Below are 272130 nucleotides of genomic sequence, written 5' to 3'. Positions count from 1 at the left end.
CTAAACCCTAAACCCTAAACCCTAAACCCTAAACCCTAAACCCTAAACCCTAAACCCTAAACCCTAAACCCTAAACCCTAAACCCTAAACCCTAAACCCTAAACCCTAAACCCTAAACCCTAAACCCTAAACCCTAAACCCTAAACCCTAAACCCTAAACCCTAAACCCTAAACCCTAAACCCTAAACCCTAAACCCTAAACCCTAAACCCTAAACCCTAAACCCTAAACCCTAAACCCTAAACCCTAAACCCTAAACCCTAAACCCTAAACCCTAAACCCTAAACCCTAAACCCTAAACCCTAAACCCTAAACCCTAAACCCTAAACCCTAAACCCTAAACCCTAAACCCTAAACCCTAAACCCTAAACCCTAAACCCTAAACCCTAAACCCTAAACCCTAAACCCTAAACCCTAAACCCTAAACCCTAAACCCTAAACCCTAAACCCTAAACCCTAAACCCTAAACCCTAAACCCTAAACCCTAAACCCTAAACCCTAAACCCTAAACCCTAAACCCTAAACCCTAAACCCTAAACCCTAAACCCTAAACCCTAAACCCTAAACCCTAAACCCTAAACCCTAAACCCTAAACCCTAAACCCTAAACCCTAAACCCTAAACCCTAAACCCTAAACCCTAAACCCTAAACCCTAAACCCTAAACCCTAAACCCTAAACCCTAAACCCTAAACCCTAAACCCTAAACCCTAAACCCTAAACCCTAAACCCTAAACCCTAAACCCTAAACCCTAAACCCTAAACCCTAAACCCTAAACCCTAAACCCTAAACCCTAAACCCTAAACCCTAAACCCTAAACCCTAAACCCTAAACCCTAAACCCTAAACCCTAAACCCTAAACCCTAAACCCTAAACCCTAAACCCTAAACCCTAAACCCTAAACCCTAAACCCTAAACCCTAAACCCTAAACCCTAAACCCTAAACCCTAAACCCTAAACCCTAAACCCTAAACCCTAAACCCTAAACCCTAAACCCTAAACCCTAAACCCTAAACCCTAAACCCTAAACCCTAAACCCTAAACCCTAAACCCTAAACCCTAAACCCTAAACCCTAAACCCTAAACCCTAAACCCTAAACCCTAAACCCTAAACCCTAAACCCTAAACCCTAAACCCTAAACCCTAAACCCTAAACCCTAAACCCTAAACCCTAAACCCTAAACCCTAAACCCTAAACCCTAAACCCTAAACCCTAAACCCTAAACCCTAAACCCTAAACCCTAAACCCTAAACCCTAAACCCTAAACCCTAAACCCTAAACCCTAAACCCTAAACCCTAAACCCTAAACCCTAAACCCTAAACCCTAAACCCTAAACCCTAAACCCTAAACCCTAAACCCTAAACCCTAAACCCTAAACCCTAAACCCTAAACCCTAAACCCTAAACCCTAAACCCTAAACCCTAAACCCTAAACCCTAAACCCTAAACCCTAAACCCTAAACCCTAAACCCTAAACCCTAAACCCTAAACCCTAAACCCTAAACCCTAAACCCTAAACCCTAAACCCTAAACCCTAAACCCTAAACCCTAAACCCTAAACCCTAAACCCTAAACCCTAAACCCTAAACCCTAAACCCTAAACCCTAAACCCTAAACCCTAAACCCTAAACCCTAAACCCTAAACCCTAAACCCTAAACCCTAAACCCTAAACCCTAAACCCTAAACCCTAAACCCTAAACCCTAAACCCTAAACCCTAAACCCTAAACCCTAAACCCTAAACCCTAAACCCTAAACCCTAAACCCTAAACCCTAAACCCTAAACCCTAAACCCTAAACCCTAAACCCTAAACCCTAAACCCTAAACCCTAAACCCTAAACCCTAAACCCTAAACCCTAAACCCTAAACCCTAAACCCTAAACCCTAAACCCTAAACCCTAAACCCTAAACCCTAAACCCTAAACCCTAAACCCTAAACCCTAAACCCTAAACCCTAAACCCTAAACCCTAAACCCTAAACCCTAAACCCTAAACCCTAAACCCTAAACCCTAAACCCTAAACCCTAAACCCTAAACCCTAAACCCTAAACCCTAAACCCTAAACCCTAAACCCTAAACCCTAAACCCTAAACCCTAAACCCTAAACCCTAAACCCTAAACCCTAAACCCTAAACCCTAAACCCTAAACCCTAAACCCTAAACCCTAAACCCTAAACCCTAAACCCTAAACCCTAAACCCTAAACCCTAAACCCTAAACCCTAAACCCTAAACCCTAAACCCTAAACCCTAAACCCTAAACCCTAAACCCTAAACCCTAAACCCTAAACCCTAAACCCTAAACCCTAAACCCTAAACCCTAAACCCTAAACCCTAAACCCTAAACCCTAAACCCTAAACCCTAAACCCTAAACCCTAAACCCTAAACCCTAAACCCTAAACCCTAAACCCTAAACCCTAAACCCTAAACCCTAAACCCTAAACCCTAAACCCTAAACCCTAAACCCTAAACCCTAAACCCTAAACCCTAAACCCTAAACCCTAAACCCTAAACCCTAAACCCTAAACCCTAAACCCTAAACCCTAAACCCTAAACCCTAAACCCTAAACCCTAAACCCTAAACCCTAAACCCTAAACCCTAAACCCTAAACCCTAAACCCTAAACCCTAAACCCTAAACCCTAAACCCTAAACCCTAAACCCTAAACCCTAAACCCTAAAACCCTAAACCCTAAACCCTAAACCCTAAACCCTAAACCCTAAACCCTAAACCCTAAACCCTAAACCCTAAACCCTAAACCCTAAACCCTAAACCCTAAACCCTAAACCCTAAACCCTAAACCCTAAACCCTAAACCCTAAACCCTAAACCCTAAACCCTAAACCCTAAACCCTAAACCCTAAACCCTAAACCCTAAACCCTAAACCCTAAACCCTAAACCCTAAACCCTAAACCCTAAACCCTAAACCCTAAACCCTAAACCCTAAACCCTAAACCCTAAACCCTAAACCCTAAACCCTAAACCCTAAACCCTAAACCCTAAACCCTAAACCCTAAACCCTAAACCCTAAACCCTAAACCCTAAACCCTAAACCCTAAACCCTAAACCCTAAACCCTAAACCCTAAACCCTAAACCCTAAACCCTAAACCCTAAACCCTAAACCCTAAACCCTAAACCCTAAACCCTAAACCCTAAACCCTAAACCCTAAACCCTAAACCCTAAACCCTAAACCCTAAACCCTAAACCCTAAACCCTAAACCCTAAACCCTAAACCCTAAACCCTAAACCCTAAACCCTAAACCCTAAACCCTAAACCCTAAACCCTAAACCCTAAACCCTAAACCCTAAACCCTAAACCCTAAACCCTAAACCCTAAACCCTAAACCCTAAACCCTAAACCCTAAACCCTAAACCCTAAACCCTAAACCCTAAACCCTAAACCCTAAACCCTAAACCCTAAACCCTAAACCCTAAACCCTAAACCCTAAACCCTAAACCCTAAACCCTAAACCCTAAACCCTAAACCCTAAAACCCTAAACCCTAAACCCTAAACCCTAAACCCTAAACCCTAAACCCTAAACCCTAAACCCTAAACCCTAAACCCTAAACCCTAAACCCTAAACCCTAAACCCTAAACCCTAAACCCTAAACCCTAAACCCTAAACCCTAAACCCTAAACCCTAAACCCTAAAACCCTAAACCCTAAACCCTAAACCCTAAAAACCCTAAACCCTAAACCCTAAACCCTAAACCCTAAACCCTAAACCCTAAACCCTAAACCCTAAACCCTAAACCCTAAACCCTAAACCCTAAACCCTAAACCCTAAACCCTAAACCCTAAACCCTAAACCCTAAACCCTAAACCCTAAACCCTAAACCCTAAACCCTAAACCCTAAACCCTAAACCCTAAACCCTAAAACCCTAAACCCTAAACCCTAAACCCTAAACCCTAAACCCTAAACCCTAAAACCCTAAACCCTAAACCCTAAACCCTAAACCCTAAACCCTAAACCCTAAACCCTAAACCCTAAACCCTAAACCCTAAACCCTAAACCCTAAACCCTAAACCCTAAAACCCTAAACAAACCCTAAACCCTATTAATTTTCAGGGTTTCATTGGGGTTTCATCGGGGTTTCATTTTGGGGTTTAGTCGGGGTTTCATTTTGGGGTTTAATCGGGGTTTCAATTTGGGGTTTCATTGGGGTTTAATCGGGGTTCAATTTGGGGTTTAATTGGGATTTCAATTTGGGGTTTAATCGGGTTTTCAATTTGGGGTTTCATTTGGGTTTAATGGGGGTTTCAATTCGGGGTTTCATTATGAAATAGGATTAGATAGAATTTAAAAAACAAGTACACATTAAAAATTAAAAAGAAACGAAAGTTTAAATTGTTTAAAATAATATATTAGTTAAATTAGAAATATTAAATTAAAACTATATAAAAAAATTTTAAAGTATTCCAGAATAAAAAATCAAATGAAATTGATGAAATTTGAAATGAATTATCAAAAAATTTGTAAGTTATTTTTACAAAATACAGTTTTTCATTGTAAAAATATTAATATATCTAAATAAAAAATTTTAAATTACTATAAATAGAATTTATTAACTTTAAACTAAAAAAAAAAAGAAAAAAAAAAAAAAAAAAAGATATAAAACCTAAAAGAAAAACGTATAAAACCTAAAAAAACGTAAAAATGAAAAAAAAAAAAAAAAAAAAAAAAAAAAAAAAAAAACGAATAAAACCTAAAAAAACGTATAAATGAAAGAAAAAAAAAAAACACAAAAAAAAAACGTAAAAAAACGTATAAAGTAAAAAACGTTAAAAAAACGTATAAGGTAAAAAAAACGTTAAAAAAACGTCTAAGGTAAAAAACGTTAAAAAAACGTACTAAGTAAAAAAACGTTAAAAAAACGTACTAAGTAAAAAAAACGTTAAAAAACGCATAAAATAAAAAACGTTAAAAAAACGTACTAAGTAAAAAAAAACGTTAAAAAAACGTACTAAGTAAAAAAAACGTTAAAAAAAACGTATAAATGAAAAAACGTAAAAAAACATATTTTACAAGAAAAAACGTTTAAACAAAAAAAACGTAAAAACAAAAAAAAAACGTGAAAAACCAAAAAAAACGTTTAAACCAAAAAAAACGTATAAACCAAAAAAACCAAAAAAAACGTAATAAACAAAAAAAAAAACGTATAAAACCAAAGAAAACGTATAAAACCTGAAAAGACGTAAAAAACCAAAAAAAAAAGTAACAAACAAAAGAAAACGTACAAAACCAAAATAAAAAAATCAAATGAAATGAAATTTGAAATGAATTTTTAAAAAATTTGTAAGATATTTTTACAAAATCCAATTTTTCATTTTAAAAATATTAATGTATTATTATATCTAAATAAAAATTTGTTTAGGAATTACAATAAATAGAATTTATTAATTTCTAAGTGAAATATTAAAAAGATAGTAAGATATTTCTTAAAATACGTTGTTTTAATTTTAATAATATCAATATTCGTAAAACTTTGTTTTTCTTGGTTCTAATATTTATTTATTTTGATTACGGTTTTAATTTCCATTGTTGTAAAAAACCAAAAAAAAAATCCGAACTGAACAAAACAAAATATATTTAAAAATAAAACAGCATATAATCCCTAGAGTACCTACCCTACTATTTTCAACTCATAATACTTTTCGGATACACACCCGGAAACATGGTGTCCATGTTCCAACTCCTTCAGAAAAACTCGTCCTGCAATCCGAAACCAATTTCTAACGGCATCTCGGAGTCTTAGCGCCCACGGCCGAGTCAAAGCACAACGGCAGTGGCGCCAAAAGCTATTCTACTCCCACCGGGGCACTTCCAAAGAATTTTATGTACCCAAAAAATAAATATTATGCATTGAAGAGTAACCCCGACCAAAAGAAATAGTCTAAAAAAGTGAAAGTAGAAAAATCAAATTTTAAAATTTGGGAAAATTACAGTTTACCTCCCCCCCAAAGTTGACAGCATTTTTCAATTCGAACATCAAAGTTTCAATTTTTGCAATTCACCCTCCCAAAGTCCCAAATTTTTGCAATTTGACCAATTGTATCCAAAACTTCCCATATTGTCCCTAATTTTAAAAAAAAAAAAAATTCAGGGTGGCCGTGGCCACCCCTTTGCCCATTTGGCCATTTTTGCACCCCCCAAATTTTTTTTTTCATAAAAAAAAAAAAAAAAAAAAAAAACAAAAAAATCAGGGGCAATATCAGAATTTTTGGATAATATTGGTCGAATTGAAAAAAATTGAAACTTTGTGGGGGTGAATTGCAAAAATTGAAACTTTGATGTTCGAATTGAAAAATGCTGTCAACTTTGGGGGGGGGGGTAAACTGTAATTTTCCCAAATTTTAAAATTTGATTTTTCTACTTTCACTTTTTTAGACTATTTCTTTTGGTCGGGGTTACTCTTCAATGCATAATATTTATTTTTTGGGTACATAAAATTCTTTGGAAGTGCCCCGGTGGGAGTAGAACAGCTTTTGGCGCCACTGCCCTTGTGCTTTGACTCCGCCGTGGGCGCTAAGACTCCAAGATAAACAGGCATTAGTAAGAAAGATTTCTTCAATTTTAATTTTTTAATTCAATTACTTTTTTCGTACTTCGTTCTACTTTTCTTTTCTTCTCTTTTATTTTCTACTCTCTTTTTTTTACTTTACATAATTTTCGACATTTCTCCATTCCTTTTGATTCATTTTCTCACTGTTGGTTCCACTTCATTTGCTCTTTTTTACATCTCCCTTAAATTTCAGTTAATTTCCCTTTCATATTATCTAACTCTATATTATTCTTCGAACTTTTAACATAATTTTTTTTTTCTTTTGTTTAAATTTTAACCGTGTAATTAGAGGCTTTTAATAACATATTATCCTTCTATTATCTCTCATTTCACCCTCTTTTTTTTCTTCATATTATTAGTTTTTTTCAACTTTTCTTCATTTTCATCAATTTTTAGTTCTTTTATATTTTTCATCACTTAATTCTTAATTTATGCTAAAATAATTTTCATGCAAAAGAAACCCAAAAAAATAGAACAAAAAAAAAGAAAAACCAACAACAACAACACAACAAAAAAGGCAAAAATTACAAAACCTAGTCCCGAATCCTCAAACCTACCCATACTCTTCAACTCATACTAGTTTTTGTGATCATATCTATCCGACAAATTTCCTTAACTCATAGGAAGAACCATATTCACCATTCTTAATTGGAGGCTTTCGAACATCCAGACCAAAATTTTAAGAGGGGCAGAGAAAAACATTTCTAAATAGTTAAAATTACTTTTGGAGGGTCCATTTTAGAAAATTGCAGCATACATAAAATATATATAGGGAATGACTATAATTTTTTGGTGGTTCCGCCCATGTGCAAAAACGACCAACCCACTACAACACTGACTAGACCCGTTAAGGACCCCCTAAAAACTTAAATTAAAACAGTGATTTCCCTAATTATTTGACTAATCTGCTCTCTGATTTCCCTATCGCAGACGATCTCAAATTAAAACAGTGCATGCATTTGTTGGGGAGAGCTGTGCAATCAAGTCTTTCTCAGAGTGCATGGAGAAACAGTTATTGTTAAGCAGAGGAGAAGCACTACTAAAGGGCGTTGGAACAGGAATGTTTCTGACTGTGAGCTTCTGTTCTTGGGCTTTCATCGTATGGGTTGGAGCCATTGTAGTTACTGCCAAGAGGGCAAGTGGAGGGGATATTATAGCTGTAGTAATGAGCATTCTGTTCGGAGCTATGTAATGATCGAAGTAACATTCACTTAAAAAGAAAAATAGAACTAAAAGCACACCAAATTCTATCACTTCGTGCATTTAAAAAAAAAAAACTTGCTTCTTTTTAATGCAGATCACTCACCCATGCTACTCCAGACATGCAAGTCTTCAATCAGGCAAAGGCTGCGGGAAACCAAGTGTTCCATGTGATTCACACAAAGCCAAGTATAAGCTCTAGTTCACGAGGGAAGACGCTTGAAGGGGTTGATGGCAACATTGACATACGTGATGTATACTTTGCCTACCCATCTCGGCCAGAGAAATTGATCCTTCAAGGTTTTTCATTGTCAATCCCAGCAGGAAAGACAGTGGCTTTAGTGGGTAGCAGTGGATGTGGAAAGAGTACAGTCATCTCTCTAGTTGCAAGATTCTATGACCCCTCAAAAGGTTTGTGCAGCTCCTTCTTACTCCTAAATTAGTCCCGAGTTGCTCAACATTTTGTTTTTTCCTTCTTTTACTTTAAGCTCTTAAGAACCCAAGCATTCAATGCGAAAAATGGACACACGTATATGTATGTTTCAATAGCTTGCCACATCAAGCTCTCCTATGTCCTTCTGTTTGAACGGAAATCCCTTATATTGTACTGCAATAGGTCAATCCATGCTGAAAGGTTGTAATGATTCTACTTGTAAGAACTATCCGAGCAAGAATGACTTCGGCTACTCGAACGTCTGTCCGACCAAATGGGTTCATATAGCCTTTTACATAGAACAGCCCTATTTGTAGTGTAATATGATAACTCTATTGCACGGAATCTAAATTTTTTTTTGTTTTAAGTTCATATTTGCAGATGCAAGTGTATAATTAATGATGAAGTATGCATATTTATGTTCAGGAGAGATTTTCGTTGACAAACACAACATCAAGGATCTCGATTTGAAGTTCCTCCGGAAAAACATAGGTGCGGTTTCCCAAGAACCATCACTTTTTTCTGGCACCATCTTGGATAACATCAAAGTCGGAAATATAAATGCGGATGACCAAATAATCCAAAATTCAGCAAGAATGGCAAATGCACACTCCTTTATATCGCAGCTTCCAAATCAGTACCTGACAGAGGTTTGTTGACAAACCCCTCTCCATTCACCTTACCACTTTTTCAAGCATTATTAGTTCAACAAAACTACTTATCGCATCGCAATTATTGGCCAATCAAAAACCGAAATGATCATGCAGATATCGGAAATAAAATTATACTCAAAATCTAATATTAAAAATAAAAAAAATAAAAAAAAATAAAAAAAAAAGGTTGTAAACAAGAATATGAGAAGGGGGACTGACAGAAAACTAATCCATATGTTTGACATTCTAGTGAGTCTCCGACTAAGCATTCAAAGTACAAGCCTCGCAATCCTAATTCATAATATCAACCCTTTCCTGTTTTGCACACTATACATATCTATGTTTTATGTGACAATTCTTTGGAAATCACTTATTCACCATTCCATTCATTTTATATAAATATGACGAATTTAAAAGAGGATGACTCCTTAAACATTATTCTAATCCACCTAAAAAAATTTCTATCCACCATTCCGTTTTAATTGCAACAAACAAAGTACTTTTAAACAACATGTCGGATGTTTGCACAGTACCATAAATAGTAACCAAAAATGAATAATTAATGTGCGTCGCATCATATATTTTAATACTAACATTTTGCTCCATACATCTTAATTGTTGTGTACAGTCCATAGCTCTTACAACAAATGTCATCAGTATATATTATAGTGCCAAATGCTTGTTAATAGTTGTTAAAATTTAACCATATAACATTTACGTGGAAATAATTAAGTGAAGGGAAATGATCTAACAAAAAAAAAAGGCAGAAGATATAGGAGCCTTGCATTGAATAATATAGTTCAAGTACCTTGCTTCTAATGAGATGTACCTAGTAGGTCAGGATTATTCAGTTATGGGAACAAAAATAAATAAATAAACCAAGCAAATAAACCAAGCCTTAGCTTTCAAGACTGCAAGTCAATTACTTTAGTTCTCATGGGACGTCTAATAGGTCAGCTTTGGTAAGCTATGAAAACAGAATAGAGCAAATACAGGGCAACGGCGTCATTATAACTTAATATCCCAAGTGCTTGATCCCATTCACTCAATGAGAGTATTAATTCTACACTAATTTGGAGTGCAGGTAGGACAAAGGGGAGTCCAGTTATCAGGAGGGCAAAAACAGAGAATCGCAATAGCAAGAGCCATTCTAAAAAACCCTCCAATTCTTTTGCTTGACGAGGCCACAAGTGCACTTGATTTAGAGTCAGAGAAGTGGTTCAAGACGCCCTTGAGATGGCCATGCAGGGGAGAACAGTCATCTTGATCGCGCACAGACTGTCTACCATTATTAATGCAGATATCATTGCGGTTGTAGAAAATGGTCAAGTTACAGAGACAGGAACACACCAGAGCTTGCTAGATACCAACAAAGTCTACAATAACCTATATAACATGCAGAACCTGAACCCAGTTTACGACTTGAGGTTATTCGCCCCCAATTCCCCCTTTCTTGACGTGTTATTGAAATAATTGGAACAAAAACTCAACCTGCTTATATCGTGGATTGAATGACAGAGCCACAAATTCCACTGAAGAACCTGCAAATATCAAGCAACAGGTTCCATCTCAAGAAATTGAACAAAAGGAGGAATATATAGAGTCCAACAAATATACTGGAGACTTTACCAAGCAAGAAGACCAGAGGGGAAGAAGAAATACAAGTATATTCCTCAGAATCTGGTTTGGCCTGAAAAACAGAGACCTTGTAAAGATTGCTATTGGCTCCTTTGTTGCAGCTTTCTCTGGCATCTCAAAGCCTATTTTCGGATTTTTCATCATTACAATAGGAGTAGCGTACTACAACAAAGATGCAAAGAGGGAAGTTGGATGGTATTCAATCATCTTTTCTCTAATTGGATTGCTTTCATTATTCAGTCACACCATGCAACATTACTTTTTTGGCATGGTTGGGGAGAAGGCTATGGGAAACCTCAAACAAGCTTTGTATTCAGGTATAACAGTACGCCCATTAAAATTTCTGCATCATCACGTTACATTTTTCTCTCTGGTAAATTACTCTATACACTTTAAGCAGATTATTTTATCATAAGTACGAGCTCCGAAACCCAGTACAAAAGTGTAAATTGACATCTACAGCATTACAATTTTGCAGGCATATTGCACAATGAAATAGCTTGGTTTGAGAAACCTGAGAACAATGTTGGTTCACTTACTTCACAAATCATATATGATACCTCCATGGTTAAAACCATAATTGCTGATCGTATGTCTGTTATTGTACAATGCATCTCCTCCATATTGATTGCAACATTCGTTAGCATGGTTGTAAACTGGAGAATGGGCTTGGTAGCTTGGGCTGTGATGCCCTGCCACTTCATCGGTGGCCTGATTCAAGCCAAGTCAGCTAAAGGATTTTCAGGTGATTCAGCTGCTGCACATTATGAACTTATCAGCCTAACTTCTGAATTTGCAACCAACATAAGAACCATAGCATCCTTTTGTCATGAAGAGCACATAATTAGGAAAGCCAGAATATTTCTGGAAATCCCAAAGAGGAAGAGCAGGAGAGAGAGTATTAAGTATGGAATATGCACCCTTTGTTTATGGAACATTGCACATGCTGTCGCTTTGTGGTACACAACAATTTTGGTTGATAAAAAGCAAGCCACCTTTGAAAATGGCATAAGAGCATACCAGATTTTCTCTCTCACAGTACCTTCAATCACTGAGTTATGGACATTGATCCCCACCATCATCTCTGCCATCAGGATACTAACTCCTGCATTCTATACCCTCGACCGGAAAACTGAAATTGAACCAGATACACCGGAAAATTCACGTCTTGAGAGGATCAAGGGAATAATTGAATTTCAAAACGTCAAATTTAACTACCCATTAAGACCAGCAGTGACTGTTCTCAACAACTTCAGTTTACAAATTGAAGCTGGATCAAAGGTAGCTCTCGTTGGGCCAAGTGGAGCAGGAAAATCCTCTGTTTTGGCCCTTTTGCTAAGATTTTATGATCCAAGTGAAGGAAAGATTCTTATTGATTGGAAAGACATAAGGGAGTACAATCTGAGAAGGCTGAGGACACAAATAGGATTGGTGCAACAAGAGCCACTTCTTTTTAGCTCCTCAATTAGAGACAATATCTGCTATGGAAATGATGCAGCTTCTGAAACTGAAATTGTGGAGGTATTAGTGGAAGCAAACATACATGAATTTATAAGTAATTTCCCTTATGGATATGATACAACTGTTGGAAAGAAAGGCTGCCAACTTTCAGGTGGACAAAAGCAAAGAATAGCCATTGCAAGAACTCTACTAAAGAGGCCTGTAATTTTGCTCCTAGATGAAGCAACAAGTGCCCTTGATGCTAAGTCTGAAAGAACTGTAGTGAGCGCGTTGGAGTCACTTAATCTGAACAACAATGGTGGCTTGTTGTCAAGAACCACACAAATTACAGTTGCACACAGGCTTTCCACAGTGATAAACTCAGACACCATAGTTGTCATGGATAAAGGTGAAATTGTTGAGATGGGCTCTCACTCAACCCTAATAACATCCTCAGACGGAGTTTATTCAAGATTATTCCGGCTACAAAGTTTGGTAGAAAATTAATGGATTCCCCGTTCCAAAAAGTTGGCTATAATTTACATGCCGAAGAAAATTACACTAAGCCATAAAACTATAATTTTATTTTGGTGTTTAAGTAATAGCTTTGTAATATTGGTTGTCATGAAAATAGAAAAGGAACAGGATGAGGTTAATAACATGATGCAATAGATAAATAGTACCTAAGATAACCACACAAATTGGGGTTTCAATGGGTTTCATTTGGGGTTTCAACAAATAGAAAAGGAACAGGATGAGGTTAATAACATGATGCAATAGATAAATAGTACCTAAGATAACCACACAAATTGGGGTTTCAATGGGTTTCATTTGGGGTTTCAACGAAGTTTCATTTGTGATTTCGATGGGGTATTCAGGTTTCAACAGTGATGTTTGGGGTTTCAACGTTGATATTTGAGTCACGGAAATGCAAAAATTGCAAAACTTCATTTATGCTAACGGTTGCATGCGTTCTTCTCGAGGGGAGGTAAACAAGAAAAAATTCTAAGGTCTTATTTTCGGGTTTCAACGGTGATGTTTGGGGTTTCAACGTTGATATTTGAGTCACGGAAATGCAAAAATTGCAAAACTTCATTTATGCTAACGGTTGCATGCGTTCTTCTCGAGGGGAGGTAAACAAGAAAAAATTCGTAAGGTCTTATTTTCGGCCGGACCAACCTGAATGAGATAAATATTGTACTTTCTGAGATAGGCAAAAAAAAAGACATTCAAATTTTCCACACAAATTGGGGTTTCAATGGGTTTCATTTGGGGTTTCAACAGGGTTTCATTGGGGGTTTCAATGGCTTTCATTTGGGGTTTCAACGAAGTTTCATTTGTGATTTCGATGGGGTATTCAGGTTTCAACGGTGATGTTTGGGGTTTCAATGTTGATATTTGAGTCACGGAAATGCAAAAATTGCAAAACTTCATTTATGCTTACGGTTGCATGCGTTCTTCTCGAGGGGAGGTAAACAAGAAAAAATTCGAAGGTCTTATTTTCGGCCGGACCAACCTGAATGAGATAAATATCATACTTTCTGAGATAGGCAAAAAAAAAAAGACATTCGAATTTTCCACACAAATTGGGGTTTCAATGGGTTTCATTTGGGGTTTCAACAGGATTTCATTTGGGGTTTCAATGGCTTTCCTTTGGGGTTTCAACGAAGTTTCATTTGTGATTTCAATGGGGTATTCAGGTTTCAACGGTGATGTTTGGGGTTTCAATGTTGATATTTGGGTCACGGAAATGCAAAAATTGCAAAACTTCATTTATGCTTACGATTGCATGCATTCTTCTCGAGGGGAGGTAAACAAGAAAAAATTCGAAGGTCTTATTTTCGGCCGAACCAACCTAAATGAGATAAATATCATACTTTCTGAAATAGGCAAAAAAAAAAGGCATTCGAATTTTCAGCCTTTCTGTGTCACGTAAAGACGAAAGTTCATTTGGGGTTTCAACAGGGTTTCATTTTGGGTTTCAATGGGTTTCATTTGTGATTTCAACGACGTTTCATTTGTGCTTTCAATGGGGTATTCAGGTTTCGACGGTGATATTTGGGGTTTCAACGTTAATATTTGGGTCAGAAAAAAATGCAAAAAATGCAAAACTTCATTTATGCTTATAGTAGCATGTGTTTTTCTCGAATGGAGCTAAACAAAAAAAAAAAATCGAAAGCTAGATTTTCGGCCGGACCAATCTGAGTGAGATAAATATTCAGACTTTCTGACATAGTCAAAATAAAGAAGACATTCGAATTTTCATCGTTTCTAGATCACGAAAATACGAATGTTCATTTGGGGTTTCGATGGGTTTCATTTGGGGTTTCAACGAGGTTTCATTTGTGATTTCAACAGGGTATTCATGTTTCAACGGTGATATTTGGGGTTTCAACGTTGATATTTGGGTCATAAAAATGCAAAACTTCATTTATGCTTACGATAGCATGAGATAAATATCTGACTTTCTAAGCTACGCAAAAGAAAGAAATTTGAATTTTTAGTCGTTTTGAGTCACTAAAATGCGAAAATTTATTCATGCTAATGGTAGCATGCTTTCTTTTCGGAGGGAGGAAATCAAAACAAAAATAAAAATAAAAATAAAAAAAGATCAAAATGTTTGATTTTTAGTCGAAACAACCTGAATGAGATAAATATCGGATTTTCTAAGTTAGACAAAACTAGAAATTTGAGTTTTCAGTCGTTCTAGGTCACAAAAATGCGAAAGTTCATTCATGCTTACGATAGCATGCGTTCTTTTCGAAGGGAGGAAAACAAGAAAAAAATATGAATGTTTGATTTTCAGCCGAAACAACATGAATGAAATAAATATTGGACTTTCTGTGATGGCCAAAACAAGACATTCGAATTTTTAGTCGTTCTGGATCACGAAAATGCATAAGTACATTCATGCTTATGGTAGCATGTGTTCTTTTCGTAAGGAGGGAAACAAGAAAAAATCAAAATGTTTTATTTTCAGACAAATTAACATGAATGAGATAAATATCGGACTTTCTAATATGGACAAAATAAGCAATTTGAATTTTTAGTCGTTCTGGGTCACGAAAATGCGAAAGTTCATTCATACTTATGGTAGCATACGTTCTTTTCGAAGTGAGGAAAACAAGAAAAAATTCTAATGTTTGATTTTCGGCCGAAACAACATGAATGAGATAAATATCAGACTTTTGGAGCTAGACAAAAAAAAAAAAAAAAAAAAAAAAATTCGAATTTTCAGCCGTTCCGGGTCACGAAAATACAAAAGTTCATTCATGCTTACAGTAGCATGCATTCTTTTCGTTGGGAGCAAAACAAGAAAAAATCATAATGTTTGATTTTCAACCGAAACAACATGAATGAGATAAATATAAGACTTTCTGAGATGGACAAAACTAGAAATTCGAATTTTTAGTCGTTCTTGGTCACGAAAATGAGAAAGATCATTCATGCTTACGATAGCATGCGGTCTTTTCGTAGGGAGGAAAACAAGAAAAAATCTGAATGTTTGATTTTCAGCCGAAACAACCTGAATGAGATAAATATCAAACTTTCTAAACTAGACAATACAAGAAATTCGAGTTTTCAGTCATTTTGGGTCACGAAAATACTAAAGTTCATTCATGCTTACTGTAGAATGCATTCTTTTTGTAGGGAGGAAAACAAGAAAATATCTAAATGTTTCATTTAGGGTTTCATTCGTGGTTTCATTTTGGGTTTCATTTAGGGTTTCATTCAGGGTTTCATTTGGGGTTTCATTCGGGGTTTGATTTGGGGTTTCTTTTGAGGTTTCATATTTGGGGTTTCATTCGCGGTTTCTAAGACCGGTTTCTAAAACTAGTTTCCCAAAGTAGTTTTGGAATTCGGTTTTGAGCAGTTTTAGGGTGACCACATCCCTAAAACCCTAGACATTTTTGGCCAAAACAACCTTAATGAGATAAGTATCGGACTTTCTAAGTTAGACAAAAAAAGAAATTCAAATTTTCAGTCGATATGGGTCACGAAAATGTGAAAGTTCATTCATGCATACATTTGCAAAGGTTCTTTTCAAGAGGAAAACAAGAAAAAATCCAACTATTTGATTTTCAGCTGAAACAACCTTGATAAGATAAATATCAAAGATTCTGAGCTAGGCCAAAAAAGAAATTCGAATTGTCGGTCGTTTTAGTTCACGAATATGCTAAAGTTCATTCAAGATTACGGTAGCATGCATACTTTTTGGAGGGTGGAAAATAAGAAAAAATCCAAATGTCTGAATTTTGTCTGAAACAACCTTAATGAGAAAAATCAAAAAAAAAAGTATGAATGTTTGATTTTTGGCCAAAACAACCTAAATAAGATAAATATCAGACTTTCTGTGCTAAACAAAAAAAGAAATTCGAATTTTCAATCGTTCTAAGTGACGAAAATGCGAAAGTTCATTCACACTTACGGTAGCATGCATTCTTTTCGTAAGGAGGAAAACAAGAAAATAGCATAATGTTTTATTTTCAGCCAAAACAACATAAATGAGATAAATATCGCACTTTCTAAGATGGACAAAATAAAAAATAAAAAATAAATAAATAAATAAAAAATCGAATTTTTAATCATTCTAGGTCATGAAAACGCGAAAGTTCATTCATACTTACGAAGCTAGTCAAAAAAAGAATGAATGAACTTTTGCATTTGTGTGACCAAGAACGACAGAAAATTTGAATTGTTTTTATTGTCTAGCTCGGACAGTCTGATATTTATTTCATTCAGATTGTTTCGGCCGAATACCAAACATTCGAGCTCGTGTTTTTTCTTGTTTTCCTCCCTCCGAAAAGAATGCATGTTGTCGTAATCATGAATGAAATTTCACATTTTCTTGATCGAGAACAACTAAAAATTTAAATTTCTTTTTTCGTTTAACTCAGAAACTCAAATATGTATGTCATTCAGTTTGTTTCGGTCAAAAATCAGATATTCGGGCCCGTATTTTTTCTTGTTTTCCTACCTTCAAAAAGAACGCATGGTTCGGAAACATGAATGAATTTTTATATTTTCATGACTCAGAACGACTGAAAATTCGAATATATTTTTTTGTGTCGCTTAGAAAGTCTAATATTTATTTCATTGAGATTGTTTCGGCCAAATGTAGGACATTCGTGTTTTTTTTTTTTTTTTTTTTTTTTTTTTTCAAAAAAAATGCATACTACCGTAAACATAAATGAACTATCACATTTTTGTGAATCAAAACGGTTGAAAATTCGACACGTGCAACCTTGTGTGTGTCCCTCTCTCTCCTCCCTACGTAAAAGACACTTGGAATACGCGTGGGACGGAATCCAGCGAGTGAAGAAAATTGAAAATTATAAAGCAACAGAAAGTGAGGTAGAGGGGGAGACGAAGAAGAGTGGTTTACTGCTTATGAGAGTGTTCTGTATTGGCGCTAAATCCGTGGCGGAGGTCGTTGCCCGTCACTCCCATAATCTTGGTTGAAATTGTTCCAACAGGTAGCAATTACATTTGAAGAGAAATTAATAATTAGCATAAAAATCATTAAAAGACGAAGGAAAAAAGGTAGAGGCAAGTTAAGGGACAACTGAGACGGAGATGAAGGGCGCGGCTTCTTCTTATGGATATGCGGCGAAAAGGCGATGGAGAGGGCTTGCGATTGGGGTGCTGGGTCTCGTTATCCTCTCCATGCTGGTTCCTCTTGTCTTTTTGCTCGGCCTTCACAATGGCTTTCGCTCTGCGGGTAACTCCTCTTTCTAGTTTCTACTGTCTCTGTGCTCTGCCTTGCTCAATCTGACCTCTAATTTTTTGGTTTTGTTTAGATCTGTTTCTTGTATGTGTTTTTTCTTTGTGGTTTCAGTTCAATTCTCTCTCTCTCTCTCTCTCTCTCTCTCCCCCCTCCTCTCTCTTCCCTTCTAATTAGGGCACATGAGTCTCTCCATCTCTTCCTCCAATTGGTGTCGGCAGATTCTCTTCTACTTCCCGTACGTTTGTTGGTCTTTTTCTATTGATATGTCGCTGGTCGATCGACATTAGCTGTGGCTCTTTGAATCTACTACATTTCCTGATTTAATTTCCTCCGCCTCTTTTTCACCAATTTGATGGCAGCTTCCGGGATTTTGGGGATTTAGACTAACTTAACTAGCAAAACATTACAGTCACAAGTCTCCCTCCTTCTCTATTTATGGAATAATCTATATTTTCGTTTATTCCTACTGTGGGAATTGCTACTTATTAATCCCTGTCCTTGTGGTTGTTGTATATTTTCATTAACTCGGCATAGCATGGCGTCGTAACACCCAAACTTTCATCTGCCAAGGAATGGTTTCTTTGTAATGGTCAACACCGACTGGTTTTATATAGAAAGAGTGCAAAGATTCTTAACTTTCTTATTTCAACCTTATGGTATAACATTTTGCATTTACATATCTTAGGGCTTCGTAGAGGACTCCGTTAATTGTTTGATGTCATAATAATGGACAATCCCACATAATAACAGAAGGCTTCTTCTGATAATTATGCAAGCCACAGAGTGTAAAGGCCAAAGTCTTTGCTATAAAACAAGCAGCTGAGCATTGACTGGCATTTCCAATGAGCTGGGATCATAGGTTGCAACAATTGAGATGCCTTTATCACATGAACCTTCACTATAGGTTAGGTCTGAGTTTAGACTCACTGGTGCTATAGTTCCCTTGGAAACCAAGAACGGCCACACCTATGACAATATCACAATCTTAAGATTCTTTCCTAATTACTTTGTTTTGTCTTTTGTTTTTTGGCTCTTATCCAAAAACGTTGTTTTGAGGTTTCATTTATGGTTATATATGAGGAGATAAAGATGACAAAGTTGAGGAATTATTTTGATCTGCTGCAATTGTCATTTATAGAAGTGAATGTAGTTTTTTCTTTAGGCATGTTTTCATGATTGTACTCTTTCTTTACTCCTCTTTCATCACATGAACACATATTTCCCATTTATATTAACTTTTTAACACCATTAATTTAGCATCTTCTGCAGGTTATGTTTCCGAACAACAAGGTTCAGCTTCAGTAAGTATTTTAATATTTTTGCGAATTTTGTACATCTTTTTGTGCTTCAATTTTTTGTTGACATTGACTCTCTCTCTCTCTCTCTCTCTCTCTCTCTCTCTCTCTTAATTGCAAATCAGGATGGTTTAAGAGGATATGACCAGTACAAAATCAGAAATGCTTGGAATGCATCTGAGGTAATACATTTTATACTTGCCATTAGGCTATGCTACCAGTTTTGTGCAGAATTTGATGATGTACAAGTTAAATGCTAAAAACTTGCTTGTGAAAATTTCAATTTCAAACTTTTGTCCTCCAACGCCCCAAAATTAAAGAAACTTCTACATGTACATACATATATATTGTTTTCTTATATGAAGATTAAAGGCTAGTCCTATAATGACCCATGCTTTGATTTTTTACAGGGGGATCAATCAAGCAATGTAGAAAGGCTTATTGGAAAATTTGGACCAACTCTTCCAAAGGTTCATGCATAATGCTCTGATGGTCAATACTTAACTTTTTTTTTTTTGATAAGTATTTTGTTTTGTAGTGATTTTTTAATACTTAACTTTTTAACTGTTAAATCATTGAAAGTGGTATTATTGTGTCTTTCATGGTTGTAAATGGTGTTGATAATGCTTACACAATTGTCAAATAAAAACCTTGTAATTGAATCATTTGATAGCAAATGGCTTTCCTTTTACTCATTCTATGATACACTAATCTAAAAGATTTGAGGTTGTCTAATTTTATTATTCCTTATAAAAAAACAGAATGTACCTATTTTATCGCAAAGATGAGTATTGTTTGTAATGTCATTTAGCTATGGAACAATAGCATTGGTCCTGAAAGTTCTAATTAATTTTGGGATATACTTTGGTCTGTGATGAACGCATAATTGACTTGCAAAAGTAAATGAAAATAGAGAATTCAAATGACATACAAAAGCATTTTTATCTATATGAACCACACTCATTCAACATATGGTAGGATGCAACTGATGAGGCTTGAGAGGGAAATTTTCTTCTTTTGTGTGTGTAAATGAGTCTCTTGACTTTCATATTTGGTTAGTATTTAAAGCCCATGGACATATGCACATCAATTATGTCTTTTGTTTTTCTTTTTCCTGATATATATTTTAGTTAAGCTGTAAACTTATTTTTAATGAGCGTCTTACAATTCATTTACTGGAAAGAAAAAGAAGCACATGCATTTTGATCCCCAGAATGTTGACATATAAGCTTATTGACCTGTAAGTGCTGCAATGTGGGCTAATAAAATCATGCTTGACATTCTTTTTGTCATCTTGTGTTACATGTGTCAGGATGTTCTTAGAAACTTGTCCAACAAAGCGAATAAAACCATCGCTAGAGGTTCGATACGCGATACTCAACCAAAAAAAGGTTTTGGTGGCCTCCACATCTTTAAAGTTTGCTCATATATTCTTTACCACCTTGTTAAAAGATGTCCATTTGTTTTTTTGTTTTACTTTTTATTATAAATTATTTGCAGGTCTTCCAGTGCCTCCACATGGTATTATGCCATCACCTCCCAATGCAAATGTAAGTACACATCACTCTTTTGCTGCAGACTACTCGTTAACATGCTAATCAATTTCTGGTGCTTGTAGAGCTTAATTGATCGGTTTGAAATTCTGTGACAGAATCCTAAAGTTGGTGCTGCAGTTGAAGGCCCCTTATATACAAAAGATGTTGATGAAATTGGAAAATTATGTGAGTTTAAATTTGGTAGTTATTGCCTTTGGCGCCAAGAACATGTAGAAGAAATGAAAGATTCTACAGTGAAGAAATTGAAGGACCAACTATTTGTGGCTAGAGCATACTATCCTAGTATTGCAAAACTTCCTAGACAGGACAAGTTGTCTCGTGAGCTGAAGCAAAATATTCAAGAACTGGAGCGTGTTCTTAGTGAAAGCACTACAGATGCTGATCTTCCACCACAGTAAGTGATGGCAAATCATTACCCTGTTTTCCATGAATAAGAGCCACCAATGAAGTCATGGTTAAGAACATTAATAATCGCCATCAAGAACATTGATAGATGTCATATCCATCTAAACAAACTTGTAAGATACATTAATCATTTTTCTTTCTTCAGGCACATTATGTATGCTTGTTTGTTAAGCTGTTCTTTTCTTTTCTTTTCTTTTTGGATTTATGGTAGTTTCGGACTATTTAGAAAACCTTTTTGATTGGCATTTATCGTGTTCTTCTTCTAGCATGTAAGGGGGACTTTATTTGTATATATCATGTGCACTAGGGTTGCACTCTCCTCCGCTCTTTTAATGAAATGAATTATTTATCAAAAAAAAAAAATTTACTAGACCTGCTTCTGCCAGTGCTTTTTGCTCATGTGCTATTCTTAACCCTAGTCGTGTTCTTTTGAGCTTCATTTATTCTTTTCCTTTTTTCCTTTTTTCTTTCAGGTTCTCTTTGAACCTTTTATTACATACTGTTTGTCACTTGAAATGGTAAAACCATCTTAGTCAGCTCTAAGCTATTCGAATCCCTTTCAAACCTATTGCTGACAGTTTCATGTAGCTCTTGAGTGTATTGTGGTAGTAATATTACTAAATCTGCTTCTTGTAAAGCTCGAGTTTTGCTCAAGTTGCTATGACATTAACAAATAAAATACTCTGACAGTTATATATAGAAATTAAAAATACTTGTCTGATAATCTGTATACAGAAAGTTTTATTCATTAAAAAAAACAAAAAAATATATATATATATATATATATATATATATATATATATATATATATATAGGCAGAAACTTCTGTTTAAAACCTTGTTTCTTCTAGCACTATGGATGAGGTAGTTGGACCTTTTAGATAAGCGTCCCTACAACTTTGAGATGAGCATGGTGTAAAACGTCTGGTCAATACAGTAACTTGTTTGGTGTGTTAGCAGACGGTGGTCAAGTTACCCCTATTCTCATCATTTGTTTCTGCAGGTGCTATGGATTTATATTATAATAAATTTTCATGTGGCTTGTTCAACACACTAAGAACAAAATTGTTTCATTAGGATTGCTAAGAAGTTACAGAGGATGGAAGCTGCAATAGCCAAAGCCAAATCATTTTCTGTGGAGTGTAACAACGTTGACAAAAAATTGAGACAAATATACGATATGGCCGAGGACGAAGCGAACTTCCACATGAAACAGAGTGCCTTCCTCTACCATCTCGCAGTCCAGACTATGCCAAAGAGTCTTCACTGCCTGTCAATGAGACTGACAGTGGAATATTTCAGATCTCCTCCCAACAATATGGAGCTCTCTGTGGCTGAAAAATATATAGATCCTATACTGCACCACTTTGTTATTTTCTCTAATAATGTGCTTGCATCATCAGTAGCAATCAACTCAACTGTTATGCATGCAAAAGTATGTTTCAAACATTCTGTTAGTCATGCTTGACTTTTAAGTTACCAATGCTTCTACTGGAAACACTGATTGATTATCCTGTTATGTTTCAGGAAAGCATGAATCAGGTTTTTCATGTGCTTACAGATGAACAGAATTACTTTGCAATGAAACTATGGTTTCTGAGAAATACTTTCAGGGAAGCCACAGTTCAAGTGTTAAACATTGAACGTCTTAAGCTGGACAACCATCATAAGGCAACTCTGTTGCATCTTTCCCTGCCTGAGGAGTTTCGTGTTTCCTTTCGCAATGTTGATAGTCCGCCTACAGCCTCTATTAGAACAGAATACATTTCTATTTTTTCTCACTCACACTATCTTCTCCCTGACATATTCCAGAATTTGAAGAAAGTTGTGGTTCTCGATGATGATGTTGTCGTGCAGCAAGACTTGTCAGAACTATGGAATGTCGACATGAGAGGGAAAGTTAATGGCGCTGTGCAGTTTTGCTCATTAAGGTTTGGTCAACTGAAGAAATATTTGGGTGAGAGCAGTAATGATAAAAATTCTTGTGCTTGGATGTCTGGATTGAATGTAATTGACCTGGTCAGGTGGAGGGAGCTAGATCTTACTGAAACTTACCAAAGGTTGACTCAGCAGGTGAGTAATGTTGAGTTTTACCAAACATATGTTGCCGGTTTGGATATGCTGGGAATTATCGGTGGTTTGACAATGCTATAAGATGACTGAGAAAAATATAAATTAGATTTTTTTAAAAAAAAACACTGTACCTCACTTTTGTTTAATTGCTGTTAATCACTTGACTTCACACCTCTCTATCAAAGGTTGGACTTGATTGTACTGCAATAAATTTGGCAAAAGCATCTGTTCATTCAGTATTATTTCTGCATGCTCTATTTCTCAGTTATGTTGAGCCTTTCAGTTGTTATGGTTGTATCTAATAGTTATTGCAGTGACTAAAGCTTAATATATCACGAGCCATGTAAATTTTCTGACTCTTTTTCCTTTGTTCCAAACATGAACTGCAGCTGACCATGCATGAGGGATCAAATGAAGCCATTGCGTTGCGTGCAAGCTTGCTCAGCTTTGAGGACCTAGTTTTTTCTATTGATGGTGCTTGGGCTCTGTCTGGACTAGGACATGACTATAGCATTGACATCCAAGCCATTTCGAAAGCTGCAGTTTTGCACTATAATGGTAACATGAAACCTTGGCTTGAGCTCGGAATTCCAAAATATAGACATTACTGGAAGAAATTTTTGAACCAAGAAGATCAGTTCTTGAGTGAATGCAATGTAAATTCATAGTGAGCTGATGTTTCAAATTGAATGCTTCAAACTCCGGGAACTATAAGGGGATCAAGAAGTGAGGATTTCCATTTTCTGGGTGCTGAGAATTTGTCATTCGGCTAGGTTTTCCAGAGTATTGGGTTGCAAGGAAGAGATAGCCAGGATGAGTTTCATGATAAAATAGTTCATTTTTTGGTAAATAGGAGTATTTATCCACTTTCTGGCAAAGCAGGGAGATGTAGTTCACTCTCGACTGCTGCAGTTGATATTCATGGTCATTGGAGGTATGAAATACCGATAGATGGATTGTGCAGGGAATGATATGGAGAGCTTTATTCTGTGCTTCTTAGCTTGTTGACGCAAACCAGTGGATGGAGAAAGCCATAACGAATGGTGTGTACGCAATAAGGATGTGATTGGTGTTTCTTCCAGGTGGATTTAGACTGTCATTCATGATGTAAATGATTGTTGGCTAGGAAAGCAAGTAGTGTTAGGTCTTTCAGTGCTAAATCTTTCTTTAGAGGCCTTACTTCATCTTATTTGATCATATTTTTTATTAGGTCATGAGAATATGAATGGACTGGAATTTTCTTTGCACTGTCTCGACTAATTATAATCTTTTTCTCAAAAGTACTTTTTGAAATGGCATTTACGAAGTTAATAGCTTTTCTTTTTAATCCTACACTCGGTGGCGTAAGTGAGAAAGCCTTGAGAGATGCTATTGGTTCTCCTCATTGATCTTTCTCCGTCCAAATTCCACCATTGATCTTGTGGGATCCATACTTCGCAACTTTGGGGCCGAAATTTTTAAGCATACTTTGGCTGACGTACGTCTGGGGAGAAATTCCCCAGACATGTTATTGGTCCTTCCCATTAGTCTTTCCCATCCAACTCTTGCAATTCCAATGGTGGATTTGTGAGTTGGACGGTAGAAGAACCAATAGAAAGGAAAATACTCATTTCTCGAAAACCTCAATCTGAATTTAGTTTAAGTTGGCCTCTGATCGATGTCCCTTTAGTCCAAAATACTTTTATAACTCAAGATACACGATTCATGCATACGTATTATGTATATGCCCGAAAGAGCACTCATAACAGTGACTTATGCATTTTTTATTCTTATCCAAAGCTACCCCACATTGGCTTATCTATCTTATCGCTAAATTAACAGTGAGCTACAATAACAATCTTAACTTATCTCCAAAATTACATAATCAATCTAAATTTTGATTGACATTGTAGCTTCTCTAAAATTAAATTATTGATTGTTTATTTAGCTAACTCTCTATATCTCTCTCTCTCTCTCTCTCTCTCTCTCTGTGAGGTTGCCTCACACTACACATGCTCTTGCGGCTCATCTCACATTTGGCTCGTTGTCCTCAACAACTCTACAGGTAACAAGAATGATTCGCGCGTGCAAGAGAGAGAGAGAGAGCACAACAAGTCGAGGGTCTTATGGGATGGATGGGGTTCAACAGTGAACTTCATGGACGAGTGGCAACCTTAAGATGAGCGGCAAGATGTAAAGAAAGAGACATATCAGGAGGAGAGAGAAGGAGCACGAAGGTCCAAGGTAGAGAAAGACTAGGAGGTGGCAGCAAGCATGACAAGGCGAGGACAAGCTCAGGTTTCTTAGCTTTGCACAATAGATCAAGCAGTGGCAGCGAGTACTAATTTCTAATTAGTACGGTGCCGCTTAAGAAAAAGAGCGAAAAAAAAAATAATAATTAAAAAATCATATATTAAATGGTATAGAAAAAGAATAAATAATGTAATGTGGACTGCATTTGAAAAGTCTTTAGTTAAAATAAAATTAATAAAAAAATAACAAAAAAAAAAGGGACTTGACTAAAATTTAGATAGAATGTTAGAGAATCATATCTTAAGGCTTTAAGAACATCTTCTCTTTTTTTTGGTAAGCTGGCTTTAAGAACATCTTTAATTGACCAGCGAAAGGTTTGGCTTAAGAGCCAAGGGTTTTACTAGGTGGTTAGGTGAGGGGGAGAACATGGGTATGAGTGTCATAGCATGATGTTAGGAGGACAAGATTAATCTCTGCTTTTCATCTTCTTGCTACTGTGTCCTTGATGGCAATGGATCTCCAATACCACTTTCGCTAAAAAAAAAATAAAAAAAGCCTTCAGTTGGTTTCCCTTAATTCCCACTTAAGTAATGAAATTTTAGGTTCGAATTTCGACATAAATCCACTTATTGTAATTCTTATGCACTGTGAGAAGGGGATTGGAAGGGAATGACAGAGAGTGAGTAAGATTCCCTCTGACTGGGAGTTTAACACTATAAGGTAAGATTTTGGAATCTGAATTTTTTATTAATCCATGTGAAGACAAAAAAAATAAAAGAAGTAGGAATAATAATAACAAAAAGACTACGAGAGAGGGCATGCCCGAGCAAGGGAGCACCTCTTACATATTCATACCTAAAATACTCCTTCTAAAGACAGGTAAGAGGAAAGGGGATGGGATGGAGTAAGAGAAAGGATCGCAATTGTAAGGATCCCAACTAGTTCTGCTTACAAGTTAATCAACAGCCCAAAACTACTAGTTTAGCCTCTTCTCCTCTTGACTCAAGAACTTGGAAGCAATTGTGGAAGCTTAATCGTAATGCTAGACTCAAACTCTTTCTTTAGAAAATTGCTTGGGATATAGTCTCCTCTAGAGCTAGGTTGAATCGTGTCTTTCCTATCTCTCCCTCTAACTCCCTTTGTCCTCTCTACCTTTCTGAGGCAGACTCTCTTCCTCATCTCTTTTTTAACTGCATTTTTGCTAGGATAGTTTGGAGATCCTCCTTCTGGCCTCTTGACTCTTTAACTTGGTCTTCTCTAAGCCTCTCAAGCTGGGTCAAAGGTATTATAAACCCTCACTCTGCCTTTAGTATTCCTCTAGCCAATACTCATTTGTTTCAAGTTTTTGTTGCAGTGCTCTGTGACCTTCTTTGGTTTTCCAAGAACAAAGCTATTCATGATGGGGTTGTTTCGGATGTCTTAACTCTAGCCAATACTATCAAGAAAACATCTCTAGAACATGCTGCTGCTTGGAAGTCTCTGTCTCTAAATACTGAAGTTTGGTCTCCTCCTGCATCAAGTTCTTTCGAGATCAATTTTGACACTGCCATTAGAGACAACTTCTCAACTCAAGCTACAATGTGCAGAGACTCCAATGGCCACATTATCAAAGCCATATCTCAAAGTAGTCCTCCATGTGATCCTAACTTTGGTGAAGCTCTTGCTGCTCTCCTTGCAGCCTCCCTAACAGTCTCTCTAAAGCTCAAGAACTTTTCTATTGAGGGAGACTCCTTATTAGTTATCTCAACTTTGCAACATCCCTCTTTCTCCCTGGATTGGCAAATTGAGAATGTAATTTCTAATTTTTTTTTTCTTCTACTTCCAACTTCCAACTTCTCCCACTTGGGAGGCTAAGAAAGTAAATAGAAGTGCAAATTTCTGTGCCCATCATGTGGCATATTGGGCTATGGTAAGAATTTTCTCGGACTACATTCCTACTTTCTCTTGGTTTATGCAAAGTTTGTTAAAAAAAATGAAAAAAAAAAATTATTTCATTTCTCATTTTTATGGATTAGGAATTCTCAAATTATGAAATTTAAGTCATAATTAAGTATTGAACCGCTTGGAAAATGCCACCAATTAAAAATGTTGCACTTTATCAAGGCAGCCAGATATAATTTTCTTTTCAAAATGCTTCTTCACTTTTGCAAAGACGTTTTTTATTCAAAAACAAAAATAATAATAATAATAATCTTTTGCTAAAAACTTTTTTACAACATAAAGAACAAAAACCTGATGAAAATATACTCAATTCTCAATTCTAACATGCCACATTTTTTATAAGTAACATTTTTTAAGGGTTTCAATGCCTAGAAACGGCGTAAATTTCGTTATTTAAGAATCTATACAATTTTCTAAAAATTATAAGGGATCTTCATCCTTCACTACGTCTAAAATTTCGCTTGATTATCAAAGATTTATGCTAAAAAGAAGACCACTTTCTTGTGTCTTATTAAAATTGATACGACTCTTAAAATTATTATTGAATTTATGATAGATTACTATTAAATTTTGATCTTATAATACATTTAAAAACCACATCAATTTTAGAGGCCACGTGGAGGACATGGGGTTTGTTTTAGCATTACTCCAAAGACGAAGATTAACTTGAAACAGGAAATTCTCGCAAAATCCCTAGTACTGTAATGAAGGTGATATGAGCTGCCCGTATAATTGAGTAAGACGCAACAATTATAGATGATAATCATTAAATCACTGAGGGAGATTAGCTAGTTAACTGCATCATATTGGACGGAACAAATAAAGTGCGGATCGACGAGAACAGAGTATGTAGTGGGAATGGATACTCAATAGTAATGGGTAGATGTAGGAGCAGGAAAAGGGGGCCTCCAGGCCGAAGCAGTGAGCAAGCAAAGGTCTTTCCAACCAAGCTTGAGGGCGCCATTGTCCTCGATCAGGGTGTAACCGTCAGAAGGGAACATGCCGAGGAGCAGGGTAGCCTGGGTTGCGGCATTTCCAGCCAAAGAGATGCCCTTGAACCCACACTGCTGGAGCTTCTCCCTCCAGTTGTGGAACTTCACCTCCCCACTCCTCGAGGGCCCCCCTACCGCCAGCACGTTCCGGATCTCTCTCGATAGCAGCTGCTGCTCTACCACATGCCTCTCCTCGCTTTCCTCCCCGTAGCTTGCCCCTAGCGAATCGAACAGTGCCGAGTAGTAGTGTATTGCCTCCACGAACCTTCCCAAGAAGGAACCTGCGTGGCTCAGGTCCTGCTCTACCACCGTCACCACTTTTGGTGCCAACCTGATACATAATGAAATTTCCCATCCACCGGAGTAGGTTAATTAGCAGCTAGCCTCAGCAAAAAATAAAACTGCCAAATATATTCAATCAATCATAAAACAAAGTCTTCTTTAAATTCGAAATAGGAAAAACTGAAATCAGAAGAAAACCATATACTTCATTACTAGGGGGGAATCAGAAGAAAACCATATACTTCATTACTGATTTCAAGAATAACTCTCCCAGACAGAGATATGTTCGCTCTTTAAATATTCTTGCAAAATAACATCATAATTAACTAACCTTAATCAATTCGTTTTTATAATTCAAAACTAAAATATATGCATAGTCGCTAAAAAAGAATGTAACAGCAATACAAACAAGAAGGAATTATAACAACAGTGACAATGATACTACTAAAAGTCTAAAAAAATCCGGGAATCATGTGTTTAATTAAAAAGTAAATAGAACACGTAAGTTTATGTTGACTGTGATACCTCTGCAAAAGCCACAGTGTATTGGTGTCGGAACCGGTGACATCATAAAGGGAATGTTGCAACCAGTGGACGGCTAGGGCCTCCCTCTTGCTGACATTGAGGTTCTCCGGGTCCAAATTCCCGACTTTGTCGGCCACAGGAATGAACTCAAAGGGAAGCCCCAATTTGTCGGCGAAATCAGACAAGCGCTTGCCCGTCGCCTCTAGAGCGTCCATGGAGGTTCCTAGGCCGGTGAGGCGCACATAAGGAGGTCCCCCAGGTCTAGAAGCCAGGATGTGAAAGAGACCAGGCCACTGGAGACCTTGCATGATGTCCAGATCTATGATGTGAACCCTCTCCTCCCTCTCAAACGCTTCCTGTATGGCCTGATTGGCCGTGAAATGCGAGAACTTCACTAGGGGGCTGATGCCGTTGAACACCTGGAAAGCCGAAGCCATCTTGTGGCTATAGCTATGGCTATGGGGCAACGCCGCGTATATTCCCAGGCACGAGCTCACCAGCCTTGCGGACATTGCCTCGGAGAAGTATGCTGCCACCCGCTGCGCGGCCGTTCCAAAGGGCGTCGACAGTTCGGAAATCTCGTGTAGCATCTTGTTTGCTTCCTCAAAATTATCGGCCGAGACAGCTTCGGCGCATTGAAGGAGCAAGGTCAGAAGGTGTAAGCCTTCTTCGTCTCTCTTCTGCTGCCGCATCTCTTCCTTCTTCTCCCTCGTAAGGATTGCGACACTGTTACTAGTACTAGTACTAGTAGTAGTCGCTGATGTCGCTGACGTCACTGCTGGCGCTGCAGTCTCTGCAGGGGAAGAGTTTTCCTGTTCTTGTTGTCGTTGCTCCTGCACCTGATGCAGTTGATTCAATGAGAGAAGGGAAGAAGCGCTTGACGGCTGCTGCTGCTGCTGCTGATGATGATGATCTTCGAGGATTGGGTTAGGGGAAGCGCTAGGCAGTGGTGTAATTCCCCAGTGCAAGTACAATTGATTCATGGGTTCGGTAGAGGAGAAATTAGGAAGGCCAGAGTCCAATAGATTGAGCTTAATCCGCTCTGAAGATCCTTGCAACTGGCCTTGATGATGATGCTGCTGCTGCTGCACCACCGCCCTTCTCCTCTCCGGATAGTTCGGGATAGGGTCGGCTGACGTCAGGGAGCGGAGCCTGTACTCGAGGAGGGCGGCAAGGTTGGGATTGCAAGGGTAGATGATCTCCTTCACGTTCTGGATGAGCTGTGGAACGGACACGTTGTTGGAGCTGTGGATTAGATCCTTTATGATGCCGTCGATCCACGCCGTGGCTGAGCTGTCTTCCATCGAAGGACTAACAGCAACAGCACCACCCGGATTGGGAACGGTTCTGCTGCTATTAGTATTGTTGTTTCGATATCTTTCGGAAGGAAACAAGGGCAGGCCCGAGAACCCACAAACAGCAGGGGTCTGGCTTTGGGGTTGAGCAGGACCTTGGTGATGATTATGATGATGATGATGAAGCGAGAGGGCTTCGTCGCTATGATCATGACTTAAGTTTGCTGGAGTAACACAAGATAAAAACCCACAAGAGCCCCCGCCTGACGTCATGTTGGTCAACGTCGTGGAAGAAGGTAGCGAAGTGGAGTAGTTGGTCTGTTTTGGATTTGGTTTGGGGAAGTTATCTCCGGAAGCAACATAATTATTACCAGCTGCCACCGCTGGAAAAGAGCTGCGACTCATCGACGAGGCATTGGGGGTTGTGCCAATACTTCGGCGGGAAAACCTTATATAATCATTCATGCTGGTGTTTGTGGTGAAGGTCTGAACTTCCATATCAATCTCAGAGGCCATCCTCTTTCTCAGCATTTTTCCGTTGGACAGGGGTTGCTGAGGTTGTTTCTCGCAGGTGCCGGTGATATTAATATTGTTGTTGTTGGATGCACTCGTCAAGGGGCTTCCACCGCTGGTAATGATATTACTACTCTCTGTATTTTCGTTGCTATGATTGCCACTGACACCAGCATCAAGCATAGCACAAGCAGCCATGGAGACTTACGGGCGGCTGAAGGAAGAAATAGGGGTTCTGGTGTTTTCCCGGCGAAAGACAGAGGCTTTGGTGTATGCTATTCCTCATAAGGAGGGATACAAGATTCGCTAACAATAATATGAAAGAAAGCATTAGTGTTGCCTGATATGAGAAGAAGGGCATCCAAGCAGATAACGGTGTGAGGATTGAGACAGCCGCTTCGGGATTCTGCTCTCTCTCTCTCTCTCTCTCTCTCAACTTTCAACCCAACACGACCTCCTATGTCGTTTCTTTCTTTTTAATTAATAATAATACAGGAACGCCGAAGCCTTGCCTTTTGGATGCTTCTGTTTTCTCATAACCGAGAAGAAAAAGGTAGGGGGTGGGTGGGGAGGGCGAGGCTGGTGTGGCGGTGGTGGTGATGGCAGTTAGCTATGCGTCCTTGTGCGGAGGAATTTATTGTCCCTGGCAAAGGCATATAAGATAGGAAATAATCAAATGGTGCACGTTGATTGATGTTGTTGTTGGGTTGCAAGTGATGCAACTGTATAATACGATAGAGAAAGAAGCAAACCAGTAAAGCAAGTTCTGTGGGAGATTTAGAAAAAAAAAAATGGGCACGTAGGTCTCTGCGTCGTCGTAGAGTGTTTGACGTCTTTGCAGTGACTTGGAATGACTAGTAAGAAATCTCGGCTCCAGCGTTAATGAATGGCCGATCCCAATCTTATCGTCAAAAAATAAAAATAAACTGTTATGTTCAATCAAATCACCACTGGCACTAAAGTCTAAACACGCATACGCCAATAGACTTGTAATTTAGGCCACAGGATTAGCAGCAGTGCTGCCCCTATTAGATTATTATGTCATGAGAATTTCACTATCCATTATTTCGTTACTCCATTTAAGCCTTACTTGATTGCACCACCTAGCAAATATAAAATAAAAACAAGGATTGCACCCCAAACAAAAAATTTAAAATAGCTTGGAAATTAGGGGAGACCATTAGACCAATATACTTTCTGCTCGAAGAAACTACGCGTATTTTAAGTACATTTGTTATGTGTTGACTCTGAAGGTCACTTTCTATTTAAATTCCCACATGGGTAAACGTTTTTAATTGCATTTGCAAGCAAAGCGAACGTCTCAAGCTAATTCCGAGACGTGGCGCCTTAAAATATTACTTTTCCTTTTGCTTCGTTAAACACAGTTCTTGATATAAAATTAGTCTTTTTGTCCTTAATAAAAAAAAATGAACTGAGTGAAGAGAAGGTATTGTTTAAAAGAAATATTACTATTTAATTATTGACAATTTTAACTTAAGAGTAAAGTGCTAATTATATAAACGTCTATACTCACAAACAAACAAAATCAGACTAATTAATAACTCTACTTATTAGCCTTAACATTTAATCAATTGTGTTGTCATTGAATTGGATTTTTGTGGAACTTGTCTACTAGATTTTTAGAAATAAAATTTCTCAATTTTTTTCTTCATACAACTTCGATCTAAAATGAACTAAAACAATTTATGTAAGCTTTAAATGGCGACAACAATTTACTTGGATCTAAATAACTTTGAGTAATGCTAAAAAAAGAGCAGTAATGATGGAGATTGTTTACTCACGTCGGTTTATTTTATAATATAATTTTTTAAATATTACTATTCATAAATTTTGTTTAATAATATTTTATATTATAATAAATCAACGTGCAGGGATGGAGCCAGCCTTGAGAATGGACAATGGCCATGGCTGAAAAAAAATTAATGGGCAGGGGCACATTAGCAAAAAATAAAAATAAAAATAAAAATAAGCATAAAAAATTGTTTTTACCTTTAAAAAAAAAAAAAAAAAATTGTCATTTGGGGGTGGCTCTTGCCCTTGCCAATCCCCCCTTCCTCCGTCCCTGTTTACTCATGTCAGCGTCCCCATTATCACTACTCCTAAAATAACAAAGACTCGTCTCTTGATATAAAAATGCAATTATAATTTTTAACTCGTGCTATAGTTTTGGCTAGACTAAATTGGAGCATTGTGTTAGAATTTTCCAAACCCACGTCATACGCTCACTATATATATATATATATATATATATATATATATCCTGTAAAGCTAAGCCCTTGTGATCCCAAATCAACTTTTGATGAGGTCGAAGTAACAAAAGTTTGGAAGGTATCAAGATTGCAAAACATGGCGGGTTGAGGCTAGAAAGAAGACAGAAGAGAAGTGGGTAGTAGTGTAGTGATCGAGGAAGGGGGGGTGGAGGAGTAGGAGCTGTCAAACCGCAGTTCCCCAAAATTGAAACTTAGTGTTTGACATTTTGCTTTGAGATGCATCATTACCTGTCTACTTTTTCATCTTTGAATTTTACTATATTTTTATTAGTACTTTATTTTGTTTTGCTTTCAGTATTTGGACTTTGTTTGACTAGGGCGCCCCTTAGGTAATTAAAGACATTGCAAATAAAAGCGAGATGGACATTGGACGGACGTCTGAAACTGGCAGCAAACAGCCTACCAAAAAAACATAAAATAAATAAATAAAACTGGCAGCAGACGAGACACAGTAGAAAAAAGTGCACACTTTACGAGGAAAAGTGAGTCGAAATTTTATTTAATTTTCCCAATACAGTGAAGTTGGCGCGTAGAAAGTTGGAAGTCTTTTCGTTCTTTCATGGCTCTCTCTCTCTCTGTATCTGTGAAAGTCTCAGAAGTCTGTCTACACTACAACACGTGAGGGAGAGACGCATCGAGTGCTTCTCCCAAAATAGGTTATAGGTCCGATCTCAACCATATAAGTCCTTTTCAGTTTTCTGATTTCTGATTGATTGTATTTACCTTTTTTCTATTTTACCACAGAGAGTGAGAGTGAGAGGACTCTGCACAGTGCACACGTCAGCTGAGACTTCCTCCCTTCGGATCCCCGTGGTCCCCTTAAACGCTCATGAGCTCATCTATTTTCTGGGTGCACTGCAAATCCCCATCTCCACTTTGTTCCTCTCTCTCTCTCTCTCTCTCTCTCTCTCTGTATTCTCCCTTTATCATTTATTTCAGCAAAAGATGATCCGTGCCGACATTCTCTATTTTTAAAAAAAAAAAAAAAAAAATTACAAACTGAAACCAAAAGGACAAAATAATAAATGAAGAAATTTATATAATTCAGTTTTTTTGCAGTATGATTTTAAATAGTATTGTGAGCCAGTGATGTGAGGTATGAGCCCTCGCGACTCGCGTAGCAGTGAGTTTTGCGACAGGACAGCACATCTATTCTCAACGTACATGATGCGTTTATTGGTAGTATTGAGGTTTATCCGTTTATATTTGAAGTTGTTTGCTTTTTATTGGTAGTATGGTGGTTATTAGCTACGGCGATTGCATGAGGTTTTGATATTTGCAGGGAAAAACACCTGCGTGGCAATCTAATGGACGGGTTTGTAGTGAGGTTTGTAGAATTTAAAATAAAAAAGGAGGTTTGTAGAACGGAGAAAGAAAAATGTCATGAATAACAAATATTTTTATTAAAACATTAGCAACAGCTTTTATTTTTTATTTTTTAATTTAAACAACAAAATTATTTTGTATTTTTTTTATTCAAATATATTTCACAATAATTTCTTACCTTTATCTATATTATTAAAATGTTATTTCTTTTAAGTTCTATTTTTTAAGAAAATTTTAATACAATCTCTAATAAAAAGCAAAAAAAAATAAAAAATGAGATAAAAAAAAATATTTATATTAAAATAATGTATAAGAAAAGCTTTATTTGATTCTTTATACATTGGTAGCACACTAACAGGGCCCACTAGCAGGGCGGACCTACATGTATGCTTGCCCCCAACAATTTTAAATCATCTATTATCCTTAATTAATATTTTTCTTTTCCTCCCCCCAAATTATTTTCTCACTCCTCAAATGAGGGGCTGAAGTCTACTCTTAATTCTTAAACCAAAGTCTTTATTAGTTTATGATAAATGTTGCTTATCGGTTGTCACAGAAGTGAAAATATTGTTTCCAAGAGGTAGCTCAATCGGTTGAGACTACATTTAATGAAGTGAAGGTCACTAGTTCGAATCTACATCCTCCTCTTGTGTAGACATGTCAAAAAAAAAAAAAAGTGAAAATATTGAAAAGTCAAATATATAATAATAAAATTACATTTCTTTTCAGATTCCTTTTGTGCTTGTGAAAATAAATGTAGTAACAAAGACTTTTTTTTCTACCATAGTATAGTAGTAAAATGACTTGTAAATATAAAATGGCTAATTAAGAGAGAGAAAAAAATACTTATCTTTCACGCTCCACAGGTTTTACAGTAAAAAAATTTAAGGTTAAATACTCCAAAACCCCCTGGAGTTTCACAACTTTATTTTTTTCCCCCTGGGGTTTCATTTTTATCACAGGAGGTCCCTGTGGTTTTGATAAGTGACCAAATTAATCCATCAGTTAGTTGACCGTTAGTTGACCGTTAAACTGACACGTGGACCAATCAGACGTCGACACGTGACACATATATTAATTTTTTTTTAATTAAAAAAATGTTTTTTTTAAAAAAAAAATTAAAAAATATATATTAAAAAAAAAAAAAAAAATCGTACGAAACTGGAGGTGGCCGAGAGCCACCCCCATCCGGCCAGATGGGGGTGGCCTGGCCACCCCCATGGCCAAAGGGGGTGGCTCGGCCACCCCCAAATTGCCAAGGGGGTGGCCGAGCCACCCCCAGTTTCGTCCGATTTTTCTTTTTTTTTTTAATTTTTTTTTTAAAAAAATTAAAATTAAAAAAAATTAATATATGTGCCACGTGTCGACGTCTGATTAGTCCACGTGTCAGTCCGTACAGTCAACTATCGGTCAACTAACGGATGGACTAATTTGGTCACTTATCAAAACCACAGGGACCTCCTGTGATAAAAATGAAACCCCAAGGGAGAAAAAATAAAGTTGTGAAACCCCATGAACTAATTTAGTATTTAACCCAAAAATTTATGTCCCTCTTTCTCTCGCTTTGTTATTCCGTATGTCCCTGAACTAGCACAACTGCACAAGGTTTGGGCTTGAGTCCCCCAAATATTTAAAACACCCATTAAACAATATATTTTTTATGAGGTAGGTCCCCAAAAATTAATTTTCTCCCCCTAATTTTTTTTTCTTTTATTTTTTTTTTATTTTTTTTAGAGTTTACTTTGTTTAATGTTTACTTTGTAAAAGAAGAGAGGACTTATCACTACATAATCTAATAATTATTTTAATGGCAAGTGATCTTCCATTTATGTCATGCAAAAATGTGAATGAAAAATAAGAAATTTCGATTATGATTCTGGTTTTTTTTTTTCCCACAAATGATAGCACTAATGATAACGAGAAGTGCTAATGAGTCGAACAAATGAATTCAGAAAATTTTCCAAACTGACATGGCAAGGGTTTTTAAATTTTTTTTAAAAAAAAATGCAATTCCCTTTCTTCTTTTTTTTTTTTTTTTTTTTAGGGTTTACTTTGTTTAATGTTTACTTTGTAAAAGAAGAGAGGACTTATCACTACATAATCTAATAATTATTTTAATGACAAGTGATCTTCTATTTATGTCATGCAAAAATGTGAATGAAAAATAGGAAATTTCGATTATGATTCTGGTTTTTTTTTCCTCCACAAATGATAGTACTAATGATAACGAGAAGTGCTAGTGAGCCAAAAAAATGAATTTAGAAATTTTTTCAAACTGATATGGCAAGAGTTTTTAAATTAAATATATATATATATATACAATTCCCTTTCATTTTTTTATTTTTTTTTTAGGGTTTACTTTGTTTAATGTTTACTTTGTAAAAGAAGAGAGGACTTATCACTACATAATCTAATAATTATTTTAATGGCAAGTGATCTTCTATTTATGTCATGCAAAAATGTGAATGAAAAATAAGAAATTTCGATTATGATTCTGGTTTTTTTTTTCCCCACAAATGATAGTACTAATGATAACGATAAGTGCTAGTGAGCCGAACAAATGAATCCAGAAAATTTTTTAAACTGACATGGCAAGGGCTTTTAAATTTTTTTTTTTAAAAAAAAAAAAAAAATTGCAATTCCCTTTCCCTTATCTACCACTTCAGTTTAAAATTTTTCTTGGTTTCATTTATTTAGCTCCCTAACACTTCCCATAACGAGAATGATAACAATAAAAATGTCATCTTATTGTTTTTCTTTTTGTTTCTTGTGGGGGATTAAACAAAGGAGAAAATTGAATGATTTGGATTTGATCCCTAAAAACTTCTATGTTTTTAAAAAATTAGATGATTTTTCACGAAAATGCACATATAGATATGAATGTCTTGAAATTACTGGTATAAATAAATCTTCCAATAATTTCTGTTGATCTCTATATTTAATTTTCAAGATTCTCCTATAATACGTAGAGATGGTGTTGGTTGTAATTTTGGAAAATGGTGGTTTTTTTATGCTAAATTATCTTATTTGTGTTTTGTCGTTGGTGAAATTCCTGAGGAATCTGAAAAATCACTATCCTCGAGATTAGTGAGTATAAGCTTTATCAATACATAAATAATTTTCGTATTATACGCTAGAAGCCTAGACTTTTCACAACTAATCATCCAGATGAGAAATAGAAAGAGCATAGACAGGTGGGAAAAGGGAGAAAAGAGACAGGCATGGCCAACTGAGCATGTAGAGCAGTTGAAATTGGGGGCAGGGTCACATGGAACAGAAATTCACATTAAGTTAAAAAATATTGATGCAGAAGCGATCATTTGTATTTGATAGGAAAAAGACGGAAGAGGTGGTACCAACGTTGGAGCTTGTCTGCAACACAACAACGGTGTCAATATATATTAACAGAGAAAAGTGGAAGCGGCTCACAGCATAGGCCAAAATCCTACTGCGAAACGTCTCAGCATTCGCTAAAAAGACTTAGAAACATGCATGCATATCATGCCAATCCCATTATGCAAATTCCACTCCACTCTATGATCTTCCCGCCCCTCGTATATACATACTAACACACCTTTGATTGATTGATTTGAAATACACACAATAATTATAAAATCCATTTTCCATCAGATTTGATTGCGTTTTGTTTCTATAACTGTATACTTCTGATCATTTATGCAATTATTCAGCAATTGATTGTCCTATAGATATAACTAAAACATTATGAAAATTATTATCTCCCATGTATTAAATGTTCTTGTTAAAAAAAAAAAAAAAAAAATCCCGGAAAATCACATGTGTTCTCCTAAACAAATGATATTTTTGTTTAAGTAACAAGTAATTGGTTATAAGGTGGGAGTGAATAAACTCTATCGAACACATGCCCTAAGTTAAGTGACTACTTCACTTTTACACAATGTTCGCATTGGGTCTAAATTCGTGGGAGTGAATCAATTCTATTGAACACATGCTTCGAGTTAAGTGTCTATTTCACTTTTACACAATGTTCGCATTGGGTCTAAATTTGTGCATGCTCGTCATACTAGCATAGTTTCAAATTACTATTGAATCAAAATTCAATAGTAATTTTAAATATCACATCAATTTTAAAATAATAAAAAAATGATCTATAACCTTTTTAATCAAATAGCCTTTTTGCGGATTCAATCAAAATCAAGAAAAGTGGTTCAATAAATAAAATAAAAAAGCTAAAAAAATCATTCGATACATTAGAAAGATTTTGCCCATGTTAGAACAGTTGACCACATATAAAGGAGAAAATCGGAAGTGCATGCAATGAGATGGGAGGTTAGTAAAAAAGAGTTTGTTGGAGCGTGTTGGCGACAATAGATTTGTTGCTCCTTAAGTCCATATAACTCGATGGTCTCAGAAAGCAAAGATAGTGTAAAAGAGAACGAAACAAAAGTCTTATTTTTACATGGAGTTCTGCTATCAGGCTATCAAGAGTCAGACAAGTATCTGCCAAAGTCTGATGTGACTTTATTAAAAAAAAAAAAAAAAAATTTGTAGAAAAATCTCTCTTCCTAGTCCTGCTAGATTTTGTTTTGTTTTTTTTTTTTTTTTGGTTAATTTTTTCTAAGTTAATATTTAATTTCTAATGCCTCAAAATTTATTTTTTTTATTTAAAACTAAAACCTATGGGTGAAAGGTTAACTCTTTAGGGACGGTATCACTTAAAAATGATTTTATCATCCTAAATTTAGTGATAATACCTCAAATTTAAATTTTCTTTTAATGTCTCTCTTATCCAATTTAAAAAAAAAAAAAAAAAATGTCATGTCTGACGCTTGAGGCAGCCGAAAATCTCAACTCTTTTACATGATGTCAACCATCTTTTATAGCAAATTTGCCTTAACCATCGCCAACATGGCACATCCTCATTGAAGACTCTCCTATTGCTATGTTCTTTTACAGTAATTATATTTATCACCCAATTATTCCCCATTTATCCCTAAAGCTGATATAGCATAATCTTCCCAACCAAAAAATTAATCTCCATACATCAAATGTTATGGTGGACCACGCCACATCTGCTTTAAAGAAATAAGGGAATAATAAAATGATTTATAGCATTACTCTTTCCTTAGATCTCACTACTTCTTTACGCATATGACTAATTTTAGAAGTCTCTTTTGTATCACTTTTATGTTCCTCCAAAAAATGATGTGACTTTTAAAATCACAATTTTATCAAAATTTAACAATAATCAATTACTATCTCAATGGCGATTCTATAATTTTAAAAGTCATATCATTCTTAGAGCGACACGAGAATGACTTCTAATATTACTCATGATATACAGTATGCAAACACCTCATGCTAAGATCACAGAGTCAATTATTGACGTGCCACAAAAGAGGATCTAGTATACGACCATGCAGTTGTTCTCAGGTCAATTGGTAAATAGATGAGGTATCGGTCCACATCCCCAACAACCCATATTTATAATTAAATGGTTTTCGTATCAAGTTCATATTTTTTTCTAAAGTCTATTTTTAAGAAACAATGATTGAATAAATAGAGTCAAAACTACGGGATTAAAAATTGATATTTTTCTATCTCAATTTGGGGTCTTTACGAAAAGAATGGGAAATTTCAAATACATAAGGCTGGCAAAATAGGTACTTGATATGACCCCGATTACGACTTGCGAGAATCCGTTACACGATTAACTTATACACGAACACGACCCGTTTAACTAAACGGATTAGCAGGTCTGACAAGATTATAACACGAAAAATAGTTAGGTAACCCGACACGACCCATTTAACCCGTTTAAAATAACCGGGTCATATTGGGTAGACACGACCCGTGCCCTTAAAAGGTAAATTGACCCAACCCGACACGTTAAAAAAACCCTAAACCCTAAATTTTGTTTTAAAAAATGTAATAATAATATATTAATACCAATGCAATTGTTAATAAGAACATTTACAAAATTAGCAATTTTTTAAAATTAATTTTCAAATTATTATTATTTTATTTCAATAAGTATTTTGTGCACCATCCAAATTATTTTCAACAACTTATTCGCATCAACGACCAGTTTAATTTGAAAGAATTGGACCCAATAATGACAAATGTCAACCACATAGAAGGTAGCTCTTAAGCTAGCTTTGATACCACTTTAGAGGAGATTAACTCTTTGGAAATTTGGACTCAATTGAGTTATATTAACCAATTACTATTATAATTTGTTTCCACATAAAACTTAATTAATTTTCACTCACATGCTTATACTCTACAATTTGGATCATTAATTTTGTTAGCTATCAAGAAATACTCATGAGATCTCTTATATCTCACCACTCTTTATCTGCATAGTTACAATGGCAATAAGAGGAAAGACAAAAATGATTACAAACCATGAAAGACACAAAAATAATTCACGACTTTTAGGGCTTAGGATTTTTTTTACCATTTTTTTTTTTAAAATAAAAAATTGGGTACTCGCTAGACTCGAACAGTAACTAGGTTTGGTGGGTTCCCGAATAGTAATCGGGTCTGGCGGGCACCTATCAGACTCAACCCGCCAAACACGAAATTAATCAGGTCTTAATCGGGTAGACCCGAACCCGATAAAGCCAAACCCAATATCTGTTTTTTTCGTGTTGTGTTTGTATCGGGTTCGTGAGTCGTATCAAAATTGCTAGCCCTAAATACATTATACTAAATTATTACAATAATTTTATATTCATTACTTAAGTTAACAGAAAATCTCATGTCCTTCAATGGTCCAATTTAGTTATTGCATTTTTTTTTATGAGATTTTAGATTTTTTTTTTTTTAAATTGAAGTATCCTACACCTATTTTTAATATATCATTTTTGAATTTTGCTCCTTCTTTAGTATGGTTATTTTGTACACTCAACAAAAGTTAAGCTATTTTGTACACTCAACAAAATTTCAATGAGGAAGGCCCAATAGTGTTAAGGTTGTTAACGAAAGGGCCTTGTCCAAGTTATCTGTGAGTCCTAATTTGTCAACGAAATGGCAAGATTGGGAGAAACCTTGTGGACAATTAGGGATGGCTCTGGAAGGCCCAATAGTATTGAGGTTGTTACTGAAAGGGCATTATCCACGTTATCCGTGTGTCCCGAGTGGTGCAACAGCAGTCCCACTTCCACTCTTCCGCCAGATCCCTGTGCAGTAAAATATAAAAACTTCTTATTATCGCAGAAACCCTTTTATTGTTCCATAGCTGCCCGGCTTCGTATACAGCTTCCTCATCCCTCAGGCTCCCACCAGATCTCCCAATAATTATCTCAATATCAGGTAATTTCTTTTTGATTGTTTTCTATGCTATTATAATGATGGGAAGAATGCGATTCCCGTGTTTGTAATTTAACTGCTTTTTCTCCCTTTTTTCTTTTAGTAAAATGAGATCGATCTAATCCAACATCCAAAATTGCACTTCCTTGGGACGGACGTCATGGTTACGCTGGTTAAATGTGTTCTCGCTGTTCCCTTTTCCCTTTCTAAGGACAATAATTTTGTAAAAATTTTCGAAACCTTAGTTGAGCTTTTATTTGGACATTCCTGTTGAACCGAATTCAGTATTACAGTAGACTGGTTACGTATATCGATGTTTTCCTGTTCCACTGCTGATTGCATGCGAAATTGTAAGGGCAAATGCATGTCGCTCCTTAGCTCTTCTAGACTTGTTCCATATAAAACATAACGCTTTTATTATTGTTGGTGATGGTGTAGTCAATTCTCTCCCCTTTAATGCTGCGTGTCGTACCATGGCAGACCTATATGATGTAGTACTTGGAGAAGGGAGGACACTATCGAATTTCAGACCACGAAGCTAGAAGAAGATGGCATTGACAAGGAGTATGATGCGAAGGGCGGCAGTGGCATGGCAGAAGGGAGCAGGAAACAGAATACCAACAACAACAAGGGCTGTTAATACTGCAGTGAATGACAACCGCCCAATTCTAATATCTCCATCTCTCGTTTCACTAGACCTCCCTGAGATTTGGCCTACTAATTCCACCACCCACGATTTTCCATTGACTTGTAAATGCTGTAAGTAGTTTTTCAACCCATCAATTTGGTTGCTGTAACCTTTTTTGTTTGGCGACATTCCTTTTCTTTGTGATCTGGTGGGTTCACAATTTCATGCTCTTTCACAATAAGATTGGTATTCAATCTACAGAACGGTTATCTCAATGGCTTAGTATTCTAGAGGGATGTGCTTAGCATTGTAGTTTAATTTATGGTTTTGAAAAGATTGAATTTGAAGGCCAAAAATGCAATTCTTGAAGAAAGTGGAAGTGGCAGGATTGCAGAGGCAGCTGCAAATAAAATAGTTTTTAAATATTGTTTTGGTTGTTTATTTGATGGCTAAAGGGTAGGGAAAATATATGAAGTTTTAGGGTTTAAATAGGGCAAAGAAAAGGATTTTCTTTTTGGAGTTGCAAAAAAGATATTTCATGTCTTGTACTTTGACATAACCTTTTAAGATCATTTGAGTTCATTGATTATATTCACAGAGTTGTTTGCTTGTATTACCTATTTGTAGAACCTTGTGGAGGTTCAACTTTAAAGTTGATTGAGTCTTCTGGTTCTAATACATTTTTCCCCTGCCATTATATCTTATCCGCTAAATGACTTTGCCAAGCCAAAAAAATCATTTGTCTGATTACCCATTCTATTAATATGGGATATTATTGTTTCTAATATTGCATCCTTGATAACATATTCACGTACAATCCAATTTTTGTCATGATCCCGAGAATACATTAGCTACATTTCTGCTATGCTCCAAAAAAAAAAAAAAAGAAGAAAAAAACTACTTAAAAGTTACAATTTGAGCTCTCTAGTTGCTTTTATATTTTAGTCTCCCCTAGTACATAACCAATTTCAGACTTGGCACATACATTCTTTCGTAGTCCATACATGGAATATAGGATTTCACTTTCACAGTTCGGAATATTACATTTATAGACTACTTCTACTAACCTTGGTTTGATTCCTAAATTTGATCATAACGGTTTCCGCCTTTTCTCATCGTTATTCTGGGGTTTTTTGTTATCCTTCTTTTTTTATTTACAAACTGTTGTTGATACATGCCATTGACCACAGCTGATGAGCAGACTGCTGCAATAATTGATGGAAAGTCCATTGCAGATGAAATTATGTTAAGAATATCTTGTGAGGTCAGGAGGATGAAGGAATCCATTGGAAAGGTTCCTGGATTGGCTGTCATTTTAGTGGGCCAAAGAAGGGACTCACAAACTTATGTCCGCAACAAGATGAAAGCTTGTGAAGAAGCTGGAATCAAGTCACTGATAACTGAACTGCCTGACAATTGCAAAGACGATGAAGTTCTGAATGCTTTGTCAAGATTTAACAAGGAGCCATCAGTTCACGGTATTCTTGTGCAACTTCCTCTTCCACAAGTAATTTCTTAAACTGTATCATAAGTCTTGCAATCTTTACAATTACCTGATCCGAAAGTAAACAATCTGAAGCTTTTTCAAATGTTTAGAAGCTTAGCTGTATTCCGCTACGCTAGTAGTGAGATCTATAGACCTAAAAATTGAGAGTAATGCGTTTTAGTAGACTACTATACGATTGCCATACAATTGCCATACAATTGGGATGGCATGATAGTAAAATCTTTTTTTTTTCTTTTTTTTTTTCACAAGTGCTAATCCAAGGGCTAATATTCATAGTTACATCATCAAGTTATATGTTTTAGAATACTTCAGCTAGAATTTTGCCTTTTCCTCCTCACATGTGTCTACCATAGAATCTGGCAGTGAATTTATATGTCGTAAAAAAAACCCAACTGCAGTGATTTTGGACTAGAGATACAGATGGTTGTAATCTAAGAGGGTCTCCTTTGCCCAAGAGAATGCAGTAAATGATCATGAAGATCCAATATTCCTGGAATATATGCTAAAACATTTGAATCAGATAAAGGGGCCTGATCAGGCTTAAAAGTAATATAATATAGCGTGGTGACTCATTTTGATTGCTCTTAACTGTACTTTATTTGCAATTAAGTAGTTGAGGTTTTTATGCATGATTTCAGAACTTGCTGGTGTTGTGTGGATAACTTACAAGGATATATCTTGGGACAGCATTTAAATGTGGGGAGAATTTTGGATTTGCTGAGCTTAGAAAAAGATGTGGATGGCTTCCATCCACTTAATATGGGAAATCTCGCCATGAGAGGACGGGAGCCTTTATTCATTCCCTGCACTCCAAAGGGTTGCATTGAGTTATTGATTAGATCTGGTCTGGAAATCATGGGGAAGAAAGCTGTGGTGATTGGAAGAAGTAATATAGTTGGATTGCCTACATCCTTGCTATTGCAGGTGATACCTACTCTTTCAAAATTTACTGCAAACAGTGCCTCTCTTCCTAGATTAAGTAGGCATTGGTGTTCAATTTGTTTTCACAGAGGCACCATGCGACTGTCAGCATCATACATGCATTTACCAGGAACCCAGAACAGATCACCTGTGAAGCTGACATTGTGGTTGCAGCAGCAGGAGTGCCTAATCTGGTCCGTGGCAATTGGCTAAAGCCTGGTGCAGTTGTTATAGATGTGGGGACAAATCCAATTGAGGTAGTATTAGACTTGCCCATCATTTTTGCATATTGTTGGTAGTCTCTGTTTATCATCACTGGACTAGTGGCATTCTCTGCAAGATGGATATTGAATTAGGATGTATTATTAATAATCTTTTTTTTTCTACTTTTTTTTTTTTTTTTTTTTCTTTCATTTTTTGGGATCTATTGCTTGCCATGTAGGCCTGTGACCTACTCCACTAAAGTAGAGCCCCCATCATTCGTAAAGGTGGCATTTGATTCCAGGTTTGTTGGTAATGGTACTAAGCAACTTTACAAACCAAGCTGAATAACACATTCCATTTTGAGCAGCAAAAAATGCCATTTTGATGGATTGAGAACAGTTAGCAGTGAATAGTTACATGGATACAAAAAAAAAATAAAGAATTGAATTTTAGATTTGAAGACATAATTGTGTATTGGGCAGGACCCTGGCTGTGAGCATGGTTACCGCTTAACAGGAGATGTTTGCTATGAAGAAGCAGTGAGGGTAGCATCAGCCATTACCCCTGTGCCTGGAGGAGTTGGGCCGATGACAATTGCCATGCTCCTGTCCAACACTCTTGACTCTGCCAAACGTGCGTACGACTTCACTTGACCTATAATGTACGCTATTCTAAAAATTTTCATTGTCTTATCATGGCTTTCTCAACATGTTTGTAGTCCTTGACGTGGATTCTTTATTGCGACTTAATGTTTTTCCATGGGTCTGAACATTGGTGTCAGTTGATACACCACTATCTTGTAGGCTCGGTAACCCTGAGATGTATGTGGACCTCGCCTATCTTAATCGAGAGACTTGGCGTTACAATGTTCAGGGATCCAAAAACACTGTTTTGTTACCGGTGCGACGTCTCTAGGGGTTTGTTCTAGCAATATAGGATCATTTTTCAACTTCAGCTAGTTTGGGACTTGGGAGTTCTAGAAAATGGAAGAATTTATTTTCCCATTGTGTAACCTAAATCTCTTGTGGAGTTAAATTGTGACTTGTGAGTTAATAATCCAGTTCATAGCGGAAGGGATTTGGTATAAAGAGAGTTCTCTGAGACTGTTGACAATCACTGTTAATCATGTTAGACTAATAATTCCTATAGTTTTTCCTTTTGTAATTTTTAACAAATAAAAAAAAGCTATTACGGTGATAGAAGAGAAGATTGAAGGATTAAGTTATTAGGCTATCTCCTTTCCCTTTCTCCCGTATGGAATAGAAAATAAAAAGGGTTAAACACGTTTTTAGTTCCCGTGGTTTAAGGGTTTTTTTTATTTTATTTTATTTTTTCATTCTTGTTTTAATTCGTATCATAGAACTTATGGCTAAAAATGGAAATGGAACTTCCGTCCAATATCCATTCATAAAATAAACAAAAGTTCACACCAACCCAATAAAAAACTGACACGTGGCCATGTGTAATATTAAAAATTTTAAAATATATATATATATATTAAAAAAACTAATAACTAAAAATAATCAAAAAATAAATAAATAAATAAACTTTAGAAAATGGGGGAGGGGAAAAATAGGGTGGCCGGCTACCTTATGCTTTTTGGGGGTGGTCGAAACTATTCCGAACCACCCCTAAGGCCTATGTAGGTAGTTCTCACCACCCCCTTCGGCCTGTTCGGGGGTGGCCGAAACCACATCGATTATCAACCTCATTTTCTTTTTGGGGGTAGTTCAACCACCCCATGACTAGACATGACCAAAATGGGGTGGCCGGCTACCCCGTCTTTTCCTTCTTTATTTATTATTTTTTTTTAAAAAAAAAAGTTTTTTAATTATTTTTTAATTTATAATGAGTTTTTTAATTTTTAATATTACATATGGCCATGTGTTGGTTTTTTTATTGGGATAACATAGACTTCTGATTTTGGACAAAAGTACCATTTTCATATTTAGTCATAAACAAGGTATAATCGATGATACAAAGTCTTTAAACTACATAGGGTAATGAGCGTGTAACCAAGAAAAAAAAAAAAAAAACTACTAGGCTATTTTTTTTTTTTTTTTGACATGTCCGCAAAAGAGGGGGAAAAATAATTCGACTAGTGACTTCCACTTCATTAGATGTAATCTCAACCAATTGAGCTACCTCTTGGGGACAACCATTAAGCTATTTAGGGGCCGTAGATTTGTTATTTCTCTGTTTCGTTGGCACTCAGCAGCATGCAAGAAAATGTCAAAGTTTAAAATATTATTTTCTTTGGGTATGAACAAGAGAACCGTTGGGTCGGGCCTAGAAAGAAGCACCTGCCTGGGCTTGGTTAACCCTTCGGGAGGGATTGAGGTTTCCAACCATCCTATATCGTCAAAAAAAGGCGCACAGTTTTACCAAACCAAAATGTAAACGAATAGAAAATGGAAGGCGTGGAAAACTGCATCGAGTAGCACCATGGCATACCCAATATTTTTGGAAAGTAATATAAAAGCGGTTGCACGTGACTTTCTGTATTTGTTTGTTAATCTTTCCCTCCTATTTTCGTAAAGAAAATGTTATAGGAAAGCTATTGTGAATGCTAAAACACTACAAGATAGCGTATAAGGGCCCAAAGAGAGCAGCGTTTAAGAGTTTTTCTTTCATCGAACAACACTGGACTTGCTCAGCCCGGGCAAATCCAAGAAATAGATCAGAGACTAATTTTCGGCCCAGGCCATCCTGACAAACCCGTTAAAGTACGGGCCTGGCAAGTTACCAGCCTACGATCTGATCTAACGGCAGATACCTTTACCATTTTCTTTTTGAGTTGAGCATAGACCTGTGAGCAATCAGAACCAAAACGAAAATAAAAGAAAAATATCCTCACAGGCAAAGAACAAATAATAATAATAATAATTGTAACGAAAACCTTCTTCTATAACTAAAATAAATTACAGTTATCTCAATTTATCTGTGACAGAAACCAACATCTTTTGTTCCATTAAAATTCTAATCGTTTTTCTTTTCTTTTTATTTTTTTAATTCCTAAAGGTTATTAGAACATCATTTCGTTATTATAATAAGAATAATTTTTCACTGCTTACCCGACAATATACAAACATTATACACGTTATAAGATTCTTCACCAGTCAATTGTTGCGAATCCTGATCATGGCAAGTAAGATGACATTCCTCAGGAGATGCAATGAGAAATATAAATATAAAAATAATACAGATGAATATAAAAAATCATTAAGAAGAATCAATCGAAGATTACGCTACATCCAAGGAGGGATCTCTCAGCCTTCCACTTCAGTTACAGGCTGCAACGGCTCCACTACTGGAGGTATGCAATCCACCTTGTAGCGAAGCACCTACATGGGATCAGATACCAGATAAAATGACATAAATGTCAGAAATGATAAAGACAATTTGTATTATTGCAATTTCAAGCCTTAATCACAGCAAACTTATAGCCATGTATGATATGAAGTATCAACTCAAAAAAATTTGTATAAGCAGTAAAACATGTCTGCATACCTTCTTAAAAAAGGTTGAATAAGAATTGTCCCAAATCAACTTATAGTTTCCGACCATACATGTGCAGAAGTTTCCCTGTTAGGAATATGCATGAAATTGGATAGAGTTTACCATCATTATATCTAAGGCCATGTTCAAACCAACATAAATCGCAACACGGTAAACTCACTTGGTCAGACTCATAGCGCTGGTAAGGTAATATGAGCTGCAGGACATCCACCAATGGCCGAATGTAAGTACAAGAAGAAAACAATTACAGTTACGAAGAAAAAAAATAGAAGAAGAGAAACAAACTACTGTAGGAGTTCCAGTATAGCAGGAACAAGAAAGGGAGGAAAATCAATTCAAAACAAGGTAAATTTAATTAACAAGCTATGATAGTTCAACTTACAACTTTTTCCCCAGAAGAGTTTATAAACTCCACACTAAATCCAATATCCTGAAAACAACATAAAGCTCAACAGTGATTGAGAATGAACTCTTAACTATAATGTCATACATTTCCAATGAAATACGCATATGATATTTGTTAAATTACCACTTGTCCTAAAAACTTAAACTGATAGAAAAAGGTAAATTTAATCACTTAATCAACATTTTAACACTCCCTTACGTATGAGTTCAAACTCCCTTTTAATAGGTGATGTTCAACACGTGAAATATTTAATTTAAATGAGGGATGATTTGACGGAGTCAAGGTTCGATCCCAAAACTTTTGGCTTTGATACCATGTTAAATTACTATTTATCCCAAAAGCTTAAATCATCTTAAAAATTAACAACCAGATACCGATATTTTACCCCATCAAATCTCATAATGCATAAACTACACTCAGCAATACAAAACTAAAAACAATTAAACAAAATGTAGACCTTAGGCAACGATACAAAAAGAAAAACCGCCTTTGTTTGTTCCCTCAGAACATCAATATCAGCTTAAATTCATCAAAAGACCCGTAATTTATGATGCCAAAAACCCAGGTCAAATACAAGCAGCAAAGCTTGTACACAGCAGAAAAGCTGACTAATTTCCATAGTTTATATAACATTAAGTCATCCGCCCAAGTGGATATAGATTACTTCAAACAATTACTTTCAACTTCATAGTTGTGATTTTGCACACTAGTAATTCATCATGAATAGTCTTGGTCGAGTAATGACTGCATCAGCAAAAATCCTGACCTGTAATACGTCACAACCTGGACTACCCTTCAAGTAACTGACTCTAAGATATTGGAATACAAGAAAATGCAATTAAATAGTAAAGCCAATCCTGTAGAGGCATAAACTCTACCAGGAACTTGTGTACACAGTAAACCCTTCCTTAAACCAGAACCCCTCCACATGCAAAGATGACTATATTAAAATTTTATAAAATGTTGAAAAACAAATAAATAGAAACTATACCAGCCAAAATAATAGTCAACTCATTCAGAAAACAAGACTCCAATTGTTAAAATTTTTGTTTTCCGTCTTTGGTTTTCTTTTCTCAAAACAAAATCATTAACAAATAACTCAAACACAAAACACTCTTTAACAAAAACAGTTTTCACCTTTACGTCACATCATAACACTTTTTCAAATAAAAAATTAAAAACACCCTCCAAAACATATTATAAACTTGTAATTCGTACAAGCTAAGCACTCCAAAAAAAAAAAGGGTTAAATACCAAATACCCCCTCTGGGGTTTGGTAACTTTATTTTTACCCCCTTGGGGTTTCATTTTTATCACAGGAACCCCCTAGAGTTTTGATAAAGGACCAAGTTAGTCCATCCGTTAGTTGACCGTTAGGACTGACACATGGACCAATCAGATATTGACACGTGGCACCTATTTTTTTTTAAAAAAAAATTTTTTTAAAAAAAAAAAAAAGTTATTTAAAAAAAAAATTGTGGGTGGCTCGGCCACCCCCAACTTTTTTTCTTTTCTCTTTTTTTTTTTTTAAAAAAAAAAATTTAAAAATTAAATACATGCCACGTGTCAACATCTGATTGATCCACGTGTCAGTCCTAACGGTCAACTAACGGATGGACTAACTTGGTCCTTTATCAAAATCTCAGGGAGGTCCTGTGATAAAAATGAAACTCCAGGGGGGTAAAAATAAAGTTACCAAACCCCAGGGGGGTATTTGGTATTTAACCCAAAAAAAAAAGAAAAAAAAAAAAAGTACAAGCTAAGCAAATCAGGATCTGTCCTATTTCATTAGGCCAACTCTATATTTTGGTGGGCCATGTATTCTTCAATAAAATATCCAAGGCAGTTTTTCCCATACAAGAAAGCTTCATAGATTCAGTCTGTAATCTCCAGAACCAATACAATTCTACATAGTAACTAGGTGTGGGCAAAAACCCGCCCAACCCGCAAACCCGACCCGCCCTGCCCGGGTTTTATGTGTTTTTTTGCGGGTTCGGGTAGAAATCTTCCAACCCATGCAGGCGGGGCAGGTGCGGGTTTTAGGTGTTTTTTTTTCCACGGGTACCCGCCCAGCCCCGATCCACCCCGCATAAGTATAAAAACGAAAAAACCCTAACCCTGATTCAGCCTCTCTCTCTATTCTTCTACCGCCGTCCCCTTTTCTCTCCCTCTCGCTCTCTCATCTCCCTTGCTCTCTCTCCGGTGTGTTCTCTCTCTCCGCCTCTCGTCTACTTCTCTCTTTAGTCTACACCGCCGCTCCACCTCCTCAGACCACTATTGTTGCGCCGCTCCCACCTCCACAAACCACAATCTTGTCGATCCAGGTTTTCTTTTCTCTCTCTAGACCTCTTTCATGAATCATTCTTTGGTTTTCTTTTCCATTGTTTATAGGTTTGATGTAGGGTTGTGTATGTTTATTTGTTTCTTGGGGTTCTGAGAGGATATGACGAAAAGGCGAAAATGGAGAAGAAAAGAGGAAAAGAAAGAAGAGAAGCTGGTGGAGGAAACAGATGAGAGGATCTGGAAAAGAACCGCACAACCTGTAATACTCGCAATACCCGAACCCGCGCAGATATTGTTACTTGTGCTCGAGTGGTGGGTTGAAATTTCCAAACCTGCAGGGTGCGGGGCAGGTTGGGGAAAAGGCCAATACCCGCCCCGCCCTGCCCCGACATGTGCCCACCCCTAATAGTAACTGTTGTGAGGTAACCAATAAAGATTTGATAATAACAAAGATTACATGATCCCTGGAGCATGCACCATTTGCCACCCCCACTGATTTCATCAATTTGAAACATAAAGAGCAAGTGACAAATGAAACAATACTAAGTTTGAAAAGCATATCACACTGTCAAAAAGAAAGAAAATGACCAGTCAAGTAAACAAAATTAATATTTAAAGTACCATGTTTATCTTGCCTTGCACCAATGAGAAATCCCAAGCGATGTATGAGTTTATTGAGTCCACAGTCAAAGAAACCTAGAAAGGTAACACAATTATAAAATGCCATAGATTGGGAAACAGCATTATGTAAAATTCCCTAGGCATGAAAAAGAAGGATAAGGAAAATTCTAAAACTTTCCAATTTACTGTCAAATACATAAATAACTCTTTACACAATAGCTTTCACCCACTAATATAGGTACAGAGTTTGGTGTTCTCAAGTTGCAACTAAAATACTTCAGCAAATTTCAAAGGCATAACATATATTAGAAAATATAGCTAATCTTGAAATCTAATGTATTTCAACTTTGTGTCTAGAACAGGGAATACTTCTACCCAGTTTGTTGTGCATAATTTAATTGGAAACATTTATCTTTTACTAGAAAATATGACATAAAACTTCTACTTTTTACATTTGTCAAACAGCTCCCTGTATCTTTGTGGTATGACATGGTAATAAACATCATTGTTATAAGGCAACACCTCTAATACTTCAATATGTGACAAGAACATTGCCTTCTTTGTCATTTTACGTTCTAAAGTAACTAAAAAACCTCAAAGATATCTAACAATTATCAATTACCATCAATCAAAATCATATTAGGGAATTGTTAATGCCAAAAATTGTTGCTTCCAAAGGACTTGTGTTTGAAACTATTATCAAAGATTTGTAGCTCCATGTTCCTTTTTTTTCCCAATAAATGATAACATCACCCCCCCCCCCCCCCCCCCCCAACCCAATGTGCGGAAGGCACCAAAGGGGGAACAACTGATGTATACTGGGTGTATAAATAAAGGAAACTTGAAACAACGGACGAAAACTGAAAAGAAAACAGAAAAAAGAGAAGCTGGAACTCAAATCCCAAAATCAAAACTCCAAAAGAGAAAAACAGCCACCAAAGGGCATAAGTTAACATAATGAAATAAATATTTCAATCTAGAATGATGTTGTGGAATAAGGATTTATCACTCCAGCCCTTCAGGTACTCGATAATAAACAATTTGAGGGGCTATAAATCGACTTTCTCAGGGTTGGAGTCTTGCAAATTATTTTTGACAATGTGAAGTGTAGAATAGCTTGTTGCATAAGCACTTCATTATGCAGCTCGTATCATTTTCACTAAGAAACATGCACAACTCAAATTAGCCTTCCAAATAAGATAAAAGTACATTAATTAACTAAAAAATTATGTATCGCCTTCAATTATGAAGAAATAGATCTTACTAACATTGGATGAAAACAAACCTCATAAGTTTTACCAGCTGGAACACTTATCTCTCTGTGTTCCTCACTATTCCTGTACAGAACAAAATAACAGGACTTTATATTGAAAGTCCCAACACCAGTATGACCTAAGAGTTTGGAAAACTTACCTGGTTTCTAATGCACCAGTAGTGTCTGCTGATATTAAGAATGGTGAATTTGCGAAGACCTCACTGATAAAAACAGACATGCTATTAATGAATATACAATTAAAACAATCAAACAAGCACTTGTTGCCTGGTACAAAAAAATATGGCTCATATTCATTTAACTTTGCATACATCATCGAATGCAGGAAAATTCACATTAAACATGATAGACAAGTAAGCTCCTGTACATACTAAGGTTGCTTGTGGAGAAAAAACAAGACTTTGTGCACTCTTATTACACACAAAAAATAAACGAATAGTACACATTGAAAAACTTACAATAGTACTGTTAATCTCCCTTGAGGAGATCGGTACCATTCTTTTTTTTCTTTTTTTTGATAAGTAGATAGGTACCATTCTTTGAAAACGTAACTGCCAACATTTAGCCCGAACCATCCCTTATTTAAGTCAAATTGCCTCCTTGACTAATACCCCTTTGACAATAAATCCTCAGATTATGTTTCCACACTGATCCATCCTAACAAAGCCTAAGGGCTTGTTTGGCAATGGACTAGCCAAAGTCCACTTTTTTTTTTCAACTCTACAACATTTTTACTACTTTTGATTACTATTCAAATAAAAAATTCACTACAAAACAAAACTTTTTCAATTTTTCATACAAAAAACTCAAAACTTTTATCTACTTTATATCACATCAATCACTTCCAAACAAAAAATTACCTATCAAGTCCATTCACAAACAAGCCCTAAATGTTTCTTCACTAGAGTTGCAAGCCACCTAGGACAGTAGCTGATCTAAAACACCTATAATATCCATAAACCTCCATTTCAACTTTCCTCTCCATGAAGCCCAAAATACCAGAGTGCTAACCCTCCAAAATTTGATGGAAAGGAGCTCTATACTTAAAACAACCCTAAAAAAGATATTTAATATAATCCAATCCCATAAGCCACCCAAAACCACTGCTGGTATAAAGCACATTTTCCTTCCGTAAATCAAAATTTGACTTTTCCCTTGGTAACCTAAAAAATTACTAAAGGTACATTCGGTACACGGGTTAGAGCCTGGAACAAAATAGCTATTTCATTCATTTGGTTACTTTATTATTCCTGGGAATAACTATTCCACAAGAATGACTATTCCTCAAAATGAGGAATTCTTTTTTTTTTTTTTGATAAGATGATTAGCCATCATAGAGTGGATAGATTATAAAGACACTCATGGGTGCTAAGTTCCATATTGATTCTTTAATAGGTGAAAATAGACTTTATAAATGATTTTGTATAAGCTTCAACTTGACTAGTCCATTTGGAGTGACACAGCAAATGTGACTAGCGATTTTCTTAGGTCGTTACAAATGGTATCAGAGCAATCTAGTAATGCCATATGGTCACTGCATGACGTAGCCCTGACAAGGACATAAAAAATTTAGAGGGGGGAGATTGTAATACTCCAGTCTTATATTGAAAAGATAAGTGGCCACATAGAGTGAATGGATTATTAAGATACTCATATGTGTTAAGTCCCACATTGATTCCTTCATAGGTGAGATTAGACTTTATAAGTAATTTAAGGGAGGCTTTAACTTGACTAGCCCTTTTGGAGTGATAGCGTAGATGTAACTAACGTTTTTCTTGGATCATTACACCACAAAAGGCAAAATGGGACCATCTTCCACATTGCTACATTCAGAGGACTGACAACCCTCTGCAACAAGAAAAAAAATGTCTACTATTCTTCTAAGCATAACCCAAGCTAACACAATACATCTGAAAATCTCACTCTATAAGGCACTGGCAATCTCACAATGGAGTAAAAGATGATCCACAAACTCCTCACTCCCTTACACATATAGCACCAATCAACCACAATAATATGTCATTTCCTTATGTTATTCATGGTGAGGGTCCTCCCTAGGGAGGCTGTCCCAATAAAAAATGCCGTTCTCATAGAGGCCTTATTCCGCCAAACACTATTCCAAGGGAAGGGATTGTTATCATGAGGGATAAGGACGTTATAAAAAAGATCTAACATCAAATGTCCCACTCATGGAAGGGGCTCGAAGAAGCTTGTCTTCACCTCCCCACTTAATCTAGTGGAGTACAACCTCTGCGCTTTGAATAAATATACATTATTAAAAATCAAAAAAAAAAAAAAATTAAAAAAAAAAAGTAAAGACATCCACCTCCCGATTATCGGCCGCTCTGATAACAAACAACTAATGTGAGCCAAAAGGCCAAACTAGCATAACACATCACAAAGCTTAAAATACAGATGTTTTGGTTTGTTACTGAGAGAAGAACATTAGAGAAGACCCATGGAACTGCAAGATCCTCAACCAATTAAAATTCACCCATTTCAATGGAGCTAAAGATCTAAACTGAGAAGACAAACATTGATAGGCTGAATATTTTATCGACATAAAAGCAGAATTGAAAGGAAAAGTAAACAATTTAGAGACAATGTTTTTGTCATTAGTAACTTAGAGACGTAGATTGTGATACATTATGTAGTAAGAAGAAAGAATACCCCATAAATTTGATGAACCTCTCAAACTCAGTGGTGTAGACATCAATAGCTTGTTCCAAGAAAGCAACCTGTTGCCTCTTTCTGCTCATCAAAAATATAAATACAGCAAAGATGTGTTGAGCAAAAAAAAAATCACTGCCCAATCAGGAAAAGATCCAATAAAATTTATCCCTCATAGGGGAAAGAAACAATTAAATATATATTCCTCATAGAAACTATCACCAATACATAACAACTGAGATACAAAGATTGTAATATACTCACAAATTTCCAGTGTCAAACCGCCCCCATAATACCAAAACAAAGAATCGAATAGAAATCACCATCGCTGTAAGGCTGTATAAAGGTGGTCCATAACGTTGTCGTTGCTCTTCCATGGGCCTATAATAAAATATTTTCAGTATCCTATTGTCATTCAACATAATCCTTTAAATAATTTTATATGATCACATCTATCTTCATCAGAATGGGAATAGACAGACGAAACTAAGGAGAAAAAATGGATGCTACATCCAAAATAGAAAGCATATACCCTTCATCGTCATTTATTTTCCGAATAAAATCTAGCAAGACCTGCACCAGAAAAAGTAACAAAAAGATATTTAACTATGATCATTGATACATGAACATAAATAAAGTTTTAAGAGTATACATATTATTCCAACGGCACCTCAATATAAATAATTTATCTACACTGCATAACTACTTGCCCTAAACTACCTCCAGTTGAAAAGGCTATAACAGCACATGGGATCAGATGAGTAATCATATAGGCTGGAACTAAGTATATAGCCATTTTCGCTAGTGAAACAGGACTGGAAGCACAAGCCCAACAAGGACTACGACGACTAGGTAAATACAACCAAAGAAGTCTTCAAGCAGGGGAAAACACACAAAGGCAAAAAAAAAAAACTACCTGTGGAACTCCAACCAAATACTTCACAAGGGTTTTGTAGACACCTGTGGCGGAACCAAGTTGAGCCAACTGTCTCCTCCTGGGAGGGTGATTAACAATTACATCATCTATCATTCATAGCCTGTGCAGAACTGCCAATTTGAAAATTAAGGAGCCTCACCTTTCCATTTGTTGTTTCCACAATAGAGCATATCGAGAGCGTATACTTCCACCAGAATTGGCCAAAGCATCAACCTCCGCTTGCTTATTCCTCTCTGAGCGCTCCCGTTGTTGTCTAATAAGTGTTCCTCGAAAATCTTGAGGCATGTAAGTCATAACTGCAAAAATATTAACAAATTCCTTATGCAATTTTTTGATAAAATATACCAGTAGTCACCAGATCCACTCAAGTAAAAACACATCAGTAGAATATGTGGTGGGATGCGGTGACCGTTTGGGCTGCTATGTGCATTGCATGTTGGAAGAGTATGGCATTGCAGTAGCATCAAGTTGATCCTCTATAAACTCCAGCACATTACTTATCAAAAAAATAAACTCCAGCACAACCATTTCCTAATTTAAAAGAACCATATGTAGCAATTTCAAGTTCATTAGATCTTTTCATTGACCGGCTAAGTAAGAAAACAGCTTCAAGAGGCAGACTCCATGGTGAAAAACCGCACCATCTGATGTTCCATTGATTCCTCGTCCTAGTCAGTTTTCCAACATTCTTTCTAGATATTGCATTAAATTACTGTCAATATTTTGCAAACTACCAGGCGTAACTGAACAATTTACTTGCTGCCTTAATGATTTTCAAAGCTTAAGCTTCATTATCTTTCACACCTAACTTATTAAATAATTATCTACAATCTTTTCCTTCAACTAGAGTTGGTAAATATTAATCTTAGAAATTAAGTAATAAATCCTAATTATAACAATAACAACCGCAGAAGCTAAATTTTGAGCTGACACGGTGGTTTTTTAAAGCCACAGAAATTAGACCACGGACATCGGTTTCACCAAACATGAAATGGAATCAGCAATACCCAAAGTATGGATCACATATGTCTATAAATAATTTGATAAGATGTACACCAAAAAGTGTTCCATGAAGGAAGAAAACCACTCAGATGCGTAAGTCAAAAGAACAACCTAAGATCCCCAAAAATAAACAAAACAAAAAGCAAATTGGCTGACCTACCCAACAAAACTGAAGTATTAAATAAATAGATATAGTTTTCTATGTAAAATTTATTAGAAAATGTTCAACTTATGTGTGTCTGATTGGGGGAACTAACCTGTATTAAACACACGGTCAGAATTTTTAGATTGGAAGAATTCCAAAATCTTCAAAGTGTTTTGAAGTTTATCTTTGAGGTGTCTGAGAACAGTAGCTAGTTCAGCATCATCAGGTGTTGACTGCTGCTGAAGCTACAGTACACAAATGCAAGATAAATATGTGCTCTGTGTTATAAGTAGAAGATGACCCAGTAGAAAAACTACATTATAAAGTCTAAATAAGGAATGAAATATGGCCTTAACTAACAAGATATAAGCTTTTCAAGCTCTCAGCCTAAACAACAATATATAGGAATCTTAAATCTTACCACCACTGGCCAATGAGAGGTTTCAAGTAAAAAAAGAATTTCTTCAATGTGTTCTCGATTCTTCCACATGTTCTCATCGATTTTATGTGGAGGCTGACGGTCTGCTTCATCCAACAATAATCTTTCATCTAGAATGACAATGACTTACCAAGTGAGGAGGCCAAGTATCATAATTCATTGTTAAAAAAATAAGAATAAAGACTATAAAGAAGTGTTGCAAACGCTAATAGTGATCCTATGCATTAGTAGTATTAGTTATTTGGTGGCACTCTTAAAGATGGCAATGTAAAACTGTATGAGTTGGATTTTGCAAGCCCACGTGATCATCAAGACGAAAGCAGCAACTGCAGCCATACTCTGTTTAGTTTTTCATTTTGAGATTCACCTCTGTACCGTATAAACATCGTTTCTACTCATACACACTAGTCACTAGATAATTGATGGGACAGATCTAAATCAGAAGAACCACAGTCACACAACATCGTTTCTACTCTCCAAGAAATTAAAATTCTCAAGGCACTGCCTTGTAACATAATGATCTATAATAATTTCTTGATACATAGTGAGCCTGAGCTTGTCAGACATATCTATAGGAAAATAGAATAAATAAATAAATAAAAAATCTTAAGAGGAATGAGCAGAGAGAGAGGGAGGAGAACGAAAAACCTTGAGTGAGAGGAAGATGGCTGAGTAAATCGTTAGCCATCGAGCGAATCTCGGAGGAAAGGCGAGAAACGTCATCGGATGGAGGTGCAAATGGGTATTTGTCGTAATAAGAAGCCAGATAACTCCTGGTAATCGGTACCAGACCGTCGGTAGAAGCCATTTCTTAATTATTAGCTCTTTTATTTTCACAATTTGAATTAAGGACTTTTTGCCCGATCGACCAGAGAGAGCGCCTATCGATTCCCTAGTCTCAGTGCTCTCACCACATTCTTTACATCGACAAGGAGTCAAGGAGCACCGAAACAACGGTTTTGGAAGAGGAAAGTAAGTCGACGCCACTGCTTGCGGTAGATTTGAGACGTGGGCCCTCTTCAATTTCTTTCCACCGGCAAGAGTAAAGGCCTTTTACGCTACCACATCAGTGCTGGCATGGGGCATCCTTGGAAGAATATCTTGATAGGTCAATGGTTTGATTCGTTGCAATAAATAACTAATTTAACCAAAAATAACATGTAACTTGATTTTGCCCGCGGGCGGAAAAGAAATTAAAAAAAAAAAAATTGCATTTCTTCTGTACCCAAATAGGAACATGACGGTTAATGATATATTCCACGCCCGGTGTGCATCACTCTAGGCATAAATTTTTTAAAAATAAAATAATAATAATAAATAAATAAATAAATTTACGCCTGGCGTGTGATGCATATCACTACCCGGGACACCGGTTTTTGTTTTGTCTGTATTTATAAAAACAAGCTTATAATTCCTACAGCACTTTTTTTTTATAACAAAAAAAAAAAAATCATATATATAATAGATTTTAATTAGTTCTTTGATATGTTACTATATATTATAAGCTTATGCTATTATATATAATATTCAACTTCGAGCGAATTAAAATATTTTTTTACAATTTTTTTTTCAGGACTAAATTTGTTATTTGTTCTAAAATCTTTAATATAGTTTAATTTGTATTTACCTTTTATTAAAAGGTAATCCAAACAAAGTGAAAAAAATGGACTTTCATAGCTCAAAACTCTATTCAAAGCATTTATATTTCTTTTATCAAATCTTATTGACTTAAACATCAGAATCATTTTTTGTCAATATTCATAATTTTTTAAAAATAAAATAAAAAATGTGGGGCTGCCAATTCACCCTCAATAGTTTTAGGGATAGTTAAATCATTCCTAGGCCTACTATAGGGGTGACTGAATCACCCCTTTTTGTTTTTTTTTTTTTTTGTTTTTACCATGAATAACCCCTTTTGTATTTCTAGTATCGAGAAAAATATTGACACCATAGATAATACGGTTATTTGTGTATTTAAAAATAATAAATAAAAAAATTGCAAACGAGCAATAGGGGTGTCAATGCAGTTACGGTTAACGATTATTGGCAAAAACCGCTAAACGTAATCACCTTAACAGTTATTAAATTTCACTAACCGCAGCCGTAACCGACTAGCAGTTAGGAGTTAGCTACTAACCGTCGGTTAGCAGTTAATAAAAAATGTAACAGCTCGCTATAACTGCTCTTTCAAAATTGGGCATTTTGGGCTTTTTTGAGCCTTTTTTTTGTGGCTTTTTTGGGCTCTCATTATAAACATATAACCAATTTTCAGTTTTGGTTTTTTTTTTAATTTTTCTTTATCACTATAGCATTTTTACCTCATTTGTTTTTTTTTTGCATTTTTAGGCCCCGTTTGGTTTGCGGAATAGACTCTTGAATTGGACTAGCTAATACTAGGTATAGCTAGTCCTTTGTTTGGTAACACTTTATTCTTTGGAATAGTCTATTCCTATGGGACTACTAATCCCATACACACAGGGTTAGCTAAGCCACTAAAAAATGAGTGGCTTAGCTAATCATTTTCTGTGGGATTAAATTAATTGTGTAAATTGCCACAAAAAACCCCACTTATGGAATTAAATTTCATTCTCTCTCTGATTCTTCTATATTTCTCTCTCTCTCTCTCTCTCTCTCTCTCTCTATATATATATATATATATATATATATATCTCCATTTATCTTTTCTCCGTCTCTATATTTCGTTCTCTTTTCTTTTCTATCTCTCTTTCTATTTTCTCTTTGATTCTTCTAATACAATTTTTCTGCAAGTGCAAACGATTTTTTTTTTTCTCTATGCCATCTCCCTTCTCTGTACCGTTTCTCTCTGATTTTCTTCTCTCTGTTTCTCTATTTTTTTTAAAAAAATTTATGTACCTTTTTTTTATTCTGTTTCTCCGTCTCTCTTTTTTCTCGTTTTTTTTTTCTTTGACTGAGAAACAGAATCTGCAAGATTTTTATAAAATACAAATATATAATTTGTTTTTTTTTTTTTTTATTTCTTTTGATTCTCTATACATTCTCCAACTATATATATATATATTTATATAAATAATTTTGTAGCATAATTGCAAAAAAAATAAAAATAAAAAATAAAAAAAGGCCACATACCGAACATAATTAAAAACAAAAAAGAAAAAGAAATTATAATAAAGTTGTTTATGTCTAAAAAAAAAAAAAAAAAATGAAAGTTCTTAATAATATAAATTGTATTTGTATTATAAGGGTATTTTAGGAAATTTGAGCACAATATGATTTCATTCACTAACATATTGCATTGTACTAAACGAATAAATATGATTAACTAATCTATTCCAGCGTTACAACCAAATAAAAGAATAAGTATAGCTAATCTATTCCACACTCTTCTATTCTCAGTAGTAGCTAATCATTTTCCAATGGATTAGACATTTCGTGAACCAAACGAGGCCTTGGTGTTTTCTTGGGCCAAATTGCTATAAAAAATAGCTCATATTGAAAAATCAAAAATATTTGACCCCAAATTTACATTTAAATTGTTAAAAGATATAATTAACAATTTAACATAATATTAATTATCACTTAAGCCCCCCCTCCCCTCCCCTCCAGAGCGCCGTCGCCGCCTCAGGGGAGGAGGGATGCCCGTTGTCTGCATCCCTCCTCCCCTCAACCGCTCCACTCCAGGTGCTAGTATTTTACTTGATGTCCATAGTTCCGGTGCCCCCTCTCTTCCCCCTCATCCCACCTTTTGCAAGGGTTCCGTCAATTCGGCTGGGTTTGTTTTCGTTTCTCCCTGATTGTGCTTCTTTGCTTTCGTTCTTTGATTTTGCTTTTTTGCTTCCCGGTTTTTGTTTTTAGGTTTGTTTCTGTCTTTGGTATTTTCTGTTTTGTTGTGCTTGTGTTATCTCTCGGTAGATACTGCTTTTGGGGGTTTTCATTCAAACTCTCCCCTTCCCTGTTTGTTTGTGTGTGCCGCCGATCTTCTCCGCGCCCACTTCGCCGCTCACCGCTCGCTATTGGGTCTTTTCACGCGTCCCTCCCGTGCCAAGCTTTTTGTGCCACCTTCCGCAGCGGTTTCTAGCCAACTCGCGATCAGCCTCCTCCAGCTGCCGTGACCCGCTTTATGTGTTTTTCGCGTTTATTTTCCTGTATTGTTTTTTTTTAAAAAAATTTCTTTTCCTGCATTTGTTTTACTGTTCCTTTTATTTCCCTGTATTATTTTTTTTTCTTTTTGCTTGTAATAAGGCTCTCTCCTCCTACTTTGTTGCGCCCGGTTGATGTCCGTTATTACTAGTCCAAACCCTTGGGTTGTGGATGTGAACTTTATCCTAGCCTTCGGGTTGAAGAGGATGAGTATCGGCTTGGGGTTTTGCTCTCAAGGCCAATGAATAAGTATCAGCTTTGGGGTTTTGCTCTTAAGGCCGAGGAATAAGCGCTACCTATGCATTAGATGGTATTTGTTTGATGCAGATCTGATTTTTAAACCTGATGATTAGTCATAGGTTAGTGGATGCTGTGTTATGGTTGATTTGGTCTGTTGTTGATGACTGTATCTTTAGCTTCGGCTATGATTTACTTCAGAATTTTTTGCTTTGTTTGTAAGAGCTTTAAGCTCGCGATTTTTATCAATGAATGAGTATGGTACGTTTCAAAAAAAAAAAAAAATCCTTAAATATAAATCATAACTTGTTAAAATTTAATATAATTATCTTGAATAAAGTATTTGAATTGTTATTGAATCATATGATTAAGTATTGATCTTATACATTTATATATATATATATATATATATATATATATATATATATATATATATATAATTTATAACACATATAGACTTATAAGTTTATAACATACATTGGAACTAAGTTTTTAGGTACTTAATTGTTATATTAGTATGAATTGGTATACTTATGATTTATGTCATATTATATATGTATAATTTGTTATTGGGTTAAATACTAAATTAGTCCCTAGGGTTTCACAACTTTATTTTTTTCCCCCTGGAATTTCATTTTTATCACAGGAGATCCATGTGGTTTTGATAATAGACCAAGTTAGTCCTCCGTCAGTTGACCGTTAGTTGACTTAACGGAATTCCATGTGGACCAATCACATATTGACACGTGGCACTTACTTAATTTTTTTTTAATTAAAAAAAGTATTTTCTTAAAAAAGAAAAAAGATTGGGGGTGGCTCTATTTGGGGGTGGCCCCCATGGCCAAAGGGGTGGCCGAGCCACCCCCTTGGAGCCCAAGGGGGTGGCCGAAACCACCCCCAGTACCCACTAGGGGTGGCCGAGCCACCCCCGATACCCATTGGGGGTGGTTTCGGCCACCCCCATGGCCAAATGGGGTGGCCCAAATCTTTTTTCTTTTTCTTTTTTTATTTAGAAAATACTTTTTTTTTAAAAAATTTTAAAAAAAAATTAAGTAGATGCCACGTGTCAACATGTGATTGGTCCAGGTGGAATTTCGTTAAGTCAACTAACGGTCAACTGACGAAGGACTAACTTAGTCTATTATCAAAACCACAGGGACCTCCTGTGATAAAAATGAAACCACATGGGGAGAAAAAATAAAGTTGGAAAACTCCACGGGGGTTTGGAGTATTTAACCCTTTGTTATTATATGATCATATAAATTATATTGATAATACATTAATACTTCAATTGTGGTTATAAGTAACACATTGTTTAATTTAATGTCAATTACTTAATTTGATATTATACTAATTTATACGAATCACATTATCTTTTTTTTTTTTTTTTTTTGAAACATACCATACTCATTCATTGATAAAAATCGCGAGCCTAAAGCTCTTACAAACAGAGCAAAAAGCTCTGAAGTAAATCATAGCCGAAGCTAAAGATACAGTCGTCATCAACAACAAACCAAATCAACCATAACATAGCATCCACTAACCTATGACTAATCATCCGGTTTAAAAATCAGATCTGCATCAAACAGATACCATATAATGCGTAGGTAGCGCTTATTCTTCGACCTTGAGAGCAAAACCCCAAGCCGATACTCATCCTCCTCAACCCGAAGGCCAGGATAAAGTTCACATCCATAAACCAAGGGTTTGGACCAGTAATAACAGACAGCAACTGAGCGCAACAAAGTAGGAGGAGAGAGTCTTGTTACAAGCAAAAAGAAAAAACCATACAAGGAAATAAAAAGAACAGTAAAACAAATGCAGGAAAAGAAATTACAGAAAAAAAAAATACAGGGAAATAAACGCGGAAAACACACAAAGCGGGTCACGACAGCCGGAGGAGGCCGATCGCGAGTTGGCTGGAAACCGCCGCGGAAGGTGACACAAAAAGCTTGGCGCGGGAGGGGCACGTGAAAAGACCCGACAGCGAGCGATGAGCGGCGAAGCGGGCGCGGAGAAGATCGACGGCACACACAAACAAACAGGGAGGGGGAGAGTTTGAGTGAAAACCCCCAAAAGCAATACATACAGAGAGAGAACACAAGCACAACAGAACAGAAAACACCAAAGACAGAAACAAGCCTAAAAACAAAAACCGGGAAGCAAGAATCACATTATCATTGTACATTAATAATATGATTCACTTTAATAAGTATTTGAATTGTTATTGAATCATATAATTAAGTATTTATCTTATACATTTATATTTAATATGCATAATTGCATATATGTATAATGTATAATTATAATTTATAACATACATAGACTTATAAGTTTATAACATACATTAGAACTAAGTCACTAGGTACTTAATTGTTATATTAGTATGAACTTACATACTTATACTTATGAGTTATGTAATATTATATATGTATATATATTTTTTTAACATATTCGCACAGTATAATTTGTTATTATATAATCAAATGATTTAATGATCAATTTATTATGTAATATAATTATATAAATTATAAAAAAATTAAAAAAATTATATAAATTATAGTGATAATATATTAATACTCAAATTGTGATTTAATTATCTCAAAAAGAATTTATGATTTAATGATTAATTAATTATATTATGTATATAAATATTATTATAATTATAATTATAAAAATATATTATATAAAAAGATAATTAATAATTAACGGGAAGCTTTCTAATCACCCGCATTAACGCCCTACTCGATACTTGTGCGGGTGTTCTTTTTAACTAGTAGATGATGTTATATAATTTTGTTTGTTTTTTTGTTTTTTTTGTTTTTTGATTATTTTCTGAGCCGGTGACGTTATAGCATTTGAATTTTAAAAAACAAAAAATCATACATGAAAGAGGCCGCGGGTGACGCACGGAGATCAGCTGGGTGACCAAAATCGTAAATTGCGACGAAAACCCTAGAGCGGTCACCACTCGCCACGCAACCAAAAATTGAAAAAAGTGAGAAAAGGGAGAGAGAAATCAGAGAAAGAAAAGAGGACCCGCAGGGCCGCAGTAGTAAAGAGGAAGCTAAATCTGGAAATGGAATAATAAAAAAGAAGCGGTGAATTCAGTTTGAGATAGGAAGGTACCTGCGTTGGCGTGCAAAGAACGGAATATGATGGGTTCGGATGAGGGGCGCCCGGAAAATGTACAGAGTACGGCGAGGTTTCTGGCAACGTGCTTGATCGGAGGGGTGGTTGTGGGGGTCTCGCTGTTGGGCCTATCGCAGCTGCCTTTGGGAATTCGGAGGAGAAAGAAGAATAAACCCATACGGGTCTACATGGATGGCTGTTTTGACATGATGCACTACGGCCACTGCAATGCCCTGCGTCAGGCTCGTGCCCTTGGCGACCAATTAGTTGTCGGTGTTGTCAGCGACGCCGAAATCACTGTCAACAAAGGTCCTCCTGTTACCCCTCTTAAAGAAAGGTCCCTGTTCCGATTCTCTATTCCAAGTGTGCGTAATTGATTTGTTTTCTGCCACTTTGGATGAATGTCAATGCCGTTAATGCCTCCAGCAGGCTGGATAATATTTGATTTTTTTCCTATCTAGTACTTATTTTTTTATTCATTTTCATGTGATCATAGAATGATTATGGTCAACGCTGTCAAGTGGGTTGACGAGGTTATCCCTGATGCGCCTTATGCCATAACTGAAGACTTCATGAAGAAACTCTTCGACGAGTACAACATAGACTTCATCATTCATGGTGACGATCCATGCGTTCTTCCTGATGGTACTGATGCTTATGCTCTGGCCAAGAAGGCTGGTCGCTATAAGCAAATAAAGCGCACTGAAGGAGTCTCCAGCACGGACATTGTTGGTTAGAATTCTGGCCCCATGTTTATTATGTCTTTGCTGGTTTTCTAATCTCTCTCTCTTTCTGTGTGTATACACACACGCACAGTTTTTTTAACTTATGAAAAAAAACCTAATAAATGTAGTAGGATTATAGCTTCTAATACAGTAACCATTAAATAGAATCTAATAGCTTAAAACCTAAGAAAAAAATATAACGGAATTTGATAAATTACCAGAAAGCTCAAATCAGAGCACTTGCTTATCTTTTATGGTTAGCTCGATGTTCACAGGCCTTGGACTCTTATTCTAACAGGATTTGGGCATCTAATTTAGAAACCATATAATTCCAAAACTTCTGACCTTGTAAAACCGGCCTAGAAGGAATATATATAGGCCTAACCACGACTAGACCATCTACTTATAAAATCAGTGCCATGAGCACAACTACTGCCCATATTGAAAAGTTTTGCAGTTACCAAATACCATTTATTCAATAGACTTAAATATGTCAAATTCTATATAGTTTGAGAAACAAATGACCTAATGAACGACCACTGGTGTGTTCTCCCAAAACGAAAGGGTACTTGGTTGGCATGGGCCTTTGGCATTTTAGTTTTAGGCTTTTGAAGGTGATTCTTCTCTAAGCATGCTATAGATGTCGCATTTGGCAGTCTCTTTGTTGGAGGTGGCGATGTTATAGTGGTCAGTAGTCAAGGTGGTGGCAGCAAGGTGGTGTTCATAATGTGTTGCTCTTTGTAGTGATCAGGGGGTGGTAAGGGTGTTGTTGGTAGTGTGATATACATCTTGATTCAATGCTCTGGTCTCACGCCTTATTTATTTCCTGATTTAAAGTCTCCTTTTATAGTTGTACTTTATATATCTAAATATTTGTGATTTTTTATTGCTTAGTTATTTTAACATTGATTTTTCTTCTTTTACAAATGTATGCTACTAAAAGGGTTCTTCATTATATATACCTTCTCCCATTCCAACATAAAATATATGGTTTTAAGAATTTGTTTAAGCTGATTGACTGAGTTGCCTCACCCCATGTTTGGGACTGTTGGATATATTGTACGTAACATTTCTCACAATTTTTTTTTGCAGGTCGTATGCTTCTCTGTGTAAGAGAGAGAGCCATTAGTGACAGCAACAACCATTCTTCTTTGCAAAGACAATTCAGCCACGGTCATGGCCAGAAATTTGAAGATGGTGGATCTGGAACTGGAACTCGTGTATCTCATTTTCTGCCAACATCTCGCAGAATTGTTCAATTCTCAAATGGGAAGGTATGTACTATGGGTGTGCCGTGTCTATCTGTGTGTGTCTTTGTGTTGAATCCTTTAATTTTAAGATTGAACTTGATGGATAAATCTCTCAATGCTGGTTGCATGATTTCATCTTGTTTACTTTGAAATAAATTAAGTTTGCATCTTGGTGCTTTCTTCCTGAAGTGTGTGATCTCTGGAGCTGCTGGAAAAGTTGGTTTTGAACAGGAATAATCTACTCTATGTGAAATAGCCCATTTTTTAAGTGTGCAATAGGTGTTTCTTTAATTCTTTGAGGTCCTTATTGGCTGTTAAAGGCTGGTGCTTCCCATGAAAGTAGTAAGCCTCTCACCACCAACAGCATTTAGCAACACCTAGAAGTTATTATAACTTAAGCTGCCCATGGGGTCCAACTACTCAGTTATGGATAAGCATCTTACTGGTTGGTAGGCTTAGGATCTGATGGTTTTGGATGCAATCCTTAGCATCTCAAGTTTAGTTGTCAAGGAAACAAAGGCCATTAATGAAGATGATCCTTATTCACCAAAAAAAAAAAAGATGGACCACAGATATTTAATGCGTTTAGGGTGCGTGTGTATGTTTCAGAGAGGTTGAGACATTTCTTTAGGCATGCCGAGTTATCCAGAATCTTGGTGAATTTGAAAATGGCAAGAATATGTAGGTTCGACTTCTGTAGATTGATATGGCCACAAAACTGACTTGTATGCAACCTTATTTCTAGCAGCAAAATTTTATGACTTTAATCACTAGGGAAGAAATATGACAAACCTCCTTTGGATCCAAATTTCTGATGTAGGACGATATTTACCATTATTTTCGGTAAAAACAAAAATAAAAAAAATATCAAAAATAATATTGGAGCAGCGCCGCTTGATCAGAATTTTACCCGCTTTCAGACAATGGAAGTACAAAAGGAAAGATTGTCACGATTTCTTCTGATTGTCAATTTTATATTAGGATTTTATTTTATCTTATTAGGATTTTATTTCCTTTTCTTAATAGGATTAGATTTGCTTTAATTATTTTTCTTTCCTTATTAGGATTAGGTTTACTATTGTTACTAGGATTATGTTTACTTTTCTACTAAGATTAGATTTACTTTCTCTATTAGAAGTAGGTTTACTTTTTCTCCAATGATTTCTCTTGTATAAATAGGCTAGCCTATTATGTAAAATTTAATCAATTGAATTATTATCAAATTAGAGAATTATTTCTCAAATACTCTGCGGAGTTTTATCTTTCTTTTAGCCTGTGGGCTTGTTTTTATCTTTTTGGGTAGAAGACGAAGATGCTTCTCCTTGCAGAATCAAAGATGCTGCTCTTTGATTAATTACCTTAGTCTTCCGCTATGTCAGTTGGTATCAGAGCAGGCTTTATCCTGATCATGGCCAATCAGCGCAACGGTGACAAACTTCTCCAACAATGCCGCTTGTAGGGGAGGGGCTCTTTCGAAAGCCAAATTCATGGGGTATACAAGCCGACATTATCCGGATTCAATGGCCAACTTATACTACAACAACAACTTCTATTACGACACCGTTCGTGAGAGAGATGTTGTTTCAAGGTCCGACTACCAGCGATCAGAGGCTCCTTGGAGAACCGAATTCCAGGAGTTCCGGCAGACAGCGCAGATGATGCAACAGGAGGTGCGCCAATTGTGCGAGTCATTTGAATGTAGGAAGATGCGTGCCCATTGGAATCACAAAGACACCCGGGAGCACCGAATGAATATCGATCTCCCTTCATTTGATGGTTATCTTCACATTGAAGATTACCTTGACTGGATAATGGAGGTAGAAAGATTCTTTGAGTACATGTGTATTTCGGAAGGAAAGAAGGTCAAGTTGGTGGCTTATAAGCTCAAAGGTGGAGCATCTGCTTGGTAGGAATGGTTGAAGCTCTCTCGATCCAGGGAAGGGAAAAGACCCGTGACATCTTGGCCCAAGATGAAGCGGTTACTCAATGCCCGGTTCCTACCACCAAATGACTATGGGATCCGAAGGGAACCCGTTCGGTATCCTTATGTTGACAGATTCCGTGAGGAAGACGTAAGCCACTTTCGTCATGTCCATAATCATCTTCATAACTCTCCAAATAGGTCCTTCGCCTATGAAGAGAATTTTGATTATGGTGAAGAAGTTGTAGAAAATGTTAAGTTGGTTGAAGAAGTGGAGTTGCCGTCAAAGAAAACATATGTGCAGCCACTATCATTGATTCCAACGACTACATCAATGGAGGAACAGCTACCGCCTCCTCCACCACAAGTGCAACTTCCTCTACGACAGTTACAACTTCTTCCACCACAAGTGCAGCCTCCTTCACCACAGATGCAACCTCCTCCACCACAGGTGCAACTCATCACGATCACCACAAAAATTGGCGATCTTTTGGGAGATAACGGTGAAGTTGAAGATGACGTCCATGAAGAAATTGTTGGGAAAATTTTTATGGAAAAGGACGAAAATGATAAAACGTGTGAAATTTATGTAGATTTCTCCAAATATATTTATGCGAAGGAGCTGCGCGTGCCATGTCCCAAAGAAAACTCGAGGACGAGTTTTTTTCAAGTGGGGGTGTCTGATGTAGGACGATATTTACCATTATTTTTGGTAAAAATGAAAATAAAGAAAATATCAAAAATAATATTGGAGTAGCGGCGCTTGATCAAAATTTTACCTGCTTTCAGACAATGGAAGTACAAAAGGAAAGATTGTCACAATTCCCGTTGATTGTCAATTTTATATTAGGATTTTATTTTATTTTATTAGGATTTTATTTCCTTTCCTTAATAGGGTTAGATTTGCTTTAATTATTTTCCTTTCCTTATTAGGATTATGTTTACTATTGTTACTAGGATTATGTTTACTTTTCTACTAAGATTAGATTTACTTTCTCTACTAGAAGTAGGTTTACTTTTTCTCCAAGGATTTCTCTTCTATAAATAGGCTAGCCTATTATGTAAAACTCAATCAATTGAATTATTATCAAATCAGAGAATTCTTTCTCAAATACTCTGCGGAGTTTTATCTTTCTTTTAGCCTGCGGGCTTGTTTTTATCTTTTTGGGTAGAAGACGAAGACGTTTCTCCTTGCAGAATCAAAGACGCTGCTTTTTGATTAGTTACCTTAGTCTTCCGCTATGTCAATTTCACTAAATCTGGATACCATTAAATTGTTCAATACAATATTCTTGAAAGTTTTGCTAGTAAATTAAAATGGCAGTGCGAAAGGTTGTTAGAAGTATTGCTCTATGGTCTTGAGCATTGGCATTAGCCTTTGGATATTTTATGTGACAATGTCAAAAAACTAAAACTGTGTATGCGCGCGCGCGGGGAGCAGAAGAGAAATAGAGAGGGGCTCAAATTGGGTAGACTGTTGTCTGTATTAGTTTAACAAATTAGATAAATTGTTACTTGGCTTTGGTGCTTTTTGTAATATCAGGTCTAAGGTTCGACCCCCCTTAAGTGCAAATAATTCATTGGGGCTACACATGTGGGCAAAAGCTTGAGCTTTATTTGACCTGTGTGGAGGGGGTGGTTTGCACGTTGTCCCGGGGATATAGTCGGGAGGAAGTTCTGAATACCCCAGTTGTTGGGAAAAAAAAAAAAAAGGTTTGGTTAATATTGTCTCTTGAATGTTAATAGCGAGTAGGGTGTGAAAAGGTTGTTAAAAGTATGGTGTGTGCATGTCTCTGTGTTTCCTTGTATGTGTTGCAGTGTGAGGTTTGCCTCTTAGTCAACCTTATAGCTCCTGCTGTTGATACATATGGATCAGATGATTTGGCACTCTTGTAGTCATTCAAGTTTTGACGTACATGTCTCCATGGTGACTGTACATTGGAGGAACTTATGGATAGAGTACTGGAGAGCTGAATTGCTGGATGAGTAAATGGGAGCAGTACCAACTTCTCATCATTGTATTCTCACTCTTTCCTCCCTGCCCCTTTTTCTCCCCTCAAAACCCGGAAAATTAGATAAATTGTTAGCTGGAAAGTTGGATTGGGCTTTGATGTGTTGAAGTGATTTTGAATAGATGTCTAGTGAGTTCATCCTTTACTCGTAGTATCAGATAGTTTAGTTTTTCATTAAGATAACTTGTTCGCTAATGGGGGCTTTATGCTGCAAATTTGCTCTAGGACAAATTGGCTATTTAAATCAATGGCTCCCTCCAGCTTTCTTATTGTTTACTGTTGTTTCTCAGTTCTGATAAGCAATCTTTTTTCTCATTCTTCTTGATTTTCCTAAGGATCTGACCTTCCTTCTTTGTAATATTTTTTAAGTTTCTTTTTCTTCTGAAGTGTTGTTTGTGATGGCTACATCAATATTTTTTGGCTAACTTTTAATGCCTGTTGTTTCAGGGGCCTGGACAGGATGCGCGAATAATTTATATAGATGGGGCATTTGATCTTTTTCATGCCGGACATGTTGAGGTGCCATTTTGACTTTCTATTTCAATAATAAAGTTAACAAAGTCATGGCTAGATGGTTAAATGACATGGATTGCAGGGGCATGTTTGTGCGTATATGCATGTGTGACAAAGTTTATGGTTTTGGAGGGATGGCTGACTTTTCTACCTAGCAAAATTTTTGGTTTGTTTTAAAGTGAGGCAGATTATGGTGCTCTTTAATCTCTGCAATTTAGATTGTAACTCGAGAGGTAATTTTGTGCCATATTTGTACTTTGTTTTCTATAAATTTATTACATATGAAAAAAGAACTGTGAATTTGTGTTGGATGACTTATTTGCTCCTTTTTCTTCATCTTGTTTTGGGGCAGGGCAGGGGAGGGTTGGTGATGCACTAGAGTAATTCTTATTGATAAAACTTATAAAAACAACTTACTGGCTTGGCCCCCTTTTTACGCTTAAATGAAAGGTAGGATCTCAACCATGAAAAGAAAATTCCAAATTAGCCTCCATTAAAAAGATTGCAAACTGGCTCGAGTGAAGGTCTGGTGAGGGTTGAGCGGAGTTTCAATTCCTCAACAAATTGTAGTTTCGCTTGGGCAAAGGTCAAGCAAACTCTCTGGGGTTTTTCACCCGTAGCATCTTAGCGTCTTGCTTTAGTGACCATCCAGTGTGACTTGAGTGAACTCGGTTTTTTCTCCCGTAGCAATTTCGCTTGAGCGAGAGTCAAGCAAAATCTTGGGAACTTGCTGAATCATAAGTACTCCCTCCTGAAGCACCCTTCGTAATGCCTTGACTTCAAATAACAAATGGAAGAGAAGAATTGTTTCTCATATTCCAAGTGGCACTACTACTTTTATCTAATTCTCGCAACAAAAGAATTTTGGTATCTTCTTGTTTTTCTTCTACTTTTTGAAACTACAAACTCACTTATATAAAATGAATTGAACATAAGAGCTTTAAACTGAATAGATTTCTTTATTTATCAAAAAATGTCATTACATAATTGAATAGAACATTGTTCATGATACTTACAAAAGTGCCATAGAGACAACGTATTACCTATTGCTGACTTCCTCAAAACTCAGACTTACCTCGAAAGTGGAGACCTTTAGTAGATCCTCAGGGACAGTAATCCAGATTCCAATAGGGTTCTTCCTCAGCTACTTCGATTGTACCTGTAAAACCCCACAGTTTTACAGGTGGAAACAATGAGTCCACAGCTCAGTAGGTAAATACTAACCAATCATTTACAATGTGTGACGTGAGTCCTTTCCAAAATTTGTCTCTATTATCCTTTCAAAACAAATCCTTTCTTTAAAACTGATGCAGAGTTTTCATAAAACTTGTAAAAAGTGATTTATCAATGTAAAAGCATTTTAACTCGAAGAGCTACACTGCCTTTGTTTTACCATAGGATGGAACCAAATCTTTTGTAACTTTATAGAACTCCTGAATATGAATAATTAAAACCTTTGCCTTTCTTATTTCCTCCTCTGGAGTGTCTTTGATCAGCTTTGATTCATTATCTTCCATTTTCAGTTCATCAACAATTCTGCACATTATTGCACTCAAGTCTTCTGTAACTTTATGATGTCTTTCATCTACTAGAGTTGTTGTCACCAAGGGACGCTCCCTCCTTGCTCCACGCCCTGCAAATGGACAGATGGGCTTTTCCTCGACGGTATCTTCATAATCCTCCTCCATTAAATGCTTATTTGGTTGACAGTAACGACCATGAGTGACAGGCATGGCGGCCAATTGGTTAGCCAGTACCTCAAATTGATCCACAAACTGAACATATCACTCCTCCATTCGCTGCAAATGTGCTGTCAGTTCCTCACCACGTGTTGCCTCATTGCGATCATACACATCACCAATGATTGGAATGTCTTCCTCCATGTGCTCCTTTGCGTGTCATGGTAGAAAAGTAGATGAGCTCTAATACCAACTGGTGTGGAGCGGCGTAGTGGGAAGTTGAATCTACAAGCACTAGAAGCCACAACTCTTCTATAAATCCTAAAAATCTCCAAGGATTAGTGGAAATGGGGAAACAAAAAAAACTCTCTTTAGAGTAGTTCTTATTGATATGACTGATAAAAACAACTTATTGGGTGGCCAAGCCGTCCTTATTATGCTTAAAAATAAGTTAGGGCCGCAACCCTGAAAAGAAAATTACAAAATTAGCCTCCATTAAAAAGATTGTAAACTCGCTTAAGTGAAGGTTGAGCAACATTCGAGCAAAGTTTCAATTTATCGACAAATCATAGTTTCGCTCGAGCAAGGATTGATCGAACTCTTGGATTTTTTAACTGTAGCCTTAGCATCTTGCTTGAGCAACCATTAAGCAACTCTCAGTTTTTTCGTACACAAATACTCAATCAGTAAAACCTGTGACTAGCAGTATCTTTCTGTGTTCCTTGTTGATACTCTTTATCCCTTATTACATTCTGTGTTTGATGATTAAAATTATTTTCTGACTACCAGTAGTTCCCTCAGATCGATTTGTCCTTCCTGCTTTTCCCCCATTTTCTGCTTTACTTGATGTCTAAGCAAAACATGTAAATAAATTTATGTTTCTAGATGTTTTACTATGTAATTTTTGTTTTTCAAAAGAAGTTCTAAATATTCCTGTGCTAATGTAGATGTCTACTGCCATTATGGATGGAGAAGAGAGTAAGACCTTATACACTTTGTTGCTGATCGTTTGTTTTTTACAGATCTTGAGGGTTGCTAGGGAGCTTGGAGATTTTCTTCTTGTTGGGATACATAATGATCAGACTGTCAGGTTGCAACCGTCCTTCTCCCCACTCCCCCCCCTCCCCCCCCTCCCCCCTTCCCCCCTTTTTCTTTTCCATATTGAAAATCAGTGTTGTGGTATGTGCATGACTTTATATTCATTCTCTTTTCATGTTGCCCAAGTATACAGGATGTAAAAAGGAGGTGATTAGCTAAAACTATTTTACTCCATAAAAGTTAACACCTATTAGAAATGAACTTGAGGAATAAGAATTTATGAGGTTCTTTGATTGAGAAACCATAATACTACTTCGCTTAATTTAACAACTTTGCATAGAGTTATGGATTAAAAAACACAAGTAAATCGTTTTGAAAGACAAGAGAATTGTAGTTGGATGTTGTTTTAGTAGAAGCAATAAATATCTTAGCTTGTTGGCGCTCATGTATACCTGAGTTCATATCATAGGTGCTTTAAATCTTTCAGATCCATGAAGTTCGCCTTTTGGTCATCTTTGTTGACTTCTTGTGTTTGTGTTGCTCTTCTTTTTGTTGGGTATTTAAATCCTTGTAGAGCATGTCTGTCATGGACAATACATGTCCTAGCTTGGACTCTTATAATAGCGTATGCATTTTACAAGTTATATTCATCATTCCATGCTTCAGACTGAAAAGTTTACAATTATGCTATAGCTTTTTCTGGTGTATTTTCTGAAACCTAAGTTCATGGAGAGTTGAACCATAACTGGGAGAGTATGTTTATGGAGATGGTTGTTTTGTTTATGTGTCTCTTTTGGTGGCAGGTATCTTTGTGAATTAGGTAAAAGTCTGAAGGACAAATATCACAATTGCCATATTCCTCCATGGATGCTTTTTTGAAAACTTAATTATCTATTTCTAAACATATATTTATTTCCTACAATTATGTGCATGCACATGTATAAATTTTAACCAATTAATATATCTGCCTTTGTCAAACAAATGACTCTGCAGTGTTACTAGGGGAGCACATCGCCCTATAATGAATCTTCATGAAAGAAGTTTAAGCGTTCTGGCTTGCCGCTACGTAGACGAGGTTATAATTGGGGCTCCATGGGAGGTGTCAAAAGACATGGTTAGTTTGTCTTTTTAACTTAATGTTGTGCACTTTAATTTCTTCATAATCTATTTTATGGCCTTCATTCTTTTGCTGTTACAAGTTTATTTATTTATTTTTTTTTAATTTTAAATCAAGGTTCTTCTTTGAAAAAAAAAAAAAAAAAAAGAGTTGCAGAGGAAAGGATATTAAGTAAAAATGACATGTTTTTCGCTGTTTGGTTGGAAAACTAATTTGAAACTGTTTTTGGCACGGACTAGAAAACATAATATATTTCTTTAATTTCTTATAGTTACAAACTAATGACTAGCATGAAGACCAAAGTCGAATTTTTTGCTAGGGGTGGGTATCAGTTAACTGACTGAAAATGGCTCTACCGAACCAATACCCACCCCTACCAAAAAGTTGTCCTGCTTGGAGAAGTGAACAAAGATTATCCATCCTCCCTATTTTTTCTTTTTATCCTTTTCTTGCATAAAATGATTTATGATCTATCTATCTACCTTTTAAGAAGAGAGATAAATCTGAAGATTTCTCATGCCTTGAGTATTCACCGGTAAACAAGAGAAATAAAAATAAAAATAAAAAGGAAAGGGAAGAAAAGGGGGGCATGAGCTTGGGGCAGAGGATTTTTTTTATTGGGTTCTATGAATACAATGACTTAGTAAAGTGAAATTAGGCTGTTTACCAAAAAAGAAAAAAAAGATTATGTATGAACTTCAAATGACACTTTATGAGATTGGATTACGTGTGTAAAAAAAAAAAAAGAGCTCTAGCTCAAATGACACTTTATCGTTTTATAAAAAATGGATCGTATGATGAGATCATCAGTTCAATAGTCACGGACTGGATATGTAACTTATTAATAAATGAACAGAAGTCTTTAAAATAGTCAGGTAATTTGTGATATTTGGATGATTGCGATCTAGAATCCATTTCTTAATTGTCTTATTTTTCCTTTTTTGTATTCTGGTCTGATTATAGTTGTTTTATTGAATTGGTCGCTGAGATTATGGACTTAGGCCAAAATGTGGTCTAGGCATGCTTAACGTTATTTGTAAGTTGGAACTTGGTGGAAATTTTGGGTGCAGATCACTACCTTCGACATCTCCCTTGTTGTCCATGGAACAGTAGCAGAGAATAATGATTTTCAGAAGGTAAATTCTAATAATTTCTAAAGGTGGTACCTCTCGATGAAAGTAGCAATTTCCATTATTTCCAGTTCATGTTGTATGCAATTATGTGACTAATCTAGTTAATTATGGAAGTATATACTCTTTTTGGTTACTGACATTGTTTTCTTCTTACAGGAAAAGTGCAACCCATATGCTGTTCCAATAAGTATGGGTATCTTTAAAATTTTGGAAAGTCCTCTGGACGTCACCACTACCACAATAATTCGAAGAATTGTATCAAACCATGAAGCGTACCAGGTTCCCTATTTCTGAACTATGCCACTATTTCAGTATTTCTGATTAAAATTTCACCCTACTATTCGCATCAAATTATGAGAGATTTGTGAGGTACATAAACTACAACAAAAAATGACCCTTAAAATTTTGGAGTGAGAAACATGCCTTTTTGGCTAGTGCTTAAAAATATGACAGTATGTACTAGGGCTACAGAGATTTTGGACTGCATTGGTGTCTTTGTGGTTAAAAAATTAAGGATTAATTTTGTTTTCAACCGCAGAAACGTAATGAGAAGAAGGCAGAAAGTGAGAAAAGGTACTATGAGGACAAGACGCATGTGTCTGGAGACTAATAGATGTTGGATCGTCTGGGGCACATACATGGTCAGGCGTTTGGCCCATATTTCTTCAGTTATTGTTACCAAGGATAATGGATTTTTCATAGTACTAACATCACAGATGAGCCAGCAGGGTTGGCGCTAGCATGTTTTGGTGATCCATTATTTTAAGATATCGTGTAATTGCTGAGTTAGTGTTGCAATGGATTTATATGTATGTGTATTGTTTTGTCCACTAAACTGAAAAGAGGATACAAGGGACTAGTATAAAATTGTGGAAAGAGGTGATGCTGCTTCGGGTGAACTCTTTGCCGTTGGTTGCTAGAGATGCAATCAATTTTCCACACCCATGCAGATCCTAATTTCCCACTTTTACAAAGAAAAGAAATCTCTCTCTCTCTCTCTCTCTCTCTCTCTCTCTCAACAGAAAAAGGAATTGCTATCTCAACAAATTGCTGTTATCTGTGGGAGCAAATTCTTCTTCATTTTTCTATCCCTTTAGCTGAAAAAGAATTATTATATGGATAAATTGCAAATGTATTTCTTTTAGTAGTGTGTGGCAGTTGTGCATTCCATCCCATGCCACCTTCTACCTGAACAAAGACGTGTGGATTGTATTCCTTGGAAATGGCCCGCTACTACCTGTTTGTGCCATAAATCCCCTTGTATAGGTAGCTGCCAACCCATGGTGGATTGGGGCTAGGGTTGTAAACGAACAAAGCTATCCGTGAGCTCACTTGGGATTGGCTCGATAAAGCTCGGCTTGTGCCTGACTCGATTATTAAATGAGCTGTTTGTGGACATGGAACTATACTTGATCATTAAATGATACATATTTGTATAAAACTTAACTTGCTCGTTTAAAGTTCAAGAACATACTCGTATATATATATATATATATATATATATATATATATAACTTATTAAATAGTTTATATATTATAAATAGTATTTATGCTTATATAGTATGTAGCATAAATACTATATATAATGTAGTCATATAGTGTATAACTATTTATAGTTAACTAGTGTATTGTGTGTATTTAACTAAGTTAACTAATTAGTTAATTGGTTTAGTTATATATAGGGAGAGCTAATTGGTTAATATATATAAAAAATTAAAAATTTAAAAAAATGTTAGATAATTTGTATATATAATAAACTGTTATTTTTTTTATTTTTAATCAAAGTCAATTTCATATATTAGTAATATTAACAGGTATATTAAACATTTTTTGGCTACTATTAAGTGTTAAGAGTAAACTCTTTTTCATTTTCCTTGTATTTGTTTGCTTACAAGTGTCTTACACCAATAAAATAAAATCAAGCATACATCTCTCACAATAATAGTTAGCTTGTCTGTCCCACATGAAAAACGCAAAAAAAAACTTTCTCACCTAAGTAATATATAAAAAGGATGTAAGCTTCTGTTACTGAGCCAAGGCTCTAGTTGTCTCACATGGATTGGCTCAAAAGGAGAGGCTTGAATTACAAAGTTGCCATCGATTTGTTGGTTGAGAAGTAAAACATTTTTACTAATATATTATTATTATTATTAAATTTAATTTAATTTGTCTCATTGGTATGAGTCATTTAAGCTATTATTATTTTTATTTTTAAAAGTTTGCATTAGCCGAGCCGGCTCGGCTCGGCTTGCCCGCTTGACTCGCCTATTAGATGAATTTGAGCTCGGCTCACACAAAGAATTTTTCTTGGTGAGCCAAGCCAAGCTTAAATTTTGGAGCTTGGCTTGAGCTCGAGCTCGTGGATTTTTTAAATGAGCCGAGCTTGGACAGCCCTGGCTCGCTTAAGCTCAGCTTGTTTACAGCCATAATTGGGGCCTTTAAACCTAAGAGTTGAGGGCTTGCCAATAATGACTTTACGCTATGGTTAACTCTGGTACTGGGCGTCTGACGTGGTCTATGACTCTTTGGTGTGAGTTGTAAGTTAGGATTACAAAGCTAGTCTTTCTTCCTCTTCACCTTCTTCATTTTCTCTTGTGAGCATCGTGTTGGGAGGAGGGGGTTCCCTCCTCTCATCTTTCTTCGTTTTGCCATCTCTCCCCTCTCTTCTTCCTCATTTATTATTATTATTATTATTATTTTTTTAAACTGCAACTTGAAAGTTAAATTTACAGTGTCTTTCTCCCTCCAACTACTCCTGCGCCACCCTTACAGATTCACTAGCTTGCACCACGTTCGATGGCCTCCCATGCTCTCGCGTATATAACCAACCACATGCCACAATATCTTTTGCCATTTTTTGACAGGTCGTTTGCCTCGGCATATTTGAGGTTCATTTTGTCAAACGGAGGAATTCTCAGGTGTCGTTTGTTATACTGAGTATCACAAGCTTTCCCCCTCCTTTCTCATTGGACCTTTATAGTTCATATTCTCATTTTGCCTATGGAGTGTTATAGATCTACTTATGATGTCTACCAAGCTTAGTACGCCGGGTGCCACTTACTGGATGCTACGGTGGTGCTTCTCTTCGATGCTTTTTATCAGTGTTTTGTAAGAAATTTTATTTAAAGTATGTCCATTATCTCACATATATTATTGTAATTATAAAATATATATAATTACGGTGTTAAGTGATTTATTCTAATTAAAGCTTATTCTATGAAATTAAATATTCTGAATTAAATTGTCGATTTAATTCTTGTGGAACAAGTATTTGATTTCATTAGTAATTTTATTTTGTGGAATCAATCAGCTGTATTGATTTTTTATTTCTTGATGAGAGAAATAATTAAGGTAACAGCTCTAATTGAGGGTCCCTGACCTACCTATAAACAAGGCATGTGTATTCCATCAATTGACACTCACTGGTAGGCATAGGTCAAAAGAACTTCTCAATCATTTTTAGTTTTTTAGTTTGGTTGTTGTAAAGTTGTTCTTCAACCTGCTTGAGCAAAACAATGGCCGAAGATACATATATATTAAATTATTTTCGCTGCTAATTTTATTGTTAATTAGCATTTAATATATATAGAATTCTTACATGTTTTTCTTTTTGCTATGGTTTTCAAGGTGACTTGCTTTTACAATATGTGCTGTTATTGGACTGTCCTTTTTAACCGCCATCAAAGGCAACCCTTTTCTTGGGCCGGGCCAATCTTTTGGTCCATTTTCAATAGTTTTTAGGTTTTTTTAGCACTGCTTTGTTGGTTATAGGGGAGTGTTTGTTGGACTAGTATTTCACCGATATTTTGTGTCTTTTTGTTTGATGCAATTTTTCCTCCTCTTTTTCCCCTTATATTTGCTTAGGAAAAAAAAAAAGAAAGAACAAATCTAGCATAGAGGAATGTTTGATTTAGAAGTGACCGGTGGATTCCTGGTGTGGTGGAATGTTCATGACCCAAACTGATGGGTGTCAATCCGATTTGGGATTTTAGCGGACTTGGATTTTGCTGACCTCTAGCAATAAGGGAAGTGTTACCAATTTTGAGGAATGTCGGCTTGTCGATGATGTTATGCTAGCAATCAATTGAGACAAAGGGGTGTCAACGATCTACTTGCACTATACATGTATTTTGTATTTGGGCAAAATACATTTTAGCTTTATGAACTATCACAACATTTTTATTTATGTCTCTGATATAATATTGTTCCTTATTGAGATGTTGAAATTACTTATTCAGCCCTTAATGCATCACATGCGTTGACCATAGTAATAACCAATTGAGCGAGAGGACCAAATTACCCATAAAAGGGTAACCAACGAACACACCCTAAAAGCTCCATCATATCGATCGGTGAAATGGCTAAGGCGTTTTTTCTTCTCAACCTTTAAAAGAATACACATAATAAAAGTTTAAAAACATAAATGATAGGTGATGATAGTTGAAGAGGATTTTAATTGTCTCGTCTCACGTGCTTTAATTAATTCGTAGCCTTTTGCATATATATCTTTTAATTTCTGGATCATGTGGTTTAATTTAATTTCCAAGAGATTTATAAATGCAGGCAGTAGATGGTTTTGAGATGATATGAGGTAGCTAGGTTTCGATCTGTACATGTAAATTTTAGGAACACAAAACGGGGGCAAATGGCTTACCGCAAATGCGGTCCAAGATAATTACGAAGGCCATGACAAGCTGAGTGTCAAAGCCAGGTTGAACCGCGAGGGTGAAGACATCATCCCCAAGCAATATCTTGTTGTTTACTCTCTTCCTAGCAATCTTTGCAACCATTTGTCCAGTAGTGCTGCTCTTTATTTTGCAATTTCGCCTTCTAAAACACCCTTCGATCCTGAAATCCGGTGTCTGATCAGATTGACCGTGTCCCATCACAACAATTGCCTCCACGTCGTCTTTGCTACTGTGTCTGTGGAAAAGCATTGATCCGCTTCTCATTGAGAATACCTTGGAATTTGGACTGCTTGTTCCGCATTTATCTTCTCCTCTGTATGCATTCCACTGATATTGCATGCTCAAGACCTGTTCATATATATATATATATATAGTCATTACATACACATATACATATATACTTTTCACAATATTAATTGGATGCACATACACACACACACACACACACACATATATATATATATATACTTTAACGTACAATTACAAACAGAGAGTAGTCGTAGCTAGTCGAGTACTTACAACTCGTAGCTAGTGGCCTGCTAGCTGGGAATTATTTAGTATCCATACCTGAGGTTTCAAAGTTAACAAAGCTTTCCCAGCACCGTCCATGAGGACCAGCCTTCCTCCTCCTCCTGTAATGCAACAGCTTTTCCTCGAATAGTTGTCAACCCGGAAAGCCAATCTTCCATGGTGGTCGAAAACAGTGAATCCGTCTGTTCCCTGGAAACTCATGCTAGATCGCTTCCACACGGTGAGCACGGCAGGACGTAGTAGTTGGGCATCTTCCTTCAACAACATATCATCAGGATGAATTCTGGACATGATTCTTCACTCTAGCTAATTTACACAAGGATGAGATCGATGGAGTGTAAAATAATCGACAATTAATTCCTTTAATTGATTCGGAAAGCTCAATACCGGAGCTTGGGGCCTTGTATAATATAGTGGAAATTTGGTTGCAACTTACAATATTCGACGTAGCAACGTGGAAAGAGAGACCTTTGTCTTGGAACTTTGTCTAGCTTAATGGCTAACACAACTACTTGCGTAGGTCCCCTAGCTTTATGCCACCATCAATGACACGGGCGCGCGGCCTACTTCTTTTTCTTTTTTTTTTTTTTCTTTTTGTTTTTGTACTATTGGCCACTCGATAAAATTATACACGCCAACATTAATTCAACCTACTTAATTAAACATGTCATAATTCTTAACTTTAACTAAACCTCAAATTTTATGTTAAATTCATATCCGATTCATGAGTCATGTAAAAAATTATTAATCCTAGCATCTACCCCATGATCAGTACGTACTACAGTAGCAAATTATAATTTATTTCTTTAATTTCCACCCACTAAATACGGGCGCGACTTCTCTTTAGAAAGTTGTTGCTGCCTTTAATTAATTAATACGTGATTATTAATTATGTTCATACGAAGCACAAATCTAAACAATTAAGTGCATGGTCGAGGAATTAAGGGGAATCATCATTGTGATTTGGGAACCCATTACTAAACATCATAATTAAGTAGCTTGTTTTGGATGGAGTTGGGCAATGCATGCAGGTAAAGTTATATGGACAAAATGACGCCCCTCGTACGCCGTGGGCCTAACTGTCGCGTGTGGTTTGCAAGTGATGATTACCATTTAGCATTTACCAATATATATAACATGAAATGGAATTCATGAGGAAGATACATTGGTTAGTGGTTACTGATTTCAATCAATTAGCTCTATCGTTCAAACTCCATGTGATCAAATTTGTCGTCATACTGAAATTTGCTTCTCTTTTTTCATTTGTCTATTTCAAGTGGAGATATTCTATCAACTTAATTGCTCTTGGCGAGTTGTATTCAAAGCAGGGCAGATCTATATATTCATAGTACATGGTTTTTGATTTTTGGTTGGAAACCAAGCTGATTTCTTGTTCTCTTGCTGCCTGTCATGATTCTGAAAATCCAAAAAAAAAAAAAAAAAAAAAACAAGAAATTAATGTCAAGTACAGGAAGGGAATAAGGATTAGAATGAATGACAGATAGATAAGTCAATGAAAGGATGATTTATGCCTTCATTAACAATTTGAATACTAATATTGGTGCCACTAAAATATTGGTTTAAGAAGTAGTTAATTAAGCAACTTGGTTTAGTGCCCCGAGGATTGAGTCACGAAAGCACTTACGTACTAATCACTTGTTGCATATGTGGGGTTATTATTGTCCTATAGGATAAACTAATTATGTAATATTATACAAGACAAATATGGATTCTTTGTAAGAAACTGGCATCCATTAACGCATTCGCCCGTACACCTTCCCCCCCCCCCACCCTCCCCGGGCAAAAATAAAAAATAAAAAATAAAAAAATATTGTAAAAGAAAAAGTGGGTGATTAATTAGCAAGTTCATTGCAAAATTAATTACCAATTAATAGTCACTCTAGTTCTAATTATGTTTCTTAGAAAATTGAAGAAAAAAAATTGTAGAAAACTAATGAGAATTATCAATTAATATTAGGATTATTTTGTTGTGGTAGAATAATGATGCTGGTCAGATGACAAAGACAAATTTATATCTAGCTAGAACCACATTCGTTATTGATTTGGACATTTTCGCTTCAATTCCCCAGATTCAGTTATGGAGAGTGATAGCCTCATGGGGTAGTGGAATTAAGGTGGTGTATGGTACAATTCTAAGTGCCCCATATGGATTAAGTATAATTTTAGTAATATACAAATAAGCGATCTTGATCAGTACCTTACTAATCGACTTAATTTTAAGGATGAGTTGTACTAAAATTTGTATAATTTAGCATTAAAGTCATCACCACATTGAGTATAGGGTCCAATATTGGAGTAGCGATTTTGTAGTCGAGTCACAAAACTAGGGAACGTCCTAGAAGCTGGATTACAATGTCTTGGTACTATATATGGGCGGGCATATATAGTATTTAGGGTTGAATTAATTAAATAACAAAGTATATATTATATGTAAGTGGCCTTATTAACATCAGCACTTGGAATATATAGCACATTTATTTAAGATTTGTATATGGGGTTGTATTCTTTAATGTTTAATCTATAGTTTGATAAATAGAAAGTGATAACACACGTTAGAGGCCAGGGCCGATTGTTACAGGATTAATTCATTTCTCTGGCCTTGTTTAACTAATCCTCTTCCTCTCATGCCTACACTTTTGGGGGGCACGAGGTTTTCTTTTAATTGGGTGGAGGGGAAGTGATAAGCAGTATCAAAAGCTTTTCGTTTTGTTTGTATAATATTATATCCCCAGATCATGAGTAGAACAGATGTCTTAATTACTACAACTTAAGCGAATTGCAATCTGACTAACTTCTCTATCCTATTATCTGTTATTAATAGACGACATTAATTAATAATATTGCTCGAGCTCAGAAAAATAATTCAATTGAAAAGAAAATTAAAGAAGCAGAAAACATTAATAATGAGGATCAGTCATGCGCGCGTCGATCCAAAAATGCTGCTTGCTTGCTGCCTTCACAACAAAAGAAAAATATATGTGTGATCGTTGGTCGTTGACTACGGAGGTACAGTTTGGGGCGACACTGTTTAATCAATCAAGCAATAGAAATTAGAATCGTGGGAGATCATATCCATATATATTTTCTCACCAAGTGAGTTAGCATAAGCGGAAGAATTGAAGACATAGTGTTGAATTTAAACAGAGACTGCTTGAAAGAATCTAGGTTGAATATGAACAGAATATCTAGAAGGATACACAAAGATATAAACATAAAAATAAATATAAAATGTTAAAGATACTTCAGTTGGAATTACAAATTCATAGATCAATATAATGAAAATAGGATATATGAAAATAAGTACTTACTATGATGCTATTAAATTAGCTTAAAAAAACTTTCATTGAATGAAACATTATGTAATATATGGATAGAACTCTGACATACATATTTGTGAAATATTACTGATGTTCAGTGAGAGAGAAGAGAAAGAGTATTCTAAAATTCAGAAGAATCGAATGTTTATTACAAACGAGAGGATGCTTATTTATATAAAAATAAAGATGTTGTAGGTGAACAGTAACAGCTGACATGAACAGTGATGAATGTTACCAAACAGTAATGGCTGACAAAACAGTGATGAACAGTGTTGAACAATAATGACCGACAAAACAGTGATGAACAATAATGACTGCCAAAACAGTGATGACTGCTGTGAACAGTGATGAACAGTAATTGATGTGTGTAGGCTTAGGCTTTCAATCTTCACCAAGATCGTAAGGGTCTTAGGCTTCTTGGCAAAGAGACTGTATTTGGTTTGCAGAAGAGGAGAACGAAGTTGGGCTTTGTTCTTTATAGTCTTCAACCCCTTCAGCTTTAAAGAGAAAGTTTCTAGATATATCTATATGACCAAAATAACTTTCGCTCTAATATCACGTTAAATGATTAGCATTTATGACAAAATTTTAAATTAATAAAAAAAAGTGAATCTAATTATTTAAATATAAATTTTAACAATTATAATGATTTCTTCTTTCTTCGTCAATCGTCCTATTTGTTTCTCGATATGTGCTTAATTATAAACTCTTGCAGGCTATGATCTGATTCTTTTCGCAATTTTACTTTATGTTACAGAAAATAGGTAATATTAAAAGTAAAACATATATGCTTGGTAGCTGGGAGAGATGTTAATTAATTGGGAATCTTTATATATATGGATATATAGTAACCAAACCCTGTAATCTTGTTTTCTAGAAAGCTGAAGTACCCTAAAATTTAACAATATTTCAACCCATTCTATTTAATTAACTCTGCATAAAAGAGCTTAATTAGAACAGCAATAACTTGCCTGATGCTGCACATCGATCATTGCATGTGAACATATATATATATATATATATATAAACAAAATACAATACCGTGGCAACTTTCTCGTGCTAACTTATAGAAGAGATGAGAATATTGTTATAAACAAATCATACGTTAGATACAGGGGCTTGGCCTTTTTCACCTTAATTCATTCTTTAATTTCAGCAAATAATTGTAGTCTACATACAAGTGTATATATCATTGATGTTATATATCCACGTAATTTTTTTTATTTTTTTTGTTGTGGAAATTGCGGAGGCAGGGAGGGAGGGATATTGATGAAGACGGAAATTAAGGAAAAGTTAATTTAGACAGCACAAGAGATACAGTCACACTTCTTGGGTACGAAAGCACAGACTCCATAAGGCTTGTTAGGAAGCTGGCAGTCGATGCCAAAGCAGCAAGGCATAGTAGTGCAGCTGGTAGTGGCGGCGGCAGCAGCGCAGCACTTGCATAACAAACAAAGCTGGAAGGGCGCTAACCTCCGTCGTGCATCGTGAGAATCAGCTTCAACCATCCGGTACTCGGTTAGACCCACGGGCTGTAGCTCATCAACTGGTGGCATCAGCTCCGCCTGGGATCCTGCACGGATCCATCATCCATGTAATTTTCAATTTACATGACAACGTACAAGGTAATTAGGTACTCACTTTTCAATTGAAAATCAGAATATATATATATATATATATATGCGGCAAACTTACCAATTAGGTTGACGATGAACTGAACAAAGATGAATAGCAACGGTAACAACTTCACGATGTTTGAGATTGTGAAACTGTCCATGGCTCATAGACGAACAAACATGCAAACACCACCAACATCCCCAGCAGAGAGAGAGAGAGAGAGAGAGAGAGAGAGAGAATTTAGCGTTTGAAAAGATTTGTGTGGTGGAAAGCAGTGGAGAAGAGGTTTGTTGGGAAAGTGGGGAAAACGAACGGATATTTTTGCCTCCCTGGATAAGGGGGAATCGACCACCAGGCATCAACGCAAGTTTTCCAGCTTTATCTGGGCACTTGTTTTTCAAATGCTGATGGACTCTGGTTTTAAAGTTAATTTTCAGGATAAGCCCACTCTAGCAGCGTCAATAAGTGTACCCGAGCCCATGCCAGCCGGACTCAGATCACAATATAATATCTGATTCTTCTCATTGAACATCCTAATTAATGTTATTATTATACATTAGAGTCAAACCTATAATTAATACTAAATACTAAACAAGATATCAATCAATTTAATATTATAAACTTATTGAAGACACAAACACCGGCAATTTTTGATGGCTAGCGGTTGTTGTTGATTTTCTGTCTTAGCCAAATATCGAAAAATGTTTTTAGCTAAAATTATTTTCTTAAAAATAATTTTATAATAAAAAAAATATATATTTTACATTGAAACAAACAGAGCCTTAGTTTGCCTGCATACTTTTCTAAGTTCTTTTTGATAAAATAAGAGTTGGCCTTGATATAGAGGGCTGACCTTATAAGGTTTCTAAAAAGGGAGTGTGTAGAGCAAGGTGCCACAATCATTTATGCAGCACATATATTTGATAGTCTAGAGGATTGGCCATCTCATATTGTATTTCTAGGTTTTTTTTTTTCCCCCTTTTTCTTCCGAAATATTCTTACTTCCTAAATTTTGGATGAGTTTTCAAATCTCCTCAAGATCAAAATAATGTTTTCAGGTTTATGTTGCTCATGGGCTCATGGCCCATGGGAAGTTGCAAATAGCAATGCCTATGGATAAAGTTCAAGAAATTAGCAGATTGTCACTAACGGTAATTTTTTAATTCCAAACTCCAAACTTCAAACTTCAAAGTAGCTTCTTACTCTTTTGTAGGTTTAGGAACATGCATTTGTTATCAAATATCGAATTATGAGAATAAAGAAACCATTAAAAAGGAATAAATAACAAAATTAGTATATAAATGATAAAGACAAAGAATAGGGAAGCCAACATCGAATGCATTTGAATGAAAAAGCGAAAAGTAGCTTAATTCTTTAAAGGGAAAATTATAGTTTACCTCCCCAAAGTTGACAGCGTTTTTCAATTCGAACACTAAAGTTTCAATTTTTGCAATCCAACCCTCCAAAGTTTTAATTTTTGCAATTTGACCAATTGTATCCAAAACTTCTCATATTGCCCATAACTTTTATTTTTTTATTTTTTATAAAAAAAATTTTTAAAAAAATTGAGGTGTCCATAGCCACCCCTTTTGGCCATCTGACCATTTTTGCACCCTCAAATTTATTTATTTATTTTTCATAAAAAATATAAAAATAAAAATAAAAATCATGGACAATATGAGAATTTTGGAATAATATTGGTCGAATTGAAAAAAAAAATTAAAACTTTGTGAGGGTGAATTGCAAAAATTGAAATTTTGATATTCGAATTGAAAAACGTTGTCAACTTTGGGGGGTAAACTGTAATTTTTCCTCTTTAAATAGATTGAAATTTAGGAAAATAGAGCAATCTCTCAAAAGCAATACCATAAAGGTTTAAACAAGAATTGGAGCATCATATTCAAAAAACTTGCGAATCTGTAATTAATGTTCGCAATGGTGAAATAGCTATTCACATGGCAATTCACATTTGGTAAGCAAATAGAACCAGAACATTGATACAAGCAAACAATAATCTTGAAGAAGATGATGCGGAAGTGACCGAGAGGCAGACTTTTGGCATCACCTCACGAATCTGTAATTAATGTTCGCATGGTAAAATAGCTTTTCACATTGCTAGAAGCACCAAGCCGGAGAAAAATCATCAACAAAGGCTTGGGATCACCAGATACCATGTACATGAGATACAACGAGGCAAACAAGAGAATTTTGTCATGTCAAGAGGGGGGAAACACACCAAACAAGCATACAGATGCGTGAGATTCCTCTCACCTAACCCTGCATGCCGCAGGGCCGCCAGGAGAACAATTTGGGTTGGGAGATCGACAACCAGCACTTGGAACAACGTTGTTGGCAAACCTGTGATGCATTCGGTAATTTGGCATTCCAGCCATCGCAAATTGACCACCACCAGTAGTTGATGATGATGAGACTTCCTTCACACCATCGCTACAACTTTGTAGAGGTTCCAAAGTTTCAACTACGTCACTCATTAAGGGCCTTGCTTTGGGATTCTGGCTCAAACAATAGTAAGCCAAGCTGCAGGCTTTCTGTGCTGCTCTTACCGAGTACTGATTCTCCAATCTAGAGTCGATTATTTGTAGCAACTTCCTCTTGTCATTCAGTTTTGGCCGGGCCCAATCTACCAAGTTCTGCTCCTTGCTTGGCCTCGTCTTATCAACAGACTTTCTTCCTGTCAAAAGCTCCAGAAGAACAACTCCGAAGCTGTACACATCACTCCTGGCAGTCAGGTGCCCTGCTCATTTCATAAACACCCCGTTCAGAAAAACAAATACACATAAATTGGTACTCCTGAAGTATAGGATACATGAAATCTAGACACATCCACAATGTATAAATCATGGCTTTCGTCATTCACTAAAAGCAATAAAATTAAAAATAACTGAAATGATTTGACACAATGGTTAGCAGAACAAAGATAAAAGGGCAACCAATACACCTGAGTTCCACATTTGAGCGTCACTTGTCTTGTTTACAATATAAATGCCGTTTGTGAAGGAGTTTGAAGCTATTATTGTTTTAAAGGTTTCAAATATGGCAGGTTTTAGGGTTTTGAGCAATGATCAACACAAAAGACGAAAGAAAAAAATAGATGAAAACAAAATGCTCAACAAGGGAAGCACCACTCATACATTTTCTTTTCTTTAAGGTTATCAAACAGATTTGTTGTGTCTTACTTCTATTCCTTGCTTATTGTTGGATATTATTATTAGAGGATTTGAGCAATGATCAACAAACATTGAAGTTTCCCAATCAAGTAAAATTCATGCTCAACTTCCAACCACTGTAAACACTGAAAACCTTGTATAAGACCAACACCTCTCATTCCATCAACATTTTTCTCGGGGTAGTGAACATAGTAGCTGAAGAACCAAAGATTTTCGATTGAATGCATCTGCCAGGTATCTTAATCTTTAAAAATCCAAGTTTCCAAATTAAACCTATTTTGAACAATGTCAGATCCGCTTGGAGACTTATATTAGCAATTGGGGACCTCTTACAAGTACAACCTTACTTGAACAGGATCTGTTCTATAAGCTCGTACCTTTGTATCCATGATCACTACGGAGATAGGGACCTCTTACAAGATAAAGATCCAAATTCATTTCCCAGTTGATTATATTTTTAATTATGAAATTCTTTTTCTATCTACCTATCGTCAAGTCAATGTAGTTGTTGATAAATCAAGCATTTTTTAGATATAAGGAAACTGTACCAGTCATCACATATTCAGGGGCAGCATAACCATAGGTACCCATTACTCGAGTTGATACATGGGTTTCATCACCTTGTGGTCCAGCTTTAGCAAGCCCAAAATCAGAAAGCTTTGCAGTATAATCCTGCAGACTCATTGGCAAATAGCGAGATGAATAGAAATAAATCATCCCCCTACCAAGAAGGGTGGCCATAAGAGGTTTAAAAAACACCAGCTAGGAGGAAGAAGGGAGGGGTAGGAAGAAACACCACTTACAGAGTCCAATAGTATATTAGAGGTTTTGAAGTCCCTGTAGATAACAGGCCTTTCAGCATTATGAAGAAAAGCAAGACCTTTGGCAGCTCCAAGAGCAATCATCATTCTTGTGGCCCACGATAATGGAACAGCCGCCTCTGAAGGCCTCAGCAAAAGTCATATTAACTTGAGTTAACAAAAACATTGCCAAAACTAAGTAAAATGTCATAGCTTTAAATGATGTCAGAAAAATATATAACAAATTTTGATTAGCAATGCCTTTCTCCCAATAAATCATCAAAAGCACAAAAATTAGATTGCTCACACTTTCATAAATTATTGTGTAATATGATTTCATTAAAGGGTGTCTCAAGTGTCTTGTGAACCAAACCAGGCAAAATTGACATAGCAAGTAACTAACTATTTGCACAAATATCATAAGATTTATCACCAAACATCAGCAGGTGTCACAAATATAAGTGCACAAAAAATGTATTTGACATATCTTCTGTGGTTTGATCCCTTAAAATTTTGCATATTTGATTCTACTGGTTTGGATTTGACGCTCTCTTAAACTATCTGCTTCACATGTTTCACAAAGATCAAGCAGAAACTGAGGATAACTCTCATGTGGTCATCAAACTCTGCATAAGTTCCCATAAGAAGTAGCATCCAAAAGTTGCTAAATCCTATTATGGGAAGGGAAGTTCAACTGGCAAATATCTAACACTCTTCACAAGGGACTTAGAATAACTAGATGCACTAGGAAACAAGTAAAACACATAGATGATGGTTCAGTTCAGCATCATCTTTGAAAATGTTGAGGGCTTGATTATGTGTTCTAGAGATGAGGTTAAGTGGTGGAGGTTGTACCAACCCCTTGAGCCGTGCAATTGCTCCCCACCATTTTGAGTACTTATGCTCATTGTCTAAACCCCATTGTAAACCACTTGAACCACTTAATTATGGTTAAAGGAGTTCTTGACTTTGCTACCAAATATGGAAATTTTGGTAGGAGTCCCCATAACAGAATTGGACTATTTTGACCGCATGCACAAATTTCCCCGGGTTCTTATGGGCTTAGAGAACTCAAAAATCAATCTTTCCCACTTATTGATTGAGAGCCATTAATATAGTTCAACCCATGAATTACATGGAGATCTGATTCTCACTCAAGTGAGATACCTTAACATCCTTTTTTTAAGGTCAAGCCCAAAACCCAACAAAGGCATTATTCTTTTGACTTGCTTGTTTTACTTTATTTAGTCATGCTTTATCTTGTATTGTACATTGTTGTGCCTATCTTCTTCTTATTTTTTATGGATAAGATAAAATTCATTAAAGCTAAAAAAGTTACAAGAGAAGGGGGTGGGGGACTCCTACAAACACCCCAATAAAAATAAAATACAAAGCTCAAAAAATTTAAAAAATTTTAAATTTTTTTTTAAAAAAATAAATAAAAAAATAAACTGGAAATGGGCCAAAGAATTGATCCGGTCAAATGCCCTCTCAACTGAAAGACAATAAACATTGTTGTGCCTATCTTGCTTGATTCAATTGAAACTGGAAAAGGCTATATTCCATCAACAAAGACCCGCTCTTAGGCCAGGAGAAAAGGGTGAGTAACACCTTATTATCTAACCTAACCCCGTTATTGCCACTTGGTTTTCAAGGGCTGGTTCTAGATGAAGAGCTCTTTCTAAAAGAAAAACAATAAGAGTAATAATAGTGAGAATACTATTACTTATAATTAATAATATTCTGCTCAGAAAAAAAAAATTAATATTCTTAAAAAAAAAAAGTTATTTTCTTATTTCATTAAAAAAAGTGACAACTCATCTTCTTCCTTCCAAAATAAATATTGCTCATCCCTTTGAAAATCGGGATGAGACCTTTCATGGACCACGAGGTATAGTGGTTCCATCCTAAACTACTATAAACATTTCACTAAAGCAAAAAGATAGGGTTGAGCGAATTCAAAGCCCATTCAACACTTCATGTTCCAGAGGTAGAACAGTAGTTTGGGATCTTAAACTCTTAGAGGACGAATATTGTGTGACATCACTAAGACTCCTACAGAAGGGGAACCAGATATGTACCAACTACCTTTCCCTCCCCTCAGAATTACCTCACTCTCCTGTCAAAAATTTCAGCTCTCAACCATCTTATGTAGCTTCTTACAATGCACCAACGGAAAGTAAGAATTATGGGCACAGAACAAGTTTTCTGGTGGTTGCAGGAACACTGCTTTGATCAAGTTATCAATCCTTTAACAGCTAAATCACAATGCCAATGAGATCGGTATAGAACTAAATAGAACTCCGCAAAATAGGAAAAAAAACAAAAAGCACTAAAACTGATAATAAGATAAAGATGTGCATACTTCGAAAGAGGTGATTCTCAAGGCTGCCGCGGAACATGAATTCGTAAACGAGTAACCTGTGGTCATCCTCGCAACAATATCCAATCAACTTAACCAGATTTGGATGCCTTAGCTGGCCGAGAAAGTTAACTTCAGTCTGTTATAATATCATACAGAGAAGACATGTAAGTACGTAAAGAAACGGAAATAGATAAAGAAAATAAATGTGCAGGAGAGAATAGAAGAATGGAAGGAAAGAGAGAGATTACAAGCCACTCTCGGTGCCCCTGAAGGCCCTCCTTGTTGAGAACCTTAACTGCAACGGGGAGGGATTTGAGGCCAACCCTGACATTCTCGTCGATGTAACCCTTGTAGACGGTGCCGAAACCGCCTTCGCCGAGAATATAATCGGAGCGGAAGCTCTTGGTGATAGTCTCGAGCTCGTATAATGTGAAGGCAATCACGTGGGTATAGAGGAGGGCATTCTTTCGGGAGTCCTCAAAGTTGCGAGGGGTTGAAGGATCGCTCAGATCTGACACCGACCGATTGTGCTTCTTGTCCTTGTCCTTGTCGGCGGGAGTGGGAGTGTTGCCATTTTTACTTAACATGTGGAGCTGTTGAACTGCTCAATTTAAAGACAAAAGCAAAAAAAAAAAAAAAAAAAGTTGTATCCATCACATTTGAGCTAAAACAGAACTTCCAGCTGAAATGCCCTTGAATTGAATAAATTATACAGTAATTTAGAGAATTAACAGTAGAAGAGCTATGAAAAATGAGCATGAGGAAGAAAGAGGGAAAAACAAAGCCCTAGATCTGAACTCAAGATGGGGTAGGAGAAATTGTGAGGAAAATCAGTAATTAAAAGAAAAAAAAAGCAAGGAAAGGGAAGATAGAAGAGACGAAGCAGAAAAGCAACCTTGAGCATGGGAGACGACAGCAGATTCCTCTCGAGTGCCGCAGTTGCCCATCCTGTTTGTGCTCTGTGATGCGATTGCAATGCAGCTGCAGCTGCTGACTTATTATCACTGATGCTACAACTAATGGCAGTGACAGTGGCAGTGGCGGTGGCGGTGGCGGTGAGGTTACAAAAGCGGACACGGTTGTTGGTTGTACAAGAAGAGTAGGCGCTCGAAGTGGGAGTGTTTGCGGTTCTGATGGACCAGACCAGAGTTTCATTCTTCAGTGCCTTTTCCTCCTCTTCCTTATTTTTCCCAGGCAAATGGCTATTTCTATAATAATCTCTCTCTCTCTGTGTACCGTGACTTTCTTTTTAGTTAGTAAAAAAAAAAAAAAAAAAAAATTAAGAAGCATTATATACTTCTATTTTCGTTAAGGAAATTTCGTAAAAAAAATACATAGTTATATTATATATGGGGAGAGGTGTATACTGGTAATAAAATAAAAATACCAAATAAATAGAAATATAAAAGAAATTGTTATTTTGTATTCTCTTGTGTTCTCTGCTAACATAAAAATTAAAAGGATTAAAAAATACAAAATAACATATCTCAATATAAAAATCGCAATAGCAAGTAGTCTGCGGTTCCTCTTCGCTGCAACAACCCGTGGGACCAGGCTGTTACGGAACCGCCTCCACATTTCTCCCGCTATTATTGTACCCTCTACACCATCAACTTCCGGCGTGGTTGAAACATATTGGCCAAGTCGGAGTCATTAACTAATGCTCCATTTTTTTGGGTAACGCATTAACTGTTGCTCCATTGAAGCCACCGCAACTAGATTCCAATAATTACCAGGCTACCGGCGATTGTGTAAAAAAATCATAACAACAAAAAAGGAAACAAAAAGGGGGGGGTGGGGGGTGTGTTTTTTTTTTTTTTTTTTTTTTCTAATTGGTGGGGGGTGTGTTGCTAATGATTGTATTGGTCAAGTTTGAAATCGCATGAGAATTTAGTGATTAAATTTGAATTTTTTATAATAATTAACCATTCAAACCCAATAATTACTAACAATTGTGACGAAAAAAAAATCGAATCTACAATTTTTACATAAAAATTACAAAAAAAAAAAAAAAAAAACTTTCATGGGAAGCTCAAAGAATTTCCAAAATAAATTGATGGATGACTCTCTTTTTTCTTTCTTATGTTTTTCCAAGCATAAATATAAAGTTAATTAGATAATAAAAAAGAGATATGTTATACAACATTCTCTAAACCATTTCTCAATCATCTTTTTTGTAAAATTATTATTGAATTTATGGACTCATACATAAGTTTCACAAATTCAATAATAGATTCACCAATTCATTATATATATATACTGTCATAATTCTTGCTTTTTAAGTGGTGTTTAGCAAACAACATCAAACACCACCACGCTGGCTAGGTGTAAAAAACCCAAATTAGTTTCTTATTTTCCTTGGAAGAAAATAATATGACAAAAAGGAAAATAATAGTAAAGGAGTCGGTGGGGAATTACATAATTTAATTGGTGTGGAGGTGACATTTGATGGTCTCTTCAAAAATTTGGAAGGAAGTTAAGTGTAGAGGCTTATTTATAATTTTTTTGCATATCACAGCGGGGAGATGTGACCAAATTCTTATACCACAATATAAGTAAAACTTATTACAAATAAGTCTAATCTTCGGAACTGATTATATATATATATATATATATATTCCTTAATTTACCTATTTGAATCGATGTGATGGATCAGTTTATAGGCCCAACCTAAAGGTAGCCCGAACGTAGGTCGACGTTGAGCACGAGGCCCAACAAAAGCCTTAATCGTTCTTGTTCCGACCCAAAAAAGACAAGGAAAAAACAAACAGGCCCAAGAACAAAGATGTCGTTCTTGTTCTTGTCCACTAGTACTCCTTGACTCCTTGATAAATACCCTTATCCACACAACACGCTCAGAAACCAGAAGTGAGTCTAGCAATGGCTACGGCAGCAGTGGCGGACTGTAGATGGAGCATGGCATCTCTGAGGTCGGCACTTCCTTCAGTGGCAGTGTTTCCCCATACTCCCCCTTCCTTTCGGATACCGCTTCCTGCATTCCAATCATCACCATCGTCATCATCTCTCAGCCTCTCCCGTCGTCCCAGGACCCAGCAGATTGGGGTTCCTTACACGGGTCTCTCTCCCCTAAATCCTCTCCTCTCCATTGGCTCCTCGGGTAAGTTATCTCCTTCCATTTCTCTACCTTCTCTTTTCCATATGGATTTTTGCATCTTTATTCTCTCTTAGCTTGTAAAAAGTTGGATTACCCTATTTGATCTCTACGCAAAACCTAGTTTTAGTTTTTCATGAATTCAATTTTGTTTTTCTATTTTTCCTTCCTGTTGAAATTCCCCATTGACGCGGTAAAATTTTATTTTTCCCTTTTGAGCTAATATCCATTTACATTTTCATACTTGAGCCCGGAAAAATGACAAGGTTCATCGGTTCCCCCAGACCCACAATTCACCCCTCATTCCACGTTAGTGGAGGTAACATTTGTTACGAATGCTTTTGCTCTTAACGACTTATATGCCTTCTCGCAGAGTACACAGGTTTTGAATATAATTTCACCATTATTGATAATGGGTGCCGGTTTTTTGCCATGAGACATGGCAGGCGAGTGCCCAAACTCAACAGGCCTCCCGACCAACGACGGGCGCTCCTGCGAGGCCTCACCACCCAGCTCCTTAAACATGGTCGGATCAAAACCACTAGGGCAAGGGCAAGTGCCATGAGGAAGTATGTTGACAAGATGATCACACTGGCTAAGGAAGGGTCTCTTCATAAGAGGAGACAGGCTCTGGGATTTATCTACGAAAAACAGATCGTGCATGCCTTATTTGCGGAGGTTCCAGACAGGTATGGGGATAGAAATGGCGGGTATACAAGAATCATTAGAACGCTCCCAAGGCGAGGGGATAATGCGCCCATGGCATATATCGAACTTGTTTAGGTATTAACTTTTCTGAAGCCAATCTATGCATAACTTCCTATTTTGCCTGCATCTCTGTAGGTTTGAGATAGGACCATTTAGACGAAGGTGTGGAATTTCAATTTTTGTAGTACAAAGAGATGGACTTAGCTTATAGATGCTTGTTCATGCCAAGTGGTTCAGCTTAGACTCTCAATGTATCTTTTGAATGTTCAATTTACTTCTTTAAATTGGGTGGATACTTCCCGGTGTAGATGGTAGGTACAATTAGAAAAAATTATATATATATATATATATATATATATATATATAAGAATCCCAACATTCTTGAACGGTTAAATCTAAATGTTTTGCTTTTTGGTGTATCGTTATTTGTTGAGTCGTAAGAGATCATGCTTTCTTTCATTATTATTCCTTTTCTTTTTTTTTGTATTGACTATTCCTTTCTTGACCTCCCCTTTGTCCATCTAACTTTTCCAATATGAACTATTTGGTATTTTTCTTTTTTCATAGGTAAGATTGGAACCTAACAAACATCCATCTCAATTTCCTTCTCACAGAATGCTCTCTAACTGTTGCTAAACACTTTTCAAGGATTCTGACAGGGTTTAATTGAGTTTGGGTGATGATTTGTGAGGAATTTGTAATGATGGAAACAGATTTTCTTGAAAGAGTACTCCATTTAGGGTAGGGGTTCACGTCTTTCAATCTCATTTATTTGAAAGTGAGCATACCTGTAAGGCCTTACATTCACTGGGCTCGTTCCCTCCTTGAGTGGGATTCGATGATCAAATTCAAGAGCTAGTGGAAAAGTCTTAGGCTCTTCAATCACTTGCTAATATTCATGAATGATTTGTTGAATTTCTCTAGTTGTTTGGGCCTCGTTGGAGTGGAGGCAGTTGCCGGGTTCCATCCCAGATTCGGTTTGGGGTTATATTTTGGTGGCTTTGCTCGCAAGCTCAGTCTGGTTCAGTTCAACCTATCTTATCTTTTCCTTGCCAATTTGATCATCTCCTGTAGCGTGCATGGCTTAAACATTCGGACCTCAGCCATATCATCCTTCAGACCTCTTAGAAATGTTCCAATCAAAGCTTTCTGCGGCCAACCTGTCACCTAATTGGCCAGCCTCTCAAACTCTCTGGTATTCCCTTAGAGTGCCATTTTGTTGGGTTCGAAATAAAGCTTCATCAGAATCCTCGTAGTCTGTCATTGCAAAACAAGCAAGAAGTTCTTTTTCAAAAACCTCCCTCGTAACTGGTAAACTTTCCTCCTGATACACTTTTTTCAGCCACTGCCACCACTAATTCACTCCACCTTCAAGGTGCAATGCAGCTAACATTGCCTTCTATTCTTCAGTTGCTTGTTGATATTCAAAAAATTTTGGGTGACTCGGTCAAGCCTCCCCATTGGGTCCTCTCCTGCATAACAAGGAAACTCCATTTTAATGGGCTTGCTTGAGTTCAAATGGTGGTTGTCATCTCGTATATGATCGTGCCATGAGGAAGAACCTTGGTCTCTAGATCCCCTTTTGGTATGACGATGGCTGCCCTCCTAGCTCTTGGACATGGTGTCAAGGATCTCATTCAAGGTACATTTGAAACTCTACATCCTTGATGCATTCCTCTGAGAGTTGGCTATCATATGTTATAAGGTTGGGTATCGGTTAAATTGGTGACAGCAGAGGTATTTTTGCCCACTAAATCAAAAAATTCAGTTAAGTCGTTTAATTAACTGACTTCGTACCGACAAGATTAAATTTAGACTATTCAGTTAAGTCGGTTAACTTAGTGAAGTCGGTTAAATGTCGGTCGGTTAAGTCAGTTAGTTGTGAGCTTTTTATATTGGGCCAAGACTATTTTTGTGGGCCAAAATGGATTTTTTTTGGGCTAAACAAGTGATGCAAAAAACAATTGTGGGCCAAGGTTAGTTATGTTGGTTTAGTTAACCGATGAAATAAAAGTTCTATTGTCTACCAAACCAAACTGAGGTCAAAATAAGTTTTTTATTCCAACTACCGACCACTGGAAGTCCATAGGTGGTCGGTAGCTGTTCGGTGGCAATTGGTAGGCGACAATCAGATATTCTGCCCACCCCTAATATGTAGCATGCATCCCTTCCTTAAGTTCCTGCATGTCAGCTTCTAGCTTTTCAATCCTGTCCTTATTCCTAACTTGGATTCAGAGCGAGGTAAGTTTTTTATTCCAACTACCGACCACTGGAAGTCCGTAGGTGGTCGGTAGCTGTTCGGTGGCGATTGGTAGGCGACAATCGGATATTCTGCCCACCCCTAATATGTAGCATGCATCCCTTCCTTAAGTTCCTGCATGTCAGCTTCTAGCTTTTCAATCCTGTCCTTATTCCTAACTTGGATTCAGAGCGAGGTTCATGGGGTTTGATTGAGTTTGAGTGATGATTTGTGAGGAATTTGTAATGATGGAAAGTGATTTTATTGAAAGAGTAATCCACTTAGGGTAGGAATTCACCAGCATACAAGGTGTTCGATCAAATGACACAAATGAGTTTTTCCTTATGCTAATGATTTTTTTTATTTTTTATTTTTTTTATAGAGAGACTACTGCAAGCAACAACTCTTAAGGATAATGACACCATGCTACTGATAAGAATCCCAAACTACGTAACCCACTAGACCTTTACCCCGCATCCTTTATCTTGAACTACACTTATCACTGCCCTAATCAGATGACACTGATACAAGTACTTTGGATTTCGCTTCCTGCTCCTTCTGTTCTCATCAGATTCATTGTTTGCGCATATCTCCATTATCTTCCTATCACTCTATATGTAATTCCTATTTTGACTACATTTATTCTTTGAATCGTTACCCCTGAAACTGATAGCATTCAGTGCTGTACGGTTTGCCTGGAAGGCTAGAACAAAAGTTAGGTACTCCTTTGAAAAGCTTGTCAGCATGAAGTGTTTTCACCATGCCTAGCAAATATCAAATGGAACTTGTCACACTTGATCGGTAATAGTTATTCTGTTTCACCCAAGTATTTGGCTTAAATCTGTATTTTAAGCATTGTTTATCGTAAAAATCATTGTCATAGACTCAATACCATGTCTAGTCACTCACATAGCTTCTCTAAGATCTACATGTTGGAAGGTTTATCATTGTTAATACGGTGTAATTGATTGATTGGCATTTTGATGGATGGCAGCTAAAAGAACACTGGGGCTTAACTTGGGACTTGGTTGATGATCTGGAAAGGGATGCGTTATATTGAGAGTCTGGTTGATAATGGAGGAGGGGCATATTGTATTGATGATCATGGAAGCGTTACCTTGTATGAACTCTAGAAAGAAGTTTTTGACATGGTGGATTAGTAATGACAGATAAGTTAAGGAGTAGGTTGAACAAATGCCAATTATGGCTATTAATGCAAGGAACTTCAAATGTAGGAGGAAGGATGAGGAAAGGGGATGGGTTAGGTATTGTTTTCTCAGTTGTACAAGATTTTTCTAGTTTGGAACGTTACACTTGATAATTATGTTGGGCGACCTCATTTTTCTGCATTCACTTTCTTGATACACGTCACTTGTTTGGAACCTGAGGTGCTTTGATGGTTTTCCTGATTCTATTTGCATTTACTGGAAGGTTTGAGAATATAGCATTGGCTGAAAAGGTCAGTTGAGAGGGAGAAAAGATGTAATGAAAGCTCAGTTGGCTTTATTGCGTGTATGATACATCTTTCTCATGAGCATGTGAAGGCCCTGTTAATATTTAGACGTGGAACATTCCAATTGATATATTATAGTCAGGCATTAGAAAAGATGTCTCCAGTAACTTGGCTTTTGAATGTTAGGGCTTCCCAAATTTCTTCAGTCTTTTTAGGGTGGTTGAATTTCAAAAGATTTCTAAGTTTTCAGCTGTGACAAAATGACTTAAATTCTTCCCCTAGTCCCACTCCGTGCAATATTAACCTTTCCTTTGTGACTGGAGTCGAAGAAAAGATATGTTCAAGATCTTTGTCTCAAGTTGCTTAAAACTTCTAAACGCACACGGAACATATGACGCAGAAACTTCAAGATGGATATTTTAGACGAAGTTTGCAATATTGACACACTAGACAACTTTTGCTAATTCAGCTTCAGCGGTGGGGGTGGGGTCCCAAATTCCAATTGGGTGTCGGGTGGCCAATTACTCCATTTCCGAGTCAAGGAGTCGGGTTTGTCATTAGAATGCTTACAAGTTACATGTGTTCATTGCCACGAACGTTTTAGACGTGTCATTGCATTTGCGGCGCCTATTCTAATATAAGCGGAGGAGGCATTCCTGTTCATACGGGGAATTGAGAATCTGAATCTGGGAAGTGGGCCTTCTTACTTGGACTTTATTGTATGTAGCATCATAAAAAGGGGTTTAAATAGGGAGGATCTTTAGTTGCTCCTTCCAGACAGGTCAAATCATAACCCCACCAAGGGCAGGGCAGCAGGAAGTCGGTAAATAGGAATTAATGGGGATTGGGGAGAGTCTCTCCCTAACATCATCATGCTCATGAAAATTCAAACCCGTGTTGTGTTCTCCTCACGTAGTAAAAGTCTTCATTTTAGCATTCCTCTATAGATTGTACACAGGAGATACTTGTTTGCCATCCTGTCATACATGCACACCGTCAGATGAAAAGACCCTTAAACCGGGCTGTTATTAGAGTTGGACTTAACTCTTTGTCCTGTATCAAACATTCAAGATTTAAATAGATGATTATGAAGTGAATGGGTATAGAATCATATTCTTGTATGATACGTGTGGTGTGGGAGGTGAGATAGGGAATGGGGAATTGGAATTTGGGCTCTTCCACTTTCACTATGCACTACTCATGGTGCGCGTCGCTAGTTACCACATGAAAATGACCTCCACTTTCCTTCTCCCTTTTCTTTTATATCTTTTCCAGAAAAGATTTTTAAAAAAAAATGATCAAATATAATTTTCGTTCCCATCTTACCTTGATCTATTGATAACATATCTCATCAACTCATGATGTGTGTTTGATTATGGTTGTAAATATTGATCTCTTCGCTATCCACAGTGGCAGTGAGGAGGAGGTCCCACCTACACGGCCGCCCAAAGAAACCATCTCAATGACCCATGAACGACAATGACGTGTACTAGATCCCCACCTCTTCCGGCTTCCGTATTGTAATTGGAACCCAATCATACTCTTTCAATTTTTTGTTTTCCTAATACTAAGCAGCCTGAATGTGATGTTTTTTCATCCAAACATATATAGTTGTTGTTAATATAATAAGAAAAAGAGGTTTAATAAAATAAATAAATAACTAGTGGTCATTGAGAGTTTGTCATTAACTAGTCCCTCCCAAAAAATATATTATCATTATAGGAAGTGCATTACAAAGTTATGATTCATATGCTGTGCGATTCTTTTTGTGTGTAAATTAATTTCGAGTTCAAGACCTATCATCAAAACCCACGTAGTTTATACATTGACAGATATACTTAGAAATTGAGTCCTTATCATCATCTTAATTGTAAGTGAAGTACACGTGGCGAACTGACAATAGGTTGATTTTGCTAAACTTAATCTGTTCATGGGAATGAAAACAAACTAATTAGTAGTAATGATGGCATATATTATTAATTGAAACCTTTATTTACGTTATCTAAAAGTCTCCCTGGATATAAATTATATGTAAATATAAAGCCAAAAAAATAATAATAATAAAAAAGTCAGAGGTCCAACACTTTGATATGACCCTTGGCCCTTGGGGGGAGATGGAGGGAGGCGCACAAGCACAAACCGCCCAAGCCAATCAGGATTGTTACGAGCCTATTATAATACACGAAGAAAACAATAAAAAGGAGTATATTATAAATATCTGGCATCCTTCTCCTTTTTGTCCACCGCGAAACGGTCCTCAGCCACACGATATTATTCTACTTATTTTATTAGGTGCAATTATTTTTATCGGCCTTGGAAGTAAAGATAGGGGTGGGTGATGTTGACTTTTTATCATTGTTTTTCAGTTTACTAATTCAATTTCTTTATCATACTTCATCATGACCATTACCCACCACCTATATATATATATATATATATATATATATTTTTTTTTTTTTTTCTCTCCAACCTTTAAAAAGAAATGTGACATCATGTGATGGTGGCGCATTAGCATATTTTAACTTTTATTGATGTCGTTTAACGTCCGTTCACGAAACCTATTCTGATTTGGGCCACCAACCAACCAAAAATTCCAAAGCGTGTATATATAAATAAATCCGGAGGACTCCATTGGCAAGTTGCCTCTCTCTCTCTCAAACACTCTCGCAGCGTCTCTACAGAATAAGAATACATCAGCAACATTTCGATTACGGTAATGACAAAGGTATTCCCCAACAACTTATCTCAGAGGCTCAATTCCACCCCGTGCTCCCCCGACGGGAATGGGGACGCGGCAATCCTAACGGTGTGGAAGAAGTCTCTGCTGTTGAACTGTAACGGATTCACGGTATTCGACGGCAAGGGGAATCTGGTGTTTAGAGTGGATAACTACTTGGCCGGCCACAAGGGTGAGATCGTTCTCATGGACGCTGGGGGCAAGCCTCTCCTCACCATCCGGCGCAAGGTATGTGATCTCCCTACTCCCTAGCCTCTCTCTATTGCTGTCCGAACAATATAAATTATATATAATCGATTGGATTAATTACAACTGATGGATGATATATTATATATGACCTTAATTCAGAGGCTGAGCCTAGGGGACAACTGGCTGGTGTACGACGGAGAGACGGCCGTGAATCCCAGATTTTTGGTGAGGAAGCAGGTGAATATTCTCAACACAAAGTGCTTGGCCAACGTCAGCTCAGGCAGTAACAGTAACAACGACAACGATGAGGAAAGTGGGATTACTTGTTCATCATCATCCACCTCCAGCAAGAACCTTTTATATCAGATCGAGGGTTCCTACACACAACGATGCTGCGCGGTGTTGGACAAAAAGCGGAGACGCGTGGCGGAGATCCAGAGGAAGGAGTCCGTGGGAGGAATGACCTTCGGCCTCGACGTATTCCGCCTCGTTGTACAGCCTGAAATCGACGCACCGCTCGCCATGGCACTGGTCATTCTTCTAGACCAGATGTTCGGATCTTCCAGACGCCTTTCCCATTAATTAGATTCCACCGCTCAAGCAATTGGATCGAACCGACCGAACGGATCATCCTTCGTTAGCTACACACCAGCCGCACTACCACGTACAGCTACCGCCACAGCTCATGGCACTATGGCAGGCCCATTTTTCGTCTTTTTTTTTTTTTTTCGTTTTTTTTTTTTTTTTTTTTTTCGGTATGGATATATATATATCTTCCCAACCCTTCTCTTTTTCTTTCTGGGTTTTCTGTTCCACTCCCCCACCTCCCCCCCTTTTTTCCTTTTTTGTAAGAAGATGGATGCTTGGTTTTTTCCTTTTATATAAAAAACCAGGCTCCAACTGAGGATGTATATAATTCTTCAAAAACAGGAGAACCAAAAATGACACAGTTTTTTTTTTCTTTTTTTCTTTTTTTTTTTTTTTCCTACACCCTATACTTTCTTAGAGCGACGACGCAGAAATAGATTTCGATCATATATATCATTGTTGAAAGAGTGTTTATGTCGGCTCCTAAAGTGAAAGGGAAAAAGGATACCCACTAACAGGGCAAGTCGCCATCAACCGACGCACTTATAGCTATTCCGGTTAAAGAGTAGGGAGAAAGGCTCAAACTAAATCCTGAGCTTTTCCTTAGCGGGATGAACCCGTAAAGGCAGATAAGGCTCCACAACACCACAACAGGATCCCAACACCTCTCTCCTCCTCTGCTCAGCCAAGGACCTAAAGCCAGCTAGAAAGCAGTAAGCTATTTAATTAAGTAGGCTCGAGATGGTTCTAAGGGCCTCTCTTAGTCTGAGTACATCTTATCCAAAGCCAAACCCCAAACCTAATCGGACTGTACCGTCCTTGCCTTACCTATCCTAACACAAGGTAGCTGTAGCTCTCATTCCCTAGCTGCTAAAAGTACGAAAAAAGCCACCATTCCTTAGCGCTTGTGCTAAGGAAGGGCAAGTACCTCCTCTTCCTCTATTTCCTTCCATCTTTCTAAAACTCATGTGTCAGAGGAAACAACAAGGTGCTAAATAAAATAGGAATGATAGAATTTATTTATTTTTTAATTATTTTTAAGTCTATAAATTTGTATGAAGTATATAAATTTAATGATTAATATATTAAATTTGTAAGATAAAATAAAAAATAATTAAATAAAAAAACATTGAAAAATTATTGTCCACACCTGACCTAAGAGGTATGATGGTGAATCCTACGTGCACCGAAGGAGAGACGTTTGAAAGGTTAAAACGATCATGTCCATTGCTTGGATTCCAATAGGCCTCTTCGGCCATATAATGGGCCTCCAGAAAAAGAAAAATAAATCTCCCTCAATTTATTTTTATTTTTTTTAAAAAAAAATACCCCGTGCCGGTCTGCATAAAACACTTTTTTTCCTTTTTCTCGATGTTTGTTGTGGACAGAAAAACGCTAATCAATGAAAATAAATTCTGAATTTTCCTTAATAAAGTGGAGGTCACTAGTTCGAATCTTCCTTCCCCTCTTGTGTGGACATGTAAAAAAATATATATATTCCGAATCCGTGTGGGCCTATCGTGTAGGATGAAACTGAGCTAATGGGTTAATCTTAGGCCTTGGGGTGCAGGCCGGGTGGCCCTGTCGGCCTAATTTCCCAGAGAGAAACTTTTTTCGTGCATGGCTTTTAATCATTAAGCTAACTATTAGAATTAGAGAATATCTAGTTAGTTATAATAAATGGGTATTTTTATTTTTTAACTTTTTGAAAGGATAAAAATATCATTTCACTATAATTAATTGAATATTCTCCAGTTCAAATGAAATGGAAAAGAATATCCTAATTCCTAACCACCAAGCCATCAGAAGTCTTCTGCTTGAAGACTTATCTCTTAACTAATATTACTTAGCTGCATTAATGCAGGCTATATATGAAGACAAGTATCGTTTCCTTAATTTTGTTTATGTTCATCCAAGACGTTGACTTCTCTTGCTTAAGTTTATTATATCGATGTAATTGAGCTAACACTTCATATTATTTATACATGATGCAATGATTATGCAAGTATAAGTATTTGATTTTTCCCACGCTTGCTGAGAGATGAGAAGTCTCTGTTATATATATATATATATATATATATATATATATTGGTGTAACTCCATTGCTTGAGTGTGAGTTGAATGGTTTGTTTACCCTGTTTGTGCCTCTGTTTTCCTTGAAGCTTTAAACATGTGGCTGCAGTATATATATATATAGATATAGTGTGACTCCATTGCTGGAGTGTGAGTTGAATGGTTTGTTTACCCTGTTTGTGCCTCTGTTTTCCTTGAAGCCTTAAACATGTGGCTGCAGTGATCATACTACTGTTGCGTCTCAGAGAACAGAAGTTCCCCAATTTTACTAATTCAATTTCTTTATGATACTTCATCATGACCATTACCCACCACCCATATATATATATATATATATTTTTTTCTCTCCAACCTTTAAAAAGAAATGTGACATCAAGTGATGGTGGCGCATTAGCATATTTTAACTTTTATTGATGTCGTTTAACGTCCGTTCACGAAACCTATTCTGATTTGGGCTACCAACCAACCAAAAATTCCAAAGCGTGTATATATAAATAAATCCGGAGGACTCCATTGGCAAGTTGCCTCTCTCTCTCTCAAACACTCTCGCAGCGTCTCTACAGACTAAGAATACATCAGCAGCATTTCGATTACGGTAATGACAAAGGTATTCCCCAACAACGTATCTGAGAGGCTCAATTCCACCCCGTGCTCCCCCGACGGGAATGGGGACGCGGCAATCCTAACGGTGTGGAAGAAGTCTCTGCTGTTGAACTGTAACGGATTCACGGTATTCGACGGCAAGGGGAATCTGGTGTTTAGAGTGGATAACTACTTGGCCGGCCATAAGGGTGAGATCGTTCTCATGGACGCTGGGGGCAAGCCTCTCCTCACCATCCGGCGCAAGGTATGTGATCTCCCTACTCCCTAGCCTCTCTCTATTGCTGTCCGAACAATATAAATTATATATAATCGATTGGATTAATTACAACTGATGGATGATATATTATATATGACCTTAATTCAGAGGTTGAGCCTAGGGGACAACTGGCTGGTGTACGATGGAGAGACGGCCGTGAATCCCAGATTTTTGGTGAGGAAGCAGGTGAATATTCTCAACACAAAGTGCTTGGCCAACGTCAGCTCAGGCAGTAACAGTAACAACGACAACGATGAGGAAAGTGGGATTACTTGCTCATCATCATCCACCTCCAGCAAGAACCTTTTATATCAGATCGAGGGTTCCTACACACAACGATGCTGCGCGGTGTTGGACAAAAAGCGGAGACGCGTGGCAGAGATCCAGAGGAAGGAGTCCGTGGGAGGAATGACCTTCGGCCTCGACGTATTCCGCCTCGTTGTACAGCCTGAAATCGACGCACCGCTCGCCATGGCACTGGTCATTCTTCTAGACCAGATGTTCGGATCTTCCAGACGCCTTTCCCATTAATTAGATTCCACCGTACCGCTCAAGCAATTGGATCGAACCGACCGAACGGATCATCCTTCGTTAGCTACACACCAACCGCACTACCACGTACAGCTACCGCCACAGCTCATGGCACTATGGCAGGACCATTTTTCGTCTTTTTTTTTTTTTTTTCCGGTATGGATATATATATCTTCCCAACCCTTCTCTTTTTCTTTCTGGGTTTTCTGTTCCACTCCCCCACCTCCCCCCCTTTTTTCCTTTTTTGTAAGAAGATGGATGCTTGGTTTTTTCCTTTTATATAAAAAACCAGGCTCCAACTGAGGAGGTATATAATTCTTCAAAAACAGGAGAACAAAATATGGCAGAGTGTTTTTTTTTTTTTTTTTCCCTACACCCTATACTTTCTTAGAGCGACGATGCCGAAATAGATTTCGATCATATATATCATTGTTGAAAGAGTGTTTATGTCGGCGTACCTCCTCTTCCTCTATTTCCTTCCATCTTTCTAAAACTCATGTGTCACAGAAGAAACAACAAGGTGCTAAATAAAATAGAAAGGATAGAATTTATTTTATTTTTAATTATTTTTTAAGTTTATAAATTTGTATGAAGTCTATAAATTGAATGATTAATATATTAAATTTGTAAGATAAAATAAAAAATAATTAAATAAAAAAACATTGAAAAATTATTGTCCACACCTGACCTAAGAGGTATGATGGTAAATCCTACGTGCACCGAAGGCGAGACGTTTGAAAGGTTAAGACGATCATTTCCATTGCTTGGGGTCCAATAGGCCTCTTCGGCCATATAATGGGCCTCCAGAAAAAAGAAAAATAAATCTCCCTCAATTTATTTATTTATTTATTTTTAAATTTATCCCATGCCGGTCTGCATAAAACACTTTTTCCTTTTTCTCGATGTTTGTTGTGGCCAGAAAAATGCTAATCAATGAAAATAAATTCCGAATCCGTGTGGGCCTGTGGTGTAGGATGAAACTGAGCTAATGGGTTAATCTTAGGCCTTGGGGTGCAGGCCGTGTGGGCCCGTTGGCCCAGTTTCTTAGAGAGAAACTTTTCTCGTGCATGGCTTTTAATCATTAAGCTAACTATTAGAATTAGAGAATATTCTGTTAGTTATAATAAAAGTGTATTTTTATTTTTTTACTTTTTGAATGGGATAAAAATATCATTTTACTATAATTAATTGAATATTCTCCAGTTCAAATGAAATTGAGAAAAATATCCTAATTCCTAACCATCAAGCCATCAGAAGTCTTCTGCTTGAAGACTTATCTCTTAGGTAATATTACTTAGCTGCATTAATGCAGGCTATATATGAAGACAAGTATCGTTTCCTTAATTTTGTTTATGTTCATCCAAGAAGCTGACTTCTCTTGTTTAAGTTTATTATATCGATGTAATTGAGCTAGCACTTCATATTATTTATACATGATGCAATACTTATACAAGTATAAGTATTTGATTTTTCCCACACTTGCTGAGAGATGAGAAGTCTCTGTTATATATATATATATATTGGCGTGACTCCATTGCTTGAGTGTGAGTTGAATGGTTTGTTTACCCTGTTTGTGCCTCTGTTTTCCTTGAAGCCTTAAACATGTGGCTGCAGTGATCATACCACTGGTGCTTCTCAGAGAAGAGAAGTTCCCCAATTCCTACTAGTATGTGGATCTTTTTATTTCCTTTAGTCAATGTATTTTGTCAAGCGATTTGCAAAAAGGGCAAATTGTTGCTTTTATTTTGTAGATATACAACGTTATTATTTTTATTTTTTTAAAGAAGTGAAAGGTGACAAAAGGAGAACAATGAAAAATATATTAAAAATAACATAAAATAAGACATATTGGTCAAATAATGGAATTTTGGTAAAGTCTTACTACCAAGAAGAAGAGAGCAATCATACCTCTAATAAAACATTTTTTTCATTAATCATAATTTGACAGAACATTTAAATAGACATTGTAAAATAAATCTTAACCCTAATTTGACTCACTTTGGGCTAAGCCCATTATCTAATTATAAAATAACTTTAACCCTATTTTGACCGACAATGGACCAAGCTCATTATTAAATTATAAAATACAAACTCTTAAAAATTATAATATAAAACCTAAATAAAACTAAAGATTAATTTATTATTTTCTCATCCCGCATCATGACATCAATTGAAGGTGACCCGCCCTAAAGAAATTCAAATTGCTTACAATTACATATATATACAACTTGTTAATTTATCTTTTATATATTTCAGGGTAATGCTTGTTTTTATTAGTATTATTTTCCCTTACCTTCACGATCTTTGCAATTATTGAGCCTTCTTCTCTTTCTTTTTTTTCGTTAAGAGGTCAACAAGATTTTTTAAAAATAATGATTAATCCTCTAGGCCTTACAGGTGACATATAGAAAGCAGATTATATATTGGTGACGGGGAGGACAAAGAAAAAGATGGCGGATAGAGATAGAGACAAAAAAGGGTTTATATATCACCTTACACCAAATGAATCGTGATGCCAAAACGTCATATTAGATGCATGCTTTCTTTCTTCTTCTTCTTTTTTTTTTTTTTAAATTTTTTTATTGATGTCAATTCCTGTATGAGTCTGTATCGAAAAATTTTATACTTTAAATAAAATAGGCTTTTTTTTTTTGGGGGGGGGGGGGGGGGGGTGTTAATTCACGATAACTATGACAACTATAATGAGTTAAAATTTGGATCTAATGAAGATTTTAATTTCCGAATAATTCTTAATTATCATATAGGATTTTTTGTTTTGTTTTTATTTTTTCAAGTTTAATAACCTAACAGTACTATACTAGATATAAAGTTACACAGTGCACGATGCACCATTTGACCATGTCGGGGAAAAAAAAAAAAAGAAAAGAGAGAGAGAGGAAGAAATAGAGGAAAATTATGTAAAAATGGAGAGAGAGGGAGAGCGCCATGATGACGGTTGGTTTCACCTAACACCAAGCTGGTTTCACCTAACACCAAGCTTGACCTTCAGGCCGTGTTTGGTCTGAAGAAGATGGTTCGAGAGTTGAATATTTGGAATATGCCTCATTGGACTCTTTCATTAACTATTATTGTTCTTCTCAATGGTACCAATTGCAATATTGCAGTGGCACCCTGAATTGAGAAACAGACATACATGCACTCTGCCAATCAGAGCGTTTGGATCGTATGTTTTAACTTGTAACTTAAAGTCTTAAACCATGGTCCATGAGCAGTTTTCATGTGTCAACACAATTTTACATCATTGTTTTTTATTTTTGTGAATCTATGAAGCAAAATAATACCACTTGATCTTAAAGTTAAAATCAGGTGATAGGGGACAAGGTATGTGATCTCCCTACTCCCTAGCCTCTCTCTATTGCTGTCCGAACAATATAAATTATATATAATCGATTGGATTAATTACAACTGATGGATGATATATTATATATGACCTTAATTCAGAGGTTGAGCCTAGGGGACAACTGGCTGGTGTACGATGGAGAGACGGCCGTGAATCCCAGATTTTTGGTGAGGAAGCAGGTGAATATTCTCAACACAAAGTGCTTGGCCAACGTCAGCTCAGGCAGTAACAGTAACAACGACAACGATGAGGAAAGTGGGATTACTTGCTCATCATCATCCACCTCCAGCAAGAACCTTTTATATCAGATCGAGGGTTCCTACACACAACGATGCTGCGCGGTGTTGGACAAAAAGCGGAGACGCGTGGCAGAGATCCAGAGGAAGGAGTCCGTGGGAGGAATGACCTTCGGCCTCGACGTATTCCGCCTCGTTGTACAGCCTGAAATCGACGCACCGCTCGCCATGGCACTGGTCATTCTTCTAGACCAGATGTTCGGATCTTCCAGACGCCTTTCCCATTAATTAGATTCCACCGTACCGCTCAAGCAATTGGATCGAACCGACCGAACGGATCATCCTTCGTTAGCTACACACCAACCGCACTACCACGTACAGCTACCGCCACAGCTCATGGCACTATGGCAGGACCATTTTTCGTCTTTTTTTTTTTTTTTTCCGGTATGGATATATATATCTTCCCAACCCTTCTCTTTTTCTTTCTGGGTTTTCTGTTCCACTCCCCCACCTCCCCCCCTTTTTTCCTTTTTTGTAAGAAGATGGATGCTTGGTTTTTTCCTTTTATATAAAAAACCAGGCTCCAACTGAGGAGGTATATAATTCTTCAAAAACAGGAGAACAAAATATGGCAGAGTGTTTTTTTTTTTTTTTTTCCCTACACCCTATACTTTCTTAGAGCGACGATGCCGAAATAGATTTCGATCATATATATCATTGTTGAAAGAGTGTTTATGTCGGCGTACCTCCTCTTCCTCTATTTCCTTCCATCTTTCTAAAACTCATGTGTCACAGAAGAAACAACAAGGTGCTAAATAAAATAGAAAGGATAGAATTTATTTTATTTTTAATTATTTTTTAAGTTTATAAATTTGTATGAAGTCTATAAATTGAATGATTAATATATTAAATTTGTAAGATAAAATAAAAAATAATTAAATAAAAAAACATTGAAAAATTATTGTCCACACCTGACCTAAGAGGTATGATGGTAAATCCTACGTGCACCGAAGGCGAGACGTTTGAAAGGTTAAGACGATCATTTCCATTGCTTGGGGTCCAATAGGCCTCTTCGGCCATATAATGGGCCTCCAGAAAAAAGAAAAATAAATCTCCCTCAATTTATTTATTTATTTATTTTTAAATTTATCCCATGCCGGTCTGCATAAAACACTTTTTCCTTTTTCTCGATGTTTGTTGTGGCCAGAAAAATGCTAATCAATGAAAATAAATTCCGAATCCGTGTGGGCCTGTGGTGTAGGATGAAACTGAGCTAATGGGTTAATCTTAGGCCTTGGGGTGCAGGCCGTGTGGGCCCGTTGGCCCAGTTTCTTAGAGAGAAACTTTTCTCGTGCATGGCTTTTAATCATTAAGCTAACTATTAGAATTAGAGAATATTCTGTTAGTTATAATAAAAGTGTATTTTTATTTTTTTACTTTTTGAATGGGATAAAAATATCATTTTACTATAATTAATTGAATATTCTCCAGTTCAAATGAAATTGAGAAAAATATCCTAATTCCTAACCATCAAGCCATCAGAAGTCTTCTGCTTGAAGACTTATCTCTTAGGTAATATTACTTAGCTGCATTAATGCAGGCTATATATGAAGACAAGTATCGTTTCCTTAATTTTGTTTATGTTCATCCAAGAAGCTGACTTCTCTTGTTTAAGTTTATTATATCGATGTAATTGAGCTAGCACTTCATATTATTTATACATGATGCAATACTTATACAAGTATAAGTATTTGATTTTTCCCACACTTGCTGAGAGATGAGAAGTCTCTGTTATATATATATATATATTGGCGTGACTCCATTGCTTGAGTGTGAGTTGAATGGTTTGTTTACCCTGTTTGTGCCTCTGTTTTCCTTGAAGCCTTAAACATGTGGCTGCAGTGATCATACCACTGGTGCTTCTCAGAGAAGAGAAGTTCCCCAATTCCTACTAGTATGTGGATCTTTTTATTTCCTTTAGTCAATGTATTTTGTCAAGCGATTTGCAAAAAGGGCAAATTGTTGCTTTTATTTTGTAGATATACAACGTTATTATTTTTATTTTTTTAAAGAAGTGAAAGGTGACAAAAGGAGAACAATGAAAAATATATTAAAAATAACATAAAATAAGACATATTGGTCAAATAATGGAATTTTGGTAAAGTCTTACTACCAAGAAGAAGAGAGCAATCATACCTCTAATAAAACATTTTTTTCATTAATCATAATTTGACAGAACATTTAAATAGACATTGTAAAATAAATCTTAACCCTAATTTGACTCACTTTGGGCTAAGCCCATTATCTAATTATAAAATAACTTTAACCCTATTTTGACCGACAATGGACCAAGCTCATTATTAAATTATAAAATACAAACTCTTAAAAATTATAATATAAAACCTAAATAAAACTAAAGATTAATTTATTATTTTCTCATCCCGCATCATGACATCAATTGAAGGTGACCCGCCCTAAAGAAATTCAAATTGCTTACAATTACATATATATACAACTTGTTAATTTATCTTTTATATATTTCAGGGTAATGCTTGTTTTTATTAGTATTATTTTCCCTTACCTTCACGATCTTTGCAATTATTGAGCCTTCTTCTCTTTCTTTTTTTTCGTTAAGAGGTCAACAAGATTTTTTAAAAATAATGATTAATCCTCTAGGCCTTACAGGTGACATATAGAAAGCAGATTATATATTGGTGACGGGGAGGACAAAGAAAAAGATGGCGGATAGAGATAGAGACAAAAAAGGGTTTATATATCACCTTACACCAAATGAATCGTGATGCCAAAACGTCATATTAGATGCATGCTTTCTTTCTTCTTCTTCTTTTTTTTTTTTAAAAATTTTTTTATTGATGTCAATTCCTGTATGAGTCTGTATCGAAAAATTTTATACTTTAAATAAAATAGGCTTTTTTTTTTTGGGGGGGGGGGGGGGGGGTGTTAATTCACGATAACTATGACAACTATAATGAGTTAAAATTTGGATCTAATGAAGATTTTAATTTCCGAATAATTCTTAATTATCATATAGGATTTTTTGTTTTGTTTTTATTTTTTCAAGTTTAATAACCTAACAGTACTATACTAGATATAAAGTTACACAGTGCACGATGCACCATTTGACCATGTCGGGGAAAAAAAAAAAAAGAAAAGAGAGAGAGAGGAAGAAATAGAGGAAAATTATGTAAAAATGGAGAGAGAGGGAGAGCGCCATGATGACGGTTGGTTTCACCTAACACCAAGCTGGTTTCACCTAACACCAAGCTTGACCTTCAGGCCGTGTTTGGTCTGAAGAAGATGGTTCGAGAGTTGAATATTTGGAATATGCCTCATTGGACTCTTTCATTAACTATTATTGTTCTTCTCAATGGTACCAATTGCAATATTGCAGTGGCACCCTGAATTGAGAAACAGACATACATGCACTCTGCCAATCAGAGCGTTTGGATCGTATGTTTTAACTTGTAACTTAAAGTCTTAAACCATGGTCCATGAGCAGTTTTCATGTGTCAACACAATTTTACATCATTGTTTTTTATTTTTGTGAATCTATGAAGCAAAATAATACCACTTGATCTTAAAGTTAAAATCAGGTGATAGGAGAAGGTCAACCTCGTGTCACAAATTTTTTTCTTTTCTTTAAAATTGATTCTCTCCCTCTCCCTGTCCCTCTCTCTCTTTCATTATTTTCTCAATATTTAAGTTTTGATCTAACTAATCCATACTTAATATTTATTTTATTTTATTTTGTTTTGTTTTGTACCACATGACTTGTTTTTCGTAATGTAATGATTTTATTTTTACCTTATCATGGAGACACCTCGTCAGATGTGTTGCTAAGTGCTGTCAACTGAAATGGTTTTATTTTTACAGAATATTATCACCCACAACCACTAATTTGAAATAAAAGAAAATTCAACTTTTTATTTATTTATTTATTTTTTATTTATCACGGATTGTGAATTTGGTATAAATATAACAATAAAGTTAACAGATTAACAGTAATTAGTTTTTTTTTTTTAAAAAAAAAATCCAATAAATAATGCCTTGTTTGGCAGTAAAAAGTAGGAAAACAATGTAAAGGAAAGAATATCTGGTAATATTCGTTTTGGGCGGTCAATAATCCAACAGTATATACTTTTTTCTAGAAATATCACGTGCATTGGCATGCGACGCTCTTAAAGTGCTCAAGCGAGCGTAAGACCGCCAAGTATGAGACAATCTCAATCAGTCGACGGTCTAGGAGCGTTGGCGCTACAAAGTTCTGTATGGACAGAGAATCTTTATGACGTAACGCGGCGGTTTTATTGGCTGAATAGATCTACTAGTGTAGGAGCGAGAGCACTGGATTGTTGGAGGTGCTTTGTCCCCACGCCAAGTGTACCCTAGGCCTAGGTGGTGGAACGATGGCTTTCTATGGGAAGTGGTTTTTTTTTTTTTTTTTTTTTTTTTCTAGGTATATATATATATATAGTGTCTATTGCGAAGCAATCCTGGTAGTATCTCCTCTGTTCTTTTTCTCAAAGCTTCTTCTCTGTTTTGTCGATTCCAGTGAGTTGTAATCGTACAGAGGTAAGTTGGTGTTTCTCTGATGGTAGTATTTTCGGTCGATCCGTTTTCTAATATGTTGTATTATCACTGGTAGTAGCGTTATTGTGCGACTGTGATTGGTTGATTTTGATTTGGATATTTGGATATTTTGATGGTTTTCATTGATTGATTTTTGATCTGACCGAGTGGGGCGTTTGTGTAGTAGTTTGTGAACATGGGGACCTCAGGATTCTCGTGGAAATTGCCGGAACACCCAAAGCTTCCAAAGGGTAAGACCGTGGCCGTGGTGGTTTTGGACGGCTGGGGCGAGGCCAAGCCCGATCAGTACAACTGCATCCATGTGGCCGATACACCCACCATGGATTCCCTCAAACAGGTACTAGTGAACTACTTTACTTTCATTTGCCATCGGATCCATGGCTTAATGGTCTACCCGATGCATTTGTTGCTTCTTGATTTTGTCTCAACGTGAGATCCATGTGGTTTTCTCCTCCACTCTACCATTTTGTTTTCCTTTAATTTTGTATTTCTAGTTATGTTGATTTGAACTTTTGATTTTGCGGCTCAAGAATTTTTGTTCTCGATTTTTAGGGGTACTCTTACGTGTTTACCGACTGGTTCTCTACGTCCTCGTCTTTATATATATATATATATTCGAAGCCAAGATTCATCTCATCAACTTTTAACTAAGAAATCTGTTTTCTTTTGATCTTGTTAGGGTGCTCCTGAGAAGTGGAGGTTGGTTAGAGCTCATGGTAAGGCCGTGGGCCTTCCAACAGAGGATGACATGGGCAACAGTGAAGTTGGTCACAATGCACTTGGGGCTGGTCGCATCTTTGCCCAAGGGTAAAGCTTGTCTAACCCCCACCCCCCGCCCCTATTCTTTTTTCTTCTCTCTCTCTCTCACTCTCTTTTTCTGTGGGCAATCTCTACACAAATGTCTGATATTATTTGCAATCGTTTAGAGGAGCCAATGGTATCATAATTTGAGAAAAAACTATTCATTCAACGATCTATGGATCCTCTTATTTTTGTTGTTTGAATTGCACTGATGCATTGCATTGGTGGATATAACAAACTATCTCAAAGGAGTATTGACGTGCACATCATTCTAGCTATTCAATTATATACTCAGGGGTGCATTACGCTTTTTTATAAAATTTCCAGTACTTATAAAAATAAAAATAAAAATGCTTCTGTTATGTTCAATTGCAACCCGTGCAAAATTGTTTCATGGTTTTGGCTGTTTTTGTAGCCATGTTAAACATAACCTGTTTTCTGTATATCCTTACTTAGTAGGTCCATAGTGGAGGTTTACCTTTTTCTGTTGGATACTATTATATAAAGCAACTAAATAACTTCCTGGTTATTGGTTGTACCATAACCAGTCCATAAGTTGTTTATCTTTTGGACCAGTGATTGTGGGTTTCATTGTTTTCCAATATCCATGAAAACCCATATGGAACTCGTGACTTGATAGCTGGATGTAACTGGATGCAGTATTTGAGGTGTTGACTTCAACTTTGGTTTCATCGAAACACACATGGCAGTGACTTATTATACTCTGGGCTGTAAAATGCTGAGTTTGATTATCATTGGATATCCATTTATTGAACAATTAAATTAGTTCTTAATTATTTTTTATAAGAAGCAATGGATGTATCAAGAGTTATTGGTTAGGTAAAAACTTTTTTACTTTTAAACTGCTGTGTGCTTAGTGATGGTATTCACTGAATAAGCTAGGGACTCCTCCTTGGGTCTAACTTCACATGTTCTGGTTGCTGGATCACGCTTTTGTCTTCTTTGTGCATATGTTCATACATATGAATATATACGCATGCGTGCGTGCGCTCAATTGTGTATTGGATAGCGATTTTTAGTTTCTTTTGTGGTCTGAATGCTGAAATACCCTTTTTTTTTTTTTTTGGCTGAATACAGTGCAAAGCTTGTTGACCTTGCTCTTGCCTCTGGAAAAATTTATGAAGAAGAAGGTTTTAAGTACATAAAGGAATGTTTCGAAAATGGCACATTGCATCTCATTGGCTTATTGAGTGATGGTGGAGTCCACTCCAGGCTTGATCAGTTGCAGGTAGGTTTTATAGTTGAAGTCTCATTTTTTATCAAGTTGTACGCTGGCTGACCTTCAATTTTTTTTTTCCTATTTGTATTTTCCCTGTGCAGTTATTGCTTAAAGGAGCTAGTGAGCGTGGTGCTAAAAGAATCCGTGTTCATATTCTTACCGATGGCCGTGATGTTTTGGATGGTTCAAGTATAGGATTTCTTGAAATTCTTGAGAATGACCTTGCAAAACTACGTGAAAAGGGTGTTGATGCACAGATTGCATCTGGTGGTGGTCGCATGTATGTCACAATGGATCGTTATGAGGTATGAAATAGCATAGATACGCGTCCTGTTATTGTTATCATTTTATGTTTTGTTTTTTGTCGTTTATCTTGTGCTTGTTCTTGTTTCTTAAGATATTTAGTGAACATCAGCATATAATTCAAATGGTCTATTCATCACTGGGTAGTTTGGCCAAATATAAGAAGTTGCTAGTTAGTCTAGTCAACTTGCATTATTACTGATGTGTACCTAATACATAGTTGCATATAGTACTCTGGATCTTTGCCCAGTCATGAAAATCACCTGATGAATAGATTACTATAGTGCCAAATTGACCTTAAAAGGGATGATGAAGGTGGTGGCTACCATGCCCCTAGAAATTAGAACAAGGATGCAAGCTGCTACCTATGAATGGTTTCCTTGATTATCATTGAGGATGCCAGTTTGTATTTTTTTTTTCCTTTTAACTATCTGGATCGATCATGTTTGTTACTGATTATTGGAACTTGACAATAAATAAGAATAAATGGGTCTGTTGCAGAATGACTGGGATGTTGTCAAACGAGGATGGGATGCCCAAGTTCTTGGTGAAGCCCCTTACAAATTTAGAAATGCTGTTGAAGCTGTCAAGAAACTGAGGGAGGAGCTAAAGGTTAATGACCAGTACTTGCCTCCATTTGTTATTGTTGATGAGAATGGGAAGCCTGTTGGTCCTATAGTTGATGGTGATGCTGTGGTTACAATCAACTTCCGAGCAGATCGTATGGTTATGATTGCTAAGGCACTTGAATATGAAAATTTTGACAAGTTTGATCGAGTTCGATTCCCTAAAATCCATTATGCTGGTATGCTTCAATATGATGGCGAGTTGAAGCTCCCAAGCCGTTACCTTGTTTCTCCTCCAGAGATAGAGAGAACGTCTGGTGAATATCTAGTGCACAATGGTGTCCGTACTTTTGCTTGCAGGTTAGTTGTCACTCACTTCATATGCCCATCCTTGTTACATTTTGTGGCATATTAGTGTTTTTCTGACCATGAATTCTGCTCTTGAAGTGCAGTCTCCTCTGTGGGTCATTTCTTTTTGTTCTTTCTGTTTTGGATTTGAATATGTTGAGTACTATAAAATGTGTTAGGAACTTATTCATCCCTTAGCTCAGTCGGAGCTGGCCATTTGAAAAGGAGAGATTCTGCCTTATTTGGGCAAGGGAAATTCTGTTATGGGAAGTGGAGAGCAATATGTCATTCTTTTATCTTGCTTCTCCAGAATGCCAGAAAAATATTGTTGTGGCTTACTTGTATCTTCCTTGACACAATTTCTTTTGAAGGACTGCTTGCAGTTCCTTTTTTTGTATGCCTTAAATTTTAGGTCGTTTGTAGATGATCTTTTAAGATGCAGTTTCACTTGACACTGCACCCATATATATAATGCTTTCTCTCTCTCTCTCTCTCTCTCTTACATCAACAGTGAGACTGTCAAATTTGGTCATGTCACCTTCTTCTGGAATGGAAACCGCTCTGGATATTTCAATCCAGAACTGGAGGAATACGTGGAAATTCCAAGTGATAGTGGAATTACATTCAACGTCCAGCCAAAGATGAAGGCATTGGAGATTGCCGAGAAAACGAGAGATGCTATACTTGGCGGAAAATTTGACCAGGTAATTCATTGACTAATCACGTGATGTTCGTGGAACATGGTTTCATGTCGAACAAATGTTGACATGTCATTGAACTTGTCTGTCTAGGTGCGTGTTAACCTGCCAAATGGTGACATGGTGGGGCATACAGGTGATATTGAGGCCACAGTTGTGGCTTGCAAGGTTGCTGATGAGGCTGTCAAGGTAAGAAGGTTTTTCTTTCTGTTTTTAACTTCAGACTTTGTTATTTTGGTGGTCTGTGGCGTTGGAAACCTATAAGAGTAAATTCTAAACCTTTTATTTCAGTTTGTGCAAATTGGATCGGTATGAAACCTTTTTTTTGATTTATTTTTTTTCTCATCAGATTTGGTCAAAGGGTTAAGGGGGTCACGTTTTTTTTGATAAATAGGAATTAAGTGTTTACTTTAACAAGGAAACAAATAAATGTTAGAATATGAAACTTGATACTAATGAGCTCTAGATCAAATGAGCCAAAGGAATAAAATGATATGTAACAACATAAATTCCAACCAATGAGCCAAAGGAATAAAATTATATGAGACGGAGAGGAGCTTTAATTATGTCTTTTCACCCTTTATTTGTTTTCTCGTTTTTTATCTATTAAAAGAAAAGCCTGCATGTTGGCTGACTGGAGAAACTGTCAAATTGCAGATTATCCTTGATGCAATAGAACAAGTGGGTGGAATTTATGTTGTTACTGCAGATCACGGGAATGCTGAGGACATGGTGAAGAGGAACAAGTCCGGGCAACCTCTTCTCGACAAGAATGGCAAACTTCAAATACTCACTTCTCACACCCTCGAACCAGTAAGTTCATTGAACTCTTCTTAACCAATCATATGGGAGACTGAAGTGGATTAAATATTTTGTTTTGGCTAGCGTGGTCACAGATATTCCTCCTGTATGGGAGCTATTAATTTGCAAAGAAGACTGCTTTTTGTTTCTTGGGTTGTTAGTGGAGGGACTTCTGCCTCTATAAGCCAGTTTTGCAAAGTTTAGATATATTGTGTAAATTTCAATAGCTTGGGATTTCATGGGTGGCCAATGCTTTTTTGTTTCTTTGAACGGCACCAGAAATTATAATCTTTTCTGCGGACTCTACTACTTGCACGCTGTCCCCAGGATTTTATAATTGTTATTGGTCTATTGAGTCAGCTTTGCTGCTAATGTTAGTATATATTGAGGTATGTTAATTCTCTAGTTCTAAAACATTGTTTGGATTGTTTCTTTATTTAGGTTCCAATTGCAATTGGAGGTCCTGGATTGGCACCTGGTGTCAGGTTCCGCAAGGATATTCCTAATGGTGGGCTTGCCAATGTTGCTGCAACTGTGATGAATCTCCATGGGTTTGAGGCTCCTAGTGACTATGAGCCAACCCTCATTGAAGTAGTTGATAACTAGGACAGCATAGACAATGAGCTCTTTAATGCCCCAATTAAATGAGCCGACCTTCATCAAATTCAGAGGCCGTGGGGCACAGCACGCAATCTTGATAAAAATAAGTTAAAAACTTTATTATTTATGTCACCATTATGGTGGCTTTGGTATTTTGAATCAACTTCTTGATAGCTGTCTGTGAAGGTTGACAGAACAGGATAGTTAAAATGGAATTTTTGTTTCATATTTTCAATCATGATTATCGTCATGATGCGGCTGTTTTCAGACACCTGTTTTAGATTGGATCGTTTTCAAGTGAAAAATCTTGATAGACTCATAGACTTGATCTATTAGCATATGTATGCTTTAATATTTTGCACTTGGGACTAGCTTGCTTGGATTTTCTTCTGTTGAAGTTCACATTCACGCTGTTATTGCCTGTGGCTTTTTTTGCATGGTTGCCTGATTCAGTCTGATGACGCGACGATTCTGATTATCAGACAGATGTGACTACCAAACAGTAAACTGACATATATTTTCCACTGTATCTGATTCTCGAATAGGTATCCAACAATCGACTCTCCACCCCAGATTCCAGCTAGAGGGAGGGAAAAGCTCCTCAGTGGATGGGCTGTACACACCCCTTTTGGTCTGCTGTAACAGATCTCCTTCAACACAACTCCTCTTATTCTCTTATGTAGACCTCTTTTTTTCTTGAAGGGTTATGAAGAGCTCTTTCAAATCTGGTTTAGGTCGAGTTTGACGTATTTGATGTTTTGTTGTACTTGTTCCACTCATCTAAATATATATAAAAAATTATTCAACAACCTACTCTCCCTAGTAATCAAGAGTGGCTCACTATATTTTAACTTTTAACAGTAAAGAAGAACTTACACGAAGTCGATATGTTTTACATGGTAGTATCGAAATATAATTCAAAAGAAACTTGCATTAGGGTCTTGCTATCTACAATTTAGTTGGTATATCCAATTTGGGAGTGTGCTGTTCAGATTGGATTGTTTGCCATATATGATGATAATTTTGTTTGTGTAAATTAGTCCTTGCGTTGCACTCAGCTTTCAGCAACATTTGACCTCCAATTAAAACTAACTTGGCAACTTAACTTAGATTTGCACCCAAACTAATTTTCACACTGAATTTGCCAATATAAAACCTAACAACATCAAATATGATTTTTATTATTAATAACAAGAATTTAGCAGCTATCATTATTTTTACAATTCTAACATTTATCCTTTCAATAGTTATCATATATTATCCATATTTTGAAAACCATAACCCCTGAAAATTGAAATGTTTAGGCTGTGTTTGGCAATGGAATAGAAAAAGGGAGTGGAAAGGTACTGTAGCAGATTTGATTGATATGAGAGAAAAAAATAATAATGTTTTGTATAAAAAAGTGAAAAATATATATATATATTTTGTAGTAATTTTTTTTATTTGAATAGTAATAAAAAGTGACTGATGTGATGTAAAAAGTAAAAATATTAGGTTAATTTTGAGAATAATTTTTTGGGTTTTTAGGTTTTGTCCGGTCCGACTCTTTACCAAACACAGCCTAATGTTTAACAAAATAAAAAAAATTACTTGATAGAATTGAGAAATCCAACAAATGAGTATTGGTTGTTGCTAAGTACTTTGTGGATCAAAATTTCCTAAAATTCGCAACTACTTTACTTTAGTGAGTAGATTCCTTCCTTCAAATCTCATTGAAGGAATTCCTATTCAAATTTCCTAAAACGTTCTTTCCCATCTACTTCATTGTGTTGCGTGGGTTGGTTGGTAACGGGAGGGAGGAACGTTGTAAAAGTGGCGCTTTCCGTTCCAATTTGAATTCAAAATTCAAAGGAAGGGACAGCAACATGTGCCACGTGGGTAGCGGCGTAGCGCTCCCCCCCCCCCCCCCCCCCTTCCTTTAAAGAAATTTGAAACTTGGATTGGTGATCGTTGTTAGGGTTTGTTTTGAGGGAGGGAGAGAATCGAGATCGAGATCGAGATCGAGAGAATGGAAAAGTACGAGAAGCTGGAAAAGGTCGGCGAAGGTACCTACGGGAAGGTTTACAAGGCGAAGGACAAGGAGAGCGGAGAGGTGGTGGCCCTGAAGAAGACGCGGCTGGAGATGGACGAGGAGGGCGTTCCTCCGACCGCTCTCCGAGAGGTCTCCCTCCTCCAGATGCTCTCCCAGTCACTCTACGTGGTCCGCCTCCTCTGCGTAGAGCACTGTGTGAACAAGCACGGCAAGCCACTCCTCTACCTCGTCTTCGAGTACCTGGAAACCGATCTGAAGAAGTTCATCGATTCCCACCGCAAGGGCGCCAATCCAAGGCCCCTGCCCCCCGCGCTCGTCCAGAGCTTCCTCTACCAGCTATGCAAGGGCGTCGCCCACTGCCATTCCCACGGCGTTCTCCACCGCGATCTCAAGCCCCAGAATCTGCTGGTCGACAAGGACAGGGGGATCCTCAAGATCGCCGATCTGGGCCTCGGCCGCGCCTTCACTGTTCCTCTCAAGAGTTACACCCACGAGATCGTCACTCTCTGGTACAGGGCTCCCGAGGTTCTGCTCGGATCCACGCATTACTCCACCGGGGTCGACATCTGGTCCGTCGGTTGCATCTTCGCCGAGATGGTCAGACGCCAGGCCCTCTTTCCCGGAGACTCTGAGTTCCAGCAGTTGCTTCATATTTTCAGGTTGCTCGGTACTCCCACCGAGAGCCAGTGGCCTGGAGTTTCTTCTCTGCGGGATTGGCATGTCTATCCACAGTGGGAGCCTCAAAACCTGGCGCGTGCCGTTCCTTCTTTGGGGCCCGACGGCATTGACCTCCTTACGGTACGCATTTGCGACTTAATTTATATGTGAAAATGTGTATACCATTAATATTATTGATCAAACGATATTCTACAATACATTATACTGATTACCCATATATATATATGTGTGTGTGTGTGTGTGTCTTCTGATTAACGTATTTTGTGTTTGGACATGCAGAAAATGCTTAAATATGACCCAGCAGACAGAATCTCAGCCAAAGCAGCGCTTGATCATCCCTATTTTGATGGCCTGGACAAGTCTCAGTTCTGAAGTTGGTGATAATCCCAACGTGTATCTTTCTTCTGGTTTTATATACTATTTGCTTGGAACGAACTTAACTGTGGTTAAGGTGAAGACCTGACTTTGTTCATTTGATGCTTGGTGAAGTCAGTTGTCATCATCTTGGTGATTAGCAACTTGTATGTCTATCTTACAGTTTTTCCTTGTAACTAGTATTAAATCTTTTTGAGTAATATTAACGAGTAAAATCGAGACACTGAGAATCGATTAATTTGAGCCACAAGATTGGCAGGGTTGGATTTCTTGAAGATTGTGATTCTGATGGCATTTTTATTTATTATTTGACACTGCTGCATGATTGGCATGATGTAATCTAACCAATTCGAAACTGCTCTACTGATAAGGTTATTATTTTCTGGGATGTTAATGTCCGAGAAGCTGGAATTATAAACTGATCGAAGTAAATTGAGAAGTTCCATTGCAGAATTCCAAGAAATGGAACGAAAGATGTTTGTGGTCGATGAAATATCAACAAATACCAAGGGTGGATAAAAATATTAGCAAATGTTCAGGGCAATTAGGGCAATTTTGAGATAGTCCGAGCAGAGAAGTGGGCTGCCCTAGACTTGCTTGGTGTGACTTTGTAGGAATTCTATTTCATATTAGTTGCCCGCATTGGTAGCAACATGGGGCAAACATATTTTCTAGAAGTTCTATCCATTAAAATATATATATATAGCTAGAAAACTTGAGTGAAACATGATGGGTAAAGTGTTGCTTGATTTACAGTATCAGTGTGCTTGGCTGGCATGAATGGTTGATCTTACTTGAGGAGCGATGATGAAATCCATTGATTGGTTTATCATGAATTTCACATAATATTAATAAGAAAAAAACTGATTGGGTGGAATAGGCCATGGAAATCGCGGAAAGGGAGGGGTGCCGATTCTTCTTCCTCCACAATCGTTGGCCAAATGCAAAACCTCATACCATGACAGCCAATCAAGATATAACGCTTAACGGCAACCAACATTCCCCCCTCCACCATGTAAATCCCAAACCCGTATCTATCTTAACTAACCCGATTCTTTTGCCAAAACTCTCTCTCTGTCTGGCGACAGATGTTAAGATTATTATCTTAATTATTTTTGTTTCTCTCTGGGTGTTTCTTTCTTCTGTTATCGTTTTGCTTCAGATATCGTAACATGTTTTACTAGAATATACGATTCGTCTAAAAAAAAGGTAGGGGAGATAAGGAGGGTGGTGAGTAGTGGGTGGGATGGAAGGATTGGATGGGCTGATAGAGAGGCTGCTAGAAGGAAGGAGGAACAGAGGCAAACGGATTCAGCTCGCAGAGTCCGAAATCCGCAAACTTTGTGTCAGTGCCAAAGACGTCTTCCTCAGCCAGCCTATTCTCCTTGAATTAGAGGCTCCCGTTAACGTTTGTGGTATTTTTCTTTCTTTCTTTCTTTTTGGTTCATATCAAAAATCCTATAATCCTTTTCTTATGAAACAAATCAAAATCTCAAACTTTCTATTATTATTGTTGTCTTTTGGAATTGAACGCGTATACAATTAATTGCATTTATTCTCTGTTGAAGACCTCCATCAAATAAATAGGGGACACCGATGCTGACATGAAGCTTAATTTATTGTGTAACAGGAGTACTATGATTATTGGATTCATATAAATTGGTAAAGGTGACAACATTGTTTTAAACAAATAACTATATGTCAAGGATTCTAAGGCAGACACTTTTATTCATCCATCACGTATTGAACCCCACACACCAAAAAATGTTGGAATTCTAATCAAATGATTAAATAAATTATTTTTCTTTTGAAATAATAATTAGTGATTTAATCGGCGGGCTATTATTATATCATTATACCTGAAGAATGGTAAGCTGGGTTGTTTTATGTGTGCAGGTGACATACACGGTCAATATCCAGACCTCTTGCGGCTGTTCGAGTATGGGGGTTTTCCACCAGATTCCAACTATCTATTCCTTGGGGACTACGTGGACAGAGGAAAACAGAGTATAGAGACTATATGCCTTCTACTTGCTTACAAGATCAAGTTTCCGGATAACTTTTTTCTTCTCCGAGGGAACCATGAATGCGCATCTATCAACAGAATTTATGGATTCTATGATGAGTGCAAGCGCCGCTTCAGTGTCCGTCTCTGGAAGTTGTTCACTGATTGCTTCAACTGTTTGCCAGTAGCTGCAGTCATCGATGACAAAATCCTGTGCATGCATGGTGGGCTTTCACCCGAAATGCAGAGCTTGGATCAGATCAGAGCTATAGAAAGGCCGGTGGATGTGCCGGACCAGGGCCTATTGTGCGACCTCCTATGGGCGGATCCTGACAGAGACATCAAAGGGTGGGGTGAGAATGATAGGGGTGTTTCCTACACCTTTGGAGCAGACAAGGTGGCTGAATTCTTGAAGAAACATGATCTTGATCTCATATGCCGTGCTCACCAGGTCCTCCTCTCTTTTTTTTTTCTTTTTCTTTTCCAGGTTCACACCATTTCACAACATCGGCTGACGAATGGAAAATGTATGGCAGGTAGTTGAAGACGGTTACGAATTCTTTGCAGACAGGCAGCTGGTTACCATATTCTCGGCACCAAACTATTGCGGAGAATTTAATAATGCAGGTGCCCTGATGAGCGTGGACGCAAGCTTGCTCTGCTCCTTTCAGATTCTTAAACCCTGGAAAGGGAAAACAGCACAACTGGAATAGTAACTCCGACTCCAAAGCATTTGAGAAAGAGAGTAGGAAATGCCAATCAAGACTCGGCTCTGATTTAAGAGGAACTTTATATTTGTTTGTAATGATTTGTTTTCTGCAGTTGCAATCCTGCAGATTATTCATGTGACCGAGGGGGGGCAATAAGACGACCTTGTATATATAACTCTTCATTAATTTCTGCTATTTCGTTTTATCTGCTCATGCACTTCATTTTCTTTCATTAAGTTGTAGTGAAGTTAAAAATTGTCCAATTATATTGCCATAACAAAAGTTTACACACTTTCTTACAATGCCATTCTTCCTTTTCCATTCCATTTCTTGATCGGTAATGCTATATATCACATTTGTGTTAAAATTGTCTCATTCACATCATAAAATAATTGTGAGATAAGTATAATTTCTAATTTAAAGGTCGGTTAAAACTGTCACGTCAATATTGTGAAATAATTGTAAAATAAAAATGTCATTTCTAACATTACTCGTGATCCAAAGGTTATTACACCCTGCCATCTGAACAAAAATTAAAAATAAGATAAAAGTGTAGTATATAACATTACTCAACTATTCTTCCTCAGTTAATTTACCGTTCTTCTCTTCAATAAGTAAGAAGTAAAGAAATTCCCACTAAGAGTTGAAGAAAATAAAAATGTTAAATATTTGCACTGAAATTGCTAGATTTATAATGCTTGGACAAACTTGTAATTGCTGCATCTCAATCAGGCAGTATACATTCCCCAAATGCAGACCTACAAAACTACTAGTACATAAGAACTGCACAGATGATCAAATGATACAATACAAAATCACTTTGAAAGCCTCATGGAAAACGATTAGAGTGCACTGAAGTTATCCAGTCAATATACGCAACATGGCTAGTCAAAATGAAAACCAATCCTCTGGCTGCAGATTTTCAGTTAGACCACACATGAACCAGACCATGCCTGTTACCAGTATATATCTCATTCCGTTCTTCATCATAGAAAAGGGCAGTAATGTCTTCCAAAGCCTCTGCAACTGTGCTTCTCACCCTGGAGTGATCCTGCTGCTTTGAACTGCAAGCACTGCTGCTGCTTTGATCAACCTTGGGCCGGCCGCTGGTAGCATTTATTTTTGCTAGGCATTTCCCAGTCAAGATATTGCTGATATTGATAGACCCAGCTGCTTCAAAGAGCAAACAGTGAGACAACAGTATGACTCCACCCACCTAACATATTCTCCTCATGAAATCACAACCTCAAGTCAAGCAACAAATAGTGATAAACTGACCATTCTTATGCTATCTCCATGTTCTGGTGAGGAGACAAATACAGAAACGGGATAAAACTGCTCACCATTGTTCTCATCTCAGAAATTATGATGTTCTATAAAACATACACAACCTGGCAGATACTTGGAATATCTAAAAATGCTACATTACTAGTGCCATTGCTACATATATCACAAGAATTGAAAACCAATGTTCTGCTCTGTCCTCCACTTTAATTCTAATAAATCTAAACCAACAGCTAAATTACATGACACACAATGGACCGCAACAGGCCATAGTGGCAGACAAATAACTCTTGACTCAAATTTAGCAGTCAAAATTCTAATTTAGACTCCAAGTTGTTAAACACAAGATTACCAAACCAGTTGTTAAGTCAATTACCACAGTTATCAATATCATAATCGAAGAAAGTATAAAATCAAACACCACAAATATTTTGGTTACTAAGTGGAAACTTTTTGAAGAACTCTTCAAAAGTAAAACCAACTACTCTAGGGGTCAACCAACACTAAAGGCATCCACTATAGAAGATTTGCTTCCAAAAGAATTTCTATGGCCAATCACAAAAGGGTAGGTTCAACTAAGCCAGAGTGGCCCATTATCAGCTAGCCATGAACATAGGACCTTTAGAGAATTACCATTTCCTTCCATCCAATGATCATCAGATTCAGCCTTGCAGTAAGATATAATAAGATCCTGATCACTTGTAATATAAATATTATTTGTGTTGCAGTCTGGATGCCATAAAAGGTGATCCTCAAATGAAGTCACAAGCTCCCCACGAAAGTTCCAAACAGCGACGGTACGATTTCTGAATGTCAGGAACAACTGGTTCTCATACAGAAAGATAAATGCGGATGGAGTCATGAACTCAGTCTTGCTAACTTCCATCAGCTCAGCATTTCGAACCTACAATCAAGGCAATGACATTTAAAAGAAGCTAGAATAACCAGAGGCTGCAAGATAATGCCCAAAAGGACAATGAATACTTAGGCAATGACATTTAAAAGAAGCTAGAATAACCAGAGGCTGCAATATAATGCCCAAAAGGACAATGAATACTTAGGCAATGACATTTAAAAGAAGCTAGAATAACCAGAGGCTGCAAGATAATGCCCAAAAGGACAATGATTACTTACATCAAGAATCTGAAGATTTTCATTTTCTTGCTTTACAAGAAGCTTTTCATTGAATTGTTCAATGAAGTCCACCTTCTTGTTTCGATGAAGTAGATGATTGAATGATTTGAGAACTGTGCCATCTTCTATTGATAGAATCTTGAGAGGAACATGACCCGTAGCTCTAACGAAAATCAATAACATGATTCCTGGACTGTACAATCAAAGTAGAAATAATGGGTTAAGATGAAAAAATAAAGACTTGATGCAGAAGAGTAGAAGACCAGAATAAAGAACCCATACTTTGTAACTAGTTTGGTTCAAGTGAGTGAATAACAACCATTTACCATACACACACTCACACAAACAGATACTCCTGCATACCATGTCCCAAACATGATGCACTTAGTTCATACGGATGCATCAGTACAAACAAAAGCAAAAGCAAAAGCCTAAGAGCTCCATCTATAAGAAGTTCAAATTAAAGAGCAAAGACAATTACTACAAAAAATGATAATCTATTCATTTTTAAGACATTTTTTTTTAATGACGAGGAACCACTTCGTGGTCCCTACAAAGCGTCCCCTCTACATGAATCGGGTAATCCGGACGGCTGGCCCCAAAGAATTATTTGCACCCAAGAGAAATCAAACCTTAGACTTGATGGGAATGCCACCAAGACCAATGGATATCACCATCACATAAGAAGATTATGAGAGTCAAGATCAGACATTATTTCACAAAGGATATAAATTTCCTACAAACGAGTTTGTAAGAATTTATACAAACCAGCATCTTAAAGTGACATGCACCCCTTAGCATGTGAGAAAGCACATATTTTTTTAATAGTATGTACTTTTCACATTTTAATAGCTTAAAGGACGCATGTCACTTTAAGAGGCTGGTTTATAGGAAATTTATGTTCTTTCTCTAAATCAGTAGTCAAATGTAGTTATTTAAGAATGCCATAAGTTAGATCGATATAAATATATAAATAAAATAGTTGTTACGTTTATGGGCATGATTCTAAGGCAGAGAACTTAGAAGGAATTTGGCATGCTGTCGATTCAAAGAATTCAGTAAAAGATAAATTCACAGACACACTATGAGTAGCATAACTGTTTCAGAAGGGGAGGGAGTGATTACCTGATCTTTATTTCTTGTACGTTTTTATCCGATATGGAGTAAAGCATAGTATAGTTTTTCAGGTCAAACACCTTGTATATACTGAAAATATTTACGTCAAGCCTGTTAGAATCAATTATGCATTTGACCATAACAAAATAGAACAGTATGAACTCTGGAAAGATACCTATCTTGTGCAGAAAAGGTTAGCACCTTTCCGTTAACATCATCAAATTCTACAAACCCGGGCCACTTTAGAGACTCAGACTCAAAAAGAGCAAAACCAGCATCTGGCTTACCCCTCCGTATGTATCTAATCACATAAACGGGTAAATATCAACAAGAGGAAGAGATGTAACAAAAACGTTAAAGGGGTTGAAGATGAAAAAGGAACATAATAAGAGAAAGATCTGCGCACTCAATCCTTGTGGATCTGCATTTCAAAGAGCTGAAGTTGTCTGAAGCATAAACGGACACTGTAATAAGTGAGTCATTGTTCTTATTATAAAACAAGCTTCGAATGACTTCATCGGGACTAACATTCAAAAAACATATCCTTTCGTTTGTCTCTGCATCCAGAAATAGCAACGCAGAAAATAACAGACAATCATTTTTCTTTACTGGGAAATAAAATTCAAAGATGAACGAAGACCATAGTTAAAGGGATGATTCATATTTAACAAAAACAGGAATTTATGCATTGTAGTACCTCTACTAAAAGCGGCACACACGCCCGAATGTGCTAACGCAAAGACTATATCGCGTGCGGCCACTATCTCAATAACTTTTGTTCTCTTCATCAAAAAAGGCAATACAGGGGAACAGTGCCCCTTGGGATCGTGGGTATCATACTCCTCCTGATGCAAAAGAAGTAAACGAATTTAAAAGGGGAAAAAAAAACCTACCACAAGCATCCTCGTGATCAAAGTCGGATAGATCAAGCAAAGTTTTATATGAAGGAGAAGGACAGGCATTGATAAATTGAATGGAGAAATTACTAAGGAAAACATCTGAAAGACAAAAAAGAAAAGAAATAAAAAGAGAGAAAGAGACCATCAAGCGCATGTTGCGGAACCTCTCCTGGGCATTGGTGATGGTGAAAGCTCGATGGCGCCTGGAAGAAATCTCTCGCCTTTGAAGTTTCTTGACGCTGTTTACGAATCCCTCTGCCCTCACCCTTTTCTTATTTGCCAATATCCTTCGATTCGAGCACGGCGCCGATAATCTCCTCCCTTCCATTTTCATATACTCCACCTTTTCAATTCAATTAAATTACCACATCACACCCAATTCGAAATTCACACGGAGCTCCAATTCGGATGCTCTTCCGGTCCGCCAAAACCCTAATTCCAAAATTCAAAAGCCTCAGTCACAGAGTAAGTATAGCCAAACCCGCATACGCGCGCTAGCGCCCCAGGACTCCCTCTCTCTGAATCAGAGGGCTAGGGATTACGAAAGAGGAGAAAGATATCTCTATCTCCAGTCTGGCGAGGCAGTGTATCTGTACGTGAGAGAAAGAGAAAGAGAGAGGGACAGATGGAGGTAATTGTTTATATACTTGTTGTATTCGTAGGGGTGATATATTTTATTTCGTATTCCTAAATCTGGTTTAAATTATTTCAAACTCCTCTCACTTCACTTCACTGCACCGCGACTCTGCTGCTGCTTTGCTAGAGCCCACACTTCGATGCCACGACACTCGACAATTCGACGCCATATATATTTTACAGGGATAAATGTAAAATTAGTATATTACAAGTCACTCTATGTAGTTTAAAAAATAATTTATAAGTTTTTAAGGTAAGTTAAAATAACATTTTACTTCCTGAACTTATTTTCTGTTAAATGACTTAGGGTCTGTTTGGTATTGCGTTTGAGGGGCTTAAAAGTACTTTCAACACTCAAAAAGTCCGTTTGAAGAAAAAAGTATTCATTTAGTAAAAAAATTAAAAACGCTTTTAAGGGTCTAAAAAACTTAAAAATGGCTAAAACGCACTTTTGGTAAAAGTTTAAAAATGAAGCTTTTGCTTAAAAGCGATTTTTGACTTAAAAGCTCTATTTCTCAAACGCAATCCCAAACAGGATCTTAACATAAATCGTTTCATTGCCACCTCACACCCAATAAAAATAAGACATATGTTCTTTTTTATTTATGCTTTTAAAAAATGACAAATAAGCTTTTCCACGTCATTTTGAAGCTTCAGCACACACTCCACATCAAATGAAATAAACATAATCTCCCTATATCCCCCCTGTGCCGCCATCGTTTTCATCTTCCCCATCGATTCACTGTCCATGCCATCATCGATTCATTGTCCATGTCCAGGGACTAATTTTGCATTTATCCATATTTTATATTTTTATGGGTATTGTAGCTCCATATTTGTATTTTTACACTTACACATTAGAATTTGAAGAAATTCGTGAGCCTAACTCATCTTATAAAACCGGTTCTATAAGAGAGGGTTGTCATTCCTTTATAAACATGCCCAAGATCTTGTCAACAGGCAATGTGAGACTATTTCTCAACACCCTCCCTCACATGCAGGCCAGTATTTTTTCTTGGTCCTTGTCACGGGGTAAGTAGTGTGGACCCCCATTCGTCATGTGGTAGGCTCTGATACCATGAAGAAATTCGTGGGCCTAATTCATCTCATAAAATCGGTTCTATAAGAGAGGGTTGCCCATTCCTTGTAAACACGCCTAAGATCTTGTCCACAGACAATGTGAGATTATTCCTTAACAGAATTTACTCCTATGTTTTGACAGAAATTTACCAAATACAAAATAGTTTTCAAATTCGGCCCGCCAAAACACAATTTTCATGCAATCTTCAATTTTGATCAAATTAACTCACTCTAAAAAATACTCCCCGTAAGGTTCATATAGAGACTAGCTATTCCTTTAAAATAAAACACAGTTTTCATGCAATCTTCAATTTTGATCAAATTAACTCACTCTAAAAAACATTCCCAGTAAGGTAAGGTTCATATAGAGACTAGCTATTCCTTTAAAATACTTATTATGATGTTTGGTTATATTTTTATTATGAAAATATTCAATCTTTAAGTGGGTGGTGAATCACAATTGAACCTCTCCAAGTGGCCATCACCCCGATGTCGTAAGGAGTAGTCACCGCCACTAGATTGAATAATCCAAACACTCCCTAACGCGATAGTTGGGAGTAGCACCAACAGAGAGGAGGGTAAGTGTTATTCTAGTGTTACTTGTATAGGGGTATTTTAAAAATTTGGTTGAAATTGAATTATATTCTAATTAAAAAATTTGGTCATGAATCATGTTACCAAACGAATGAATAAGATAATCATTCCATTACATCTTCTTGTATTCCTGACAACGCCCGTTATTTCAATTGGAATATACCAAACGTGCTTACTCAGTAACTCAGCTAAACATGAAGGAAAAACAGGGTTTCCTCAAATAAAACTAACAGTTGGCAGATATACTTGAGAAGAGATTAATCACCCATTAAGAGGCATCATTATTGTGTTTGCTTGTGCCCCCTTCAATATTTTACTTTCACGAGGATAATGAGTACAACAAATACGCCAAGCAAACCATGAAGCTTCCGTTTTTTCAACAATCAATTTGAGCCTAAAATCAATCATCCTTTGCCTTCTTTCAGGATCTTTCGCCCCCCTGGAACCTGAGTGGCCCAGCTTGTCCCTTCAAGATTTTCTAAGATGGCTAAAAACTTGGCCACTCGTAGAAACAAGAAGAAAACCTACATGCTAACAGATGGAAACAGAAAGGCAAGAGTATTTTGTAATGGTACTCATAGATCGAGGACCTTTTATATTGCTTTTACAACTCTTCTGTTTACATTAAACAGATCCTACATACCCACAGAACTAATTAATTACATTCACTAATTCGGCAACAGATCCTATGGCTGCAGTCCCACCTCTTTCAAGCAGAGAAAGGGCCAGCTCGCACTCATGCCATCCTCTCAATCCACCGGCCAATTTCCTCAACGTCTCCAGCTTCACTTCTTGAATCCATGCTGGAGTGAAGCGCACCATTAAGCCTACTAAACAAGACAGATAAGCTTTCCAAGTAGCAGGATCACAAGCAAGTGATATGTTTCCCTCCAATACCCCCGCCAAAAAGTCCATATGAGCCCCAACAATACGGGCCCTTCTAGCGAACGCCAATGATGCCGGTTTCGCCTCAACACCCCATAAAATTGCCCCTGACAAAATCAACAGATATGCCATGGCGTACCCCTCTACTATACGGGACACAGCACTCACCTTGTGAAGTTTCTCTTCCCTTGACGATAGCAGCCAGGTTGGAATGGTATTCCTGAACAGTTCTTGGACCAGGGGCGCTCCACCCGTGACACATAAAAGGCTTGCTCCTAGTGAGGCCACCTCCCTTGCCCTAGTAGTGGCCATGGATAATGATGCTTGACTAGACTTCAACCGAGGGGAGTCTGTGCTTGCCCATCTGGCAGCTAATTCCCGAGCATGTTCAGCTACGAGTCCTACTATAATATCATTTACGTAGTCTACATTCTGTATTGTCCGACAGGAGCGGAGGTATAGAAATCCAGGTGCTACAGAAGAGCAAACACCACGAGCAGAAATAGAGCTTCCCAACAGACCATTAACGCTGCTTTGATTGTTCAATGAAAAAGTTGAGATGTCAAATGATCCAAGGAATGAGGAGAAGCAACTTTTCAGGAGCTGGGCAACAGCTTCTTTGTTTTGCCTGAAGATAGAACGAGATGATGTTACAACAATGAAGTCATGCCAGCGTCGGACCTTTTGAGCCCATAGAGATCCAATTATATGCATGCCAGGCCAAGGGCAGCTTGATGCACAGTGCTCCAAAGCCAGCCCAGCAACCGAATGGATGTATTCCAGACTCTTTTCAAGTTTAAAAGTAATGGTTAAACTGACAAGCGCTGCCATAGGCAGTGGAAGCATTATAAGTGAATTTCCTACAACATATAAGAAAGCTTTAGCAACTAAACTGCAAAATTATTAAGTCAAACAGTTATCGTTAAACTAGAATATTTGCAATTATTTACATGTAAAAAATAAAAAACTTAAATATAAATAAAGAGGCGGAATATACCAGTGGAACAGCTTGGAAGATCAACACCCACAGCAGCAAGTATGGTTTTTATTTCAGACTGTACTGACGGAAGGATTGCTGCTGGACTGGGCCAATCTTTTCCATTCATTGGAACAGGTCTCCATATACCACGAGTAACTTCTGCAGAGAAGTAACTAACAATAGCAGCAAGAGATGCAGGAAGAAAATCAACAAGGTCTCTCAGGCCTGCAAGCATTCAAGCACTACTAAGAGATTTGCCGATGATGGGGAGGTGCATAAGAAGACCCTAAGTTCTATTTGCAATAGACGATATTAGGTAATATTTGCAAATAACAGAAGCAGAAAATATATTCAGAAACCAGAAAGGATTAACAAGCATCCCAAGTACATGGGAAAAGGGAAAAAAAAAACACACACATACACACAAACACAAACATTGAGCCCCAGCTTACAAGTTAGCACTTAACCTGTTGTCAAATCCCGAGATGAAAGCCTTCCATGGGCACAAGCAGTTAAAATTGCCTCAAGAACAAACGGAATAGATTCCAACACCTCCCATGCAGGGAGCATAGGTCTTTGATAATCATCTTCTCCAGTACTTGCAGGGGAGCTGCCTGTGCTGCTGCTTGTTAGTGTTGAAGAGTTACTAGCTGAGGTGACACCTTTAGTCATTTTCCAGTAAATCATACTCAAAATCTTATTAGCAACTTGATGAACAGGATTTCCGCTGGAGAGGCCAGCAAGGGTTGAAGCTATACAAGATTTGTTTTGACAATACCAGGCTCGTAATTTGGGATAAGAATCAATATATATAGGCTTTCCTGATGCTGACTCAGACTCGTTTGGATTGCTATTTGTTTCGACCTGGCAAGAGGCAATGCTGCTATTGCGCAATAATAAAAGATACTCCAAAGTGACCTCACCCTGAACTCCTACTATTCCTCGCTCTGAAATGCACTGCTCAAGAGGGGCTCTGTAGAATTTCCATAGACGAAGAAGATACAGAAATGCTAAAGAAAAGACCATGTGAATCGAGGGCTCGTCACCTTTGCTTGACTTGTTACTTGATGAGGGTTTTACTGAGCCAAAGGCCTCACAAAGTGGCATTAATGAAGCTGCAACTTCAGGGACCTGTAGGAAAAGAAACATTTTGCATCCATCAGAATACAGATATCAACTTGTTAGTCAATACAGCAAGGAGTAATGGCACAAAGTATGTCTTCCAACAGAAATGCCATAGAGAATAGATAAAAAGAGCAAACATCCAAAAAACCCTTACTTCAAAGATATCCATCCCCAAAAGTTCAAACCATGGTTCTTTAAGTCGGCTCTCAAGCTAACCCAAAATGCAACCATTTTGTCCAAAATAAATGAAAACTTGTATTTGCTGATGAAAAAATATATTCTAAATGCCATATCAATAAAATGAAGGGGGATAATATCACCGCTGATATTTATGATCTCTTAATTTTCATTCTATATAGCAATTTGGTCATTTATGTCAATTACACCAATTACATTGCCAATACATTTTACATGTCCATGGGCAGATTGCCATTTTAAATCAAAAGGTCAAGGACCTATAGTTTCCATTTCTTAAAATATCACTAAAAATGTTTAAATGCCAACAGGCATATTATCAAACAATATATCAGATCAAGCTGATTGGCAGCCAAGAACCTTTGTAAGGTTAAGGAAAATGACTTTCCCTGTTTTTTTTTTTGTCAGATTTTTTCAATGTTATGACTAGCCAATAATGGCCCACTTTTTTTTTTTTTTTTTTCCCCCCTTTTTTCTTTTTTCTGGGCAGTAATGGCACACTTGTTATGAACCAAAATCATGCTTGCAAATTGCAAGAGTGCAAGTCAAAATGCGTCCACAACAGCACGAGCCTAAAAGGCATATGAAACTCGTATTGTCAACCTAAGATCATAAATATTTATATATAAAAGTACTTACCGCACCATGCAAAGAAAGTATATGAACAGTATCAACAGAGGAAGCTCCCAAAAGAAGAGCATACAACATGGACATATAATCAACTAAGTGACTCCCTGGTCCAGTATAACTAGGAGGAGCTGGAGGAGAAAGAAGCTTGACCACAAATCGCACCACATGTTCCTGCCAAAAAAAAAAAAAGAAGTGATTTTGAAAGTAGATAACACAGTTATCCACTTTAAAAAACCAGAGGAGAGGGGGATCAATTGCTTCAAGTCCTAAATACAAAAATAAACAAATCTGAAACTCCAGAAGTAGAGACTTTAATGGGAACTGATATACATACATTGCAGTTGGTCCTAATGTTCAGTAGCATTTAAAAAGAATTCCAAAAGATGCCTACTTGTTCCAGGTAAGGGCTGTGAATGTGGCATTTTAAGCTGCATGGAGTTTGGGATTTGTTTGGGATGAAGACAAGGCAAAGAGTTACAATAGTCCCATGTGCTAGAATAGCATTAAATAGAAAAAGGAGGGGGGGAGGAAACTAGGAATAGAAGGAAGAGTCAATTTGTTTGGTTTAATTTAAAAAAAAAAAAAAAAAATAATAATAATAATAATAATAATCTACTTTTATCTTAAGTCAACAAATTAGAGGGATACTACATGAAGTTTGCTTTGAGTTGAGAACTAGTTTTCTCGTTGCTTTTACTCAAAAAGCTTAAGGGACTCAAGTATGGGTTTACTTGTTTAGAGCAGTAATCAGATCACTGTATGATTTCTTTTTATCACCTTTGTGAGATTCAATTGAATTTTGGATCTTATCTCAAGTAACATAACAGAAATGTAAACAATCCATAAATCCTAATCAGTAGCACAAGAGCTTCCATACAAGGAACAAATTCTTCACTTTCCTAACCCTTAAGTCCATGAAAAAACACAACAACAAAAAAGTTGTTTCTTCTTTCTTCTTGTTGATAGGCATGACTAAACAAAAGTAGTATGAGAATCAATTCATGGAACATATAAACAATTAAAGCCATAGAGCACCGTCTCGCCCACACTATTTTTGTTTTTTTTATATAAGTGATTAAGATACCATTAAAATCGTAAAACGCCCCCAAGTACACAAGGAATATATAAGAGAAACCAACTAACTAGAAGGAGCTTCTCAGCCACACTATTGATAGAAGAGGACTTTAAAAATAGCCGAAGTACAACTTTACAACATCACTAGTGATGCTACCTGAATGTTCCATCCACGGGAGAGAGATGCACCACATAGAATCTTTGCAGCTACAGAGTTCTCCTCCTCTGATCCATTTATTGCTATATAATATAATTTCTCTATCTCCGCTAAACTTGAGGAGAGAAAATGGAGGGACAATTATTCAACGCCAGACTTACTAGTATTAGAATTTAACAAACAAAAAAATTATTATACCTCGAAGCAGGAGTCGTGATAAGAGAATTTATTAGAGAACCATTTAATGGTGCTCCTTCCATAAATATTAACCAAGGAGATTTTTCAATTGATGATGAATCTGACAGTGAAATTATTGATGCAGACACATAACAAGGCCAAACATATGCTGATGTGTCAATTAAACTTCTTGCAATGCAAGCTTCCACTATGAGGTGCCTCATGTTGCCCCCTGAAAGGCATAAACAATTAATTGCAAAAACATTACAGACAGCACTAGACAAAGGTGAAACGGCATAAACCTAGACCCATGTCTATGTAATGTATGGATGTAATATTGATCCCATGCCATAATAAAAACTGAGGATTTGAGATTAGAAGTTAATTAAATACTTGCCCAAACTACCTGCTTTTATAGAAGTATCAACATGACTGCCTCCACCTATACCATCCCTTTCGTTCTTGGCATTAGTAATGAAGCTAGCTGCTTTTCTAGCTGCATTATTAGCTTCACTAATGACAGATAACGGAGGGCATAGCAGGCCAGAGAAGTGTCCAAGAACCTGGAGAGAGGAAATCAGCCCATCTTTCCTTGAAGCACGATGCTTCCCATTCATTTTATGCCTACACCCAGATTCAACATATCCAGTAGCAGTAGCTCCTGGAATAGAAGAGCAACACAGTTTGGCCTCATCCTCCAAAACATTAGCAATTGCCAAGGGGACGATAGACAGAAGGACAGAAAGACGAGCCTCAAGACCTGGAACCGGACCTTCTGGAGGATTACGTTCCTGTAACGAAGGATTCAGAGAGTAAACATCAGATGAGTGTATTTAATTTTTCATGATAAGAACTGTTAATATAGACTAGTCTCAACTCGTTGCACAAGCCGAAGGGCTGAAAGCCAAAGCGCCAGGAAGGTTTCTTGCCAGCTTGCCTGGTTAAATACTTGGAGAGTCTTAATTGCCTCTGCAATTAGTCATCAAATGTAGGAAATAATAATTATTTGCAATTATCAAACAAATTATCTCTTTTATTTTATAAATGTGATATCTGCTCTCTCTCTCTCTCTCTCTCTCTCACACACACACACACACAAATAACAGAAATTGAACAGGAAAAAGTTCAAGGTATACTCTTCAAGAGGATAACCTGTCAATACATCCACAGCAGACTTGATAGGAAGTTGTTTCCCATCCATTGTATTCTCCATGTAAATATCAAAAGGAACCCAGCAAGCAGACCGACTAAATCCCGAATGGAAGCAAGGCGCTGGCTTACATGACGGGATATCAACAAGCATCCCAATTATATGGCGCTTGTCTAACTGGTACTGAAAGCCCAACACTCTGTGAATGTTGGCAGATAATTTTGCCAATAATTGATTTGCAGAATTCAGATCTGGGGATACCAATTCATTGGCCTCAAGGAACCACAGCCTCTGCAGGAGGCCATTGAACTTCTCAGGCCTTTCAGGTAAAAGAAACAAGAGAAAGGGATGATACATATCAGTTTCTACATGAAGATTTGCTTGGCATAGAAGTAGATTTATGTTTGAGCTTGTACTTGTGTACAGTCATACACATTTAAAAGTGCCTACCATTTTAAGAGTAGGATAGCATCATACGTATATGCAGCTAAATAAAAAACCAAACATACAGTTCAAAATGTATTGCATTGGCCCATAATTGCATATACAACTGCAAATAACATAGAAGGTGGAAAAGTAATATATCTTCTGCCCTTCCTACTCTCAATATCTTATTAAGAGTTTGACAGAACAGCCAATGGCCTATCTCTTGACCTACTACTTGCTAGATATTGTTTCAAGCTATCAATCACCTCTCCCACCTCGCACCCTCAACACAAGCATTATGCTGTTAGACCCAAATCTCAGTGACAGTCATTAGAAAAAAGTTCATATTAGGATATCAAAGAATCTCCTCAAGGAACATCCTTATGCTGAAGACAAGGGAAAAATAATTAACAACACAAATGGATTATAAAAATAAATAAAAATCATGAGAATCATCATCTAGGCAGCTCGTTTGAGATAGAACAGTATTGAATTCATACATTATCCATGAAGCCTTCGACCAGTAATACGAAAAGTACAGGCAAATAGATTTCTTTAAATCCAAATATTAAAATGAACATGGGCTACAGGGCGAAAGAAAACAGGATTCATTCAAAGACAATATCCATCAACTGAAGGATTCAACCTAAATAAATTCTAAATTTCTAAAGAGATTTCCCAGGATGATCATCATATATTTGTCTAATGATAAATATGTTCCACTCAAGAAATCAGATCAAGAGTTGGAAAAGAATAGCAATTTGATGGATTAATAGATGCACTATCATAGCAGCATATGTCAAGCAGTTTCAGTAAACTTCAAAGAGTTGAATAGTTAGAAAAGAATGCATGGTTTTATTCTAATAACATCAAAAAAAGTTCACAGGGAGGCAAAAATTGAAGGCAAACAACACGAAAAGTGGTGTGCATACATGTTCAAGTGAACAAGGCGGAGTATAACCATAGCTTTTCTGCTTTCTGTTAGTTTTTCCACCACGTCCAAGGCCATAAAAGAATTCGACCTCCTTATATGTTCATGATGTTCATTTCCTCTGAAATTGTGGCTCCCTTTAAAATCTATGTCCATATCAAGGAGGTCTGCGCTTCCAACTGCAAAACTTGGTCTGTCTGTAGGTGTCATATGTAAACCCCAATCGTCCAATGTGCTATCAATCAGACCAACGACAATACTGAAAAAGAACAGCACGAAGGCATGTCCAAGCTCCAGAATATGGACCCTATATGTCTGAGACAGTTGAAGGGCAACATCAACAGATTTTATTATCCTGAAAGATAGCATAGCATGTATTCAACACCTCATTAGTTGATTGATTGTGAGTTATGCTAGCAACGACTATATTCCTTTAGCAAGCATTTCAACAAGCATCTATGCAACCCATATAATAATAATAATAATAATAATAATAATAATAATAATAATAATAATAAAATAAAAAAGATAACAAACAGAAATGGAAATGACACACACTTCTCTTTGCAGGCATCTGCCATCACTGGATTAAACGAAAGCGCATATCGACTAAGAAGTTCAAGATAGAGTCTATACGCCTTTGGTTGAGAGCGGCGATGAGGAAGTACCCTGAAATCACAAATAAGTAAAGAAATTAACAAACAGGTGCAAGTAGATGGTGGGTAATCACAAATAAGTAAAGAAATTAACAAACCTGGACGTGAGGAGGGATAGGACTTGAAGTGGGTAGATGAGGCCAGAGGAAAGAGCTTGCTCCATGAACTTCCAAAGGGATGAGTGATTGTTGTCAAAGCAGAGATGGGAGACCAAGACTTGGCCCAACTCGGCGCAGGGAAGCCCTATACCCCACGACCTTACGCATTTAGTCACTTCCAGTGCCCAGAGCAGAGTGTTTTCATTTCGCTGCTGGCACCTCTTCAAGGTCTCCAAAACCCCTTGTTCGAACCCAGTCAACTCGAACTCACTCCCCATTTCTTCTTCTTCTACTCGATCGGTGCCGTTGCGGCAGCGGCAGCAATTCAGTAAAGCAAAGTATCAAACTGCGTGGGCGTGCGGTAACCCTTGCAAGAAGGAGGCCACTTAATCAATTCTCACCTAACGCCGACATCATTCAGTTCTCCCTATCTACCCTCTACTCCAGTCTCCAAGGACAAGGAGCCCCCATTTAGTGCCGGCAGGCTTTGGCTGGCTGGAATTCAAAAGGATCCCATTCCATTGACCTGCAAGTTGATTTAGACCATTTTTTTACGTAACCTCTAAATTTCATCTAGAACAAAATCAATGAGTCAAAGACTCAAAATAAATAAATAAAAATAATTGTTAAATTATAAAATTATGGTCTTATTATATTCATTTAAACACATTTAATTAATTAAGTATGATAATTTTTTACTCAATTCGTAAAAAACAGTCTCAAAAAAACCCATTAAAAAAAGAATTGCCAGTTTGCCACCTACTCTACTTGAGAGAAAAAGAAACTCTTGTGAGTTGTGATGGATTCATCTCCAGGGTCCATCTATTGTGGGTTTGTGTTTAGGAAGGTAGGGTCCAAATTTGAATTGCCAGCCCAGAAAGTTGTACAGGTTGCGTAAAAGGCCCAAACCCCCTTTCAAGTCAAATCAACATCTTAATTCTTAAACACCTGGTTGGCCCTACATTCAGATCGATTTTTCTACGCGTATAATCAGGTATCGGCCGTATTTTCTTGGGTTTCGACTTTCTACACCCACCCCAAGCTACCCTTTTTAAAGCTTTTCTTTTTTCTTTTTTCGAATAATCACTTTATTTGTAAAACAAAATAAAAATAAAAATATGCAAGGAGAAGTTAAGAGTGTTTAAGTGGGCAGCTAAAAACAATTATGCATTTGTATTTTATTTTAGATAATATAATTCAATTCAATTGTATTTTGTAGTTTTTTTTCAATTTACTTGTATTGTTCAAAGTTTTTATAAATAGATGTATTTTTTTTGTAATAGAATTTAGTTTATAAATACTTATATTGCCCAATGTTTACAATTCAATTCATATTACCCAAAAATAAAAATAAAAACTAAAAGAGATAAAAATGCACTAAAACAAGCTCCTTTTGATGTATGGCAGCTATACATAAGTATACTAATTCATCTGAAAGACTTACAAGTAATTAAAAAAACAGTCTAATTGTAAATTGATCCCGTTTGTTTCGGCATAAAATATATTTTGAACCACTCTCAGGTTACAGACAAATAGCGAACCCCCCCCCCCCCCCCCCCATATATATATATATAATACTAGAAGCATTGAGGAAGAAAGGGACAACAAAAATGAGTTGCTTAAGAAGAGAGTGTAAGAATTAAAGGCATTAAAAAATGGTGACCCATATTGCTTGCACTTTATAAAATGGCTATTTGTGAGGCCCAAATGCTCAAATAGTTGCATGCCTAGAAAGTGGGAAAGGGACCTAATGATGATTATTTATTGATTAACCAAAAATATGTTAAAGTTAAACAATTTTTTACTCCGGCCAAACGCTCGAATAAGAAATTTATTTTAAAATATATATATTTTACTTTTAAATAAAAAAGTATAGATATTTGTGAGTTATTGAGGGAAATGAATTTGATATATTAAAAACTAAAATTACTTACTTTAGTAACACATAAACCTCTATATTTATTTAAACCGTTAAATGTAATAAAATACTTAAATTTTAAAATCTGATGGAATCCTAATATGAATAAGTTCATATATTTGAACGGCTTAACTATATAGTATACATTAATGCCAATTAAATCTCATCGTTAATTTAACTAAAATATCTCGCGGCAAGATCAATCCCGGGAAGGCGACTCTTGAGCGCGACTTAAGGTGGCTATTTCATTAATTATCCTCCTCCAATCAGATTATGTTTAAATTTATTTCCTTTATTAATTCAACAAAATATTAGAAGTTCTTAGCCCAACCTAGAAGGCCAATAGCCCACAAAGCTAGCGTGGGCTCAAAGCGCGGCCGCCCTCACCCAGGTCTCACTCTCTCTCTTTCTCTTTCTCTGTCTCTTTCTCTTTAATAATCTTTATATATTGGAATTTGGAAGAGAAAGAAAACCAAAAAGCTCATCACAGGATCATATATAGGAGTATTTGCCGGAAAAAGAATTTGAATACAAGTAAAAGGATGGAGGTGGACGGAAAATCGGTGAGACGATCTGGGAAGCGCAGAAAGACGTGTTGTATAGCGGTGATAGGGAGCATCGTCGGCATAGTGATACTGATTGTAATACTAGCGTTCACAGTGTTCAAGGCCAAGCGTCCCGTGACAACGTACGACAACCTGAGCATCAAGGATCTGGACGTGTCTCTGGATATTGCCAAGGTCAGAGTGTACATCAATGTCAGTGTGGGAGCGGATGTCTCCGTCTACAACCCTAACAAGGTGGGCTACAAGTACGACAACTCCACCGCCCTCCTCAACTACAGAGGCCAGCTCGTCGGCGAAGCGCCACTTATGGCCGGCGAAATAACCGCCGGCGGGACCGAACACATCAACCTGACACTCACCGTCATGGCCGACCGTTTACTCTCCAACTCCGATATCTTATCCGATGTCACCTCCGGTGCCTTGCCCTTCAACACCGTCGTCAAACTTTCCGGCAAAGTCAAAATCCTTTTTTTCAAGATTCACGCCGATACTTCCACAACCTGTGATTTCAACATTTATATCTCCAATCGAACTATTGGCGATCAAAAATGCGTGTATAAGACAAAAATTTAGCCACCGCTTGTAAGTACACGGTCCTCGTTTTTTGTTTTTTTGTTTTTTTGTTTTTTGTTTTTTGTTGGATTAAAGAGTTGTAGTTATACTGTTGCTATATATGGCAGAGTCTCTGTGCGCACTTCTTAATTCTTGATTCGTTAAAAATTTTCTTTTCTCTAATTAATTTTTATTTTATGGATATATTTGTTCATAGATTGGAGGAATTCTAAGCTGTATTTGGGTATTTCTGCACCAATACACACTCTTTGACTGAATTTTAGTAACAAACATGTCAAATAAAATAAATTCTTGAGTTTGGGTGGGTATGTGATTCAATTTCAAACATTAAAATATAAGCGGATTGTATAATCTAGTTGATTTGTGTCCAGTGAATTCTGGTTTAACTGTTATTGGAGATTGAGATAGGCTTTAGAGGATGTGCTGGGTTTCCAAAGCTACAGTTGCCCATGGTATCAATAGCCTGTTAATGTGTGAATATTTTGGATTTCGGGTAATTAGTCAAGGCAATGAAAACGATGTTAGAGACGGCTGTGCTTAATATTTCAATATGGTGCTGTACCTTTTTGGCTTGGGAGTAGAGATGTCAACAAACTGGTGAATGTTGATAGGTTTAACTTTTCTCATTCATCAAGTTGACATGTGCTTCAAAGCACAACAAACATGAAGAGGGAATAAAACTCCTGTTAGAATTATGAATGCTTAATCACCGGGAGATTCCCATGTTGTAGTAATTAAAAAATGAGTGAATGTAAAGGAAAAGGAAGGGTAGGTAAGTTTTCATCATCTCTGCACTTGAATATCAGCTTCCTCTTTGTATATTGCTCATGATGGGCTTTCAAAACCTCTTTATAGCATCTCTTTTGGTTTTGTGAAATTTGCTCAAAGTAAGATATATATGACCCAATAAGAAATTGAAGCTATTTTTGTTTATAGATCTGCTGCTAAGAAGAATTTAAGGAATTATTCCGCTTCCACGCTAGTTACAAATGTTATACTCTCTCTAGCCCCAATGTTATGAGCTCTGTTCTGCATAATATGCAGTTATTATGGATCCTTGGTCAAAGCAAATCAGGCGTCGGCAATGAAGATTATTCACTGAGTCGGCACAAATTTGGTACAACTGTAGCGAGATGCCTTGAAGAAGCATCAAATACAGTTCTTAAAAGAAGGGAGTTCACACCGAATTGGTTGGAGTCGGTTATGTCAGCGAAGGAAGGATGGTCCCTTGGCTTAGGTACTTCTGATCGACTAAGGAGTAAGGAGTAGATATGTGTTGATGCGTAATGGTTACACCATCATGGCTTTTATTGACTTTGTCCTCTTAATTGAAATCTGGGTTTGATGATGTAAATAGTATATTGAAGGATTTTGCGTACCTTCAATTAAGTGACATGTAGGTATAGGCGTATTTACTTTGATTAGTGATGACAAATTGTGTCCGTATCGGGTTTGAAACATGGTGTTATATTATTTAGGTCAATCTTAACTCAATTCGTTTAATAAAACGGTTCAAATTCTTAAGCCCTAATTTGTTAATTTCGTATTAAATTTGTGTTAGATTCACAAGTCGTGTCAAAAATTGACCGCTCTAAATATTGCATATCTAGTTCATGTTGTGTAGATGCATGGATATAAGACTATATAGATTAATTCTAATATGATCCATTTAATTAAATGAACCTCTCAACTTTAATTTATTAATTTCGTGTTGAATTATTGTCGAATCCGTGAATCGCGAGAAGGTTTGATTATGTGAAAAGAAAAGTCGGTGAAAACAAATTATGGTAAGAGTGTAGCCACATAAGCTGAGGTAGGATTAGGATCTAGGGGATTTATCTTATTATTTTATTAGTAGTAGGACACGTGACAGAACAATGACTCTTAGATGAAAAATAGATGGCCTAGATCTGAAATTTCAGAAACTGAAATTTCCTAAGAATTTCAGTGAATCCAGATCCGCTGAGGTAAGCGGTGTTGGTAGTTGGAAATTCATATGGTGGCTTAATTAAGTGTGCTAAATTAAGGACCCTAACCCCAACCTAACTGGATAGCATCGTTTATGGATGGTAGCACAGCACTTTAATCAAATAGGTGGCGGGTCCAAAGCATTTAAAGGTGTAGTTCTCCCAACCGTATTGCTAAATGCTTTTCCATTAGAATTTTCCCACGACATCACAATGGTACATACCAAAGACGACCAAGCATTTAAAGGCGTGGTTTTCCCATCTGTATTACTAAATCCGTCGCATGTTGTGTTCCCACCACGTCTGACTTATCTGTTTTCACAATCCATCGCCTATTGTCGACGGATTTTGGAACTAAACGATACCAGAAATGGCAGAAATGAAGAAGGACCAAATCCGCTTGGACCCGGGAAACGATAGCAGCAATGCAATTCCAAGGGGGGGAAGAGCCCCCTTGGACGCCAAACTAATGAAGAGACGCCGGTGTCTATTTGCAGCAGGGGGGGCTGCGCTTGTCTTGCTCATGCTGCTCTTCATAATTGCCCTGATTTTAGCCCTGACCGTCTTTAAGTCCAAACCACCCAGGGTCCAACTCCTCTCTGCAGCCGTTGAAGGCGTGGCTCCTCGCATCTCATTCCCTGTCATTCAGGTTGAATTCAACCTTACCCTTGACATCAAGTTCCTCGTTGAGAACCGAAACTACGCCAGCTTCAAGCATGGGCAAGGCAAGAGTCTCCTGTTATACCAAGGCAACCAGGTGGGAGAGGCTGATATCTACGCGGGTCTGATTCCTGCAAGGGGCACCGCAACACTTCCTTGCCGTCTCACGGTGGAGGTAGACGAGTTAGCATCCAACTTGACAGGTTTGATCAATGATGTAGTAGGTGGCAATCTAGTCATGGAAACGCAGACTAGAATTCCGGGCAGGATCAACTTCTTGGGGATTTTCAAAAGACACGCTGTTGCTGTATCTGCGTGCCAACTGACCATCTCTGTTCCAAACATGAGCATCAGCAGGCAAACTTGCAAGCAAAAGACTAGGCTTTGAAGGAGTGAAGCGCTTGGGTGGGGAAAATCTCGTCTCTTCTTTACAGGGAGTGAACGTTGCCCCCAGGAAACAATTTCAAAGGCCTTGGTACCCAAATACTGGAATGCCAATCAGATGGTTAACTCTCTGTTGTACCAAATTTTTGTTAGGTTCGTATGCTTCGTATGGAGATGTAAGTTGTTGTAGTAATACTCAGTAAACGGTGTGGATAATATTGTCTAAAATTTATTCAGGCTGGATTTACTTTGTAGCATGGGGGGAGACACAGAGGGAGAGGCTTATTCTTTCTTGGGTAAAAGATAGTAGAGAGAAATGATTCAAGATACAAAATGGTGAAACCGAACAAACGATGCTTACTAGAAACAGTCAAATCTAATCGCACAAGATGTTAATTATTCACTCAATAACCACGATAATCCAGAAGTCCTGCCCAATTACGGGACATCCCCCATCAGATTTTTCCCCATTTCCTTCAAGCAGTTTCTTCAAGGTTAGATTTTCTTACAACTATGCAATGGTACTCCCCAAACATCTTGCTTCACAAAAATAGGTAAACATAGAAGCAGCTGAGATAGGAATCATGGGAGCAAAGTGGAAGATTGTGGACAAGTAATTTATTGAAAATGCTGTTAGAGTGGTAGAAACGATAGAACATTAAAGAAGTAGCAAAATAAGCACACCTGCGTCTCAATTCTAGTACTTCTATTACTATAGCACTGATTTCTTACGAGATGGTGGAAGAAAATTTTAGCTTCGGAGTTTTGTTTTATAATTCCATAGAAAGGGCCAGAAAACCACCTTCAACATAAAGCACAATCTTCTTTCAACGCCATAGGTGTTTATAGCTATTCATCGCAGCAGTTCGTTGACTAATACCAACCAACTTCAAAATCTAAATCTGGCATTTTAATAATGAATCTTCACCATGACATGTAGTTATCTGAGAAACAGAAATGTTACAGATAGGATAGGATGCAGACATCATGTTTGGCAGAAGAAGAGCAGAAGATTTTGGGTGATTCTAACATAAAATCAATGTAAGAAATGGCTATACAATGAGACTACTTCAGTCCAAACTCAGTCAGACAGTTATTTCCTATTCAAACATATTCTTTCTTTAAGAACTAGCACATTATACATCTATGAAAGATAAGTTACCAGTGCTGTGTCATATATAATCCAACCAGTAACCAGAGGCCATTGAAGTCAGAAATCAAGCTTTCTGCATAACCCCAAATCAATGTTCCTTGGTTTCCCAGTGGGCTTCATAGGAGCCCCAGGACAAGTATCAGCAACTCCACTTAAACGTGGCGCAGACGGAGGTGTTCTACACCCATCAGAATCGCAATCTACATGTGAAATCCCAGAGAGAAGACCCTCGGTCTGTTTTGAGATTATAACTTGCAAGAGATTCTCATAAACCGATTCTAACATCTCTTCATCCGAAAGGGACTGGGCACCAGCTTCCTCCTCCACAGCTCCTATGGAAGAAAAATCAAAATGGAGGCGGCGTGCAATAATGCCCTTGGACACATGGAGGTACTTATTGCAGGGGGGAGCCAAGGCCAAGTCGTCAGGGCCAGGCGCAAATGGGTCGAACACATCATCCTTGGGCGTCCGAGGGCTGCCATCGAGGATACAAACCAATGGGTCCTCATCTCTGTCGCATTTAGAATCAAACGAAGCCACTTTATTGTTAAGCAATGTGATTTGGGATTTGAAATCAACTGGGAAATCCCCGTTGTCTCTGGCGGAATCGGGAGTGATAGGACCTAGCGAAACAAGCACCGCCGCCGGCTCATCCGATTTCTGGCATTCGCGTTTCTTAGATTGGTCAGGAGAAGCTTGTGAAACCTCCATAAGTCTCATGTAAATACCAACTGACATAGGAAATGGGTGAGGTGAAATCTAAATTAAATTTCAGCTAATTTTCCATTCCATTGAAGAAACGAAACAAAAGTACGGCCGGTTAGTAATAATTATAACCCTATAGCCTAGCACATACAAAAGATTCGAAATTTCCATGAATGAGAGAAAATCCACAAGAAAATCTAAGATACAGAGGAAAGAAATCTGAGAGCAAATCTTACGTTTGTGGAGATAGTATCTTGAGACTGCACACCAAATATTTGAAGAATAACCACCAAAAATCCCGGAAGCCTCTCGCTTGTGGCTTCTGAATAATGAGAGTGATAATAATAAATATATAAACAAATAGAATACCTGAGTTCTTATTGGAGTTTGAGAGGGATTCCTTTCCCCCCAAATGGTGGCAGCGGCGATGAGACGAACACCGAGAGCAGCAAACAGAGGTGTCTCTTAGGGATTCTTAACTTTTTACTTAACTCGAAACGGTCCGCGTGTGCGACTGTGTGAGTGTACGAGGATGTCTTTGCATCTGAACCCTCGGACACTCCCATATCGTATACACCTGCCTCTTGCACCGTTGGATTTTTATTTGATTCGAACTATGGATAAGATCATCAGTTCCCACGTGGGTTTGCTCGTCTTAAATAGCCAGAGTAGGTACTTAAGTTAACAAAATACTTAATTATTGTTGGTACCATAAATATGCCTAAGGCCACTGAATCAGCATCATCATGAATTTCCCCATCCCTATATTGAATGAAAAAAAATAATAATAATCAGCCTCGTCACGAAAAGTAATCTTTAACACAGCGAACATTTAAAAAATTATGTTTAGGACTTAAGAGCTTCTCTTTATAAAAATATACATCTCAAAAAGCAAGGTATGATTTTTTGTTTCAAAATCTCTTTATTCAATTATTCTATTAAATATTCTATTGACTTAAGTATCGGAGTGTTTCGATTATCCCAAAAATCAATAAATAGTAATAAAGACCTTCTATATGTATATCTCTCATCCATCTCCCATACATCATTAACAATTCTCTAATAATAATAATATAACTCAATCTAGACCTTCTGGCTACCATGATTATTAGCATCTTCCTTCTTTCTTTCTTTTTGTTTTTTGTTTTTTTTTTTTTTCTTTTGAAATATCTAATAATTTCATATTTCGCAAATTCCTTATTTTATAATAAGTATACCTCAAATTAAACCCAATCATAAAAATCATTTATGGTGAGTTGCAAAGAGAAAAGGAGTGATAACTAAGAGGATGATGGTGAGTTGCACAATGAATTAAAATAGCATGCTGATTATAGGTATAGAAGGTTATATGTAACTGCTTATTTAACGCTGCATACAAGACTTCTAACTGCTTATTCATTAAAAAAAAAAAAAGTTTCTTAAATATGTTAACTTAGTTGACGTTGCAAATAGAAAAATAGTGATAATTAAGAGGATGATGGTGAGTTGCACAATGAATTAAAATAGCATGCTGATTATACATCCCAAGTCGTGAGCTGATTTCATAACTCTACTTTACCACTTTGGATTGAGGTTTCTTGCCATTTCAATTCCAATCAATGATCCTAAAATGAACGGCTAGAATAAATCACATCAAAAATGAAATTTTAAAAATCAAAAGAAATTAATTGGTAGTCAAATAAAGTGGTCAGCCACCTAAAGAGATAGTTGACCGCCCTTTCACTCTTTGAAGATGGTGGTTGGCCATTCCATCAGATATCCCACCATCCCTTAAGGGCTTATGAAAAACTCGAAACCACCACTTAAGTTATCAAGGGTGGTGCAACCATCTCAAATACTCTTGAAGTTGATGTGACCACCTTATCGGATGGCCAACCACCGCTCTCATAACGTGACAATGGCCAATGTGATTAGTCACACCCTAAGGTAGTTGGCCATTACCTTTAAAGAGAAAGGAGGTGTTCCTGAAGTCGTGATAGGATACCCCTTATGGTAATTGGCAAACCCAATCACAACTTTAGAATGGCAAACCATGTGGTGAGGATTGGTTTAACCATCCATTAACTTGTTTAATTTTTAATTATTTAATTATTTTAATGTGGTTTAATCGTAACCGTTCATTTCTAACTAATGGCTTGAATCATTAGAATTGCAGCGATCCATCGAAAGCAGTTGACCACGGTGGCTGAAGTAGAAGTCGTAATTTACAGGCGGTGGTGGTCCATTCTTGAGGGTAGTTTAACTTTTAGGAATTCAATTGTCAAATAGACGACCAGTAGTAGATGGTGATTAGGCAATAGGCATGCAGCAATATTAGCGTATAAATATTGAAACATGTGGATGCAGATGAAACACAGGGCTGCAGGGGAATGAGTCTTGTGGTCAAACAAACTGGAAGCCCGCCAAACACGGATCATCCCATATAACATAGAATTAGAAGCTATTAACTTTACTTAGACAAACATCCAACTCGATCCCCTTTTCGGTTTTGCGCTCCCATTGCCTGCTTGCTGCATGCCCTGTTCCACGGCCGAAGCCATGGAAAAAACAGGGCCTGCTACAATCTGCAAGAAAGCCTCGTCCTTCCGCCTCCGCTCCGAGAGCCTGAATACCCTCCGCCTCCGCCGCATATTCGATCTCTTTGACAAGAACGGCGATGGTATAATCACCGTCGACGAACTGAACAGAGCCCTCAACCTTCTTGGCTTGGAAACCGACCTGGCAGACCTCGACCCCACCGTCAAATCGTTCATCCGAGAGGGAAACATTGGGCTTCAATTCGAAGACTTCATATTACTGCACCAGTCCGTAAACGACACCTACTTTGGGTACGGATGCGAGGGTGATGCGTGTAATGAGGAGGAGACAAAGAGCAAATTGTCGCAGGAGGAATCAGATCTTTCGGAGGCGTTCAAGGTGTTCGACGAGGACGGGGATGGGTACATCTCCGCCAAAGAGCTGCAAATGGTGCTGGGGAAGCTGGGATTCTCTGAAGGGAAAGAGATTGACAGAGTTGAGAAGATGATCATCTCCGTTGACCGCAACCGAGATGGGAGGGTTGACTTCGTTGAATTCAAGGATATGATGCGTAGCGTTATGGTGCGGAGCTCTTAAATTATTAGCAATGTTTCATATATAATTTAATCATCTTCTTCTTTAGTGTTTCTCTTTTCCTCCTTTTTCTAAGAATGGAGTTAATTCGTCAATACATGATTAATCATCTTTAACGCTCAGGCTTCATTCTAGCTAGCATTTGGTTTCGGTGTTAACTTCATTGATGTGGATTCATGTCAAAATAATACAACTCTGTTTTCATAGGTCCATCTTGCGCTCAACTTATACATAAAATCAATATATATATATATATATATTTCCTATTCAAAGAAGGAAATTACAAAGAAACAAGAAAAAAAATGGGTGAAAAACTCAAACAACCGCCTGATACAACCAGAAAACGGTCCAATAACCAAATAACCAAGTAATAAACAAGAAAAGGTCAATAAATTAATTCGGCCCATTAAGAGAACCAAAGCGATCTCAATATTCACATGCGTATAATTTAAACGATCTAAATTACACCTTCAGTGGATGCTTAAAAATAAAAAGGAAAATAGACTTTTTTTTTTAAAAAAAAAAAAAAAAATCCAAATGCTTTTCAATATGATCTGTGAGAAATATCCAAGAAATATCCAAATGCTTATCGCTTATGAAATGAACATTTTAGTTTTCAAAAGTCAGTCAGTCAATCGGTCGTTAAGAACTTTTCTAGACCCTGGATAAAGTTGAAAAAGCCGTCGCGAATTATTCCAAAGAAGAGTTGAAAAGTCCTACATGTCTAGAAGATATATGAATATGGTGACGGAGAATCAATTAGTAATTAGTATTAGACGACTAATTTATACAAATCAATTTTAAAAAATAAAAAAAAGTGATATGTATCTTTTAACTCGTGATAAGTAGATGTTTTTCTAATGCTTTTTTACTTTCTTTTTTATTAACACTATTAAAAACGAGTGGGCCCAAAAATATTTCAAAATGAGTAGTCCAACGTTATGGGCCCTAACATTTCGATTCTCATCTCCAGTTTTAAGGAGTTGCTACATGTATGTAGGAGTTGTGTTTGGTTGCTATGAAATTAAGGGCACCAAACAAACTCCTCACTTTTAGGGATTAAGTTCGAAGAAATGGAAAGTGTAGGCCCTGATTGATAGCTAACTTGATGGAGCATAATTATGGGAGACACGATTCCTGGTTTCGTTTCTAACTCCCTCAAATCGAGGGATTTTATTTGATTTATAATTAATTAGAATAGTTTTCCAATTCACTCTTGGCATGAAATGGCAGATAGAAGTTGCCAATTTTGCTTACCATGCAACCATGCATCAATTCCCCTTTTCTAAGCATTGTTTGTCATATATAGGGGCTGTTTGTCTATAGCTCAAAAATAGTTCTCATACAATTAATCTCAAATTCAACTTCCAATATTCTTACTTTTAAATCACATCAATTACTTTTTATTACTATTTAAGCAAAAAAAATCACCACTTACTTCTTCATACCAACCATTTTTTTTTCTTCACATCAATCAAATTTTACTATAATTACAGGCCACTAAACAGTAATTGTCCAATGCCAAACAGCCCCAAGAGGATGGCTCATTAGTTTATGACAACATTCTCATTCTTTCTAGAACTATTATATATATAAACATTAATACTCGATTAAAGGGAGTTCAAAGTGGCCAATTTTTTATTTTTATTTTTTTTTAATTTTAAAACTACATCAAATAACTCCCAAATACTTTAATTAATTTATTAAAATATAAATCACCACGTACGTGCTCTTCTAGAAAAGTAGAATAATATTGATGGCCGGCAATTTTAATTTTTAAAGGATCAAAAGTTCACGTGCAAACCATGCATGCATATCTAGTCGTCCGAAGTTGTTAGTTTCCTTCGCCGGCCAATATATTAATTTTGACTCTAATATTTCACATCCATCTTTGATCTTTCTACGGGCAACCAAAAATAAACAAATTAATACAAAATCCAATCGATTCCAAAGTCATTCTTATAAAATATCTAAACGTACGAGTGCTGTACGTACGTTAGAGAAATTGCAATGTTTACTAAAAATTCCTATAATATTTATAATGTCACCCACTAATAAATTGACTATCAGGTACATAACAATCTTCATAATATTTATCACATTTACAGACTAATATGATAATACATGTAGATATACTTAGAAAGTCAGTCACTAAAATATAGACTATCACATATATAATACTTAGACGGGTTGGGAGGTTTTTGGCAACCTCTAAGGTGGTAGGGCTTTATAAAGATTTTTTTTAAATAAAAATATTATATTTTATACTAGCTAGGACCCCATCAATGATAATTGTTTTCACCTTTTAAATAACCATATAATTTACTACTCTTAATTGCATCTATATATTTATTTATTTACTTAACTTCGCACAAAAAAAATCTTGATTTTAAATCTCGATCATTTTCATAAATTGTGAAAGGCCGATCGAGAGTTATATTAAAAGAAATAGTCTAAAACAATTTTGAAAACTAAAATGGTGGGTTCGTACGTCATTTTCAGTTGGTAAGGTTGTACTAGTTGTGAGGAAGGAGTTTGAATAAATGGGATCGGAGCACAAGGCAACAAAAATTTCCATACTATTCGGGTGCAGACACTGTTAGTGCCCCGTGGTTTCAACCAATAAATAATAAACTATTCAACCATCTTAATTAGAGTAGACGGTCCAAATTGATGACTTATAAATGTTGACCACCCAAAGTCTTTCTTGCTCCAAACCTTCACAAATCACCTTCACATTATCACATACATGTATGGAGTAATCGTTTATGCTTGATTCCTTCCTCGCTATAATTAATTGTGATGGGCAGCAATCGCATCAATTCGTCGCGAGATGATCATGATCAGCTACACCGCGAAGACAGTTTCTCCTTCACCTGCTTCGATTTCAACTCCGCTCCGTCTGTTTTCTCCGAGGATGACGATTATGCAAGTGCCGTTGATGATGATGAATCATACATCGAAATAGCGCTGGATAATGATGATGATGATGGAGATGACTCTGGGGAATTCGAATTACGTATTTCACTCTCGACGTCTGACACCAAAATCCAACAGAATTACCCTACTGCCTTTGAGGCTGACACGACGACCCCATCGTCGTCGTCGTCAACCTTCTCTTTCAGCTGTTCTTCTTCAACAGCCTGTAGTTTGGCCGGAGCGCCATCGGAGATTGGCGAGGAAAAATTCATAGACATCAATCAGTGGGAGCTTGTAAGGAGCAGGTATATATATATATATAATATGTATATTTTTTTTTTTCATTTTTGTTATGCTTCTATATATAAATGAATGCAATTGATTATCGAAATTGGGTGTTGTTTGTTTGCATAAAAAAAATACAAGGAAAACATCAAAGAGCACAAATACAATGGCAATGAATGGTGGTATCACGAGGTGGTTCATTGTAAAGTTTCAAGCCATAAAAGTCCGAAACTTGCTAGCATCATTTGCGAAACCCCTTCAAGTTATTTCTTCTCAGGGAAACAGTAGTGGTCGTACTACTGATCAACACAAGAAGAAAAGATCTAAAGAGATTATTCAGTATTCTCAGAGACTGATTAAGCCTTTCGACAAATGGATAGATCAGAGGAGCAATCAGGGAAACAGAGACATCAAAAATTCTTTGAGAGGTGGTGGTGAGAGATATTCCAGAGTGGTGGAGATAAATTTGGATCCTATAAGAGGTGTTCTAGAAGCTGTGAGCATGAGCATGGGAATTGGTCGCAAATATAGACAGACGAGAAGCTGCCCAACCTCTATCGAGTCCTCCCCAGTTCACAGAGGTACTTTTCCAAGCGGGATCAAACTTCACACAGGAGAAAACTCCATTGAGGCCGCCATTGCCCACTGTAAAACATCATTTGCCCAAAAGTCCCATTTTTGTCTTTGAACTTGTCCTGCGCTTTGGTTTGAGAGCTGATGTCTGTAGATTGTAGGGAGTTTTGCCCGTGTTTTGTATTCATCAAGTCTCTCTCGACTCTCTTGAATATCTATATATTACGATTATTACCATCTTGGCTCAATATCCCAACTCTACTTTGCTGATGCGAGGCCCAATATAATGATAGGCGGGTCCGGCTTGGGTCATCCCTTAAGTTCACTTCCAAACTCGATTTGGCAAACCATATCAAGTGGGTTGTGGGCCGTGTGGTTCCTGTTCTTTTGCTACCCTTCCTCTTAAGATAAATCTCATATAGAATTTTTCATATTAATTGTCCAAATTTCTAAATATCTCCCATTTGCTTTGGAATATAAACATGAGAACTCAAGCTTGGAAAATGCAACCAAAAAGAAACATGGGATACGAGGAACAAAAAAAAAATAAAAACAACATGAAGTCCATTTGTTAAAAATTTTGTTTTTTTTTTCTTCTTAAAACAAAAACACAAACACAAAAATCCTTCTAAAACCATAAAAATAATTTAAATTAAAAATAAATAAATAAAAACGCCGCAAAGCACCTTGAGGAAGAGAGCAAAAAAGAAAGAAAGGTAAAAAGCAATGTGGGATGAAGGATGCTGACCACTAAATCTTTCTTAACGGAAGCTAATCATATGAAAGATTGTGGATTAAACCCAGAACAATACAAATTGTAATGATTAAAAGTAAAGTAAAAATAAAGTGAAACGCTCCATCAAGTAAGGAATGGTACGCAAGCAAATCTCTATCTATTATTGCTTATTGATTATCTACTTCACATTCACGATAATGAAGATTATTTCACACACTAAATGGATTTCACACTCATTACTACCACGGCGATTTTGTGAAAAAAGGGAAAACATATGATCCCGATATTCCCGGCCAGCTTTTGTTTCTTGGCCGTTAAGATGTGATTGATGTAAATTACATGATGGGCATATTTGAGTGTATACAGAGTAACATTGAGTGACGATATATTTCACATTTTTTATCTAGTAATTGTAATCATTTTACTATGCTGAAATGACTCTCTTAAATAATTTTTATTTATTATTTTTTTAGATTATTGTGAATTCAACATCAACTTAACACAACCAAATAAGGTTAGAGGGTTTGACTAATTTAATTAAATTGATTGAATTATAGTTGACATATGTAATATTATACTCACGCTTTGATACAACTCGAACCCAATACGCAATATTTAAAGTTGTCAATTTTTTACATGACGGACAACAACCAAATACGAAATTTACATATTTATATTGAAAATTATCTAACCCATTTAATTAATCTTCTACTGTTACCTCAACATGACAACACTCAGAAATTGGCAATGGCTAGGCAAGTGGCGCCGGTTAACGACGAAGGAACGTGGGAAGGGGTATAAGAGAGAATCCCTGAACATAGGGAAAAACATGGTTTCCCGAACGAATCAAAGTGAAGAAGCTGAAGAATGGTGCAGGGAAGCTTCCCGTGTCTCGATCGGTACAAACAGTGACTCCGATTGTGTTTTGGCTTTGGGTGGGAAAAGAGACAAAGCAGGGGACTCCCCCATCACCGCATTTCCCAATTCCTTTATATCTATATCTAGTTTATCCATACACAGACACACACACAGTCACCGTCGTCACTCGTCACTCCCGTCCAAATACTTAGATTATGTAGGATAACGAGCGCGCATCTGACCCCTATCCGGACCCTATTGCTTTACGATTTACGAGTACGACCACCACGCATAAATCCCCCACCTCTGCCTCTGGTGAGATCTACAGTGACACTTTTTCCCCCCCTCACCACCTGTCTCTTCCCCCTCCTCATTTTTTGTCATGTTTTATAATATTTTTGAATTATACGGTAGAAGATGATAGGACATAAATTAATTTCAAACTCACTTTAATAAATGCTAAATGTCCTCTAACACACATGAGACACATGTTTTTTTTTTTTTTTTTTTTTTCTTACATTTTTAGTAGTCATTTATTAGTTATGAACTCAAACATTAATTTTTTAGAAATTTAAATATGTTATATGATAATTTACATTTATTATAGTAAGTTAAAAAAATTTTTCTCTAAATTTATATCTAGAATTAAACAACAAATGCATACTGAGTAAGCATATAAAAATTCTCTCATATTTATTGTCGTGAAAGAGAGCTGATCATGCTCTTCGTTTTGGATCACAACTTACTAATTCAGAGAATAAAAGTGAAAAAATATTTATAAAGTTCACTTATCTTAGCATCGGCTATTCGAAATTTGTTAAGATAAGTGAGCCTCATAAACATTCTCTCATAGAATTACTAGCAATTCAAAAACCAAAATTGGTAGAAAATTATGTCCTAAACTTTTCTACCGTGTGTGATAAAGTAAGCTTAATGCGTGAAGAAGCATTTTGGCTGTATTTTTGGCATCAGATGTGGGCCAAGTGAATGCCAAGAGGAAAAAGGCTGTATGTTATTATTACATATCATACCATATTATATTATTGCTGCCTTCCTGGCTTTTATTGACTACCACCGAATCAAATGTTCAATCTATAAATAAGAAATAAATAAAGGCGGTCACATTATTAAAACTTAAAAGAAAAACAACTAAAGCGAACATCACTTTTTTGAGAAACAACTAAGGCACCAAGGTAAGCAAAGTTATGTATACATTTATTGTATACACGACAGTTGGCCTTAAGGACTTCAAACTGAAAACGATATTCCTCCATTGCGTAAAGCATCTCCCTTCATTTACTTTGCCCATACGGTTGCCATCAAGTGCCAATATTAAGCTATTCCCTTATTAATTCAACACAAAATTAACATATTTAAACATATTTAATTATCAAAAAGTAACTTAATTAACTGTGAACTACGCCTCATGAAGTAAATGTTACTAGTTCGAAGTTTTCCTCCTCTTTTCCTTGTGTGAACATGTAAAAAAATAAATAAAAATTAAGAGTCAAATGATTTTAATTAAATAAAATAAATAATAAATTTATTCTTATATTTTGACACGATTTAAACTCAACATAAAAATTATTAATTTTTAACATAATGTATATAAATAAAACACAAAATTAACAAATTAAAGAATTATACAACACGACCGAAAAGTAGGATAGAAAGACAAATTGACAACCCCAATCAATACTTGGTTTGAGACAAACGTAGACGTGTTTCTCTAGCAACCAAGCATTCGTCCCCAAGAAAGACTTTCTTCAAAATGATTCACTAGAGCGGTCGCGAAATGGATAAGTTTTATTAGTTATCCGAAGCCTCAAAGCCAATATCTTTTTCTTTTCTTTTTTTTTTTTAAAAAAAATCAAATTAACAAAATATTTATTTAAAATAGAATTTTGAATTTAAAATTTGTAAATATTAAAACCACATGAAGATCGAATTCGTCTCAGTATACGTATTATACCAAATTTGAATTCATGTATTTATTATGATTCACACAACAATAGTCATTAGTCAACCACTATCACCATCATCTCTCAAGGTTACCATTTATGATTGTTATTGTTGTCACCATCACTACTACTAATGTTATTGCCATCACCAGCACTAATGTCGTGATTATTGTCACCATTCTTTCTCGTTTTTTTATAATTACTAAATAATATTATGATTTCTTTCCTTCTAAATATTTTCATCTAAACTCTGAAAATTCAAATTGATGATATTAATAGTTTTATCTATTTACTTTCTAACATTTTTTTTTTTTTTTTATCTAAACAAAATATTGAAAGCAAAATCTCAAAAAATGATATATATATATATATATATAAACTACACTTCTAATATATATTATATTTATTGATGTAATCATAAATCATGAGATTATTAAACCGAGAGTTTTGCTTTTATACGGTCGTGGCAGAAAACCCTTATGCCTACCACTCACATTTTGACATATCAGCAATCCAAGAAAAATGCAAGAAACATATATGTTTGCAAAACACAAGATTAATCCTTCCACATTTGGGCCACCGCCTCCCTCCCCCAGCAGCAGCCGATACCCATGCCTAGACACTTCAGGAGGATCATTTATATTATTTAAATTATGATTATTGATTAAATAAAGGAGAAGTATATTGTTACTATATATGTATATGATTCTCGGAAGTTCGAATATCGTAGAAATATAGAACTTGACCACGTCTATTGCATGTGGCCATGTGGGATATTGGTTAATTTGTTAGTATTTGGCAAAGGGAAGAAACCTAGCTACTTTATTTGAAAAATAACAAACAAGATTCTTAAATTATCAAGGATGGGGTTAGGTTGAATATTGGTTATATTTTTCCACAAAAACAAGAGAAATGGTAATTGGTCTGTACAACAATTCTGAACACTGGGTGCCAATGCCACCGACAAGAAACACCAACGCCATTGGCCATTGGGTAAGGGAAACGGTGACGCCAGCTACAGTAGTTAGGTTTTCAATCCTCACCCCACCTTACAGTCCAACTGCCTTTCAAACCTCAGTCGGTTCGGTTGTGACCGAATGGTAGTTGATATGCTTCTACTCTTCTCACCCTAGATCCTTCTCGATCCACTCAATAATAGTTTCAAAAAAATATAACTTCTCACTCTCCACCACATTTCCTGTTGACTCAATTTTGCAAATCAAAATAATAATGTTATAGACCCTTAATTTAATTACTTTCAGTTCAATTAAAATATTATTTATTCTCCCATCTCTTGCCCGTCACCACCCTCCTCAATTAGGATATGGATCCATTGAATTTTTAAGAGAGTTTCAGTTTTTAAAATTTTAGATCTATGTCATCTATATTTATTTCAAGGATCTAATCCCCTCAATCACGGCACGGAGTGATTGAGGCCATCTAATAATTTAGGTGATTCCCTCATATTTGACGTTGGGGATAGTTTTATTTTTACTCTCAAAGACCACCCATAGAAGATGTTAGACAAACTTTTTTGAAGGGCTAACGTCACTACCATATAATTAAAGGAGTAAAGGGGTGAGAGTAAAATAGGGTGGTCCAAATTTTGAATTTACTAGTCCATATTTCATCTAAGGGTGGTAATTTGTATTTACATGTCGAGTTCGAATAATATCGAGGTATTAATATAAAATTATATACGTGTATTAAACGGGTTAAATTCTTCTATCTTAACTCATTAGTTTTGTGTTTGATTTGTGGGTAGTGTTAAAAATTGTTAAGCATAAATGTTGCATGTCGAATTATGCTTATTTTGAGACACGGATATAATACTATAGGTCAGTTATAATTTAACCTATTTAATTAAACAGGTTAAACCTATCAATCATAATTCTATAATTTTATATTGAATTAATGTCAAGTTTATAGCCATGTAAAGTAAAAAATGTTAGGCCTAATTTCACCCCTATTCCAGAAATCAACATTTTAACATATATAGGAGAAATCAATATTTTACATGTTAGTTCCATATCGGAGAAGAGAAACGCTATACTTCTCAAATATTTTATTTAAATATTGGTTCTCAAATACTATGTGTTACATTTTTTTTAATTAATTGTTTTGTTTATCTTCAATAAATAAGTTACAGATCAATTTAATAAGACTCTTTTTATTAAAAGATTTAGTATTTCTAGCATTTTCCTTTTTTTTTTTTAAAAAAAAAATAGTTCATTAACTCATTAACTCATCAAATGTTAACTAACTTTTGAAAAATTGTAATATTTCGTATAGGAGAGAAAGGACCGTTTATAGTCTTTTCCAAGAGGGGCGGTTAAGAGTCGTGGCATATCTAAACTTCACCGTTTTGAATCGACGGATAAAAAGCAAAAGCAAAATACACGTGGGACGCAGCAAATCCGCACAACCTTTTGTTTCGTTATGGGAGTGGGGAAAGACATTCCAGGTGAAGCACAGAATAGGCCGAGAGAGCGACAAAGGAGGAAATTTCCGTTGGTACGGAGTTGCAGTCCCAAGGGTAAATTGGATATTACGGGGGAAAAAAGGCGGAGAAGTTTACCCCCCCACCTATATAGCGGACGATTTCGAGCGCGACTATTGTCGTAAAATCAAAACATTGATTGGAAGGTAGCGTCTAAAGTCTCAATTGAAGAGCCTAAGCAAGCGCATATAGACAGAGGAGCAAACGGAAGGGGGGAGAGAGTACATCTGATTCTTATTGCGTGAACAAAGCGTGTCCGAGGCTAACCCCATTCACATTCGCAAGGTACCTTTCTTCCCTTTTCCGTCTTTCTAGGGGGTTTCTTTCACATTTTCGGCAATCGCCTTGTATATTTCGAATTCTCGGAGACATCTATTCCCCTGAATTGTGGTTATTTTGGATTCTTTTCTGCTCCTGTAATACTCTTAGACTTCTATTTTTGTTCGTCGACTCAATTTATTTTTTGGATGAATAATTGCATTGTAATTTGTAACAGAAAGAAGAGATTCTCTCGGGCGGGTACCTGAAAACCCAAGAGGCTTTTTCTTTTTTCTTTTTGTTTTTTTCCCCAATACCGGATAAATCCGGTAATTGAGCTCCGAGTTGTAATTAATTGATTAATAAACTAGTAATAAAGTGGCTAATTGGGTCCGGTGAATGTGCTGCGGAGGAGCGTCCGATTTGTTAGTAGTTGGGAGACGACGGCATCATGGAAAGATTATTAACGGCGGTGGACATGGTGAACCAGGCGGCGGGAGGACAGTCGTTGTTAGGGACCATCAAAATCGCGGTTTTGCCCATCGCAAAGGTCTTCACGATGTGCTTCCTGGGATTTCTCATGGCTTCCAAGTATGTCAACATTTTGCCCGCTAATGGAAGGAAACTTTTAAATGGGGTATGTATGCCAGGGATTGCTATCCCAATTCCCTTTACTTCTAATGCTTTGATATTAATGCTTGCCTTTTCTTTTTTTTTTTTTGGAACAAAATTAATACTTGCTTTTATTTAAACTCTATTTCATATATTTTTTGTAAGCTGCATTACCGCTAATATTTATTGACTTCGCAAATATATGTGAACAACACTGCAACTTATATTTACTACTTTCCTTTCTTGAGAAATAATTATAAAATAAAAAATAAAAAAAGTGGGAATTATGTGGAATGCTCTGATGCTTATCAAATCTACGCTCATTTTTAAGTGATTCTTTTATGGGGCAATTAGAGGGATAGATACTGATTATTCCGCTATGTCATGCAGTTGGTCTTTTCACTATTACTTCCGTGTTTGATATTCTCTCAGCTCGGTCAGGCTGTCACCATAGAGAAAATGCTTGAGTGGTAATAATTACATATCTCTCATCCTTATATTTCTATCTTTAATTGCCAAATTAAGCACAGCAAAGTTTTGTTGATTAAATACCATTTATCCTTTTGCAGGTGGTTTATTCCTATGAATGTTATTCTGGGTACCATGTCAGGCTCATTAATAGGTTTCATTGTTGCATCCCTAGTCCGTCCACCATACCCTTTTTTCAAGTTTACAATCATACAGATTGGAGTTGGTAAGCCACTTCATCTGGAAATAACGTTCAACTAGACAAATCACATTTTCTACATGCTTTTATTATTCAAAGTTCATTGATACTTTCGAACTTGACATTCCAATTTAGTTTGAATCCGAAGATTGGCTGTAAAAGGGTGTTAAGAATGATGAGTTGAGAAACATATATGATTATTAAAGTTACTGGATACTTATGTGTATATTAAGGATGAGCCCGTCCAGTTTGACAGTGAGTCATGAAACAAGAAGTTTGTATTGCAAGAGAAGAAAGATATTCTAGAATGAATAATGAAAGTAGATATGAGAGAGAGAGAGAGAGAGAGATGATCCACAAATTTGTATGCTATTAATTGATGTGTCTCTGCATCGGCAGGTTGTTGGATTTCCTTGTAAAAAAAAAGACACTGACAACATCACTGTTACTTTGCGTTGAAATTGGAACCTTGTAGTTAATATTCTCATGCAAAGCTGGAGAATTCATATTCTTCACCATTTTTACTGTGGATACATGCCTATTATCTACCTTGAATAGATTATCATTAATATTTTGCAACATATTCCATCTACACTTGATGGATTGGACTCTTTTATCTGTATAACCACTCTGTCAACTTTGGCTTTGTGCTTTATGCATAATGATTTATCTTGAATTATGTCTGTCGACATTGGATACAGGGAATATTGGGAACGTACCACTTGTCTTGATTGCGGCTCTTTGCAGAGACAAATCTAATCCCTTTGGTGACTCAGAAACATGTAGCACAGATGGAACTGCCTATATTTCGTTTGGGCAATGGGTAGGTTTTGATCTAAATCTTTAGTTTTCAATGAGTTTCACCATTAATAAATTCTAAAGATAGCTTGTGTAAGTGATGTACATAGGTCGGTGCCATCATCTTATACACATATGTGTTTCATATGCTGGCACCTCCCCTGGAAGGTTCATTTGACATTGAGGATGTAAGTCTTCCCATCAAGAGCAATCTGAAGGATGGCACATCCGAACAGCTTCCACTGCTTACACAAGAGGAGGCTGCATCAACAAATTTAAATGCTTCAGAAAAAGGAATGGTGAGACAAATTTCAATGTTGAGAAGTGTCTCCATTTGCCAGGGAAACAACTAATTTACTTATTTATTTTTTATGAATAGGGAAACAACTAATTTATATAGGGGAAATTATGTCTCCCAAAAGTTGTCTACCCTCGTATCTAAAGCTTCTTCTTTCATGTATCTATGGTTGACAAAGTGACAACTTGGACAAATAAATTAACATCTCTCAGCTGATGTAAACCATAGAATCATCTGTCTATAGATGATCTAATCCAATAGGCAAGCAGTAATTCTTTGAAGTTTATATTTGTTTTTCATAGATAGGTACTAACTAAAAAATCAACTTTAAAAGGATAGTAGTTAACCTCCTATCTTTTGTACCAACGAGAATTTTATGTAGTTTATTTATGAGCTGGATGATGATCACGATCATCCTCTCTAGAGACATCTTGATCCGCATTACATGCAACTGAGTATAAGTCCGTTGGAAGATTTTGTCTCTTTGCTAGTTACGATAGTGAAAAGATGATGGGAACATGAACATAACATTACCTAACATTGCAACTGTTCTGGTGTCGTGAAGATCACATTACATCCATCATCCAACTATTAGAATCTGTGATTTTGTAGTTTCTAAAATCAGAAAGCTTGTGATCTTTTTCTTATTGAATATATTTCCTTTGGTAGGCTGAAAGTTGCATGTCATGATTTTTTATGCAGATGAAAGTTTTCTTTGTTTTTCTATATGAGAAGTTGAAGCTCAAGCAAATACTTCAGCCCCCTATCATTGCTTCTGTAAGTTTTTACTTATTAAACTTTGTCTGGTTAATTTTACATTTCAGTAGGGTGAGGAAATCCTACATATTTGAGTTACATTTAAACAATTTTTAATTTGAGCTGTTTCTATTTTGTAATTGTAATGTTGAAGAAAACGCCATTGCACGCCATAAGATTATCTAAAAAACAATGAATCGTTTGAAAGCAAGATCAAGCTGATTGGAAGTAGACCTGATCTAATTAAAGAATCCAACCATGTGATCAGTCCCATCCAATATGTATTGTTGATTGATGATTTTTTAATTGACTATTTAGTGCGTGAAAAAATAATTATAGTCTATCTATGCAACCAAAAAGCACTTTTGACAACCCACTTTATTCATGAGCAGAGTATTTTAGTTAAAGTCTTCACAACACCAACTCCCCCCCCCCCCCCCCCCCCCAAAAAAAAAGGAACCCTTCTTCCACCAGTGTATCTTCTTAGATTTTTCTTTAAGTTTGTCATTTCACTTTGTGCAGAAATGATCTATCCAGAACACGACATTTATTACCAACCTTTATGTAATTTGGATTTAGTCAAACTTCAGTTAGCTGTTTGCGCCTTTAATCTAAATCTTTCTGCCAGATGAATTAATAATGCAATAACATTTTTCAGTATCCACAAAATTTAGTCCAATAGAGCCTATGGGTTTTTAGAGCAACTAGAAATATTGATACTTTGTACTTCCTCTGGAATCACGTCTCAACTTATCAGTTGATAGATATTATTACAAAATATGTAGTAGAGTTGCTTTAGAGGAAGATCAAGGTATGACTATTTGTTGATCTGTTTTTTCCCTGTCGACTACGTTCCGGGCTCTGCCTAGGGAGTCAACTCAACATTTTGCTGTTAAACTGGCCGAGTCTCTGAGTTGTGCGAGAGCTTTAGTGGCAGGGTGAAGATGCTTTTGAAATAGTTTTCTTCTTTCTTTATTTAGGGAGGAAAAAAAAAAAAAATCCTACCACTCTCCATCTAATTGGTATGAACATGTTTGATGCAGATCCTAGCTATGCTCCTCGGTGCAGTACCATTTTTTAAGCGATTGATCTTTACGACGGATGCTCCTTTTTACTTCTTCACTGACAGCTGCATTATTCTTGGGTATGCTCGACAAGTTTTTATATCTCATCTTTTAAATACCTCATTTAATTTTTGGAAGCTATTTATTGGTTCTGTTATTAGGGATTTGAATTTCTGGAATAATTGTCTATCCTTGGAGAATATTAACCACTTTCCTTCAATTTAAAATCCAGATATCTTAAATAAACTTTTTGTACGGAACATGGTGAAAATTTTACCATGCCAAATAGCATAAAATTTACAAATAAAATTTCAAATCTTTGTCAAATTAAAAGGCTTTTGTCATTTATCTGTTAATTTATTTTGTGGTTTTTGGATCTCTTTTTATTTTATTGCTAAAAATTCTTATGATTATCAGGGAGGCCATGATTCCATGCATTCTGTTGGCTTTAGGAGGCAATCTTGTTGATGGTGAGTCGACTTCGTAGTGATCATATTTCATTCTGGATTTGGAGAATGGATATACTGCTCCTTGGCCTTAAACTGTTTTGTTTATAAACATCAGTCTCTTGGCCACACATGCTTCCAATTAGAGACGAAAGGCATGACCTGTGTGTAAATGTGTTCATTGCAGGACCTGGAAGTTCAAAACTTGGCCTACGGACAACTGCATCTATTATTTTTGCGCGGTTAGTTTTGGTGCCTCCTGTAGGGCTTGGCATTGTCATGTTGGCCGATAAGCTTGGTTTCCTCCCTGCCGGTGATAAGATGTTCCGATTTGTCCTACTTCTTCAGCATTCAATGCCAACATCCGTCCTTGCTGGTAAAACCCAATTCTCATTTCTAGACACACCCCTTAACAAATTTTTGAGGAAAAGCACAAAACTTGGACAGAATATATTTGAATCCAAACATTTGCAGGAGGCTGGAAATGAACACAATTGATATTTCTCGTTTGCTCTTGCTACTAAAAATTGATCAAATAGGGATTGGAACTAAAACTGTGATAAGTTTTAATTGCATTTTCATTTACTTATAATATTTCATCTTTGATCAACAAGACGAAAATGAAAATCTGATTAAACTATCCCTTGTCTGTAGGTGCTGTTGCCAATTTAAGAGGCTGTGGAAGGGAAGCAGCTGCTGTCCTGTTCTGGGTGCATATATTTGCTGTCATCTCAATGGCTGGATGGATTGTACTCTACCTTAACATTCTCTTCTAGAACTGCAGCAAGCTGTTGCCATGCCAAATCTTCCATTGTATTTTGTCAAATCTTAAATTCATTAGTAGCAAGTTGAAATTTTTTTCTTATTTCTGTCCCCTTCTCTTGATAATGTTGGGAAGTAGCAATGTTTATAAGAGCTGTTGTTAAGAAAGTGCTTAAAATGTCCTCCCTATATTATTCGCCTCATTTGCTTAGCTCTTTCCATTAAATCAGACCAAAAATAGGTCGCGTGAGTTGACTATAATTCCTTTATATTAGATTAAAAAATAAAACAGGCGGAGACTCTACATGGTGGAGAGGCTTCGCTGCCTGTGGGTATCCTAGGGATTTTATTTTATTTTATTTTTTATTTTTATAAAAAACAAATATTTAATTTAGGATATTTTGGAATTTTCACACGTATGAGTATAAATGTGTTTGCCGGGGAGGGCTCAAGTGAAAGGGGCTAATCGTATGAACGGTCAATTGCAACTTTTTTTTTTTTTTTTTTTTTTTTTTATAGTTTAGGAGTACATTGCAAATGAAGTGATAGTTTAAAAAAACCAAGTGTAGTTTCTTCTAATAAAATATTAAAGGATACGATGTTAGGTGGGTAAAGTGTAACTTTTTAAATCACAAATCAGTATTTCAAATTCAATCTAAGTCATTAGTGCGGGTAAAGTACACTAAAAGTTTGTTTAAAATTGCGTTAGAGATTTTAATGCAAAAAAAAAAAAAAAAAAACCTGATATGTTTTGTAAAAAATTGCAAAAATATTTCTTTAACTTTTTTACTTTAAAGATTGTCAAAACACATTTTTGAGTTTTTTTTTTTTTTTAAAAAAAAAAAAACTAAAAAAAACTCATTTTGGCTTTAAAATTAAAAGCTTTATTTCACAACACAATCATAAAAAATGCTATAAGTCAATTTAATTTAAATGGGGCTTCAGGTTGAGTTCCGAGTTTCACCAAGGTTGATTTCCCCTCTAATTTTCTAGCTCTGTCCTCTTAGCATTTTTTTTTTTTTTTTTTGATTTCCTTCTGAAGAGAAAACCATCATCTGCCAAAGTTACACTAATTGGTCAGCTTAAAATTTGTAACCAGTTTAAGCAAATACTGACCATGTTATGATGGTTTCTTGTATATACGATGGGTATTGTACAAGGTAGAACTTGAACTCTCTAATGACAAGCTTATGTGCTTGTGTTTTCAGGTAAAAAAGATAACCGACAACAGTTTGTAAAGAAGAATTGATTTGTATTGCATTTCCATTTTGTTTTTACACGACTGAAACAGAAAAACCTCCTTTTTGTTTTCTCTTTTCAAAACAAAAAACATTAACAACCTAAAATATAAAACATTCACAAAATACTCGCATGAGAATACTTTTTCAAACAAAAAAACACTTCTAAAAAGAATGAACAATCGGAGGAGCCCGGTATTTCTCTATAACAGAACCAAATCCATTCTTTATTTTGCAAAATGCCACTCAACTAAATAGCATCAACAAAACATTAGCAATCTAAATAACCCACTTAGAGGTGCTTTTGCCAGATTATCAGGGAGAGTCCAAAAAATTGAGAAAAGTGATGCTCTAAAAGATGGTCAGCACCTTCAAACAGTATATAAGCAGGAAGAAGTTGGTAAATTGATAAGAGTGCAAGGTGGGTGGGAAGGAGCGGACAATATTTTGGCTTTGCAAACAGCAGCAATTACATAAACATCAAATCTCAATCGTTTGGTACCAGGAGGTGTGTGTGTTGGGTGGGGTGGGGGGGTGTGGAAGATGGAGGAGCTGTACAGGGTACACCATTAGAAAGTTGAAGCAATTCACCTTACTTTTGCTACCATTGTGCAGGGAAAGCCACAGCCAACTAGCCTGTAAAGTGATACTTGAAGAATTGTCAAACCAAGCTAAAAGTCTGCCATGTACATGCAGTGGTGGAAAAGTAAAGCACAAACCCTGAATATCTCATCTCTTTCAGGTCAAAAGCACAAACCACCAGGTGCGGAAACCATCAAAACAACCCATCATCGACTGATGCATTTACCAGATATCCCAATAATTGCCTAGAAAAGTGACCACCATCTCCTGCTTCTATTCTCCCTTTGGCTGGGTGAGGGGGCAGAAATGCTTTGACGATGGCCTTGTTCAGTGAAGCTGCACTGGCTTGTTGGTCCTCTTCCCTGAATTAGAGGATTGCCCAACCACCAGACAAGCACAATTCCCATGAGACCGACAATTGGAGCAGCAGCAAGAAAAAGCCATCTCCCTCTACCACCCTCCTCTCTGCCAGAGATATTAATAGGAGGGTCCACATCTAACAGCCCTCGTTGCTCTGTTCTCGCTTGATTAAATTCACATTCTTCATCTGCTCCATCAAAGACATCAGAGGAACTGTCCTCACTGAAATTTTCCCGCTGGATTTCATGGATTTCCATGATACCGTTGTGGATCATCTTCTCCTCCTCATAATCTTTGTCATCCGTAGGAAGCTCGTACCGACAAAGGGGGCATGAATTTCGTGTGCTCAACCATGGCATGATGCAGGAAGGGTGATAGAGGTGAAAGCATGGAAGCTCATTTACTTCAGTGCCAATGTGTAACACTTCCTTGCATATTGCACATGCCAAGCCTTCATGCTTCTCATGTTGCTCATTAATGACCACACGAGGCAGACTATTCACAAAAGACATGGCTGCAGGAGGTGCTCCTCGTCTCGAGCTGTCAGTCTCAGCAAGACGTGCAAGCAGTTCTTCAAAGCCTCTTGCATCAAGATAATCCCCAGAATTCCTGACATAAGGCAGTAACTCTACTTCCTCCAAGTTTGAAAAGATAGTACGAAAAAACGTCTGTCTACCTTCCCTGAGTCCCAAACTAATTGTATCATCAGAACTGAAAAGATTTTGAAGTCGACCTCCTGCTTCCACAGATTGAACCACGTCTTCCTCAGCATCGGCTTCTTCCCACTCACCATCTTCTTCTTCTTCTTCTTCTTCTTCTTCCGAGTCCCATTGGCTGAGGCCGGCATGCATTGGATCTATATCAGTATCACTATCAAAAATGCTCCCCTCAATCGGTTGAACAAATATTTCTGGGTCCAGGAAACTATGTCCTTCTACAGAAGCATCAGAGTCCCCTCCATAGGCACTAAAAGAAATGGCATCACTTTCACCATGAAAAACCCCATACTGACCAAAACTAACATTGGATTCACTTTCTCCATAAAAAGAATCCTGATGATCAAAACCATCACTGTCGGTGTCAGAGAGTACTCGCTGCCATCTTCTAGATCCACTTGGAGTAGAACGGGAACTTGAGCGCTGCAATAACATAGTCGCAGCGTCACCATCTAGAGGTTGATCTTCATAACCAGCAGTTGATTGATTTTGCCTTGCCAAATTAATCATATGCGAAAATTCTTGTGAGAAGAGATTTTCAACAGACTCGGAACTGCTGTACCTGGTTCTTCTTCCTCGTGGTGTCCTATACTGATATGAGTCTTGCATAGGAGTCCCATGATCTTCAAGAAATAAAAATTTACAGTCTCCACATAAACCAGTAGTTTCCAGATCACCACTTGGCTCGTTTTCAGGAGAAATGATTCTTCGACAGAAAGTACATGCTGCTGGATGGACAGAACGGTCAACAACTAAACCACTATCCTCATGGCCATGGGCAGTGGATCGAGGCAACTGTTCTGAGATTCTTGGTGAGTCTGCATCCATTTGAAACTGGACAAGGCCAAAAAAATAAAGAAGTGGTGAGAAATAATCAAAGCGCAACATAAGACAAACAGGGCTGAGTAATGGCCAGGAAACATAAACATAACTAGGAGCAGAAGTGAAGGAATGGAGAAAGTAAAAAGGGAAGGCAATACCCAAACATACTGTTTTCATTATCAAAGTAAGATCGAAAAATGATTTTAGAAACCTTTCTCCAACTTTTCTACTCATCACCTCCCTCACTCCCTCCAAACTATATGTATGCAGCAACCTAAGTGATACAGCTTTATTCAAAGGGCACCAGCCCAAACCTAAGCCCCAGACATTGTTCCTCCTTGGACTAACAAAATGCTATGCACTCAATAATGTGATGCTTGAACCCTTTCATGGGCAGATTCCATACTGCCGTGAAATGGACTAGATCTTGCACGCAAAGGCATGCCAAGTGGTAGAAGGAAAGAAGCACACAATGACAACCTTTACTTACAAGTTGTTTTTCACCTAAACTGTTGTCTTATCAATAATTAAGACGCCCAATTGGCAGTGCTCACTGCTAATTTGTCTACTCCATTTTATTTGCATTTGCCTTTTGGTGTCCGGGATTGCTTTTTAGTACAGAAGAACCCAAATTTTCTTTCTTTCCTTCCTTTTTATTCTTTTAAACAACTGGAAAATCCAGTCATCCAGGCGAAATTTAAAAGAAAAGGTAAAATGTGTGGTTTTCATATGCGATCTACTATACAAAAATCGCAAGAGAAATGAAAATTGAGCAACAAATAAGAATACCCAGATTAGCAGAAGCAGTAATACTAGTAATCAGAAATCAGAATAGAAGAGCATGGTAAGGGAGTAAGTATGATTACCCAGAAAAGGATGATACGGGAATGGATTGGCCTCGATCTTTGAGAAACTACCACATGTTGTTCCTCAGACGTAGACGCAGAAAAAGGGTCTTATCCATTCGGTCTTCAGACGCGGGATGAAGTTGAGAGAAGAAAAAGTAGAACAAATAGAGAGAAAACCCAGTAATTGAAGTTCAAGAACAAGGCTTTTAGGGTTAGTGAATAATGATTCCAAGGGAGAGAGAAAAAGAAGGAGGCTTTTGTACAACAAGACTTTGAATACTCGAAGCAAGGAAAAAAGACCTCTTCAACGTACTCCGCCACTCAGCTGCTCTCTCTCTCTCTCTCTCTCTCTCTTTCTTTTTCACAATTTTTTCCAAACCAAAATGGCATTAGGAATAGGAAGCTATTAAGTTTACTTCCCACCTTACCCGACACTGCGTCCCACCCATAGACTCATAGTTTTCGACAACGCGCACCCTTTTCACTTCCTAAAAGCTCAAGGCTTATCACTAAATCAGCTTTTTTTCCTCCACAGTATTGCCAACGGAAAATGACAGCCATACTACCAATTTCACCAGCTCTCTTGGCAACTCTTTTAAAGACAGTTTTTTTACTCTTCAGCAAATTAGTAAAATTATTAACAAACCAATCCGTTATTGTTGAAAAATAAAATCACAATTATGATAGGATACAGTCAATCAACTTTTGATTTTTTTTTTTTTCTTTTTTTTAACAATCATGGATTAATAATATCACATTAACAAAGCCAAATAAAAATATAATTTTTAACTCTTTTTTAATTTTTTTTTAATTTTTTTATGTAGTGTTTATAACAATGCTTCTAATGCTAAATAATACACCTCATCTTACCCTATTTTATCAAAGTGGCATGTCCACATTATTCTTCTAGAAAAGATTAATGCTATAAACTATACTTTTATTTTATAATATTAATACGTTAGTGTCAATCGACCATTAATCCATCATTATTTATTATTTATAGCTGTGAAATAATAATATAATTTTTTAGCATTTTTAACTAAGTTAAAATGACAACACTCGTAGTCGTCTGCCTTTAATAAAAAGAAAATTCAATAAGTGCCCCATAAAATAAAAGAAGGTTTAGACGACAGTGTGGGTTTTAGACATCTAGGGTGGAGACAATGAGACATGAAAGTTGGGAGGGATTTAGGTAATGTTAAATCGGGTTTGGTCTGACCAGAAAACTACAAGTAACGAATACCCATTGAATTATTTGTTGGATCGGTATTGCAATTGGGCCAGGCCGTCCCAGTCCGGCCCTCTCATGTCCGTCTGCTCATTGCAGCGTTGGTGAATCTCCCATTGCGCGTGATGTTGGATGTTCCTTGTGATGTGACCCCCATGGGATTCTGCAATATGCAGCAGAGCAGATATCAGATGATGCTAGCTGTTGCTCTCAAATGTTTTTGACCACCACACCTCTCCCATCCAAATATACTTGGAAGCCGATTAAAAGTTAAAGCTAAGATTTTTATGGAGGCTTTAATGTTTTTTCCTTGTCTGGGATTTTCATATCTCTCTTAAACAGAAATCAACCCCATTTGCTCAGCTGTATCTCTTCCCTTCCACATTTACCTCATTTGTTATTTCCAGCTCTTCTTCCCCCTAATCCCTACAAAGCTAGAGGAGCACCGGATCACCCCTCTTCACCTCCATTTCATCTTCTCTTCGCTTTTTTCTTTTTGTAATTTCTTAAAGTCAAAGTGTATTGTCCTTCTCTTCAATCATTACGAATGTCAAGGTGAGTTTCTTCCTCTTCTTTTTTTATTTTTTTATTTTTTCTTTTATAATAGTAAAATCTGAGAATGTGGGTTAATTTCTGCTGTATAATAATACAATATTATGTAGAAGAAAATTGCAAAAGTCAATATGGAGGGAGGGCCACAGGAGGAGCCCGCGGATATCGCAAAAAATAACAGCTAGTACTAGTAGTGCTAGAACTAGTGGCAGGGCTCTTGCTACTACTAGGGCACAGGAAACGGGTAACGGTCAGGGAGCAACCTTCCAGACAAGGACTACAAAAAAGAGAAAAATCAGACCAGCTCAAGAAGTTGCGGCTACTTCTCTTTCAACCCGACTTCAAAAGGTCTACTTTTTTTCTTCATCTTTTCCCCAACTATTGCCATTATTCACAAGGTTGTTAGGAAATGGTGTTGCAACGAGAAGATGTCAACTGGTTATGATGCCCTTTTTTCTGGGTTTTGGGAAAAGGGAAAGTATGCATGGGTGTCTAATTGATCCAAAAGGGGTACCTGACTCCTGTACCCGAAGTCCGGCCGTTGTTGGCTCTTCTTTCACGGGTTCTGTCAATATATATTTTTTTTTTTAGTTTTTCCACGTATAGTAATTGTACAATGAGAAATGAAGCTCATTCTTATGTATGCTTTCAGCATTGCTTTTGGGGGGTTTAAATTTCAAAGGCATGACTCACAAAGTATTAAGACTAATGCAATGAACTGACTTTACAAATGAAGAAATGTTCCAAGTGTTTGCAAGTCAGTAGTTATTCATAGTTCAGTGTTGAAGCTGTGCTTGTGTTTTTTTAATCAGGTGGTTGTGTCGATAATATTTATCCCCAACTATGTTCTGCAAGTTTTGTTTTCAATTTCCCCATTCAAAATGACATGCAGGGTGGCAGAAAACCTAATTATGAGGATCAGGATACCAAGAACGGTAAGTCTTTTTGCTCCATAGGAGTTATAATTGTAATTTGACTACATCTGGATTTCTATCACTGTTTTGTTTCCTATATCAGTTCAACCGGTTGTTGAGCGGAGTGAAGATAGCCCAAGACATGAATATCATGCTCCCAAAACCAGTTAGTTATTTTTCTGTGTTTATATTGGAAATTGCAGAACCACCAATTTACTATTTGTGACAGTAAAAGCTTCATCCATAATATAAGTACTTCTTGAATCAGGTCTACCATTCGGTGTGCCATCTGCACCATGGATGCCAGAAAAACGTGTTCTTCAGCTTATCCTCGACATATTACAAAGGTACGTATTCTTTTAGTTGCATTTTTTTCCCTATCTTTTAGAGCATTCATTAAGGTGATGAGCAAGGTCTTGCATCAATTGAATATGGTAAGTGTCAATAACATATGGTACACAAGAACATTTATATTATAAATTCCTGATTCCTTGGTTGCTTATATTGAGATACATTCTTGGTACGTTTTAGGAGAGATACCCATGAGATATTTGCTGAACCAGTTGACCCAAATGAGGTATGTATCTGGTCATCACTTTCATCATCTTATATCATGGGCCATTTTATTTTCCATTTCTCATTCACTATTTTGATGGAGATTTGTGTTCTTTTAAGGTTGAAGATTACTATGAAATCATTGAAGAGCCTATGGATTTTGGCACCATGAGGGCTAAACTTCATGAAGGAATGTATCAAAGTCTTGAACAATTTGAGGTTTGCTTCTTTCTTTAAAACTACTTATCTGAATTAGATATGAAGGTAAACTTCTTTTTTCCACCATACATTTACTGATACCACTTCTACCTGTGAATGTGTAATAAACAGAACTCACATGCTTGATACTATATTCATGGAAGTATGAGGATTTTCATAAATGTATCAGATGGAGTGCCCCTTCTCTTGTCATACTAAAAATATGACTAGTAATTTTAGAAACATGAAGTGCATTACTCTGTTTCAAGAGCTGTTAATAAAAAAAAATTATGTTCATGGCAGCACTTTCAATGTAATGGTTCACCATATACACTATGATAGGAATTTCGAATTTACCTGTTTCTTCATTTATGGTCAACATCCTGGGTTATATTATTTAACAAGTCATAGGTCGGATATTATTAGGATTTCTAACATTCAATTAATGCAATATTGCACTGCAACTTGCATGTTTTCCCACCCACATTGTTTACTGGTTTCTGCTCAAATTTGCAACAGTTATTAATTGTTATATATGTTCACACGGTGATAATTCATTATAATGTGGCTCACTAATTGAACTTTGCAAAATAATTCAGAAGCAAATCAAAATTATTAAATGTGAAGAAGTCGGTCTTTGTCTGTTAGAGATGTGCTTCTTTTGCTTTATTGAAAAAACGTGAAAAATTGATTTGTTATCTGACCATTTATTGTTTGGACTGGTATGCAGCATGATGTACTTTTAATACCCAAAAATGCGATGCATTTTAATTCTTCAGCTACAATTTATTTCAGACAGGTATTATCATTGAATCTCTCGAAATTAATTGGAGCAGTAGACTAAGAATTTCTTAACAAGAAAATATAGATCATCTTCATCTATTGGATAACAACCCTTCGTATGTACAGGCCCGTGCCATACATGAACTAACTCAGAAGATTTTCCACATTCTGAAAACTGATCCTGAGAATTTTGAATTAGAATTCTCGGAGACAAGAAGAAGAAGGAGAAGAAGAAGAAACGGTAGGAGGCACCAAGTTGAAGCTAGGGGTTCAATTAAGAGCTCTTGTCCTAAGCTTCCTACAAATGAAAAATCCAGTAGCATGACAACTGATATATCCTCAAAAACCATGCCATCATTTGGCAATTCATTGAATCTCAGGAGAAGTTTTCAACTATGCTCTCAGTACTCTGGTATTGCTACTTGTAATGATGCAATAGATCATGAAGTTCTTTCTGGTAAGAGGGAAAATCTGGTCTGAATTTTTAAACCTGAAATTTTGTATACGTTTGTATAGATGCAAGCATTTTCATGGATTTCTAGTGAAAATGTTGAAAATAAGGATGCCCAGCATAAAGGACGTTACCAGATTATTTTATCTAAGTAATTGGAAAAGAAGACCAAATATAACATTTTCTTATTTGTGGTGTGATTGCATATTCTTTTTAATATTTGTAACTGAGGGTTCCAAATTCTCACCATGCAGGTGTGCAAATGGAATATGAACTTATTGTTATTATTATTATTATTTTTTTAACTTTTCATTTTTGAAAACATCTTGATCCTAACTTCAGCAAGCACGACTACGTGAACTAGCTAAGAAGATTCTTAATGTATTGATTTAAGCTTTTCTTAAACCTAAAATAAAACCTTACAAATTGACTGCACTTGCGGAATGCCAAAGTTTGACTAATACTTTCTTTAAGTTGGTTCAACTCTTTTTTCTTTTAATTTTTACTTCTATGAGTTTCCACAGTTCCATAGAAGCTTAAATATATATCATCTACCATTATAATAATAATAGCTAGGGCTCTATGAAGTTGAAGTTTAACCCTACTTGACTTTTCTTCTCTGACAGGTGTAGAAGATGGTAGAAGATTTAGATCTTTTGGTGCGGATCGGCGATGTACATACAAACCTTGGATGTCTTTCCTCAATGAGAATGAATCAAATTTTTCAACAATTTATGGCACTCTAAAACCACTTGAGCATGTAAGTTTAGTTGCCCCCACCAAGTTGTGCTTGCAAGTACATTCTTGTATATTCCATTTGAGACAGATAATGTGCCCTCATGTGCATGGAACTACTTAACTTGTAGGGGCTCTTCCCTTTACAACATACTAGCTACATATTTCCCTTTCTTTTATTCTTGCTTTTCATTTTTCATCTTTTGGTGGACATCACATAACTCATGCATTGATGCCAAAGTGCTGCAAGACCATTTTTGCTGGCAAGAGAAGGGCCTGCCAGGAACTCTGGCTGGACTGATTTAAAAGTCTGACCAAAGAGGCAGCAGGTGCATTGTGATATGAAAAAATGCTTCAAACTTCTAGGGATTTGTTAATGACTATGGTTTTTTTTTTTTTTTTTTTTTTTGGGTCTGATTTTTCTAGTTCACAAATTCGACATTGAGAGATGACAAATTTCTTTTTTTGTATAGGTGAATCAGCAGGATATTGGTTACAGGGAAAGTTTGATGTTGTTTGTTAAAGATTTGGGATCAACAGCCCAAATGATTGCTGAACAGAAGTTAGTTGGATTGTCAGCTGAGGCGTCCAAGTACCAGACTTCAAACTACTGGTTCCAAGCTCAAAAATGTCATACTGATATGGAATCTAACTCCGCCGAATTGGGGCCCAGTACTCTTAATACGATAATCACTGCCCATAAACCTCAGAATTTCCTGGACCACCCCTATGGGCAACCATCTGTAGTCAGAAAATCATGTGACAGATTGAATTTGGTGGATGCTGACAAGGGAAAAGATGCTAATGTGGGTGACAAATTGGGTATCCCGGGTGATGCAGTGGAAGTGACACCGTACAGTAACCTGAAGAATGCCCTTGGTGCTTTCAATGGGGAAGTTCATGCCAGCGATGAGGAGAAAAATCTCGGTGTTTTTGGCAATGACAAAATTATCGAGGATCGGAGTTACGAGGTTCAATTGGGTTCATATTCCTTCACAGCTGGTACTGGAGATTTGGATTGCTTAGTAGCTAAATTTCAGAACACAGGCAGGAAGCCGACCACACTGGAATCGAACGAGGGCAATTCGGACCAACCAGCACAGTTGGAGTTGCCTTCCAAGTGTTCTAACTCAAATGTGTCAGATTCTCCATTAAAAAACAGTCATAGCTCTCCAACTTCATGGTCTCTACGAAACATGGGGGAGAATGGCATGTCAAGTTTTAGTCAAGCTAAGGGCTCCATGCAGAAATCTAGTTTGGAGTATCCGACGGCTCATGATCAAGTCATAGCTGCAGGAGGCCCTAGTTATGGAGTTTGTAGCTCATCGGAGGCCGGCGGCCAAACCTTGAAATTGGACCAACAGGCCTCCCAGTTTATTTTTGATCTGCCATATTTAAGAACACGGCTTGACCAGATGAGCTGTTGGACCAGGACTCAGCCCCGTAGTGATGATCAACAACGATCTTCATTGGATACTCATCATTTAGCTCTTCAGCTGTAAGAAATATGTAAGACTCAAGTTTTTTTTAAAAGAAAGAGATAGAAAAGTGAAAGTTGATTGCCAAAAAGATGTTTCTTGCACTAAGATGGGTGGTGGTCGGGTTTGGTCACCCCACCAAACCCGACCACCACCTGACCACCCCGATATCCTTGACCACCTCTTGGGAGTGAGTTACTTTAATGTTTTTTTTTTTGGGTAAGACTTGTGTTGATGAACGGTCTAGATCTTTAGACTTGTAGGGCCAGAAACTCTAGATCTCAATCTAAATGGTTAATGCTTCCTGTTGAAATGGATGGGGAGGAGGTGATCGGGTTAGACAAGACATAGTGATCCACTTCCAATAATCTCCTTTACTTGTATTGGTAGGCAATCATTTCAGGATATTTGACTTTATTCCATGCTCGTATCATTGTCTGAGTTGTAATATGCTCGACATTGTATTTTTTTTTTTTTAAATGGAACTAAATTATATAGGATTAGATATTGCTTCACGTCTACCATTACCATATATAATTATTTTGGTAGGAAGATAGGATAATTTTTTTTTTTAGTAATTTTATTATTCGGATTACTAACTATCCAAGCAACAAATTACCGAACAAAGGAAAATGACCCTTCTTTGATATTTACCATTTACCAATATAAAAATAAAAAAATCTGAACTTTGAAAGGTCTTGTTTTCGCTGGGCCAGAAGCAACATTTATGGGTTGTCGCCCAACACGTGAATGAGAGCCCGCCTTAACAATATAGATGGAGCGGGGCTTTCTCTCTTCCTCTCTCTCTCTCTCTCTCTCTTCTTCATTTGCTTTTGATTTGATTAAAAAACGGAAGAGTTAGTTAAAAGACGTGGGAACAGATTTTGAGTCTAAAGGAAACGGAGTCGAGATCTTCCTGCTTACTTTTCTTTCTCGTCGCGGTGGTGGCGGAGGCGAAGGCGGAGCTGTATGTCTAAGATAGCATAGAGGAGGTGTTTTTGCAAGAGGAATAGAGGAAAAGGAACATGGCATATAGGAGAAGACAGGGGATAACGAGGGCGTCCACCTTCAAAGAGGAGGTTCATTTGCCACCGGACGACAAACACAACAATGATTCATCAAATTCATCATCATCTCTTGCCGCCCAGGCAATCCGGGCGTCCGCTGCTCATCGAGAATCGTCCCTTTCCTCCGCCTACGCAGACTCTGCTTTCGTCACTACTCATCAACCTCGTCCGTTGAAGGTCCTTCTTCTTCTCTTTCTTTTCAACAAACAGATCTGTTTTTTCTTTTGAATGTTGAATTCGATCTAATCTTGTTTTTATCTTTTTCCACATTCCAACCCATGAACCTTGCTTCGATTTTCGTATCTGGGTGTGTTTTTCTTTTTCCTAGCTTGCCCATGTTTTCTAGCTATGATGGGAATGATATTGTGATCGTGATCAGAAATTTAGAAAAACAAAAACAAAAAGTTGCTTTCTTCATTTTTTTTGCTTTGGTAAAATACTAGACCAAGTGCCGTACAAGACCTCAACGATAAGAACTGATTACATATTAATTCGGGAGAATCAGAGACTTTTGTCTTTTCTTTTCTTCCGTTACCCATAAACTAGAAGGTTCATGGAGTTAACAAGCTTTTTTTTAGCACCTCAACATGCTAATTTCTGTAGAGATATGATATTAGTTTATTGTCAATTAGCTTTCTCAGTGAATGAGAAGTGATGCCTGAAAATACAGAGCTTTCCTGCGTATGGGGATACATCAACAAAAAGCGAGTCCAAATCTGGATTTTGGGGTGTTCTGGCTCGAAAAGCTAAAGCAATTCTTGAGGATGATAACATGTCGCAGCAACAGGATATACCTGACAGAATGAGATCGCAGGCTTTCAACACCCCAACAGGTGGCCAGGTATTACAGAGTTAACATTATTTTTGAAGCTACAAACTATTGTTCATGTTAATGCAGTTTCTGAATACATATTGGCAATATACCGTGTTTACTTGCTGAGTTCCGCTGTCTGATATTTTTTTTTTTTTTTTGTTAATACTACTCTTTACGATATCAATTCCAGCAATCATATCAATCGCCTGAGAGCTTCAGAAAAATGGACAATCCTAAATTAAGGAAGGGTTTAGATGCAATAACATCGTCCCTTAATCACATTGGTGACACCTTTGAAAAGGCTTTTGAGGTAAAAAGATCATTAATTCATTTGCTTCCCTTCTCAAGTCAATTGTAGGTTTGTTCCTCTGTATTTATCTCTAAATCTTATTCCCTTGTTTTGATTCTGCATGATAATCTAATTCACATTTTATCTTCACATACTTCAAATTTCATATCTACTGGCTCATTGAGATATTAATTGCCAAGAGTTGCCCTTACTATCATGTATCATTGTACATCTTTTTCCCTCCCTTCCAATTGATTATTGTCCAACTTGAGTGTATTTATTAGAGACAATTACAAATTACCTCCCTGTGGTTAAGTGGACAAGGATCTCCTACAATTTCTTTATAATTGTAGGGGATCTTGATCCATGGCTAGGGTAATTACAAATTACTTTCTTGTCTTGTGCAAACTGTCATTAAACCTCCTTGTGGTTTGAAGTAAAATGAAATCGACATGTTTTTTGTGATATATAATTATCCCTAACCACATTGAGGCTATTTGTAATATACCTAGTTAAGATTGTTGGTAATAATTATTTATGAGAAACTCGAATTACTTATACAATGTGCTTGGTAATAGATGTTGACTTTGTAATTAGGCCAAGGACCTACAGTTATTTGAGAGATAAGAATGAATTGATTTTCAGTCAAAATGGAGCTAACTTGCTTATCTACTACTGATTCCTTAAAGCTTATCCTTGTGCTGGATTACCTATTTCTCCCATAGCTTCTTATATCTTCTTTGCTTCAAAAAATTTCTTTTTGTCTCTCCCAGGAAGGTCGCACCATTGTGGAAAATAAGACAGCAGACATCATCCAAGAAACCCGTAAACTACAAATTAAGCGAAGAGGAAACAATTCTGAGGCACCAAATCAGTCTCCTAATGTGAATAATTCATGGCAGGATCCAACACAACCAAAGATTCAAACCAACCATGAAACTCAACTCAAGGCATCTCGCGACGTAAGGTGGCCACTATGTAATTGTGCATGACTGGTTCATGTTTTAATCCTTAGATACAATTAACCTGATTGAATTAATAATTCATGTAAAGTTATTCAGCAGGGAAGGAATACCTTGGTTTATCCGTCACCCGAAGATCAAAACAGTACCAAGTCCGCAATACAGCATAAATAAAGCTTTCAGCAAATTGCTTTGATAAAAGAGAACCCCCTTAACGAAAAATGACTGTTTTATAGAATACTTATGTGATGCACGCTACATAAGATAACTTCATTTATCTAGGTTTTTAAGCTTTCAGTTATCGAAACTATCAATTGCTTTATTAATTATGCATGTGGGATTAGAGAACCTAAAAGTATATGATGGGGTATGCAGTCCATTCTCTGAGTATTCATTTTTGAGTCTTTGAGGTATATGATATTTGCAACTTATCAGTATTTATGAACCTATTCCTAGCTTTGAAGTGCATAATTGGCCTTTGTGCTTTCACAGGTTGCAATGGCAACAGCTGCCAAAGCTAAACTACTTCTTCGGGAGCTGAAAACGATAAAAGCAGATTTAGCTTTTGCAAAGGAACGATGCGCTCAACTAGAAGATGAAAATAAACTTCTGCGAGAGAATCGTGAGAAGGGGGACCACCGTGCAGACGACGACTTGGTATGTTTTTTGTTAATTTTGGGCATGGCAAGAATCTTTAATTAATACTCGTGCGTCACTTTGTTTGTTAATCTGATGTTGGTGGTTCAAGTTGATTATGAAGATGCTTATGCTCTTAAGTATTTACATTCTTTTTTGCATTTCAGCCAATAGGAATTAGGAAGATACTTGCAAATACATGTAATGTTATGCTGTCGTCTCTTCATTGGAGAGCAAGATGGATTGTTTCATTCACAAATAACTGTTTCTAATGCAAGTGGTTGTGATCTCAGATCCGCCTTCAACTGGAGACTCTTTTGGCTGAGAAGTCACGTTTGGCAAATGAGAATTCAATATATGCACGTGAGAACCGGTTCCTCAGGGAAATTGTTGAATACCACCAACTCACCATGCAAGACGTTGTTTACATAGACGAAGGCATTGAAGAAGTTACAGAAGTTTACCCCATTTCCATCCCCAGAATGCTCTCTATTTCCCCACCCTCTCCTACATCCCCGCGCTTACCTTCTGAGATTCCCCCATCTGTAAGCCCACCAGAGATGAAGGAAATTTTTCCTGTGCCCACGCCGCCACAAGAGAACAAGGATGTTGTAGAAAGTGAGGTCCCACAGAGTTTGAGTAGCTCAGTTGCAGAGGAAGAAGATACAAAAAGACCCATTTTATCTTCCTAAGTAGGATCTCCTTTCTTCAGTCAAAGATTTAGTATTCGTTCATTTTTTTATTCATTTTCTTCCATTGTTCTTTTGTGGGTGGAAGAGGGGCAAGGAGGGGAGTTATTTTTCCGCCTGCAGTTGTTATTGTAATTTTTTTCTCATTCAAATTGGGTTGGTGTTATGTGTTTTCTGTGAGCAATTGCCATTTGTCATTAACATTGCAATGCTAGCGGCCTGTTCAGTGTGATTCACTTCACATGCCCATTCGTAATAATTTATGGATTGTTCGAACAAGAATGCCAACTATGGAAGTGAGTCAGAACTGCTACAACTCACAGCATGATTCGTGTGGATCCTAGAATTATCACTACACATAATCAGACGCGCTGCCAGCCTTTTTTATGCAAGGGAATCTCATAGGTAACTCCCAAGACAGGCCAGAAATTCAGATAAAGAAAAAGGAAGAACCAAGATCATTCTAGCTAGTATTCTACACCTAGCAACGTTCCATCCAAGATCATTCTAGACTCAGAACCGTTGCAATACTTTGCATTGGTGCAATACCTTTTATACATGTCTTTTATTTTTAATGAATAATTCAAATCATGACAACATATAAAACAAAACTGTGCGGCTGAAGGAGTTAATTGAGATAATCGAACTACCTTTTTGAGTTGTTCAACCACCCCAAAAATGATTTGGGAGAGCCGAACTACTCCCTTGGTCACGAGGGTGGCCATGCCTACCATCAAGGACCAATTTGAGTGATGGTTTTTACATAGGTGGTTCAGCCTACCTTCAATGGCCAGTTTGAAGGGTGTCTTTTGCATGTTTTTTTTTTTTTTTTTTTCATTTTAATTAGGCAGGCTTAGTTAAACTAGTTATCAACTTTGTTATTCTTGACCAAAACATGAATTTTATTGACTTTCTAAAAAATCATAAATGCAATTTTTTTTTTAAGCACAATATATTTTGCCATCATATTTTAGATTGCATCTGCCGAGACCATACAATATATGGTGAATAAAAAGGTAATGGATTCAAGCAATCAAGCAAAAGGCATGGTTGACATTACACACCTAACTAATCAATTCAGACCCATGGTTTAACGCATAAAACTCCACTCTACATTGCTAGTTGGTCCATGATGATTGATGTATCCAAAGAGGGAATACACACTTGGAAAAAGCAAGATTTTTCCCTATGCACTAATTCGAGAAGTAAGTGTATTTAACCACCTGTAAATAAAAAATGATTATTTATTTATTCTGCATATGAAAATCAAAGCATTCACATTTGATAGTAGAATTAATTAGGACCGGTATTTTCTCTTTCCTTCTTTCTTACTACTTTCGTTCTTGATATGTCTTTCTGTCTTTTTTTAATAGATGCTTATCGCCTTCGTTTCTCAGATTTTCTCAACAATTTTTCGTTTTTCTTTCCGACTTGTGACCTATTGGTCTCTCCTTTACTAGTCCTTGCTCTCTCAAAGTCTTACTACGTCTAGCTCAGTGATATCCTCCAGATTTAGCCGGAATGCAGGCCCTTCGGGGACTCTGTGATTTTGGGTCGGTGTTGTTGCCGAGCTGTTACTGTGATCTTGCCCACCAATTAAATGATGATATTCTTGAAGATTCTAGGGCTTTATGTGTTTTCTGGTGGGTGGTTTATTGTTTGTTGGGGTCTTTAATGGTCCTGCCATTGTGGGTTTTTACTTTTATGTGAGGGGAGATTTGGGTTTTGCATGTTTTGCTCAGCTTCAAGCAAACTGCGAGAGGAGGACATTTCTCCCCTTGTCGTTGGGTAGCTGAAACTTTGGCGAAGATTTAGGGGTTTCTACTGAAACCCCATCATCGTTTGTTGCCTACTGCTGATTTAGTTGCCTCCTGAAACCCCATCATCGGATCCCGTGATGCCACGCCCGACCACGTCCGCGTGGTACGTCTTCTCCCGACACTTCCGTTCGGCCAATCTTCCCACAGCGTGTAGCCTCAAGGCCGAAGCCACCAATCTTCTCGAGAAGGTGCGCGTACACGACACGCGACGCCAGCTCCAAGAAACTCTCCTACTGTTCTACACCCTCACTCCGCCTCACTCCCTCCAAGTCTATGCCACTCTCTTCCACGCATGTGCTCGCCACAAATGCCTCCAAGAAGGCATTTCTCTGCACCGCCACATGCTTTCCAACAACCCCGTCAACCCGCCTGACCTCTTTGTCACTAACCATCTCATCAACATGTACTGCAAATGTGGTGACTTGAATTCTGCCAACTACCTGTTTGATGAAATGCCCAACAGAAACCTTGTTTCTTGGACTGCTCTCATTTCTGGGTACGCGCAACACAGGCGAACCGACGACTGTTTTCGTCTATTTTCGGGCATGTTGGTGGACTTCCGTCCGAATGAGTTTGCGGTGGCAAGTGCTCTTAGCTCGTGTGGTGAGAGGGATGGTGAGCGTGGCCTGCAGGTACATGCGCTTTCGTTGAAAATGTCTTTGGATGCTTGTGTTTATGTTGCGAATGCTCTTATTACCATGTATAGCAAGAGTTCTGTTTATGGTGTTTATAATCTTGATAGGGATGAGGCGTGGAGCGTGTTCAAGACCATAGAGTTCCGGAATCTTATTTCTTGGAATTCAATGATTGCAGGATTTCAGTGTCGAGGGCTTGGGGCCCAAGCTATCAGTCTTTTTTCACAAATGCACCGTGACGGAATTGGGTTTGATCGTGCCACGCTTCTCAGCCTCTTTGCTTCCTTGGGTGGAAGCACTAACAATGATGTTGATTTTGGTCTCTATTTTTGTTTCCAGTTGCACTGTCTCGCGATCAAAACAGGGTTTATGTCAGAAATTGAGGTAACAACCACATTAATTAAGTCTTACTCCGATCTTGGCGGAGGTACTGCCAACTGTTATAGGCTCTTCATGGAGACAAACTCTTGTCGAGATATTGTTTCATGGACTGCCATTATAGTGGCATTTGCAGAATGTGACCCAGAAGAAGCTCTCTTCCTGTTTCGCCAATTGCTTCGAGAGGACTTAGCTCCTGATTGGTATACTTTCTCAATTGTCTTGAAAGCTTGTGCAGGCCTTGTGACCGAACGGCATGCCTTGACAGTTCATTCGCAAGTTATTAAAGCTGGGTTTGAAGGTGACACTGTACTTGCAAATGCCATGATCCATGCGTATGCTAGGTGTGGCTCCATTGCTTTGTCTAAGCAAATATTTAATGAAACGGGATTTCGTGATTTGATTTCTTGGAACTCAATGCTAAAAGCGTATGCCTTGCATGGGAGAGCTAAAAAAGCATTGCTACTCTTTTCGCAAATGGATATCCAACCTGATCCTACCACCTTTGTTGCTCTCCTCACAGCTTGCAGCCATGCTGAACTGGTTGATGAAGGAATCAAAATCTTTGATTCTATGTTTGGTAAATATGGTATTGCTCCTCAACTTGATCACTATGCCTGCATGGTTGACATTTTTGGGCGAGCCGGCCGACTTCTTGAGGCTGAGGAACTTATAAATAGAATGCCGATGGAGCCTGATTCTGTAATTTGGAGCACTCTCCTTGGGTCATGTAGGAAGCACAGTGAGACAAGGTTGGCCAAGCTAGCTGCAGATAAACTGAAGGAGTTGGAGCCAGGCAATTCATTAAGCTATGTACAAATGTCAAACATATATTTCTCCGGCGGTGATCTTGATAATGCTGGCCTAATTAGGAATGAAATGAAAGGGTCTGTTGTGAGAAAGGAGCCCGGATTAAGCTTGGTTGAGATTGGTAATCGGGTGCATGAATTTGCGTCTGGTGGCCGACGCCATCCAGAAAGGGAGGTGATATGCAGGCGGCTTGAAGAACTGATCGGGCAGTTAGAGGAGATGGGGTATGTTCCAGAGACAAGCTTGGCTTTGCATGACATAGAAGAGGAGCACAAAAAGGAGCAACTATACCATCACAGTGAGAAGCTAGCTTTAGCCTTTGCCATAATGAAGGAAGGTGGTCTGTGTTGTGGTGGGAGAGTAATAAGAATCAATAAGAACATCCGAATTTGTGTGGATTGCCATAATTTCATGAAGTTAGCTTCAGATCTACTTCAGAAGGAGATTGTTGTCAGAGACTCGAACCGCTTTCATCATTTTAAAGACGGGTTGTGCTCTTGCAGTGACTACTGGTAGCAACTACCATTATTGGCGAAATCTCTTTGTATACATCCTGTGCATTAGTGTTGCTTTCCGCATTTCGATGATATGCATTGCTTACAAAACAAAAATTCACATGAAAATTGATGGAGAAGAGTCATGCTGTGAGTTCCTCGATGCATAAACTATGGGTCTTTGAGTGAGTGGACCAATGAAAACGCACCTAGGGAGATCAATTTCATTCTTAGTCCCAAGTGGTAGCAGAAATAGTGAACCTTATCGGGAAAATCATCTCACTTAAAGCACGCCTAGAGTTCTGCTCAAGATCTGTCAATATTTGAAGATACTGAAGACAATAACAACTTTTTTTTCAATTTCACAGGAGGAAATGACAGAGGTAGGGTTCTTAATTGTAGCCCCGGATAAATATATATTTGAAGTGTTGTGTGTCTTATGCAAAATTAGCAAATTGATTTCATAAAAGAGAACCCCAAAACAAAAAAATGACTGTTTTATAGCATACTTGCGTAAAAACAAATTGAAGAACTGTTTTATTCCAAATTGAAGAACTGTTTTAATGATTTGGAGGTAGCCGAACCACTCCGTTGGCAACCAGGGTGGCTAGGCCGCCTACCATCGAGGACTGAAGGGTGGCCTTCGCATTTGTTCTTTGTGATTATTTTTCCAATTAGGCAGGCTTAGATGAACTAGTTATCAACTTTGTCATTCTTGACCAAATCATGGATTTTATTGACTTTCTAAAAAATCATAAATACAATTTTTTTTTTTTTTTTAAGCACTATATTTTGCCATCATATTTTAGATTGCATCTGCTGAGACCATACAACATATGGTGAATAAAAAGGTAATGGATACAAGCAATCAAGCAAAAGGCATGGTTGACATTACACACCTAACTAATCAATTCAGACCCATGGTTTAATGCATAAAACTCCACTCTACATTGCTAGTTGGTCCATCATGATTGATGTATCCAAAGAGGGAATACACACTTGGAAAACGCAAGATTTTTCCCTCTGCACTAATTGACTTCATCATCCTCCATGCATTGACCTCATTTGCTACTGCTTTGTAGCATTCAGTGCCACCCCCTTCCCCTCTCTTTCCTGCTTTATGGTCACATGATACTTTTATGGTTCCGTAAACCCAAAACGAATTGATGTCCCTCTCAAAAACACTTCAAATTGTGAAATTGAGAAACAATACATTATGTATGCCTCGAGGAGGATAATGATATAATGGAGCCTACGGTTATAAAAAAAAAATGTGGGAAAATACTTTGACTCATGGCAAATGAACAATGACATATATGATAAGTACTTACAACAACTTCCTCTGCTTTTTTCTCTTTTTTGGATGAATATATCATTCCATAAAACTTCCTCCGTAGCTTTAAGGGCCCATTACATACATTTCAGCATTTCTCAGTACAACATATGAACATATTGCCAGTTCAACACTAGCCAGGCACTTCAATTAGCTTTCCAGTGCAACCCATGAACAAGGCAGAGCAAAATACAGTCAAATTGCTTCTGTAGACGAAGAGATCAGGAGAAGGCTGCTTTGAATAAGATTTAAAGCTTCAAAGCAGAAAAACTCCCCGGTTTTCAGCAAAAGAATTTAGAACAGCTGGAAAAATAGACTTGTCGATCCATCGCCAAATGATTTAAGATCAGCAGGTTTGACCAAAGCCCTGCACAGCGGGCATGTCCGTTCCCTCTCAAACCTGAGAAAACAGGACCATCAGTCATCCAAAGGACCTAACAACAATAAGCAAAATGATTGCATCATAGCACCCCCCCAAGGGAACAATACACAACATTTACGGGAACAACAGAACTTAAAACACAAACCTAAACACAAGTATAGACATAGCAAGCAAGTCCCAATACATTTGGCCAACTACTAACTCTAATGTCCACAACACAGGCAAATTAACCATGCTTAAGGCCCATATCGTCTAAACTTGAGACCAGTCTAGGCCATACAACTGGGTGCCATGCGCATTTCAAGGCTTATAACGCTTAAGTCAAGGTTCCATTCCACAATCTAGCTGAAAATATTACTCAGATGTTGCTAAAACGATGTATGCTAGGCCACAAGGGTTTTGAAATAAAAAGCCATTGTTCGGACTAAACCCATAAAAATAAACTGGCAAGAAAAGTTTAACGGTGTAGAGTACATAAATGGCAAAAATAAACTAACCACTCTGATACACAGTCTTCACAAAAGATGTGTTTACAACGAAGTAGAATAGGGGCATGCATCTTTTCCTGACAAATAGCGCACATGTCTCCTGCTGCGTTAACCTGCATCAGATTTTACGACTTAAAATCACAGACAGCCAGTAAAGTTTCATATCCAATAAATTCAGAAAACCTTAAAATCTTAGAAAATGCAGGGGGCTAGGGAAGTCTATTGATATTAAAGTGTGATGGCAAAACTTCAGCCTTTATCCCTGAGGCATTTAATTCTCTAATTATATTTAAGACAAGAAAATTATTATTATTTTGTTTGATAGGTTAAGACAATAAAATAATCTTAGAAACATATGAGTGATTGAGTTGCGGCAAAATTGTGCAAGGACCCCAGGCCAAACCGAGGATTAAGCCACTGCTCTATCTCACGCTATCAGATAAAATTAGCTCAATGACAACTTGACAAGGTATTATTAAGCACTTAGACCCAAAAAAAAATGTAAAAATATTTAAGCAAGCATTACACCCTGCGGAAGGCTTGTAGCTGTTCAAAAAAGTACTGATTAGGAACAAAGATGATGGCCACCCTAGGAACTAAATTCTAAATCATAAATTAAAACAAAAGAAAGAAAGAAAGGTAATCCTTCGACTAAAAGTTTGCATTGGATCAACCATATCAATGAAAAACTCAGTTTAGTTAGGCAACAAGAAAACCCTTCGAATCAGCATGTGGCATACAAGTGTGCGCACATACACACACATACTTTTTTTTATTAATACACACATAAATACTGAGACAATGTTAAGGGAGTATTGACTAGCAGCACACTTAAGGTCATTTGGCCATTCACATGGCAAACTGTTATTGAAATGTAAAAGAACAGCTAATGGAATAACCAAACCAGTTCCCCGTGTATGCAGCAGAAATGTTATCAATTTTTTATTTTCCATTGCATCCAATTTTCTTATAAGACGAATTGTATTTTTCTATGATTCCTTTTTTACCCAAAATAAATAAAAAGAAGCAGAAGACCATGCAAATGTTTATTTGCATGAGTCTATATGTGTTTGTCTGAGTACGTGGGAAAAGGATATTCACATTACCTGCTCTGATGTTGCATGAGCCCCATAATGCACCTCTTTACGTGATAATGCTCTCAATGCCGCAAAGAATGATTGCACCTGACCATCACCAAGCAAAAAAGGGCAAAATGAAAAAGTGGGTTGGAGGAGAAGATAATAGCCATGTGAAGAAAGAGAACTCTTGCCAGAAAGCCGATACTTATGAAGAGATAAGAAAGACCAGAGAATAATCTAAAAAAATGTATCAACAGAAAATAATACCTTCTCAACAACGGATGTGAGCTTGAATGTTAGATACAACCCTGTCATTAGTGATGAAAAGAGACTTCCATATTCTTTGTTCAAGAAGAAACGATACCAGACCGGTGTTGGCAGCAAGGCACGGTACAGTAGCAGCAAATATTCAACCAAAGTAAGCATTTGACCCTGGAAAATATGTGCTTCTACAGTCAGAAATTAATGGCAAATAAAAGGCATACATATGTGAATCATGTTAATCTAACACTGTTTAGTTCATGGAAAGAATAAGAAAAGAAAAAATGATTCAAAATGCTCAAGAAAAGGAAGCACTTTCAGCAGCTTCCTCTTGTTTCAATCAATTTTTTGCCAAGGAAAACAGAGCCAAACTGAATTTGCTAAATGCCAGATTTTCTATTACCTCACCTGCTTACGATAATTCCGGCCTCGGCTGTTCTTGTAATACATCAAGAGAATACACTTGAATATCATTGCTGCCTGCCGAACCAAGGTATCTGAAAGAAACCAACCTAAGAAACTATTGCAATGCTGCGGAACAAACTAGCAGGCACGCATGCATGCATGCACACACATACAAAGAACAAGCTGACTATTGCAATGCTGCAGAAGAAACTAGCACACACACACAGGAATTCATAAGAAGCATCTGCGCTCAATAATATCATGCACTATGTGACAAAACGGAGATCTGAAATGAGGCTTACAGCAACATCACTCATTCCCATACTTGCAAAAGACAAATATATAATATGGGGCAGAGGGAGGGAGAGGGACAGGGGTGGGTCAGCCTATCAATACAAGAGGACAGAGTTTTCCTTGCAATTAAAAAAAAGGTGCTTCTCACATGCAGATGACACATGGTTTATAGACTAGGTTAGAGAAAGTTCTCCATCCCAGCTTGGAGGAAAACTTTGTCCAATACAAGAGAAGTGCAATCTCATAGAATTTTAGCTAGAACTAAAATTTTCTTCCTATATATGCAAAATTACACGTCCTCAGATATGCAACACAAAGAGAACTCAATGAGTTTAGAAGACCATTCAAGTGAACATTTGGTTTAGGCAGATATAAATTCAGAAGAAAGTTAAAACTATTATACTAACTTCCATGTTCTTAGCACTTCACACTGATATCCACTAAAGGATCCACTGAAACATGTTAAATGAGATGATAGTATGATATAATATCAATGATATTGATTTCATTAACTCGTAGAAATAGCCAGAGAAAAACATACCATTCACCATAATGATGAAAATAGCATGCCAGAAAGGTGGTATAGCTTTTGGAGGAAGCATCACCAATGGATACAAAAGATCATCCTTCTGATACCACCAGTAAACGCTAAGCACATGAATTGTGAATGCAAGAGAAATGCCAATCAGAACGGAGATTTTCCTCTCTCCCTGCAGCCAAAAACAATACACATGCTTAATAAAGGGAACTTTCTCATCCCAAAAAGGAAGTCCTACCAAAAAATTAGAAGTACAGTTCTAAAAAATGCAGTACCTTCAGAGCTGTCTGTTTACGTAGAATATCATTTGACTTGAACATGACCGCAGCAATCCAAATAGTAACAAAGAAACCTGTAAGTCACAGCAGAAAGGCGAAGGTCACTAAACTAAAAGAAAAATGGCCAAAAAATGCGGGCTAAAACATGCTCATATTAGGAAAACCCTAATGCGTGCAAATTCAAGAACGCCTCTTTAATTCCTGAGGACGGTATTTGATGTGGAAAGTAACGCAAGCAAATGCATCCTCAATTCTTCCCACAGGCAGAGATTGCCTAATCAGTGCAAACTCTCTAATTTGAAATATTTATAGTACGGACAACAAAGAAAGACTCATAACTCTATCAAAACCCTCTTATAGTTAAAAGAAATGACCACCTGAGAGTAAGGCCTTTTTTATCCCAGAAAAAGAAAAAGAAAAAATAGCAAATCAAAAGCATTTTTAAAACTGCATCAAGAAAACATATGAATGAAGCAGAAAGGGCAATTAGCTAGCTAATAAGCAACAGCAATAGCCTCCTACGGACTATTCACACCTTAATTATCATTTAGTCCGCAATAACTTCCTTAAAGTCAACTAATGGTCATCTAAAACTACATAAAATGAATATCTCATCTAACAGAGTTCTCCATGTTTGCCCAACTCGGGGATGTAGAAAAAAAAAAATACAATTTTGATAACAAATTCCTACAATGGTCAAGCTAATAATCATCAAAATCTTTTTCTGGCTAGATAAAATGAAGAGACCCTAACAAGTAACAACAACCGGAATTATGGCAATATCAAAGTATAAGCTATATTCCTAAACACAAGTTGAAAAAAAAACAATTACCTTGCAAATGCTGCCGAATGAAGACCACCAACAGAAGCAAGGAGAAGGGAAGGACCTGCTCAATCCACCTGGCAGCCTGCTGAATATCGTATCTCTGGTATGAAGAGTCCCTCCCATTAGCCGTGCTTCCATCCACAGCTTCTCCATCAGCACCTGTGCTCACGGATTGGGAAATTCCCTCTCCCACTCCGCCACGATCAATCGTGGAATCTCCTTCCCGGCCCTCCGATGCCATCCCAGCCGTTTCATTAGGAGCGGCGACCTCTCCACCCTGCTGCTGCCCAACTACCAATCCAGTGGCTGTGGCTTCCCTATCATCATGTTGGTCGTGTTCCCCTGCACCGATTATCCTAATGGAGACCTCCCCATGGTTGGGGGTGCTCGTTGTAGGCTGGTCGAGCTGAGAATGGAGGGAAGAGACGCGTCCGTGAATCAAACCCTCGGCTTCTTGGTGGTTAGACCTGCCACGAACAAGACCCGAGTACTCCAACAACGCCGATAGTGGTGCCTGAATGATATTCGAAGCAGATAGCAATCCGTATCGTCTCCTGTACCCCACTTCGGGATTGTTTCCGGACGCTTCCATTTCTTGAACCCTAACCCTAACCATTATATCATAATCATAAACATAATCAGAGCAATATTCGTCACAGTCAATTCAAGAATCTCCACCATCGCACATGTGTGTGCCCATATATATGACATGATGGGAAGCATATCATATCCGTGCAAAGCAAGTAAAGTTTGAAACGAGCAAAAAAGACGACGATATAGAGAATATAGAAGAGCTTGAAAAAGTCAAGCGTACCTTGGAAAGCGAAACCCCGCGGAAGACCTCCAATTTTCAAATCATCATCACGCAAACCCTAACCCTCAGGTGTCAGACAGACGAAAGAAAGAAACAGCGTTTCTGCTCCTTTTCCGTTGCTTGGAAATCGGCAAATACGATGGGTAAAAGAATTAGTCTTCCAGGCCGACAGGCGTATAGAAATGGAAAACCCAGAAGGAAGAATTTAGGGTTCCGATCGGTCAACGACTGCGAAATGTGGACCAGAGAGGCTCTTTAGAGAAAATGGGGAGGGGGGCCTCTCTGACCTTTCCTAGCTTTGATGGCGTTGGGGGTTTTTTCTTTTCTTTTTTCGTTTTCCTCCCTTTTCTCGCTCAATAAGGAAGAGCGCGAGAAGAGGGGGCTAAAGGACAAGAGAGAAGCTCCTCTGATTCTTTTGTTTCTTTAATCCTATAGGACTAGAAAAATAAATAATAAAAAATATGGTTAAATATCTTACTCATTTATGTGCGGATTAATTTTTTTATTTTTTAACTCATTTTTATTATAAGAGCATTCCCAATGGAAGAGCCAAATGTTACTTTTATCTAAAATAGCTCTTCAAATGTTCAAAAAACCTCTCACATTGGATGAGCCAAAAATATATGTAAAATAGATATTTGATTAAAAGAGCTAAAAAAAAAGTTAAATGTAGCAGCACTTTTTAAGGGAGCCATTTTATTTTTTAGTGTTTCTCTCTCCTGCTTTATCTTTTTCCCAAATCTTTTCTCACCTTTTTTTTAGAAATATAGCTAATCGGATGTGTAGACACTTAAAAATGGCTTAGCTAAACTAGATAAAAATGAGTTTTGAAGAGTCATTTTACATAAAAATATGGCTCTTCCATTGTGAATGCTCTAAGAAGTTCATTTTGTTTGCCTAAAGTAGGAGATGGTCCTCATCAAAATTTCATCCAACATTTGATGGAATGCTACGTCAGCACCAATCACGGTTTAACACGTGTCCATATAATTAATTAATTAAAAATAATAATAATTTTTAAAAAATTAAAAACATTAAAAAATTATATTTAATTAAATTTTAAAAAAAAAAAAAATTTGAAGGTGGCTACGGCCATTTGGGGGTGGCTAGCCAATCCCTTTGGCCATGGGGTACCACCAAATTTATTGAAATATAATTGAATATAATTTTTTAATGTTTTTAATATATATATACAATTAATTATGTGTACATGTGTCAAGCTGTGATTGGTGTTGACGTGGCGTTTTGTCAAATTTTGAACGAAACTTCGAGGGTGTGGCCATCTCCGTCTTTAGGCAAATCAGATGAACTTCTTGTGATAAAGAATAAAAAATAAAGAAGTTAAACCACAAAGATAAATAAGGTATTTAACTTTAAAAAAATAAAAAATAAAAACTACGTATTAAAGTATGTAACCATCCATACATAGCCTATAGAAAAACCACTCGTCAACTCATTAATAAAAAAATAAAAATAAAAAGAGAAGAAGACAATACACCGTTAATAACTAGACCACGCACGTTGCAATTTGCAAGCCATTAGGAATACACAGCTGTTATATAAGCAATGGACAATTTGTACAAACATTCATGCCTACCAGTTACTTTGTTATTACGAATTGAGATACACGTATTCTACCCAATGCAATATTTTTTACCTTAGTACTCATCTTTTATCACAGTAGAAAAAAAAAATCAATAATAAATTGGCAATACGATATCAATATAATAAAATAGTAGTTGAATTGTGGTGTGGTATATAGCATTACTCTTCATTTAAGATGAATGGTCAAAATAAAATAAAAGTGTTATGTATTTTCATATATTTGGTGGTGATAACTTGCAAAGAAAAGCCTACTTGAGACCTCGAACCAGTCAAAAATCCTATACAAATCACTAAACTGAATAAAAACATCATCAGAGATCCACTAAACTAGTCAAGAACAGCTAAGATGTCTCTAGGAACCACCGAACCGACCAAGATGTCTGACTCTAACCCTGGAGTGGCTCAACCGGCCACCTTCCTTCCATCCTCCCACTTTTCAAGTTTTTTACAAAATTTAACAACATGAAATAATTTGTTATTTGTTCATACCCTATGTAAACTTTCAAAACATTTGGTACAAAAATAACTAATTACAAATCAAGTAAACCACAAAAATATTGTAAATTTTCTCTTTTAACTTTATCCCATATCAACCTCTCACTCGTCAATCTTTGTATCCACAACTTGAATTATATTATAAATAATATTACACACTCCTACTTTCTTACCCTCATTTCTACAAGCAACATTACTCTTGTATTATTGAAGTTCTTGGGTTGAATTGTTAGAGTAGTTCACATGTATTAAAGCTAGCTGCTAGTACGGATGGACTGTTCTATGCCAAAAAATAATAATAATAATTGGAAATTTTGTATCTTCACAACAGGCTTGGGACATATATATGCAGAATCAGTAGTCAGTACAGTGTCTGTATAGCTTTATTGCAGCTCCAGCATATAAATTAAAGACAACTCATAAACTCCGTACAAGAAAATAGAAAACTTGAAGCAAAAAGGACAACACTTGAATCTCACAAATCACGCATCTCTTTTTTCCTTTTGTTTTTCTTCTTGTCTATTAATTTGTTTATGAATAAAGTAGTTACTGAATTGAATAATCTCTTTCAATTTAATTAAAACTGACGTGTATTTAAAATTATAGTTTGAATTTCGTGGACGACTTTAATTGAAAAAAGTTTGTTGTAGGTAGATTTGGTTATGAGTTTCGTCAAAAGGAGATGATTAGAGAGAAAGGGAGAGTGAGAGAGAGTTGTATCCTACTTAACATCATTAAAACGCGTTATAAACCAAAGATTTATGGGTGGGTGGTAAATTTGTAACACAAGTACCCCCCCCCCCCCCCCCCCCCCCCCCATTAACATTCTTTTCTATAATTTTTTTAGTGATCAAGGTTGCTCCAATCACACAGAGAAACATCATGAAATTATTACTGGAAATAAATAAGAATTGAGAAAGGATGAGAGTAGGTATGTGTGTGTGCGGAGTTGGGCTGGAAGCAACTGAAAGAACACAATGAGCAAGGGAGATGGGCCCGAGAGGAGAAGAAGCAACAAAATGGCCTTTCTAGTTGTTACGCAAACACAACACGACGGCCGTATATCACGAGACGAAAACTGAAAACTACTGCTTCTTGTCATTTTTCTAATTTGCTCTTCCTGCACCCAAATATATGTCATTGGATACGCTTTTGGAGTTGGGGAGAGGGGGGGAGAGCAAATGGTCTTTGTACCTTCCACCTGGCCCTTGCTTTACAGGATTGGATCCCACGATTCCTTTGCCATTCACACACCATTGCATGCTTTTGCTTTAGGCATTGTTGAAAGCAAAGTTCCCAAAATAGCCGTTCTGGCTGGGCATGTGCGCACGGCGTAAGTTAGCTTAGCGTGAGTGGACCTGGAAGGAGTCAGATTGTATGAGCTGGCATGAGTTATTAAAGCAAATGTATGTGGTTTATACACAAAATTCTTTGTGCTCTTTGGAATGTCATTAATTGGTTCAATTTGTTGACTCCCATTAATAATTACTGGCCTTTGGTTTTCCAAAGGGTTTTCATTTGAATTTGTCAAAGCATGGACCAATTTCTTTTCATTTCGTCTATTAGCTAAATTTTTCACACACACACGCGCACATATATATATATATATATATATATATAATGTATGCAATTGGTCCCGAGATATATATATCTCGGGACCAATTGCATACATTTGTTTGTGTGTAGATAGATAGGTTTTGATAAGGTAGGTTCCGCATTCTATTCTCAGCCCAAAAATTTGTTGGATCCGACTTCTAACTCAAAACAAAATAAATGCGACTTGTTGCTTATATGGGCAAAATGACAAACTCAAGTGCAATCAGAGCTGTCCATTTTTATTTTTTATTTTTTCATTATTATTATTATACGTTACACTTTTATTCTATTCTATTTTGTTAGCGTTACGCTACTAATAATTGAATTAGTTTATTTGTTTCTTTAAAAAAAATAAAAAATAAAATTAATAGCTGATTGACAATATTACATCATAAAAGTATAATTCTTTATATGGAAAGCTAACCAACGGTTCACGCAAAAAGACATTGAGTCCCGCATAATTCAAATAACAGAAAGCTCATTGGTAATGCCACATTAGCAAAGTGTGATATATGACATTTTTATACGTGCAAAACCAACGAGGAACTCGTGTAAAATGACTGTTGGATGAAAAGACACCAGAGTCTCACCTATGCAAATAAATTGCCACTTGAATGCCCGTATGAATGAGAAAAACAAAATTCAAGAACTAATAAGCGTCTTTAATCTAATACAATGTTAAATCATACTTTCGAGCAAGAGAAGGGGGTTAAAAGGGAAGAAAGATAGAAATATTATATAATGTGGGGTTTGAATTTGATGAAGAATTGTATTATATTTAACCACCTGTAAATAAAAATGATTATTTATTTGTTCTGCATATGAAAATCAAAGCATTCACATTTGATAGTAGAATTAATTAGGACAAGAATTTTCTCTTTCCTTCATTCTTACTACTTTCGTTCTTTATATGTCTTTCTGTCTTTTTTTAATCACTTCCACCGGTCCATCTCTGCTGGCCTCCTGCATCCCCTAGATGCTTATCGCCTTCGTTTCTCAGAGTTTCTCAACAATTTTTCGTTTTTCTTTCCGACTTGTGACCCATTGGTCTCTCCTTTACTAGTCCTTGCTCTCTCAAAGTCTTACCCATTTCCTTTCCGTCACCAGCTTTTCGTTACAAAGGGGGGAAAAGACACCAATTACTCCTACTGTTCCTCTCGCCACTTTATTCGGAAAGCTATCGATCCATTAAGCACTCAGTGATAATCAGCACAAACTACGTCTAGCTCAGTGATATCCTCCAGATTTAGCCGGAATGCAGGCCCTTCGGGGACTCTGATATGGGTCGGTGTTGTTGCCGAGCTGTTACTGTGATCTTGCCCACCAATTAAATGATGATATTCTTGAAGATTCTAGGGTTTTATGCGTTTTCTGGTGGGTGGTTTATTGTTTGTTGGGGTCTTTAATGGTCCTGCCATTGTGGGTTTTTACTTTTATGTGAGGGGAGATTTGGGTTTTGCATGTTTTGCTCAGCTTCAAGCAAACTTCGAGAGGAGGACATTTCTCCCATTGTCGTTGGGTAGCTGAAACTTTGGCGAAGATTTAGGGGTTTCTACTGAAACCCCATCACCGTAATCCGTACGGAGACCAGGTATTTAGTTGCCTCCTGCTGATATATCTTTGATATGTTAACTTTTGATTATTGGTCCAAATATAGGAATTATAAAATAGTAATTAGTGGGTTTCTTTTGACCGTTTAAATCTTGAAGAAGAAGATTTTTCTCAAGCGTGTATTTTGCTTTCCTTTAATTTCAATTATTGCTGGGGTTTAATGTTTATCAATGGGGATATGACGAGGAATCAGGGTTTCAATTCCTTTGAGGAATGAAATAATGGTTAAAAGATTCCCCAAGTCTGTGAGAGCTTCTTTTACAAGGATTCCAAAAGGGAAATAAAGGTATTCTGAGCTGAGGCCATAAGGGGTTGCAACGGTTGAAACCTTCAAAGCTGCTTTTACTCCCCCCCCCCCCACCCTCCCTGAGAATATAATGTTTCTGTGTACACTCCCCCCTACCCGTTGTTTCCATTAATTAGAGAAAGGCGTGCCCCTAAGTAAGAGATTACAAGGCTGAGAGATGAATGCTTTTTAAGCTTCTTTGCACAGATTGGCATATTTCCGTTATTATTCTTTGGATCTGAGGGATTAAAGATATTTTGGTGTTGACTCTCTGGGTACTCTCTGGGATTATACAAAGTCAAAATTTTCAGTGGTATTGAGCTGAATTTGTCAAGTATTCCAAAGCATCGATGGGGCTTCTTCTTCGAAGTCTCTCGATGCTTATTCTACTGATGTGGTTCTTCTGGCTGCCGGCCCCCAGGGCTCAATCTACTCCTGGGTCTTCAAGAAGCCCTGCACGTGCTCTGGATGCGCGGCTCCAAGACTATGCTTACAAGGCTTTTGTTCATCCAAAGACCGGCATTTCCTATGATGGGGTTGTTCCCGCAGATTTAGCTGGGATCGAGATTGCAGCAATGAGGCTCAGGAGTGGTAGCTTATATAGAAAAGGTGTTCCCATGTACAAAGAGTTCAAGATTCCCATAGGAGTTACCACGAGCCCATATGTCCGGAGGCTTGTTTTGGTCTACCAAAACTTGGGCAATCGGTCTGTGGAGTACTACGCATTACGTGATTACTCTTACTTGACTCCAGTGCTGGGTCTTCTTGCTTATAATGCTTCAAACTTGTCTGCTACAGATTTACCAGAATTGAATATTACAGCGACTGGTGATTCCATATCGATTAGTTTTGTGGATGTGCAACCAGTCCCCGATGGGGCTGTTGCAAAGTGTGTTTGGTTTGATTTACATGGTAACCCCAATTTCAGCAGTGTGGCATCAGGTAATACGTGCTTCACAATTCAACAGGGGCATTTCTCTATCGTGGTCAATTCTACTGCTTTTCCTCCAACATCGATCTCTCCTACACCAAGTGCTGGTCCAAAATCGAGTGGTGGAGGAAAGAAGAATAATTCCAAAGCCGGGATAATTGTGGGATCTGTGCTGGGCGGATTAGGGTTGTTGGTGGTATTGACATTCCTGGTTCTGTGGGCGCAGAAGTACAAGCATGAGAAGAAAATGCAACAGATGGAGAGGGCTGCAGACGGAGGAGAAGCCCTGCATATGACCACGGTTGGGAATACAAAAGCTCCTGCTGCAACAGTGACTCGAACACAACCAGTCCTCGAGAGTGAATATGCACCCTGACTCCCAAAGTTTGTACAAGCTTCCACTGTCATCCAACTGCTATTCATATTCAAGTTCAATTCCTGTATTCAGAAATTCTTCCAAATCACACCTTTTTTTGGTGGTGTCTCCCTTCGCTGCATTGTTTCTCGTAGGCTGTTGCTTTTAGTGTGGTTAATATAGGATTTTTGTGTAATCGGTCTCACAAAGTCGTCCATAGTTTTATGATTCATTGTGGTGTGTAGCCCAAAGTGATTTTATATGTGATGAATTTAGTTGTCCCATTGACAAGGAATAAAAATTCTTATGCCACCTTTCTTTTTTGTGTTGTTGCGATTGATGTCTATGGAATGTAAATATGAAATATCAGTTGATCACAATGATCATTCTCATGTTGAGCTTGGCCTCCTCCAGCCACTGGTTTGAAGCTTCCCTCACCCCCTTTTTACAAGGAAATTTATATCCACTCATGCGTAGCTAGCCTCAATACAAATTTGATTTTTGCCTGATCTCTACTACCTTCTCTAGCTCTCTTAACCTGTAGGCAATGTGCTGTACTTAGATTCTGGTTTCTATAATCTTTCTGATTGAAGGGGTTTCTTCCTAATTCTTACTTTTGCCTCCTGGTAAGTAACTGTGGCATATTTCTTTTGAAAGCATGAGTATTGTGTTAACTGTATATATATCAGACACTAGAAGAAGAGAATGCTTAGAATATATATATATATATTAGAAGAAGAAGATTAAGAAACTCAAAAGTCATACCAGATTACATCCATTCCTTGACAATAATTGTGATTGGTAAGAAGATGTCATTTCCTATGAAAAGATTACAGGTCATTAGTGCTTGAACTTTCCTTGAAGCCCGACAGGTGGGAAATGGGCATAGGATCCACACAGCCTACTCTTGCCGCTTCTGGTGATCGTCACCTACCCATGAAAGGGACTTGAGAATAGACCCAGGAAAGGGTGTTATTTGTCTATGAGTTGACTGCAACTACATATACATATTATCACCTTTGTTAATCCACAGCCGGTCAAACCACAACTTTGACAAGCACCCACATCGATGCCCATCCCCAGAGAACATGGTCCTTTTCTTCTCGCCTGCAATTGATTCTTAATTATGGTTGATTGAATTTTAAAATAATTTATTTATTTAAACAGGTCAAATTCTTTAATTTTAATTTGTTAATTTCATGTTTAGCTCACATTAAATCAATAGGTCGTATCAAAAATTATCGACCCTAAGCTTTTGCAAACAACTAATAAAATAAAAATCCCACTTTTCTTCTAGCCTCTTCTGCGACGAACAGTCCTGGAGGGCTGTACAGCCTACTCTTCTCTTCCTGGCCATCTAAATAATACGAAGAAAACAAAAAACAATATAAAGGTTCCACATGCTGAGCAAAGAGGCCAAAAACAAATGACCAAACGAATCTATGAAGCTCTTTTTCTACCTTTTTTTTGTTTTTGGTCTACTCTATTATTTTATTATTAAATAAAGAGTAATGGTCCCAAAGGCAAAGGCGCACACATGAGGGAATCACATTTGATTTCAGCACCACCAAAAGATTATTTGATGGAGCCATTGAATTATTTTCGCTCCTTCGATGTACATGATACCACCACGTCATTATCTCATATTTGCATACTATTGCTTAGTGTACTCATTTCAAGTGAGATATTTCATGATTTTGATTTTGTTTTGTTACATCTATGTGTACATGATACCACATCATTTAAAAATTTAAATTATGCGACAATATACTCACAATGTGACAACATATATATATATACTATTAAATAAAATTTAATTTGGACCATAGAATGATTCATATCCATTTCAACTTCCAAGTGAAATAACATAATTATCATTAAATCTGAAAAAAAAATCTAGTCTAGATCATAAAATAACTTAAAGGAGAGGATCTGAGCAGCCTGGTTGTGAAGGATAACGTGAATTCCATTCTTAAGAGCAAAATGCTCCCCCCGCGTTAATTTGCTCTATTAATTCATTTGCGCGCTTCCTCACTGGCCGAACAAATGCAACCATACACCGACTCATTTCTCTTTTAAAATATACCAAATTAAGTGCTAGGGCTATTATTTGATTATTTGATATATGATGCATCGCAAGAATATCCTGTTGGCTGTTAATATATATCTTTCTAGTCACTAATAAGATAATGAATTATATGCTGAAAAGGGCAGTGGACCTTGGTCGGCATCAGCGACAGGGCAATTGCTCTCTTGTGACAGCATAGCCAGATGGTTGACAAATAATACCACATGCTTATCAATTAAGGGGATTTTGGGTGATCATAAAAAAAAGTAACACACCAAATGTATTATGATAATCATGCATCATTATATTGATGATTTTTTATATAACCCGTAAATCTGACTCAAAATTAACAAGTTAAGGTTGAAAGATTTGACCCGTATAATTAAATTAGTCAAAATTAACTTAATTTTATGCCTATTATTCGACACAACTTGAACCCAACACGCAATATTTAGAGCAAGTAATTTTTAATAAGACCCGCAAATCCAACACGAAATTAACGAATTATGGTTGAAAAGTCTAACCAATTTAATTAAATTGGTCAAATTCTTCCATCCATGCATGAATGGCCAACCCCAACTCTTTTCTTAAACTCATAAGATGCCACCGCAATATCCATCTTCCGTAAACAACTTAGGTTTTGTTTAGTTTGCGGAATGTCTAGTTCATTGAAAAATGAATAGCTACTACTAAAAATAGAAAAATATGGAATGAAATAATTATTCTTATTCCTTAGTTTAGTAACAACATATGCAAAAATTGAAATTGAATCAAAATTACGATAAATCCCATATTATTATTATTATTTTTTTCAAACTCATTAAAATATAAAAATAAAAATAAAATAAAATGGCCACCCACGGAAGCGGTAGAGGGTGGCCCCTGCCACCCTTGAAGCAAATCTAGGGTGGCCGTAGCCACCTCAAAATGCGAAGAGGGTGGTGCAACCACCCACGACCTCTTATTTGGTTAAACCACCCACTTTATTTTTCATATTTTTTATTTTGTTTTAAATTTTAAATTTTTTTTTTAAAAAAAAATTATATGGATATTTTTGAATAATGTATTCAATTCCTTAAAGATTAGCTAAGCTCCTGTGTATATGAGTTTAGTAATCCCATGTGAATAAACTATTTACAGGAATAGTGTGTTACCAAACAAAGGAATAGCCATACATACGATTAACTAGTCTATTCCGCAAATTAAACGGGGCCTTAGCATCATAGTATGGGAAAAACGGTTCAATAGGAAGCTTAGTGAATAAGCTCACCGTTCAGGCTCTATTCTTAAGAGATATTAATTGCCAAATGAGAAGTCGCCGTTTCAAAACTCTTCTATCGCTCCAATTCTAATTCCCAGGATCATCTACCAATTACCTCGTTTTGAAGAACTTATTGAAGCCCTTAATATTTCCAGGCACAACAGAAACAGGTTAGATTACATGTTCAACAAAGCTCTCACAAACGAAATTCAAAGAGTCAACATAACAAGGAAATTCACTGGAGAACAGAGTATTTTTCCTACACGTTTCAAAGCTTAAGCAACTTCGCAAACAGCCAAAACTAACACAAGATGGAGTTGTTCTTGAGGCTCTTCAGCAGTGCTGGCAGTTTATTCCTTCCTCAAGAGTTCATTAGCAAACCTTCCTGCATTTTGTGGTAAATATGATAAGTTTCATGGTCAAGATATTTGATGAACACAAACAAACACTTGCATCTACATGGGCAGAGTGAAGAGAGGAGCGGGAAGAAGTGGGGAGCCCAGATTACATGATCCCTTAAAAATAAAACTTCAATGTTTGAGCACAAAAGTTGAACAAAACTCAGCATGGAATCTGAAAGCATACAAGTGCAAGTGTATGCAAGTGTTTAAAATTGAGTAACCAATAATTTATGTTTATTAAGCACTCCTCGAGATGATCGGTGGTGTCAATTTTAATTGTAGAAATTCAAAAGCAATTGAAAAAGCTATACGAATCAATTATTGTAAAAGTTAAAGATCTTGCTGGTAAACAAATGCATGCAGAAGATGAAGCCAAAAAATATTATAATAACTTCCTTCTTCTTTTTTTTTTTTTAATAGAAACACAAGGTGAAACGTATTGTTAAATGTCTCAGCAAAACGAACTCCCAACCACCCCCCCCCCCCCCCCCTCTTTGTCCCTTTGTTCTTGTTTGTTCCTTCTTCTTTTTTGAGTGTGGGGGAGGGGGGCTCAGGAGACGTAAGTGTAATGCTTGAATATGACGTAAAACTAGAAATATGCACACATCATATTTTCAAATCCACCATCCACATTTCATAGTATCTGCAAAGGGGCAGAAGCAACATTTGTGGGAAGAGAAGACCCTCTCCCACAGAACTAACGCACTAGAAAGCAAGAGCTACATACCTACAACTACTTCAACCTAGAATATGGGTTCATTTAACTTCCTATCACGCATCAGATAATTAGTTAATTATGTGAAAACAAGCATAAATTAATCATTCAGCTATCCCATATCACAAACATTTGAAGTTTACACAATATCAAATGCCTTCTGACTACTCCAGCAATCTAGCAGTGTCGAGCTCATGCATAATATCATAAATCCCAAGCAAAAACTTATGTTTATGCCATTTAAAAAGCTCTATGCCTTACGTACAGTCCCAACTATTCTGGGTTCCATTATGATTAAAGTCTGGTATCAATGGTGGTCTGTAGACTGATCTAAATCCATTTACCTTTTGAGTTGGGCAAAAAAGCGTGCATATTTAAATCTATTATCGTAGTTCCAAGCAGTCGATAGTCATGCCATTTACACACAACAACCTCATCTCAAAAATGACTTATGTCTATGTAAGGGGGACATAATAATCACAGCATGACATCTCCAAGTGAAATAAATACACACACGCGATAGGCTAGAAACGTGAATAATAGCGGTAATCTAAAATGAAACTGGGTTGATTTTTGTAGTTATTGCACGATCGACTAGAAACGTGAATAATAGCGGTAATTTCACCATTGGAAGAATTATATGTACTTGATAAGAACAAATTACCCTAACACTAAAGTCTCAACCTCAAACGAAACGAAACCCTAAAAGCGAAATCACGCGGTAAAGAAGAAAAACCTTTTTTTCATTTTCTTTTAATTATGAGCAGCAGAGAGCTTCTCGATGAGCTTCTTGTCCCTCCTTTCCATGGCCACGTCCCACTCGTCGTTGCCGATGTGCTTCGGCTGAGAGATTTAGGGATTGAGTTAGTCCGAGAAAGAGGGATTGATCGGAATTAATGTAAAAATGAAATAATAAAAATAAATTAAAAAAAGCAAGAGAAAGAAATGGAAAATACCCGGCCGTGAGCAGCTTTGTGGATGTAATACTGAGCATTACCCATCACACACAGCATCCCTGCTATGATTCCCAGAGGTAGCGTCGCTTCCAACCACACCCACGACATTATCAGATCTCGCTCTCTCCCTCTCTCGACAATCTCCCCCCCTCTCGGTCTCTCCTCGTGCTTGGAATGTTGTTACTTGCGCATGGATTATTTGGACCCAACCCCGCCACACTTTCTCGGCCCAACAAGAAGGCCTTGTCCATATTTCTTTGCTCCTCTTTTATTTATTTTTTTATTTTTATTTCTTATAAAACAATTCAAAATATAAAAAATACTCCTGAAATATTAACAACAAAATAATAGCTCATTTTCATTTCCTATTAGGATCCTCAACAATAGATCTACTTAGAGATCTTAATCCCACCATTTCACTTGTAATTTGTTGACGGGTGTTAAAATCTTTTTGGTGGTTGAGGTAGCTCTAATAAAACGCTAACATTTGTTATTAAGTTATAACTTATAAAAGAGTTGTGTAGCATTTTTCGTACATATGTAGGTAGTAAGAGCACTTATATTAGGTTCCCTAACTTTTTTTTTGTTAGTTAAAAAATTATATTATTATATTTTAGCTATCTACTTTTTTTTAAAAAAAAAACACTTATAATATATTCTATATTTAAGTATTTTAGTTTCATTCTTCTATTTAAATATTATTTGATTTTCAAAATACCTATATATATTATAAAGTCACATGCATGCATGTGAGTAAACAACTTTTTCATTTTTTTTTTTTTTTAATATTTGGTGAACAATAAATATAGCAATTAAAAAAGTTTTGGGCGAAAGTTTTCACTCAAAATAATAATGGCTAATTGGGGGTGTGAACGCTCTGGTGCCTTTTTTTCTCAATAAAACAAAATAGAAAGAAAAATGATTAAATCTGTGATGTTATGGCGCCGTTAAGGAATATAGAAATTAAAAAATAGCGAATCCAATTATGAAGAGTCAATACCCCGTCAGTATTGGATTTGACATGTCGAATCTTGTGTTAGAGTCCCACCCCCCCCCCCCCACCCAAAAAAAATACAGTATTTATCAAATATAAAAATATTATTTACTTACATATTGATTAAATAATTAATTATTATTTTTTATAGTTAAAAAAATAAACAAATCTTTAAAAAAAATATTTAAATAGAATAATGATGTTAAATACTTACGTTTAGCCGGTCCAAGGATTCTCTCTATTTCGAAATATTTAGAGGGGGAATTACTCTTTGGGTTGGCTAGTTGGTGCCCTTAATCCTCTATTTTTATTTATTTATTTTTTTCTTAGTTTTATCGAGTAATTCTAAGAGGTCTATTTGTGTCATATTAATAATGATGTGGTATTAAAATCATCATTGAAATGCGATTGATCATTATTAAATTTTGATTAAATTGTGATTTTAATAGTCACATTAATTTTTAATATGACACAAGTAAATCACTTAAAATTACTCAGTTTTACCCTTCTAATTCCCCCTCTAATTATATCAAATGGTATAAATGATATTACCTAATAAATATGTATTCAATTTTAAGTATTTAATGAAAAAATAAGAGAAAGTAAAATTAGTTTTGAATCCTTAGAAAACTACAATGTAAATGTTATCATTTTTTTATTATTATTATTATTAATTGCGCTCAAATCCAAATCAACACTCTATTTCTCTTTCTCCCTGTCTCACAAGTCACAACCTATTGTTCATTGAGAACCCACTTACTGTTCTTGACTTCGACCCACCAATTTAATTTTCGGATTTGAGAGAATTTTATTTTTATTTTTTTTGGCTCTCCAGGTTAAGAATATTTTTCTATTTGTGGGTCGACGAAGTATTTTTATGAATTCTTTACACATGTTTACGTTTGTTTTTTTTTTTTCTCGTCATTATGGTTCATAGTCAAGAGAGCGTAATTGTTTATGTGTTTTTACATTCTGCATTTTTTTTAAAGCACAATCATAGCTCCTCTCCATCTTTGTTGATTGACACAGTCTGTTATGTATCAGATTGAAGATTAATGTTGACCCTTGAAGATTTGGTGGATAATCAACGGACCTTAATGAATTTAGAAGTGATCAACCACATATGGAGAGTGACCGAGAGTAGCTACTTAGCCATTCCTAAATTATTATTTTTAAAAAAAAAAATTAAATTTTTGTTGGCTCACGTTATAGAGCTACATCACCAACTATATCAACCATGTCAGTTTCAATTTGAGCACCACTCAATCTCTCAAAAGTCTACTCTCTTATCTTGGGGGGGGGGGGGGGGGGGGGGGTTAGTTTAAACACACCACTCAATTCATTAACGTGACAAACCACAAAGAACTAATGAAAGAACCAAATCATTTTAAGACAGGGTAAATACAAGCTTAGCAACAAAGCTTTATTTCATTATCAAGATTTAATATTATTATATCAAAAATAACATAATTTAAATAATTTGACATTATTATTTACATGTAAATACAAAAACATTGAAGTGAAACTATATAGTGGGTGGGCAGGTATTTGTTTGAAGTTAAAAGACCACAACCCATCAATCTCGCTCTCCCCACTGATTATGGAAAAGGTTATCCTACTTCAATAGGGTTTGCCTTTTTAAGCTACTCGGACGGAGGAAAAAGGATTACTTTGACTTTCACCGGACCCTCCACCAAAAGTCGTAGGCTATCGCACACAAAAACTTCGTCCCACTTTACAACCTTCGAAATTTGCATTTGCAGAAAATAAAATAAAATAATAATAATAATAAAGATTAAGCTTTAAGCACGTAAATATGACCTTTTTTTTTTGGGGGGGGGGGGAATAATCGTCGCCCTCGACTTTTCTTTGCTATTTGTGGTTGAACAAAAATATTGGTTAAAGGACAATTCCACCTACGAAAATAAACAAGAAGAGTCCATTCAATCAAAAAAATTGTAAAGGTCTAAGGAGCTACTTGTCTACTAGACAATTACAGCACAATTATGGGTCCACTACGTAGCTAAAATTCAAGAAACACCATTCAATCACCTCAAAATTGTTTACATAAAAATGGTCACAAAATCCCAAAAGAAAGATTGACATAGAATATCCCATAAATTCTATTGAGCCTCTTCTCTCATAAAATGATTTGACTCAAGTATTCCAAGCTTTTCACCACCACCTTTCATGCCAACATCATCACTTCAATAGTTTTCTCCGCATCTTGGAGGTGCCAATCACTCAATTTAACCGTACAAAAATTTACATTATCAATTCTCAGGAGTAAATAAATTTTGTGAAAGAATAAAACTTTTACGAGTAGATAAATTTTGAACAATTTGTCATCCATTCGAATAAATAAATAAATAAATTTACACCGAGAATATAGATTCATTAAAAAAAAAGAAAAGAAAGAAAATAAAAAAGAAGAGGATAGGACGGAAAAGATTCATGGTCTATTCACAAAGCGGTCAAAAAGTCAAAACTCAAGGGCGTATTGAAGAATGAATAACGCTAAAATGTCCGAATCAAATAAAGAAGGCGAAAAGGTGGCCAAAGACATCAAATGAACCACTCAAATGAAGAAGCCATAAAACGACGTAGTTGTAGGAAATGTTGAGCAATTCGCACCCTCACCGTCCAGCTAAGACCGCGTTGGCAAAACATCATTAATCATTTGCCATTGGGGCTCTATGTTTAACTGGGGCCCCCACTCTCTAATCCACCCTTGATTCGCTGCATGCCCGACACGTGTTTATAGCTGCAACATAACTTGTCACTCCATTCACAGAGCTTATATAAATTTCCACCTGGCATTTTGCCTGCGGTAAAAAAAAAAAACACAATAGCCGAAAATTTATGTCTCTCACTCTTTCTCTCTCTGTCTTCTACTTCCTCGGCCACTGTGAAAATTTTGCTGCAGAATCTTTACCCCCCACCCTTGATTTTTCGTTTCCAAAAGGATCTGCTTGTTTCCACTCTCCGTCTCCCACTTCCCCAACTTCCATTTTTTTCTTTTACTATATTTCCTTTTTATTTATTTTTAACACACAACTCTATAGACAGAGGTGGGATACAAAAGGGAAATTAGTGAAAAAAGAGGAAGAAAATAATTAAAGATTTTGCCTTTCCTTTCTGCAAATTTGACAGAGCGCTGTCGACCCTTTTCTTTTCTCTCTCTCTCTCTCTCTCTCTTTTTTTTTTTTTTTCTTCCCTTATTACAAACCCACTTTATTGATGGTGCTCTGTTTCTCCTTTTTCTTCTGCAACAAGAAGAACAGCTAAAACCCTTTTTTCAATCCCATTCTTTTGTTTTGTTCAAATTCTCTGAAAAGGAAAAGCCATGTCAGGTCTGTATAATCCCAACTTCTCACCAGCAAGAGCTGCTTCACCCCAGATTAGAAGCACCCCAGATGTTGACAGGTACTCCTCCAAAAACTCTCACTATGATTCATAAAATCAAAGCAGACAGAACCAGAGACAAAGATGTAGTCTTGGTCAAGTCTTTGAATTTCTTTTGTGGAATTGTTTTTTGTGTCTGAAAATCTTGAATGTTTCTGTTCTTTTGATCTACGTGGTGTTGCTGTTTTGTAGTCCGTACTTGTCAGAGCTGTTGGCAGAGCATCAAAAGCTTGGACCTTTCATGCAAGTCCTTCCGATATGTAGCCGACTGTTAAATCAAGGTGTCTTCCTAAATCTCTGAATTTTGGATCTAGGTTTTTCTGGGTTTTTAGTGAGTTTACCCTTTCCTTATTCTTTTATGTCTCTATAACAGTATTACTGGGATAAGAAATGTGCCTCCTTGTAAGGGTTTAGATCAGTCTGATCGTTCTTAACTTTTAACTGAACTTGGCCACTGGTGTCCTCAGTCCCAGACAACGATTACCGTATTTTATCATACATCCATCTTTTTTCTTTTCCCTAACATATCTGAATATGGAATTGTCTGCACTCCTGGCTTGATAATATGGTAATCCTTGTTTTTGAGATAACGTGATATTAACTTTTTCCAACGGGGAAGTTGGAAGTCTCGTGAAATATAACCCGATTCATTGAGTTTTAGATAGTTGCTGAATACTTCAGTTAGTTCACGTAGAATGGAGTCAACTCAAAAAATCAATTTAGTTTTATTAGATTGCCAAATGTATCTTCATATTCATTTTTTTTTTGGGAAATTATGAAAATTTTCATTGTGATGTCTGGAGTAGTGTGAATCAATGCAATCATTGTGTCCAGTAAAATCAGTGTATCGGTGTAAAAGAAGCAATTGGGAACAATTTCTACACCATTTTAAGGCCTTATGAAGGGTGTGGTGATGATACATGGGACATATATGAATTTGATTGCATTGTAGAGTCTGGCGAATAATTTCATACTGGGGTTGGTTTGAACTAGTCATAGGTGGTCTCTGTTAATAACTTGTGCGATGATATTCTGAACATAAATATAACAATGCTAGAGCTAATAACATCAAACATGTTGACAGAGTATGATTTTGGGGGTCCAGGGACTTTTTTTGCAGAGGAGTTTTAACGAGAGTGCTGAGTTAGAATCTGCCCTAGCTTCATGAGTAGGCTTTAGTTTATGTAGATTATAAAGCATTTGCTACTTTGGCTTATTCTGGAGTTTGCTAGTGTTTTAGTCATCACAAGTTTAAGCACATGAATTTAAGACCAAAATGAATCGCTGGAGCCTGGGTCATCTTAATAGTTGTCCTCAATAGGCCTCCTTGCTGAGCAGAACTAAGACATTTAACTTCATCTGATACCCAACATATGTATAATACCAACATTTAAGGCATCATGTCTCCTTCAACAGAAGTTAGACTGTAAGTAAATACTGTTGTAGTCATATACTCTTTATGGCTCTTGACTGAATGGTCTTATTACTGAGTTCTTTTTTAGTTAATCTTAGCAGCTTATTCTCCCCTCCTTTTTCACTTCACATGGTTCTTCGAATTTCCAACTATTTGGTGATGCCTTCGTTAGTGGTTTATTTGTCAAGAGCGCCGATCAATTTCTCATATGAAATGCTCTTAAATGTGCAGAGATTTTACGGGTTTCTGGTATGATGTCCAACCAAGGTTTTGGTGACTTTGACAGGCTTCGGCATAGAAGCCCCAGTCCCATGGCTTCTTCGAACCTCATTTCAAATGTCACCGGGACAGGATTTGGTAGCTGGAATGGCCTTCCTCAGGAGGTGATTGTTTATCTGATTTTTAGTATTTCAATTTGGTGTCCTTGAGATCTATTTTGTTTATGTGTTCTTAAGTTATGCAACTACTTATGAATTGTCTTGCAATGTGTGTATCATATATACATGATTTAGTGTTAAGTCGGTGGTTTTTCTATTGGCTTCATGTGTGAGTTTGGCTAGATTGTTCATACCTCAATGTATATAATTGGAATGCAATATGATAAGGGTTGAGACAGCAGCAATGATTATTTATTTTTTCTTTTACACAAGTAATTCAATCTTATTAGAAGGCCTAAAGGGGCCCAACCCAAGTACACATAGAGTATACAAACGTGAATGAACCAAGAAGCTTATTGACTTTTTGATCTAATTTCTACTTCGTTGAACTGCCACTTAGGAAGGAAACGTGGTCAATAGAGAAACGGAAAAGTAGTTTGTAATCATCCAGTCTAGAACACACAACTTCAGCGACTCTAGCTGGTTTACAACTTTTCCTCTTATTCCCTCTGTCATTAAGTAATATGATACTACTATTATGTGATGCCTTAAAAAGTTAGCCCCTCATTGCGAAAATATGAATTTTTCACATTGAGTAAGGGGATTATAATGGTGCGCATGGGTTCTAAGTCTTATGTTGGTTCCTTATTAAGTGAGACTAAGTTTTATAAGTAATTTTAGGGAGTTCTAATTTGAACTTGACTAGTCCTTTTGAATGACAATGTATATGCAGTTAGCGTTTTTCCTAGGTCGTTATAAATGGTATTAGAGCAACTTAGTAACACTATATGGTGTTGAGGCATTCCATGACATGGACCTTGACGAAGATGTCAGGTTTTTTGAGATCGTGACACCTCAGGAAGTCAGTCTCACATAGGAAAGATGAATTATCCACATTGATTGGGTGGATTATTAAGGTGCTCATGAGTTTTAAGTTCTATATTGATATTTACTAGGTGAGACTAAACTTTATAAGTAATTCTAGAAAGCTTAAATTGCAACTTGACTAGTTCTTTTGGAGCGACTTTGCAAATGTGGCTAACCCTTTTCTTGGGTCATTACAAATAAATAGCTTAATGAGGACTTGAATAAACTGATATTATTTCAAGCTTCACCTTTTATTATTTAATACTTGATGATTGCATTTGAATCTCACAAATGGGAGGAAGGTGGTAAAGCGACCTGATTTTTACCTGTAATTTAAGTGCATCAGAGGACTGACTCTTTTGTTTTTGATGATATATATTATTTGTATGTGAATTGCAATGTGTAAAGAACAAGTTCTAATTAATTCTAGTTAGGGGTTTCCTTTTGTATGCTTCATGTGTACTTAGGGGCGCCTTATGCTTTTAATGATATTTGTCAACTGCTTATATATACAAAAAAATGGAACAAGTTCTGATTGGCGATACAAATGTTTTTGTAAATAGGAGTTTTTATTTTTTATTTTTGTGTAAGTATTGTAAATAGGAGTTAATGACCACAAATAAGGTTATTGCAGCTTGGTACTTGTTTGCATGTACATCTCGTCTCCACTCTGCCTTTGGGTGCATTAATGTTTTCAAGTCAAAGTTTAAACCAAAAGATTATTTGGTAGTCTGAATTGTGAAAGTGATCCTTTGCGCTTCTGTTTTTTTTATACAAATGAATTTCTTATTGAATGTTCATTGTGTATCTGAAAACCACATGCTATTTTTTCTCTTTGATTTTTTCTTTAATCCTTTCTTTCTTGGTATTTTTATAATATTTTAAGCACCTTCATTACGTAACAGAGATTAAGTGGACCCCCTGGAATGTCGATGGACTGGCAAGGTGGTGCGCCCGCAAGCCCTAGCTCATTCACTGTCAAGAGGATTTTGCGTTTGGAAATTCCAGTTGATACTTACCCAAATGTAAGCTTTGTGCAAAAAGCTAGTTTATGAAGTGAAATCTGTTGCATATATCCATATGTTTCACCAGTTTTTTAAAAGAACTTTTTAACAACTAGTAACACATAAACTGCTTGTTTCTTTGCGGATATTAGTTCAATTTTGTTGGGCGGCTTCTGGGCCCTAGAGGCAATTCACTGAAACGGGTGGAAGCTACAACAGGCTGCCGTGTATATATTAGAGGGAAAGGGTCAATAAAGGATCCAGACAAGGTGGTACACATCTAAACCACACTTTCCTGTTCTGCTGCTATTAGAACTGCTGTTTTTCAATGACGATTCGGCCAAAACCTGCATTGAAATATAATGCATTTCTGAATGGAACTTTTAATGTGATCTTTTTCACATTTAGTGTTGGTTTTAATGTGCATACTAAATTATCTTCTGTTCTTTTCAATCTCAAGGAAGAAAAGCTTAGGGGAAGGCCAGGCTATGAGCACCTGAATGAACCACTCCACATCTTGATTGAGGCTGATTTACCTGCCAGTGTTGTTGATATGAGGTTGAGACAGGCGCAGGAAATTATTGAAGAATTGCTCAAACCTGTGGTATATATATCTTACCTAATTCTTCTTATCATTTTCTATTTTAAAATTGCATGTAATTTTATCACAGATGGGTAGTTATTATATTTGCAACAACTCCTGAAATTTGCTAATTCTTTTACTGCCTGTTTACTTGTTCTTTGAGTTAGAATATATTTAGAAAATTTGATAAAAATTGCGGTGTTCATGTAACTAAGCTGCAGACGAGTCTGCTCTTCCATTTGATGACTCTTTAGGGAGTGAAGTGATGGGAGCATACAGGCACACTAACTCTATAGTAAATCTCTATGTTTCAACTTGGTATAAGCCTTCGGCTCATGTTGAGTTCATAACTTGTAGTAATTTTCCTGCTTTGATTGGAGTGAAGTTTCATTATCCGCTTCTTATGAGAAGTGAGGAAGGGCCATTTTGCAGGTCGAAAGACAAGCATTCGGCTGAGGACGCTTTATGTTTTGGAATAGGATCGTCTTCATTTCCATTTTACGATTAAATTGTGTTTTGTTACATTTAACAGTGTATATGATGCCATTTTTAATTGATGCGACTTGTATATGTGGCAATGTAGATACTATTACATATGTGAAATATAATCTAAACCTTCATTACATGATATGCCTTAGTTTTGACATAAGTTCGTTTTTTTTTGGTTGGTTTTTTGGGGTTGTATCCTTCAATATGCAGGACGAGTCCCAGGATTATATTAAGAGGCAGCAGTTGCGTGAATTAGCCATGCTAAATTCAAATTTCAGAGAAGAGAGTCCTGGGCCAAGTGGCAGTATCTCTCCTTTCAATTCGAGTGGCATGAAGCGTGCAAAAACTGGACGCTGAGAGCCCGTATCATTCATGCCTGGTCTCAAATGCTTTCTACTCTGCTCCAGAAATTCTGGCTGAAAATACCTTGCTCTATGTGTCACTCCAGCACAGCTACAAGAGAATAGGCTAACAATCCCCGGTGGTGAGCTTTATGATGGGATTTTTTTTGTTTTTGTTTTTTTGTACTTCTTTTTGAACAGAAAGACAAAAAGAAAAAAAAAAAAAAATTAAACCAAAAAGAACAAAAAAAGAAGAAGAAGAAGATGATTTATATAGTTGAGTTTAGGTTTGTTGAGGTCAGTTTTCCTTGTAAACTTGATATATTCATTGGATTTATTCTTGTGTTAGTGACTTTTGAGAAGTGTGGAATATATATTTTAATGGTAAAAGTATTAGGTCTTAAGACAATGGATCGAATTTAATAGATTTGATTAAATTGGATTGTAATAATTTCTTTCAATCCAATTTGAAGGAAAATTGTCATTATATTATTATGTACAAGTGTTCTGCAGCAATGAAGTAATGTAATGCCTATGCTTCTTAACTCATTTAATACATTTATTTAATCGTGTTTAAAGTGTTTGTTTTTTTCTTTGAAGTGAATGATGTGAAAAGTCACTTAAAATATCTTAAAGACTCACACTTTACCATCATCAGATTTTGAATCTAACATCACAAGATTCTTTTTCACTTGAAAACAAAAGATTCGGCCAGAACATGATAGGAGGATTCTTGCAGATTTTTTTCTTTGAAGTGATTGAAGACTTTGTGAATTTCCTAAGTTCAAATAATAATAATTCAACCGGTCTCTTTTGACTCCTTTATTAAAACCATATACTATATAACCTTATTAAAGAAGGCCTTGATTTGTGTTTTAGGAGTGATTGGTGTTTGGATTGTTTGTTAATATTTTTGGGCCGTTAATGTTCCTCGTGAAAAAGAAAAAGAAAAAAAAAACTTATTAAAGAGCAAACTTTTTCACATATTGGCTTATGTCTTTGTTTATTAAACTGACATATAATTTTAACATGCGATTTTATGGGCATTTGTCATAGAGCATGTAATTTTCATATATGTTTTTTTTCTTTTAACACGTGCCAATTTATTATGTTGGATAGGCGGGAAATTCAGTTTTGAGGAAAAAAAAAGTAATTCTATTTATTATCTTTCAATCTCCTAAAGCCTATGTGACGTGGTCTTCTCAACCAAACAGACCAATCTCTATGCACTAAATGTAAAAATAATTATTGTATAAATTTTTTTTTTCTCCAAAATGATTAATAGGAAATTCTTCAAACGCAATACGTGGTAGGGTGTACGTGGTAGAGTGTTCTCTACCACGTATAGAAACAACGCTAAAAAATTTCATAATGTTAATACGATGTTTCCAACTTCCAACCAACCTATAGATCAATTATTATTGTTATTATTATTTTTTAAGTTTTTGGGCAGTCACTTTATGCGGAAGAAAAAAAAAAAAAAAAAAATCAAACAACAAAGAATCGGCAAGTCCGCAAGTGGTCCGCAAGTGGCCTTTTTGTTTTTGTTTTTTAATGTAAAAAAAATAAAATAAAAATGGGGAGCGGCTGAATCGTACGACCAATAATTGAATTCCATGTCAACAGCGAGTCGTTTTTGCTCGCCCTCGACTCTCGAGAGTAAGCGGGAAGTCATTCTCAACGGTAGGTCGTTGACCGTCGATTCGATCCTTCATTTTGCCGTGAGCGGTTGGGCGTGTCCGCGATATCTACTATATATCTACTCCTCACTTCTCACTGTAAGAAGCACAAGCTCCGCCACCAGAAAATGCTAACACGCAACATCCTCGCTCCTTCCTCTCCGTAAGAACCAACGCTAGCCCCGCCTCTAACGTGTTTTTTCTTCTTGTTATACGCCTAAATTTCGTCTTTTTGGGTTTCTTGTACAGCAACATTCAAGTTTATGGTTTAGGGTTTCGGAGAAATTAAGGTAACCAACTTTCATTTCATGTTTACGTCTCAGATGGCCGGTCGTTTCATTTGACTTCCGCTGTCAAGTATCTGATAAGCTATTGACTCGTCACTACCTCAACTACGGGCATGACCGAGGTAATGTGCGCTTGCCCATGTCTTTGCAATTGTCTCTAGTGGAAGATAGATGGGTTTTGGGTAATTGTGTAACTTAACGATATATATTTTCAGGACTCAAGAAGCATAATAGTTTACGACTCAGGGCTGGCTTTTGGGACTCCATCAAATCTGGGTATTGAAGGATTTTTGGCTGTTGTTAATGGCGATAATATACTATTTGGATTGGAATACTGGGTTCACTCTGTTGCTGGAATGGGTGCTTTGTCATGCCGTATAATATGCTATTAGTATTTTAGGGAGCTCACTTTGTGTTTCAGTGGTTCATTAAAAGGTCAAATTGCTTGGTCCTGGTATGCACAAGTGTGTTTTGTATGTTCTAAGGAGGAAAGATGTGTTGAACAGGGAGTTGAAGTGTATTCTTTTAGATTGTCTCAAGTCCTACACTAGCACAGAAATTGTTAGAAGATGGATAAGCCACACTTTCCCATACATCGATGCTAAATGGCCATGTTGACTTCTTAGCTCGGAATTTATTAAGTTTATGTTATTATGAGCGACAACTTTTTCCATTACATATAGATTCAATTGATGTTAATTGGAATGTAAAAGAGTAAGCGAATATTATTTATGCACCAGTATACGTTTTATGATAATAAAATTATTTTACTTTTGGTTTAATTTGTGTAGGATATGAGAGTTTCTCCTTTAATTGATTTATACTCTGCGGTAAACAATAAACCAGTAGTTGCATTCTACCAACAAGTTTGATCTGCCCTGTTGCGTTAATTCTATTTAAAAGGCCCTTAACTTGCTTCTTGTATCAGGTTTTTAAAGAACAATACCTTACAAGTCATTGAAACACCCTCTGAACCCCAGGAAGATGAGGAAGTTTTGCCTCAAGAATTTGTCCTCATTGAAAAGACTGAACCAGATGGAGCAGTTGAACAAATATTATTCTCTTCAGGTGGAGATGTCGATGTGTATGATCTTGAAGCCCTATGTGATAAGGTAATTTGATTGTTCTTGGTAGCTCTTTTGCACACGCATTATATTGTTGTTGGTACCTCTTTTGCGCACTTATATGGAACAGCTGAAAGTTATATGCCTTTTGGATTTCATGTTTATGTGTACTTCTGCATATGTATGCGTGCATGTACCAATTGGGGGTATGAGTGATTTTGCGCCACTTTTCATAGACTGAGTATGCATATATCCAGAAGCCCTCTGTAAAATATTTTTCAAAACTTGGGGTGTTATTGTTTTAATGTAACATGGCCGATTGATCTTTTACTGAAGGCTAATATGTTAATAGTGTATAGGGATGGGCATGGAGCCCATTGGTTTGAAAATGCCCACCCTGACTTCTGATCTGACCCACACCCCAGGGGGCGCTGAGCCAAGCTGACACCAACAATGCTGGCTTGGAAGTCAGTGGCTGCTAGACACAGATCAAGCAGTCACCATAGTTCTTGAGTTGGGATTTGAAGTAAAACAATGAAGTTGGGTCGGGTTTGCCAAAATTTTGATGACCAACTTCCAATTCTTGACCCGACTTCAGTCGCGATTGCCAAGCTGACCTATGTTAGAAACTGACTGCTTGGGTTGGCTCAAATTGGGTCAGCGTTGGCCACTCAGATTTTTTAACAGGCCTAATAGTGTATGTAATTTTTCGGGTTAGACACCAAGTATTATTGCTTTGAAGTACAAAAAATTTTAGATGTTGATTATGCCAATCAAGATTCCTTTCATGCTATAATTGATTTATATCCAACCATAGAATAAAAAAATATGTGATATGTGATTTATATTCATTCATCAACAAAGTGTGATTTAAATTCAACAATAGAATAAAAAAGTACGCATGAAATGTGTAATCTCTTTCTCAACTTTGAAGGTTTGGTAACCATTATTTTGTTAAAATCTTCCATGATATTCAAATCACTAAAATCCATAATATCATGTCTATAATAGGTGGGCTGGCCTCGGAGGCCCTTGTCAAAACTAGCTGCAGCCTTGAAAAATAGCTACATGGTAGCCACACTGCACTCTATTAGGAAATCACCTGGTTCAGGTAAATAATAAAGTTGATAATGTTGCATCATCCCCATATTTCATATGACTGGTCATGTGAAGCTCTATTACTCCATCCAAAACCACTTGATGAGCATCTTAGTGTACTTGGAGAAGTTATTTGACAGAAGGGAATGACCAGAAGAAGCTAATTGGCATGGCTCGTGCTACATCAGATCATGCCTTCAATGCCACAATCTGGGATGTCCTTGTTGATCCTTCCTATCAGGTATCTGTTTTGTTACATGATTAATTGGATGGGCAAACACATCAGTGCAGACCATTCCAATAATTATTGCTTGTCATAATGAAATTTCTCTTGGGCAAAACTGTGTCTTCCATTGATATAAAACTAGGGGTTTGGGTTCAGTGGGAAAAGTGCAATTCAAATAAAAAAGAATCTTGATGTTTGACTCTCAACAGAGCATTATTCTGGTGTTTCAGTTTTGGGCATGGTCTTAGAAAAAATTGATGGCATTGTTGGAGTTGGGAACCTTGTATTCATGGACCTAAGCACTGTCTGAGTGTAACAGTAAAACATAATATTGGTTTTCATTAAATGTAAATTGCAGTATCTTGCTAATGGTGTTTTTATCATTCAGGGGCAAGGCCTTGGTAAGGCCCTTGTTGAAAAGCTTATAAGGGCTCTTCTGCAAAGGGACATTGGCAATATAACACTATTCGCAGATAGTCAAGGTACTAATAGCTCTACATATAATTGATTTTACCTTCATCATGATAGCCCATTGTAGATGTCAAGATTGATTAGCCTGTCTACCATTGCTACCCTCTCTGTCATTGCACATCGGCCCTTTTTAATCTCTGCTTTTTGTCAATAAATCAAAGGTTTGAGCCTCATCTCATTTGGGGTCTTAAAACATGAATTTTCTGCTGCCAATTCCCACCCTTTTTATATTGGTCTTCTTCTAACATTTGCAACTCTGTTTTAGCTTGGACTGTCTCAGTTAGAATGTTCTTTTTGTCATATGTGGGATTTGAAGCCTGTAGCCTCACTTCTCTTCAATTGTCATTCCAGTTGTGGAGTTTTATCGGAATTTAGGTTTTGAACCTGACCCAGAGGGTATTAAAGGTATGTTTTGGTATCCAAAGTATTAATTCTCTCTTCAACAAAATCAAGTTTGTTTTTGCTCTTATAAAATCGATATTTTTTTGGTGAGTTTGGTTGGGAACATGGGACATTGGTGGTGGTGAAGAGTATGTAAGACAGATAATTAACCATTTGAGTTTGTACATATGACATTAATGCCTAATAACTGTTGTGGTGATCTCGTCTGGAATCAGTAAAGAACACTGAATTCTCCCATATACATATTTTAAAAGCTTGAAGGCTTGCTGCAATTCTCTATGTTATCCAAGGATTTAGGACCCAATCTTTTCTTCTTTAATTATGTCGGAGAACATGGATATGTAATTGCTCAGGAAAACCATTTTGATTGCCTATCCTAAAGCATGAAAGTGCATGTATGTGAACAAACAAAAAATTGTGTGCTTTTCACCCGTGGACACATTACAGTTGTATATACCAAGTTTAAAAAACTTCCAAACAACTCGGAGGAAATCTAATCTATGTGAACTGTCATGTGGTTTCTCTTTATTTGTTTAGAGTTTGTATGGTCATGTAATTTCACACGTTAAAAGTACGAAATTGAAGAAAGTGTTCCTTTTGGGAATGTGTTTAAAAAAATTGGGGGTTCGAAAAAAAATTGCACAATTTAAAAGGTCAAAACGAAATTTTAAAGGCTGAATTATAATTTTACTAAATGTTTATGCTATTAATAATTATATTTTTATTAAATGCATTTTAAATTCCTATTAGAACCGTTAAACCAATCAGGCTCTTAAAATACAAAGCAAACGCTTTTCTAAAGGAGAGATGTATACGTACCGTTTTCTTACGATTGCTTTTTTGTCTTTTTGACATGAATAGTCTGCAACTGAACAAAATCAATGGTCCTTGTATAAGCAAGATGTACGTCTCTTCCACGCTGATGATGCTCTGTAGTCGTTATACTTTGGGACTCACTTTCTCTAGCGCTTAAAAATTTCAACTTTTTAAAGATGTTATCATTTTAATATATTTCTTTCTAAAAAAAATTAAAAAAAAAAAAAATTATTCACTATTATTTATCCTAATTTAAATGATCATTTAAGAAAGTTATAAGTTGATATAGGTGTACGGCAAGCTATTAAGGCTTACTTACTCGCTACAATTTCTATGGACCGACTTAGGTCGGTTCAAGGAATTGAGGGATATTGATATAGTAAACCACCAAAGGGCACGTAAGGCATGTCTTCTTTAGGACCCTTTGTGCTCAAAGACAACTAAACCACCCTCTGGGAATGACTCTTAACCAAGTACGCATTTTTTATGTACCCTTATTTGGACTATGTCAATTGACTTACTTTTCTATCCTCACCGACTTAAGTGTTGGATATGGTTCATCAAACCTCACAATACAAAATATAGTTGAGCTGTGTGTTCATTGATTTTTAAAATGAACAAAGTTAAAAAAAAAAGGGGGGGGGGGGGGGGGGGGGGCTAATTTTGTATAGACAAGTAACTTTTTATAGAGTTAGATTACCCTACACATATAATGTAATTTGGTCAACTTTATAACTAGTGGATCTCATTAGGCTCGCACATAGTCTCTTCCCCAGCCATCTGATTCCTCATATTTCACAATATAAACTCAATTTTTTTATTTATTTTTATTTTTTTTAACATTTCCACACAAGGAAAGGAGGAGGGGAATTCGAATTAGTGACCTTCGCTTCATGAAGCAGGTTTACAGCCGATTGAACTATCCCTTAGGATAACTTTAACTCAACTTTTGCTCAACTTCTAGACCAAATTTCTCTCTCTCTAGTTTAAGGCTCTCTCTCTCTTTCACAGGCCTTTTTTTTTTTTTTTTTTTTTTACTTGAGAAAAAGGTTGGCTAAAATTGAGTCTTTATCATTTTCCTATTAATATTTATAGATTTATATCTTACTTTCATTATTTAAATTTTGAAATAATTTTTCAAAATCCTATAATCTAGAAATAGATTTACTTAATTAACCACTTGGTGGGTTTCAAGAGTCCCGGACCAGGCAGCCCGCCCGACCTGGTTTTAGAATTTCCAAAGAAGTCTTTGGTTTTAGACTTGTATTTGGGAAAAATGGGAAATATATCGTGCGGCGCCTGGTTTTGGACGAAAACAACGTGCTGCCTCTGAAGTCTTTTCGTTAAAATAAGTATTATTTAATGGAAATTATGGAGTTGATAATAAAATATCAAATCATCAGATAAAATCATTTGCAGGGTTTATTCCTTTGGAACCTTGCTTTGCCTCATCCTATCAGAATCGGTGGGTGGGCTTCCCTGGCTGACTCAGTAACTCGTTGTTCGTTGCATTGGGAGCGCGCTTTTCCAATTATTTGTCTCTGTTGGTAAGTCGGATTGTTTTCTCTGATTGATCGTAAATCCCTGGGTTTGAAAATAATCGGATTCTCTAATGCTCTCATAAACTCAATTGTGATTTTTAGGTTATTTATTTATGTGGTTTTCCAAATTTCCTATTTTCTTCATTGGGGTTGAACTTCAATTTCTTTGATAGGGCATTGACCCAAGATGACCCCGAATTAAGCTCCTCTTGTCTCTAGTAGTTGTCGATTCTTTTTAGTTTAAAATGAAATTGAGATCGGATTTTGGAAATGCCGTCAAATTGGGTACTCTTGAGGAACTTTTATTCGACTCAAATACTTGCAGTCGTAGATAAGATTATGATCAATTCCATTGAATTCCGCTTAGAAAGATGAAAGATAAAATATTTGTTACCATGATTTGTGCTTTTCTTTTTTGTTGCTTGTGCCTAACTGATTTGTTCTGTTGTCGAATTTGGCTTTTATTTTTTATTTTTTAATTTTTAATTTTAATTTTAATTTTTAATTTTTTTTTTAAATTTTTTTTTAAATGAAGTTTTAGGTGGTATGGCGCTGAGGATCATGGAAGTCTTATAATGTTGCTGTTTTGGTAGTAATTCTGTAAATAATTCTTCCCATTTCGAAAATCTGATTGATATCGTACTGTAGCTAATGCTGGTATCAAGGTTGACATCCAAAAAGGACTGGGTGGCTTCTAATTTCTGCACCTAAATGGGATTTGAGTGCATTCTTACTGAAAATTAAAGGGTGTTTGCTCTTCCTGAGTTATAGTGCTCAAAGCCGCATAAGCGAGGAATCTTGTTTTCTGCTGCGGTGGGATTAGTTTGTTTGATTTGGGGTTGGGCAGACTCGAGAGACTACTATTTCTGATTACATCTGAGGAAATATATATTGTGTGTCGCTCAAGATTCCAGACGATTCTTTTGTGATAGATTTATGAATGAAAATGCAGTTGAGATTTAAGCAATTCCTCTTATTCTCGCTGTTCTTCTCCTTCTTGTTCTTTGGTTATGCTACATCAGAGGTCGAACATGAAATTTCAGGAAAGTTGAGAGCTGCTCCACATAAGAATATTGGAAATAAAGTTGTAGATGGCACTGGTACAGAGACTTCCTTCAATTTTGAGGATACTAATAATGGACTGGGAGAGAGAAAGGTTGGAAGTGGCAAAGTTTCAGTGTCAACGGTTGCGCTGTTTACCTTGGCAATGGCTGCTGCCACTGGTTTAGGTGCAGTCCCATTCTTCTTTGTTGAGCTCGATCCGCAGTGGGCTGGGTTATGCAATGGAATGGCTGCTGGTGTTATGTTGGCTGCAAGTTTTGATCTCATACAGGAAGGGCAGCAGGGGCATGATGCTGGAAGTTGGGTTGTCATTGGGATTTTAGCTGGTGGAATATTCATTTGGGTCTGTAAACAGGTGATGTCCTTAGTCTTCCATTTTTCCCCTAATTTATCCGGTCCCCACTTTCATTAGGAATTTAGTTTCTGCTTCTCGACATTTTCATTATGGTGCATTGTGCATATAGAAGTTTTGTTACTTTCTCCAGTGTTATTATGAATCTATGGAAGCATGCTTGATTATTTTTCTGAATGTGGGTAAGATAATGTAAGTGACAAGAAGCTAAGCTCTGTCAGTGTCGAATATGGATGTGAAATAACCCGAGTAGAGCTATACCTAGGTTGTGCTAATTTGTGCCTAGTAAAGATGCCTCTTTTATTTATTTTATTTACTAACTCAACTCAACTAATGAATTAATTATTTTCAATTAAAGTAGAATACTGTTTTTTCTTAATACATATGATTGCGTCCGACTTAATAGTGATTTCTTCCTTAATACATAAGGTGAGGCATATCAAGATCTCATAATGTCTTACATCAGTTTTTGGGTTTCAGTTTCTTGAGCAATATGGGGAAGTAAGTATGCTGGACATAAAAGGTGCAGATGCTTCCAAAGTCATTCTTGTTATTGGAATAATGACACTTCATTCATTTGGGGAGGGCTCTGGTGTTGGGGTTTCATTTGCTGGCTCAAAGGGGTTCTCTCAAGGTCTTTTGGTAACCTTGGCTATTGCTGTGCACAATATACCTGAGGGATTAGCTGTGAGTATGTTGCTTGCATCAAAGGGGGTTTCTCCACCGAATGCCATGTTATGGAGTGTAATTACATCATTACCTCAGGTAATATATTATGCTTTCTAATTCATTGTGCGTTTGACCATATCTCACATTGTGAAGGTAAAATGTATTCTAGATCAACTTGGTGATCTGCTACTCTTCACATGAAGAAAAACTAATTAAAGATAAATGGTCGGTGCCTGAAGAAAAAAACATTTGTAAATTTTTTTCTTCCATTCTGGCTATATATAATTTTTAGAAGGCTCCTTACAGTTGATTGCATAACCTTAGTGTGGTTATATGTGTAAAGAGTGCACAGCCTCATTTGCTTTTAACCTTCTTGTTTATGGAAGATATTGAGCATTTTCATGTGAAGTTTATTTCGGTCCAGGTGGAGGGGTGAGAATTGCAATGTAGCGAGTCCAACCCAAACCCCCTGGGTATTTGGTTGGTTTCTTTGTGTCCTAAGAGCTTGTTGTCTGTTTTGTATTAAAAGTAGAGGTCTGTGACTGCTTGGCTACAGGATTGATTGATAGGAAACAAACTGAACCTGAGGACCAATCCTTTTTCACTTTAAAGCTTGTGAGTGGATATCTCACCATACTTAAAAGGTTTGGGGAAGTAGAACAGATTTGAAGTTCTGCTAAAATGATTCACTTTTGTAAACTGAAATTACATCCTGCATAGGCTACTTGTGTTGGCCCTTTACTCTCACTCAGCCATGAAACTTTGGGAGCTGTATGCTTAGAGCCATAAACCTGATCTTTTGTACCTTTAAATTATACAACATATAATGATACTCTATTCTTATATCATATAAAAGATATATAAAATCTCAAACTCCAACAACTCAATATTACATGAGTTGTTGCTTTCAATTGATGCCAAACTAAACCAACTCGATCCAAGTTTGCACTTTCAAGTGCATACATACACCAAGAGGTAAAACCAAAAGGGATTTAATTTTGTTTTGAGTGGTTAAAAAGATTAGAATTATAATATTTTAAGCTCAAGTGGAACTTTATCCTTCTGAAGTGATGGATGGAGGGTGAGATCGTGAGCTTAAAGCCCACTGGGTGGATGAGTAACTTAACAATCAAAACAAATTAATATTATTAACAATTTTGCATTAATATGGATATCTTCAACTCATGGGTTTTGGCTTATTTTGTTTTGCAGCCTATTGTGGCGGTGCCTTCATTCATATGTGCGGATGCATTTAGCAAGTTCTTGCCTTTTTGTACGGGTTTTGCTGCTGGATGTATGATCTGGATGGTTGTTGCAGAGGTACTCCCCGATGCATTTAAGGTAATGTGCATTTAACAAGTTCTTTCCTTTTTACCTCTCGAGCGTAGTGAAAAAAAGAAAAAAAATGAAACCTTCAGAAGAAAGAGAGAAAAAGAGGAGCTAAATCTCTTTGGAATTGTATATATTCATTGTTTTTGCATTTATGTTGGCCTGTAATTTTCCCATTTCCAGAAAGATAATGGTTTTTTCTCCTGGGTTTTTTGGTTATAGGAAGCCTCTTCATCCCAGGTTGCATCAGCAGCTACCCTTTCTGTGGCATTTATGGAAGCTCTTAGCACTTTCTTTCAGAGTTTCAGCCATGACTACAAGTGAGTTTATTCTAGATTTATATGTTGTTGAAGAGAAGAAATGACCACAATGGACATCATTTTTTTTTCCTTTTGTAGAATAATGATCTTATAAACCACCAAAAATAAAAGCATAACTCAATCGCTAGGCAGTTGCAAGCTAGCAACCAACACCACTACTAGACCCCAACCAGATTGTGGTTTGTCTGCCTGTGAAAAAACTTGTGTGACAATTTTTTTTTAATAAATAATTCATTTCATTGAAAAGCGCAGAGAGGCGTAGTCCTAGTTCACAAGATGTATACAAAGCGAGTCCCCTTAAATGGAAGAACAAAAATCCACAAATTCGTATCTTATGGACAATTTATTATACATTACACCATATTAATCGTGACACTACTACAAGCTGGTACAGTGGCATAGGTAAAATACCCAATATACAAAAGGTTCAGCTCTCCTGCATGTTAGTTCTGATTCACACACATAGATCGCTTTGGTATGACATTGTTTAACCTTTGTGGTGTATATCTTTAATTTTCATTTTATCCCTGTGAAAGTGAAGGCTTGTGGCTCAGGTGAGGTCATATAACGTTGTTAGTACGACTGAAGCTGGTTCTTGTTTAACAAAATAGAAATATTATATTAACCTCCGCCATGAAAGAAGGAAAAACATCCCTTAAACAAATATTGTTGCATTTCCTATTTTCTTTTTGGCTAATCTAAATTTCTCTGCATTACAGCTCAGAGGATGCTTCTGGCTTCTTCGTTTCTTTACTTTTTGGTCTTGGGCCGTTGCTCGGGGGAATTGTTCTTGTTGCATTTGCCCTTGCTTTCCAACTTCAGCATGCTCTTCTAATGGGTGCAGCTTCAGGCATCGCCTTTGTCCTTGGTGCCTGGCGACCACTGCAGCTACTTTTGTCTTCAAAAATGGGATTTATTCCTCTCATATTACTGCTTGCAATGGGAGCTGCATTCTTCCATGTTGCAAGCTCTAGTGTTATGAAGCTTGTAGGTCGCAGAAAAGCATCTGCCAGTGACTTGCCTACAGGAACCAGTTTTCCCATGAGTGTTCACACCCTTCAATCATTCATGTCATGTGGAGCGGTTGCCTTTCATGCTTTGGCTGAGGGCCTTGCACTAGGAGTGGCTGCACCAAAAGCTCCTGGACTTGGTCAGCACATCGTCCTTCCCGTCTCTCTACACGGCTTCCCTCGAGGTGCAGCTGTGGCTAGCTGCATATTTGGGGCTACTGACAGCTGGCATGGGTCCCTTGCAGCTGCTGCCCTAATTGGATTTACAGCTCCAGTATCGGCCATTGGAGCAATACTTGCAGGAATTGACTACACTGGTCTAGACCATGTGATGGTATTTGCTTGTGGTGCATTACTCCCAAGCTTTGGAACAATAATTAAGAGAGCAGTAAAGTTGGATACACGGAAAAGCAGTTGTGGGCTTGCCATGGGATTGGTGTTTGCTACTATGTGTTTAACGTTCACTAAGTTGGTTTGCCTGCACACGCCTTACTGCAATTCTGCACCAGAGGCTGTCAGATGAGCTGATGATGCTGCAGCTCATGCTTGATGTGTAATTATTAGGTGCAATTGCATATATCGATGTGGTTAGAACACTCATCTTCCAACAGGTATGTGCGCAGTCATACCCATCAAAAATTGTAGAATAGATTCAGTGCAAAAGGGTTGCTATAAAGGAAATGTTTCACCGAAGTACGCCAGTAGATGGGAGGTTTTCTGTAATACATACAGAGATATTATCGACTTTTTTTTTTTCTTCTGTTATAGAAAGAACAAAGAAAGAAATGGGGTTTTCCCCTTTCATTATCATGTCATGGGCAGTTCTGATTCTTACACTTTTCACATTCGGAAAAAGAAAAAAAAAAAAGAGGACTTTAAGAATAACTTCTTTGTTACCATCCCAAGTATATCGGGAAAAGATTTAGGGTGAGATATGTTTAGTAGTTAAATTAGAATAGAATTCTAATGTCTCCAAGGGGTAGCTCAATCGGCTGTGAACCACGCCTCATAAAGTGGAGATCACTAATTCGAATCTCTTATTCCCCTTCCTTTGGATGGACATGTTAAAAAAAAAAAAAAAAAAAAATAGAATTCTAATTAATTAGGATTAGTTTATTTAAGATTACGATTGAAGTTAATTTTAAGATTTCATGCAGCAAGGGAGGAGTCAGACTGTACGGCTTTGGCTTTTCAAATGCAAATAGGTGCCCCTTTGGCTGCTACCCTTATTCCAAAATTTTAATATTTTAAATCTTATCAATTTGGGGGTTATACTATTGTAGTCTGTTTAAAGACCATTTGGTGTAACTTGTAAGACTCTTTTATCTCTCATGATTTGGATTGAGATTATAGTTGTATTAGAATTGCAGTAGTTTTGCTCATATATGGACTATCTTTCAATAAAGAAAGCCTCAGAGAGGAATTTTATCAAACAATTGTGGCCTTTTCAATCGAAAGGAGCATTTTTGTTTGCTTTTGTCGTGTCAATATCCTTGAGCAGGGTATGTCTACTGGAAAATTAAGAATTCCATTGTTGTCTCTTGTTACCAAATGACGAATGCAATTCTTGGAAATGTCAATTTATTAGACTATTCTCCTATGGTAGCGTAATGGTCAAAACAACTTTCTGAGGTGGTGGCGCCAGCAGCGTCCTTGAATTGCAGATCCAAGAACTAACGGACATTTGCTACATAAATAATTTGAGTATTAAAAATTACTTCTTGTGCTGTCTCACTGCATACTACGGAAGCCGTCTTTATGCTTTTTCTTCCTTCTTTAAGAAATCATGAAAAATGACGAATGCAATGCTCTTGAGTCTGAGAATGATGAATTATGAGACTATTTTCTTATAATGCTGTTGGTTTTTTATAATCTTCAAGCAACTTGAGAAATGTAGTGGCATCGTAGAGAATGCCCATACTTCATCTTCTCGACCATAACAATTTCGAATTCAAATTTATTAGTATTCAACCAGAGATTACAATCGCTTATATTTTCTTTTCTTGCGAAGGTTCAAGGCACAGAGAGACACAGAGAGAGAGAGAGAGAGAGAGAGAGAGAGAGAGAGGCCAACGTAGTATTAAGATTTTTATTGCAGCTAAACTATTATTATCATCAGCATAAGCCGCCACAACCAAGCCAAAGTTATGAACATATGGAGAAGGATAGGAAAATTGTTAAAAGAGCCAAAAAGACTAAGTGGGAGATGAACCCAACTGAAACATATCACTTGCTCTGGAAATCCTCGGCCCCATCAATGAGCTTCTCCTTCTCTGCAACCGAGCCAACCTCTCCTTCTGCAACTGCCTTGGGCTCCCCGACGCTCTGTGCCCCAGTGAACCTGGCCAATATCACGAACGACATCCCCCCAAGAACATTGTTCAAGCACCTGAGAACCACCACTGAGGACTTGAACGCCAATGGAGAAAGCCCCTTGTCCAGCAAGAACTCGATCCCGTTCAAAGTTTGGTACCTGAAGTTGCTGCTAAGACCCATGTGAGCGGCCCATGTGAGCGCATTCAAAAGCGTCGGAGGAGCCTTGTTGGGGGTCTCGAAAGTGGGATCCATCTTCTTCCTCAAATTGATCAACCCATTTGAGATGGCAGTCCCCACCAGCCCTGCGGCGAACCCAACTGCAGCAAACACAGCTCCTTTATACACAAAAGTCCCGAACCGATTGAGAATGGTATAGGCACCCGGTTCAAACATGTGGCTCGTGGGACAATTGGCAAAGAGGGCGGGGAGACTAGAAGAAGAAGCGGACAGGGTTGGTGCCAAAAGATACATAAGCGTGAAGTTCAGTATGGATCCAACCACGAGAGTCGAGAAAACGAAGTCGAGCTCGTTGAGGCCGAAGTTGGGACGCGAAGCCATGTCTCCGATAACACAGGCAGAGACACCCACCAATTCCTCCATCACAACCTTGAAGGGGAATTGGGGATCGGCCGCAACCCTCGATCTCCATCCACTCAGAAAAAGACCCAGAATCCCAAAAGCCCCAGCAGACGACGATGAAGACGACGAATCACCAGAGTCGCTCCCCCCATCTCCTCCACTCCAGCCTCCGCCGCCGCCGCCTCCGCGTCCGATCCCATCGTTTCCCCCACCGTCTCCCCCGGCAAATGGTATCTCGGATTGGCCACGCAAGTTGGTTGGTCCGGAGAGGTGCTTCGCGTGGATTAGATTAAAAGGGCAGCGCTGATTGGGGAGAGACGAGGACGCAGAAGAATGCGGAAATGAAATGGCAGCAGCAAAGGGAGTAACGGAAAAGTTGCCGTGGTATTGGTATTGCCTGGGAATCGGAGAGGAACCAAGCAGAAGCCGAGCCATGCTCGCCATCGTCTCCAAATCTTTTCCTAAATACAACCAAAAGAGAGACAAAATATTAGCAATAAGGACAGGATTACACAGCCTCCCATGCGGTAAAGACGAAGTATTTTAGATACCTTAAACCGTAATTTATTGAAATGCGGATGCTGAGGAGAACAGATCAAAAGGATTTGGCTGCGGGATCGGCTCCTCCTGCTCCACCAACTGATCTCTCTCTCTCTCTCTCTCTCTCTCTCTCTGTGCAGCCTTTGAGCTAATATGGCGAAGAGGAAAGCGGTTGGTGGAATGGAACTCTATTCTTTATATATAATGAAAGCCGTAGTTCTCTCTCTTTCTCTCTCTCTATATATATATTAATAAATAATATAAAACGCCTTGAACCCTAGCTGATGGCCGTCCGAGGAGATGCTTTATACGACGGCGTAGCATGAACTTGGACGGGAATACGGGTCATAGGCGGGTTTTTCTCTTTAGTTCGCTTTTACTAAGAGGCGGGTTGAATCGCCTGTTTGAGTTATGGGCTCAGCGGCCTTTCTACACAGCCCAATGAGCCCGAAATTATTAATAGAGCCTGTGCGAGGGGTGTGAGTGTCAGATTTCTTGTCCATTTAACAAAATGGGCTCTGACAATAACGCCAGTCTAGTTACAGCCGAAAAGAGAAGAAGATAGGAAGGTCAATGTTCTGGGCCATTTTCTGGAATTGGATCTTCGTGATGGAATACGTTGGTTTTGGGGGATCGATCGGCCCTCCTTGAGGATCCTTTGCATTATTTATTGGTAGCACTCTTCGACTTGGTGGCAACGCATGTGTGATCTCAGAGAGGAAAAAAAAGGGGACCAATTGCACAATCTTGTTCCCACATACTACGCCAACTAATGATGCTGAAATTGGCACAGCCAATTTCATGCCAAGGAGGACATTAAATCACTTAAACAAATGGCTTAGAGCCTTGCCATAGTCAACTGAAGAGGGATGATATCTCTGATGCCTAAATTAGTTGAGAGCTTGTTAAAAGTTGAGAGAGATTGAATCAATGTGTTTGGGACTCTGGATGGATGAATTAGTAATTGAATGAATAGTATACCTCCCATTATGATCAAATTTCCCTAGTCACCATTTCTTCCTTTGTAAAACTTTGCCATGTGTTGTCTTCTGACTAGCTTAATTGCAGTCTTTTTTTTTTCTGAGCTAACAAGGTCATTAGTTCTAACAAGGGATATCTCCATTAATCCCTCTAGTACGGGTTAAGTAGCATTAAATGCAATTGCCCTGTAAATAATGTGAGGAGAATGGTGTTTTTACACCGTCTCCGGCATGTGTTCTCTGGAAAAAGCTGCTACCACGTGAAAATTTGAACAAATTTAAATAGCAAGAGTGAATGCTTCGCGTGTAATTCTTTTGCAGTAGCAGCATCGATATTATGGGCACGAGCATTGAAAATGAGCTGTCTGACCCGAGCCAAGGAGATTAAATCTAGAAGTATCAATAAAATAAAATAAAAAAATCGATATAAATAATAGGGGATGAATCCGTGGCTCCTAACCATCCACTACCTCTAACACCTTTAACTCTAGTTAATTAATATATTTTCTTGGAGAGAAAATGAACTCGTGCATGGATGCTCAGCAGTCGCCGACCAGTTAACTGTACAGTGCTGGCCTGGGGACACAGCCGGAATTTAAACAATAGAAGAGGGAAAAAAACGACACGATTTTTGTGGTCAACAAAGATGTACTAAGAAAGACAGGAATATTTCGGGATTCCTACTTGTCGATGCTGTATTTCCATCTGCATCTAATTTACAAATCGCAATCCACTTCTTTCTAATTATTGCATCTTTATTGAGTTCCGTGCCAAAGTGTCGCGTCAGTTCACGCCCCCACACCCCACACCCTCCCTCCTCCTTCCACTGGCTTTCTTTTCCTTATCTCCTCTGTTTTTTTTCTTGCCAAAGCTACCCATGGATTTCCTATCATTAACGACTCTGCCACAGCTCCTTCTGATGACTAAATGACTAATTCTAATAAAACCGCCATGTTTATGAATATTTTGGAAAGACCCAGTTGGTAGATTCGAGACGAATAACGTTTGCATGCGTCTTTTCCTTTGCAGCTCTTTTTTCAGGATGGCGTGGGCTCTGATTCTGAACCACTCTGTAAATCCTTATCAGCATATATTCCTTCAGTAATTACAATCTAGTAGATAGATCAAGTGATTAGGCCCTTAACAATTTAGCATAGATCAAGTAATTAGGATTAAGAGTTTAACAAATTCAATATTCATCAATCCTCGAGCTTTTAGATTAAATTTGGAGTTTTTTAACAATTTTTGATACAACACAAACCCAATATAAAATTGGTGAATTTGAGTTGAAGGATCTTATTAAGATTGATTTAGATAATTTTATATTTACGACTTGACATGATTTAAACTCTTTTACACAATCTATGAGAATCTAACACAAAATTAAATGGTTAAAGTTAAAAAAATAGACTCATTTAACTAAATGAGTGAAATTTGTGGGTTGAGATATAAATCAGTAAGGGGAACACGAATTCCTTTAACCTTGGACAATGATCGGATCACATTGTACGTAAAAAGCATAAAATATAGAGATATATAATGATATAAGGCAATGCAAGACAAAGCAGGTAAAAGCAAAAGGTAGCTCTGGCTGGTGTGGCTGGCTGTCAGGCTGAAAAAGAGAAGAATGGGTTTTGTAAACCAATGATGATGAGGAGGCTATTTACGGAAACTCGTGCGAATCATTCATATTCCCTCCATCCATCATCCACGAAACAGACTGTTTCAGATTGTGTTGCTGTGTGGACCGCTGAGAGCTGAGAAGAGATGGTCTCCGAGAGCTCCTTCTCCACTTCCCATCGCTCTCCTACTCCCAAGTTCTGCAACTCCTTCACTACTCGGTACTCATCTCTTTCTGGGTGTCTCTCTATTTGATCCATATTTTCTTCTAAGCTTGATATAGGATTTATATTGACTTGTAGCTGGAGATCACTTACTATATATGAAGCATTTCTTTTCTTCAACTCATTTTAATGGCTGCTCTGTTTGCTCATGTTTGGATTTTTCTTTCGAGCTAGTTATTAGATTTTCATAGTATTTTACTGGTTGGTCTATTTTTTAGATTTTGTTGTTTTCATCGTTAGAATATCTTCCATGCTAAGCCTATCAATTTATAGATGCTCTTCTGAACTTGGCATAACTGATTCAACTAATTGTCTTCAGTGTTATCTTGTTCGTTTAAAGTTAAGTTTGCTGGAAGTTCTACACTGTGATTTTTTGGAGGTGTGAATAAAGGACAGGATCTCGAATTAATCAACTTAAATTTTACAATGAAGTTAAAAAATCCCGCAAATCCCAAATTTGTAGTCCGTTAATTCTTTTCTTGTGATATGCTTTTATTTTCTTCTAATGGAGTTGCAATGATCTTGATTACTTTATGTATGATCCTTATTCATGTGGAGATTGCTCACATTAGCTGTTCCATTTGCATTCAGTATCTTCTCAGATGTTGCTGGGGACATTACAATCGTGGTAGATGGAGAGTCATTTCTGCTGCACAAGGTATAAACTTCTTAATTTTGGATATTTAAATGAGGCTAGCTCTAATGCAATCGATGTCTGCTTTAAAATGTCTATTCTTTTATATAAATAAATATTTAAATGAGGTAAATCTTTTGTGTTGTTCTTGAGCTTTCAAGGGCTATTGAGATATATAGTGTTAAACCATCCTATTGGCTATTGAGAGTAGATTTAGCTCCAAGGGGTCTGCAATGAAATCTCCATATGCAACCAAATAACTTGAACTCACATGATGCTTTCTAACTAGTCAAATTGTTCTTTTTTGTCTGGTTTACTGAAGTTTCCCCTGGTGTCACGAAGCGGAAAGATTCGGAAAATGGTTGCAGAAGCTAAGGATTCAAATACTTCTAAATTGGAGCTCTTCAACTTACCAGGTGGCCCCCAGACATTTGAACTTGCCATGAAATTCTGTTATGGCATGAACTTTGAGATCACAAGTGCAAATGTTGCACGTCTGCGATGTGTTGCAGAATACCTGGAAATGTCTGAAGACTATCGGGATGAAAATCTCATTGAACGAACGGAGATTTACCTAAATGAGGTTGTGGTTCAAAGTCTTGAAAAATCAGTGGAAGTCTTATCCACCTGCGAGATGCTACCTCCGGCCATAGCAGAGGAGGTTGGAATTCCAAGCAGATGTGTGGAAGCAATTGCTATGAATGCTTGCAAGGAACAACTAGTGTCGGGTTTGTCTAGGTTGGAGTGTGATAGTGAATCTACGGAGCTAAAGAGTGTTTGTCTTGAGTGGTGGATTGAAGATCTCTCAGTATTGGGGATTGATTTCTATCATAGAGTTATTTGTGCCATGGGAAGAATGGGTGTTCGATCTGATAGCATTGTTGCATCTTTACTTCATTATGCTCAAGCATCATTGAAAGATACTGGAAAATGGAATCCGGCCAGGACCAAACCAACTTCTGGCATGGTAGACAATGACCAGAAGACAATTGTGGAAACTCTTGTAAGTCTAATACCAACACAGAAAAGTTATTCCATTCCACAGAGTTTTCTTTTTGGGATGTTGAGGATGTCTATTATGGTGGATGCTACCATTGCATGCAAGCTTGAGCTCGAAAGAAGGATAGCCCTTCGGTTGGAAATGGTTTCACTTGATGAATTGCTTATACCATCTGTTCGGACTGGGGATTCGTTATTTGATGTTGATACCGTCCATCGGATATTGGTGAATTTCCTGCAGCGGATTGAAGATGAAGACAATGAAGAATGTGGGTATGAATCAGAAGGCCTTGGTTCTCCAAACCATGGTTCTCTGTTGAAAGTAGGACGGCTTATTGATGCATATCTAGCAGAAATTGCTCCTGATCCTTATTTGAGTTTACAAAAATTCACTGCTATTATTGAGATACTGCCTGATTATGCTCGTGTCATAGATGATGGGCTTTACAGGGCAATTGATATTTATTTGAAGGTAAATATTGCATTATCAAACCATTGAAATTATATATTAATAGCCTCCAATAGAACATTTCCATTATTCTTGCAATTCTTTCCCCCTCACCCCAGAAGTGCTCTTCAGAACTTCCCATTGTGTCTTATATTATGCATGATTTCATTCGACATTCAATTGAAATGACTATTGTTTAGTTTGTCAAAGGATGACCTTCTTGAATATCAGTGGTTATGGACCTTTGGTGGTGTCCTCATTTTGAGAAGTGAGGATTTCATATTGACTTCTTTTTCTTTCCATTTTAGTGTCCTGCTCATAGTGTAAATACTGAACTTCTATTGCTGCTACAAGCTTCTGAAATGCCATGAAAAATGGGTTGACGACTTTTTCTCTTCACTTTTCTCCTGTTAACCTTAACTTACCCTTTGTAATTTGTAGACTCATGCAATGCTAACCGAAAATGAATGCAAGAAGCTCTGCAAGTTCATAGACTGCCAAAAGCTCTCTCAAGAAGCATGCAATCATGCTGCACAGAATGACCGACTCCCCGTACAAATGTCAGTGCGAGTCCTCTATTCTGAGCAGCTCCGTTTGAAGAATGCTTTGTCCGGAAGTTCTGGAGATGGATTTCCGTCACAGAGAATTAGCAGTGGTATCCCCAGTGCTGCCATGTCCCCTCGAGATAATTATGCTTCTCTAAGGAGAGAGAACCGAGAACTAAAGCTTGAGATTTCAAGAATGAGAATGAGACTGAGCGAGTTGGAGAAGGAACAGATGTTTATGAAACAAGGGATGATTGATAAAACAGGGAATGGAAAAACTTTCTTGACCTCACTCTCTAAGGGGATCGGAAGGATTGGAATCTTTAGCGGTACAGCAGGAGGAAAGCGGCAGAAATCCGGTCGGAAGTCTCGCGACGGCAAAACTGGTAGGAGTAGGAGGCATTCAGTTTCCTAGCTTTCATGTTAAATTGATTTACAGTTTTTGAAAGGGAACCAAAGGCTTTTTGACTGTATATGAGTTCATGTTTCTATGATTTTGAAGAACACATCTCCTTTAGCTAAATATGATTATGTAGCACTGATAGAGGAGCAATGGGGCTGTCCAAATTGACACCAAAGGTACTTGTATCCAACATCTCATATACACATCAAATGCCCATATGTCATGATAAATATTATCAGCATTTCTATAACTCCATCCAATTGTTTGTTTTACTGGAGTACAAGAATTGTTGGGAAAAGCATTATCACACTTTATTTAGTAAGACATTCTGTTACAGTTTAAGTAAATCATTAGAGTTTCCTTAATGTTTCCAATTCCTACAGCAACATTCTTATTTTTTCCAAATCAATACAGAAAAAATCACACTCAAATACTACTTATTCCCAGAGGTACAAAACTGATATGAGACTCTTGCATTATTTCCTTCCAAACATGCCCCTGCACCAGCAAACACTTGCGAAGATTGATCATGTACTCACTTACCCTAAAAGGCTCTTCCGGATCTGCGCAGTATAAAAAGGATAGTTTTTAACATTACTTAAGAATGCTGCTAGAGGTACTACGTACAGTTTCTCTCGTACAAACCTCGGGCAGTTTCTGTCGGAAAACGACGTCCAACCTTGCATTGAGGGTGTTCTCACAAACAATCTTCCCATCTTGTGAAGCCAAGACTACTCCACCCGAGCTTTTTCAGCAATTAACCAAAAAAGGGTCAGCAGTTGTATGGCTAAAACCATAATCTAAAAGCTTATAGTCTCTAGCAAACAACCCGTAATACAAAAAACATAAAACTACTTTTATCACATTTTGAAACAAAAGCATTAACAAACCAAAACCAGTAATCACAGATTGGACATCTTTTGCAAATGAAGACTAAAATGTTACCAAAAGAGTTCATGGGAATCCACTCCAGTTGGAGGAGGGAGGTACACACGAGTGTCAAGAGTAACTCTAGGGGCTTGCACTTTGAGCTTCTCAGAATACTCTCGTTTTGCATCCTTCAGTGTAGCCTCAATAAACTTCCGGTCAGTCTCTCTGCACCGCAGCAATACTGCTGGCTCCTTCAGCCGTAGCATGCTCTAGAAATTACAAGCAAAATATTCCAATCAATGGACTCTATAAGCGAAAAAAAATGTATTCATTGAGAAGTAAAAATTAAGCAGAATTGTCAAAAAGAACAGAAGGGCAACCAAATCCTTTTACATAATACCAACACAGGTTAATGATCATCACCTATATTGCAAAGCTTAAAGTTTAAAGTTTAAGACGAACAAAGAGATCTATGTATACATATATGAATATCACTTATGATTGTGATAGAATATTCTATTTAAAAAATAAATAAAAATGATAGGAAGAAAAACTATATATAAACGATTAGTTTTCTTTAATTTTCCAATATATATAAAATGTCTATGTCTTAATTTCCTCAATTTAAGTGGAACCAAATAACCCAAATTAAAGTGGGTAATTACCTGAACAATCAAGGCAATTAGAAGCTTTTTGTATGCAATGGCGTCGTCAGAAACACGCAAAAGTTCCTTGGTTGCAGATTCCTTCATGGAATTCACCATATCATCTTGTGCTTGAAGAACTTTTATACGTGATGCATTCAGCTGCATTGAGTATTCACTGCACACCATTTATTTATTTATTTTTAATTTACAAAAAGAAAAGAAAAGAAAGAATAATTAAGCAGAAAATAGATGACACATACATGAAACTCACATTTTCATAAACAATATTAAAAGTGATATATATATATTGCTGCGTTAGTGTTTGCAAAGAGACGTATATATAAATGAAACTCACATTTTCTTACGAATCTCCACCTGCTTCGACTTCCGCTCATACTCTTGCCTAATCTTTTTCCTTTCAGCTTCCACTAATTGTAATTTCTCAATGTTAAACTCCTGGAAATAAAAACAAAGAACGTATAGTTATATATATAGAGTTTTGTATTAAATTATTAATTGTTTAGGTGATATAAAAGTCTAAATTTAGCTATTTAAATTAATATTTTAACATTCTGTCCATGTATATGGACTCTTTTAACTGAAATGGGAAATAAATTATGTATGAAGGCAATTAATGTTCAAACTTCGATAGTTTACTTTAATTTCATGCTAAATTATCATTTATTTGGAATAAGTAATTATTTAACATGGTATCAGAGTCAAAGGTTCTAAGTTTTAACATTGTCTCCATCAATTTCTCTTTTATTTAATTAATTAAATATTTCACATGTTGGACCTCACTAATTAAAGAGTAATTTGAGCTTACGCGTGAGAGAGAGTATTAAAATATAAATTAAGATAATTATATTTAAAAAAAACTATTATACGATTGTTATACAATTGAAATGACGTGTTAATAAAAATTAGTCATTGATTTTTTATTTTTTACAAACTCTTGTTAATCCAAATGCTAATTTTCACTGTCATGACATCTCAATTGTATGACAATTATAACAATCTATTAAATAACATTACTATCAATTCTTATCCACTTAAATTCTTGGGATAAATGACGATTTAATAATTACAATACATGATTATGTTTGTTAACACTTTTTTATTTTTTTAGAACAGAAAACAAAACAAAAACAATATCAAACAACAAAAAACACAAACAATCAAAAACAACTTTCACCTTTATATCATATCATAACATTTTTTTCAAACAAAAAATTAAAAACATCCTCAAAATCGCATTAATTAAGAAACTGAGCTAGCTAGCCCATTGATATGATTAATGATTTGTGTGAAAATAAAATAAAAATCCATATATTATGTTTTGGTTTTGTATAAATTAATTAAGGAGGGGAATTAATAAAGAGATGTGGCCCATGTGGGTCTTTCGATCTGACCTCCTCGGCAGACACAGAGATCTCGTTAGCTTTCTCCTCCGCCTCTTGACGGATGAACCTCACCATCTGCTGAATCTGCCTCGACACATCTCCGTCTTCCATCCTAGCTAATTCCCTTTCTCCTGCTATTTATCTCTCTTTTATTTTCTACCTTAATTACTTTTTCTCCTTTGAGGGCTTCAAAAATATGGCAGTGATTGGAAGAAGATAGCTTTATAGCATCACCACCACCTGCGCGCTGATCAAACCAATAATCTTATGTCTTTTGTTTCATGTCGGGCATTCATTGGGGTTGAGAACGATAAAAGAGTACGACACTCCCTGTCAGTTGCGAAGTTTCCTCCGAATTTTTTATCACCATTGAATTCGGACGTTGAACTTGTCTTATTTTCTACATTTTTATTCCGCAATATTATTTCAATTCCAACCTTAATATTGTAGAATAGTTATAAAATATATAACATTTATCATATATAATTCATTATTTCGTTTTTTTTTTTTTATAATTAAATAATTTTTTACTGAATAACAAAAACCAAGTATTACGGTTGATCTTTTTTTTAGCTAGCTGAAAACATTTTAGGTCGATATATATATATATAGTGTGCTCGCTCTAAATGATTGATCAAAGGATCAATTATATATATATGTTATTGATGGTATTTGGATATTGAAGATTCCAGATACAAAAGGTAGGCTTAATTTCATGAGTTCGTATTTTGTGATCAATTAAGGAACAAAATACATGGGATTAGGAAGCTTGAAAGTTCGATTGCCCAAACATTCACCCTGAAGGTCACTCCACTGGTCTCCAACATTTCCCCAGATTCTGTAACCTTGTTCTACTAGCTGCTTTCGGATTTCTGACTTGTACTGCACCGCGCTTTGCCCTTTATAAGCTGCACTCCTGTGTGGAAAACAATCATATATATATCTCAGTAGTGTGATCGATTAAAACCTCTGTTTTCTTCAATATCCCATTCCCACCCAACTTTTATTAGCAAAAGTTCTACTTCTATAGGGCCCCATATGCAGTAGTAGACCCACTATAAAGGCATGGAGGGTGGCGACAATTCCATATATCCTTCATAAGTATGGAATATTAGGACCAGGATACTCTCCATTGAAATATAATAAGACCAAAGTTAATTAGTTGCCAAAGGGCCCAATAGTACTTTAAACCAAAGTTTAAAAATACATAATTTTGACACAATTTGTGAGTTCAATACAAAATTAATTAGTTGGTTAAGGTGGATGGATCTAACCCGTTTAATTAAACGAGTCAAGGTAAAATTGACCTATATATATATAGCTTTATACACATGTCTCAATATAAGGGCTAACAGTTTGTTACTCGATTCACAAACTTGACACAAACCCAACACAAAATTACTATGTTACTATTAATAAATTTGATTCGTTTAATTAAATAAATTAAATTATAATTAAATCTATATAGTATTATATTAATACCTTGATACGATTTGAAGGTGAAGACAAATTGTTGCCCTAAATAGTTGGGTTGGGCGAAGAAAGAGCAACCTTTTTTTAATTACTTTTCTTTTGCATGGATATTGACTCGGACGACATCCAAAATGGACATTGACTTGGATAGTAGTTTGGCATTATTATCTTACTTGTGTTGGTGAATGGTGAGCGTCGTCATCATATCGATATCTTACCTCAAAATCAGACGCTCATAACCAATAAATCCTTCTTTATGCAAGTTATCAATGGTGGCTTCGCTCAGCGTCTCGTCGTCTCTTCCCGTCAGCAGGATCACCTTGAATCCATCGTCAACCAATCTTTTAAACAATCTAAGCGCCGCCGGAATCGCTGGACACCCTCCTCTCGTTGCCCATGCCTTAAACCCAGCTGGGTCAAACGGGTCGCACCTGATAATATATATATATATATATATATTACAAAAATTAAACGGAATTAATTAATTAATTAAGTAAGTAAGTAAAAGTGACACTCCTACGAACGAACGTACCCATATCTCTTGCCTCCGTAAAAAATGACGTTGGAGATGCAGGTGTCATCAACGTCAAGAATCCAGGCATCCATGCCGTCAGCAGATGGAATAATTTCATTAGCGTAACTCAAAATTTGGTCCATTATGAAGTCCAGGTCTCGGAAATATTGGCCCCCAATCATGTAAGTTTCAATGTAGCCCAAGCACTGTATTGGGACGGTGCGCCACGCACGCACATTGTTGGCCTCCACGGCAAGCCGCCAGCTCAGGCAATAGCTGGCATTGTCGTGAGGCAGGCTGGCCCACCAGGAAGGCATTGCGGAATTCGCCTTGCAGAGTAGAGCTAAAACTATAAAACTCAATACCTCCCCTATTCGCTGTGCCATGCTCCTCATCCTCATAATCATGTGTGTACGATGCAAGCTAGCTAGCTGCACAAAAGACGACGACCGACTATAGTCTAGTCTATATATATATATATATGGGGGCTGGCAATGGCATGCATGTTTGGAGCATGCATCCATGGCACACATATATATACAGGCAACAATAACAGCACTAAGTTTTGCTCCCTGTTGATGGCAAATAATGACGTGCACGGGTGGAAAACTTGAAGTCTTTGCCACACTAGCCGTTTTCTCATGGAAATTTCTTGTTGGAGACAATCTCATTTTACACATATAAATATACAGTATGTTTATCAAAAGTGGAGGAAATTCATACCACGCGTTCAAAAGTTTTGAAGATAACTAGATAAGAATAGATCCCAAAGTGGCCGGCTTGGAAAAGGCAGGCCGGGTAGGTGTTGAAGAAGAAAAGTTCATATATATATATATAAAAAGGATAGGTCAAAGATGAAGAAGGAGGAGGAATTAATGTAACTTCATTAATTAAAGGAAATAATTAAGAGGTGTTTCCAATTAATCTATGAGATTTTCCAACTGAAAGGATTAAGAAGAAGAAGATAGCATGAGTCGATCGAAAAGTGTAACAGTACGTGTAGGGATCATCAGATGCATGAGAACAGTAGTTGCTAGATTAATCTAAATAGAACATGAGACAATTAGTTACGTACAGTAGCTTACCTTAAATTATCACAACATTTATGACGCGCGACAAATGTTGCACAAATCGCGATTGACTGAAATTAATTAAGTGCTGATCATGATCAAATTGTAATATTACAGTATCGACTGAGACCGTTTGCACCTCTTTCTTGGTACCCAGGAAGCTAACAACCAAGTGGGTATTTAAAGAGGCAAAAAGTAAATTGCTTAGAATTAGATTTACACATAATATAATTAACCACACTGCTGGTCTCTCTCGATCGATCGAGTGTCAACGTTTTTGGTGGGAGTGGCGTCAGAGAGCAAAATGGGAAAAATGGTGGATAGCCATGTGTCAGAAGAGGGGCCTGGTTGAGAAAGTCTTGGTCTGGTGGGCGGTTAGCCCACTAGTGCGAATACACTCACAAGACACATCTCGATCAAAGTGGTGGAATTAAGAGAACTCGGAAGATACGTAATAATTGCACCAACCAACCATTTGCGTTTGCGATGTGTTGGGAACCCTTCCAACCAATTGAGACATTGAGTTTGGTAAACGATGAGGAAGACAATTTCAATTTGTGTTTGCATGTTGGGTTAAAATATGGCCGATATAAAATTATATAGATTAAATTAATTAAATCAGTTTAGTTTTTCAACTCTAACTCAATAATTTTGTATTGAGTTTCATATCAAATTTACAAGTAATACAAGTTAAAAATTGTTAGCAATATATATGGTCAAGTACTATATATGTGCAGACCAATTAGGTCGGTGCTTGTGTAATTAAGAAAACTAAAAAAAACAAGAGGTCAATCGTGGTCGTGGGCGTGGGTGTGGGCATGAATCCTCGTTTCAGTTGTTTCTTTCCACGAAACCTTTCAAAATCTGTGGACAATTAGGAACCCTCAAATTTAAATATGTATTGGGTGGGATTGAACCAATCAGATCAAAGTCTTCTCCACGATACTTTGTATTGCACTAGATGGAAAAGACATGGCCATACATGTTGATGTGGAGAACAGATTATTATGGACAAAGAATATATAACAAATGTCCAAGAAAGTATATATGTTTTTCATATATTTAAAAACGACTGAATTAAATATATTTTTTATAAAAAATCTATGTCCATTATGATAATAAGGGTATATTGTTCGCAGTGGCGGAGAGAAGAGGGGGCGACCTGGGGGCGGACGCCCTTGGTAAAAAAAAAAAAAAAAAAAAAAATTAAGTAATTTTTTGGCATAAATTGTTTACTGCCCCAGGTTAAAAAAAAAAAAAACCTCCGCCATCTGTTTCGGTTTCTTGGTTTCACATTAAAAAAAAAAAGAAGTCAAGAAATTTAATGTTTATTTATCAATATTTGGCATTTTCTTGTCATAATCCAAGTATCCAACCGAGTAAGTTGAGAGTAAAGCTTATAATTAAAGCCATTAACGCCTTGATTTGTCTTTGTTATAATTTAAGCTTTTTAATTGAGATATATCTCTCATTTTCATCATTTTGTTTATCTTATTCTAAAACAATATTGCTATTTTTTTTTTTGTTTGGTGTGTTTTTTATACTTCGGGATTTTGTCAAGCATCAATGAGTTTCAGAAGATTATTGCCAATCTTAAATTTGTTCTTTTTATTAATTCATTTTAGGCTAATAGCTATCGGAATATGCTAATAATTTTATTATAATATCATTAGAGTATGAGAAGTAAACAATTATTAAAACAATACTTCGTAACAAAATGGAAGATGAATTTCTTGAAGATAATTTACTTGTCTACTTTGAAAGGAAAATTGCTGAAAGCTTCGATTCAGATTTGATACTTGATGATTTTGTTTTTCTAAGACCGCATAGAATGCAATTTTAGGCACTTTGTATTTTGTATTTTCATTTACTTTTGTACTAGTACCTACATGGTAACTAATATTATAATAAAAATACTTTTGAGATACATATATTGAAGTATAATTTTTTTTTTATTGTATTTATCATATTATAATAAAAATATAATATATAAAGAAAAAAAAAATTTTATCATTATATTTTATTATTTTATTGATGCCCCCGGTAGAATTAAGTCCTGAATCCGCCACTGATTGTTCGGATCTTGCATATGGATTATGGAATATATATATATAAAGGTAGTCAGAAGGTGAAGATATTCCATAGTGAGTGGGAGATGAGAGATTGCCTATGTAATCAAAGCAACTTCATTTATTATTGAGGAATGATAGGGACCCAACTTTTTTACCCAACAAAAGTTCAACTTTTGCCTTATTTATTTTTTAAAAATAAAATAAAATAAAAAATGAAAAAAATGTTTGAAGCAACCCTATCTATTTTTTGTCTTTCTTTTATTTGGTATTTTTTAAAAAATGAAAATTGGTATTTTTTTCATAATAATGTCATTTTTTTCAAGAAAATGTCATTATTATGAAGAAAAATACTATTTTTCATTTTTTAAAAAATACTAAATAAAAGAAAGGCCAAAAATAGATAGGGTTGCTTCAGACATTTTTTCCATTTTTCATTTTGTTTTTTTTAGAAAAAAAATAAAGGGTAAAAATTGGACTTTTGTTGGGCAAAAAAGTTGGGCCTTTAGCATTTCTCTTTATTATTAGAGGAACCACCGCCATTGCAGCAGCCCTACCGGCCAGTAAGATGATGTACATATATATTGTCTATTTTCCGAACAATATTCCTTCCTGTGTACCTACCTCCGATCAGTGGGCCGGGGGAGAGTACTGCATGTGGTGTCGTGTCAACGACTTGGACACACTCGAGAGAGGTGAATTCTATTAAATTAATTGTCTGACTGCAATTCCGACAGAATCGTAGGTATAAGCTTGCCGCAGCTGGAGAAGAAAATGCATGCGGTCGGTTATTAACTGTTTGTTAATTGTATAAACTGTTTTTAAAAGCGATTAGAAAAAATTGTTAACGGTTGTTCAGGCGGTTACAGTATAGTTAGCGATTTTAAGTTTTTTCAAAATCACTAACCGCCTATATATATAATGTCATTTTTGTATTTAAAATTTTAAATATATATAAAAATGTATGAAAATTTAGAAATGATGTTGTATGTACATAGTATATATGATATTATTATATTACCATAGATGCGACATTATTTAAATTTTGTTTTTTTTCTTTCAAAAAGTGGTTAGCAGTTATTAGAATTATTAACTGCTAACTGCCTAGATGGTTACAATTAGTAATTTTAACTAATAATTACTAACCATACTGCCTCATTCACCCCTAGCCGTAGCACAAGCACCCGGTAGACTAATCAGTAATAATTTGAAATAAGTAGCCCATTATCTGTTTGTTCTGGGAATTGGGCTGTGTCTCAGATTGCCCGATTTGATAACCCATGCACTAAATGCTTTCAAATGTGGAGTCCATCTAAGAGTTGTGGCGCACGCAACTAAGCCGGAGAAGCAAATATGCTCAGGCCTCTTGGCCCAATATGTCAAGACTTCGGCTCGTTGTCGTTGGTGTGCCAAAATTGTTGCTAGCTAGTTATCAATCAAGTAGAATAGTACATCATCATCATCATGGTTAATAATTTTTTACATTAAATGTGAATTTATATGAGATTGGTAGGTTATAGTGGAAAGGTCTAGCCTGTTTAATTAAAGGTTCAGGTTAGGATTAAGATTGACCTATATATTCTTATAGATTTATATAACTCGCAAACCAAACCCGACAAAAAATTAATAGGTAAGAGTTAATAAGTCTAACTGATTTAATTAAATTAATCGAATTAAAATTAGCATATATATTCTTATATTCATGATATATATAATCTTTTATCCATGCCTTAATCCAACTCAAACAAGAATATTTAACACCCCTAAATAGTAGCATATATTGCAATTGGCTCTCCCTGTCGGGTGTTGGCCAACTTGAATATTCGAACTTGATTGTTGCTTAGAGTTAGCTTAAGATGTAGATCTAATCTCAATGTACGACAATGATTTTTTGTTCAATTAAATCAATCAATTATCTAATAATGCCAACAGAAACAATTACTCACAGTCATAGATGCATTGCATCTGCATCTGTCTCTCTCAGTCAGAAAATACATGTGAAAAGGGAGGCACCTTTCGAGGATAGATGTAGAGCATATTTTGGGCACCCACCGAGTATCATCTCAAGCTTCCCACTCAACACGTAGAAAGATATAGCTTTGCTTCAAAGTATTATTTGTGGTGGTTCAATGGCCCCATTCACTTATAAGAACCCCCACGCAGAGCATGGGCTCCATAAGAGCACCTATTCGGGCACAATAAATATCCCATCACTTGTGAATCTCTACCACATTGACTAAACTCTCCCTCACACAAGAGTGCCACGCGTAATCCAAGAGAAACCACTATTTTTACTAGAGTCAAACCAAATGCGTCAAATCAAGACACTCATATCAACTAACCATGAGTTCTGATACCAATTGTTGATGAGAAAGACACTAAAGAGAGTCAACAAGAGTAAATTAATATACATATTAGGACACCACTTCTAGCTCAAAAGCTTAAGCTAATGGGTTTGGGTTCACATAGGTATATTAACCATTCTTATTCTTTATACTTTCTCAATGTGAGATACAAATCTCACAAATGAATGCAAAACAATTCATTTTAATGAAAACTTCTTATAAAATTATACATGGCAATGAATCATATGCGTATGTCCAAAAAGAAATGACGCATGTAGAGGAATAAAACTTTCATGTCTTTCAAAAGACAATCTATTGTGGTTTATAAGAAAAGAAAAACCAATAAGGTAGTAGTATAAAGTAAATGCAATTATTGGTGAGTAAGCACATGCACTCGATCAGTCTCCTTTGATGCATGTTTTGCTGCTGTGCTTTATTATTGTGGTTAATTAAGAAAGACTTCTCAGGTGCATTTATGGTTCTTAGATTCTTTAATGGTAAAATTATCTATGCTGCCACCATATGTCTCTCATCTTCTATTGCCATTAGTGAAGCCCATGCTGTGCTGCTAATATTTGAAGACTGAAAGTGTACTTTTTAAGTCAGATGGACCACTTTCAACCTAATGTTCGGAAGCATTCACAACCCTCTTGTAATATTTTCCTTATTAGCTTAGAAAAAAAAAAAAAAAAACACATATACACTCCCGTTCTCTAATTTCTGTTTTTTTTTTTAATATATAACTCAATCATATGACAACATTTTTCAAAAACATAAACCTCAAAACACATTAACAAAGTGAACCATAAATTTATCCCTTATTAGGATTCTTTAATTTCCACCGGCACATGGACCACCAGTGAGTTTCAGAGCTTCTAAACATGACTTGTGATCCCTTTAAAGGGCTCACCTCACCCTTTTCATGGGATAAGATGGTGACTCTTCCCTATGAATGTACGTCCGGGCTCTCTCAATCGCATGATTTGTTCATTCCAAACATCTTTCTATGGGACTCTTGTCCATCTTTCAATTAAGATAGTAAGGAGTGAGGATCGAGATTGCCTCCATTTTTGCCCAATAAATATAAAATAGGTTTTATGAAATTTACGTGACTGAACAAGTTTCAAACATATACCTCTTATTGTTTTAACAATGAACTCCATGAAACTTTTTCACAATTTTTGTTTAAATTGCTAACATTTCCGACAAAAAAATAAATAAATAAAAAATTGTTTGGGGGTATATTTGCAAATGAGAGAATTTGGGATTTTGATTGAAGTAGATAAATTTATTATGTGATGAGACAAGGCTTCAATTATTTTCTGAAAAGTCGTAGTCAAGTATACCGGCGATACGTCCTTTTTTCTTTTATTTTATTAATTAATTTATTTATTTTTATGCTGCTCGTGCTGGGGCAGTTGTATTGTATGCTTTCTTTTCAAATGTTTTTATGCGAGGAAGCATCACATGGCTATCCTGTTGGGCTAGTTATGTCGGCCCATGCATGTTCCACGCATCGCTTTCCCCTTCTGGTCCAGCCATGTGATCATTTCATCATCTTCAATTCAACGGCTATTTAATTGGAGGGGTGTTGATCCCATGGCCCATTCAGATTCAGGTAATCTGGACGGCTTAAAATACAATATTTACAAATAGTAATTCGTTTTTTAGCGTAAACGTAAAATACCAACTTCATGAGACTTTCTTTCTTTGTTATCACCCTAGAAAAAGCTTTTTATGGTAATGGATGGGGATTACTGTGCTGCCAAGGTAGTTGAAGTGTCATTGGGCATGTGACTTTCGAGTTGCGCTACTTTTACGTAATCGTGGAACAAGTCCTTTTTTATTTTTTTTATTTAATGAATCATAATTATTGCCGATTTTCTAGTGCAGTTTCCCTTTAAATACTGAGTAACAACTATATAAGGTGTCCGAGGTGGGTCCAAGGAGATGAAATGAAGCTAAATCTCCACCTTAATGATAGCTTCCATGCTACCAAAATTCTAGGGACCTCTATCTTGCAGCAATCAGCTGCCGACAATACCACCGTTAACATCTCTATAAACCCCATGATGATCATATACGTACGTACTCAACCAAATCATGTGCCTTCATTTTCCTATCATTATTGAGTTGAGTAATTCTCTTCTTTCCACTATATTAAGTAGTTTATTATGTTTTTGTAAGTTAAAACAAAATTATTAATCATTAAAAACACGTGAAAATTTAGAGTGAGGAGCAGAGGAGTAGAATTAATCATCATTATTATGGGTTTTTGTTTTTGTTTTTGGTTTTGGTTTTTGGTTTAGACACGTGGAGCCTCAAAACAATGACAAATTGACACCCCATTGTAAGTAATGGAAGGAAAGCCTACACCAGATCTTAAAGCTAACTCTTTTAGCTTCACAGATCTAAAACCGACTCTCTCTCTCTCTCTCTCTCTGTGCGCCTGTGAGTCTGTGACGTAAAAGCTTAAAAGAAAGCTTGGTGACTTGTAGTCTCCCTTTGCATCTACTACACACACTCTCTCTCGCTCGTTTCTCTTCTCTCTCTCTCTCTCTGTCTCTCTTCTTCTGAGAGATGCACATTGAGATGGGACTAGAAGCAGCGCGGGAGCAATGATGAATCGGAACGTGAGGGAATCTCTTGTCGGCGGGAGGAATATTCCGGCGCTTTCGCGGCACCGGCGAGGTCAAAGTTTGACCGCGATCTCAAAGGAAACCGCCGACGAGAACCTGGATCTCTTCTCCAGGAACCGCCGCACTCTCTCTGTCACCTCCTCCGACGAATCGTCCGATGGTACCTGATTGATCAATCTCATTGTCTTTGTTTGTTCAATGCGGAGGACAATATGGTCATTCGAAATGACCATTCGGATTTCCCTTCGTTTTATTCTTTCATTGAGCGTCTGATTTGACGCTTTTCAGTCAGCTACATTTAATGGCTTCACGATGAAAACCATACAAAACCATGTCGTTCTATCAGTAACAAAATCCATATGAACTACATGGTTGCCTCGCAAGTTGCAAGTTTTCTTTTTCTTCGAATCACCTCTGTATTTGTTTATTTCGTGTTATTTGCTATGGTTCTGATATGGGATTTAATTGGGACTCATCCCAGTTTCAGTGAAGTTGGGGAGGCTTTCAATTGCGTCGGCGAAAGTGGGTAAGAGTGGGATTGATGATCTACTGTCATCTGCAGATGGAGGAAAGCATGATTACGACTGGTAAGTAAAGCTTCAAAGATTACAGCCTTTTTTTTTTCTTTCAATCTGGTTCTTTTTGTTAAATCACAGATCTACATTTCATTGATAGCTTCATTTCCGTCAGGACCGTGATAATTTTGCCTAGATATTAATACTTATTGAATTCCCATTACTGATTGTTGAATTCCTAACATATAAAGTTCAATTACACATCCTCTTGACAGATACTCGGTATTAAATCACTGATTATCTTAAAAGCCAATTATCTTAAAAGCTTAAGTGGATAAGAAATGGTAAATTTAATAATTTAATTAATATTTTGACACTCTTTTTTAAGTGAAATTTATTTCACTTAATAAGTGAGATCCAACGCATGAATTGAAAATGCGAGGTAAATTGATTGAGACAATGTTGGAATTCTGGACTTTTAACTCTTATATCACGTTAAATTATTATTAAATTATTATTTAGCTCTGACACTTAGTTTACTGATTTGGAAGTACACCCTTCATTGATTTAGTCATTCTTAATGCGTATGAGTTTTGAAACGAAATATTCATGCTCGGGTCATTACAATTTAGAAATAAATCTAGCATATGTTGCCTACTACAACGTGCTGTATTGTAGTGGTTAATTTTGTAAGAGTTAGATTTGCATTTAGATGTCATCACCTTGTTTGATTTGTAAATATTATGCTTTGTGTTATTAGGCTTCTCACTCCTCCTGGGACGCCTAATGTTCCTTCATCGGATGGAAATGAGTCTCAACCAACTATAGCAGCTTCAAGAAGCGGTCTTAGATCAGCTTCTGCCGTAAAGGCTTCAAGGGTATGCATTTCCCTTTTTCTTTCTTTCCCTTGTTCCCTACGAGTTTTAGTTCAGAATTTAGGCCCTTGCCACCGTGCTGGTTAACAATTTAGGTCATTGCCTCTTTCCTGCTTCCAGAAGTTTTCAAAACAAAGTTTATGTATTTTAGACGAGTTTTCGCTGATAATGTTATTCATGGAATATACTTATCAAAAAGATAATGGTATTTCATGGAATACGCTTTTTTGATGTTCAGAAGTATGAATGACAAATATTTCAATCACGGCTCTGTTTCAGCTTTCTGCTTCACACTCAGAGAGTAACCATTCAACAAGACCAACTAGAAGCAGTTCCGTATCGCGCCCTTCCATCTCCACTTCACAATATAGTACCTACTCCTCAAACAGATCCTCCTCAATCCTTAACACAAGCTCAGCTTCAGTCACGTCTTATACTAGACCATCCTCCCCCATCACCCGCTCTCCGTCTACAGCAAGACCTTCCACTCCATCCTCACGCCAGGCGCCATTGCGGTCCCCAACTCCTTCAAGAGCCCGTCCAGCTCTCACCAGCTCTTCCATCGACAAATCTCGACCATTGCAAAGCTCAAGACCGTCCACTCCTAGTTCCAGGCCTCAAATTCCTGCAAACTTGAACTCCCCTGTTACTCGATCACTTTCTCGCCCATCTACTCCCACTCGTCGAAATTCATTACCATCTGTATCTCAAGCTGCCAGTCCTTCAACTTCAGCTGGGCGCATTCTGTCAAATGGGCGTAATTCAGCACCAGTATCCCGACCAAGCTCTCCAGGCCCACGAATTCGGCCCCCACCACAGCCGGTCATACCCCCCGATTTTCCACTTGATACACCACCAAACCTCAGAACAACTTTGCCAGACAGGCCAGTTTCTGCTGGTAGGTCTCGCCCAGGTATTGCTGTCACCATGAAAGGGAATTCAGAAGCCCCAGCACCCGTTAATATGCCAAGAAGACAATCATCGCCCATTGCCACGCGGGGAAGACTTACAGAGCCAACTACAAGGGGCCGTTTACATGCCAATGGACACCTTGCTGATATTCCCGAGCCTCGGAAGCCCGCACATGTCCCAGAGTTGGCCATGCGGAAGCCTGTGAAGAGTTCAACAACTGCCACAGAGAACACTGGATTTGGAAGGACTATCTCAAAAAAATCCCTGGATATGGCTATCAGGCATATGGTATGCAGTAATTACTTCCAATACAGTAATAATACATTTCATCACGTCAGCTTTACTGAAACGAAGCTTTTTGTTTGGGAGAGTTACTTCAAGTATGTTAAAGTGTTAAACAAATCCAATCGATTTATTTATTCTCTGATGTAGGATATAAGAAACGGCACAGGGAATGCTCGTCCACTTTCAGGCACCACCTTGTTCCCTCAAAGCATTCGATCTGCCGCTCAAAAAATCCAATCCCGTCGTGCTATGAGTGCTCCATCATCCATTGATACGAATGGAAACCTGCAAAACAGCAATAATAGAATGATCTTAGAGAACGGAAACAAGAGTCATAGGCCTGCAGAATATGGAACTGAAGCAAATGATGGAAAGTATTCTTCAAAATTTGAAGTAGATATCTATGAGAGCTCCCGCTATGATGCAATATTGCTCAAGGAGGACTTGAAGAATACAAACTGGCTGCACAGTGTCGATGATAGATTGGATCAAGGCCCCATCTTTGATAATGGATTTGAGCCCCTACCAGAACCTTTTGGGCTCTTATAACATCTAACGAGTGGGTATTTCGAAAATTGTTATTATTAATTTTTTTAATTATTGTTTTCTTGATTATTTGTTATCTCTAAAAGAATGGAATCTGTCAACACTTCCACTTAAAACAGGAAAAATGAAGAGGTAATTTGTGTTCTGTTGAGAAATCAATGGGATTATTGTTGGTTTTCTGCTACTTGCAAACTGTGCTGCAACTATGATATTTGCTACGGAATAATGCACTCTTAACCCCATTTATTACACTCATTTTATATTCACTGACTTAGTGTGTTTTAAGTGGCTACATCAGCCGATATGAAAATGAGTGTAAAAAATAACATTACTTTTTGCTACTCTGACTGGTCTTGCGGGCTAATAGAGCCTTATCTCAAGGGAGGTTTTACCCATAATGAGTTTAATTTATTCAATTATTAATGTATATTCTTATTGAGTTAGGAAAATCATGGAGATCTTTCTGTGAAAAAATAAGCAGTAAAAGTTAGCTCAATGAAAAGATAGTCAGGCTTCCAATCATCCCATTTTCCAGCGTTTATTGTATGTGTTGAAAGAATCACCGACACTTTTGAGTCTGGATAATGCCAATCGCCAAAGAAGAAAAAACCTGCTGAAATAATATTAGGTATCGTGCAACAGAATCTGAACTTCAACTGAAGAAAAGTGAAGCAAACAAAAGTGCTGAAAATGGTTTGATGAATCAAGGCCATGTTAGAATAAATCAATAATAAATCTGTTATTTCTTCATAACATGTATAAATAAATTTAACAATGTCATACCTTTAATATTTTCATGACACACTTTCAATATCTACTTCCACGAATCTCATGTAGATGTTCAAACATATAAAAGAAAACTGGGCAAATTTAACTTATATATAGGGTGAGAGTAAACGACTTCCTCATGTGTCCACAAAATTAGCCCATCCTATTATGGGCTCAAAACAAAACAAATGACTATACTAATCCACCCAAAATGAATAAATACAACATGCCACTCCTACTTAAGCAATCCCACAGTTTTGTAGTCAGGCAGTGAGGTTGTTCCAGGGCCCTAGCCATTCTCAGGCCATTTCCGGAGTCCGTACGTCACCTGTAAAATAAAGAGAGAGAATAGAAACAAGGTCAGGTCGCCATGGTGAGCTCAGCAACTGATGATGGGCCAAGGTATGTTGAGCCTAACTTTTGGTAATGCACGGTGGGATCAATGTGAGCGGATGAAGCAAGAAAGTATATATGGAGGCTTATGTGCTTTGAAAGAGTAATGATAGGGACTACACAAACATGTTATAAAGATTTTATAACGTTGATGTAGTAAAATTTAATAGTCCTTTAAAAAATAAAAAATAAATAAGAAAAAAAAAATCACCACAATTGGGCTCTCTTTCTTCAGGCAAAAAGGCCCAATTATAGGACGTCCCGATATTACATGGATATCTTCCTCAATATCTCCAATAGCAAAGCATGGGCCCTATGGGCATAGGATCCACCCAAACTCTAAAAGGACCCTAATAAGATAAGTCCTTTCTTTTTTTTTCTTTTTTTCTGCGAGAAACCTGGTGGTGGTGAAGGTCATGTAACGGTCACGGGCAACTTGATTATGGGCCATGGGCTATCAGCAATGGGTCAAACCCCGGCTAAAATTGGCTCCTTTAAACCTGAATTCGGTTGAAAAGAACGAATGGATAAGATTGTTAATTTTACTTCATGATTTGACTAAGATATGATGATCATGTGAGTTTATAACAATTTAATTGCAATAAAAAAATATGTAATTGTCATTGTGGTCCTCACCTCATGTGCATTAGTAAGATTCCGCCTCCTAGGAAGACTTCCGCCGCTGTCAATGGCGTTGAAAAACATTTAAAATGCCCTAAATATTATTGTATGACAGCCAGTATAGGAATAGGATGATGGTGGGCACCACGTCTCAGCTATTGACATTCACAATGCCATTTTTATGGGATTTATAAAACTTTGAGTAATTTGTTGTTTCAAAACAATAATATGACATTAAAAATCGTTTCAAAATTCAATGATGAAATTCTATATGAGCCCACTTTTTTTCTGTAGTACATCAGAAAGCAACAAACAAAGAGAATGAAAACAACAAATTAGGAAAGCAATAAAAAGTTTAGAGGATCCTTCCCATTGGTAATAGGTACCGAGAGAAAAGGAGAAGGGTGACAGGGAATGTAGCCAGAAAAGTTTTTGGCCGCGGTCCAACGTGCCGCATAATGGGCACAGAAGTTTGCATTTCTGATGACCTTCCTAACTTCCCAAAAGGAAGATGCTGGAATAGAATCAATAATATCTGAGATAATAGAAGAAATCTACCAATCGAGAAAAAGATTGCACTGCTGAAGAGCTAGAATAACAACTTGTGAATCACCTTCCAAAGTAAATTTACCAAGATGGACCAAAGCTTCTAAAGATATTGCCAATTGAGTTGCAAAGGCTTTCGCATAATTAGGCAAACATGCCGGACTAACTTGAAAAATCATCCAAATAATAGAGGCATTAGAATCTCGGCAAACCACAACTTAAACAGAAAAAATATCTCTAATAGCTGTATCAAAGTTTATTTTGAACCAATCATCAAGAGGAGGAGACCAAGATTCTTCTATGAAAGAAGACCAAATATTCCATGCATGAAAATGCTCTAAAGTAATTTTGTTGATATTTGGTGCATGTTACCCTTTATTAGGGTGGCCACTCATGCATGGGGATAACTTTCTTCCTTTTATTTTTTTTTTTTTTTTTTTTTTAACCCGGAAAAAAGAAGTTTTTATGAACAAGATTTTTAGAGCCATATTGTTTAAGAAAATTTGGTTATTCTATTTCAGGTAAAAAATTTGGTCAGGTAATTTTTTTATAATACTCATTTCTATTTCTAAGTAATGATCATTTTAATGTACCAAACCTACCCTAACAATAATCATAATTATTTTTATCGCCAAGAAATTCATAATATGCTAAAAGGGAATCACGAGAAAAGGAATTGAAATGTGACCCACAACATATATATATATATATATATATATATATATATATATATATATATATATATATAGTATGAGTTTTAATTAATTATCTCATTATCTTTTCAGTCTTATAATTGTGTATTGTGGGGTCATCTGTCGTTTCCTAGTTAATAAAAAATACAAAATATCCAACCACCTTAACGAACTCTAACCAACCCTGCATGCCTTGTTCAGTCAATGTAATCGAATTAACTTGGCAACGATCGACTCCTAATTCTTTTCAGGAAAATCAAGTAAGGATTAATAATGGTCTTATTTATTATTATTATTATTATATATATATATTAAGCAATTGATGGATTGTAATATTCCAATGAGAACTCATCTTACCATTTGTAATCGCTGGTGTAGGGAATACCTATCCCCACCCCACAAGCAGATAAACCAGCAAGAGACAAGAAGCAAAATCCAAAAATGACCACTCCAACTAATCGTTACCAAACTCTCTAATTAAGCAATTAAACACTACTATGTTTGTCGTAGACGCCATTTTAGATATATGAAAATACCATCTACTTATTTCACGTTATTTATTATAAACATGAATACCATATGAACTGTCGTTATCTAAATTTTAATGATTAGTTTATACATCAATTTATAAATACAACAAGTATCACATCAGCAGACATTTTATGTTTTAACGACTAACGTGATATATACCATATAAATTATCATTTTATAAATACGATAAGTATCATATAAATTAAATTATCATTTTAGTTTGTAAGACAGAACTCTTTAATTTGGATATAATATATATTATGTTTTTATCTTTTTTGTGTTGGTAAATTTATGTGTGAGGTTGGAAATTCAAATGAAGGCAAATCTAGTGGGGTTGGAAAGTTGAGTGAAAAGGGTATGATGCTATATTATTTCATGGAACATTTTTCAATTCCAATATTAATTAAGTCAAGATTTTCATTATTTCCAAAAAAGTTGCAGAGAGAGAGAGAGAGAGAGAGAGAGAATAGAGCAAAAATAAAATGCAGGTGGAGCGGTTGGGTTCGTAATTGAAGCAGATAGAGAAAAGTCGCAAGCCTTGTTTCTCACAAACGTTGGGAGTTGGTTGGGTATCCTATGCACATCGAGATCCGAGTGCACTGCACTGCGTTTGCTTCACGAAGAAGCTGAAACAAACCCACAACTCGTTTACTTTTACTCCAACGTATTCCTCAAGAAATGTCGTTAAAGCTCCTCCATTTCATCTTTCACCTCTACTTTCTTTTGCCGTCTTTCAGCCTCCGCTTCAGATCAACGTCATAGCTAGCTCTAGCTCATGGACTCTTCGCTCTCCCATTCCTCACCATTCAAGGTTTTCAGTTCTTCCTCTCTCTCTCTCTCTCTCTCACTCACACGTTATATAGTTTGTAATTTGTTTTTTTTCTTCTGGGAAATTAAAGGTTTGAACTTTGGCTTTAGATGATCGACATTTGAAAGAATGTGGATTCTTCTTCATAGTAGTAGTTCGATCTAATTGATGCTTTCTGTGAAAATTATGTCATCATTTCCTCGTCAAATAACATTAGAATGAAAGCGTTTCAGCTAAAACTCTTCACTTTCCATGACAACTAGCTGTTTCAGTTCAATTATATATATATATATATATATATATATATATATATATATATATATATTTGCAGCCTCTAGTTATGCAAATTAAGTACTTTCTTTTCTAATATGCCAATTAGTAGCGGCCTAACTCAAGCAACCTACATTATTTGCTCTCTAAAGAAGAATTCGGTGACAAATTTCTCCAATTTTGTTATCTTTCTCCACACCTCCACCAGATAAATAATTAAAGGAGCAAATTCAAGAACCTCCTTGTCAACTCTAACAACTGGATCAAACTTGCTGTTTGGACCATATAATATTGTCTTGACTTCTACTGTTTTTCCCCGGCTGACAATTGCAAGCTGTCTTACATCACAATTTTGTCTGTACTTTCTTGTCCAGGGGGCAGGGATATATTTGAGCTCATTATCTTTGTTTATTACTTCTTTATTTCTAATTAACAAACTCCTTTACGCCCCTGAAGGAATAAACTAGTAAAGTAGAAAAAGGGATTCCTTCACATTTTGTATTGCATGCTTTAATGCTTTTGCTTTCTCTTTTATTGTAAAAGGATTATGCTTTGCTTTTTCTTTTTGATGACTTTTGCTATTATGTTGCCTTGGTTTGGCTTAATAATTTTTCTTCTGCACCTTTAAGTATTTGACTTATAATCCCAGAAAGCAGTGAGGCATGGCACCCGAGGCAACAGTGCACTTGGATAGTCATGTTTCAACTACTCTGTCTTTGGTTATGTGGATATTTCTTGCTTAATATTCATGCTTTACCATAAATGGATTCTTAAAATTATTCAGAGTCTTTCTCATTGTTGCTAATTCTCTTAGCATTGCATTTCCCGGAAGATAAATGTTCTGAAAACTTTGTTACTATGCCAGGGGAAGCAGAAGAATTTCTGAGATTACACTCATAGTCATTGTCACCTCCTCATTAGACCTCCCAGCAAGCACCACTTATGGAGCTACGAACCATTTGTGCAACATTACCTTTCCTCTTACTCCTGTCTTTTGTTTCCCTTAGTTTAGCTGACCTGAATTCAGACAAACAAGCGCTACTTGACTTTGCTTCAATTGTTCCTCATGGTCGGAAAATCAACTGGAATCCTGCTACATCAGTCTGCACTTCTTGGGTTGGCATAACTTGCACCCCGGACGGCTCCCGTGTGCGTTCTGTTCGGCTGCCCGGTGTTGGCCTGTATGGTCCAATTCCAGCCAACACTCTTGGGAAGTTGGATGCCCTTGCAATCCTCAGTCTTCGATCAAACCGCCTCAATGGGAGCATTCCAGCCGCCATACTTTCCCTTCCTTCCCTTCACTCCTTATACCTTCAAGACAATAACTTTTCAGGTAATTTTCCTTCTTCTTTGCCGCCCCAGATTATTTTTCTTGACTTCTCCTTCAACTCATTCACTGGAAATATTCCAGCTACAATTAACAACTTAACACATCTCACTAGCCTCAACCTCCAGCACAACTCCCTCACTGGATCAATCCCTTATTTCAACCTCCCAGGGCTTAAGCATTTGAATTTGAGCTATAATCATCTAAATGGTTCAATTCCCTCGGCCCTACGGAATTTCAATGCATCCTCTTTTCAAGGGAATTTGATGTTATGTGGATCACCACTTGACCAGTGTTCTTCAATTACCCCTGCACCTTCCCCTTCCCCTAGTCAGTTACTACCCCCACCAAAAGTCCCACCAAAACCAAGTGGCGGTTCCAGAAAAAAGCCAACTACACGAGCTATCATTGCCATTTCAATTGGGGCAGCTGCTGTGCTGTTTCTTTTAGCTCTAATTGTAGTGCTGTGCTGTTTAAAGAAAAAAGACACCGAGAACAGTAGTCGACCGAAAGGGAAGGGTGGAAGGAGTGAGAAGCCTAAGGAGGACTTTGGGAGTGGGGTGCAAGAGGCTGAGAAGAACAAGTTGGTTTTCTTTGAAGGCTGTTCTTATAATTTTGATCTAGAGGATTTATTGAGAGCTTCAGCTGAAGTCCTAGGAAAGGGGAGTTATGGGACAACATATAAGGCCATTTTGGAGGAGGGGACAACGGTGGTTGTGAAGAGGCTGAAAGAAGTAGTAGTGGGGAAAAGAGATTTTGAACAGCAAATGGAAATTGTGGAGAGGGTCGGTCATCACCCAAATATTGTTCCTCTTCGTGCTTATTACTATTCCAAGGATGAAAAACTCCTAGTTTATGACTACATGACAGCTGGCAGCTTTTCTGCATTATTGCATGGTATACTTTTCAACTTCTTCAACTTCTTTCAATTTTCCTCAATTATACATCTAGGCAAGGAAATGCAACAATAAACACTTTTCACATGCATATACAAATAAAAAACTCAAAACTTAACATAACATTAGGGCTAATTACACTCTGCACATGTATGGTTCAGGTTGAGTTCGAGTTATGAACATTTAGTTTAAAACTTGTACTTTGTCCACAGGAGATACCATAAAAAAATACAATATTAGCCTCATTACAATCTGAATACATGGAACTCAAGTTCAACCAAAGTGAATACAATTAAACCTCTATGGGTAAATTGTAAAGTTTTAAACAACAGGTTGAAAATTCAAACTTTACAGAAACCACATTTGAGAAAGCGTAATTTTCCCTAAACAAAATTTTAGGCTAGGTATATTATGACCTATAATCCCGTGATTTCCTAACTGCTTTTTGATGTGATCTAAATGAAGAGTTAATTAAAACTCATTGGATGTTAGGAGAAGCCTAAAAGTAAATTAATTCCTTATCCAATGTTATTTGGCCCCATTAGTTCTAATTTGAAACACAAATCTTAGTCTTGATATCTTTTAACGAGAATATTAGAAGTTTCAGGTACTGTGTCTTGTTTTCCTACACAAATAGTGATACTTCGATGTAATGGCCTGGTGTGATCACATGGTTAAAGTCGCAAAATTTTACTGCAATACACACTGTTTTGTTCACATTGTTTTCTGCTAGAATAAGAAGTAGATATAAGCCTGAGATTCATTAAATAAAAATAATTTGAACTCTTATGGCGCCTGTAAAGCAATAAGATGTAGAAAACAAATCTTGTCTACCCATACAAATGGTTATCACTCCTCTCCCTCCCTTACCAGTTTTCATAAGCATTTCTACTATGATTACAGGACACAAGGAAAGTGGACGAACTCCACTAGACTGGGAATCCAGAGTTAAGATTTGCCTTGGTACTGCAAGGGGAATTGCCCATATCCATTCTGCAGGTGGTGGGAAATTTATCCATGGCAACATCAAGTCCTTCAATGTCTTGCTCACACAAGACCTCCATGGCTGCATCTCAGATTTTGGTTTTACCCCGCTGATGATTTTGCCTACTGTCCCGCCTAGGACAGCAGGCTATCGAGCTCCTGAGGTGATTGAAACTCGAAAATGTACACAAAAATCTGATGTTTACAGCTTTGGTGTTCTCCTCCTTGAGATGCTGACAGGAAAAGCACCAGTGCCATCAACAGGGGGGCAGGATGACGTGGTTGATCTTCCAAGGTGGGTCCAGTCTGTCGTCAGAGAGGAATGGACTGCTGAGGTGTTTGATGTAGAGCTAATGAGATACCAAGATATTGAAGAAGAGTTGGTGCAGATGCTTCAAGTAGCAATGGCCTGTGTTGCCAAGGTGCCAGACATGAGACCTCCAATGGGAGAAGTTGTTAGGATGATTGGGGAAATCAGGCCGTCTAATTCTGACAACAGGGCATCACCATCAGCAGCAGGCATGTCCAAGGGCTCAAACACTGAGTCCCCATGACCTTGCCCACACAATATTCTCAAGTTTCTGCACTAGAATATGAAAACTTTTCTAATTGTGAAATATGTCCAATTGTGTTATTCTTTTTAGGGCATTAGTGTAACAAATTTGTGTAGCATTTTCCCCCCAGCCATAGCAAAAAGACGTGGTGTTGGTGCATTTGACCCATAAGTGCAAATCAAAATCTCTCGTGATTAATGTGACAAAATTGATTAATTAGTAATATTATGTCTGATCTTAAACAGGGTTCATCATATAAGTTGGGGGATATTACAATTTATCTGGCGGTTTGGATCAAGTTTGAGTTTTCAACATGTGGTTTGAAATATTAAAGTTTACCTTTGTGAGATTTAATTTGTTTACTTTAGATTCTTGAGTTTAATGCATATAGATATTAACAAAGTTTCTATTGCATTTTCTACATTTTTTTAAGGCACGTGACAACACATGCAAAAATTTTAATGATTTAAGATTACAAAAATATTAGGGGTCGTGTCCTCAAGTGAATAAAATTTAATTTTTTTTCAACTATAGGTTGACAACTAAACTTAAGTCTGTCTAGCAATTTTTGACCCGACTTGTAAATCCAACACAAAATTAGCATATTAAGGTTTAGGAACCTAACCTGTTTAATTAAATAGCTTTGGTTAATGTTGATTTATATAATTTTATATGTATGTCTCCTCATGTAAAGACAAATTGTCACTCCTCAACTGGTCTAAAGCACAAGTGGACAAGTTCACATTATAACTGCATATAAAATTTGCTAGATAATTTCAGTGTAGGTAACATTCTCATTCTCCAAGAATAAAACAATGAGAAAACTGAAAATAGCTCAAATGAAGGTACTAAAAAATTGCCATATTTCGGCTCATCTTTTATCAGTAAATGAAAGTGTGTTTCTTCCTTCTATAAAACAACAAAATCACATCTTACGCTCATGTAAAAATAGAAAACTAATTACTAGAGCTTTTGCTGACCAAGTCAGCACCACTGACATATTTAGCAACAAACGATATTAACCGAAAAGGAGCACCAATCAGGGGAGCATCTGAAATCGGCACAGCATCTTTCTCTTCATTATTAGCAATCAGGGGAGCATCTGAAATCGACACAGCAGCTATTTCATCATTATTAGCAGCCTGCAACTCAAGATCGCGAACTTCATTCTCATCCAAAGAAATTTGCACAATTTCTCCAGGCTCATCAGATACTAAAGAGTTAGGAATTGCAGCAGCATGCTCAACATCCACATCATCGCTACCAATATTCTCAACCTTGACTGGTACAATTTCAACCGACTCCAACTTCTTGCCTGTTACAGACAAATTCTCATTGGATTCAGACACGGTATCAGCAACACTAGCAGTATGAGCAGCTTCAACCATCTGATCAGACAGAGTGGCTGAAGGTAGTCCAGCTGTTGCCCGTCGATCAAGCTCAACATACAACTCATTCACCTGAGAAGAAGAAAAAAAAAATGTCTACTCTCAATGACTATCAATCTAATGACTTGTTGTAAAATATGCCAAGGATAAACAATGGTTTCACCATAATAAAGATCTAACCCAATGTCTACCAGTCTAATTGATGCATGAATGTGACGGATACAGAGCATTCACGTTTGTTTTGCCTACACTTGTTGTTTTAGTTCTCTTTAAATTTCAACAGTCATCTACGTGAGAAGTTCCAGCTATTCTAGAAGTTCCAACTACACAGGATTTAGTATCAGAAGGAAGTTCAACTCCAACACATTTTTATACTTTTCAAATTTCAGATGGAGTACGACTGTTGTAGATGGCATAGTTGTTCTAGTTATCAATTATATCTCTTGTATTTCGTTTATTTTCAATCACTTAGAATAAGTAGGCAATATCTGTATATATCGTTGTACTGTGAGGACACAATAATCAATGAAGTATTTTTATTAAAGCACTAAACTACTGTGTTGAGATAATCTTTTTCTGGTGTTGGGACGTCACCAAACTCCATTGTTGGACAATGAGACTCTGATTCAACTTGGATTCCTACTGCTATTCAATGAGACTCTGAATTAACGTAGAATTTTATCTATCTTTTATTCTGTTCTTCCTTTGCCCTGCATCAATAATGGTTACAACAAAAGTAATTGGGTGGCTGTGTAACACTATCTAAACAACATCACTACTCAATCAACGTTAAGCGTGTAGGCCATATCCAATATTTTCTGAAGAGTAGCACACAACGAAAACTAGAGATACGCCTTTTATTACCTTCTCAATGAGCATTGCATTTTCTGTGATCAATTTATCAACCAGTTGAAGGGCTGCTTCCATCTGAGAGTTCAAGTCCTCATGCTCAGAAGCAAGCTAAGAGAACACAGAAAGCAGTCATATTCTTCATCTTCCATTTTTTTAAGAGTAGTTAATTGGAAATATCAAGGGATAACAAATCTCAGAAAGGCTAAAATTAAAAATAAAGAGCCATCTTAGGAGAAAATACAGAACTACAGAGCTAGTAGTCTTATACAATAGACTAACAACGTAAAATATGACAATCTGATTAGTGTGAGAAGCAAACCTTTTTGGGTTCATCTGATGAGCTGGTAGAAGAGATACTCCTATCAAAATTCTGGATTTGTGACTGCAGTCTGGGTATGATTTCGGTTAGTCGTTGGTTTTCTTGTAAGAGATTGCTCCTGAACTCTTCCAACTCCACCACCTGCCAAGCTTTGTTTTTAATCTCTATATCAGAACAAATACAGAGTTCTGCTATGAAGTGGTCATGACCTTAGGATAGAATGCAAATGCAGCAATGAAATTCATTTTTTTTTTTTTTGTAAAAAAAAAAAAATTCGCAACAAGAGGAATAGGTTACAAAAATTATAAATGTAAGACATGCCATAATTACAAGACATGCTTTGGATAAAGCAAGGCAAATGCACTAAAAAACAAATGAGAGGCCTTCCCCTTTGATGGTACCATCTTAATGCCCATTGGAACCAGAAACAACAGAGGCAAACTGACTCAGTTCTATACCTTCTCTTGGTCTGCCTGACTCAGTCAAAAATGATTTCACAAGGCTCTAAGATGTAAAAGCAAACCAGCAGACAATCATCTTATGTACGTTCTCCTATGTACTCAAAGCAAGTAACCATGCTCAGGCATACAATCAGATTCAATACGCCAATTAAATTGAGACCTTCATGTAGATTAAGGTCAATGAAGCTGTGTTACCTGTGCATGTAGTTTAGCAACATCGCCATTCAGACTCGCAATTGTTTCTTTGGTTGAATTCTGTAAAGGAAACACATGACACTGCTTTAAGGAAGCTGTAAACACAGTAGGTTGCACAAAGGCGGGCAATGGATATAATTAATTTATATGGGCTTCAAACCAATCAAATAAGCACGAGTAAGTTGCACAAAGGTGTACTAAAAGTATAAGAATGAGAAATAGAAAGAAACAAATTAATAAATAAAACCATAACAACAAACATTCTCTGTTTTTCCCTCATTCTTTTTGGCGATGACAAACTAATCTACCCTACAACATTTAAGCTCGTTAATTAGCCAAACTATCTCTTTCAAACAAGAATAATTATGAGATATTGGAAAAATCCATACCCGTACACACTCTAACAGGTTAAAACGTGATTACCTCCTTCGAAATCCAAATATCTTTTTCTCCCTCTAAGCGTTTGACTTTTTCCTCTAAGCTTGCCTGTGGAACATTTTGAAAGTGAATTCATTTTGAATCCCAACGTTCTTAGAATGAGGTGAAAATAAATTATTAGCACCAGAAAGAAGAAGTGATAAGTACAAAAGAAGTACCCCTTTCAAAACCAAATTTCCCTTTTCATCTAGTAATTGACTGATTTTCTCCTCCAAGCCAGCCTGCATGTAGCAAAGCATTAGATTACTTTCCTCCGTAGTGGAATGTTGATCAGAAACAAATTGTTGCAAATATTGATAAAACCAACTATAATTATTGTAATGCTGTATGGGAGTGAATTTAGGATTGATATATAGTTAGAAACCTACCAACTTCAAACTAACTCTATCATTCAACTCACCTCATTTTCAATCAAAGAGTCTTTTTCACTCTTTAGTTGTGCAATCATCATCTCTAGACCAACCTGCTTATCACATTAGATAAATCAGCCTTTAAACAAGCATAGAATTACAATACAGGTGAAATATGGAAGGTAATAATAAAGAACAATCATTTAAAGATTCACAAAATCTTTATCAGTCTGGCCTCTCAATTAAACTTAAATAACAGTACCTCTTTCTGTATGCATAAATTATTTTCATTTTGTAATTGTTTGATTGTCGCTTCTAAGGTAGCCTGTACAAGAAGAACATACAGTTCAAAATAGAAGGAGTTTAGAAGTAATCTATATAAATTTCCAAAAATAGTTGACAGTGTAATCTCTTGATCAAATTTATACTATATTACCTCTTTTTTTATATGCAAAGCGTTTTCATTTTGTATTACTTCGACTGTCTCTTCCAAGGAAACCTGCGAAAAGAAATGTACAATTGCAGTAACAAATGGCCAAAATTAAGCAACGTTCAAGAGTCTTTTCTCGATTAAATTTAAATAATACCTGTTTCTTTACATGCAAACCATTTTCATTTCGTAATTGTCTAATTGTCTCTTCTAAAGTAGCCTGTAGAAAAGACAAATAACTAAATTTACTAGTCTTCACAATATCTATCAAATCAAAGGCAGTAAATTGGGTAACATAAGTAAAAAACAAGAAACAAGCATGCAGATTTAAAAAATCTACCCTTACCTCTCTATGGAGCCACTGTTGTTTCTCATCTTCCACTAAAATGGACTGCATACCAACATTTAAAAAAGAGTAACTACTCAGTTAGTAGAAAAGAATCTAGAAGCAAAATAAGAAAACTCAAAGGATTTTGTAATCCTTGAATTGCAAATTGAGTAACATACATTGTCTCCACTTTCTTTCATTATTCAGTCAATAAATATAGCATATGACATAAATAATAAGAGGCTTATTAATATGGAATTCACCAGGAAACTACAACTTCAATGATATCTTAAGTTACCATGGGTACCACACATGCACCATCTCAAGAGAGTGGTGCAAATGCTCTTGCGTATCATACGTATATTTACCCTACGAAGTGTATAAAAGTGCAAAAGCATGAACCTGAACCTTTTAGGTTTATGTCTTCCATAAAACACATAAAAACCGAAAATTGTGGCTTTCAAGCGCTGCAAGAATAAGCAATCATTGACAGACATGTGTATACCAGCATCACCATGCATGATACCCTACTAAATTAATCCGTAGATAGAACAAGTCACATTGATCAAAACCCAAAACTTACGCCTTCTGAGCAATTGGGCTGATGTCCATTGAGACCCACATTCATATTTTGCACATCATTACGAGCATCTGCAGTCGCAGAACAAACTTGACCATGATCATCCTGCCCATTGCTTACATGATTCTGATCCAAAGAAGCCGTTTCTCCAGCATCAACCGCGACATCTTCTCCAGCTTTGCTCTGCTTGTTCTTCTTTTTCTTGTTTCTCTTCTTCTTCTTCTCCTCCTCCATTTTCCCAATCAATTCTCTCTTTTCCAACTCAAAGATTAATTCTCCAAGTCACTAGTCTTTTCACTATCAAAACCACAACATATCCCAGATTCTTCACCTGCCACCACGTAAAACAGCCTTATCAAACAAATCTGCACCCAACTCATATATCAAATAAATTATTACCATTCACAAAAATATGAGCCTACAAATGTAGATAGCGCAGCAAAATAGTGCTCGGACAATCTGATATTTTAACAAGTTCCGAGAATTTGGGATCGAAGCCAATTCAATCTGACCTACGCATTTACGCAATTGCGAATCTCAAATGGTCCAATGTACAGAGCTCCATGAAACCCTAACCCTAGAACTACAGCTATCAAAATCTGAAACACAGATCAAACACACGTAGGGACATAGTTCAGAGACGTACGCACAGATCCAATCCAAATCGTTTCAAGACAGCCTTCGAAGATTTGTAAAATTCACTGTGCTGGCGCGTTTTTCGCGTTTATTGCTCTGAGAGCAGGTGCGATGGGTCAATCAATGGCTGTGATCGCAGATTGTCATTTGCTTGGTAGACCCTCAAGCAGCGGATTCGTTTAAAGTCTATTAACTCATATATGCGTCATGACGGCCTTGCATTTTGGGTTTATGGGCCGGGTTATTGTTTGGTTAAACCATAAATATACGATTAAATGGGTCAATTATAATTCAACTCATTTAATTAAATGAGTTAAACTAATCGACCACTCATTTAAATAAACAAATAATACTACAATCTACATGACCTGCATAACCTGTTTAATAATTAAATCGTATTGGGTCTACAAGAAAATAATCAAATTAAACCTGGTTGTACTTGTTTAATATAAATGGGTTAAATTTACCCAAATTATTGGCATGACTTTATGAATACAATTTTATATCATATAAGTATAAATTATATCAATTATCCATATTCACAACTAGGTTTGTGACTGAATTTAATAATGGATATCAAATTATCTATCTATAATCATAATTAATAAAATAACTCAACTTCTTAGCACAATATCCGATCAAAATAATATTCAAGTCCAATAAAGTTCATTCACATAAACAAACACATGGCAATAAAAAATAAAAAATAACAAATAAAAATTAATGTTACATTATAACATAATAAAGCCTATTTTCTAAGCATCAGCATTAATTATTAATATATTGCAAAGTAGATAGATTTGAAATGTAATTTAAATTCATATGCGTTACGCAAGGCAATTGCAGGTTAATGCAAGATTAACCCAATTATAAATCATGTTTAATTGGGTTGACCCGGTTTAACTTGAATCTTATTACACTAATCCTATATATCCGTCCTATATGTCTTTAGAACACATAATTTTTTATATGTATTTTTTAAAAGATTAACCAAACATGTGACATTTATTTTTAAAACATGTAAAATATATGTGAGAATCACATTATAGGAGCATATATCAATTTTCACGTGTTCTAAGAATAAATATTAATTTAATATAATGAATTAAAAAATATCATTCAAATGAAAAAAAAAAAAAAAAAAATTGTCAAAAAATACCATATTGTTTATTTAGTTAGGACACGCCTATTCAATTTTACCTTCACTACAAGGATAATTGCTACTCGATGCATGACATAAAAAAAAAAAACATACCTCAAATAATGTGGATGTAAGAGCGTGTAACACTTCTCATAAAGATTTATAGAAAACTAATAAACACATTTACTACAAGATTTTATGTCCAAATTCGAGTACCACATGTCGCCTTATTAAAGTTTTTTTTGGTTGTTTAGCAAAGTCGTCTTATTAAAGTTAATAGGCCATAGTGGGAAGGTAGAATAGATTATCTACTTCCCGTTACGGAAGAACTACGCTACAACCTACAAGAACGTGAATTTGTCCCGTTGACTTTGGAGCACCGGGAAACTGGAAGCCATGTGATCACTGACCGGCCTTCATCAAAGGAGGCATCAATCCCTATCGAGACAACACGTGCATCCTTACCATAAGAAATACTCCCCAAATCAGATGTTTCACGAAAAATTATATTAAATCAGGTTAATGTCAAACATTTTAACGTGACTTTGAATTATCAAGCTAAAACAAAAAGATACAAATTCACTTCTATAGCAAAATTAGGGCCACTTCAATAATGCCATGGTTTTTTTTTATTATTATTATTAATATATGAGAAAAATCAGTTTTACTTTTTTAATTTTTATGCAACTTTAATATAATTTTAGATTTTAAAGTTTAAAAATACACATGTTTTTCAAATTGATCATTATATTGGAACATTAGAACCGGAGAGTATCCAATTTTTTATATTTGAGGTGTATTTTTGTTTTTTGTTTTTTTTATTATTGTTAGTGTACAAAACTAGCAATAACCCCAAGCTGCCTTTTAGGAGGGAGTTTTGTATGCAAAAGAGGTAGAAGATGTTAGAAGCTTACCGACCCAGAGGGCTAGAAGGGTTCTAACGCTCAAGTTAGTAAAAGAAGAGAGAGAGAGAGGTTTCTAATCAAATGAGGGTATTAGTAATAAAGTGTAGAATAATAAAATTGTGTACCTTAGACCTTATATCTACGCATGCAGAGTACTCGAGAGTCTTCTTAAATCTGCTGTAGAGGTCAT

General features: G+C 36.7%; 39 protein-coding genes and 2 pseudogenes across 68 annotated transcripts; 26 read left to right on the top strand and 15 right to left on the bottom strand.

Annotated features, from left to right (window-relative positions):
* Positions 1-7496: 7496 nt before the first annotated feature.
* On the top strand, positions 7497-12480 carry LOC132162511 (ABC transporter B family member 14-like; annotated as a pseudogene).
* Positions 12481-17256: 4776 nt separating this feature from the next.
* Positions 17257-24229, top strand: GAUT7 (galacturonosyltransferase 7). Of its 3 annotated transcripts, none has more exons than XM_059607104.1 (10): positions 17257-17652; positions 18928-18959; positions 19079-19135; positions 19364-19423; positions 20266-20344; positions 20454-20503; positions 20605-20903; positions 21991-22348; positions 22441-22986; positions 23376-24229. In XM_059607104.1, the coding sequence occupies exons 1-10, from the start codon at positions 17508-17510 to the stop codon at positions 23652-23654; spliced, it is 1905 nt and encodes a 634-aa protein (XP_059463087.1). In that variant the 5' UTR covers positions 17257-17507; the 3' UTR covers positions 23655-24229. The 3 variants fall into 3 exon arrangements, with proteins under 3 accessions (XP_059463087.1, XP_059463085.1, XP_059463088.1); XM_059607102.1 differs by having other exon boundaries at positions 18916-18959; XM_059607105.1 differs by lacking the exons at positions 17257-17652; positions 18928-18959; positions 19079-19135 and having other exon boundaries at positions 19367-19445.
* Positions 24230-27919: 3690 nt separating this feature from the next.
* On the bottom strand, positions 27920-31615 carry SCR (GRAS family transcription factor). Its single transcript, XM_059607259.2, has 2 exons — positions 28959-31615; positions 27920-28482 (listed from the first exon to the last, which is right to left on the bottom strand). Exons 1-2 carry the CDS (start codon positions 30962-30964, stop codon positions 28026-28028), a joined length of 2463 nt encoding a protein of 820 aa, XP_059463242.1. The 5' UTR covers positions 30965-31615; the 3' UTR covers positions 27920-28025.
* Positions 31616-41497: 9882 nt separating this feature from the next.
* On the top strand, positions 41498-46052 carry LOC132192119 (Amino acid dehydrogenase family protein). 10 transcript variants are annotated; one of them, XM_059607341.1, is made up of 8 exons: positions 41499-41679; positions 41780-41855; positions 42157-42435; positions 43495-43811; positions 44499-44735; positions 44822-44989; positions 45419-45569; positions 45718-46052. In XM_059607341.1, exons 3-8 carry the CDS (start codon positions 42225-42227, stop codon positions 45849-45851), a joined length of 1218 nt encoding a protein of 405 aa, XP_059463324.1. In that variant the 5' UTR covers positions 41499-41679; positions 41780-41855; positions 42157-42224; the 3' UTR covers positions 45852-46052. The 10 variants fall into 10 exon arrangements, 9 of the variants coding, with proteins under 9 accessions (XP_088367213.1, XP_059463324.1, XP_059463323.1 ...); XM_059607340.1 differs by having other exon boundaries at positions 41780-42026; XM_059607339.1 differs by having other exon boundaries at positions 41780-42026; positions 42115-42435.
* Positions 46053-47822: 1770 nt separating this feature from the next.
* On the bottom strand, positions 47823-59290 carry LOC132191516 (retinal-binding protein). Its single transcript, XM_088511126.1, is given in 16 exon segments — positions 47823-48208; positions 48211-48280; positions 48447-48521; positions 48616-48651; positions 48838-48885; positions 51766-51840; positions 53051-53102; positions 53179-53241; positions 55709-55789; positions 55973-56089; positions 56241-56281; positions 56625-56703; positions 56785-56941; positions 57905-58037; positions 58214-58341; positions 58880-59290. Coding segments are annotated over 16 exon segments (1344 nt in total). The 5' UTR covers positions 59040-59290; the 3' UTR covers positions 47823-48179.
* Positions 59291-65536: 6246 nt separating this feature from the next.
* On the top strand, positions 65537-78101 carry PECT1 (phosphorylethanolamine cytidylyltransferase 1). The gene is made up of 9 exons (XM_059607148.2): positions 65537-66056; positions 66216-66451; positions 67537-67718; positions 72075-72146; positions 74842-74909; positions 75851-75971; positions 77045-77110; positions 77264-77386; positions 77646-78101. Exons 1-9 carry the CDS (start codon positions 65743-65745, stop codon positions 77715-77717), a joined length of 1254 nt encoding a protein of 417 aa, XP_059463131.1. The 5' UTR covers positions 65537-65742; the 3' UTR covers positions 77718-78101.
* A 3341-nt stretch (positions 78102-81442) lies between these two features.
* LOC132162552 (protein LURP-one-related 5-like) lies at positions 81443-82766 on the bottom strand. Of its 2 annotated transcripts, XM_059572796.1 has the most exons (3): positions 82363-82766; positions 81762-82143; positions 81443-81491 (listed from the first exon to the last, which is right to left on the bottom strand). In XM_059572796.1, the coding sequence occupies exons 1-3, from the start codon at positions 82615-82617 to the stop codon at positions 81487-81489; spliced, it is 642 nt and encodes a 213-aa protein (XP_059428779.1). In that variant the 5' UTR covers positions 82618-82766; the 3' UTR covers positions 81443-81486. The 2 variants fall into 2 exon arrangements, with proteins under 2 accessions (XP_059428779.1, XP_059428778.1); XM_059572795.1 differs by lacking the exon at positions 81443-81491 and having other exon boundaries at positions 81569-82143.
* Positions 82767-86934: 4168 nt separating this feature from the next.
* On the bottom strand, positions 86935-87650 carry LOC132161931 (uncharacterized). The gene is made up of 2 exons (XM_059572149.2): positions 87360-87650; positions 86935-87237 (listed from the first exon to the last, which is right to left on the bottom strand). The coding sequence occupies exons 1-2, from the start codon at positions 87439-87441 to the stop codon at positions 86963-86965; spliced, it is 357 nt and encodes a 118-aa protein (XP_059428132.1). The 5' UTR covers positions 87442-87650; the 3' UTR covers positions 86935-86962.
* Positions 87651-89121: 1471 nt separating this feature from the next.
* LOC132191512 (Protein kinase superfamily protein) lies at positions 89122-94849 on the bottom strand. The gene is made up of 6 exons (XM_059606568.2): positions 94530-94849; positions 93883-94235; positions 93635-93770; positions 91273-91409; positions 91018-91141; positions 89122-90036 (listed from the first exon to the last, which is right to left on the bottom strand). The coding sequence occupies exons 1-6, from the start codon at positions 94579-94581 to the stop codon at positions 89549-89551; spliced, it is 1290 nt and encodes a 429-aa protein (XP_059462551.1). The 5' UTR covers positions 94582-94849; the 3' UTR covers positions 89122-89548.
* A 1639-nt stretch (positions 94850-96488) lies between these two features.
* LOC132191513 (Ribosomal protein L17 family protein) lies at positions 96489-102750 on the top strand. 3 transcript variants are annotated; one of them, XM_059606570.1, is made up of 3 exons: positions 96489-96752; positions 97120-97529; positions 102557-102750. In XM_059606570.1, the coding sequence occupies exons 1-2, from the start codon at positions 96515-96517 to the stop codon at positions 97527-97529; spliced, it is 648 nt and encodes a 215-aa protein (XP_059462553.1). In that variant the 5' UTR covers positions 96489-96514; the 3' UTR covers positions 102557-102750. The 3 variants fall into 3 exon arrangements, with proteins under 3 accessions (XP_059462553.1, XP_059462554.1, XP_059462555.1); XM_059606571.2 differs by lacking the exon at positions 102557-102750 and adding an exon at positions 100688-101303; XM_059606572.2 differs by lacking the exon at positions 102557-102750 and adding an exon at positions 98069-98084.
* Positions 102751-103726: 976 nt separating this feature from the next.
* On the top strand, positions 103727-105597 carry LOC132192080 (protein LURP-one-related 8). Its single transcript, XM_059607285.2, has 2 exons — positions 103727-104111; positions 104232-105597. The coding sequence occupies exons 1-2, from the start codon at positions 103863-103865 to the stop codon at positions 104652-104654; spliced, it is 672 nt and encodes a 223-aa protein (XP_059463268.1). The 5' UTR covers positions 103727-103862; the 3' UTR covers positions 104655-105597.
* A 1579-nt stretch (positions 105598-107176) lies between these two features.
* On the top strand, positions 107177-108462 carry LOC132161731 (protein LURP-one-related 8). Its single transcript, XM_059571914.2, has 2 exons — positions 107177-107580; positions 107701-108462. Exons 1-2 carry the CDS (start codon positions 107332-107334, stop codon positions 108121-108123), a joined length of 672 nt encoding a protein of 223 aa, XP_059427897.1. The 5' UTR covers positions 107177-107331; the 3' UTR covers positions 108124-108462.
* Positions 108463-111552: 3090 nt separating this feature from the next.
* Positions 111553-112008, top strand: LOC148583528 (protein LURP-one-related 8 pseudogene; annotated as a pseudogene).
* Positions 112009-116210: 4202 nt separating this feature from the next.
* On the top strand, positions 116211-122104 carry LOC132191538 (2,3-bisphosphoglycerate-independent phosphoglycerate mutase). Of its 2 annotated transcripts, none has more exons than XM_059606612.1 (10): positions 116211-116313; positions 116498-116668; positions 117011-117138; positions 118231-118381; positions 118474-118677; positions 119177-119601; positions 120101-120293; positions 120381-120476; positions 120945-121100; positions 121530-122104. In XM_059606612.1, exons 2-10 carry the CDS (start codon positions 116507-116509, stop codon positions 121692-121694), a joined length of 1680 nt encoding a protein of 559 aa, XP_059462595.1. In that variant the 5' UTR covers positions 116211-116313; positions 116498-116506; the 3' UTR covers positions 121695-122104. The 2 variants fall into 2 exon arrangements, with proteins under 2 accessions (XP_059462595.1, XP_059462596.1); XM_059606613.1 differs by having other exon boundaries at positions 116212-116313; positions 116495-116668.
* Positions 122105-123639: 1535 nt separating this feature from the next.
* Positions 123640-124870, top strand: LOC132191995 (cell division control protein 2 homolog C). The gene is made up of 2 exons (XM_059607166.2): positions 123640-124518; positions 124678-124870. Exons 1-2 carry the CDS (start codon positions 123697-123699, stop codon positions 124768-124770), a joined length of 915 nt encoding a protein of 304 aa, XP_059463149.1. The 5' UTR covers positions 123640-123696; the 3' UTR covers positions 124771-124870.
* A 1149-nt stretch (positions 124871-126019) lies between these two features.
* LOC132161648 (serine/threonine-protein phosphatase PP1-like) lies at positions 126020-127641 on the top strand. The gene is made up of 3 exons (XM_088510976.1): positions 126020-126188; positions 126670-127229; positions 127315-127641. Exons 1-3 carry the CDS (start codon positions 126020-126022, stop codon positions 127489-127491), a joined length of 906 nt encoding a protein of 301 aa, XP_088367102.1. The 3' UTR covers positions 127492-127641.
* A 506-nt stretch (positions 127642-128147) lies between these two features.
* LOC132161659 (Transducin/WD40 repeat-like superfamily protein) lies at positions 128148-132555 on the bottom strand. Of its 2 annotated transcripts, none has more exons than XM_059571821.2 (8): positions 132064-132555; positions 131720-131867; positions 131429-131579; positions 131198-131323; positions 131032-131112; positions 129907-130099; positions 129406-129676; positions 128148-128661 (listed from the first exon to the last, which is right to left on the bottom strand). In XM_059571821.2, exons 1-8 carry the CDS (start codon positions 132253-132255, stop codon positions 128411-128413), a joined length of 1413 nt encoding a protein of 470 aa, XP_059427804.1. In that variant the 5' UTR covers positions 132256-132555; the 3' UTR covers positions 128148-128410. The 2 variants fall into 2 exon arrangements, with proteins under 2 accessions (XP_059427804.1, XP_059427805.1); XM_059571822.2 differs by having other exon boundaries at positions 128148-128658.
* A 2071-nt stretch (positions 132556-134626) lies between these two features.
* On the bottom strand, positions 134627-143275 carry LOC132191383 (mediator of RNA polymerase II transcription subunit 33A). The gene is made up of 12 exons (XM_059606362.2): positions 142715-143275; positions 142519-142629; positions 141962-142315; positions 140606-140922; positions 140331-140422; positions 139860-140244; positions 139475-139685; positions 139277-139391; positions 138055-138216; positions 136563-137226; positions 136114-136320; positions 134627-135976 (listed from the first exon to the last, which is right to left on the bottom strand). Exons 1-12 carry the CDS (start codon positions 142990-142992, stop codon positions 134883-134885), a joined length of 3990 nt encoding a protein of 1329 aa, XP_059462345.1. The 5' UTR covers positions 142993-143275; the 3' UTR covers positions 134627-134882.
* Positions 143276-144971: 1696 nt separating this feature from the next.
* On the top strand, positions 144972-147125 carry LOC132192097 (Late embryogenesis abundant (LEA) hydroxyproline-rich glycoprotein family). 3 transcript variants are annotated; one of them, XM_059607311.2, is made up of 3 exons: positions 144972-145023; positions 145135-145780; positions 146816-147125. In XM_059607311.2, exon 2 carries the CDS (start codon positions 145175-145177, stop codon positions 145769-145771), a length of 597 nt encoding a protein of 198 aa, XP_059463294.1. In that variant the 5' UTR covers positions 144972-145023; positions 145135-145174; the 3' UTR covers positions 145772-145780; positions 146816-147125. The 3 variants fall into 3 exon arrangements, with proteins under 3 accessions (XP_059463294.1, XP_059463295.1, XP_059463292.1); XM_059607312.2 differs by lacking the exons at positions 144972-145023; positions 146816-147125 and adding an exon at positions 146708-146808 and having other exon boundaries at positions 145039-145780; XM_059607309.2 differs by lacking the exon at positions 144972-145023 and having other exon boundaries at positions 145040-145780.
* Positions 147126-147904: 779 nt separating this feature from the next.
* LOC132161969 (Late embryogenesis abundant (LEA) hydroxyproline-rich glycoprotein family) lies at positions 147905-149368 on the top strand. The gene has a single exon (XM_059572197.2). It carries the CDS (start codon positions 148109-148111, stop codon positions 148784-148786), a length of 678 nt encoding a protein of 225 aa, XP_059428180.1. The 5' UTR covers positions 147905-148108; the 3' UTR covers positions 148787-149368.
* A 302-nt stretch (positions 149369-149670) lies between these two features.
* On the bottom strand, positions 149671-151141 carry LOC132161970 (unknown protein 1). 2 transcript variants are annotated; one of them, XM_088510890.1, is made up of 2 exons: positions 151010-151141; positions 149671-150666 (listed from the first exon to the last, which is right to left on the bottom strand). In XM_088510890.1, the coding sequence occupies exon 2, from the start codon at positions 150653-150655 to the stop codon at positions 149993-149995; it is 663 nt and encodes a 220-aa protein (XP_088367016.1). In that variant the 5' UTR covers positions 150656-150666; positions 151010-151141; the 3' UTR covers positions 149671-149992. The 2 variants fall into 2 exon arrangements, with proteins under 2 accessions (XP_088367016.1, XP_059428181.1); XM_059572198.2 differs by having other exon boundaries at positions 150877-151139.
* Positions 151142-153012: 1871 nt separating this feature from the next.
* Positions 153013-153939, top strand: CML42 (calmodulin like 42). Its single transcript, XM_059571983.2, has one exon. It carries the CDS (start codon positions 153155-153157, stop codon positions 153752-153754), a length of 600 nt encoding a protein of 199 aa, XP_059427966.1. The 5' UTR covers positions 153013-153154; the 3' UTR covers positions 153755-153939.
* A 2520-nt stretch (positions 153940-156459) lies between these two features.
* On the top strand, positions 156460-157765 carry LOC132162014 (uncharacterized). The gene is made up of 2 exons (XM_059572260.2): positions 156460-156975; positions 157097-157765. The coding sequence occupies exons 1-2, from the start codon at positions 156554-156556 to the stop codon at positions 157641-157643; spliced, it is 969 nt and encodes a 322-aa protein (XP_059428243.2). The 5' UTR covers positions 156460-156553; the 3' UTR covers positions 157644-157765.
* Positions 157766-163545: 5780 nt separating this feature from the next.
* Positions 163546-169433, top strand: LOC132161815 (Auxin efflux carrier family protein). Its single transcript, XM_059572010.2, has 11 exons — positions 163546-163868; positions 164080-164478; positions 164844-164923; positions 165023-165147; positions 165822-165943; positions 166029-166217; positions 166919-166993; positions 168016-168116; positions 168454-168506; positions 168670-168858; positions 169137-169433. Exons 2-11 carry the CDS (start codon positions 164293-164295, stop codon positions 169256-169258), a joined length of 1242 nt encoding a protein of 413 aa, XP_059427993.2. The 5' UTR covers positions 163546-163868; positions 164080-164292; the 3' UTR covers positions 169259-169433.
* Positions 169434-170867: 1434 nt separating this feature from the next.
* On the bottom strand, positions 170868-174281 carry LOC132161614 (RING/U-box superfamily protein). The gene is made up of 2 exons (XM_059571773.2): positions 173829-174281; positions 170868-172974 (listed from the first exon to the last, which is right to left on the bottom strand). Exon 2 carries the CDS (start codon positions 172966-172968, stop codon positions 171310-171312), a length of 1659 nt encoding a protein of 552 aa, XP_059427756.1. The 5' UTR covers positions 172969-172974; positions 173829-174281; the 3' UTR covers positions 170868-171309.
* Positions 174282-175177: 896 nt separating this feature from the next.
* LOC132162621 (uncharacterized) lies at positions 175178-180867 on the top strand. Of its 3 annotated transcripts, none has more exons than XM_059572899.2 (11): positions 175178-175593; positions 175704-175938; positions 176483-176525; positions 176608-176670; positions 176773-176851; positions 177036-177081; positions 177180-177278; positions 177988-178056; positions 178167-178497; positions 179118-179251; positions 179700-180867. In XM_059572899.2, exons 1-11 carry the CDS (start codon positions 175586-175588, stop codon positions 180726-180728), a joined length of 2136 nt encoding a protein of 711 aa, XP_059428882.2. In that variant the 5' UTR covers positions 175178-175585; the 3' UTR covers positions 180729-180867. The 3 variants fall into 3 exon arrangements, with proteins under 3 accessions (XP_059428882.2, XP_059428883.2, XP_059428881.2); XM_059572900.2 differs by having other exon boundaries at positions 175701-175938; positions 178167-178452; XM_059572898.2 differs by having other exon boundaries at positions 175701-175938.
* Positions 180868-181494: 627 nt separating this feature from the next.
* On the top strand, positions 181495-185402 carry LOC132191871 (heat-inducible transcription repressor). Its single transcript, XM_059606987.2, has 6 exons — positions 181495-181948; positions 182442-182612; positions 182776-182895; positions 183648-183836; positions 184329-184493; positions 184766-185402. The coding sequence occupies exons 1-6, from the start codon at positions 181730-181732 to the stop codon at positions 185162-185164; spliced, it is 1263 nt and encodes a 420-aa protein (XP_059462970.2). The 5' UTR covers positions 181495-181729; the 3' UTR covers positions 185165-185402.
* Positions 185403-186479: 1077 nt separating this feature from the next.
* On the top strand, positions 186480-189452 carry LOC132162006 (Tetratricopeptide repeat (TPR)-like superfamily protein). Its single transcript, XM_059572249.2, has one exon. It carries the CDS (start codon positions 187059-187061, stop codon positions 189318-189320), a length of 2262 nt encoding a protein of 753 aa, XP_059428232.2. The 5' UTR covers positions 186480-187058; the 3' UTR covers positions 189321-189452.
* A 1137-nt stretch (positions 189453-190589) lies between these two features.
* Positions 190590-196386, bottom strand: LOC132191737 (RING/U-box superfamily protein). Of its 2 annotated transcripts, none has more exons than XM_059606827.2 (9): positions 195997-196386; positions 195189-195790; positions 194354-194430; positions 194082-194250; positions 193250-193338; positions 192848-193012; positions 192608-192685; positions 191511-191614; positions 190590-191031 (listed from the first exon to the last, which is right to left on the bottom strand). In XM_059606827.2, exons 2-9 carry the CDS (start codon positions 195772-195774, stop codon positions 190926-190928), a joined length of 1374 nt encoding a protein of 457 aa, XP_059462810.1. In that variant the 5' UTR covers positions 195775-195790; positions 195997-196386; the 3' UTR covers positions 190590-190925. The 2 variants fall into 2 exon arrangements, with proteins under 2 accessions (XP_059462810.1, XP_059462811.1); XM_059606828.2 differs by having other exon boundaries at positions 195189-195784.
* A 4207-nt stretch (positions 196387-200593) lies between these two features.
* Positions 200594-203198, top strand: LOC132162062 (transmembrane protein, putative (DUF1191)). Its single transcript, XM_059572307.2, has one exon. The coding sequence runs from the start codon at positions 201940-201942 to the stop codon at positions 202894-202896; it is 957 nt and encodes a 318-aa protein (XP_059428290.2). The 5' UTR covers positions 200594-201939; the 3' UTR covers positions 202897-203198.
* Positions 203199-206307: 3109 nt separating this feature from the next.
* Positions 206308-208462, bottom strand: LOC148583527 (NADH dehydrogenase ubiquinone 1 alpha subcomplex subunit). Its single transcript, XM_088511208.1, has 3 exons — positions 208277-208462; positions 208057-208163; positions 206308-206589 (listed from the first exon to the last, which is right to left on the bottom strand). Exons 1-2 carry the CDS (start codon positions 208382-208384, stop codon positions 208074-208076), a joined length of 198 nt encoding a protein of 65 aa, XP_088367334.1. The 5' UTR covers positions 208385-208462; the 3' UTR covers positions 206308-206589; positions 208057-208073.
* Positions 208463-212222: 3760 nt separating this feature from the next.
* LOC132161784 (KH domain-containing protein At2g38610) lies at positions 212223-218159 on the top strand. Of its 2 annotated transcripts, none has more exons than XM_059571968.2 (7): positions 212223-212696; positions 212868-212956; positions 214321-214472; positions 216239-216358; positions 216490-216609; positions 216798-216941; positions 217620-218159. In XM_059571968.2, the coding sequence occupies exons 1-7, from the start codon at positions 212617-212619 to the stop codon at positions 217764-217766; spliced, it is 852 nt and encodes a 283-aa protein (XP_059427951.1). In that variant the 5' UTR covers positions 212223-212616; the 3' UTR covers positions 217767-218159. The 2 variants fall into 2 exon arrangements, with proteins under 2 accessions (XP_059427951.1, XP_059427952.1); XM_059571969.2 differs by having other exon boundaries at positions 212225-212696; positions 216490-216606.
* A 1306-nt stretch (positions 218160-219465) lies between these two features.
* On the top strand, positions 219466-223291 carry NSI (nuclear shuttle interacting). Its single transcript, XM_059606971.2, has 8 exons — positions 219466-219592; positions 219753-219838; positions 219932-219992; positions 220645-220828; positions 221792-221891; positions 222019-222119; positions 222493-222586; positions 222927-223291. Exons 1-8 carry the CDS (start codon positions 219558-219560, stop codon positions 223004-223006), a joined length of 741 nt encoding a protein of 246 aa, XP_059462954.2. The 5' UTR covers positions 219466-219557; the 3' UTR covers positions 223007-223291.
* Positions 223292-225010: 1719 nt separating this feature from the next.
* On the top strand, positions 225011-230883 carry LOC132191971 (ZIP metal ion transporter family). 3 transcript variants are annotated; one of them, XM_059607130.2, is made up of 6 exons: positions 225011-225340; positions 225983-226751; positions 227229-227513; positions 228630-228758; positions 228969-229066; positions 229786-230883. In XM_059607130.2, the coding sequence occupies exons 2-6, from the start codon at positions 226275-226277 to the stop codon at positions 230597-230599; spliced, it is 1803 nt and encodes a 600-aa protein (XP_059463113.1). In that variant the 5' UTR covers positions 225011-225340; positions 225983-226274; the 3' UTR covers positions 230600-230883. The 3 variants fall into 3 exon arrangements, with proteins under 3 accessions (XP_059463113.1, XP_059463112.1, XP_059463111.1); XM_059607129.2 differs by having other exon boundaries at positions 225876-226751; XM_059607128.2 differs by having other exon boundaries at positions 225870-226751.
* A 1268-nt stretch (positions 230884-232151) lies between these two features.
* LOC132191675 (alphavirus core family protein (DUF3411)) lies at positions 232152-233726 on the bottom strand. Its single transcript, XM_059606768.2, has 2 exons — positions 233523-233726; positions 232152-233432 (listed from the first exon to the last, which is right to left on the bottom strand). The coding sequence occupies exon 2, from the start codon at positions 233413-233415 to the stop codon at positions 232303-232305; it is 1113 nt and encodes a 370-aa protein (XP_059462751.1). The 5' UTR covers positions 233416-233432; positions 233523-233726; the 3' UTR covers positions 232152-232302.
* Positions 233727-236090: 2364 nt separating this feature from the next.
* Positions 236091-239588, top strand: LOC132192278 (Phototropic-responsive NPH3 family protein). The gene is made up of 4 exons (XM_059607558.2): positions 236091-236332; positions 236927-236993; positions 237292-238440; positions 238858-239588. Exons 1-4 carry the CDS (start codon positions 236259-236261, stop codon positions 239374-239376), a joined length of 1809 nt encoding a protein of 602 aa, XP_059463541.1. The 5' UTR covers positions 236091-236258; the 3' UTR covers positions 239377-239588.
* A 64-nt stretch (positions 239589-239652) lies between these two features.
* On the bottom strand, positions 239653-242455 carry LOC132192279 (V-type proton ATPase subunit E1). 2 transcript variants are annotated; one of them, XM_059607559.2, is made up of 6 exons: positions 242294-242455; positions 241237-241337; positions 240900-241056; positions 240310-240503; positions 240010-240109; positions 239653-239927 (listed from the first exon to the last, which is right to left on the bottom strand). In XM_059607559.2, the coding sequence occupies exons 1-6, from the start codon at positions 242393-242395 to the stop codon at positions 239904-239906; spliced, it is 678 nt and encodes a 225-aa protein (XP_059463542.1). In that variant the 5' UTR covers positions 242396-242455; the 3' UTR covers positions 239653-239903. The 2 variants fall into 2 exon arrangements, with proteins under 2 accessions (XP_059463542.1, XP_088367300.1); XM_088511174.1 differs by lacking the exons at positions 239653-239927; positions 240010-240109 and having other exon boundaries at positions 240306-240503.
* A 567-nt stretch (positions 242456-243022) lies between these two features.
* On the bottom strand, positions 243023-244678 carry LOC132162620 (HAD superfamily, subfamily IIIB acid phosphatase). Its single transcript, XM_059572897.2, has 3 exons — positions 244290-244678; positions 243976-244188; positions 243023-243200 (listed from the first exon to the last, which is right to left on the bottom strand). The coding sequence occupies exons 1-3, from the start codon at positions 244676-244678 to the stop codon at positions 243023-243025; spliced, it is 780 nt and encodes a 259-aa protein (XP_059428880.1).
* A 7509-nt stretch (positions 244679-252187) lies between these two features.
* Positions 252188-255672, top strand: LOC132162090 (serine/arginine repetitive matrix-like protein). The gene is made up of 5 exons (XM_059572339.2): positions 252188-252554; positions 252876-252981; positions 253670-253787; positions 254064-254984; positions 255129-255672. Exons 1-5 carry the CDS (start codon positions 252374-252376, stop codon positions 255528-255530), a joined length of 1728 nt encoding a protein of 575 aa, XP_059428322.2. The 5' UTR covers positions 252188-252373; the 3' UTR covers positions 255531-255672.
* A 3861-nt stretch (positions 255673-259533) lies between these two features.
* Positions 259534-264177, top strand: LOC132191690 (Leucine-rich repeat protein kinase family protein). The gene is made up of 3 exons (XM_059606783.2): positions 259534-259889; positions 261022-262380; positions 263283-264177. Exons 2-3 carry the CDS (start codon positions 261099-261101, stop codon positions 263915-263917), a joined length of 1917 nt encoding a protein of 638 aa, XP_059462766.2. The 5' UTR covers positions 259534-259889; positions 261022-261098; the 3' UTR covers positions 263918-264177.
* A 589-nt stretch (positions 264178-264766) lies between these two features.
* LOC132191556 (Mitochondrial ATP synthase D chain-related protein) lies at positions 264767-270045 on the bottom strand. 4 transcript variants are annotated; one of them, XM_088511316.1, is made up of 13 exons: positions 269771-270045; positions 269262-269589; positions 268697-268741; positions 268508-268570; positions 268357-268419; positions 268183-268245; positions 267971-268033; positions 267729-267791; positions 267556-267618; positions 267133-267192; positions 266477-266617; positions 266170-266265; positions 264767-265377 (listed from the first exon to the last, which is right to left on the bottom strand). In XM_088511316.1, exons 2-13 carry the CDS (start codon positions 269490-269492, stop codon positions 264874-264876), a joined length of 1455 nt encoding a protein of 484 aa, XP_088367442.1. In that variant the 5' UTR covers positions 269493-269589; positions 269771-270045; the 3' UTR covers positions 264767-264873. The 4 variants fall into 4 exon arrangements, with proteins under 4 accessions (XP_088367442.1, XP_088367441.1, XP_088367443.1 ...); XM_088511315.1 differs by having other exon boundaries at positions 269905-270045; XM_088511317.1 differs by having other exon boundaries at positions 269909-270045.
* Between the last annotated feature and the right edge of the window lie 2085 nt (positions 270046-272130).

This window comes from Corylus avellana, chromosome 10, assembly GCF_965113065.1.
Source record: "Corylus avellana chromosome 10, dhCorAvel1.hap1.2, whole genome shotgun sequence".
NCBI lineage: Eukaryota > Viridiplantae > Streptophyta > Magnoliopsida > Fagales > Betulaceae > Corylus > Corylus avellana.
Note: the sequence above shows the minus strand (reverse complement) of the source record. Positions and strands in the feature narration are given on the sequence as shown.

Bases quoted from the DNA above. Each gene is read 5' to 3' on its own strand.
- LOC132161731 (XM_059571914.2), top strand. From the start codon at position 107,332: ATGACAAAGGTATTCCCCAACAACGTATCTGAGAGGCTCAATTCCACC. The intron at 107,581-107,700 runs GTATGTGATCTC...ACCTTAATTCAG, and splicing joins TCCTCACCATCCGGCGCAAG to AGGTTGAGCCTAGGGGACAA.
- LOC132192080 (XM_059607285.2), top strand. From the start codon at position 103,863: ATGACAAAGGTATTCCCCAACAACTTATCTCAGAGGCTCAATTCCACC. The intron at 104,112-104,231 runs GTATGTGATCTC...ACCTTAATTCAG, and splicing joins TCCTCACCATCCGGCGCAAG to AGGCTGAGCCTAGGGGACAA.
- LOC132191737 (XM_059606827.2), bottom strand. From the start codon at position 195,774: ATGGAAGCGTCCGGAAACAATCCCGAAGTGGGGTACAGGAGACGATAC. The intron at 191,615-192,607 runs GTAATGTGAATA...AATCTGATGCAG, and splicing joins CTCATGCAACATCAGAGCAG to GTTAACGCAGCAGGAGACAT. The intron at 191,032-191,510 runs GTTAGTTTATTT...CTGTTTTCTCAG, and splicing joins GAAGACTGTGTATCAGAGTG to GTTTGAGAGGGAACGGACAT.
- LOC132191690 (XM_059606783.2), top strand. From the start codon at position 261,099: ATGGAGCTACGAACCATTTGTGCAACATTACCTTTCCTCTTACTCCTG. The intron at 262,381-263,282 runs GTATACTTTTCA...CTATGATTACAG, and splicing joins CTTTTCTGCATTATTGCATG to GACACAAGGAAAGTGGACGA.
- LOC132191871 (XM_059606987.2), top strand. From the start codon at position 181,730: ATGGCATATAGGAGAAGACAGGGGATAACGAGGGCGTCCACCTTCAAA. The intron at 183,837-184,328 runs GTAAGGTGGCCA...GTGCTTTCACAG, and splicing joins AACTCAAGGCATCTCGCGAC to GTTGCAATGGCAACAGCTGC. The intron at 184,494-184,765 runs GTATGTTTTTTG...TTGTGATCTCAG, and splicing joins ACCGTGCAGACGACGACTTG to ATCCGCCTTCAACTGGAGAC.
- LOC132162014 (XM_059572260.2), top strand. From the start codon at position 156,554: ATGGGCAGCAATCGCATCAATTCGTCGCGAGATGATCATGATCAGCTA. The intron at 156,976-157,096 runs GTATATATATAT...AAAAAATACAAG, and splicing joins TGGGAGCTTGTAAGGAGCAG to GAAAACATCAAAGAGCACAA.
- LOC132192119 (XM_059607337.1), top strand. From the start codon at position 42,225: ATGGCATTGACAAGGAGTATGATGCGAAGGGCGGCAGTGGCATGGCAG. The intron at 44,990-45,418 runs GTAGTATTAGAC...TGTATTGGGCAG, and splicing joins TGGGGACAAATCCAATTGAG to GACCCTGGCTGTGAGCATGG. The intron at 45,570-45,717 runs GTGCGTACGACT...CATTGGTGTCAG, and splicing joins CACTCTTGACTCTGCCAAAC to TTGATACACCACTATCTTGT.
- SCR (XM_059607259.2), bottom strand. From the start codon at position 30,964: ATGGCTGCTTGTGCTATGCTTGATGCTGGTGTCAGTGGCAATCATAGC. The intron at 28,483-28,958 runs GTATCACAGTCA...ATTATGTATCAG, and splicing joins ACACTGTGGCTTTTGCAGAG to GTTGGCACCAAAAGTGGTGA.
- LOC132192279 (XM_059607559.2), bottom strand. From the start codon at position 242,395: ATGGAAGACGGAGATGTGTCGAGGCAGATTCAGCAGATGGTGAGGTTC. The intron at 241,057-241,236 runs GTGAGTTTCATT...AATGGTGTGCAG, and splicing joins GTGGAGATTCGTAAGAAAAT to TGAATACTCAATGCAGCTGA. The intron at 240,110-240,309 runs GTAACATTTTAG...TTGCTGAAAAAG, and splicing joins GATTCCCATGAACTCTTTTG to CTCGGGTGGAGTAGTCTTGG.
- LOC132191383 (XM_059606362.2), bottom strand. From the start codon at position 142,992: ATGGGGAGTGAGTTCGAGTTGACTGGGTTCGAACAAGGGGTTTTGGAG. The intron at 139,686-139,859 runs GTAGTTTGGGCA...TATGCCTTTCAG, and splicing joins TGATACTTCTATAAAAGCAG to GGGGCAACATGAGGCACCTC. The intron at 139,392-139,474 runs GTATAATAATTT...TCTCTCCTCAAG, and splicing joins ATCACGACTCCTGCTTCGAG to TTTAGCGGAGATAGAGAAAT.
- LOC132192278 (XM_059607558.2), top strand. From the start codon at position 236,259: ATGGTCTCCGAGAGCTCCTTCTCCACTTCCCATCGCTCTCCTACTCCC. The intron at 236,994-237,291 runs GTATAAACTTCT...GGTTTACTGAAG, and splicing joins AGTCATTTCTGCTGCACAAG to TTTCCCCTGGTGTCACGAAG. The intron at 238,441-238,857 runs GTAAATATTGCA...TGTAATTTGTAG, and splicing joins CAATTGATATTTATTTGAAG to ACTCATGCAATGCTAACCGA.
- LOC132192097 (XM_059607311.2), top strand. From the start codon at position 145,175: ATGGAGGTGGACGGAAAATCGGTGAGACGATCTGGGAAGCGCAGAAAG.
- LOC132162062 (XM_059572307.2), top strand. From the start codon at position 201,940: ATGGGGCTTCTTCTTCGAAGTCTCTCGATGCTTATTCTACTGATGTGG.
- LOC132191513 (XM_059606570.1), top strand. From the start codon at position 96,515: ATGGCTACGGCAGCAGTGGCGGACTGTAGATGGAGCATGGCATCTCTG. The intron at 96,753-97,119 runs GTAAGTTATCTC...GCCTTCTCGCAG, and splicing joins CCTCTCCATTGGCTCCTCGG to AGTACACAGGTTTTGAATAT.
- LOC132162620 (XM_059572897.2), bottom strand. From the start codon at position 244,678: ATGATTATGAGGATGAGGAGCATGGCACAGCGAATAGGGGAGGTATTG. The intron at 244,189-244,289 runs GTACGTTCGTTC...ATATATTATCAG, and splicing joins TACGGAGGCAAGAGATATGG to GTGCGACCCGTTTGACCCAG. The intron at 243,201-243,975 runs GTAAGATATCGA...TTTTCCACACAG, and splicing joins TATGAGCGTCTGATTTTGAG to GAGTGCAGCTTATAAAGGGC.
- GAUT7 (XM_059607102.1), top strand. From the start codon at position 17,508: ATGAAGGGCGCGGCTTCTTCTTATGGATATGCGGCGAAAAGGCGATGG. The intron at 17,653-18,915 runs GTAACTCCTCTT...CCATTAATTTAG, and splicing joins CAATGGCTTTCGCTCTGCGG to CATCTTCTGCAGGTTATGTT. The intron at 22,349-22,440 runs GTATGTTTCAAA...GTTATGTTTCAG, and splicing joins CAACTGTTATGCATGCAAAA to GAAAGCATGAATCAGGTTTT.
- LOC132191538 (XM_059606612.1), top strand. From the start codon at position 116,507: ATGGGGACCTCAGGATTCTCGTGGAAATTGCCGGAACACCCAAAGCTT. The intron at 117,139-118,230 runs GTAAAGCTTGTC...GGCTGAATACAG, and splicing joins GGTCGCATCTTTGCCCAAGG to TGCAAAGCTTGTTGACCTTG. The intron at 120,477-120,944 runs GTAAGAAGGTTT...GTCAAATTGCAG, and splicing joins TTGCTGATGAGGCTGTCAAG to ATTATCCTTGATGCAATAGA.
- LOC132191971 (XM_059607130.2), top strand. From the start codon at position 226,275: ATGAAAATGCAGTTGAGATTTAAGCAATTCCTCTTATTCTCGCTGTTC. The intron at 226,752-227,228 runs GTGATGTCCTTA...TTTGGGTTTCAG, and splicing joins TCATTTGGGTCTGTAAACAG to TTTCTTGAGCAATATGGGGA. The intron at 227,514-228,629 runs GTAATATATTAT...TTTGTTTTGCAG, and splicing joins TAATTACATCATTACCTCAG to CCTATTGTGGCGGTGCCTTC.
- LOC132161784 (XM_059571968.2), top strand. From the start codon at position 212,617: ATGTCAGGTCTGTATAATCCCAACTTCTCACCAGCAAGAGCTGCTTCA. The intron at 216,359-216,489 runs GTAAGCTTTGTG...TGCGGATATTAG, and splicing joins CAGTTGATACTTACCCAAAT to TTCAATTTTGTTGGGCGGCT. The intron at 216,942-217,619 runs GTATATATATCT...TTCAATATGCAG, and splicing joins AAGAATTGCTCAAACCTGTG to GACGAGTCCCAGGATTATAT.
- LOC132191995 (XM_059607166.2), top strand. From the start codon at position 123,697: ATGGAAAAGTACGAGAAGCTGGAAAAGGTCGGCGAAGGTACCTACGGG. The intron at 124,519-124,677 runs GTACGCATTTGC...TTGGACATGCAG, and splicing joins ACGGCATTGACCTCCTTACG to AAAATGCTTAAATATGACCC.
- LOC132162552 (XM_059572795.1), bottom strand. From the start codon at position 82,617: ATGTCCAGAATTCATCCTGATGATATGTTGTTGAAGGAAGATGCCCAA. The intron at 82,144-82,362 runs GTATGGATACTA...ATATATGAACAG, and splicing joins TGTTAACTTTGAAACCTCAG to GTCTTGAGCATGCAATATCA.
- LOC132191675 (XM_059606768.2), bottom strand. From the start codon at position 233,415: ATGGCGAGCATGGCTCGGCTTCTGCTTGGTTCCTCTCCGATTCCCAGG.
- CML42 (XM_059571983.2), top strand. From the start codon at position 153,155: ATGCCCTGTTCCACGGCCGAAGCCATGGAAAAAACAGGGCCTGCTACA.
- PECT1 (XM_059607148.2), top strand. From the start codon at position 65,743: ATGATGGGTTCGGATGAGGGGCGCCCGGAAAATGTACAGAGTACGGCG. The intron at 75,972-77,044 runs GTTAGTTTGTCT...TTTTGGGTGCAG, and splicing joins GGGAGGTGTCAAAAGACATG to ATCACTACCTTCGACATCTC. The intron at 77,111-77,263 runs GTAAATTCTAAT...TTCTTCTTACAG, and splicing joins AGAATAATGATTTTCAGAAG to GAAAAGTGCAACCCATATGC.
- LOC132191512 (XM_059606568.2), bottom strand. From the start codon at position 94,581: ATGGGCAACTGCGGCACTCGAGAGGAATCTGCTGTCGTCTCCCATGCT. The intron at 91,142-91,272 runs GTAAGTGGTGTT...ATGAGTCTGCAG, and splicing joins CTAATATACTATTGGACTCT to GATTATACTGCAAAGCTTTC. The intron at 90,037-91,017 runs GTACAGTTTCCT...TGAAATGAGCAG, and splicing joins CCCTGAATATGTGATGACTG to GGCACCTGACTGCCAGGAGT.
- LOC148583527 (XM_088511208.1), bottom strand. From the start codon at position 208,384: ATGTCGTGGGTGTGGTTGGAAGCGACGCTACCTCTGGGAATCATAGCA. The intron at 208,164-208,276 runs GTATTTTCCATT...TAAATCTCTCAG, and splicing joins ACAAAGCTGCTCACGGCCGG to CCGAAGCACATCGGCAACGA.
- LOC132161648 (XM_088510976.1), top strand. From the start codon at position 126,020: ATGGAAGGATTGGATGGGCTGATAGAGAGGCTGCTAGAAGGAAGGAGG. The intron at 126,189-126,669 runs GTATTTTTCTTT...TTATGTGTGCAG, and splicing joins GGCTCCCGTTAACGTTTGTG to GTGACATACACGGTCAATAT. The intron at 127,230-127,314 runs GTCCTCCTCTCT...AATGTATGGCAG, and splicing joins TCATATGCCGTGCTCACCAG to GTAGTTGAAGACGGTTACGA.
- LOC132162621 (XM_059572898.2), top strand. The intron at 176,852-177,035 runs GTACGTATTCTT...GGTACGTTTTAG, and splicing joins ATCCTCGACATATTACAAAG to GAGAGATACCCATGAGATAT. The intron at 177,082-177,179 runs GTATGTATCTGG...TGTTCTTTTAAG, and splicing joins AACCAGTTGACCCAAATGAG to GTTGAAGATTACTATGAAAT.
- LOC132162006 (XM_059572249.2), top strand. From the start codon at position 187,059: ATGCCACGCCCGACCACGTCCGCGTGGTACGTCTTCTCCCGACACTTC.
- LOC132161614 (XM_059571773.2), bottom strand. From the start codon at position 172,968: ATGGATGCAGACTCACCAAGAATCTCAGAACAGTTGCCTCGATCCACT.
- LOC132161969 (XM_059572197.2), top strand. From the start codon at position 148,109: ATGGCAGAAATGAAGAAGGACCAAATCCGCTTGGACCCGGGAAACGAT.
- LOC132161815 (XM_059572010.2), top strand. From the start codon at position 164,293: ATGGAAAGATTATTAACGGCGGTGGACATGGTGAACCAGGCGGCGGGA. The intron at 164,479-164,843 runs GTATGTATGCCA...TATGTCATGCAG, and splicing joins GAAGGAAACTTTTAAATGGG to TTGGTCTTTTCACTATTACT. The intron at 166,994-168,015 runs GTAAGTTTTTAC...TGTTTGATGCAG, and splicing joins AGCCCCCTATCATTGCTTCT to ATCCTAGCTATGCTCCTCGG.
- LOC132162090 (XM_059572339.2), top strand. From the start codon at position 252,374: ATGATGAATCGGAACGTGAGGGAATCTCTTGTCGGCGGGAGGAATATT. The intron at 252,555-252,875 runs GTACCTGATTGA...GACTCATCCCAG, and splicing joins CTCCGACGAATCGTCCGATG to TTTCAGTGAAGTTGGGGAGG. The intron at 252,982-253,669 runs GTAAGTAAAGCT...TTGTGTTATTAG, and splicing joins GGAAAGCATGATTACGACTG to GCTTCTCACTCCTCCTGGGA.
- NSI (XM_059606971.2), top strand. From the start codon at position 219,558: ATGCTAACACGCAACATCCTCGCTCCTTCCTCTCC. The intron at 222,120-222,492 runs GTATCTGTTTTG...TTTATCATTCAG, and splicing joins TTGTTGATCCTTCCTATCAG to GGGCAAGGCCTTGGTAAGGC. The intron at 222,587-222,926 runs GTACTAATAGCT...TTGTCATTCCAG, and splicing joins ACTATTCGCAGATAGTCAAG to TTGTGGAGTTTTATCGGAAT.
- LOC132191556 (XM_088511316.1), bottom strand. From the start codon at position 269,492: ATGGAGGAGGAGAAGAAGAAGAAGAGAAACAAGAAAAAGAAGAACAAG. The intron at 268,571-268,696 runs GTAAGGGTAGAT...TCTTTTCTACAG, and splicing joins AACAGTGGCTCCATAGAGAG to GCTACTTTAGAAGAGACAAT. The intron at 265,378-266,169 runs GTAATAAAAGGC...TCTTCTTCTCAG, and splicing joins ATGCAATGCTCATTGAGAAG to GTGAATGAGTTGTATGTTGA.
- LOC132161659 (XM_059571821.2), bottom strand. From the start codon at position 132,255: ATGAAAATGGAAGGGAGGAGATTATCGGCGCCGTGCTCGAATCGAAGG. The intron at 131,868-132,063 runs GTCTCTTTCTCT...CTTTTGCATCAG, and splicing joins TCCGCAACATGCGCTTGATG to GAGGAGTATGATACCCACGA. The intron at 131,113-131,197 runs GTATCTTTCCAG...AAATATTTTCAG, and splicing joins ACCTTTTCTGCACAAGATAG to TATATACAAGGTGTTTGACC.
- LOC132161970 (XM_088510890.1), bottom strand. From the start codon at position 150,655: ATGAGACTTATGGAGGTTTCACAAGCTTCTCCTGACCAATCTAAGAAA.
- LOC132161931 (XM_059572149.2), bottom strand. From the start codon at position 87,441: ATGGACAGTTTCACAATCTCAAACATCGTGAAGTTGTTACCGTTGCTA. The intron at 87,238-87,359 runs GTAAGTTTGCCG...GGATCCGTGCAG, and splicing joins GTTCATCGTCAACCTAATTG to GATCCCAGGCGGAGCTGATG.